At 34.4% G+C, this 288,358-nt stretch overlaps 4 protein-coding genes across 5 annotated transcripts; 2 read left to right on the top strand and 2 right to left on the bottom strand.

The window, feature by feature from the left end:
- The first annotated feature begins 66,230 nt into the window (after positions 1 to 66,230).
- LOC111054101 (ADP,ATP carrier protein 2) lies at positions 66,231 to 84,725 on the top strand. The gene is made up of 4 exons (XM_022341065.2): positions 66,231 to 66,547; positions 78,280 to 78,541; positions 82,582 to 82,813; positions 83,560 to 84,725. Exons 1-4 carry the CDS (start codon positions 66,382 to 66,384, stop codon positions 83,803 to 83,805), a joined length of 906 nt encoding a protein of 301 aa, XP_022196757.2. The 5' UTR covers positions 66,231 to 66,381; the 3' UTR covers positions 83,806 to 84,725.
- A 4,804-nt stretch (positions 84,726 to 89,529) lies between these two features.
- On the bottom strand, positions 89,530 to 96,790 carry LOC111054102 (vesicle transport protein GOT1B). 2 transcript variants are annotated; one of them, XM_022341066.2, is made up of 5 exons: positions 96,458 to 96,790; positions 95,789 to 95,880; positions 93,623 to 93,801; positions 92,535 to 92,616; positions 89,530 to 90,034 (listed from the first exon to the last, which is right to left on the bottom strand). In XM_022341066.2, the coding sequence occupies exons 1-5, from the start codon at positions 96,480 to 96,482 to the stop codon at positions 89,990 to 89,992; spliced, it is 423 nt and encodes a 140-aa protein (XP_022196758.1). In that variant the 5' UTR covers positions 96,483 to 96,790; the 3' UTR covers positions 89,530 to 89,989. The 2 variants fall into 2 exon arrangements, with proteins under 2 accessions (XP_022196758.1, XP_022196759.1); XM_022341067.2 differs by having other exon boundaries at positions 89,530 to 90,148; positions 96,458 to 96,753.
- A 231-nt stretch (positions 96,791 to 97,021) lies between these two features.
- Positions 97,022 to 112,219, top strand: LOC111054103 (protein GPR107). The gene is made up of 13 exons (XM_039430346.1): positions 97,022 to 97,187; positions 98,563 to 98,673; positions 99,124 to 99,269; positions 99,825 to 99,991; positions 100,605 to 100,720; positions 101,320 to 101,427; positions 101,719 to 101,855; positions 103,450 to 103,599; positions 107,039 to 107,156; positions 108,556 to 108,686; positions 109,053 to 109,194; positions 109,907 to 110,064; positions 111,322 to 112,219. Exons 1-13 carry the CDS (start codon positions 97,098 to 97,100, stop codon positions 111,443 to 111,445), a joined length of 1,698 nt encoding a protein of 565 aa, XP_039286280.1. The 5' UTR covers positions 97,022 to 97,097; the 3' UTR covers positions 111,446 to 112,219.
- Positions 112,220 to 113,623: 1,404 nt separating this feature from the next.
- LOC111054104 (discoidin domain-containing receptor 2) lies at positions 113,624 to 264,429 on the bottom strand. The gene is made up of 17 exons (XM_039431380.1): positions 264,180 to 264,429; positions 220,941 to 221,017; positions 211,175 to 211,301; positions 203,352 to 203,457; positions 190,674 to 190,905; positions 170,928 to 171,075; positions 169,988 to 170,164; positions 160,370 to 160,503; positions 141,748 to 141,955; positions 139,530 to 139,637; positions 138,272 to 138,616; positions 131,908 to 132,011; positions 131,148 to 131,270; positions 129,863 to 129,972; positions 121,507 to 121,707; positions 120,979 to 121,141; positions 113,624 to 119,029 (listed from the first exon to the last, which is right to left on the bottom strand). Exons 3-17 carry the CDS (start codon positions 211,272 to 211,274, stop codon positions 118,730 to 118,732), a joined length of 2,559 nt encoding a protein of 852 aa, XP_039287314.1. The 5' UTR covers positions 211,275 to 211,301; positions 220,941 to 221,017; positions 264,180 to 264,429; the 3' UTR covers positions 113,624 to 118,729.
- Positions 264,430 to 288,358: the final 23,929 nt, after the last annotated feature.

Below are 288,358 nucleotides of genomic sequence, written 5' to 3'. Positions count from 1 at the left end.
GCACTCACACAACTTTCCTTGCCGTTATGAAAATTGATCACCTGACGCTAGTGTTCCCGCGCATCTCAAGTCTACTGTTCAAAGATCCAAGCCAGCTGGTGACAGGGCAATAACGCTGGAGACCCACGAGGTCTGCAATCTCTTCATAGTGAATCATTTAATAGAATCAACAGTTGCCAACAGTTTGCAATTGGATAATCACATTTTCTGGAATTTCGAGCTTATTTTTAATTTTAGGTGAAAATGTTACTGAACATTAATTGTAGAGAATCTCATGCTCAATCTTTTCCACTCAATTTTTTTGTTTAAATTGTATCTGAAGCCTGATAATTAAGAATCTAAAATCAAACTTTGCATAGATGGGGCAGAACTCCTGAAATTTTTACAGATATGGGACTTGTGGCAGTTGATAGAGCTTATCGATGACTATTTCAGGTATAACTTTAATCAAAATCGTTGGAGCCGTTTTCGAGAAAATCGCGAAAACCCCTGTTTTTGACAACATTTTCGCCATTTTAGCCGCCATCTTGTATCGCATTTGATCGAAATTATTCGTGTCGGTTCCTTATATTGTAAGGACCTTACATTCCAAATTTCAAGTCATTCCGGTAATTGGGAGATGAGATATCGTGTACACAGACGCACATACACTCATAAACACACACACACACACACACACACACACACACACACACACACCACACACACACACACACACACCACACACACACACACACACAGACAAATACGGGACCTTGAAACGTATAGAAATTTAGAAATTGGGGTACCTTAATTTTTTTCGGAAAACCTATGGTAATAGGGCAAGGAAAGTAATAAAATACTTTAGAGTTTAGAACGTAAATTCTATTAGTACAAGTTCTGAAGAAGTTGGAGCAGCAATTCAATTTCATTTATAATTTCTTTGTGTTTTTTAAGAATTGTATTATGAAGTGAATAAAACTAAATTGATTTGAATTGACATAAGAAGCATGAGTTGTTCAATAAATTAAGTAGTAGATTGTTTAGTCGATAGATATTGATTTTTTAGAGTTTGGAGAATCTGCTCAGCCAAGTAATGGACCTAGCAGTGGAACCTAAAACATCTCAAGTGATTTGAGATTTATGTTCAGATATCGATCGCAACCGACGATATTTACTAATTTGAGGACTGCTTTTTCTATAAGGAAAATCTAGGAATTTCTAGGCACAGGGAAATCTACCCGTCAATTCATCATTTCCTTCACTGATTTGACAGTGATTAATTGATAGTCACTGCAACCATAGAGAAACAATAGCGTAACAATTATGCTATCGTTTCTCCATGCTGCAACTGATGTGATTAGCATATTCATCATTCAGCCATATTTAAATTAATGTCACGTGAACACACTAACAATGGATATTTCTGTTCATATAAACAATTTGCTATTCATTGAATGGTTTGGCTCATGAAAGATAAGCTTCGGTCATATCATCAACATGAACACTCATTTTGCTATCCCTTCAATTGTTTGCTACATGGAAGTTGTTCAATTTTCAGAATATCAATTGCATGTTTTAACCGACTAGCTTTCAAAACATGTTCTCAATGAAACCATTTGTATGCTAATCAAATAAACAGTCTGATTCTGCCTTCAATTAGCTCTATAAATAGTTGCAATAACAATAATTAATAAGGTTCCATAAAATGACTAATCCAATCCCATATAGTAGCCTAAAGAACAAATTATCAGTACAACACATATTGCGGACTGCTCACGTGGAAAGAATGGTGCGCTCGGGTGCGTATATGACCCCTACTTCACATCCGAGTACGACACCAATCAGACATGTTCTGGCTACTACATCCTCCAGGGTAAAAGCGTGCGACTATACATATACCAAACTGATATTGTACATCCTATACTATACGGTGAATCCACAGATTGGGTCACATATCCACGGGCGAGTACTTTACTCCCAGCTACTCGTGCAGCAATGGATTGGAGAGCATTTCTATTGCTTTTGCAGTCATGCCAAATCCAACAGAGCCTTGATTCTCTCTCACTCGCACACCCTTCATCTCCCTCTTTCTCACAAAATCGCTTCTCTCCTGCTTTTTGGACGCATTTTTCCCATACAATCGTATTAAAAATGGACGCAATATTGGTTTGAAACGTGCTAATTGAGTAAAAGTAGTTGAACCGTTCCATATTTATGAACTTAGTAGTTATTTTAGTTCATTGATACTGAAAGAAGGCTTAATATTGCGGTATGAATAAATATTGATACTGAGAGAAGGCCTATTATGTATTACGGTATGCATAAGTATTGTTAAGTGAGCTCATACTTCAGTTATAGTAATTATACTTTTATCATTGAATATTCATTTCACTTTAAGGCATAAATCTAATGAGGAATCAATAACACAAAAATTCCAAGATAAAATGTATTTAAAGCTTTATTATTTTATGTACACAGCAGTAAACATCCTATATGTATATGAGAAATATATAAGAAGTGTTATTTGCTCATTGGCTACATCAATACCATGAATAAAAGGCTATGAATTTATTACTCATCGATTTTATAGCTTCAACATAGATCACAGTACTCTTGTCTGTGCTTCAGGCGTTGAAATTTTGAAGTTGAATTACAATATTATCGATAATTATAGAGGATGAACTATTTAGAGCTGAGCATCCACAGGAAATCAAATCGAAAAACGAAAAAGTATCCGGTCAACAAATTTATCAGCCGAAACTTTGCAAAGATCATAAATGCACAGTAGTAAACACGTTGCTCCTTGAAAACAAGATTTTGTAACTAAAAACATTTAATCATGATGAACATGGAAATAAACTTCCCATAATTCTCCAATAAATGTAGAAAATTCGAGACATTGTAACCTGTACTTTTTGTTTATTTTTTACTGAACATTCAAGGAAGAGGGAAGGAAGCTGATATTGAAGAAATGTCGATGCATTTTCTAGATTTTTTTGCAAATTATTCTCCATCATCCAATTTAAGAACCCGCTATGCTCAATTTTATGGTTGTTAACAACAATAGAAGACAATTGCAACCAGGAAATTTTCAGCCTACAATTCTAGAAGAATAGCAAAAAACTTGATCATGGATGACAGCATATCTATACGTAAAGCGTTTAACTTGTTCGTGTACTTTTAAGATTACAGACGATGAGACAATTATTACAAAACGACAAAGTTTAAGGTTAACTGGGACCACCAGTAGATGGTTAAACGGTCTCCAGCACGCGATCAACTATCTCATTTATTTTGTCTCTCTCCAACAAACTTACTATTTTCACATGGAGATGATTTAGACATTTCGAATATTTCTTCTCTCTCAATCATAAACTTATTTTCTCATAAACTCTTTTCACATGGGAATGATTTGGTCACTTCTTATGAGAGTACATCTCATGTACATTCTTTATTGACCGAGCGAAGTGAGGTCTAAGATTCAAGTCGACGGTTTGGCATTTCTCTTAATGTTTAAATGTTTGAATGTTTATATGTTGCGCATTCACGGAGAAACGCGGTAATACATTTTCATGAAATTTGACAGGTATGTTCCTTTTTTAATTGCGCGTCAACGTATATACAAGGTTTTTGGAAATTTTGCATTTCAAGGATATAAAAGGGAAAAGGAGCCTCCTTCATACGCCAATATTAGAGTAAAAATCAGACTATAGAATTATTCATCATAAATCAGCTGACAAGTGATTACACAGATGTGTGGAGAAGCCAGTCTATTGCTGTATTTCCATAAGGTCTATAGTTTCAATCAGGTACTTGTGGATGAGAATACTGCGTGAGGTCTACTCTTCACAGAACTACTAGTGGTATGGATAGAATTTGCTGTTTCTAATGTCTTGAAAATTTGATAATATTGATAATCAATGTCTTGATAATTGAAATTCCCATAAGTAATAAGTCGTTCACACAAACAACTGAACTCACACTGTTTATAAACCTATTCATGTGAATAATGTCCTTGATTAACCTGGAAATTCATTCTTATTTTGAAAACTAGTCTACCCATTTCCAATAATCAATCAGAACATTTTCTCCAGTTTTCTTTTTGTCAACTACGTCTACCGAGTTGAATTATTGAATACTGTAAGTCTGCAAGTACGAGTAAACGCACGTGGATTGTAAACATAAAATAATATTTGCCATTTGAAGATCGTATTGCACAAAAATTCATCATTTGATGTCGCTATCCTGTTACAAGATGTCGATAGGTTTGAACGCACCTTGTTTGTTCTAGTCGCAAGTTGACAGGGATGTTCCAATTTTCGGAAGTATTTGTGACGTAAGCGCTGTTGCTGTAAATATAGGGAGCCATGTATGTGCGACTATATTTGGAGCAATGACAATAGACCAGTGTAAATGACAGTTCCCTACGCCCTTCGCAGTTCATTTTCCTAAATGGCCTCGGTACCATTCCAGAAACTATTCAATCCCTGTACCGAACTGTATACGGATTTACGGAATCATTTAGCTTATTTCATGCTGACGGCATAATTATTGTCAGTATTCCTTATGAAAAACATCAATGCTCCCGATTAGGCCAATGCTGAAAGTTTGTAGAGAATCTTACAAAATATCAGTTTTAATAATTATTCTGAATCAGTTCACCGCTAGGAAAAGTATAATCAGACGTTTTAGAACGTCGTGTTGATTCTAGTTGGTGTAACCTAGAATTTCCAACAGATATTCATGAATTACCTGGACTAGAGAAATACAGCTCTGTTGGCTGAAGCATTATTTCATAGATTTTTCCTAAAAATACAAAAAAAAGTATCAAAGAGAACATTACTTGAAGAGATGAAGAGTCCACCGTGTTAAAATTCCTCATGCAAAGTATAGTGGAGATCTAGCAAAACCTGTATTATTTCACCCAGATAACTTTTACTCTTTTACTACAAGGGCTAGGAATACAATAGCCAGATCTTGACAAAGAAAAATTTAAGGGTTAGGGTACAATTTTGTGGTTGAGTTATGTCTGTATTCAAAAATATTTTGGGATTAAATGTCTTGATTTTGTTCATACTCCAGAGTTAGTGACTTTGAGACCAAATATACTATAATAGTTGATGAGCCAATTCTGGAGTTAAAGAAACAATTCATTTAATTTAATGAAAAAAGAGTTATCTCTAACTATATCTCTAAAGTTAGAGATAATAGTAAGTGAATGTACGAAGAAAATCTTGTAAAAGTGTTGAGAATTATTACAGTATCACATTGTAATTTGAGAATATCGTGTTCAGTTATCAATTGAAGACAGTGAGTGTGAGGATATCATGCAAGGGTGAAAAAGAAGATATAATAACGATGTATAAGACTTGTACTACATGCATCAACGATTTGAATAGTAAGAAATAAGATCAGTACTTGACACTTCGAGATTGATGTAATTTCAAGTCAACAAGATAGAATATTAAAAGATTTGGCGATTGATTTGAGGATTTTACATCTGATATCAACAAAATATTTGCCCTTAACATGGACCGTTTTCTTCGATTACATTATTTTTCAACAGTTGAAGGTATTGATTAACGCCTGTTTGATCATGTATTTTTCCATAGTATGATTGAATGATGCTTGTTTGGTTTACTCTTCATTCATGATAAATTCAGATAAAAGTTTTATAAATAATCTAATAGAGCGCAGGGTGAAAAATTACGAAAATCTATATCAAGTTTGAAGCAAATTCCAAGAAATATGATGAACATTGATAGATTAGTGGAATGGAATTCATATTCTGTCTAGTCTTCTAACAAACTATAGATCATATATCTATGTTGATGAAGCATTACAATCGAAGATAATATCAAGCACTTGTCAAATCGAATCACTACTGTATTATCATTAGCAGTGATCAAAGTTGAACATATTCAAATATGGATGTCATATTGTATGCTATGAAAATTGACAGGTATGATAATATTGTTAAAAAGGAACATTTTGAACATATTTTATTGGGCAAATCTAAATCTACTATCAACATTACAGTTTTCTTACAGTTTTGAAGCAGCTTCTTGTAAGGAGAGAAGAACTAACTGAGATATTGTGAGTGATTGTAATTTTGTGTTCATGAACTTGAAGACACAAGCTATTTTTACATTCGTTTGAAATGTAATTAGAATTTCAAGAACCAAATGTCAGAATACATAGATCATTCAATACCGAATTAATTTCGAACAATTTTAAACGTAGTTTTGCTTTATGGCTCATAAACACTACCCGGATAGAAATGAAACATTTTGAAAGGATGCCAGAATGTGATAGTAAACTTAATCTATTTAAATAGTAAAAGAAAACAGTTTCTTAAAGGTATAAATAAGATTATTATTATTTGATGGGAAATATTAAAATGTAATAAGGCTGACAGTTATTTCTTTCCAACAATTTTACATTTCGTTTTCCTGATTGATCAATATCATTATCAATATGATAACATTGATAATTGAACAAAGAAATTCGTTACAAGGAAAATATGTGAGGAAGGGGTGAGAAAATCGAGAGGAAATCAGCTTTTCAACAGCAGAGTTTGATTGGCCTCCCTTGGGAAAAGCAGCCTTGAAAAGCTTGCATGACATGTAATAGGATCCGATAATATTCAATCTATTTGGACATCAGAATTCATTCGTGAGATCATTTTTCAATAAGGGTGGATTTTGAGACACAAAAATGATCAAGTCATCAAAGTCTTCTGATTAATTAATTGATCAGATAATGATAAAATTATTCTGTAGCACAATAAATTCTTAGTTATATCTTACACTAGGGTCAATCTAAACTTTTATAGGGATTTGAGCTGCTCTGGAGATGTTTTCGACTCTTTTTTTTGTTCAGGATGTGCGAAGATTGTGCTCTGCTCATGGAAGGGTTGATGATGATCATAATTATTATTATTACGACGGCGAGGACCATGATAAATTGATGATGATGATCATGATGAATGAACTAAAAGCTTCAGGTGGATTCCAAACCCTAAGGTTCAGAAGCTCATAAATGTATGATCGAAGCCCCAGGTAGATACCCTTCGAACTTCGAAAGCACGGCGCTTATCCAATCTCGTTTCAGGCTACGAAGACAACCACTCCCCAAAAAGTTACTAGAAAAAACCTATACTCGCTTTTCTAGTGAGTTCCACAACATCAAATTCTGATCTCTGATCACGAACTCATCATCAATATTGAATCAATACCAACCAACAAGAAATTTCCCCGCATTCTCCTTCCCAGAAATAATAGAATCCCCTCTATTTCATATTATTTTCTACGGTCGACTCAGCTTATAATTAATGAACTTGAACCGCTAATTGGTGCACAAATTTGAGAAATTCTATACGCGGTGTCATTTTGACCATACGTCAGCAATGAGCAATTACTGGGCGCGCTGATTACAATCGATTACTGCTACTACTGCTGCTGCTGACTAATAATAGTCTGCTGATAACTAAAACTGCCTTCCAATCGCCATCAATTCACACGCTATGCAAAATATCACAAATTTCTCTATGACCAGTATCTGGAATATTAACATGCACCTATGTAAGCAGTTATTGTATGTTGTATATATGCCTGTTGTATCTTCTCTACTTATATTCATTATATCTGAATGAAGAAGTGGAAATGAATCAGTGAACTGAATTGAATAATCAATGATGGAATATCACACATTTCTTATTATAATCAGTAATTGAAGCACCAATTCAAATACTGTTAAAGAGTAATATAATATTTTTATATTTAATATAATGATAAATGACCTTTTTTATCTTTGAATTCTGAACAGTGGTAGTACTAGTAGAAGTGATTAGAAACAGTAATTTCTGATTGAAATCACACTATATGATAAGATTTTCAAAAACCTCCCTAATTGATCACGGATATGTTGAACCGTTTGAATACTGTCAAATTCCCAATTTTATGTACAAAACAATTTTATGGTCAAATAAACAATTTACTGTACATTCAAGAAACAATATTCACCTTTACTTTGAAAGAGGGGATATTTCTATATTTAACTCTATATTTCTGTGTAGTTAACTCTGTATTTCTAGACGACAGTGCAGCCTGCAAGTCACGGTCATTCAAACTGTTGAGTGTCGCGAATTTTAGAATCGATATTGCTATTTTCGATCAAAGAGAGGCGTGAGTCAAGGATGCAGCTTTTCACAATTGCTTCCAAATTAACACCTCAAGACACAATAAAATCCAACACAAAATTACTCTACGTTATTATTGTTTATGGGTAGAGAATTAATGATCATATAATTTTATAGCAGCTTATCTAAAAGAATAAATCTGTAATTAATATTTTACTATTTGCAGTTCGGATGAGGATTTAATTCAATCATCTTTTCATGGGTAGACAAGCACACTTTTTACTGCGATCAGTACGGCAGAATCTTCAAGTACGGATAAAATACTATTGAACTATCTGGATAGATGAAGGAAAATAATTAAATATAATAATAATGAGTAATGAAATCAGTCATATTCCTAATGGAATAAATGTGTGTGTGGCGGGAGACATGAATATAAATACACATTCAACTAGTGTTCCTGTTCAAGATTATCTGCATATTTTCAATAGTAATGGCTATAAGTCTTACATAACTGGTGATACCAGAGTAACAGCCACAACAAATTCTTGCATTGACCACATTTTTTATAAAAATTCAGGCAACCATTCTATGTCCATTAAAGGAGCTATATTTAGGACAACCATAACTGACCACTACGCGGTTGTACTGAACTTGGTGAAGGTTCCTATCAATAAGGATAATAGAAAAGTATTGATAAACACATTAACTAGAACCAACTATCATGCACTATTGGAACGCATAAGGAATGAAGATTGGGAAGAAATCTATACCGTGAATGGAAGCATTGACACTATTATGGATAAATTTGTCGATCGTTTGACCAGTCTCATCAACCAATGCAGAAAGGTAAAAGAGATACCTAACAGACTTCGTCCCCTGAAGCCCTGGATATCTGAAGGCATCATAAGATCAATAATCACGCGGGACAAAATGCATTCTAGACTCAGAAGAGATCCTAATAACAATATATTAAAGAATGAATGAAGTTTATCGTAATGGTTTGAATAAGATCATAAATCATGCAAAGGAAGTCTACTATAAAGGGAAAATTGAAAATTGTAATAACAACAGCATGAAGTTGTGGAAGTGCATAAACGAAGTTATAGGTGAGGACAGTATCAACGACAAGAGTACTGAACTTGATGCTCAATCCCTCAACAATTATTTCACAAATGTGGGTAGACTAAATTACAAGCTCAAACTATCAATATCCCTGATAATACTGGTGATCGATTTCCTGAAATACAGATCGATAACACGTTTTTTATGAGACCAACGTGCCCAGTTGAGGTTGAGGCAACTATTAAAAATCTAAAGAACAACTGCAGTCCTGGTATTGATAGTCTAGGTAATATTACGCTGAAGAAAATAGCCAATTTTATATCTCAACCTCTCTCTTTCATTTTTAATAGATGCTTTGAGGAGGGATATTTTCCTGAGCACCTCAAATCAGCCAAAATAAAACCTCTATTCAAACAAGGGGACCCGACTAATCCCTGTAATTATAGACCGATTAGTCTTATCAGCAACCTTGCTAAAATAATGGAGAAACTAATAAAGTCAAGAGTTGTTTCTTTCTTGAATCTTAACAAAATAATCAACAAGAACCAATTCGGTTTCCAAAATGGTAAAAGTACATCTGACGCTCTAATAAAATTCGTCAATACTTTATCTGATAAAATAAACTCCAATAAGAAAACTATTGCAGTCTTCCTGGATATACGCAAAGCTTTTGATACAATACCTCATAATACTTTGTTCAATAAACTGGAGTCCTATGGTTTCAGAGGAGTCTCGCTTAAATTGTTCAAAAGCTATCTGAGTAATAGAACCCAGTCCCTGACCATAAATGATCAATCTAGTGTAACTAACTTAACTTCTTATGGTCTTCCTCAAGGTACTGTACTTTCTCCCATCCTTTTCATACTCTATGTAAATGACTTTTTAAATTTAAGACTTCTAAACTCAACTGTGATATCCTTTGCAGATGATACTGCAGCTATTTTTCACGGTAATTCATGGAATGAAGTTCATACCATAGCTGAAAATAATATGCTTTTAATCAAGAAGTGGTTAGATAAGAATACCTTGAGTTTAAATATTGAAAAAACGAATTACATAACTTTCTCTGCAAATAGAGTAGGACAGCCCAACGAGAATCAAGATTTGAGACTCCATTCTCAGTGCAATTTAAACTTGGGTAATTGTGATTGTCCCACCATTAAAAAAGTCAATAATACTAAGTACTTGGGAATCATAATTGATGAAAACCTTAAATGGGATGTTCATATTAAATACATATGTACAAAAATTAGATATTTATCTTTTAAATTTTACCAAGTTAACAGAATTCTTAATAAGAACCACCTGAAAATGATGTATCATGCTCTAGTCAAGTCAATTCTGCAGTATGGCATAGTTGTTTGGGGAGGCTGTTCCAACTGTCATATTGCTGAATTATTTGTAGCACAAAAACTGATAATTAAAACTATATTAAGCAAACCCAGGCTCTATCCAACGGATATGGTTTTTAGTGATTTTGAGGTCATGACTATACGTCAATTATACATAAAAACCGTGATTGAGTACTTAATAAAATATAGATCCGATTTTCCTCTCACAATAAACTCTACACTTAATTATTATAATCTAAGGGCCACTGCTAACAAATATATAACCTATAACACTAATATTGAATGTATAAGGAGGCAGTTAATTTACATAGGTACTAAAATAATAAACCTCATTCCAAATCACTTTCTCATGGACAATAAGATCAGCGGAAAAATTAAACTGGATATAAAAAACTGGACATACAGTAATTTCTTCTTCCATTTAGATATATGACTCGAGATTTCTGCTCCAGCATTGTTTTTTCATTTTTCAGTGGACTCGCTTACCTTTATTTTGAGTACCTATTCCTCTGTTTTCTTCCTTCCCCCCATTTCTCCCTTACCTTTTTCCCTCATTACTTCTCTTCTCTTCTTTGCCTGCCTATTACATGGAAAACCATAGTTGGCTAGGTATCTTCCTCTCTTTTTTTCTCTTCTCCAACACACCCAACCACAAAGCCCATGGTTTTTTATATTTGTAACATTTTATTGTGTTTTATTTGTTTCAAATTCTTTGTAATTTTGTTTTGTCTTGTTATGTGTGTTTTTAATAAATTGAATTTTGAATTGAAAATTAGAAATTAAAATGTTGAATGATATACATTTTATTCTCAATTTCTCATTTGAATGTTTATCAAAAGAATGAACATTTTTTTGTTCTGGGAAATTGAAAATGAATGAAACTGGTTTGCGAACAGAGAAAGTGTATTCAATGTCAAAGTAGATTCTTATTTTTATTCAGAAAGAATAAATATTAGAAATAATACAGGAAATCCCTCCTCACATACAGACTATAGTCCATACAAAATTAGTTCCGACTAGAAGGAATATGCGAAGCAGAAAAATGGAGGGAGATCAGCCAATTACAGTATGAATAGAGTCATAGAAAGTTTCTATTAGATATGTATGAATTTCAAATCCAGCGTACGAGATTTATTTGAAATTTAAAAATGAATATTAATTCACATTTATTCAATCAATCAAACAATAATATTTATATAACGATTCCCCCGAAAATATTTTTCTGAGATTTCTAATTCAGTTCGTATTAGTGCATTCAGTTAATGACAATACACATACAATATCCTTATACTATTAAACGAGCAACTTCTGTTTAGATGTTTATATGTTTGTATTTCACCGGATCTGGAAAACGGCTCTAACGATTCTCACGAAATTCAGAACATAGAAGGTTTATAATGTAAAGATTCGATTGCACTAGGTCTCATCCATGGGAAAACTAGCTGAAGGATAATTATTATTCATCCTTGGAAAAACAGCTGATAATAATTAGTTCGTCGTCAGTTGGTGATGGAAGTGAGTGAGCGAGTTCATGTGTGTGGGACTGTGTCAAAATTATGACTCAGCTGTTGAACTTTTGTAATCATTCAATCAGGTACTTAGTGCCGGTTGAAAAAAGCCGGGTTATTTACAATCCTGATTAATTCCAGTAGATCCATCTTTTTGGAATGGTCTTCTCTAATTTGGATCACGTGAAGTTAATCAGGATTAAAATTTAACCGGCTTTTGTGCAACTGGGCCTTTGTGAGAAAAGTTTTTGCATTCCTCTGGGAATTAATCTCAATTTACTGTCATTAGATAGAACATTTCTGTATGAATGTTATAATTTCTTCTTTCGTAATAAATTTTTTATGCTTTTGTACTTCAGAGCGAAGCTCGGTCCCCGATATTAAACTGTGATGCTGAGAATTATTTCGTTCAAGACGTCTTCAAATTCAGTAAAAACATGTTTTGTACGTGTGCATGCAATAGAATAACATTTTGAATAGGAATGATCATCGTACGAAGATTTTTGTACTCTACTGTGTACAGGCAATAAGAGAATAGAATAACATGAGAAGTAGTAGCTTGTAACGAAATAGAAGATGAGGAATCAAAGAGAGGAACCCTTCCGTGACTACTGGCTGTCACGCTCGCCGATACCTGCTTTTGTTTTCGTATCTCACAACCTGTCAAAATCATAACCTAACCTTCAAAACTGCTTCTCAACCGACATCACAATGTGGGAACAGAAATAGAAACCGACCACAGAAACGAATAAATAATAAATATCTAGTGTACTGCCATGTAAGTAACGCAAGTTCAGAATAGAATTTGTGCGAGATGTCAAGTCTAGCAGAGACATCTCTCCCCTTGAAGGCAGTGAGCTGAGCGAAATGCATTACAGGCATAGGAGGTCAAAATCAGTTTGGTGGAGTATGCACGCGATCTCAGGCCAAATTATTAATATTTGAACTATTACTTCGTATTTATTCATTAACATCACGAGACTTGATATGTTAGCCTGATTTATTCATGAGTGTTAACAACTTTTTGAAAATTCTTGAACTTGAACGTTGTACTTTGTTTCTCCTATCAAATACTAAATAGCTATCACTGAGTTGGATTAGAGTATACTGGGTTTACGATTGAAATTGCTTCTTGACTATTAAAAAACTTTATCTTGTTCAACTCACTTTCATTTACCCATAAACATGACAAGTCTTATGATAGCCTGATTTATTACTAAGAATGTATAAATTCTTTGAAAAACCTCTGGAACAAAACTTTGACAGAAGCAAATTCTCATATTGAATACAAGTATGATTCATCGTCAAATTTTTGCTGTGGAAATGTTTATTCACTTGGTTTTGGATAATTCTAAGTGTGATAACTTTAAAACGGATGCCTCTCTGTGGAGAAAAACGAATGATAGGATTCTCTGTTACCATTTGTGATTTGTGATGAATTTAGACCGAAGAGGTCTGGAAATTAAGATTTCTCGCCGAACAGAATCTCAAAAGAAAATATGAGTTTTGGGGGAAAACAATTTGGGCTAAAGAATGTTGTCTTTTAATACTATGTGAATAGAGGCAATCATAGAAATATAACTAGACAGATTAATAGACTGTACAGTATGCATTTTTGTAAATAAATAAATGAAGAAATATTTAGATGTCAAATATTGCTTTTGAAATATGGGCTGTATAGAAAACAAGCAGAATATGTTCTAAGAATCTTTTAAATTTCAAATAATATCAAAGAAATGTTAATAGGACAATTAATAATACATTCCTGATTAATAGAAACATGATAAAGCAAATATAAATAGCAGACAGTAGACCAACAGAGACTCTAAAAGCAAGACACTGCATTCACAGATAGGGAAGCAAATTATTAGTTTTTAAATAATGGAAGCAAAACGCCCAGACAAAAAATCTACCACAGCATCCATATCAATTTAAACTAGATCTCAGAGGAATTGGTCTAATTTTGCAAAATAAGACACTACTCACATAGCCTGAAACCGGTTGTTGAGATAACCTTCATTGTAAATTTCAAATACACTTATCACTGATTCAATACTGGATTGGGATGCACTACAGAAATCGAAGAAGTTTATAAAGGTGTGACATTATTATTTTAACTTTAAATATAACACATTATCATACGAGCCAACAATTTTATTCTATTTGATAAGCAACTATTAAAATCAACATATTCCAGGAAGAAAATCCTTCACAGTCGTCCTTCAGCACAGTCGATCTATTGAATTATATTGAACTATAAAATATTTCTAGGTGTCATGTATCAAAAGAGCTTCAATACTTATTTTCCTTAAAATTATGTTCACACACATTCAATTCGCAATATAGATCCGCCGTTCTCATAAAATCCGTCATACACGTACCGTACCAAAGCTACAACTCAGCCAATCCGATTTGAAATTACTCGGAATCTATATTTAAACTATGCGACCGATAACCAACCTTGTAGGAATTAGTCGTGGTACTATTTGCCAATAAATATATAACTGCAGAAGAAAGTGAAGCTCTCACTGTTATCGCCTTCTCCGATCTTTTCCAATCAAAATCACTGGTTGGGACCCCAAAAAACGTCACAGCCCCACTCACACAAACACACACACACTCATGCGCTTGTCAGCCTGAGGGGATTTATATGAGTAGGAGGGAAAGGGAAGGGGAGATTGCCCATCATCAACATCATCAAATATATATTGGATCCACCTCAAAATCAACTTTTCTCTTAGACCAGTCCCAGCACAAATATTGGAAGAAGAGTCTGCGTTTCTGATAAGCAAACAGAGAGGGAGAGACACGAGTTAAGACGATGGAGGGAAGAGAGAGATCCAGGAGATGGGAAGTAGAAACGAGAGAAAACTAAAAGAGAAAAGTGGGAAGTTGTGAGTAAGGGTGTGGAGACTGGGGAGAGACGAAATATAGAAAAATGGAATAAAAGGAGGCAGAAATCGGGAGGAAGTGGGAGGCTGAGGAGAGTGGCGAAGAAAGATTAAATGAGAGAAGATAGTACTGTACATAGGAAAATGGAACAGGAAGAGGCAGAGTGTTAGATTGGAAGCGGTAGAGTGGGAAAAGAAAGGGAAGATTTTCTATTCCATAAAAGCATCATCGTAACAACAACACTTGGCAGAAGAAAAAGGTCATGAAAGTAAAACCTAACCCCAATTGAAGATTGGAAATCACTGACCTTCTTCCTTGACTCTCAGGAGTAAGCAAATCGAATAAAACTACTGATTTGAAATAATCGCTTCCTTCATTTGTGGATTTTAAAGTACTCCTTCTTGATCTCAAATTACGATACTACATTTTAGAGTGGATAATCTTAGAACCCTCAATAAAATAGCACTGACTTTTCAATTCTAGAGGTGGTTCAGTCATCAATTTCATAAATCAATAAGAAATTTGATAGAAGGTAGCTACACTCAAGGATAGTATGTAGTAGTATCGATATCCAAGTATATATCTATATACTATTCTTGAGCTACACTACCATAATAATACTGTTATTACAGTACTGCATAATCGTACCATACTGAAAACAAGCATTTTTTTCTCATTTACGCTATAATCTAGTTTTTAATCAGAGCCCAAAGAGCATTTTGAAAATAAATCTTTCAAGGCATTATTCAACAAACGAATACTTGCCAAGAGTGGAACCAGTATCAATTCTAACCAATGATACTCATCATGACAAGGGTAAGAAAAGGGTTCAACAAGGGTTTTTAATAAGAGATAAAAACAAATCTCCAGCTTCTACTTTGTACATACCATAATAAAGTGTATAATATTATGTAAGAATATGTATACTACAATATACATGTGAAATAATATGAATGATATATTAATTCACAATGAATAAATAAACATAAATGTAAACGTAAAAAAACTATATAATTCAGAACTATAACCAATTTTTTTTTCTTGAAAGAGGAATTATCAAGGAAAACACACTGAAATAGCATAACCTGAGATTACAGAATTAATTTGAATCAAAGTGAAAACAGAGAAATATTATTATAAACAAATAATGTATTTTTATTGATGTCAAACACTAGAAGCATAGGTTATCATAGGTTACAAGTTTGAATCATAGAGACAAACCTCCAGCTAACCAGACGTGCTAGTGATAAGTGAGTCCGGTGACAGTGAAGCCGGTGGGCATGAGAGCCCGAGCGAACCAGGGGACCACGAGGATCGGGACGCAACTGCTGGCCGCTTCCCGGGGTCAGTTCGCTCCCGCTCCACGCTCGATAAACGACCCGCGCCCGCGCACTCCGCTCTAAACACAGCGCAAATCCGAGCGCAAATACCGGAAAAGCAGTCGTGCGAATTTTCCAATAGATGACGATTGATTTGCTGGGAGAGGTGAACGAAACACGAATTTGTCATCAAGAAACGGAAGCTGTAGATCAGTTTTCACTCTTTTGTGTGATTACACTTGGATTAGATCTTGGAGAAAAAGCGTTTAGTCGAACATGAAATGTGACGCAAATCACTGGGCAGCACTCTTTATTTAATTGAAATAAGGCAGGTTATCAAGTTAAACCAGAAGTTATCTTATTTCATGAGATTGGACCATGAAAGCATGCTGGCTTTATGCTCAACAACAGAAAGACGTATGCGGACAGACGGAGGAAAATCCAAACGTCTGAATAGAGACGTGAGCAGACATACGCAGACAGACTCAACATTCGATAGCCTGGGGAGGGATTTTCCTCCGTCTGTCTGCATATGTCCGTCTATTGCTGTGTGCAATGGTCTTCAACTATACGGTTTTTTTATCACTTATTTCGGTCTTCAAATTCGGAATTCGATTTTCATTTGTGAATTTCAAGAGTAATACGTGATATTTCCCAGAGATTTGCTTTAGAATTTAATGTCACTTTAGAGGGTAATAGAGTGTTTAGAGGGTATCATCATGCCCTCATGAGGAGGCATGATGAAGTCTGATATGGCGAGGAATAGGCTCATAACGTTTCTCTCAAGGACAGTCTAGGCAAAAAGATGATTAAGATCTTTAAGCTCACTAGATGATCGAGCGAGAAAAAAGATACATATAAATGCCAATTGAAATGCTATCGAACTCATGACCGGATCCAGCGGTTGAAACTGATGTTGCGAGCTTCAGACCACTAGACTACGCTGCTTGTCAAATAAATATACTTCCAGCTACATTCGAACAATGATATCATATAACTATGGATTTATATTCAATAGGTTGCATAATGATCTAAGCGTTGGAAGCGTGAAAACCTTAAAATTTTAATAAAATCTGACACCGTATATGAAAAAGATGAACAAAGATTATGGAGAATCAGTACGAGAGAACGTTTGTTATGAAATGAACAGAGTGGTGCGAAGAACGAAGAAACTGCTCAGAGATGCATTGGCGATAAGAAATTCCTTCTCAAAACCATTCCATCAAATTGAACAGACAATCTTTCAGAATCTGATCGATAACAATATCGAAGCAATATCAATAAGGTGAATCAATCAACTCAAAACCCTTAAAAGTGCAGATAAAAATGTTTTTTCATAAAATCAACTCAGTTACGCAAGACAAAAAACATCAACTCAATATTGAATTCTATTTCAATTAAGGACTATGGGAGTGTGAATCAATTTGAAAGTTTGAAAATTCGGGTTTAAAATTTATTTGGAAACAACTGAAGAGAAGTAGATCAACCGACTAAAATATAATCTTGGCTAATAAACCCAAACACTTGACTAGTTGAGGATAACAGCTTGAGAAACAATAATGATTGTTTTACTCAATGAATTCTACAAGAATTATAAAGTATCTTTAATTGGGCCTAATTGAAAAATATTACGACAGCATCTGAAGGGAACATCAATGGATTATGAATGTAAATCAACATAGATTGCTTTTGAAATGTTTGGAAATTAATTGATAACACAAGAAACATTTGACTGCAATAAAATGGGAGTAAACAATGCTTGATGATAACCTAAAAACTGCTAAAATACACGTGTATCGATAATAAGAAAGCAATTTGATCAAATGAAACCGACAAAAAATTTAGATTGTACAAACTTCAAACAACTCTTTCAGATTACGTTTCGAATCGATAGCTGAATATTGTTTCTGTGTTCTCCTAATTGATTTGCTTGGAAAAAGAAACAACACCTAATACATTATGCAACAACACACCTTTCAATGGCTCCAATTCATGCTGTATACACTGGTTATAACTAGATTTGTTCAAGCATAGAAGCATGAATGCTTTCAGACTTGCTCAACTTTATGAATGCACTGGATATGAAGTGAGAGTGAAATGGAGTGAAAATCCGTCTGCTCATTGTAGAAACGTACACACACATTTTTTACCAGACACTGACTCGAATCCTCTCTCTTGTACTATCTCTCACTCCCACACATAATCTTTTCTATCTTTCTCTTCCGTTTGTGATAGCGTTATCAAAGTATTCAGAGCACGCCTGGTTCAACACCAGGCAAATGAGCCGAATTAAAGTAAGAAACGTGCTGCAAGTAACTTTTGCTACAAACAGCACAATAATTTATAGTTCTCATTTACAGCAAATGTATTGATGATATTAGGGGCACAATTAGTCGATCACTTATATCTGCTTACTTGAGTTCAAGGTTGCTGATCTCAGATTAGAGAAAAGTAATTAGAAAACATTTCGAATAGATACAAATCATCAGTCATAATGCGATTGTTTAGATTCAAGCTTCACCGTATCAGTTATCAAGCATTTTTTCCTCAACGTTCATCTACATGCAAAATAGGAAAATCTATAAAATAGAGAATTTGTATTTGATGCTATTTACACATATCCATTAGGAATTAAGAATAGTTCAACTAATCGTATCGTAGTGAATTGAATGTATTTTTATTGGACAAGCTTCCACTCCAAGCACAGATACAACGACTGGTTCCAGCCAAAGCGATTGAAAATTGCAGTTGCAACGCTCCAGACTACTCTGCTGGGCCTACTTTATTCCCGAACGAGGACCAGCAAGACTATAAAAAACAATTTCTCTCCATAGGCTTATTTGCAATCAAATTGTAGACGAGAGTAATAAATTCATTCCTCTGTTAATAACAGAAATATCGGGGCACCGAGCTCCGCTCTGGAGTACAAAAGCATATCAAATTTATCACGAAAGAAGAAATTATAATATATTAATTTATAGTTCATACAGGAAGGTTCTATCTTATCATAGTGGATTGAGATTAATTCCCAGAGGAATGCAAAAATTTCTCTCACTAAAGCATGTTAAATTGTAATCCAAATCAGAGAAGACCATTTCAAAAAGATAGCTTATCAGATTGGTTCTACTGGAATTAATCAGGATTAAAATTTAACCGGCTCTTGTACAACCGGCACAGATTGAATGATTACATAGGTTCAACAGCTGAGTTATAATTTTGTCTCAGTTCCACACACATACTCTCGCTCACTTACTTCCATCATCAACAGACGACAAAATTTCCAGCTGTTTTTCCAAGGACGTATTTATCCTTTTAATGTCCTTCAGCAAGTTATCCCAGGGTTGCGATCTAGTGCAATCGAATTTTCATATCATAAACCTAATTTGTTTCAAATTTCGTGAGAATCGTTAGAGCCGTTTTCGAGATCCGGTTACATACAGATATAATTATATATGAAAATAAAAACATCTGTATGTGACCGGATCTCGAGAACAGCTCTAACGATTCTCACGAAATTTGAAACAAATTAGGTTTATGATATGAAAATTCGATTGCACAAACTTCTAAACAGAAATTGCTCGTTTAATAGTATGGGATAAATCTCTTTTAATTATTACAGATACAAAAAACCAAGATATTGCATCTCGTATAATAGGTCTGTAGATATTGCAAAATGAAAAGAATTCAAATATTATTGAATGCTGGGAAATTAAATTAAAACACGATCAATGATTTTTAAATGATCATTTCAAACAATTTTTTAACATTGTAAAAAATTTAGTGATCCGATTCTTAATGATTTTCTGGAATTAGTACGTCGGAGTCTCACTATGTTAAAATCATACCGTAGTAATAGGAATAAACATAAAATATTGTGAATTATAATTGAAACCACAATGGAATCGTGATTAAAAATATCGCAATCAGACAAAATCTTTAGAGCTAGAAAGGGATGAAAAATAAATGGAAAAAGAAGAGAGGTTAGATGAAAGGGGGGATAAATATATCAGAGATACAGTGCTGAGAGAATGGACTAGCAATATACAATGTGGATTACACAGTATTTTTGTCACTACCTCATCAATATAATGCAGCTGCATGAAGGGGTAATCCAGGGCCAAGTTTTCCAGTTCTATTTTTTCACGTTCAGAAGGATCCATGATTGAAAATTGTTCACAACACCTTGAAAAACTTAACAAACTTGAAAACTCAACACAACTTATTCTCAACTTCGAAGTATCTTCTCCAGTAGAAAATACTAAAATTTGAAATAAAACTATTCATTTATCCCGAAAACTTGCACAGAGTAAGGTGAAAACATAACAAGATTGTGTTTTTCAGCGAAATCAAATCATAACTGTCTTCCTTATCGTGCATTTCTGCTAGTGTCACAATTGGAGATAGCAGAAGACAGTCGTGAATTCGTGTCAGATTTTTTGGTAAATTTATGAACATCATTTCAAATGCGTAGGCATTAACCTTTTATCACAGAAGAGTTTATTATCGTATGAGTTATGACATTTGTGAGAGGTACCTCAAAATAACTTTGTTTCCGTACAAAGTGATTGCGTAATCAGAAATCAAGTACCAAGCTACTTGAAATCGGTGCAATTTCGTCAATGATCAAGATGAATTTATAAACTCTTCACACCATGAAATCTACATTACATTTTGAGCAAGATGAATCAGACTTCTTTTTCGAAAAAGAGACAGGACATCTATGCATCAATCTCGATTCTCTATAATTTTAGTCCAGTCATTTTTTGGCCATTGGCCATTTTTTGTGCATTGGAATCTCGCCATCCATGGCACACTCATATGGTACACTCAACAAGAAATTTTTCATTTTTCGACCGAATTTTACTTATGATGCATGATTTTGGACCGCCTTGATGAGCCGAAAAGAATGAAGTGTAGTACGATGAAATCTGAACATTGTTCCAAAAGTTATAAGTGTTTAAAATTTTGATCCTAGAGGTGTACTTATGGGCGCCTCTCCACTAGGAAATACTGAAATGAAGTGCATCTAACGAGTGATACTCATAGAACATAACCTCATGAACTTATGTCATTGTGCGAAATATCAATGTGAGGACAATGTAGTGGGTGATGATGGTTGAAGCTGAAAATTAAGTGTTTTTCACAAAACAAGAGGCATTGTTGTCAGGTGTACCTGGAAATCGATATGAGATTGAGCGCTCTACCTGATCTCAGATTTTAGAGCACAAAAATACGCCCAAAGGAATTTTGAATTTACATCTACTAAATGGTAACAATCGGAAGATATTGTCGATCAAGAACTAAAATTCATCAGAATTGATTTTTTCTTTAAATTTGACTCATTTTTGAAAAATCATAACTCAGTTGGTACTCATTGGAGATAGAGAGTTCCGAATGATCTACTTCTATTCAGAATTCTAAAATCTAATGGAAAGGCGAGAGCAAATTTTTCTGTCCGAGTACTGGATTTGGTAGAAATAGCTGAAAACTGGAAAATGAACCGAAAATAAGTGGTTTTTGGGCCACTCTGTATCTAGCACAAGGGAATTTTGCATGAAGAAATTGGTTCTGGACTTCTCTCATGTATCCAAATAATATATTAGAAAATCAGAGCTACAATATAAATTACAAGCACATACCCTTTTTTATGTGTATATTGACTGGACTATTTTACTTCGAATAAGAATTGTACGCTTGATAATGATAATTTATAGGAGATATCATAAAATAAGGTTTCAATATTCTGTTTTTTTTTTTTAATTGAAAATTGAAATGAACAATCGCAACGTTAAAATATGAGAGCACTATAGAGCAAATCTGGTTGAACTAATGTTTACACTTTTGAATCAATAAAGATGAGGACATTATAATATTCGAATCGAATTTCAGTTGGAATGAACAAGATACAACCGAAAAATAGAAAATATTTGGATGGATGTTCAATAAATTATTCAACAGATTTGAAAATATAGTCATAACCAAAGCATACTTGTAGAATTGTTGTGGTGTCAATTTCACCGAAAAGGAAACACGATATAGATATACAAGGTATCATACTGATGCACGAATATCTCATTACTCAATCAATGACCAAAATAAGTGTGTGGTCATTTATTATACTGTAATTACAAAAAATGCACAACACAAACTATACGAAAATTGCTGCACGAAATTTATAGAAAATTATCAATCTTTTAAAATCGATAAGGTTATTGTCTTTTTTTTGTTAGCATCAAATACGAGAAAGGATTCGCCCTTTGAAAGAAGGTTTAATGAATGCTGGAGAATAATTGAATGATTAATTCTACGAAAATCCCAATGGAATAAATCAACATTCGATCATTCACAAATTCCGACTTCTGTTTTGACGGGAGACATCTCTAGACTAGACAAAGAAAGTTATGAACCACAGAGAAATTTTAGATTGAGAAACGAGGTGAAAGATATGAGTAGAATGAAGATAAAGAACTAGTTAATTTGAGAAGAATACTACTTGGAAAGAGTGATGAAAAGAATAAATGGACTGTTCCATGATTGGCCCAACATGGAAGAGAGGGGCGAAAGTATGCGACGGACCAATGACGAACGAGGTCAAGATAAGGGCACGCCTACAAACACACATCCAAGATCTCTCCCCCTGCTGAACTCTCTCCTGATTGGTCAACAGTGCGTCATGAACCTAATTGGCTGTAGTCACTGGATGGTTCACAAATGTCTTTCTTTTGGAATGGCTGTATGAGGAGGATAACTGTACTAACTTGAATATTTTGGTTCAATTGTACAATAACTAATTGCTCTGATATTATTCATCTTCAATCCATAGAGTAGAATAGAGTCTTTCAGAAATATCGTTGACATTCCATTTTCTTTTACTTTGAAAACTTGTAATCCTACTTCCATGTATTCATTTAATCAAGCAAAATAATAGCACATCTTCTAGGAGTAATTTTTAAATTTGCTCAAACAAATTCACTTTCTTGTATTAGATAGAGCGATTTGTCTCTATAATAACGAACTGCTGAGCGTAAGTTTTATCAAAGAAAAATAGAAACCAGTAGACTAATAGCTTAGAGAAACATTAGCGTAAGTAGATATCCCATGGTATGGGGAATTTATGTCGAAACTTTTACTGTTATCTCAAGCCGATTACTGTCGATTATTGTAAATTTTTACTGTTTTGTTGGGGTGAGAGTGTATGAACGGCACAATTTGAGAGACTGCCAGCGTCACACAGCTTCATGGGAAAGAACTAAGTGAACTATCGGCTTGGGATAACAGTAAAAGTTGCGACATAAACGCCCTATACCATGGGATATCTACTTAATATGCTATCGTTTCTCTATGCTAATAGATACATAGTTAGATTAAAATCCTCTTTGGTTTCATAAAGCATTTTCCAATAATTAGTTGGCTGGGAAACTGAGAACTGGATTTATAATATATACTGGATAATACTCAAGGTTTCATAGAAGAGGCGAAAAAAGAAACACAGGGAAGTTTGTGCAATCTGCACGTACACTATTAATAGACGTGCATAGTATGTCATACTGCTGTGTAATAAATGTATACGACCTGTGTGCCTGCAGCTTATTTTTCTATTGGAGTGATTTCAAAGTACCAAAACAACCCCTGGATTTTTTGTCTACTGACACAGTGATTGTTTTTTCCTGGCTTATATCCCTCAAGGACAAGGGTGTGAAACCATAGTGCTAGCTGCTAGACGATTAAAGCCAACTGAACAAACCTGTCAGCTAATTAGCAATAATTCATATTTCGAGAGTGGGAAGTATACAATATTGACTACGTTCCAAAATTGATTCCTTTTGCTTTTGTTGAAGTTCTACGAATACAATAACTTTTTACTCGATGTTAAAAAAGGAGTAAATAGAAGAATGGTTTGCATATTTTACAGATCAATCTGTCAGCCCACAGCGAAAAGCGACAACAAAGAGGAATGCACACGAATAGAGCCAAAAAGAAGAACTCTTCGCAAACTGCCAACATACTTGAAAGTTGAAACATTGTCGAGATGTGTGCCTATTGGCTGCTTTTGTGTTCTATTGATAGATAGATGCCTGAGATCACGCATTTCAAAAGAATATTTATTCGAAAATGACCAACCTGAAAAAGACAATTTGCTTGCCAGTTGAATGAGATGAATAATGATGCCTTGGTGAAAATCACTTCATACTGTCAGAAATGATTGAATGGGAAGCAATGATGCTTTTGTAAGGAATGCAGACAGAGCTGAATCTCACAACAGTTCATCAATGGCAACAACTACGATGCAATGCTAATGCAATTAGATGAGCATCATTTTCACTGTGGACGAACCGTACACAAGTTTGCCTTTTTGCCTGGTTGAAGAGACGTGTATTGATGACAGATAAGTATTGTCATTGCCAAGAATCAATCCCGTGATTGAAAGTGTTGCTTCATCTGAAAGTGTACCATTTATAATTTGGAGTCATTTTTTCAGTTGTAAAGACTGATGCAACATAAATAAACACAGGACATGGCCATTTTAAAATAATTTTCACAATGTTTATACTCTTAACTCTATGAAGTCTTGATTCTATGTGTTCAATAAAACGAACGTATGAAATTTGTTCGATAGTTCTCAAGTTGTGTTGTGTAGATATTATAATCATTACGGGCAGTACTTGTAAACCATCTTTTTCAAGTTTAATGGATTCGCTTGTAAGTGTGAATGGAAATTTTACAGTAACTTAAAAGGGTTATTATCAAAAATTGATTTGTTTACAGTCCACTTCTAATATGAAGTGGAGTACTTTAGAGCAGATTTCAGAACTGGCACATGACTTATTAAAATAGCAGCTATTCTTTTCAATAGCTGTGAATTATTTGTCTAAACAAAAACGGTATGCTTCACTCACATGACACCAATCACCACAATTAGATAACATCAGATTTAGAAATCAACTTTAATATTTTGCACCAACTGAGATTAATTCAAGTCAAGGATCAACCATATGCTAAGTGGGAATGATTAGCTCGAATGATTAAAGTTAGTTGATAACAGTTTATAAGACCAAGCATTCTGAATTTCTGAGATTAATTTGTTGAAGTAAGGTTCCGGACAAAGTAAAAAATAAGGAATACATTTTGTTCCAGGGAACCAAGGACCAAACCAGTGATTACGGCAATTACATGAACAAATTCAAGTCAATTATCAGTAAGTGCATTCCCATCAATTACTCTCGCTGTAAAGGAGCAACTTCATGTATCTACACAGTTTGGCTTGCTGCTCATACAAACTACGTGATTCTTCTAACAATGCGCCAAAAGAACTATGATAACACAGAGAACAGTGACTTAAAAAAGATTATGTCAATTCTAGAAATCAGTAGAGAATGGAATTACCATAGGAATATTTATGATATCATGGTTTTAAATAACTTTAATACTGAATATTATAACTATGATTATGATACATTACCAAAATGTAATATTCTTCCGAAATGAAAATACTTTTAGATTACTCTATGCATTTTCAAATAGAAAGGGAACTTCAATTAAAGATCATCATTAAATGATCAGTGAGAAGCAAGATGTCACTTACTAACAGAGTAATCTGAAATTCAATTGATAAAAGTGTGGTCATAAGTATTTAAAATTCTTCAATACTACAAAAACCTTTTTCATGAAATAATGCACACGAAATTAAAACGTTAATAGTTTTACTGGGTTAAATTCATTTTGTCAGTTATTTCAAATTGTCCAGTATTTCAACTTTTCGTTATTTGTGCTAATTATCAGAAATTATAAAAACATTTGGAATAGTATCATCCTATTGAAATTCAAAAGCAAAACCTCAACCTTTCATTTTACCTTTTAAACCTAATTAAATAGAACCTTATAGGTTATGTTCGTCTACTTTAATAGGCAAAACAATGTGAAAACTAGCCGATCTGAGGAACTCACCCTGATCCCAATTCGCCCCAGTTTGAAGGACGTCCTTCGCGGGGCATCGGCCATGCTTGTTTCTGCGAGGGCAGCTTAGCATGTGGCGGCTAGTACCAAAGCTGCAACAAAACAATTATTGCTTATTAAAAAGAAAAGCATTACACTTTGAAATCCATGAAATTTAGATTTTAATTGGGGACAAACGGATCTTGGAATCAATGATTGAGCCACAAAACATCAGATAACACCAACACTCATTTATAAGAGAAGAGTTCTCTTCTATTTCTACTACAAATAATACAATTATTTACTTATTTTTTTGGTAGTATCCTCGGAATGAATCTACCTTCAAATGTTTTTCCTTTTCAGAATGATTTCAAACAGAATCTCGTCAAAAAATTCCCAACTTTGGCATTTTACAGAAATTTAATTATTTACAGATAGTTTTATAACAACTATACGGGTCTCTATCTTTTGATAGGCTGGAAAACCAAATGATTTCGTTCATGGGAATATAATAGTGCATCCTTATTTCATAACTAATTACAGCAGTACTTAACTGAGACACCCATCCACAAAACTACTGTATTTGAGAAATCGTTAAAACTAATCTCATTGTATCGCATGAAAGATTGTTTCCTGACAACATACACAAAGACTTTGCATCTCATCTGTCAACCAAAATAATATTTCTCCACAAAGCGCCTGAACTTGAAAGGTTTCTACATAGTCAGTGAAAATTCCAACTAGGTCAATTAAGCATTTCATTCAGTTTTTCCGTAAATTTTCTGAAGGATAGCGTTGTTTCGCTTCAAAAACCTAGTCCTTGACGTATTCGGTTACAATGTTACGAGAATTACATCACCTGGGTGCTGTGCTGCCTTTATCATACACTGGTTTGTTATTTTTCAAGCAACAAAGGTCGACATAATCTGTCAAATGCTATTATGTTGTTAATCAGCTTGAGCAGGTTCTTTACAATGCCATGCTTCACTTAAATACTCCTTTACAAATATTGAAATTTGCATTTAGCAGAAATTTTGCAAATAGGCCTATTGACGAATTTGAATTTTTTGACAATGTTATTCTCGACACGTGTTGGTTAACCCATACCACAGCATAGAAAAACAGATTGTTCATTCTATTTCTTTATGGTTTATCAAAGTATGATTATTAGCTAACTATTCAATAAGGTAGGTTTGTGTGTTCGGGAGTAAAATAAATCACGGAGGACATTGATCTGCTTCATGCACAAATTATTGGAAAAATGGAGATTCTTATTAAATATTTTGTTTGAAAATGGGGAAGAAAAAATCAATAAGAAGCTAAAATTATAAATCTTTACAGGATGAACACCATTACCTTCTAATTTAAAAAAAAATCCTCAATCATTTTCAATCTTTTAGAATTCAACAGGCAGTCAACAATGTAACATGTAACTCTGATAAGGGATAGTAGGAGTAAGCTCTTAGACCTCTTTATAAGTGGATTCGGTACGGTACCTATAATTTTTCCAAAGTTACCCTTTCTTTAAACCAATAAATTGTTTAAACAATCTCAAAACAGTGAAAATAAAATCACGAGTGCCGTCTTTTTTACGGCCTGACATAACTTTAGTCTTCTTGACCAAAGTTTAAATTTAATTTACATGTTATTTTTTGTTAATGAATTGAATTTGCACTGTTTCATCGATGCAATTTCAGTTAAGAATGTTGTAGTTAGCAATTAAATTTTATCGAATGATAGTATACGGATGGAAAATGAAAAATTCTATGTGAATCAATGTTACACACGAGTGTCGTGTTTAGTGAGCATTCGGCCAAATATTGGCAACAAGTTTGCAGATAGCCTCGAATGGATTGGGCCAAAACTTGCAATGGAAGGAGGTCACCACGAGAAAGCGGTGCAGTGCAGGGTGAAGTCAGTTCAATTCGGTTTAGTTTTAATATAAAGCAGCCACACCTACCTCAGACTATTACAAGAAATCTGTCACCTCTCTTTGCTTCATGCACTTTGTAAACCTAGTCAAACATAATTTTTCTCTCAAGAGAACATGCAGATTTATTTAGATGAATCTCGAACGTTAATTTCATTAATTCAGTTTTTATTGAAATTGTACAAAATTAATAGTAATACTATATTTGAGAAAATCTTCAGTTCAATGTCTGCATAGCAAGTTCTTTCTTTGCTTCATTAATCTGTTCCTGTTGTTGATCCGATTCCCACTAAATACGTCATTTCAGCAATTTCAGACTAATCTCAGGAAGTTGTATTGTTACTGATGTAGTATTTCTCCATAATGATTAAGAATTTTCAACTACTTTTGAAGTTTCCAACTGCTATTCAAACTTTAGTGGTTGACAACTCACAGTTTGTTTTATCCATAATCTGTTGATATTATCAGTCATTGACACTATAAGTTGATGTTATTAGTGTAGTGATATTCATTTATTTATCTATGGATATAACAGGTAACCCCATTTTGACTCTTACGAAACAACATACAACTGAATACAAAAAAAAATCAAAAGAAAATATAGAGAGATAATTTTTAAAAAGTCTTCCAATCACAAAACAACATATTGAGGAAAGAAAATATACTATTCACAGTTCTATTCAAGAAATGTTATATAGTTTTGTTTAAATCATGACCAATAGATGTTAGACGATACAAATTATAATACATTAGCAAAAAATCAGTGATAAAAAGTTCAGTAAACTAGTAACTAATTATTAAAACACATTATGATGATTTGAGTGTGATATTTTTGTTTTTTATTCTGTTTAAACCGTCAAAATTTAAAAATCTTAGTTTTCGTTGTTTTTGAGTGAAAATGGACTAAATTTTAGTAAAGTGAAATCATAACCCTATTTTGGACTTTTAAAGTGTTATCTAAATTTGGGAAAGAAATAGTAGAAGGAGTATCCTTAGTTTTTCTCTCCCAATCAGTGCTTCTTTGTAAAAAATATAAATAAATTACAAGATAATAATTATCATTAACAAAGATAACTCAAAACAGATTGTTCAACACGTTATGAAACATTCCATGAGAGAACCAGAAGATGTCCAAGTGCTCAGAGAAGCGATTTAAAAGTCCTTGAATTCTACTTATTTGTGAATTGTAGTGACTCGCAGTTCTGGATCGGGGCGCGAGAAAACAGAAAGTGGAACGAAGAGCCATGGTTTAGATGTACAGTATATATTGAAATTAGAAAGCAAATATGGAGAATCTATTTTACTATTGAATAAGCTATGGAGGAAGATAAGAAATCTAATATATCGTCTTAATTTCAATGATTCTATATTTGAAACACTATTCTAAGGGTATTTGAGGGGTAGAATAGATTAGAATAGAACAGAATGACTGCTTTTATTTTTGACCTAGATAGATGAGTAGATGGGTAAATGGGGATATTACAGAAATCATTTCAAGAAGCAAGAGCTAATTAGAAATGACATTGCAGATTGATGACTATTTGATTGAGATATTAGAGATTGATAGACTATGATCAGACTGATGATGATTAATATATTGAATTATTAGAATGTATGAACTATCTTTTAGCGAATCATTGAAGTTACTGAGATGTGATTCTTTATTGTTACTGACAACTGACGTTTTTATTATTAAGCACTCAATCATTTCCAGGACAACGTCAAATTGGGAATAAATTGGAAATGAATGGATGAATAAAATATTGTTTTGGGTAGCTTTTCTCTTGCTTTTTCTCTTGGATAGCTTTTTGGATATGACAGTATTATACCCTTTGAGATTTTTTGACGTATTCTAGATAAACTATTTACTAACAGTTGGATTGTTGATATGAGCTGTTTCATTGTACATTAGATCTTGAATGTATCTCTCCTCAAATCTATCTCTCTCCATCTTCGATCTTCATTGAATAAATGTTGTTTGAAAATTAAATCAATCAAATACTCTATGAATGAATATATTGTTTGTTTTACGTTTAATTATATTCACTGATAGTACTACTGTAATAGTATTGTAATATCTACTTTTAATAAAGAAACACATACCAGATGATAAAATAATCTACAAACTGATTTACCTGAATACAACTCAGGTAAACTAATACTCAGATGAAAATAACTATGAGTAAACCACCTGAAGCGTGAGAGAATAAATGACATCAAATTCAATAAATAAACACTATTTCAATTGAATTGATAAATACTTTGTTCGATAAAAAAATATGAAAAACTTACAAAACATTTTCGTATCGCTTTCAATCCAGTAAAACCAACACAACCAAACTGAACCACTAGTATTTCCGAAGAAATGTCTCCACTTTATTTAATGAAATTCAAATAAACAGTATTGGAGAATTGAAAAAATTGAAGGTATTCCAACCCGATAGAATCTATCAATAATTGTCGATAAGTACACCAAACTCGAAATCTATTTGGATTTAAAAAAAAACTGTTAATGGATATACTGAGCCCGGAGAAACTCAAAGGACTGAATCTACAGTTTCTCGCAAATTTTCTAAGAACTTGAGAAAACCGGCAAATGCGAAACACTTTCCAATGACACGCCGCAGACGGAACAGAGCACACGCACCTCCGAAAACAGAATGCCTATTTTTCGTCAGGTAGAACAACTAAATATAGGCGTGTGCAATAATTATCGAAGATGATGATTGTGAAAAGTGAAGACAGCCGAGTGCGATAAAAGACATTCGCTTGTCTCATGATAAAGACGCATCAGGTGTAGAGTGTAGAGTTCGCGCCATTTATTAATCGCCAGGATACGTTCACAAACAATTTTCCTACCGAAATTATTCCACCAGTCTACCATCTATCGTATTTCGACACTGAAATAGAACTGGTAAACACCATTTGAAAAACGCCGATCGCAATAAATAAGTGTTCATAGTAGATAGTTTTGTAGATTCTGGTAGAAAACTTACCTAGACATGTCTCAATTTCAAGGTCGCAAGTTTAAGTGAAAACACTGTTATTATCGTTATTTCCGAACGGACGATTTATTCATTTTTTCTTGCAAAATAAGCCGGCAACGTTAAATCCACTTGTCAAACATTGTATCGAATTACGCCAAGCGCACCGCACCACACCGACCTCTAGTGGTCGTTGTTTACAGGGTAATTAAGCCGGATTAATTACTTGTGTGTTAGAGGTATATGTGTGTGTGTTGTCACTTGTCAGTAGTTAACCATGAACTTGATAAGCATAATGAGTGATACCAGTGATAAATTGGATAAATGTCTTTATTAAGACACATCCTATAGCCTTTAATATGATTTTAAAGCTGAGACAATAATTTATTAACATGTAGTTTGCTGGAAGTGGGGGAGGATTGTATATAATTAAATAACTCAATGTCAATGGCGAAGGGAAAGATGTCAAAATAAAGAGTAACTGAATTGTATCAAACTATATAAAACAAATTGAACAAGAGTCTCGAAATAAAAAAATCTAACTTTTATGAAGCCAGTTGTGTTGGATTTGATGATAATATTCAAGTACTTTTAATAAAATATAGAGTATTAGAGTATTTGAGAGCCAATGAGACTTGAATAATTGATAATTTAATCAATCACAAGCTAACCAATAAGAAAGTAGCAAATTCTTTGTCTTGTTGACACAGCCAATTGGATTAAAGGAAAGAGAATTTAACCAATTATAAACCAACTAACCAAAGAGAGAAAATAAATTTTTATATGGTGATAAAAAATTAATTTATTTTCTCAAAATTAATTTATTATTTATAAAAAAAGTTATATGGCTTTTTGGGTTATAAATTGAATCCTCAATGAAGAAAATAGCATTGATGGTAATTAATTTATTCCCGCTGATTTGGGAATCTGATTTAGGAAATCTTCCTATCAGGGTTTCACCCGGATTTCTCCCTTTTATATTATTACACCCAAAAATCATTATTCGCATGATAGAGGTGGAATTGAGTGTAGCAATCGTTGAATGTTTTTCAAAGAATAGAAGAGGGAGAGTCCCTTCAGTTCTTGAGATTATAGTTGAATAATAGAGAATTCTACCAGTCACGTGGTAATCAATAATAGTGTAGAAAATAGGAATTTTGTTGTCATAGCTACAGCCAATCAAAGTAGAGGATTTGACTAATGGTTACCACAAGCTAACCAATCAGAGAGTAGCATTTTCGCTGTCACAGAGCCATGGAAGATGAGTAGGAGAATTCAACAACTCAAAAGCTCATCAATGAGAAAGTATCAATTTTCTTATCCTGATGATAGCAAAGTTAGTGAGAGTTATGTGAGAGAGCATTGAACGCAATCGCAACAATGAGAGAATAGCATTTTCTACATTAATGTACATTCCTATACTCGCTGGTTGTACAGGAGAGAATTCAACCAACCACTAGTTAACAATATAAGAGAGCAGCAATTCATGACAACGGCGAAAGGTAGAATATGAACAGTTGAAAGCCAAACAATGAGCGTTTGAATCGTAGTGAGAACAGCCAATGAGACTTGAATAATTGATAATTTAATCAATCACAAGCTAACCAATAAGAAAGTAGCAAATTCTTTGTCTTGTTGACACAGCCAATTGGATTAAAGGAAAGAGAATTTAACCAATTATAAACCAACTAACCAAAGAGAGAAAATAAATTTTTATATGGTGATAAAAAATTAATTTATGAATAGTACATGTTCCGAAAAAAGGTTAATCATTTCTATCAATTTCGGTCCAATTATACATCCAAAAATATAGAAACTCTAGATCTCGTGTTTAGTAAGAGTTACTAAACTGAATTACATTTTAATTATAAACGCACACTTTGAAAGAAATGAGTTATTTAAAACAAAATGAAGTATTCAGCTAGTATTCACAAAAATCAATAGTTATCAATTTAATTTATAAATAAATACAATAATTCAACTATGCATTGCATTGCATGTTATTACTGTAATTTATAACTAAATACAATTCAACTTTTAAAAGTTACATTGCATGCTTTTTAACAAGCAGAAATTGTCCAAAATATTGGAAAATGTACAGAAGCCTAATGATTATTATAGGCATAGTATAACCTCTATGGTGTAAAATCTGACAAAGCATTTATTGGAACGGTTCCACTTGTTACTCGTTCCGCTACTACGTAGACATCATGTCGTCATTTTGTCCGTCCGCGCTGACCAGTGACGTCACAGTCGCGGTTCTTTGCCACTGCTCTAGTCAAGTTGGTTTTCTATCCTTTTATTCGTATTTTTCGTCGGATTATTTGCCGTTGCAATTTTAATATTTGTACTATTCGATTTTTTGGAATTTAATTTGTCTTTAGGCATCTTACTTTCTAGATATTTGCCACTTTTTCACCAAACGTTTGTAGACGTTTCACATACGTGGCTGTCATTTCCGCCTTCCCCTTTTTGTTACTAGTGCCTTTAGCTTGTTTGTTGTCTTTCAATGGAGGATAGTCGGTGTGTGCATATCGCGCCCGGTCTAAACTTTTCATCTGAATTCATCGGACCTACGAAACGTTTTTAAAAAGTGAATTATTCTTTCAAATTAATTCATTTGTTCTATTCTTCAATTGTGATTAAATTATTCATCGATTGCTTAGCATATTACTCTGATAAACTTTGTCAAATTACAACTTCGTGTGGGCTTCAATTGCCATTCTTCTACAATTGGCTTCACCTCGTGAAACTCAAACTTTCAAATTCATCATCTCTACCATTTGGAAATCATTCTAAAAATGCCACAACTTGAAACTCGGATTATTCATTTGGGATTCTACATGCTCCAGCCTACATTTCCACTGGGAGATTCGCCTGCTGTGGTGGACGTTTCCATGCTTGTCATCGCATGGCCAGATCACATCATCGCTTGCTGATGTCCTGTTTCTGTGGGTATTGCGGAGTCATTGCCTGTCTGCCTGGCTGCATCTCCTCTTCAAAATTTTATTCAGGTTATGTAAATCGTTCTATTCAATTTTCATTTATGTATGTATCATAATTGATTTATTAATGTCTATCTTGACATTCATTTCACTGAGGCCACTGACGCCTACTTATTGTTTTATTAATGTCTATCTTGACATTCAATTCACTAAGGCCACCGACGCCTATTAATTCATTGGATTTGACAGCTACCCTTGGCTTCACAAGTGATTTTCTGAGGCCACTGACGCCTATTAATTCATTGGATTTGACAGCTACCCTTGGCTTCACAAGTGATTTTCTGAGGCCACTGACGCCTATTAATTCATTGGATTTGACAGCTACCCCTGGCTTTACAAGTGATTCACTAAGGCCACTGATGCCTAATTATCGTTCGATTGATGTCTATCTTGACATTCAAATCACTGAAGGCCTATGCCGCATATATTTTTATGTATTTTACTTATTGAGCACTATTTACAGCTCATTGTCATTTGTTATTGAGCACTATTTACAGCTCATTGTCATTTGTTATTGAGCACTATTTACAGCTCATTATTCCTTTGTACTATTGATGTCTATCTTGACATTCAAATCACTGAAGGCCTATGCCGCATATATTTTTATGTATTCTACTTGTTGAGCACTATTTACAGCTCATTGTCATTTGTTATTGAGCACTATTTACAGCTCATTATTCCTTTGTACTATTGATGTCTATCTTGACATTCAAATCACTGAAGGCCTATGCCGCATATATTTTTATGTATTCTACTTGTTGAGCACTATTTACAGCTTATTGTCATTTATTAATCATTAATATTGAACCTTACAGCAATAACTTTCATTATAGCACTCAATTTATATTCATTTCAGGTATCATTAATATTACCTTTTCGTTTATTGTCAGACTTCAATGGTCATTTATATCATTGACCTAATCTCATTTAAATTTTGTATTTCTCTACTGTGTTATCATGTTGTATTGATCCCAAGACATTTGACTCAATCTACTTACAATTGTTTTTGTATGTGGCCATCTGCCTATTATTATTTTATTGATCCCAAGATATTTGACTCAATCTACTTATATATATATATATATATATATATATAGCGAGTTTTTGCAACTTCAGTTGTGTCGCTTCTCGCACCCCAATCGCCATCTTTCCTTATCTATCCAGTCTCCTTCAAAGAGACCTCTACTCTCCATTTCAATGTGGACATTGGATACCCATTTCTTTCGCGGTCTTCCACGCCTATTTCTGTTCGCTGGTACCCAATTCCATACTTGCAAAGGAAGTCTTCCTTCATTCATTCTGCGCAGGTGTCCATACCATTTCAATTGTTTCTCTCCAATGACATCCATTATTGTGTTTTTTGCGCTCATTCTCTCTCTTATTATATCATTCCTGATTCGCTCCAGCAACGTCAATCCTAAACTCCTCCTCCAGTACATCATTTCCGCTGAAAGAAGTTTTTGAGTAGTTAATTTGTCCACACACCACACTTCTGACCCATACGTCATGACTGGCTCAATCATTGCCTGGTAAATATTTTTTTTGTATTTTTGGTTATGTTTTTATTCCATAGGATTGGATGTAGTGCTCTTATCATATTTTTTCCCTTCCTTATCTTCCCCATGATATCCACTCTATCCCTTCCATCATCACTAATAACAACGCCGAGGTACTTGTACTCCTTAACATTTCTAATCAATCCATTTTCAGTTTCAATATCCTGTCCTGTGCCTCCGAACTGCATATATTGTGTCTTTTCTGTGTTAACCTCCAAGCCCCATTTTTTGTATTCTTCTATCAATTTTATTATCATATAGGTCATGTCCTGATGATCTTCTGCTAAAACTACCTGATCATCAGCGAAGAGGAATGTATGTACCTTGGAATCCTCCAGCTCAATTCCCATTGGGCTGCATTTTTGTGTCCATTTCTTTAGAGCAGTACACATATAAATTTTGAATAGGGTTGGAGAGAGGCAGGAACCCTGTTTGACCCCTTTGGTTTGAGAAAAGGCTTCAGAGTTTTTAACGCCAATTTTTATTACTGCTTGATTTTCCTTGTACAATGCTTTCACTGCATTTATGAACACATTATTTACGCCTGCTTCCTTCATTGTGAGCCATAATTTCTGTAATGGAACTGAATCAAATGCTTTACACAGATCTATAAAAGTAGCATGCAATTCCATACCTCTTGCTAGTCGCTTTTCTATTAGATGTCTCAGGGTGAATAGATTGTCCACACAGGAACGGCCTGGTCTGAATCCACTTTGCTCCTCTATTTCTATTATTTCCTGTTCTATTCTATTTTTTAAAACTCTTTCATAAAGCTTTCCAATGGATGATGTTACACTAATACCTCGATAATTATTACAATCCCTTCGATTTCCCTTTTTGTAAATGGAATGTATATATGATATCTTCCAGTCTTTAGGAATCTGATCTCCTTTCAAACACCTGTTAAAAATTTCACACAGCAGTTCCAGCATTCTCATGGTGGCGTTTTTAATTAGCTCGATAGGCAAATCACCTGGTCCTGGGGCTTTATTATTCTTCATTTTAAGCAGTGCTGTTTTTATTTCTTCCAACTTAATTGGCTCTGCTTCTCTTATTACTATTTCCTCCACATCTATTCCTGTCTCTAGATATTCAGTACGGTGCTCTGTCAAAAGATTATTATAATGTTCCTTCCATTGTTCTATTCTTATAGGATTAATTTTTCTTTTTTCATTCAAATTTTTTTTTAGATTGTTTATAGTGGCCCAAGCTTCCCTAGACCTAGATCCTCCAATCATTGAGCTTATTTCTGCACATTTTTCATCCCAAGTTTGGTTTTTCGCTTTTATTATTTCCTTTTTCACTGTGTATTTAATTCTATTATAATTTTTCCTGTCTTCGACATCCTTAGATACTAAAAATTTATGATACAGCTTCTTCTTTTCTTCCACCAGATCTTTTAGATCGTCAGTCCACCAATAATTACTGTGTTTCGTTTTTACTTTTGGACCTAATGCTTCCATTGCTGCCTTGTGAATTTTGCTCTTCACATTATCATACATTTCTTCTGCTGTGCCGGTAATGTCATCTTTTAATTTTTGTGCCAAACGCAGCTTATAAAGAAAACTTGTGGATTCATTTTTTAAACCATCTATGTTGTATGATGTTGCGATTTCCCCTCTATTGTTCTGTTCCTGCAGTCTTTGTCTCTTATTGTATTTGATATTGACCGGGGCTTTCACAAGACGATGATCCGAACCACATTCAGCTCCTCTCCAAACTTTGACATCGTAAGGTGTTATGGCCGAGTCTTGTTTAATCACTACATAATCAATTATCGATTTCAGATTCCTTGTATTTTGCGTCCAAGTATACTTATGTATATCCTTGTGCTGGAAAAATCCGTTCAATATTCTCAGTGAATATTGCTCACACAACTCAATCCATCTCATACCGTTATCATTCACTACATCCTCCCCATGTCGTCCAATTATTCCACTGTCTATTTTTTGTCCTACTCTTCCATTAAAGTCCCCTAATAAGATTATTTCTTGTCTGCTTTTAGTTTTGATCAGTTCCTCAGAGAGTTTGTCAAAAAAGGCGTCCTTAGTGTTTGCATCAGAGTCATCCGTGGGTGCATAAATACCAAATATCTTCACCTCTCTTCCCCGTATTATCATGTCAACCGTAATAATTCTTTCATCTACAGGATTCCAGTCTGTTATATTTTTCTCCATGTTCTTTCTTACTGCCATAGCTACACCAGCCTTAGCCCTAGCTGATTTATCCACTCCACTCCAAAAGTATAAGTAACCATCTTTGAAGCTATTTCCTTGGCCCTTCTTCTTAGTCTCACTCAGTACTGCGATATCCATTTTGTACCGGAGGAGTTCTTTGAACACCTGCTCCTGTTTGGTGTTCAGTCCCTGTATGTTCCAACATCCAATATTCATTAATCGTTTCCGTGTCCTATGTTTTTGTTTCCGTTGATTCCAGTCCGTATTCCGAGGCATTGTTTTTGTATGTGGCCATCTGCCCATTATTATTTTATTGATCCCAAGATATTTGACTCAATCTACTTACAATTGTTTTTGTATGTGGCCATCTGCCTATTATTATCTTATTATTATTATTAAATCTTATGTTGTTGATTCATTTAGTCTTTTATTGGCGTACTTACCACACTTCAAGCTATCAGTATTTTTATGCACAGAATTCAAAGATTTATTTGTAGGTATTTATACCAACTATCATTCACAGTCCACTGCCCTGACCTTGGATTCTGTCAATGGAGTTGGTGAAAATCAGATCACTAGACATACGAAGATGAATCGCAAGGAGAAGACTACAAAAAGTATATCTAGAAGACAAGACAGGTCTGTAGACGACAGTTCCAGTTTCCAGTACCAACATATTAATTCAAACTCTCTATTCATAGTTATTACCTATATACTACATGTGTGCTTGGGAATCTTAATGGAACGATACACCTAACCAACCAATCGAAAATCAATAATCAATTAAGAATACAACAAATTATCATATCAGTATCACAAACCACAAAGTTCGCTATTTCGACATCACTGCAAGCCTTCTAGAATCTGAGCTTGCCAATTAATGAAGAGAAAGATAGAAATAAAGAATGAAAAAGAGAGAGAGAAACAGAAACAGAGAGAGATAAAATTTAATCTAGGTCAACTTTAGGCTGCAGGTATTAGGCTCCAAAGAGCACGTGATCCCACAATGGGTGGGCGGGGTTCTTTTATTTGAGGTTAGAAATTGTTGGGCAATTCTCTGTACGATATCAGGGTTACTCCACTACAGCCTAAAGTGAGATTTATTTTAAACTGTCAGCACTAGTTGTATCGGAAACATTATTTTATTTATATTAGGAATGCTGACAGTTTGAAGTCAATCTCATGGTAGTAAAATACACTCCGCACTGATAACATTATCATCACTACATCTCTCTTCTATGAGCTATTGTTTGGATCTAGTTCGGGAGCAATAGATTTGAAATGACTACTGATTGAATCAGTGTGAAATGAAGATCAAATACTGCATTTAAAGGTATGATGGAGAATCTTATCGATTGGATGAAATAATCTCCACAGATTTCTCTATCACTACGTTGAGATTTTCCTCGAAGCAGGACTTTGGGTTTACTGTTGCTTGTGCAACGGCTTCAACCTAGTTATTTTATTTGTACTGTAATCCTTCTCAATATTTTGAACTGAATTTATTTCTGTATTCTATTGATTTGAACTCTGAAAATGATCTCTATTAAAAATTGGAATGTGAGTTAAATAGCGTATCGAATTTGTTGACAGCTGCAATTGTTTTCCAAGAAAATGACACGTGATGATGTTGATGAATCAAGAATCATGAAATCGTGACTCTTCTGCAGTGACTTTTACTTCAAACATAATTGAGAAGAGCTGGAAATCCTCAATAAACAAAGATGATGAATGATGTTTGGAATATGGGAATTTAAAAATCTGCATTCTCAGAAATAATCTATATACGACTCTAAATAAAGCTCTATATAAGAACTATCTTCAACTTCTATCATATCTATGAAATGAGGAGGCTCTTTTCAAGAGGCAATAAAGCTCTATATAAGAACTATCTTCAACTTCTATCATATCTATGAAATGAGAAGGCAACTTTCAAGAGGTATGTAACTCATTGTATCAAGCTGAATCAGATATAGGGAAAAAGTTATATGATGGCTGAAGTATGACAGTCGTAAGGCCCATTGACGGCTAAAATTATATATTCAGGTGAGGTGGACCTTCCCGCAAGGGACACGCCATCAGCAAAAGCCATACGAATTTACTTCTCAGTAAAGAAATTATCTCTATTGTCACTTTGTCGAGATTATTTCTGTCTTCGAAAACTGAATTCTAATAAACAAAGTACTGCAATTCATACAATTCTCTGTATATATCATTCAACTTTCAAGAGGTATGTAACTCATTGTATCAAGCTGAATCAGATATAGGGAAAAGGTTAGTGGCGTTCATTTTAAAATTCTTAAATCATGATAGTCGTACAGTATTTAAGGATGACAGAAATTGAGAATTTATTCATTTAAATTAACCAATGTACAAATCAAATACATGATTAGAAAAGGACCAACTAACAGGCCTAGCCCAAAACTGTTCCCTTTCCGAATTTTGATAGAAGTATATGTCTAAAACGTAGGTTATGTTATTTCTGATTTTATAAGACGGAGTGACCCAACATACGGAGGAACGTCCATCAGGCAGGATAACAACAATTTGAATTGAGAATCGTAGGAGAATTTGCACCAGTCCTCATCTATAACAGTGCCAACAGTGGATTAGCAATAGCAGTCACTGAAAAGGCCCTGGAGAGTAGAGTCCAGGCAGTCAAAATGAGTTTCCTACGCAGGACAGAGTAGGGCAGTAACCAGCGAGATTTTATTCAGTAGCTTGTTTTCTCCCATCCGCTCCAGCCCAGACTCGATCGAAGATTCCGCTACAAGGCTACAACTGTACGGGGTTATACCCATAGTTGGCTATGATGTAAACAGATGTAAATCTACAGTGAGATTCACTTCATAAGTTAGTGGAAATGATAGGAACGCATTGGTGCAATTTTTCCGTTTCCAACGCCTTCTACAGTATCATAGAGAAAATAATACTTTATAATGTTACTCGGGTTGTATAACGTCTACTCAGGTAGTGATATACTGGACCAAATTACTAAAGCCTCCCGAATATAATAGATAATTACAAAAAATTATGAAAGATACAGATAATCTCTGATTATAATATTGTGATTAAATTTATCCCGGTACAGCTGATCTAATATCAATTGCTAATAAATTGTTGTTAGTATTCTTATCTTTTCATAAGTGGATGAAATTAACTAATCTTGCGAAAAAATAGTACAGTTGAAATAGATATAGTGAATGACTGATGAACAATGAATGGTTCAAGAAGATAGGTAGAGATTGGCCACAGTCCAAGGCTGATTCCTCAATGAATCAACACCACAGAAGTTGAGAACGATCCCAGAGTACTGTCTGCATTTACACCAGAGTACATATCTGTATTTTATTGTACTCTATATATAGTTTTCAACTAAACATAGTACGGGCGACCCGATTGTGTCAGCGATGGATTCTCTAACCTGGAGATTCACTGTAAATTGTCAGCATTGTTTGTATGGGAGGCATATAGGAATGCTGATAGTTTAAACTGCATCTCAGCAATCACTGTAAGAAGCGACACAGTTGTACGAATTTTAGCTTGCTTCTTATGGGGATTCGTGTAGTTTGTTGACTTGGTTATGTTGTAGCTCCTGCTGCTTCAAGGTTGACCAGGTAGCCCCGTCGAGAGAAGAGATTCGACCTAGAGAGAGAGCATTCACCTGATGAGGAGATGGTTAGAAAGGAGAAAGAACAAGAGAGAGAATAAGAGTGATCAGTGAGAGAAAGAATGAGGGTTCTTTCAGACAGGAGACTCAGTAATATTGGTAATATAAGCATACAGTTCTATGAGGAATAAGAGCGACCAGAGTGTGAAAATACAAAATAGAAGTCAAAATCAAACAAGAGATAAGATAAGTGAACAAGCACACACAATAATGGAGGAAAGAGGATAGAGGAATCAGAGACCGGAGAATGCGAAAGACTTCTCAGAGGAAAAAGAAGATAGAGCCATAATCCAATAGTATGAGATAGGAGCAGAACGCAGAACGGTATGGTACCTCCTATCTTCTATCGTATACTCTACATACTTTCAATGTATAGCACAGTGAGTACTCAAATTACACATGGCTATCGACCTGGATGAGAGGAAGAGAAAGAGAGAGCGAGAGAGAAACTGCAATATTGCACTTGCACCGATCTCCTATTTGGGAGAATCAAGAACTCTCAACATCCGTTTGACCTTTGATTGCATCTGTTATAGATATACTGTACAATGATCAGGAATGCAAGTCTGCAATAGACAAGGTGTTAATATAAATATAGATAATAAGATAGTTGAGATACATGCTACAAGCTGTTTTACGAGTCACGGCCATCGACTCTGCATCTATTTCATAACAGAATTGAATCATTGTTACTTTATATATCTTGCAATATCAATAAATTGATAACAATAGGTAGATCGATTGTTAACAATATCTTCTATTTTTCGACGAAATACTACTATGAATGCAATATAATATGAAGTCAAAAGATAATAAAATATGGGTTATAGTGTTGATATGGGTCATAGTCTGCTGGAGAGTGGCCCGTTTTATATGGGAATGAAAATAATCAATTCAATCCCATCTCACATAAGAGAAATTGAGTGTGAAAACACTAATTTGAAATTGTCAACCACTTTTTAAACTAGTGTTTTCATTATGGAAAAGTACCACAACATCACTCACAACACAACTGTAAAGAAATTGAGGGCTTGAGGGAAATTGAGGGAAACGACAGGACAGGACATTAAACTCTCCGATTGACTGAGGTTGACGTTCTGTCAACTTCTGAGCTTCCTGTCATGTCGTGTCGTGTCGTGCCATCGAGGGACCGCTAAGTGTCAAGACGGCTATTGGGCTGAGCCTGTGGCTCTCTCACGACAGTACAGTCGCAGATTTAAGATTTGTAATTGTGAAAGTAAATTAATAATAGATTTCTAGTAAGTTAAGAATTTCTTCCTTTCGGTTGTAACTTGAAAATTAATTGGCTCAAAGTAGAATCAGTAGGGAGTAGGAGGATTGAACTCAGAACATATTTACGTTACTTCTTAAGTAACTCCTCAGTTATTGAAAAATCTAAATTGAATAAGGTGTTCCGTGAATTTCAAAATTAGCTCGTATATAATGTAGGACTTGAAAGAAGTCTGTCTGTTTCCGTCTTGAAACAGACAGGCGGACATTGAAAGTGGATTGGACTAATTTTTTTTTCAATGAAACTACAAACAAGCAAATCAGTCTTGATGGGAAGATCTTCTTCAACGACTCATTCTCCTTTCAACGATGAATGAACTGCCTATTGTTCTAATATGCAAATTCAACACCTATTGATACATGTATTAAGTTACAATGAATAATCGCTGAAAAGCAGAGCGTTCAAGCGTACATAAATTTGCATAACTGCGTTCATAATACTCTACCTGAAACAAAACTCAAACTAAAATAAAAGACTGAGCTGTACAAATATAGTCGAGACTGTCTAGCTCTGCGATGAAACTCAAAGCCATGTCCCTTCAAGTGAACTTGAAAAATTGAATTTGGGAGGATGACGGGAAAAAAGAAATATAGATTTACTTTAGTCACAACACTAAAGAATTCTGTAATTAATTAATAATTAACGTTATCTAGAATCAGAAAAACTTTGAATAATATTTTTGGAAGACGACCAAGAAATACCATTCACATTTTTTTTAATTGTGATAATAATGATGATTTTGTTTTGTGGCTTGATAAAAAATGTGGCTTTTGATGCGTTCAAATTTCCTAGGAGGCGTTGAAATAAGGCCTATTTGTGGGTGGCATCACTATGCCAGAGAGTATGCTCAGTGCAGAGAGTATAGAATGTAATTACATACTCTTATTATTAAATCAAAAAATATATGTATTAATAATTACATAGCAATTACATACTCTACAATAAAAAATGTAATAAATTACATTTTATACTCTGCACTGAGCATTTTACATTTTTTGTAAAATTAGAAACTTGAAGAATCGAATTGTATGTTAATTCCAATGAAAGACTGTGGCTAAATGTGACAATATTGAGGGATGAGGATGATGCAAAATGCCAAGCCCATTAGGAATCGATCTGAAGTCTGTAGCTGAGATGGACCGACATCTAATAAAAAAGGCAGGTAACGAATTATCCCTCAAATAATATTAGTGAATTGGAAAAGTCTATAAAACTACAAGTAAATTTATAGGGCCTACTCAAGGATATTGATTAGAGGAAGGCGAAAATTTGTAAGTACCCATCAACTTGGAAATAATTATGGCCAAAATGAAGTTTACAAAAGGAAATTTGAATGAATCGAACAAGACATAAAATATTCGAAAACCCACCATAATTTCTAATCATATGCCAGACAGAATTCAATTGGTGGCCTTCAGCTGAAGCGAAATATGTCACCATTATTATTGACAAGGATCGAATTGTAAAGCACGCATTACAATGGCGTAAACAATCGATTTGGCCTTGATCGAACATTCAAAGATGTCAAGTCCCTCTGCGAGATGACTAATTTAAGCTCTTTAAAATAATCGAATCGAAACGCGCATGAAAATCAAAGACAAACTGATTAGAGAAAAACAACGGAGACAAAGTATTGAAGACAATAAATTATTGAGATTGACGAGAGTTCTCTGATCGATATCAAATCAAACTGATTTGCAATACATCAAACAGATGATCTAAGTGATTTAGGATAATGAATTCATGATTTTTTGGATTGTCTCACAGGCTCATTGATTGGGATTATGGATGTTATGCTCTGTCATAAAAATTGAAAGGAATTATCCAACCTATTAACATCAAGAATCGTATACAAGGCCCAATTCTAAAATCTCTTGTTCGAAGTAGGCTGGAAGTTCTAGATTAGTCGTGAAGCTTTTGTTTTTAGGCAGAGTTTCTGTTTCGCATTAAAATTTGTTCAAGTGTTTGGAAACTATGCTTCAAATTGTAATAAAATGCTTTTAATTTTTTCACTAACTATAATTGTGATAATGAGGCTGTTGAGAGTGCATTCTAACATTATAATTTTTGCAATTAATTATTTTTTGTATTAGAGGTGGCTATGATAAGTCTCTACTAAATTCATCTAGTGTTGAATAAACTCATACTAGCATCAAAAAAGAGTGATGATATTAAAATAAATATTCCTATAAATTTTATAGTTCAATCAAGTATTAATAGTTGGGTCACAACTATAGTTTGCTTTCCAAACGACGCTGTCTATTTCCACACATTGATAGCTTAATATTTTGATAAGAAATTCTTCATTATCATTAATCATTATAAAATAAACTCATCAAATGCACGAATCTTTCATATCGTGAAACTTTGTTATCAGGATCTCTTGGAATCAAAGAGCCAAAGAAAATATATTTTTTGTGAGCAAATTTTCTTGACATTCAGTAAACAGTTGAATGTTCTCGTGCAATCTTGTAAGTCCAAGAGAATTGACCCGGAGTATCGAATCTGAATGATTTTGTGAAATCGTTCAATTTAATTTAAAGTGAACTTGAGTTACCGAAAAAACGAAAATTTCTCCAAGGTACACCTTTCAACTCACCTCAAACAAATCGCAGCATCCTGAAACCACTTGTCACACAAATAATCAGCTAAACAATACAAATGATGAAAGCAGTACAGTATTATTTATAGACCCCTTTTCTAATTAGAATAGATCACAAGAATAGCCTCGACGACCGACAAGAGGCAGTCTCGTCAAACCGAGCTGAAATGGACCAGCAAAGTTGTGAGTGTACATGCACAAGGTGTACTGTACTTGACTCGCTGTCAACATAATTCAAAAATAACTACCAACAACACTCTCACGAGTGCTCTCCACTCTCCACTCTCCACTCTTCACCAGCTTTTGCAAAACTCAGATGGTACATCTCTCGGTCAATTGTGTTTAGCTCTCGCAATGCGTGGAGAAATGGATTGTTTATTCAACCAATTTTAGAAAATGCTATAAGAATCATTTTTAAAATTCTAGGTCATCTATGCAGTGGCTTCATGATATCATGCAAGTTGATTGTAATATTGTCTATAAAGATATAGAGCTAATAAGCATTGAAAGAATGATACAGTAGATCCGCTAAAGTTAATACCGAATGTGATTGAAATCATCTTTAAGAATCAAGAATTATTTATTGTCATCCCGCTCAAAAGCATTGACTAAGTCACAGAACAAATGAAAGAGCAAAATGCAATTTATCAATAAAATTAATGCATTCACACACTGTAGGCTACATAAAACATCCAGTCACTTATCAGTAAGTTCAGATAATTAAAAGTCTATACGTTTATATTATAAGAAAAGGGAACAACTTCAAAATGTTACATCAGTAGTACCTACTCCCAGCTAAAAACTCTCCTATCGAGTAAAATGCTTCATTTTTCAACCATTTAATGATGTCAACCTTTCGGGTGTCATGACTATGATTTGTACCCCTGAGATTTAGTGATGGAAGGTATCCCTTTAAATACATTAAACTTTGTAAGATGAAGATGCTAGGCAGAGTAAGTATACCGTGCTCTATAAATACTGGCTTACATGAGTCTGTTACACTCATACTGAAAACAGTTCTAAAGGTTCTTTTTTGACAGAGGAAAACCTCCCAAGCTCCACTAGAGTTTCCCCAAAGAAGACCTCCATAGGCTACAAAAGGTGTGAATGAAATAAAGCAAAATAAGTCTTTAATACCAAGCCAGAGCTAGTACAATTTTTGAGTCTCCTCAGCAGGAGACTCATCTTCATCTTCAAGACTCAAAGAATTCTCAATATTCAAGAATCGAATGATTTCAATATTTTCAATTTTGATCGCTTGCTTTATCACTGACTTTTATGTTGTAGGTAAACATGTTGTTAATCGTTACAATTATTAATACTATAAAGAGTGCTGTTAAGACTGAAGTTTTGTTAATAAGAAATATTGCCACTGCCCGTGAAGAACTAATAAAGATTGGAAAAGTATTTTTTCTGTTTTAGAAGCATGTTTCAATCAGAAATAGATTAACAATTTGGAAATTGTGATTACAGTAATTCAATTTTAGTAGGACTAGAAGTAGATTGAGAGTTCTTCATTTTGTTGAGACTGTTTCTATTTTTATTTACTTAAGGTGATTGATCCTTTCTAGGCATGATTAGTTGGTGGTTTTTGAGCCACCGTGGGTAATTTCAAACAAATGGGATAGAATAGAATAAATGCAACATGAGCAAATGGGATATGGAATTCAACATTAACAGTAGTTGAAAAATAGTTCCTTTACTCCTATATTTGACAATAATAATGTTTAGATGGAAGTAGAAATAAAGGCAAAAATTAATATTCAAATAAGAGTTGACCACTATGCAAAATGAAATAGATTTATAAAAATTAAAATTGGAAAGAAAAACTTCACAGTATCTCAAGAGCTACAAAATTTACAACAATTTTTTATGTGTGAGCTTTTTGGTTTACAACTTTATCTATCACACGATTAACAGTTTCAATATAAATATCAGTGATAAAACAAGCGATGCACAAAATAGTTAACATGGCTTTTTACTGTCATTTCAAGGCCCAGCTGTCCAATAGTAGATTAAATAATATAATGAACCAAATAGGACAGACACTCACATAGTGAATGAACGATAATAAAAATTCACGAGACGGCCTTGTTCATCTTATTTATAAAGTTTATAAACTCAATGGCTCCGACACAAGAATTCAAGATCAAAGTTCAATTCCATTGGCAACCATTCTACACGACAAACAAATGCCGTTTGAACATAAAATAAAGTCACTCAATTAAAGTTAAGTACCCGACATTAAAGTGAACAATATAATTCAGCTGCTGGATATTACTTTTTCTCACGATCTGTCTCTAGTATCACTGTATCCAGTCACCGTAGCTTCTTTCCCATAATCAACTCCTTACGACTTGTTTTAAAATAACGTCCCAAAATTGTATAAAAATTGTTGTAATTAGTGTTGTGAAAGACTGTTGTTGCAATAGCAATTTTTTGACTTAGAGGGCTGCGTTGAGCCGGAACTTCACTATCAACTCTAAAGATGAACTGATATGATAAAACTGTAGCAGACATAAAGTCGAGTAGCCTAGACATTATCAACCCTACCAGACCATAATATTGTCCTTGGGAACAAATAGACTGTTTTTCTGAAGGGGGATATTTCAAAGCCGACTTTATGTTGGAATTTGTCCCAATCCCTCATACCGCGTCGGTGTACGCATTGCTCAAATAATCACATGAAAAATCCGGTTGACAAGTCAACGATGTCATTACAAATGGCATGAATATCATTGATATTCTTCAATTAAATTATTGTTTGACAAAAAAATCCAGAATTGGAAAATTGCTATTATGTTTGATAATGCACAATTTTACTTACTTTAACCAATCCCATTTTGAAAGTAATTAGGGTAAAAAAAATTGAATAAAGCCAGTCTGAAGAGAAATTTTCTTTTTCAAGCTCCAATAGATTAATCAAAAATTGACTCACCATTGAAAAGTTATTGAAAAATCAATATTGATTTTCCCCTTTCTTTTCATCATTTTTTCTGTTAATTATCATTCATTAACTAAAGATTAATAGGTTACAAGAAAAAACAAGTAATTGGTACACAATTGTAGGGAATTTATCCTCTATAAGCCTTGTAGTCTTAAATTTGTCTTTTTCCTTTCCGTTTGATTGAAAAATGGCTTGAGCTCTTAGAGAGAGGATAAATTTCTCGAAATCTTCGGCTTCGTTAAACGTACCTAACTATTTTCAGAATATATTATATTCGGAGTTTGAAAGGACGTCGAAGAAAGAGACTTGCTTCACAATTTGAGACCGAATTCTATTCTCTACCATTATTGGCTTCCGAGGTAGATGGCATTGAGGACAGAAAAAAACACTTTTAATAATAGATTTTCCAAAAACACCTGTTGGTGTTAGTAATAGTGATTGAGCATATAGTACCAAAAAACGTACATTGTTCAGAATAACTGGACAATTAAGATTATAGGACATCAAAAAATTTCAACTTATGATACATCATTTCAAAGGTCTTAAAACGGGCTTTAACTCTCAAACTAAACATTTTTCTAGAAAAACGGAAGCACAAACTTTTATTAAACAAATATAAAATTATGAGGTAGAAATTTCCTAATTCTGGAATTTGTCTGGGAGTAACTTATAACTTCCTGAATAATAGATTGTTTTAAAAAACTATTGCATTTTCGAACTTGTAGGGTGTAGAACTGTGGGGGAAGTAACCGGTGTAACGATGGGGACTCTTCGGTTCCAAACTATGTATTCTATACTAATACTCTGCCAAAATTCAGCTTCCCCCTAATTTATTGCGCATCAATGTCTTTATTGACTGGGCTATTATGAATATCACCGATGTTTCCCAATCAAACAATGTTGACAGAATGAAGTGAATCTAACTGTATCATTATTGCTTGTGCAGTGGGCATCACCTCATTCCAGAGTTCGAGATTGCTTGGCATGTGCTTTGTGCAGGTTGCCAGGTCGGGAATCTCAGGGGCAATTTTTTCTTTGTGGTTGACTTTGTGGATAACTGGTTATTGGCTCATACAAACCAGTCCCTGCCCTGTACCGTGGAGCCGTGGGTTGGTACTTGGTATGCCAGGAAGCTCTTGTCATTGCCATTCTTCTGGATCTATTCTTTTCAAATGCCTTCCCCTTAAAAGCCACTTAGAAAGTGGACAACTTTCAAGAAACTTTTCAAATTTCAAGTCACGCATGAGCCCCCCTTCCCCAAGCAAGGCTTCAAATACGGGTAATGAATTAAACTGAATAAAACCCAGTAACTTACAGAGTTGCTTATTTCTAATGGTACTGTTTATATTTTACAAGTTAATTGGATAGTTCCTTTATATCGAACAATAATTAAGTTTTAGTCTACTGTACCAGGTTTATAGGAAATGCAGTCTATATATATTATTATAGTGTTACGTATATTTTATATTTTTGCCAATTACTCGATTATAATAATAATAATAAATGTAACTGCACAGCAACCTAGCAATTTCTTAGTAATTTTCAGTTTTTAAATTCAAAATGCTTTCATACTGTAGCCTATTTCCTTCTCAATAAATAAAGCATTTTGCGAGTAAATTAGAAGCAAAGTGATTCAAGCCGGTAAAGTAATAGAAATTATCGCAGTGGTTTTAATTTTCTCATCGTGAACACGAATATTATACATTGATTCGTATACCAGTAAAAAATTAGTAAGTTGATATTGAATACTAAGTTTATAATTAAAATAATGCTGAAACTTATTTTTAGTTTTTTAGAAGGGTACCGACAATCAATTTTTGGGCGTAAATAGGCTTGCTTTCATTTCTAATTTATTTTATAAATCAAACTCTAACTAAACACCAAAAATTTGTTATGCTTACGGTAATTTATTAAACTTTATATTATATTTTTTCCAACTGCACGTAAGATATACAGCCGATTGATTAATGATAAATAGAAATCAAACATCATTTATACTGCAAACTGTAATAGATTAAATTTGTTCAAGATTCAAAAATTAAAATTAATTCTAATAATACTAATAAATTCTAATCTTTCTTAAAAATGAGAGGTTTCGGCTGAACTAACAATGCAACAGTTGTTGGTAAAAATTAAGAATAAGTAAACAAGTGATAGGCTAACCTAAAAATGTTCTTTCAAGAAGCCAACTTCATCAAAAGAAATGAAAAATATGTAGAAATCATTATTTTTTTAAATTAGACATAGAAGGTTGATCAAATAAATCTCATGGATTCTAAGTAATAGAACGAGATAAATATGTTGGACCATGTGCAATCATCCAAGAAACTTGGTAGAGATTGCTTGGCATGTGCTTTGTGCAGGTTGCCAGGTCGGGAATCTCAGGGGCAATTTTTTCTTTGTAGATGACTTTGTGGATAACTGGTTATTGGCTCATCCAAACCAGTCCCTGCCCTGTACCGTGGCACCGTGGGTTGGTACTTGGTATGCCAGGAAGCTCTTGTCATTGCCATTCTTCTGGATCTATTCTTTTCAAATGCCTTCCCCTTAAAAGCCACTTAGAAAGTGGACAACTTTCAAGAAACTTTTAAAATTTCAAGTCACACATGAACCCCCTTCCCCAAGCAAGGCTTCAATTAGGGGTAATGAATTAAACTGAATAAAACTAACTAACTTACTAAGTTGCTTATTTCTAATGGTACTGTATATATTTTACAAGATAATTGAGTAGTTCCTTTATATCGAACAATAATTAAGTTTTAGTCCCAGGTTTCTAGGAAATACAGTCTATATAGTGTTATATAATATATTTTATATTTTTGCCAATTACTCGATAATAATAATAATAATAATAATAATGATTATTATTATATATTTAACTGCACATCGCCCTTGCAATTTCTTAGTAATTTTCAATTTTTACATACCGTACAAAATTTTTTATACTGTATTTCCTTCTCAATAAATAAACCAATTAGCAGGTAGATCAGAAGCTAAGTGATTCAAGCCGGTAAAGTAATAGAAATTATCACAGTGGTTTTAATTTGCTCATCGTGAACACGAATATTATACATTGATTCGTATACCAGTAAAAAATTAGTAAGTTGATATTGAATACTAAGTTTATAATCAAAATAATGCTGAAACTTTACTTTTAGTTTTTTAGAAGGGTACCGACAATCAATTTTTGGGCGTAAATAGGCTTGCTTTCATTTCTAATTTATTTAAACTCTAACTAAACACCAAAAATTTGTTATTCTTACGGTAATTTATTAAACTTTATATTATATTTTTTTCCAACTGCACGTAAGATATACAGCCGATTGATTAATGATAAATAGAAATCAAACATCATTTATACTGCAAACTGCAATAGATTAAATTTGTTCAAGCTTCAAAAATTAAAATCTATTCTAATAATACTAATAAATTCTAATCTTTCTTAAAAATGAGAGGTTTCGGCTGAACTAACAATGCAACAGTTGTTGGTAAAAATTGAGAATAAGTAAACAAGTGATAGGCTAACCTAAAAATGTTCTTTCAAGAAGGCATCTTCATCAAAAGAAATGAAAAATATGTAGAAATCATTATTTTTTTAAATTAGACATAGAAGGTTGATCAAATAAATCTCATGGATTCTAAGTAATAGAACGAGATAAATATGTTGGACCATGTGCAATCATCCAAGAAACTTGGGTAGAGATTGCCATAGCGAAAATGTAAACAAAAGTAGGTCTCAACGAATTTTCGAAAGAAACTGGCACTTACCTGCGATTCCCTTTTGTTTTAAATGCACAGCACAATCAACACTTTGATAACAACACAATTAACTAATTAATAAAAGATAAAATGCCAAAAGAACTGAGAAACAAACAATGTTTACGAAACTTTGCTAAACAAGAGAAGACGCATGTTGCTTCGTTGCATGACCGGCCACGCTACTACAAAGGCCGGTTAAATGGAGCAGGGTTGCCAATTCATTTACATCAAACCAAAAGTATCGTACCGATCACTTGTCGCATTCACTCTCAATGCACAACTTCAATGAGAATACCACTTTCAAAAAGGTTTACTTTATTATTGGGCTATAATTTATTTATAATTAGTATATTTATTTTCCAAATGTTGTCATTTCAATTGAATGTGTGTTTTTTTCTGTTGCAATTGTTTACAACATATTTATAAAAATATAATTTTAATATAGGTAATAAAAATTATATTTTTTTATTAAAATATAATAACTGTCATAACACAACATAAAGTATAAGGGTCAAGCCCGGTTGCATAAAAGCCACGTTTAAAATTTAACCATATTTTGTGCAATTGCCACTCGTTGAACAAAAGCCCGTTGAATACCGTAATTAAATGCCACAAAAACTACCTAATCAATGAAGCCTTCTGTTTAGTAAAACCTTATCTGATTGTGGCATTCAATCATGCTACGACAAATTTAACAAACTTTTGTGCAACGGGGCTTATGGTGTTGAGATCAAGGTTCATAAAGTACCTACAGTATTTTATAGTCTGTCCATCAAAAGGAGAGAAAAAACATAAATTTTGTGCTTGTTTAAGTATAAAGTAATTGATCATATTGCTTAGCTAATTATAGTTGAGATAAGCATATAAAAAGAATAAATATAATAAGATGAGATAATTCTTTACTTTAATTCTTACACAGACGCTAATTTTATGTTTTGTCACTCCTTTTTAAACGTTAATATACATTTTGTCATAACTATTTCCAAGATAATAATATTGAGGATAAAAGTATCCTGGGTTGACCCTATATACTATACTGACTATGCTTGATACATATTCCATACTGTATTACGTGAATGTAAAAAATGTATATTTGAAATGTTTCAACTTTTCTTGCAAAAATGTTCTTGTATAGCCAAATAGATTAGGTATTGTACAATAAATCAATAGTTAATCACACTTCATACTTATCTGCACGTAGGTACCGGTAGTAATACATCATTAGGAATAATGATAGAATTTGAATGTATGGAAAAATTGAAAAATCTTCAATAACAAAACATTTGAAGAGACTAATCCATATTTATGGATAGCAATATACTGTAAGCAGTACCTACCGTATGAGTAATCCAATTAAACGATTGAACTAACATTATTCTAGGGATGTTCTTCTAAACAATCTAATCTACCTACCCTATTTATTTACCAACATCATAAATTTCTGATGATTGTTTTCCAACTATTGATTCGAATTAGGATTTATTTCTTAAGTACCTAGGCCTAGGTATTAAAAGAGAGCAGAATTTCAGGATTCTTATGATTTGTTTTATGATTTTATTTTCAAATAAAAATACAAAATAAAATTTACCGGTATAAATTATAATGCTCATTATTATACTTTGGGGTACTTTACTTCAAGATCAAGTAACAAGAGTAATAATATTCAACACTTTTAACTTTAACACAAACTGTGCTATCTAGCAGCAAAGGGAAGAGCTACTTGAAAGAATCTCACAATTTATTCATAGCTGAGCGCATTCTAGCAGATGAATCATGAAACTTTCTTGCTTGATACAAAAATTGAAATTGTGACTTGCAAAATGCAACTGTTGCATTCAGAAATTGTATCCAATAAATCCAACTTGTTTTTATCTTCATCTATTCTTGATTGGAAATTAAAACGAATGAAATCCATTGATAATGATATAGAATGAAGGAATGATAAGAAATTAAAATGATCGTAAATTATATAGAATGAAAAAAATGAATAGTGAGTAAAAATGAAAGGAGAATAGAATAATTGGATAAGAAATATTACATTTTATAACACATATTTCATTAAAATTATCCACTTGACAACTTTGATAATCATAAAAACTATAACTTACACAATAATAAAAGCAAGCCAAGAGATATATATATTTTTTTTTATAAAATATATTATATTATGTTTTATTATATATTATTATATTTATAAAAATAGGTATATATGTAATAGTGTGAAATTGAGTGGTGAGTTTTGGATTTTGTATTCTCAAAAGTAAAGTTTGAATATTGTTGAAATGGGAGTGCCAAACTTTTGTTGTTTTCTTATATAACTCAAAATTTAGTTACATAGAATGACCGAGGCCCGAATTAAATGCAGCAAGTTAGCAGGTTACCAAAATGTGTAGATTTTGGAATTGAATATACTTTTTTTCTGAATCAATTACTGAATAACTTTGTATTGTTTGAAAATTTGAGATGTGACAACATGATTTTATTAAGTAGGAAGTTTTGATTAGCTCAATAAACCTGAAGTTGAATGTTAATAGTATATTTCGCACCTAGAGCAGAAAATGAGATTTTTCCGGCTGGAAATCGGTTTTCAAAGAAAAAGAAAAGATTGAGAGCCGGAAAAACATTTTTGCCCGTGGTGCAAACGCTATTTTTCGCCACACACAAAAATAAACAATATATATATATGAGAATAGTTGTTTACTAAGCACTTCCGAAAGCAGAAGTGGAAGGTGATAGTTCCAGCAAATCTGAGGTAATCTGAATATCAGGAAATTGTCCAAGTATTTTTATTTTTTATTCTGATTTGTCTAAATAACCTAAAAGATGATGTTCAATTACCTATGTGGGAGGTTGAGTTTATACTTTTTTATTCTTTCAAATGACAATAAGATGATATTATTATAAATGTTTTAATTATTGAATAATGAACACAAATAATGAAAAGTTTTTTGATCAGCTGTTTTTTGATCACTTTTCTTAGTTCCATGTTAGCGGCTGGTAAGGGTACTTTGACGTCAGATGAGAGTCGTCTGCAAACAATGGCTTTCAGATCTACGTAGGGACTGGAAAACAGCTGCTTTCTGTGCAGTGTGGCAAAAAACATTTTTGCTCGTGGTGCAAAACAATATTTTTCGCCAAACTACAGGTATTGCCCACAAAATAAATAAAGAATACTTGTTATTGTACCTATCTCTTGATTTTAGTGGTAGAATATTTGCAGTCAGGATTTCAGACTCTTTTAAAATTTCACTTGGAATATCACGGGCATCGTCATCTTCAAGCATTTTTGAAAATTTGGAATGCGCTAATCAACAATAAATAATTGAATAAAAATGGTTGTGAAGCAAATGCTGAATTAGTTTGATTCGAAACTCGAACTGAAATCATGGCGACTTTGATGAAGAAAGTGGACACTCGCCCGATCTAGTGGATGACTTATTAACTACGGACTTCCAAGCGGCTGGAAAGAGAACACTTTCTGGCCTAGACCGGAAAAGAAACCTGTTTCTTACATCAGACGAGAGTCATCTGCAAACAAGGTCTTTCAGATCTACGTAGGGACTGGAAAACAGCTGCTTTCTGTGCAGTGTGGCGAAAAAGTATTTTTTTCTTCAATGGAGTTCCTGGTTCGTAGTTGCTAGTTGCTAAAATAAGTGACAATTAGATAATGATGATAATCTGTGCATTTGAATGAACGAATCCACTAAAAGCTCCCAACCAATCAAGGATTCAAATACCGGTAGATGATTTGATAGCAGTAAACTTTAGCAAATATTATTATAGAAGAGAAGAAACACCCCCCTCCGTTTACATATAATATATAATATTATGTCTATTATAAAAAATACACAATTATTTCAGCGCTCCATCACAATCTTCAAAGTTGGAAATCAAAAGAAAATTATTGATTAATTTTTATTTTATTTGTCTTCATAATTCATTAATAGGTAAATAGGTAGCCTATTGTATGGGCATGATTACGGTCATATAACTTACACAATAATAAAAACAAGCCAAGAGGTATTTTAAATGAAATATATTATATTATGTTTTATTATATATTATTATATTTATAAAAATATATAATATATTATATTATGTCTATTATAAAAAATACGCAATTATTTGGAATAACAAATAGTGAGTAGGTTTTTGATTTTGTATTCAAATTTTTAAAATAAGTGCAATATTTCTAAAGTTTTAATTTATTGTGATTCATTTAGAGTATAAAATCAACCCTTAAAATTCAAAATTTTAAATCATCATTCCTGGACCGAAATCAAGTGACGAAGCAATGTGTGACTATATAACCATATCTTTTGGACAACATTAACATTTTATCAAAATTTTTGGAGAGAAATAGTACAGGCTTAGCCTAGTTTTTCCTCCAATGTCATAATTGTATTATGATTATGATTATGATTAATCTATAATAGAGTATGCCAGAAAATATTTGAAATCATACCTGTTGAGCAGGCTGGGTTCAGACCAAACAGGAGCTGTGTTGATCAAGTTCTATCACTTACAACATGCATTGAAGCTGGTTTCCAGAAGAAATTGAAAACATCTGCTGCCTTTATCGATCTATCAGCAGCTTATGACACTGTTTGGAGAGAAGGTATGATCTATAAGCTCCTAAAAGTGATCAAGTGTAAAATAACAGCTCGTCTTGTGAATAATATGCTGAGTGATAGAACTTTCAAAGTCATCATTGGATCTGATATAAGCTCACAAAGAAAACTTAAGAATGGTCTGCCTCAGGGCTCAGTTCTTGCCCCTCTCTTGTTCAGTCTGTATATTGCTGACATGCCAGAAACCTTGTCTAGAAAACATGGCTATGCTGATGACTGGGTATTATCAACACAGTGTAAATCATTTGAAGAGTCAGAGAAAATTCTTACAGATGACTTGAGAGAGATGGGTAGGTACTTTCGAAGATGGCGTCCCCAACCAAATGCCAGCAAAACAGAAGTTGCATGCTTCCACCTGAACAATAGAGAAGCTAACAGAGAGCTAAGAATTCAATTCGAGAATAGAAGCCTTAAACACAATAAGGCTCCAAAATATTTGGGCGTGATACTTGATAGGACACTTTCATTCAAAGAGCACCTAACAAAGACAGCAGAAAAACTAAAAACCCGAAACAATATTATGCAAAAACTTTGCGGAACATCATGGGAGCTTCAGCATCTACATTACGCTCTACAGCCCTAAGCCTTGTCTTTTCAGCTGCTGAGTACTGTGCTCCAGTCTGGATGAATAGCTCTCATGTTCATAGGGTTGATGTTCAGCTAAATAACTCAATGAGAATGATAGGTGGTGTTCTGAAATCTACCCCTGTGGAATGGCTCCCGGTGTTGAGTCACATCCCACCCCCAAATCTTCGACGCATGAATGCCCTCACTAGAGAGTACAAGAAGATACAGGAAAATCGAAGCCTGCCAATACATGAGGATATACAAGATGCCAATCAGAGCCGTCTGCAATCTCGTAAGCCACCGGTTAGGACGGCAATTACAGCCTTAGATTCAGGTTTCCGTTTAACTGAGGCCTGGCAACAAGCGTGGTCAGCAAAGCAGAACATTGACATCCCATTTGTAGCCAAAAGGCCACCAGGCTTCGATTTGCCTCGTAAAACATGGTCGGCATTGAATAGGGTACGAACTCATCATGGTAGATGTGCCTATCTGATGCATAAGTGGGGGAAGGCTGACTCCCCTTTCTGTGAGTGTGGAGCAGTCCAGACTGTGAGACACATAGTGGAGGAGTGTCCCAGATCAGCATACACGGGTGCACATGAAGATTTCCTGGTGGCTAAACCAGCATCAATAGCCTACTTAAATACCCTGGAAGTATGCCTCTAATTTCCAGGTCAAAAGTGACTAAGATATTTTCATTCGTTTTATATATGAATTTTCTATTGTTTTCTTTTTTTTTTCGAATTTTGTGATCATAAATGTGTTGTGTATACTGCCATACGCTAAATAATAAATTATGATTATAGTACCTATTTTATACAATAAATAAATAAAATAAAAAAATAAATTTCAGCGCTCTATCACAATCTTCAAAGTTGGAAATCAAAAGAAAATGATTATTAATTTATTTGTCGTCATAATTCATTACTAGGTAGATAGGTCTCAATAGGTAGCCTATTGTATGGGCATGAGTAGGCCTACGGTATATGAATTGAATGCTATCCCCTTTCTGCCAATATTGTCCCCACTCTTTTGTATTATACTCTAGTAATTCTTTTCTGGAATACCGTATCTCTATATTGTAAGAAAAAATGTCTCAATATTTTATATTTTTTCCAAGTACGGTAGGCTATATTGTGAAATATTTACTAATTCACAACTTACATTAAATTTTTATTTGATGAGACTGTATACAACAGTACTTAAACAATGATGTGTCTTGACGAACTGAAAAATAAAAGCCCACCGTATATCACAAGTTATGGAATATTGGAAAGATTAGGAATTACTAAACATACAGTGGCGGTTAAGATTGACTCGGAAAATTCAGTAAATTCAAAATACAATAAATTTTTATATTAAATAAATTATGTGGTATGTTTTAGGATTGGATGAAGTCTAATTATGTATTTTCTTCATATATTACATTTTAATGATAATGAATAGACGGTTTGACAGGTTTATTAATAGTGGACAACTGATCAAGGATAATAAAATGGCACACACGATGCAAGCTGAGTCGAGTCCAATGTTTTATTGGACACACTCCCATTTTCAGCTTGCCTTGAACGGAATTCAAGTTTAAAATACCTATTCATTTCAAAAATCGATTACAATAATATTCAGGATAGGTACTAACGGAATATGAATGTTAACAAGTTTTAGATTACACTTGACAATTATTTTGGAAAATCTAGAATGGAGAAATATAATTCGAGTAGGGGAAATTACAAAAAAATACTGTTAGGTAGTATTTTAATTTGTCTATATATAAAACAAAACTATTATGACTACTCCAATGTAGGCTACTAATTTACAATGCTTACGACGTTTAACAACGCTATAATGTTTATTGAAACGCTCACAGGGTACCCACATTAATTTTTGGCTGATTTTTTTCAACCTTGAGAATATTCATTACGTGTTCAACGTTTAAATCAATATGATATAATTATGAGCTAATTGGATTATATAAGTTGAATTACCACCTGAAATGTAGTTATATAGTTTGAAATTGTTATTATTGCATTTTTGACTTCAGTTCCCAATCATAGTAGCCTATGTTGTAATAGAAAAAAACGTCGAAAGTGTTTGGAAGACTTAATAAAATGAAATGCTGTAAATTTAGCTGTAGTGCCATAGGGTGAAAACATAGTGGAGCAGTGAAGGTAGCTTCAAGATTGAGGATGTTGAACATAATGGAGAATGCGTGTATTTAAATGGGTCGAAATATACCGTATACAGCTCGAATCAAAATATAAATAATGAATCCAACCTTCACCACTCTAATATGGTTTGACTCATAATCATGGTGAAATCCTATCTATGGTTTCCCAATCATATCATCTAAATATTGTTTTCATCTACATTTGGGATAATGGTTTGCCTCAATCTGTTTCCTCATAAATATAAATTTTACATCTGACTGATGACGAATAAACGACGAATAATGGGGCTATGAATGATGAAATAAAAATACTTTGTGCCAGTTGAACAAAAGCCATTTAAATTTTAACCATGATTATTTTCACTAGAACCAATCAGAGAAAGCCTTCTTGATAAGACGGCTTCTCTGATTTGCTCTCGTGTAATTAATCACGATTAAAATTTAACTGTCTTCTGTGCAACCGTCACTTTGTCTTGTTCTACTTTTTTGGGTAGTCCTCTCTAAAAAAAACTAAAGTCACACAATGTTTTATCATAATTTTTTTGATAATTTATTCTTTGAGAAGATTTCAACAACATCTCCAAGAACAATCAATTTTAAATAATTTTTACCGGTGGTTCTGGCTATAGTAATTTTTATTGAGTAGAATATTATGATTATCCAAGACCAAGACACAATAATTCTCATGAATTTAACTGATTCTCGTGATTCAACAGTTGCACATGAAGAGTGAGAAAGAGGAAGGCAAGCGAACCAGAAAGGGAAATCGTTTATTGAGTTCAATGAGGGTTGAACGCCAACTGTTTGACGCCAGCAGCAAAGCACTGGACATTGAGCAATTAGTCCACCTACGCACTGCACACAGTCCAAGTGAACTCAGTATTCAATGTAAAACGTTGAACTTTGAGAAAGTACGAGCTCACATTGACCCGGAATACAAAAATGAGAATATACATTACTCTTTTAAGACCAGTTGTCACATTTGGCTGCGTGGCTGTGAAACATGGACAATTCGGCAAGAAGACAGCAAAGCTCTGATGGTCTTTGAAAGGAAGATAATGAGAAGGATATAATTATATGGTCCAGTCCATATTAGAATGTTGCGTGAAGACTGAGGAAAAGCCGGGAAATATAAACAATTCTGAAAGGCGAGAATATTTTTTGATTCATCAAGACTAGAAGAATAAGCTGGCTGGGACACGTGAAAAGAATGATTGAGTTGAACAGTACAGGTATCTGGGCATAACATTTGATCGCGCCCTCAGCTGGGGTCCCCATGTACAACTTGTCAAAAAGCGACTTAGAAGGCTACTATATGCTTTCTCTCAGCTAAGCCAAGTTTTAAGTAAAAAGCATTGCAACTCAGTGTACTTTGCTTATGTTCAGTCCATCATTCAATATGGAATTCTTATTTGGGGGGACTGCCTGCTACCCTTTTGGAGCCACTTGTGGTGTCGCAGCTGCAAATAATCAAAACTATCCTTAAGAAAGAGTACCGCTATCCAACCATTCAGTTATTCACTGAATTTCCGGTGCTGAACATAAGACAACTCTACGTAAAATCTTTATTAATTTATCTCAGAAACAATAATTTTAACATTTTACCAGAAATAATCCATACTTATCCAACAAGATACAGAGTAAACTATGGCTTTGCGACGCCCCAAGTGGTCCACGGGCTTGAGTTGAGAGCACCTTTCTACCTAGCCCAAATGGTACACAGGAACTTACCTTTTGAGATAAGGAATATGCAGGAATGCAGTGTTACTGTATACAAACGAAGGATTGAGAGGTGGCTGTACTGTATGGGCTGGGAAATGACAGAAAGTCTGCTTCGGTCAGTATACTTGCATTGAATTAATTTGTTTATTTCCCGGAATTCTTCTTGTTCTTGACTCTATCAGTGAGAATCTTAATACTCCTTCTTCTTCTTATGTAATAAATTGGCACCTTTGTACTGATATCTTTTGAGGATCCGCCTATCACTGTTCCTACATAATAATAATAATATAATAATAATAATAATAATAATAATATAATAATTTATTTGCCAAAAACAAAATTACATTATAAAACTTACTATAATTTAAATTATACAATACAATTCGAATAATATAATAATATAATAATATAATAATAATATTCGATATAATATTTTATATCTTCAATTTCTTTATTTTTCTTTCCCCATTTTTTTAAGATTTAGAAGTATTATTAACATGTTGTTGCTAAGAAAAATTCAATATGTTTTGTTTGATATTATTACTTTTATTTCATTCAAATTTACTTTTTTATTGATCTTTTACTCTTATCTTTGTTATGGATTTAAAACTATAATTTACAGTACCATATGTTTTGGTATTATGATATGTTATTAATGTGTTTTATTCAGCTATCAAGTTGGTGAAATGAAGCTATTTCTGTACTAGAAAATCATGCAGGCCATAAATTGATAAAACGCAATAGATCTAGAACCAGTAGGTAACCTGGAACTCACCCCTACATACAGACGTATAGTCTTGTAGGGGTATTCTAGTAATAATAATACTATCAATTTTATTGTATAGTGCATTTTAAAGAATAAAGAATTTTGAATTGAATTGAAGAACAGGATGCAAAAAGTCATGTTGAATGAAAAATCAGATGCAGCCAGAAGAAGAGGAAGGCCGAGAGTACGATGAGAGCAGGATGTGGAGAAGGACCTGACAGCGATCAGGAGTCAGGGGCTGGAGGAGGAAGGTGGAAGACAAAGATAGTTGGAGGATGACTGTGGAGGAGGCCAAAGCCCACATCAGGCTATAGCGCCAGGATAAGAAGTAAGTACAAGCTCAGATTGAGCCAAGGTCGGCTACTGCATAAACATTCATTTAGGGAAAAATTAAGGAGAAACAATCAATTTAAGAAGAAACTAAGGGCGACAGAAATTTTGTTAAGGCCTTTTTCGAGAAGAAATTAAAATTCACCCCTACTATATGAGTGGGGGTATTATACTTACATTGAACGGTAAAGATTCTTGAAAATCCTTGGGAAAAATGAATAGAATAGGCTAGATGAAAATTGAATGAAAGTACTTCTTTAAAAAATTTAAGATAGGTATAAGATGATTTATAGTGAGATTGAAGATGAGACAACTGTTACGTGTAAAATAAATGTGAAATCTAATTCAAGTTACCTCACTCACAGAATTTTCATTTATTCATTCATTAACTAAATTGATTTTATATTGAAAATAAAATTATTGATATTGCTTCCAAACAATGATTGATATTATTCCTCCATTCTTTAGCATTTTCATAAAGTGGTATGTAAAAGGCAAATTATTGTTTCAGATACTAAATTACGACATCCTTGATTATTGTATCAAAAAACGGGAGAAAAGGCTTGGGTTATACCTGTTCCTTCTTTGCCGAACATTGCCACGATATGTAAATTATTCAATCAATTAATAGAATAAAGGATCTTATTGATTATGAGTTTTGGACCAGTTTTCTATATAAGACTTCTCATTTCTAAGCTGTGAATAGTTTGGCTCTACTTTTGTCAAATGCCCTTGGCGTCCGCTCATAAAGTTGTAGGAGAGTTTGTGTGAATGTGTGTGAGTGTGAGAGTGCGTTAGGCAGCCAATTGTCATGTGGCCCAGGTACTTTTCACGTGTTTCACAATGACCTCTGAATTTCACGTATCTTTAGCGACTCTCAAACACTCAGCCCCAACTATTCAAGTAGTTATAATTAGTTCAAGGTCGAACTTCTCTCTACGCATCTCAAAATTTTCGGTTAGTCTAGTCTTTGAAATACGCAGCTGTTGGATTCTTCAATCAACTGATAATAATCCACTTCCCACCCACTATTGAAAAATAAAAAAATGTCACATAATTCAATAAAATATAAGAAAATCATCCATCAAGAACTCATTTTAGAAACATCAACTCCAAAGCTTGAAAGAAAATAAAATCATATTTACAGTCATGGAGCGATTAATAACTGAGTTACTTTTTAAATAAAAATCAGCATTATCTAAATAAAATTATCCAGGCTTATTTGAGAGTAAATTTTTAATATGTAGATAAAGCAAAAGAACAATGTTTCTATTTGTAACTTAATGATTCCAGAGTTGAATTTATATTCAAATTATAAACAAATAAAATATATGTATAATCTATATCGTACCATATTTATTTAACAAACCCAAACCTATCTATTCAGTTAACTGCATATAAAGCAGTCGTTAGGTCATGTCAGAGGCCCTGAAATTGATCACATGCGAAACTCTGACACCAGACCTGAGCCAGCCAGGACACTCGATATTATTATTTTTATATTCAGTTTGTCTCAAGATTATTATTATTAAATTAGCAAGTTTTGTTGAAATGTTCAACTGATAGATACACATGGATAGTTAAAAGTGATAATATTGATAATTTTACAGTAAATTCAGCTTACGAAACTAAGCTGACTAGTTAGCTTCGGCTAGCTTCTGAATTGAGGTCTACTTGAGATTATTGAATGATTTTAGCGATTGATTCATCATTCAATTTTTTCATTAATCAGGCTCGCACACCTAGATGAGAATTTAAAAAAAGTTCAAAACGTGATCTCAGTACTTTTGTAATTACATTTGCAAAATAAATATATTGACAAATTCTGAATTTAAGAATGAAAACTTGGATGATAAAAAATTTGAAAAGATGGGAGCAATGATGCAACAGTTTTTGAGTGAGCTAGGTCTGCTTTGTGACCTAGTGACCCGTCCTCGGATAAAATTGGATGTGTTTGCCAGCGCTTCTGTTTGACAGTTGTCTAAAAATTCTTAAGAAAATACGATAGCGAAATTGGTTCACAAAGCAAGCCTCTCTGGAGGTTTCCTCGAAGCCGCAAAGAAAGCTATTGTTGAATGCTTGACAGAAATCATCTGTCAACAGTTGAAAAAATAATAATTTATCCTAGTTTTTTCATGAGTCGATCAAGTTTGATGGGCGATTTGTAGAAGAATACTGAAATATTTGGGCGTTAAATTTGAAAAACAAAAATTTGATTTTGATTATTAGAAAGCCTGAATATTATTGTTTTTTGAAACATTTAGTCAAAATGTCTGAGTTCAATTACTTTTTACTTCTTAGTGGTAAACTGGTAAATCCAAATTAATGAATTTGAATAATATGGATTAACATTTCGAAAAGACTTTTAAAATAAGTAAAAAATTTATTGTTGTATAACAATATTATTATCATGATACACTTTTCCACATTGGAATACTCCACATTCCAATCTGTTTCATTTGAATGAAGAATAAACAAGAATTATTATGAGAATAAATTTTGAAGCATTTTTAAATAGAAGTTGTAGAATGGGAGTTTTATACATGAGGCCGAGCTTAAGATCTAAAGGATAAAGAATGGAGTCAAGAAAGAAAATAAAAACAAAAAATTGAAAAAATGTAAATGAAAATTAATATCATGACTATGGAATAGGATAATTGTACAGAGCTAAAGAATGGTGGTAAAAATTTCATAGGAGAGGTGGAATTTACAAAAACCATTAAAAAGAAGCAACGAAAGAAAAGCAGAATAGGTACTTGACAAAATATGTAAATGAATGTATCAGCTAAATTTCACTCTGCGTCCCCCACTTCAGAGATCCATACAGCTAGTAAAGTAATAATGATAGTAAATCAGCCTTTTGAGCATGATTTGGAAGCAAATTTTAATTCCATTCAAGAGTTGTAATGGTTATCATTGTCGGGGTTAAGGGTTAACGCGTGCCATAATTCCAACAAAGTTGAGATAAAACCGACTAAAGTGAGATTCACTTAGAACTGTCAGATTCTCTTATAAATAACATCAAAGCTTCCCATCCAACCAATGCTGACGACTGTTAAAGGAATCTCACTATAGAGATTCATTTAAAACACTATAAATACTGTACCGTAGTGAATAGTTTTCAAAGATTATAGTGCCTGATACTTTCAATATTCACTATAGTGAGATTCAAATCTCACTATAGAGATTCATTTAGAGATTAGAGATTTCAAACTATCAGCATTCCTTAATAATAGCATCAAACCTTCGATCCATTCACTAAATAAGATTTCCATTTAGATATTAGATTTATGTGGATGTGGCTCAACACAAATTATGACTATTATGAGCCACATTATCTATACTACAATAAAGGAAAGAACTGGCTTATACACGTAAGGAATAGGGAATTATGTTTGACGCATCATCACGTCTGAAATATAATCAACTGATTGATTTGAAATTTTGCATATAGACTCTTCATTAACCGAGGATGGTTATAGGTCTATTTTCAAATTTCGATTTTTTATTACGTCAAGTTTTCATTTTGCAGATTTAAAATAGACCCTTGCGAAGCACGGGTTACCTACTAGTTTTAAATAAAAATAGTAATCTAAATATTGTGGGTAAACAATTTTAAGAAGGGTACTTGAATTTATTTTTTATTCATATTCAAGAGTAGCCCTTAGGAAAAAAGACAATAGCATTTTTTATGTTTTGAAGACGAAGTTTTGTTGAGTTTGATTCTTGAGTAATAGGTGATTTATGCATCAAATTAAAGACAATTATTATGATTGAAAGAATTCAACCAATAATTCTGCCAGTTTGGAGTGGATCTCACTATAGTGCGCGGAGTCTGCGTCAACGAGCCGCCAAAATGAATAATTATGTTGGATTTTGGCGACCGCAAGTCAAAGTGACGTCACAGCGAGCGAGTGGAGGGGGAAGCGCGCTATTTCTGTTGGGAAAGGTGGGGCGTTCGCAGCCAGCCGAAAAAAGTCTCAGTCAGGATCCTCCTTTTCCGTTGAAGCGTCTTGACCGCGAGTGGCTCACACAACGCACCGCAGCTTTTCCTCCTCACAAAAGTAACTAAGTTAATTTCCCAACATGCAGCCGGCTCTTGCTGATCCCGTTGCCTTCGCTAAGGACTTTGTGGCCGGAGGTGTGGCGGCCGCAATTTCCAAGACCACCGTGGCGCCCATCGAGAGAGTGAAGCTGCTTTTGCAAGTTCAGCACATTTCCAAGCAGATCCCCGAGGACCAGCGCTACAAGGGTGAGTAGAAAGTCACGTAAAGTTCACCTTACAACCTTTAAAATCGTCCACTAACAAGAAAAATAGGTTTACAAAAGTGACAGAGATAAATATAAACTGAAGTCAGTGATCTGATAACCAAAACCTTGATAATCAAAAAACCTTGATAACCAATCTTGATAACCAAAACCTAACGTAACCATTATGAGAATATTCCTATTCAAAAAATTTCAAATAAATTTAAAAGTTCACCTTGAAAACCTTCAAAATGTCCACCAATAGAAACAATTTCCATAATTTCAATAAGTGACATAAATAGAAATGGAAAACAGTGATTACAATGTTTAGATCAATGATATTCCTTTCTAGAAGAAAGTCAAAGGAATCGAAAAGTTCACATAAAACCTTAAAACTCGTTCAAGGTCGACAGAGAGTTATTTCAATGTTCAATGAATGAGAGAGATCATACCACAGTGAACTACCTACTCGAAAATCAACAAATAACAGTGATTTAAAAGTGCTAATTGCCTTATCAATCCCAAAAATTAGAATGTCAAAGGAATCGACAAGTTTAAATGCATTGAAAATATCTAAGCTTAATTCAAATACAGAAATCTTGATAAACTAAAAGCATATGCCTAGATTTAGATAATCCCTGAACAATATCAATGAGTACCTGAGTTTCTTTGAAAAGGTCATCCAGATTCAACATGCAAACATTCATGTTTTCCTACTAATATAGGGAGCTACTGTTCTTTATATGTTGAATTGAAATATATAGGGCCTAGGATGTAGTAGGCTTAGAGTACAATACAGTATTACTATTTCAGTATTACGGATCACAAAGTTAACAGGATAAAATAAAAAAAGACCAGTAGCCTTGAAATTGGGGTTCTTTTATAATTATTATTATTGGAACACAACAAGACAATGACCTACGGTATGAGTTACAGTACCTACCTATGACCTATGAGTCATCAATGATTCACAGAAGTTTGATAAATAAAGCAATCAATGAATTCGTAACGGAATTCTACTACAGTCCACAGTGACACATCAATTGTCTAGCATTCAATTATTTTAAAACCCTGCTAGTTTTAATTTAAAATTTATTACAAAAAATTACTTAATCTCAATTATTAATTAGGCTACAATAATATGACCGTGAGTTAGTACTTCAAATAACTTGAAAATTTTCTCAATCACTTGAAATAAATTCAGCCCATGAACAAGTGGATACAAAGATATTTAAATTGCAAGGCTACCGTACTGAAAAAACTATGAACGTTAAATTGATGCAAATTGAATGACCCATGTGAAGCTCAAATCGACAATTGGCGAATTTGAGAACATGATCTACCATGTCAAACATCTCAAATAATAAATAAGGCACAAAGAGTTTAACAATAAATAAACTACAAATTGAAGATTACTACGAAAATAATGTTAAAAAATTCATGAGGACTCTTTACTTGGATATTTTCTATATTAAGACTAACAGTACGGTACTGCTTATGGTCTGAGTCTTGTAACATATTCCTAGAGAAATTTAGATGTTAGGAGAAAAATTGAAATTGAAAAAAAAAACAAATTATAATTCTTACTTGGCTAAAATAATTAGTAATAATCACAAGAAAAACAATCATTGTCATTTTGGTTAATAAATCAGCATGTCACCTTCACCCCAAAGGTCACCCCTGTTGACCTCCAGTAGTAGATTTTGTTCATTCAATTCAAAATACACATTAATGGGGCTTTCCTTTTAACGTTCGTCGTGGAATTTGCCATTTTCAAGCTTATCATCATTTTTCGTGGATTCGAGACTAATAATAAAATAGTAGATTATTCGAAAATATTCTTCGAAAAATTATTTTGGAAGTGAAAACTTTTGATTTTTGTAAAATGTGCTCATGACTGTTTGCCAATAACAAAGATGTTGATTCTTTTTATTATTTTAATTTTTACAACTTTCGTCAAGGAATTGAAATAATACAAGCCATTAATATGAGGGTATGGAATGATATTAGCATGATCTATGACAGTTAGATGTTGTGGGTGACAAATAAACAAAAAAATGACAAATATATCACATATATATGAGATAATCAAATCATCGTTTACTGTCATAAAACATACAATATATTGAGACAACGGTCATTATTCATTTAAAAAATTTACAAAGTTGAAGAACTTAACTATCACAGTCAAACACTAGGTCTTCACCAACTACACACTACAAAAAATATACACATTCGATTACACATTGAATAAAATATAAAAAGGTAGGTAGTGTTAATTTTTGTAAATCAGAATCTGAGTTAATAATTTTAGGATAACATTTTGCCAAAACATCTTATAAAAAGAAAATTTTGTACAAAATTGATCATAAATTCCTATCAGTTCTATTCCAATAAAAAAAATCATTACTGAGATTAGCTCTCCATACAATCTACTACCTGCACGTCCTTCAAATAATTGATGAATAAAAAAATAAATATATTGATTTCTACTACCTGCACGTCCTTCAAATAACTGATGAATAAAAAAATAAATATATTGATTTTACCAATAATGGATGTCTAGTTAAACCAATTCAACCGCAAGGTAGTCGAACTCTCAAAAATGCAATGTATAAACAGCCTACTTAGCTACCTACTTGAATAAAATAATATTTAAGGATTATATAAGAATAAAAAACTCAAAAGCCAAAACTATACTGATTTAAAATCATAATACGGTACCTGCTGCATTCATGTACATTTTGATGAATGTTTTGAATAAAGAGATTGATTGATTGCTGAAATATCATAGAGCCTTACGTAAATGTCAAAGATACCAATTTGCACTTGAAGTACCTACGTGTGCAATCCCAGGTTCTAATATTATGAAGCATAGCTTATGCCTATTATTGAATAATGATCGATAAAAAACAAATATTATTTTATTATTGATAATACTGGAATAGAAAATAATAAAAATTTGTTTTAATAATTATAAACATATTTCTAAATAAAATATTTTAAAGTATATTTGTAAATAATGTAACCTTGTAATATTTTAAAATCAAACACGACTAGGTTTGATATTTAGTCAATCTCAAGTGTCATTTTTCAATTTTTTTTATATTATCAATTTTGATTTTGCTCGGGCAAATTTAATGAATCTTAACTTCATTCATATTAATTGGAGAACGGTATTTTATTGAAGATAGAAATGCTTAGTAATAGAAAACGTCTGGTTGAAGAATATGCGAAGAACACTCTGCTCAAAATAGAATCACAGGCAAAGCTAATAAAAATCTTGTACTTTTAACCTACGATTTCATTGGCAAAGTTTCAGAGTTTAGTTCTGCTCTTAGTATAGGTTTACATGATTCTGATCATCAGTCTTTTATAACTCAATCATTCTTATATAAGCCTCTACTTCACGCTATAAGAAAAACTAATGTCAATAGTAGGATAAAAATCAGACTTAATAACAGAGTAATCAAACTCGGTGATAAAAATAATCAGTGTAATAAAGTCAAGAGACATTGATCCGTTTTATTTAAATTTGGCAATGAGAAGCATTTCAAGATTTTTTCACTATATAACTAACACCTATTTTTCACCAATAGCCTAACATCCATTGATACATCACAAAATTACAAAAAATTCAGTGATAAAGAATATTAAACAGCTTATTGTTGAAAGCTGTCAACTCAAAACAAAACGAAATTAATATGCTTCTTGCTCATTTGATCATTCTAGTTGCTCGAATAGCTATTAATTTTAATTCTTTGGAAAATTCACCAAGAAATAATATTGATAGCTTTTCGTTCATCATTGTCATTCAATCAGAAAATATATACGTGATGCACTGGATAAATCATAACAAAATAATGCGAAAAAGAAAGTATCGGTATGAAAGCTAGCCTATAGAAAAATTACTAGAATTGAAATTTGAAAATCAACTATACCTAAATCAAATGACAGGAGTTCATTCTTCAATATATACATACATTATTTCTTATTTATGTTCTAATTTGGAGAACCAAAGTAATTTTAATGGATAGGCCTACACTTTGTTGATACTACAGGGTTGGGCATAGAGGTATGGATGATTTGAAAAAAAAACAGTTACCCACTCATTTTTAAACGAAACTCAAAATTTATTTTTTAGTGTGTACCCTGGATGTTGCAATTAAGAAAATTGAATAGGAAAAAAAACATTGATTATGTACGGAAAATAACATCTGTTGAATGCTGTCCGTTTCTGTCCATACACTATACACTCCTGTAGACGTTGTGAGTTGTCCATACTCCTCTGAAGCATTGCACGTGGTACCGTTCGAATTTGTTGTGTTATTGTTTCACTCAGGGCTTCAAGGGTTCGTGGTTTGTTTATGTATACACGTACAAGGGTCGAACCGTCACTGTCAATACGGATTGTTACCTAACAATGCTGCGTGAATTTTTCTGCCACAATTGAGAAGACGACGTATCAACGTCAATACTGTATGGTTTCATCAAGAAGGGGCGACATGCCATACATCGAGAGCAGCTATGGAATTTCTAAGGCAGAACTTCCCTGGACGCCTCATTTCGTTGCATGAAGATGTGGAGTGGCCTCTTCGGTCACCGGACCTGTCACCTAGTGACTATTATTTATGGGGCTACCTAAAAGCACGTGCTTCAACCACGAACAAAACACGAACCCTTGAAGCCACATAAATTATAGTCACTTTTCAGACCTATACTTTTTCTTGTAAAAATTGCTCATAGAATTAACACTACTACTATAATAACTACTGAAATTACATTATTACCGGTCCTGATGCACTGGATTGATGACAAAGAATGCAATAAAAAAGTATGAAACAAAGCTAAAAGTAGAAAAATTACTACTAAAAATCACCTGCACCTCAATCAAATGACACAAGTTCATTGTTCAACTATTCTGTTTCTCTATTTTTTGTAAAGTTGAAAAACACTCTTTCCAAAAATATAATTCTTATTATTTATAAACGGATAGAGAAAGATCTTCTGTAAAATTAATGAAAATCCAGATTGTATTTGACATCTATTGATAAGAATATTTTTGGCAATATTTTAGAGTTGACATGCCTGCTGGATAGACGTCAATGTAATTACGGTACTACGCTTTCAGTTTGTTATCTATGTGAACTCTTGTTTGTAAAAAAAACGTTCAAAAATTTTCTACTCCAATGCTCGTAAAGATATCTGTTTCAAGGTCGTAGTATTTCAAGTTGAGTGTTATCACTAATACCATAATTTAACGCTAATAACACATATTACACGAATTTCTCAACTCAAGTTGTCTGGTTGCTTCGATTGCCTAGTCTCCAACAGATAAGGAGAATTACCATTTCAATGTACGCAAATATAGAACAAACAATATTTTGAATATTATTTGTAATTCATTGCTGTCTTGACTATATAGTTCCCCTAAGTGCGTCTTCATGATTAACACTAATCAATAATGAATTCGATATTTTTCTGAAATGTCCAAATCCAATATTTAAAAAAACATAAATGGAATTTTTAGTCAAAAAAACTGAGGTGAAACTGAACCTAACTCAACTCAGTAAGTTTGTGAAGATAATGTTATAAAATCGGATTTTATTGCAACCTGCTGAATGTCTTTTCTCAATATGCTGAATGACACGAGAAACATTGATAAATTTTCATCGATATAAATGATAAAAGTATGATAATATTTTGATAATTTGTTGAATAATGTTGATAATAATAATGTACATGTAAAACTGAAAAAGTTACTGGTTAGATGCTAACAGAGTAGCTAGACTGATATTGAAAAATATATCATGACAGTAAAAATGTAAGTAATTGAAAGGGAAGAGAAGACATTTTTGTAGACATTGGTTTCACAAATTCTCCTTTCATAATATCCATGGGAGAAAAATGATAAATTCTTAACTATTAGTTGAATGATGGGCCATTGAGTGAAAACTTAATGATTTTCGGTTACTTATAAATCTGGTAGACCTTGACAACTTTGAATTCTTATAGTATATTTCTACAAATCCCTAATTATAGATGAAATAAGCATTAGGCCTACATAGAAATTCAATCAACAATATTATTCAATTCAACACAAAATACATAAAGGAAAACAGCATACAAAAACTCACAATCAAAAATAAGTTTCTAATAAAATACAATAACAGGCTTCATGGTGAGGTGTGCTGAAAAGCCTACCTAGCCAACTATGGTTGATTCTATTAAATCATTCACTATGAAGAGATAGCAGACCTCATGTGTGTGCCCAGCGTTATTGCCCTGTCACCAGTTGGCTCAAATCTTTGAATAGTAGTCTTGAGAAGCGCGGGAACACTAGCGTCAGGTGATCAATTTTCATAACGGCAAGGAAAGTTGTGTGAGTGCGCCACACCAGATTTTTGTGTTATTGTTTCACTAAGGGCTTCAAGGGTTCGTGGTTTGTTTATGTATACACGTACAACGGTCGAACCGTCACTGTCAATACGTATTGTTACCTAACAATGCTGTGTGAATTTTTCTGCCACAATTGAGAAGTCGACGTATCAACGTCAATACTGTATGGTTTCATCAAGAAGGGGCGACATGCCATACATCGAGAGCAGATATGGAATTTCTAAGGCAGACCTTCCCTGGACGCCTCATTTCGTTGCATGAAGATGTGGAGTGACCTCTTCGGTCACCGGACCTGTCACCTAGAGACTATTATTTATGGGGCTACCTAAAAGCACGTGCTTTAACCACGAACAAAACACGAACCCTTGAAGCCACATAATTATAGTCACTTTTCAGACCAATACTTTTTCTTGTAAAAATTGCTCATAGAATTAACACTACTACTATAATAACTACTGAAATTACATTATTACCGGTCCTGATGCACTGGATTGATGAAAAAGAATGCAATAAAAAAGTATGAAACAAAGCTAAAAGTAGAAAAATTACTACTAAAAATCACCTGCACCTCAATCAAATGACACAAGTTCATTGTTCAACTATTCTGTTTCTCTATTTTTTGTAAAGTTGAAAAACACTCTTTCCAAAAATATAATTCTTATTATTTATAAACGGATAGAGAAAGATCTTCTGTAAAATTAACGAAAATCCAGATTGTATTTGACATCTATTGATAAGAATATTTTTGGCAATATTTTAGAGTTGACATGCCTGCTGGATAGACGTCAATGTAATTACGGTACTACGCTTTCAGTTTGTTATCTATGTGAACTCTTGTTTGTAAAAAAAAACGTTCAAAAATTTTCTACTCCAATGCTCGTAAAAATATCTGTTTCAAGGTCGTAGTATTTCAAGTTGAGTGTTATCACTAATACCATAATTTAACGCTAATAACACATATTACACGAATTTCTCAACTCAAGTTGTCTGGTTGCTTCGATTGCCTAGTCTCCAACAGATAAGGAGAATTACCATTTCAATGTACGCAAATATAGAACAAACAATATTTTGAATATTATTTGTAATTCATTGCTGTCTTGACTGTATAGTTCCCCTAAGTGCGTCTTCATGATTAACACTAATCAATAATGAATTCGATATTTTTCTGAAATGTCCAAATCCAATATTTAAAAAAACATAAATGGAATTTTTAGTAAAAAAACTGAGGTGAAACTGAACCTAACTCAACTCAGTAAGTTTGTGAAGATAATGTTATAAAATCGGATTTTATTGCAACCTGCTGAATGTCTTTTCTCAATATGCTGAATGACACGAGAAACATTGATAAATTTTCATCGATATAAATGATAAAAGTATAATAATATTTTGATAATTTTTTGAATGATGTTGATAATAATAATGTACATGTAAAACTGAAAAAGTGGTTAGATGCTAACAGAGTAGCTAGACTGATTTTGAAAAATATATCATGACAGTAAAAATGTAAGTAATTGAAAGGGAAGAGAGGACATTTTTGTGGACATTGGTTTCACAAACTCTCCTTTCATAATATCCATGGGAGAAAAATGATAAACTCTTAACTATTAGTTGAATGATGGGCCATTGAGTGAAAACTTAATGATTTTCGGTTACTTATAAATCTGGTAGACCTTGACAACTTTGAATTATTATAGTGTCTTTCTACAAATCCCTAATTATAGATTAAATAAGCATTATGCCTACATAGAGTAGGCCTATTCAATCAACAATATTATTCAATTCAACACAAAATACTTAAAGGAAAACAACATACATAAAGGAAAACAACATACAAAAACTCACAATCAAAAATAAGTTTCTAATAAAATACAATAACAGGCTTCATTTCAGGTGTGCTGAAAAGAAAAATACCTAGCCAACTATGGTTTTCCATGTAATAGGCAGGTAGAGGGTATAAAAGTAAGTAAGGGTGAGAGGAGTGGAAAAGGGAAAAATGGAGAAGGCAGGACAAAAGAGAGAAGAAATATGAGCAAAAATTGTAAGCGAGTCCACTTTTAACAAATTTATCTAAAAGAAAAGGCCTTGCAAACAGTAGTTAGAGCAGAAATCTCAAGACTCATACGTCGATACGAAAGAAAAAAATCTGGTGTTGCGCACTCACACAACTTTCCTTGCCGTTATGAAAATTGATCACCTGACGCTAGTGTTCACGCGCATCTCAAGTCTACTTATAAACAAAGATCTGAGCCAGCTGGTGACAGGACAATAACGCTGGAGACATACGAGGTCTGCTATCTCTTCATAGTGAATCATTTAATAGAATTAACAGTTGCCAACAATTTGCAATTGGATAATCACATTTTCTTGAATTTCATGCTTATTTTCAATTTTAGGTGAAAATGTAACTGAACATTAATTGTAGAGATTTTCATGCTCAATCTTTTCCACTTGAATTTTTTTGTTTAAATTGTATCTGAAGCATGATAATAAATTGTGAATCTAAAATCAAACTTTGCAGATATGGGATATATTTGCAGATATATTTTTACAGATATGGGACTTGTGGCAGTTGATAGAGCTTATCAATGAGTACTCCAGGTATAAATTTAATCAAAATCATTAGAGCCGTTTTTGAGAATATCACGAAAAACCCTTTTTTGACAACATTTTCTCCATTTTAGCCGCCATCTTGAATTGCATTTGATGGAAATTGTTCGTGCCAGATCCTTATATTGTAAGGACCTTAAGTTCCAAATTTCAAGTCATTTCGTTAATTGAGAGATGAGATATCGTGTACACAGACGCACATACACTCATACACACACACACACGTACAGACCAATACCCAAAAACCACTTTTTTGGACTCAGGGAACCTTGAAACGTATAGAAATTTATAAATTGGGGTACCTTAATTTTTTCGGAAAGCAAATACTTTCCTTACCTATGGTAATAGGGCAAGGAAAGTAAAAATTAATGTATAGGTCCAGGTTTTTATTTCTAGTTTAGTTTTTCTACTAATCTATGTTTTTCTCTAATCTAGAGTCTATGAGGAAGTGGTCCGGAATAAGGTTTATTATTTTAGTGTTTATAAAGATCAACTGTTTCCTTAAACATTCAATATTGGTGTGATATGTGACATATCTATTTGCAGTGGCTTGAATGATAATTATTGAAAATTGAATTTAAAGTGTGAGGAAAATGGGATTTATATTTTATCAAGTATTCAATTACGGTTTTTATATGTAGTTGGCGTACTGTCATTACCTTAAAGTCACTAAAAACCATCTCGGTAGGGTACAATCTAGGTTTTTTGAGAATAATTTTAATGATCAGTTTTTGCGCCACGAATACAAAAAACTCAGAAGACAACAATTTTGGATTCCTCAATATGACAGTTGAAACATCTCCCCCAAACAGCTATGCCATACTGCAGAATTGATTTAACTAGAGAATGATATACCATTTCTAAAACTTTCTTATTTAAAATTCTATTTATTTGATAGAATTTGTAAGATGAATATCTAATTCTTCTACAGACGGACTTTATATGTACGGTACATCCTACTTTAGACTACAGTATTAGTATTATTGTGTAATATCGGGGCACCGAGCTTTGCTCGTTATTTATTTATTGACTTTTGATAAACCGAACACAATTCTTTAAAATGATTGGGGAAGTACTAACAGGCACAGCCCAAAACTGTTTTTTCCCGAATTTTGATTTATACACTATAAAAGTCCAGAAAGTAGGTTATGTTCCATACACTTGAATTCAGGTTCAATTTTCTGTTCAAACATTTGAAAACAAAAAAATTATAATTTAGATTATATACAAACCAAATTGAATAACAAAATAACACTCACTAATCACTTGAAATTGTCAAATAATAATCAAATTTAAGATTATGATATACTCTAGTTTAGGAGGATTATCATGTCATGTCAACAAATCAGATTATGTTGATCAAATCGATTAAAAATTGTCTAGCTAGATAAAATTTCTAGCTGATTGATTATGATTACACAGCTGGAAATAATTCTGTCTCTCTCCCATACAGGCACACGCATCTTCTGTTATCGAGAGACGACAAAATTATCATCTGTTTTCCAAGGATGAATTACCTATCCTTTTAATGTCGTTCAGCGAGTTTTCCAAAGAATGAGACCTAGTGCAATCGAATCTCTATATCATAAACCTACCGTGAGAATCGTTACAGCCGTTTTCGAGATCCGTTAAACATAAATAACCAGATATAAAAATAGCCAGATATATACAGAAAATGCTCGCTTAATATAATAGGATTTTATAGAGCGAATGTACATTAAATAGATATACAGAGATAAAAGGTAATGAATAAAACACTGATAAATGTATCAGCCATGAATAAATAGGCTACTATTAAAGGGGAAAAATTATTTTAGAATGCAGTTTATATTTTGGTTTCTCATAATTTTTTCAAGTTAATTTAATCTTTCAAATTTTGAATGAAATAGTATATATCTTATTGAAGAGAATTAATTAATTTATGAACAAAAATAATATTTTTTAGATAAGACTTGAAATACCTTCAAATAAGAATACCAATGATAAAAATCGATAATAAAAAATAGAAGACCTTTAACTGTATAAGCGAATCCCTTGTGAGTTGGGGCTTCTCAACATTGAAACATATTAATTTACCTACCATGGAACACTTTAAATGAAACTCTTCTGTTTTCTCACAGTCCACAAAAAACTTTCACAAGAGTTCCTAATGATAAAATAACTACACAGTATAACCACATAAACTCAGTCAGAGTAGCATAAATTAGATTCATTTTTATCAACAATAATAATTATGTAGGCTACAGTTCTGATTGATACCTGTTAGCGTACGCACCATCCAGATATGTAGTAATCAAACTTGAAAGTAAATTCCCGTTTCCAAGGTTCATGAATTATACATGAATCTCTATTTACTACATATTAACAAAAATATAACTGAAGTTGCTTTCCATGACGAAACTCTATATAATAACTTTATATATTTACTTGTTGTAGTTCTGACAGTTCCTCTTAAGGAGTGTAATGCATTCCTCAATACTCCAACAAATATTTACAAGTAACACAGTGTCTGAACCACAACAAAGTTAAAAAAATGTAACACCTATACATGCAATAATTGATTTGAGCCAACTTGAACACAATTTCAAGAGCTTGATCAACAATATTCTTGCCCTTAAGCTAATTAGTGAACACTTTTGGAAATTAGTGATAGCTTGTTCTGACTTGGAAACACTTGTTGATATCGGATAGCAATATTGATTTATGGCAAGTTGACGTGTTGGATTGCAGGCATGGTTGACTGCTTCATCCGTATCCCCAAGGAGCAGGGCTTCTCAGCCTACTGGCGTGGTAACATGGCCAACGTGATCCGTTACTTCCCAACACAGGCGCTCAACTTCGCCTTCAAGGACAAGTACAAGCAGGTGTTCCTCGGTGGCGTCGACAAGAACACCCAGTTCTGGAGGTACTTCGCCGGCAACCTCGCCTCCGGTGGTGCTGCGGGAGCCACTTCCCTCTGCTTCGTCTACCCTCTTGACTTCGCCCGAACCAGGTAACATCATCAATTCACAATAATATACAGTTCATAATTTCTCCTTCTTCTTCCTTTCAGGGTTTAGGCATCTTAATTTTATTCAATTAACAATAGTATACGGTACATCATTTCTCCAATTTATTCTTCATTTCAGGGTTTAGGCATCTCTGTCTGTTCCGTACCTCACATTCATCTATCTTATCATTGGACGTCCTCGGTTTCCATTGCCTTCTGGGTTGTAGTTGAGAACCAATTTCGGTAACCTGTCTCCCTTCATTATATTCACACCATTTCAGACTACTCTGAGATATCTTCTCGTTTATAGAGAAGACGTTAAGTTCTTTCCTTATCACAGTACTTCTCAAACAATCCTCTCTACTGCAACCGCAGGTTCCACGGAGAAATCTAATTTCAGATGCCTGCAGCCTGCTCTCATCTGACCTTGATAGCATCCAAGTTTCACATCCATACAGAAGTGTTGGTGCGGCTATGGTTTTGTAAAATTTCAGCCTGGTGCTCTGGCTAGCATTATTGTTTAGATTAATATGTATGGTACCGCATATGTTTTGGAAGCGATGTATTTTGTTGAAAGTGCATCTCTTCCTCTTCTGTGAGAGAAATCACAGCCCAGATAATTGAAGTTTGATACCTGCTCTAGAATACTGTTATTTAATACTATCTTGCTCCTTACTGGCTCCATTCCCTTCAAAGCCAAAACCTTTGTCATGAATTAATAACATTAAAATCATAAGATTCCTTCATTATTTACATCATCATATCATTCCATCTTCTATTCTGGGTGTCATTGCTGGATAAAGTTGTATTGCTAGAGAAATAACGATTTCGAATAATGACTATGCTTACTTACTTACTTACGAAGCGCTACAGCCCTGCGTGGACCTTGGCCTCCTCAACAATTCGCCTCCATTCATCTCTCTGATTAGCCAGTCTCCTCCAGTTACTCACTCCTATTAGGCACGCTAGATCTATTTCCACATCCTGCAGCCAACGTGTTCTCGGGCGACCTCTTTTCCTCGTTCCTTCCATTCTTCCAACAAGCATCTGACTCTGCATCCTATTATTCTCCATTCTTTGGACATTTCCCAGCCAGTTGATTCTTTTAGATTTTATGAATCGTACTATGTCATTTCCACGCAGAATGTTACTTATCTCCGCATTGCTTCTGATTCTCTACTCTCAATTTTCGCATATGGGGCCATGAATTCTTCTTATTACTTTTCTTTCGAAAATCCTCAATGCGTTCATATTTTGGGAGTTGAGAACCCAAGTTTCACAGCCGTATGTCACTACCGGTCTTATAAGTGTTTGATATAGTTTTACTATCGTGCATCTTGATATTAGTCTAGACTTCATTAAACTTCTATTTGCAAAGTAAGCTCTGTTACCCTGATCAATTCTCTTTTCAATTTCCTGACTCAGGTTATTGCTTACATTCAGTTTAGTTCCAAGGTAAGAAAAACTCTCCACACTTTCAAATTTAAATCCCCCAACTTCAAAATATTGTGCTGCTCGTCTTGCCAGCGATGAGGTCATCTTCATATACTTGGTCTTGTTAGTATTAACTTCAAGACCTATAGTGTGTCCTTCTTTTTCTAGAGTCAAAAAAGCTTCCTTCAGAGTTGCTGAATTTCGAGCCACCAACGCAATGTCATCAGCATAGGCTAAACCTTGCTTGGATTTAAATAGGTTGTTCCCTGTGAGTTCTAGTTCTTGGACTACTTTGTGCAGAGCTAAGTTGAAAAGTAGTGCTGACAATGCATCACCCTGTCTAACCCCTTGCTCTATTTGGAATGCTCTGCTCGTTTTTCTTCCAACAAGTACCTTGGCATAATTATTTGACAAGTTCATGAACGCCAGTCTTACTAGTTTTCTAGGGAAACCAAAAATTTCCAGGGCTTCTAGTAGGTTTTCAATTTTCACAGAGTCAAATGCCTGTTTGAAATCGACGAAAAGGATTTGCAAATCAACATTGTATTCTATGCATTTATTTATTTTTTTAATAAAATTACAAATCATATGAATATTATCGGGATACAACAACAGGCAGGCATAGCCCAAAACTATTCTGTTCCCAAATTTTGATAAATAATAAAATGTCCGAAAAAATAGGTTATGTTCTTACTGAGGAAAGTTAAAGTTCAAAGTTCTGTCCAAAATATATATGAGCTAAAATTTTTGAATTTAGAATGATTAAAATACCAAATTATAGTTGAATATTGCACTTAATATCACCGCACTTTGAATAAATTAAGTTATTTTAGAAAATTTTGAAACCAAAAATATATACACATCTTTACACATGGAGGAATTTCTCCATTAGTTGGTGTATAGCAAAAATTTGGTCAGTTGTTCCCCTTCCTGGTCGAAACCCACACTGATACTCGCCAACGATTCTTTCTGATAATGAGCTCATTCAACAAAGTAATCCCTCGATAGTTGCTACAAATCAGTTTCTCTCCTTTTTTATAAATGGGACAGATAAGACCCATGTTCCATTCTTTAGGCATCTCTTCTTTTCTCCATATCATCAGAATCAGCTTGTATATTTTGTCAATCACCTTATCTCCTGTATTTTTAAACATCTCAGCAGTAATAGAGTCTTCCCCTGGTGACTTACAGTTCTTCTGCTTTTGTTGACCGAGCGAAGTGAGGTCTAAGATTCAAGTCGACGGTTTGGCATTTCTCTTAATGTTTAAATGTTTATATGTTGCGCATTTACGGCGAAACGCGGTAATAGATTTTCATGAAATTTGACAGGTATGTTCCTTTTTTAATTGCGCGTCGACGTATATACAAGGTATATGCATTTCAAGGATAATATAAAAGGAAAAAGGAGCCTCCTTTATACGCCAATATAAGAGTAAAAATCAGACTATAGAATTATTCATCATAAATCAGCTGACAAGTGATTACACAGATGTGTGGAGAAGCCAGTCTATTGCTGTATTTCCATAAGGTCTATAGTTTCAATCAGGTACTTGTGGATGAGAATACTGCATGAGGTCTACTGTTCACAGAACTACTAGTACTGCTTCTATGACTTCTTCTCTAGTGGAGTTTACAACTTTAATCAGCAGTGTGAAAACATGGTGTCCATGCATTTTGTTCTCCTTCGCCATTTCCATTCAATACATCTTGAAAATGTTCTGCACATCTCTCCAACACTTTTGATTCTTCGATATTTACATCATCATATTATTCCATCTTCTATTCTGGGTGTCATTGCTGGATAAAGTTGTATTGCTAGAGAAATAACGATTTCGAATAATGACTATGCTTAAGCAAATTAAATTGCTATTAGTAGAGAAGTACTATTGCTACTGCTTGATGATAAGATGAATAATAGAAAATGAAGAGAAAATAAGGAAGAGATTTAATCCGGAAGTAATGAAATAAATGCCCAGTATGAGCATGAATTCCACTTCTAACAAAAGTCCATACATGGTTGATTGTTGATTCCGGATGTGCTACACTGGACTATAACTTCGACCTTAATGTGGGCGAAGTTGAGGCAATAGAAGCCCCCTTTTCCAGCAAGCCTTATTTATTTATTCATTGTCACAATACATCAATTTTGAGTTGCACTCATTATGATTGATAACTTTTCAATTGCTATAAGTAAATAACATAAATATGATACAAACATAAATATAAGTACATTACATAAATATAATGGTTATTCTTCATTAAACCAATTAAGCATAATTTACTGACTCACTAGATTCTACCAAGGAGAGGCTACAAGTTTGTCATAATTCATTCATTCACATTACAACAATTTTGAGTTGCACTCATATATGACTGATGAGTTGTCAATTGCTGCATAAATTAATGGCTATTCAAAATTAAACCAATTAGACATAACTTACTAACTAGATTCTACCAAGGAGAGACTACAAGTTATGAAACATGGGAATGTCACAATCACGAACTCCATGTATTAAAAAGTTGATGTGTTGCACTTGGGTTGTAGCCTACTTAAGGAGAGGCTGCAAGTTATGAAACTAACTCAAAGTTGATGTGATGGGTTGTTTTAGGTTGGCAGCCGATGTCGGCAAGGGTTCGGTGCGCGAGTTCAACGGCCTGGGCGACTGCCTGAAGAAGATCTTCAAGGCCGATGGTCTGGTGGGACTCTACAGAGGCTTCGGTGTGTCAGTGCAGGGTATCATCATCTACCGCGCCTCCTACTTCGGCTGCTTCGACACCGCCAAGGGAATGCTGCCCGACCCAAAGAGCGCTGGCTTCCTCATCTCCTGGGGTATTGCTCAGGTCAGCACAAAACTCTTCACCTATTTTCAATTCATCCTTGAAATTCAATTTCCATTTCATATTACTTATCAAGAGTAGTCTAATTCTATATTTCTTACAACAAATACATCATACGAATAATGATAGGGAGATAGATGCCTTTTTATTTACACTTTACAATAATAAAAATGATGTGGGAAAACTTGAGGCAATAAGAGCCCCTCTTCCACTCAACCCACAAACTAGAAATAAGATAATCTTGTGCTATTCCCTCCATAATTTAAATAAGGTTACATGAATAGTCCGAAATAGGTAAAGGCTTGTAGTTCTTGACTTCCCAAAATTTTTAGTTCTAAAGTATTTTCACTAAGCAGGTTTTCAAATTTAAATGTTTCAAAGCCAAATAAAGAAGAAATAATAAACATGTGTAATTATAAATTGATTAATCAATTTATTTGCCAAAAATTCATACATTACAAAATGCATTTCAATAAGGCTAGTCTTCGGCCCAGTTTCTAGAACACTTATTGAATCGAACAGACAAACCTAGATTCAATGGTCCATTATATCACCCTTAAGGTGGAGTTTTGTTTGTGTGTAAATGCCGACATCAACCACGACGAAGGGCCGTTTGCACAGTTGAAGCTTGAACTGAATAGAACATCAATAACGTTTTGATTTTAAATTTGATTTTGTAGGTTGTAGCAATTTAAAACAAAATTTCATGAGTAGAACACCACTAACGTTTTGATTTTTTGAATTGGTAGGTTGTAACAACAGTTGCCGGTATTGTGTCGTACCCATTCGACACGGTGAGAAGGCGTATGATGATGCAGTCGGGTCGCGCCAAGTCGGAAATCATCTACAAGAGCACCGCCCACTGCTGGTCGGTCATCTACAAGTCCGAGGGAGGTGGCGCCTTCTTCAAGGGAGCCTTCTCCAACGTCCTGCGTGGAACTGGTGGCGCTCTCGTGCTCGTACTCTACGACGAAATCAAGAACTTCCTCTTCTAAACTCGTTGTTGACATCACCTTGTCAATCTCATTGCCAATCTTCGATCAAGATACTTCCATCTGCTGCCACCACCGTGAAAACAATCGTAGTCAAGTTAGTGCGTTGTGTCTAGCCAGCTGATCCAAGCCCCGCGGGACCATTCACAAATTCGAGCCTACCTAGGAATGGTTGAGAGGCAAGGTTGATTGATAATTAACCTTGGTTGAGAGTCACACAGTCTCCTCTGTGTGAAACGCGAAATGAAAACGATCGACAGAATGTTACCAGAGGTGGATGATATCTGAACTATTAGTAAACACTATCTAGTCATTCATATCATTTTTTATTCTCTGAATAAAGTAGAAAATATCATAAAAATACCGATGAAAACCTAAAAAAATTCAAAACAAGCAACATTTCAAACTGAATAGTTTCTGATAGATCTCAACTGAAACAGTTTCTCTTCTGTTTTCGATAAACTTTGATGAATCCGATGATACAGATTGAATAATTCCATGAAATTGAATAGATTATTCTGTTAAAACGAAATTGTAACATAATTTTGAATTTGAAAGGGAAAGAAGAATTTGTTTATGGTTCCCTTAAATGATTATTTAAACTGAGATGCTTCTGTTCATTCCAAAGGAGTAATTATTGAAAAAGTTTATATTTTCAAATAGAATCGGACCGATTCTGGATAAAAATGGGCAAATTAGTCCAAAGCTGTCAAGACGTATTGTAATTATTATTCCAATTGAAAAAGGAGGATCCAAAACTTAGTGTCAGTTCTGTAAAAATAAATATTCTGATGTACATAGTTGTACAATATAATTTAAGTATTTATTGTGAATTAAACATAAGCTTTATTTATTTGTGAAAATAAACGTGCCGGTAACTGGTGGAATCCGAGTGGATTTCAGCGATTGCCGTTTTATGAATATTGTGGCTGCTTTTATTTTAGTCTTTGGTGTTGGGCCAAGTCGTGCAGGGTGTGCGAAAGCCGAGAATAGCCGACCAAAGCCAACCCATTCGCTCTTGGCCAACTTATCTCTCCTATTCCACCTTCCAAGGCTGTTCGCCGATATTTTCGATTATTGAAAGTCAAACTATGTCAAGTGGTGAATATTTATAAAAATAGAAACTATTTCCACACAAGCAGAAAACTATTGTTATGGATATGGACAGATATCGATGGCCAAAGTAATATTAAAAGGGATTTTCGATTATTGAAAATCAGACTATGCTAAGTTTGATGTCTCCCAAACGTTTTCAACGAAGCAAAATTACACACTAACAAAAACTACCAATAGGGACTGATATCGGTGTGGAAATAATAATATTTAGAAGATATTTTTGTTTGATAAAAGTCAAACTATACTAAGTTTGACGACTCCCTAACGATATTTATAGAAAAAAAGATATACATTTCCAAACGTAATAATATGGACATGAACTAATATAGATGCAGGAAATAATAGGTAATATGTTGAACAGATTTTGAATTGAGACTATTCAGATGAAGGCTGAACGCAATGCTATTTATAGAGATCGGCATCTTCCAAGAGGTTTAACGGAGTTTAAATAAAAGTACCACTGACAAAGAATTCCTGACTTCGAAAATCCAAGTGAGAAGAAAAATGCTCTACGTGAGGGAGAAATTTGTAGATATATATTCTAAGAAGTTTTTTCATTGAAAATCACGACTCATTCTTTCCATAAAAAAACTGCGTAAATTAAATCATTTTTGCACAGTAATCTTCATTCAGACATGCGACTAAAAATGACAAACCGCAAATCATAGCTTACATAATTATGATTTGAAGAGTTTTGCTGTGGTTGAGTGCAATTTAAAAACCAATAACTATCTTATTTTTGAGATTACCATGTTTAATTAAAAAGTCAAATCAAGTCGATTTCGAGTTGAGATTGAAAAATAATTATTCAAAATTATAAGTACTTTCGAATTCAAATAAATTGAAAAGTAAGGTCCAGATTTAGCACGATCACGTATCCCTTTCATTTGAATAGTCAAAATTTGCTAATTCATTTCGATATTACTGTAAATTTGATGTTCAATCTTTTAATAATCCCAATGATTGACTATATGACATTTTTTCATCTACAGTATGGATTTTGTTGGTAACACCCGAGATTGTTTCACCTCGACGTAAAATCGAGTATCTCCAATGTTCAGCAATGTACCATCCGTCATATTCATACTCAGGATTGTCCAATTCTTACTAACAGCTGATTCTTAGCCAATCAGATTACAATTCTGAGTGTCGGTCAACAATTATTGGTAAGTGTGAAAATGGCCAAACCCTCAACTTGTGACTTGGATCATGGACTGAAAAATTCGAACTTCCAATTATCACGTATCACTTCGAAAAATGAAGTATTCAACATTAAACCTATTACAAATGATATAATGGAATGTAACTCTATGTGATATGCTGCAATCTAGCAGTAGGCATCAAAGTGATTAATATACTAAGGGTGGCCACTAACGACTGGACAAGTGTGTTGAGCATGTGTGTACAAATATGCTCGTCATACATGTGTTGTCATCAGCAAAAGGCTTTGAACAACATTTTTGAGGTTAGGTTTTTGTATCTTTGATTTTTTTGTTTTTTTTTTATGCTTTTCTCTATTTTGAGGTGATACAAATTATTTTTGTATCATTATAATTTGTAATTTTCCAGTGGCTTAGGCCCGCCACAAAGTAGACCCACGCCACTCCAACCCACGCTGTGGGATTTTTGTAAACCATTGCTATAGTAAACGCAAATTGGGAGGCGGGTGATGGTGGCATCATTTCTGAGTGAAATTGGTAATTGCATGTTATTCTAAATATTGGAGATGTGTCAATCATATGACAATTTTAAAATCAGGTTTTATTTATCTTCTGGAGAAAAACAAACAAATACTCGTCACTTGTACAATCACAACGGTTTTGTGAAGGCTTGAATTGGTGCATGAAATGTTGATGTCCATTCCAAATTATTCAGTTAGAATAAAATGTATGACTGAATTTAAAAAATATTGAATTTTTTTTAATGAGAAGTTAGGTTATGATGACATTTAAATGTAAACAAACACGAAGCAGACAAACTGTTTGAACTTTTTTTAATGCTTGGAATTTACCAATTTCACTCATAGATGGAGCCACCATCACACGCCTCTCCAATTTGCGTTTAGCAATGGTTTACAAAGCATCCCACGGCGTGGGTTGGAGCTATACCTACTATTGAAGTAGTAGTAGGAATTGGTTGGAGTGGCGTGTGTCTACTTTGCGGCGGGCCTTATTATTTTATTGTTGTTTATTTTATGTTAGAAGCTGCAGTCACAAACAGCTGATTTTCGTTCGAAGCCTTTCGCGTGAATGCCATTTTTGTTTGAAGACATGTCCGTTCACACATACTAGACACACTACTTGTCCTGTCGTTAGTAGTTAAGTACCGGTATTCTGACTAGTAGTTCTGTGAACAGTAGACCTCACGCAGTATTCTCATCCACAAGTACCTGATTGAAACTATAGACCTTATGGAAATACAGCAATAGACTGGCTTCTCCACACATCTGTGTAATCACTTGTCAGCTGATTTATGATGAATTATTCTATAGTCTCATTTTTACTCTAATATTGACGTATGAAGGAGACTCCTTTTTCCTTTTATATTATCCTTGAAATGCAAAATTTCCAAAAACCTTGTATATACGTCGACGCGCAATTAAAAAAGGAACATACCTGTCAAATTTCATGGAAATCTATTACCGCGTTTAGCCGTAAATGCGCAACATATAAACATTAAGAGAAATGCCAAACCGTCGACTTGAATCTTAGACCTCACTTCACTCGGTCAATTAACTTGGTAGACCTCCTTGTAGAAATTATCGTGGTAGTACATGCCAACTGCTATTCAATTGAACTGTATTTTATATGTTAAATTTGTATTAGAACTATCCTAAGCCTGATATTATGACTCGTTAGTATTGAAACAAAACCGTTAGACTGTGCAACTATAGATCGATCACCAAGGAGCTACGTCAATAATAGTTTCTTTACAATGTAAGCATCACATTCATTCATTTGATCAGCTTACAAAAATGTCAACTCAAACAGTCAGATCCTGTTGAATTGCTCTTGACGCATTGTTGAGAGTTAGCCAACTATGCCGATGGTCATTACAATCACTGTTTTGGTTTGAACTTGCAATCAACTGATTAATATGAGGCTACTATGGCCTTCTGTGAAATCACAGAAATTTACCTCAAATGCAATGACATATTCAAAAACTATCTAACTGAAAACAATAGATCCATATAGGAAATTGAATGTCAATTCATTCACCAATTTATAAAATAATAAATAACAATACCTACACAGGGAAATGAGTGTGAGTTCGAGTATCATAATTATAATACTACTTAATAGTCACAATTAATTACTAAATAGTATTAATCGTCAATACTTCTTTTCAAGAATCAAAACCTCGTTCCGTATTTAAGTTACAGAATGTAATGCCAATTCACAAAACATAACATAAAAATCTGGTGTGGCGCACTCACACAACTTTCCTTGCCGTTATAGAAATTCAACACCTGAAGTTAGTGTTCACGCGCATCGAGTCCACTATGCAAAGATCCAATAACGCTGGAGACACACGAAGTCTGCTATCTCTTCATAGTGTAAGATTTAATAGAATCAACAGTTGCCAACAGTTAGCAATTGAATTAATAATAACATTTTCTTGAATTTCGAGCTTATTTTGAGTTTCAGGTGAAAATGTTACTGAACATTAATTGTAGAGATTTTCATGCTCAATCTTTTCCGCTTGGAATTTTTTGTTCAAATTGTATCTGAAGCGTGATAATTGGGAATTTAAATCGAACTTTGCATAGATGGGGCGGAGATCCTGAAATTTTTACAGATATGGGACTTGTGACAGTTGATATAGCTCATCAATGACTATTTCAGGTATAAATTTGATCAAAATCGTTGGAGCCATTTTCGAGAAAATCGCGAAAAACCCTGTTTTTAGCAACATTTTCGCCATCTTGAATTGCATTTGATCGAAATTGTTTGTGTCGGATCCTTATAAAGTAAGGACCTTAAGTTCCAGATTTCAAGTCATTCCGTTAATTGGGAGATGAGATATCGTGTACACAGACGCACATACACTCATACACACACACATTTAGACCAATACCCAAAAACCACTTTTTTGGACTCAGGGGACCTTGAAACGTATAGAAATTGGGGTACCTTATTTTTTTCGGAAAGCAATACTTTCCTTACCTATGGTAATAGGGCAAGGAAAGTAAAAAAGGCAAAATCCTATATAGGGAAATGCAATTGAATGTCAAAAGAGATACGGTAATATATTTATCATCAGTGGATAGTAGGCCTATCACAAATACTTTTACTGCACTGATTGAGAACAGAAATATCAACTAATTCATCTACAGTACTTACAATGTCGAGTACGCGTTTCATTCTACTTTGTATTCTCAGTGCTTCAGCTTCGTGACACAAAAATTATAACGCAAGGCGATTCTTGTTTTTCTCTTACTCTGTTTCAACCAACGAGCTGATGCTACTAGGCAAAATAGAAACATTTTGAACAAAAATTAAAATCTAGAAAATCAACATAAACTCTTCTTTGTATTGGAAAACACATAAAAAACAAGAAGAAGGAAACATATTAAGCATGCATGACTAGTTCATTCAATAAGCAAATCAATTCTCCGAACAAAGATCATAATATATTTTTTGAAAGAACATTAATTTTGGTAATTATCATCAATCGTTAAGTTGGTCACCTCAATATTCATCCTTTTTGTTGACAATGCATTATTTCAGTGATTAAATTTATTCTCGTATAGAGATGAATATTGTTCTATAATACAATTACATATACGATAGTATTATAAAGTGTTACAGTAAAAATGTTACAGTATTAAATACAAAAACATTGATCGACGATTTAAATACAGTTGTTATGAACAATATTAGCATGCTCATGTAATTAATAATCTAAGTAGCTGACAATACCAGAATGATAATGGTACTTACATTAATAACAATAAGATGTTATATGAATGTTTGAACATGAATGAGAACATTGAACGTTTGACATGAATGTTTTAAGACATAAGTTTCTATTGACTTGGCAACACTGTCACAGACACAGAAAGTCACTGTCACACCATAGTTCTACTTGAATCACCGGCAAGACGATCCATGATCTGGGGACAGAAAGAAAGTCTGTAAGATTTTACAGCACTTGACACAGTAACATTTGGAAACAGAGTGTAATTCTAGTTTTGATCACCCGTATCGCCAGCGAGATAGTTCATAACCTGGGGAAAAACATAAAAGCATGTGAATAGACAAAATTGGAATATTTCGATACAAGAAAGAAATGAGAAAATAAAATAATAGAGAAATGAATGGTCTGCGAAGGAATAAGATTCAACAGAAATATTCAAATATTTTGAGTCTATCCAAAATATTTTCTTGGAAAAATGAGCGTTGAAATACAATATCGCTAAATAAACAATAAAAAACTATCAAGTACCCTTTATTCATTCCAACATGACTAGTTTCAACTTACCAAGAACCATTATAAGGTGCGTACAGATATACGCGCCTCCAACACACTCCACGCATGCTCCGATCATGAACGTTACGGGAGATGTTAGCTCTTCTCGCGTTCCACTCTTGCTCCCCGGTTGATCATCAATCGATCTGCTCGAGTGACGTTCGATTGCGGAGCAGAGCGAAAGTCTGTACGCACCTTTAGGGCCGGTTTCCGAGCTCGGGATTTAGCTAAGTTCTAGACTTTAACTGGTTTTAAACTCTGGAATCAGGAAATTGACTTTCCGAGCCAGGGCATTAACGAAGTTGAGGACTTAAATAGACTCTGGAGTTTAGAGATCACGTTAGACCCTGGAGTTTATAAATTCGCTTTCTGAGTGAAGGACTTATAAGTCCAGGACTTGAATTAGATTCTCGCCTCTTTCCGAGTCGAGGATTCGACTCGGAAAAATCGTCAAGTCCAGAACTTAAAACAGCGTAATTTTAAACCCTCGACTGAGGTAGGGTTTAAATTTAAGTTCTAGACTTAACTGAGAAAAACAGAATTCAGTTATTGTTTTGGAGTAGATAAAAAGCAAAATAGATGTCATGGAATACCCAAATTATTTGGATTAGTCCATCTTAATTCATAATTAATAGTTTGCAAGTTTATTTTGCAATAAAATTGTATCAGAATATTATGCGTAAAAAACTAACCTTATTTTACGAATGTGATATAACCTAAAAATGTTTAAGGAAAGTAATACAAGCATTGCTTTGGAATTTATATTCCAATATGAATGTTATTAATCAATGTCATATTCAACATATTAATATTGTAACAATAATAAATTATTATTATTCCAGTTTTTTTTTCAAAACAAATACGTTTTCAAACAATATCACTGGTTAGGATCAATGATAGCATAATTAACGTAAAATGAAATGTTTATTCATTCATTTTTTAAAAGGTTAGGTTACAAAGGTAGTAGGCCTACAAAGAAATCAAAAGGTATTTTCACAAAATAGTTTGTAGAGCAAGAATAATTCAAATAGTTTGAATTATCCCGCTGCAATCAGCTGTTTTCGTTTTGCTATGATGCCAACAATAAAACAGCAAAATATTGTGAATTTCCCTCATGTTTACTACATTAAAGTCCTGGACTCAAATAAGTCGAGAACTCAATATACCCCGGAGTTTAGAAGATAAAACCCAGACTCAGAAAGTCGATTTAGATCCGAGAGCTTATTTCAGTCCTGCACTCTGTAAGTCCAGAACTTATAGATCCCGAGCTCGGAAACCGGCCCTTAGAGTTGAAACTAGTAGGCTAATGTTGCCATGAAAAACTTGAAATGGCTGTCGATGAATTGAAACGGAATAAAGCGTACTTGATGGTTTTTTATTGTGTGTTTTAATAAACAGTAGGCCGGATAAGAAGAGTGAATAGCGATGAAATATGAGGCTCATACGTACACCTATCGATATTAATTTATTGGTTGAAGCGAACAGAAATACAATATTTAAAAAAGTAAAACAAGCTATTGCCTAAAACTTTATCTATTTCTTTATTTTGTCTCAAATAATCCAAAAGAAATATGCAAGAAAGATGAAAAATACAGCAAATGCTGTTCTTCGATATATTAGCCGTTTTGTATGTTCCGTGTGAAGCGCAGTCAATTGCCGGTAGATGTGGATACTCATTTTAATTACATTGAAAAATAATTTTTAGTCGGGCAAGAAACGTTTCTTATTGTTTCTGGTATCTGTTGATGTACATAAGGCCTAAGACTCACTAAATGTGAATTTACAGACATTTATAACTCGGGTTCAAGTAGTACATGATACAAGTGCTACAAATAGGTATATGGTTGAACATCAATATCTACATTTAAATTCACCGTCATCAGGACAGTGAATGACTGTAATTTCGAAGGTTGCCTCATAAATTCCGGGATATTCCTGTTTATATAAGAAGCGACTGACTGACCTTATCACTCGTGCTAAGATCAATAACAAAGCAAACTTGATCGTTTTTCGTTCCATATATCCAAACTTTTCATCAGTAACTCTAACGTACTAAGAACCATTGAAACACCTGAATTCATTGAACGTCTTATTACTAGAAAATAATTTATTATTATATGGAAAACATTGAATAGCTATCTCACCGTTCTTATTCCTGGGAGGTTAAGGAATGTTCCTAGGATTGGTACCCTTCTGAGGAAGTTTATTGCAACTGGGAAGAATCCACTGTAAAAAAACAAAAATATTTGTCATGCTATTTATACATGAATTCTCTGAATTAGTTTAATAATGATCTGCTAATCATGCAATGCATATAAAAATGGAATTACCGTCAGGAAATAACAGATAATTCGAATTCAAAACTAGAAATTATCATAAAATATGACGTTTTAGAAAAATTGAAGTAATTATGTAACAATGCACATATTTTTCAACATATTTCAAGCTTAATCAAGCAACTAGTTTTTATTTATAACAATCCAAACAGTTTGGATTGTCTCTCTAGAGATTATTTATAGAGACATTGATAGATAATCGGTGCAATGATACCTGTCAATCATTGTATATCAGAACATTCGCGATTCTATTGAATGGAAATTAATCTAATTATCATTTGGTTGGGAAGAGAAAAGTTTTCTGAATGCAAATAGCAGGTTGTAAAAAAGCAATACAAGTTCTATTTTTCATAGCTTCAACTTGAAATTACCGTTTCCAGATCTGTAGCAACAGTGATTTTTAAGATATGTGACGAAATACACGAAGCTTGATCCCGAAAACAGGTTCCTTTAAGATTTGAAGCAGATTTACTATGTTAAATGTACAATAAACACAAAATATCTTTTCACAGAACTTGTAGAAAATTTAATTTCGAAGAGAAATATGTAAAATGAGTTAATAGACAATCGCAACCTTTAAAAAAATCATTAATTACATACAAAACGCATAACAAAATCTGTTGAGCTTTCTTTTCATGCGTTTTGTATGTAGTTAAAGATTATTATTTAAAAAGTTGCGTTTGTCTAGACAATAATTGATTCAATCAATCAATACAATCGAATGATCAATCCAATTGGAATTCTTCAGTAATAATGGAGAAATAAGATGTTAAAGATCTTAAACATTTTTTATTTCGAGCATGATACTGAAACGTATTTCACTCTTTATGATATTGAAAGAGAAGTGAAAAACAAGACTGTACCACTTTTATCGTAGGACCGTTTTGTAATTGTACCTGAAAAGAAGTATGAAGCCATAGGTTTCTAGCATCATTCCAACTAGAGGCCATCCTAGCAGGACTACTACAATTCCGCCAAAAAATGCGACCGATGCTTTAGCTTTATGCCTTTGGAAGAAGAAGCGAAATGTGCGTTCCAGACCTATAACACTGGCTAGACCAGCAATAAAAAGAATCTGCAACAAAATTATTCATTTATTCATGCGTCATACAGTCAGGTAGAGCATTAACAACAAGAGATTTGCAATAAAGGGTCTTGCAAGGCAACAGAAAATTTTGAAATTATTCAATTTTTACGAATAAATTCATGAAAATAGTAGATTACTAATGACATGATATGTATCCAACTATAATCCATTCATGTTCCTATAGTGAAAATGTCCTAAGTGCCTCTTTACTTCCTAAGATGACGTAAACAGTCTGTTACGGAAACTCTGGAATGACAGTGTAGCAAATCTTGTATAGCCTAATGGTAGTGATTGAGTTTCTAATGTTCTATTTTAGTTCATGTATTGTTGTAGGACGTGTACGGTTCCCTTGCCTTTAAGATATCCCTACAGAGATACGTTCATGACGTGGAATGTTGTCAAGATATTCTCTGTGCGGCAGAGATCATTTTTAGAATTTTCTCGCCTTATTGTACGTTACACATCAGTCCAATGATCCATAATTGTTGATATCGATTGCTGTACGATATCGATTCGTGATTGCACGAGAAACTCAAGTCTTTCCGAGAAGGAAAAGTCTCCTCTGTGCTCTGCAGTCATAGCTTTTCACTGATACATCGTTGACTGGCAGCAACCAATCATTGATCAAGACACAAATAAGGTGAAGATAAAAATGAATAGGAAGAATTCTATATTTTGTAGAATCAGAAGTCCTCAATTTGGAAAATATATATTTGGTCGTGATTGGTCTTAGGTTCTAGCTGCTAATGAGGTTTGACGAGCCGGTGTGGTCTAATGGCTGGAGTGTCAGTCTCCTTCAGTATGCTATCGCTGTTTCGACCGTGAGTTTGATTCCCATTTCGTCTGGTATTATTTGTTAATAATTGGCACAGGATTTATGCCCACCTAAAAGGCATAAATCATGCAAAACCTTCAAGGAATGTATTTCTTGACAAAAACCATTATTTTCGTATCTAATAGTGTATTGCAGTCAGAGTATAATGAGAAATAAACCAATAAACGTTCTCAAGATCAATCCATATTTTGAGGACAGAATTTTTCGGTGGTATTTTCTTTCGTTACAGAACGCATGGGCTCTCAAGTGACTATATACCTTTGATACCTTCTGCTTCATCAATCACCCACACTTGTGGTATCAATGGCGTCATAAAATTAAAAACACATCTATTCCGAAATCCGAAGGCAGCGATCCCATGACTGTTTCTAGTAAAAAATTAAAATTATCACCTATAAATTAATTTACACTGTAATATGCCTTGTCACACAGCATCTTCCTGACGGCTATCTTGAAGGCAGTTTCATCCAACTGCTTCACATCAGGAGGCAGCTTGTTGAAAAGAATTTAAAGGTAGACATCTTATAACTGGCGTGCGATCGGCCTGGAGGTCTCTCCTGGGGACATCTAACAACTCACGGTGCGTGGTGTTGTGGTAGTGAATGTCACTATGGGCAGCTGGAGTATGCTGTATCATACTGATATACACCAAGTATAGGAGGATGTAATGGCCAAAACAAAAAGTAATTGCCTCCTATGGGACATATTATACGAGCAAAGTATGATACGTATAGTCTACAGTCCACCCCATAAGAGGCCGTGTGAGGCCTCAAGAGTACCAAGGTCTAACTCTTACGTGTAAAGCTGAATGGCCCGTACTAAGCTGAACAAATAAGCTCCACCGAATTTTTCTATCATTACAGAACGCTGAGGCCGCGGCATCATGTGCTAGTCTACGTCTCAAGTCAAACACAGATATAGCCCATAATAAATTATCTAATTTGGTACCCATTATGACATGGCTATTTCTGAGTTGGCCTGAATGCCTCGTCCCTGAGTAAGATTTTTATATCGTTAGGTTTTTAAAGGGCCTCCAAACTGCCTTTAGTCTTTAGTTTAAATTTCCAAATGTGGAGCTTTCAATAAAATAGATTGTTTCAAAGATGAGTTTTAGCTTGAGTAATCATAAAGGATACTTACATTTCCGATAGCCAATAGTCCTTTATCAAAAAGTAATAAAACACCCAAAAAGAGGAAGAATATTCCAAAGCCGGCAAGACCGACGCCAATTTCTAGAAGAGAAAAATATAATACGGTAATAAAGTATAAACATAAGTTTATACATCATCTTATAATGGTAGACCTATTCGTACTGTGTTATTGTGACATTTAAAATAGTGAAGATCACAATCAGTTAATCAGAGCTGAGAAAGAACACATCATTTGGTTTAGTAGGCTATATGGTTTACACAGAAATTGACTTTAATAAAAAATATCCGAAACAATAATTTGATAAAGTCTTGTGGAATGCATAACGCATTGAATAGTGAATGTAATGAATTGCATAGGAAATTTTCCAGAATACAAATGTTATAAGCGAGAACCGTAAATTCAACTTTGTACTACAGAAACAATAATTTTAGAAGAAACATTATCTTATAACCTAGTATTTTAAATCCTTAAGCCGTTTCCTAGCTATAATCAAGGGCTAGAAAAAAAAATAATAGGAACATAAAATAACAAAAGATAAAACTAATTGCTTCAATATTTTGCATACTATCTGTAGGCCTACAAGTAACGATATGCCAGTTATAAAACCAACAATTTCAACTAATATATCAATTTGAATACCTCATACTAATTACTCACTTTGAACATCAGATATTTCAATCATTTTGAGTAAATGCTTCACATAAATTTAGTTTGTTTAGGATAAATTCAATATAACCTTAATTTTACAAAATAAGAAACAGAACTGTAAGATTCAAAATGATCTCATTTTTGAAGTTGAGAACATTATTAATAGAATTCATATACTCAAATTTACATTTCAAATGCTCTTAAGAACAAATAAAAATGAAAATGTATGTAAAATTAACATTTTTCACTCTCACAGATACTCGGCACTCGGCACTTTTGCCACTTGGAACTTGGAATCTCAAAAATTGCTGAAAGTTGAAATTCAAAAGTCGATTCTCAATCTCGATTCAGAATCGATAATGTTAGTTTTACTATAAACTGTTTAATTTCAGCGTGAATAGTGAATCAATAAATTGACTTTGAATATCCCCAAGTTATAAAATGAACATTTTGAAATAATTTAGAATTTTTTTAGATGACATAAACTTGATTATATTATGGATATATGTATTTTTAGTTAGGCTGTAAAAGCCGATCAGTCCTTCTATGTGTCTTATCATCTATGCTTGATATCAACGATGTGTCAATTTTCTTCAATGTTCAATTTCAATTTAGTTTAGTTAAAAATTCTATTTCAAAGAGTAATAGAATGGCGAGTTTCAGGTCTTTATTGATTATTTGTAGTTTATTTCTTTTGATTTCTTTAACTAATTGTAGGATACATAATTTGGAAATAAGGGTAAGTATTAAATCGTTTCAACAGTATTGAAATTATTCTTGATAATAATGAAACCAAATAATTACTTATGTAAGGTTGGGCTCAAAAATCAATACATATTTTACTTATTATCAATCTAACAAATTCATTAAACTTATTTTTGTTTTATTTATGGAGTATTTGGTAAAAAAATCATGTAAAGGATCGTGTTTTTTAAATTTTCATTGCAGTTGAATTGGTTTATAAATATCAATAGGCTGCTAACCTACAAGATGAAAGATACAGGCTTGCTTGTTTCAATAGAATAGCAAACTAAATATTGATTATTCCTTCACTCACAATAAACAACTATAATTCTATTCACCAAGATTACAATTTTGAGTTTGTATTAGTCTCCGTAATTGGATCTCTCTTCCCTCTGGAAAAGAAAGGACGGCCTGTCACTCCAACAATATTCTAAATGATGCAAAACTTGTTTTTTATCATTAACTATTTTTTGAGACGACATGATACTGATCATCTGAATTTTAGCAAACATACTATCAACATGATATTCTAATTAAATCCCAAATGCTCAATTTTTAGATTAAGCCTATCATTAGGCTGATTTCACACCAAAGCTGGGCCGAGCCGAGCCTGGCGGATCGATGCGATGCCGAGCAAACTCTGCCTGTGTTCGCACTGAAACCGATTGCCAATTCGCTTTTTAAGACATTTTTTAGTTGAAATTAATACAAAATACGTGGGAAGATTGAACTAAACTGAAACAAGGCAAAATCCGCTTGGCCAAGAACGCTCGAGTTGGGCGTCAAGCCGTCTGCACAAATCCGCTCGGCTCGGCCCAGCACCGCTCGGTCGGCTCGGCCGGGCGTTGATTTGAATGCTCCCGACTAAACCCTGCATACTCAGCGCGTGGATTCCGCTCGGCTCGGCCTGGCCCGGCCCAGCTTTGGTGTGAAACCCCACTCAGGCATTAAGCAAATAACTTAAACTTTCTATTGCTTAATATATTTTTTTAATTCTAAATTTGAAACTGTGCTTGTAAAACTATTGTTTCTAGAGCTTTTTATATACCTCAAACTTACATATTAGTAGATTGTGGTAAGGATTATCAGTGATCCTATGTCGAAAGATTTATAAAGATTTAGACCCTACTCTAAAAGATTTATAAAAAATAACTTTAATTCAGTCATAATTTTTTATATTCAAATTATTACTAACAATATGATTTACTCAAGCAATTATTTTACTAAAGCATCTCACTAAAACTGCTTGTTGTCGTTAAGCTAATCACTCCTCGACTTCTCATATTGAAATAGCCTCTGTAATTTAGGAAACAAGATACCGTATTTATTATTTAAAGGTAGATATAATAAAATTTATTCTTCATTTTCAGAACGACAACAGACGATTCATTCCCTTGAGCACTTTTGGGTTCTATGTTGATGGAAGTTTGAGCATCAATTTGAAGGAGTTTCATGTGGAACCATGGGATGATAATGATCTGGTGAGTGACAAAAAATACTTTTTTGATATTGTTAAATACATTTTTATAGAACTTAAATTGTTCACCAACCAATCAATGACTTTTTCAGCACTTACTATTCTGTGCTATAATGAATTATTACTTGTGTAAAACAATTTTTCGTTTTTCTTTTTATTTCATTTCTTTCCAATAAATTTCTGCTATTTTCCTTTTTTTAATTAATTCTCTATCAAAATCTGATGTATATTTCTTATTTTCTTTTTGCAATTTGTATTTGTTTTCTTTCATCTTATACGGTACTTAAAATCTTTGAAGTGTAATATTTATTTTGTCTTCTAAGTTTATTTATCTTTTGTAACTCGTTTTTTTTTGTAACTGGACACCCGCCGAAAAACCTTCGGGTTTGGCAGAACCCTGAATTTTTTGTATTGCGAATAGAAATTTTGATTTGATTTTAGTGTTAATTTACAGTTTGGATTTAGTCTGGATCGAACACTGAATGATGCGATGAGTCCCTACTTGGATACCCATCAAGAGCGATGTCTCCTTGAGCAAGCAATGGTACCAACATCCAATGTTGCATTCACTTACTTCATTCTGGATCTCAAGCGTAACGTGTGAGTAGTATGAGTACATCTCATTATTTCTCCAAACTCTCCTTGCTACTTAGTTCATCTTCTTCTTAGATTAACTGATGTATTACTTGAATAGAGAAGTAAAGTAAAAGTCCCAATTTCAAACAAAATGGCTTCACTGCTATTTGGATAACTGAAATCTCAAGTCTAAACTTATTTTATCCAGACTGTAGATAATAATTTGATGAAAGATAAGAGCTCATGCATATCTATACTTACTGATTCAATAATTCAATAATTCAATAATTGACAGACTGTCAATAATTCTATACACAGTTAGTTGAAATGAACTTGAAAAAAGTTTGCAACGAAAGACATGAAGTTCTATCTAATTCCATTTTATGCCATTTTTAGTTCGCTCTATCAAAACAATAATAGTAAATCCTATTTTCAAGCCTGATTGAATTAATTCTAGATTCCATTGCTATACATTATACAGCTTCATCTTGCAACATATTCCATTAAACTTGACATACTTTAAAACCCGCAAATTGTATTGCAATATTGGTTACATGATATGTTCGTCTCTGTTTCCAGCTTGAAAATCAATTGCAGTTCTGAACTGAAGAACTTACAGATCACAAATCGAACTGGTTCGTTCATGCGTCAAAAACGAGATGATGCCACCATGAAAAAATTCAGCGATGCCAATCTGCTTGGATACTCCAAAAAGAGAAGTCCTGATTCTATGCCGGTTGAACCAGGTAAGCCCTTTTTCAATCCACATTGTCAAACTATGTAAACAGAAAATGCAATTCTCCTTAAATAATACATAATACAGAGTGCGGCATCATAACTTCCGACCATTGCAAATCGTCTCTAATTGAGATAAGGCATTTTGGGAAGTATTCCTTCGAAACAGCCATTTTGTAAATTATATTCATCTTATGGATGGAAATGAAGGCCTTCGTGAAGAACCACAAATGATAAGACGACTTCTGTTTGGAGTTTTTGCCGTTTGTGCAGTCCAGATCCATTCATTGGTTATTCGAGACTGAGTTTCAAGGCGACTTGATCGCCAAGAGACGTGAGACTTGAGTATGCTATTGTTCAATGGAGTGAGGTTAGGATTTGAAGTGAAATGCTGTAAATATGAACGAGAACACGTTCAAATTTGTTAAAAAAGTAGTAGTAGACGTTAAAATAAAACTAATATGTAATTTGCTTGTAGAATGGACTGAATAATGGCTTGTAGAAAACTGAATAATACACATATTCTAGTATGTTAACTGACGATTTGTTTCAAAAGTTAGCCTCGAAATCTAATTTTGAAAATTTAAACTTTTATTTACAAAGTACTTTTGAATTTTGTTTCAGACTCAACAGCGGACGCAGAAAACAGTGTGGGTTTTGTTCAGAACACACCATGTGTCAACAGCCAATTCCCTCTGAAAGTGGAAAAAAGAGACAATAAACTCTACTACTCATCAGATGTAAGTGGTTCTGGATGGAATATACAATAGGGTAAACAAAAGATACCTAGTACCTGATAGTAGTTTTGGATGGAAATATTACATAACAAATTTAGATTAATTAGATTGGGGTTCTTTATTCATGTATGTTACAATATATGGTAGAGGTCACTAGCAGGTTTGGATGATTCTTGTTTCCGACGTTAGTCCACATTTATTCGATTATTTGTTCTACAGTAAGATTTCAGCAGTTTTGGTATTACGATATCAAATACTTTGTCGGTGGTGACGTAATTTAGTTACTGTACTTGGCTTACATTTCATGACTCCTATCGTCTACAATCATTATATACCGTGGAGAATACATTGTTGAGGACAGAAATACTGTATTACTGAATGTAACTGTTTGAGTATATAGGATACTAACATTTACAAAGAAATGCACTTTTATAATTGTATCAATTTATCATTGACTCAAATTCATTGTTTTTTTGAAATGTCCTATTGAAGATTGAATTGATAAAATAATTGGGAACTTCATTGTATTATTGAATACCTTGGTTAACCCTGGTTTCCTTTCTGTTCAGTTTTATACTAATTATTGATGTTTTATTTTTCAGTTCTCCATAAAAATTGTAACACCAAATGAAGAAGGTCTTTACAATCTGTACTTCCATAACTGCCATAACTATAAAAACGAAAGGTCGATGGTCTCTGTTGATTTTATGGTGAGTATTGTGAAGTATTACCTTACTTTTGGCAGAGAATTCGTTGCTTTGAAATCTTTTTCACTAAATGATTGTTCAATTATCCGCTTCAGACTTCAAAACATGCATCCTGCTATCTCTTTTGAATATGCCTAAATTCACTTGATGTAAGCCTTTTATATCTTACTTTGTCAAGTAATGTTGGCGTAACTGTTTTTTTATGAAATGAGAGACTTCTAATATGTATATCGATCCGTTATTGAAAAAAATGTTCTAATAATATAATTAATGACATTGATGTTGATTTGTCAGGTTCACATAACCGAAGTTAATCGTGGCAACAACTACTTGTCAGCTGGTGAGATGCCTCTTCCAACCCTCTATTTCATGACATCTATGTTGTTCTGTATGTCCGGCATTTTCTGGGTTATGATTCTCAAGAAAAGCAAGTAAGTGAAACGTTTTCTATTCATCGTGTTGGGATTAATTTCATATTATTTGTTATTTGAAATGTTGTTCAAGTTCTGTAATATGAAAGTCTGAGTAGATTTTTGCCCACACCGTTTTCTATCAGAATTCCCAGTGTCGCTCTGGGCCGGCTAGACTCAGGCTGGGGACGGGACGCTTGGTGTGGTGTCTGTCAACCACCCTCGCTCGAGTCGGGGGTTGAAACAGGGCCTTGAGTCTCTTGTTGAGAAGATTCCCTCTTTTAGGAAAAAGGGGCCGTGCTTTCGCACTGCCTAACAGGGTTGGGCGTGGAGACACGGGAGTAGGAACATTCTGGCAGCCTCTGGGAATACGATCTCCGGGACGGGAAAAGCGTTCCCGATCCCTACTGGAGGTCCTCTTGCGATTCCGCTTGGAATCAGCAAGATGGAAGGGCCCTGGAACCGGGCGTCACTGGAAGTCACCGAGTCCAATATCTCGTTCACCGGCAGTTTCTGGCTCTCATGATCGTGATCTCTAGGACGGGGAAGGTGTTGCCAATCTCTACTGGAGGACCTCTTGCGATTCCGATCCTCTTCGGAATATTCCTGATGCCTCTTAGAATCATTATTCCTGATTGAATATAGAAATTGGCCATTTTTTGAGTATTGGAATATGGGCTTCAGTACTCAGCAATAAATTTTCCATTTTTCGACTGAATTTAACTCATGATGCATGATTTCGGACCGCCTTGACGAGCCGAGAAGAATGAAGTGTAGTACGATGAAATCTGAGCGTTGTGTCAAAAGTTATGTGTTTGACATTTTGATCCTTGAGGTGTCCTTATGCGCTCGTCTTCACTAGGAAATACTGAAATGATGTGCATCTAACGGGTGATTCTCATAGAACATAATCTCATGAACTTATATCATTGTGCGAAATATCAATGTGAGGGCAATGTAGTTGGTGATGATGGTTGAAGCTGAAAATAAGGTGTTTTTTCACAATACAAGGAGAATTGTTGTTAGGTGTACCTGGAAATCTATACGAGATATAGCACTCTACCTGGTCTCAGATTGTAGAGCACAAAAATACGCCCAGAGGGATTTTGAATTATAGCCTACATTTAAATGGTAAAGATCGGAAGTTATTGTTGATCAAAAACTAAAATTTATCAGAATTGACTCATTTTTGAAAAATCATAACTCAGTACTCATCGGAGATAGAGAGTTCCGAATGATTCCATTGTATTCAGAATTTTATTATACCTACAAAAAAGGCGAGAGCAAATTTTTCTATCCGATCACTGGATTTGGCGGAAATAGCTGGAAACTGGAAAATGAACAGAAAATACGAGGTTTTTGGGCCATCCTGTATATAGCACAAGGAAATTTTGTATGAAGAAATTTGTTCTGGACTTCTCTCATGTATCCAAATAATATATTAAAAATTCAAATCTACAATATTAATTGGAAATACCAATGTATATAGTGGCTGTACTAATAATAAACTCATTTTCAAATTTGAACTTAATATTCAATGTTCAATTACCTCTTATTAAAAATTTTTATTGATCCCTTCTTGATTTAATGAAGTAACATTTTAATTTATTTTCAGACATCCTGTCTTCAAAATCCATTACTTGATGGCTGTGCTGGTCTTCTTGAAATCGCTCTCATTGCTCTTCCATGCAATCAACTACCATTTCATTGAAACAAAGGGAGAGCATGTCGCAACCTGGGCAATCCTCTATTACATCACACACTTGTAAGTCCATTAGAGGATTCATCTAATTATATTTACTAAGGGCCGGTTTCCAAGCTCGGGATTTAGCTAAGTTCTAGACTTAAAACAGCTGGAGTCAGAAAATTGGCTTTTCTAAACGTAGTCGCGTAGTCGCAGTCTACGTTTAAATTAAATTTCGAAAACTAGAAAATTGAACAGAAATAAAATAAAGAGAAAATAGTGTAAAGTTTCAGTTATTTTGAATTATTTAGGAATGTTTCATTGCAATTTCCAATTACAGAAATGAGAAAATAAAGATTATTATAAAAACTGCGACTTCGCCCACTACCTCCGTAAACAAAGCCGTAGTGCATTCGTGTGACGTCAGCACAATTAGGGCTCCTACACCAATAAAAATTCGTTGATTTCAGGTGATCTATTACAGCTAGTCACACGAATGCACTACGACTCTGTTTACGGAGGTAGTGCGACGCCCCATTTCGGAAAGTCAGTTTTCTGACTTCAGCTGTTTAAGGCTGTGCAAAGGCTAAAAATAAACTTTCTACTAGTGATATTTTTCATAGTTTTTCGATTTGTATATCATCAAGCTGTCAAAATAAAAAAGTTTTCTCAGAAAAACATTTTTTTTTCCGATCATTGCTTTTTGAGATATGAGCGCCTAAAGTTCAAATTTTTGGGACAGAACATTTCAAATAATTTGGTAAGAGATAAATCCATGAGATTCAGAGGATACATTTTTCATGGTATTGTTGATTTAATAAAACAAAAATGTTTTTAAAAATATTAATTTTTGAGAAAGTTATTCAATTTACTAAAAATGACCAAAAATAACTCAAAAAGTTATTTTTGGTAAATTGAATAAATTTATCGAAAATTGATATTTTTAGGTAATTTTTGTTTTATTCAATCATCAATACCATGAAGAATTTTATCCACCAAATCTCATGGATTTATTTCTTTCCGAATTTGAAATGTTCTGTCCCAAAAATTTGAACTTTAGGCGCTCATATCTCAAAAAGTAATGATCGAAAAAAAAATGTTTTCCTGAGAAAACTTTTTCATTTTGATAGCTTGATGATATACAAATCGAAAAACTATGAAAAATATCACCAGTAGAAAGTTTATTTTTAGCCTTTGCACAGCCTTAAAGTCTAGAACTTAGATAAATTCCGAGATCGGAAACCGGCCCTGAGACTTCAATACTTTCTTATTAAGAAGAAAATTGTCGGAATTACTTTTATTACATTTCCAGCGTTTCCATTTATTTATTCATTAAACAATGTTAAAAACTAATTACATAAGTAATTAAATAACTAATTAAGTAACTAAATAATGATTGAATGATTGGGAATGGAATACAGATTTATAGTCCTTACTATTTTTATGAATTCTATTTTGATTAATTCTATAAATTACAATTTGATGAAGTTATTCATGAATTATATGAACTTATTTCAGTCATATTATTCGCTTATTAGCAGAAGTCTCCCCAACAGGGATTATGTCAAATTCGGCTCCCTGCGTTCTCAAGTGAAGAGTCAACTGAAATGGGACAGACAAGTTATGATAGAAAACACAGAAACTCACTTGCAAGCTGAACCAAGAAGCTTTTGAAGATATGTGAGGCAGAACCGAACAGAAGCCAACAATATTGTCCATCCTCCATTATCGTTGATGATGCTATAATATCTCAACCAGATGAAATTTGTGAGCATTTCGGTTATTGCTTCTCCTCACTGTATCAGATGAACATTGCTCCAATAGATGTGGATGATGACACCAATAGGAATCTATCATTTGGCATACCTGATTCATCTTCAGGACCAGATGGAATACCTGTGTTCATAATAGAAGGGATAAGCCGAATCATTGCTCCAGTATTGACACCAATCATCAGGAACAGTTTTCTAATGGGAATATTCCTTAGTGTCTGGAAACACTCCATTGTTGTTCCAATCTCCAAGAAGTCTAGATCCAACAATATACACGATTTCAGACCTATTTCCATTCTAAACCCATTTGCAAAGATAATTGAAAGAGTCGTTCACAGACAGATCTTCAGGAATGTAAAAACCACCATCACAGAATGTCAACATGGATTCATGCCGGGTAAATCCACTGCAACCAATCTGTCAAACTTTCTTTCTGTAGTTGGACCTTGTGTAGAGAATCAGGAACAGATTGATCTAATCTACTTGGATTTTGAAAAAGCTTTTGATAAGATGCCTCACTCCATTCTACTCAAGAAGCTCTCCAACATCGGCTTCAATCAACTGTTAGTCAACTGGATAACATCATATCTCTCCAATAGAACATTCCAAGTCCGATTCAGAGGATCTACTTCTAAGAGCTTTCTAGCAACATCTGGCGTTCCTCAGGGCTCTAATCTTGGACCGTTACTATTCAGTATATTCATGAATGACATTGTAGAGAATCTTGATTGTCATGTGCTGATGTACGCTGATGATCTGAAGATATTCAGGAAAATTAGCTCTAAAGAAGACTCAATGTCATTGCAGAGAAATCTTAATCAAGCTTTGAATTGGTCTATGAAAAATGGCATGCCCATCAACATAAGCAAAGCATTTGTAATGAGCTTTTCAAGAAAAACGAATACCTTGAGATTTCAGTATAACATTGCTGACAGACAAATTAAACGTGTGGCCTGTGTGAAGGATCTGGGTGTCATATTTGATAGTAAACTACTTTTTAACGCGCATATTGATGATATAGTAGCTAAAGCGAGAAGACAGCTTGGTGTAATAAGGTGGATTGGCAAAAACTTCAAAAATCCACAAACATTGAAGACACTCTTTTGTTCCATCGTTCGATGTCACTTGGAGTACGCGTCCATCGTTTGGAATAGAGACAGAATATGCACAACAAAGAAAATAGAATCTGTGCAAAGAAGGTTTGTACGTCTGGTGTTGAAGAGGCTCATGCCGGATTTGGAGCAGCTTTCTTATAAACAGTTTTGCAACAATGTGAAAATTGAATCTTTGGAATGGCGAAGAATGAAGTTTGATGCATTTTTTTTTGCATGACTGTCTACATGGACGTATAGAAGTTGGCAACCGAGGAGTTGGTGTCGTTCTACCGGCACGGAACTTGAGACAGTACCATCAATTTCATGCCGTTCTTAGATGCTGCACTGCTCCATTAGAAAGATGCATTGCAATTGGTAATAAACTGTCAAATCAAATTGATTTTTTTGAAGTGTCGAGATTTTTTAAAAGGAGAATAAGATCCTTCCAGGAACCTATGCAACAGTTATGAGTTCCAAAACACATTTTTTATAACAGTTGCAATAAATAAAGGCCACTTGTGCCGTTCTATTGCACGCAAATTGCCTAAGCATATACTCACTAGTCACTTGGCGCCATGTGGTGGATCGGGTTGGCTGTAAGGGCTAATGTGGAGGCCAACTATTATTATTAAAAATTTTCATTTAAAATTTCAGATTGAAAGGATCTGTACTATTTATAACAATAGTCCTTATTGGAACTGGTTGGACATTCATAAAGCATCTTCTATCGGAGAAAGACAAAAAGATATTCATGATTGTGATTCCATTGCAGGTACAGTACTTCATCACTATCATTATTATTTCAAAGTTGAATATTCCTTAATAATGTACAATAGATGTCTTGTAAAAATTCCAACTAAGGTCTCGTAATATTTTTAAATCTTGAAATTTCATACAATTTATACAGATAAACAGTTTATACAGATGAAATTTCATACAGATACCGTAAGCATTAATAATGGGGTGAACATTTAACTGGTACTTAATTAATCCACGAAACAAGATAAATCTAATATGGTATTTCTCAATTATTTAATCTTGAAATTATGTGTGGATATTCAATGTAACTTTTCAAGTTACAAAAGAAAGGAAAATATTCTAGTTTTTCGTGGCAATTTTACTTTTCTAGTTTTACTTTACGTTTAAATTAAATTTCGAAAAATTAGAAAATTGAACAAAAATTAAAATAAAGAGAAAATATTTTCAGCTATTTTGAATTATTTAGGAATGCTTCATTTCGTCAAGGAAAAACGTTTCCAAATATAGAAATGAGAAAGTAAAGATTATCATAAAAACTGCGACTACTGCGCCCCGTTTCGGAAAGCCATCTTTTTGACTCTAGCTGTTTAAAGTCTTGAACTTGGTAAATCCCGAGCTCGATAACCGGCTCTTAAGGATGTTCGGCACACTTTTTTTAATGGATAATCTTTTTCAATATAATTGTTAAGATCATTAAGATTCTCATAAGAGTGAGAAAAAGTGGCAACTGAATTTTTTAAGTGGTCTAATAAGCGAGTCATGGGAGTTATGGGTCGTTAAAGTGCCAACTCCGTTTTCTTTCCAGATCATAAATGGTTTAGACTATATTAACAGAACTTCTCTTAAAAATTCAAAAAATGTATCTTTCCAACACTAACTAAAACATTCTATTCCCCATATCGTTCATATATAAAAAAGGAGTAAATTTGATAAATTGTTTATTTTGGCATAAATCGCGAATAAAATTCATATTAGAACAAAGCCAATGATATACTGAATGTATTTAAAAAAACTCCAATGGTAGATTCGAAACCGTTTATGATCAGGTAAGAAAACTGAGTGCATCACTTCAACAACCCTTAACTCTCTTATTAGACCACATAAAAATTTCAGTTGCCACTTTATCACACTCTTATAATGATCTTGACAATTATATTGAAAACGATTATCCAATTTAAATAAAAAATGTACCGAACAGCCTTTATCAGTTATAGAAAATGGAATGACCTTTCAAGTTACATCAAACTAATATTTGGTTGTCATTAACTGTAAATAATGGACATTGATTGATAATAGTCATTTACTATTATCTGTATCAGAAAGCACTGGTTGGTTGAAATCCATAGAATCTCGCCCATGAGAAATGTCACAGATTCGTCAATCATTATTAATTATCAGATGATTTTTTACAGGTACTAGCAAATGTTGCCAACATTATAATTGAGGAATCTGAAGAAGGTGATATTGAACATAAGACATGGATTGATGTTCTGATGCTGGTAGACCTGCTGTGTTGTGGAGCCATACTCTTCCCTGTTGTTTGGTGAGTTGCTAAAATCAAATTTTAGAAATAAATTTTCAAAAAAAAAATCGAAGTTTAAGGCCTTCTCTTCAAAAAAGTCTTCTCTGATTGGTTCTTGTGAAATTAAACACGATTAAAATTTAACCGGATTCTGTGCAATCGGCACTAATTTTGTTTATTGCATTCTATTAATTGGTTTTCCACGTTGGTCGAAATAAAAAAACTCAGCTACAAATTATTAGAACAAAAAAGGCACCAAGGCTGAGTGCTGCACTCGCTTTTTGACCAATGGTGGGTTACAATTATGTTCTCTCTTCAAAACGATTCAAATATAGTTTTCAAATTTTTTGTTCATTGACTAAAAATTTGAATTTTCTTTCCGAACAGGTCTATCAGACATTTGCAAGAAGCATCACACACGGATGGAAAAGCAGCCGTCAGTCTGCGAAAGTTGAAACTCTTCCGTCACTTCTACATCATGATTGTCTGCTACATCTACTTCACACGAATCATAATTTATTTGCTTCAGGTACGAATTTTACTATAATCTGCTATTCTTTCCATTATCTTCCAATCTTTCAAGTTACTAAATTAAAGCTACATATTTATAACTATTATAATTATTATGTTGATATGGGTTTTTCTGCTGTGATTATTGAGACATTTATTTGAGGAATTAATTTGTCTGAATAAGCCTAGAAAGCTGACAATGAAAAAGTTTACATAGTTTATCAAATATTGTATCAATTGAAAGTGAAATGTACAGTATTTTAAAGTAATTTTCTTTGTAAATCTGAAAAAATTCTTCCACTATGTCAAGAAGTGATTGTATTTAATTTTGAGTCAATTACATTAGTTATCAAGTCGCTATTTAATTTTTGATTCGTTTAAAACGTTATTACTAATACTATATTTTTTATGATTCAATTTAAGTCCATGCAAATTTATTAGGCTAGTTTGAAAGTCATGTTTCTCTTTGAAACTTAAATTGAATATTAATTGCCTATTTTTAACTTGAAATTTGAATTTTGTTTTTCGACAGTCACTCTGTGATATTTTAATATGTTGATAACTTGGATATTGATTTTTTATTTTGATTAGATGAGGGACAGCTTTGTGTCAAAACCCTTGTATCCTCCCTTCAGATTCATTTACGCATGGTTTAAGAATAATATCATTATGAAATGTAAATTTGTAAATGAATTGTTTTCTTCAAATTATGTGGTTGTTTAAATTTTCAGCTGACTGTTTCGTTTCAATACGAATGGCTGGACGAAATGTTCCGGGAAATGGTGACCTATATCTTCTTTGTAATGACTGGCTATAAGTTCAGACCAGCATCAGCCAATCCATATTTTCAAGTGAATTCTGAAGATGAAGACGAGGAACTCGATGTTGTGTGAGTATTCCCAAACAATCAACTAGAAATATTAAAGTTTCAATAACTATCATGCTTTCATCTAATTAGCGTGTCAAAGTTTATTACCATAACGTGTTGTATATTCAACACTTCCAACAGTGTTAGTCAAAGCTTCCGAAAGCGTTTTCTAGAAAACGTTGTTTAACTAATTCTTACAGTTGAACATACAAGAGCCAATTTTCAGTAGACAAATATAATTGAGTGTATACAAAGCTCTATTTTGTTTCTCTAGACAAAGTAGCTAGACTAATTCACACAGCGTTACAACGCCAATATTCAGTAGACAAATTTAATTGAGTGTATATTGGAGATTGTTATCATGCTACTAGCGGAACTAATCGATTTAGCTACTCCAAATTAATCTATTTCGGATGGCAAATTTATCTTAATGCTTAGTTGACCTGATTTATCACGCTTTCTACCAATGGATGCAACGATGCCGAAAAAACTTGGCATTGATCATAATTAAGCATTTTACATGGACGTCGTTTATTTTGAAATTAACTCACTGTGAATAAAGCTATGAAGTTTATGACGTGTTACTATTGTTCAATACGAGATCACGAGAATCCTACATTCAATCAAGCTGTTTTTATTCATTAAATTATGTTATTGCATAAAGCTATCTATACTCCTGAATTATTCGTGAAAAGTATGGGTACCGTATATGAAACTCGTATACGTGAAAGAAAATTTGTAGTTTTCTATAGAAAAAATATTGACTGTGTAAAACTTTTAATATATGTAATATCGGTATGTTTGCAAGACAAACTCTTCATAGTCTTTGCTTTATAATTCAAACGATTTGGCTTCTGATTATCATGGTATATGAACATTATTTGATTTCGTATTCTGAGCTTCAACTTGTCATCATATTTAAATTTAAAACTCTCAACTTTCACTTGATATGCGTTGGAACATCAATTTGTAACGATGTATGTAGCCTGTTTTAGCTAGAGATATTTACATTTAGAAATTTTTCGGACCTACCCTTACCAAACTTTTTAACAATCTGTTTCATCATTCAACCAACTACTAGTTACTCTTTATCATCATTTTCATCTATTATTCACTATACATCTGAATACATCTAGTATTCACTATTATTTATTGTCTTACGGTGATAGAGAAATATTTCTAGTGAATGTCAAGTCAAAACAACTCAGTTTCAAGATGGACATGATTCCAATAAATGCATCCAAAACACTTCAGTTTTGATGTTTGATATTTTTGCAGATTGAGTCAATGCGGAGTCACTGAAGGCCTGAGCAAGTTGTCAAGGATAGCCTCAGAGGCGGCAGAGGATGAGAGAGACAATCTACTGGTGACAAAGAGGGAGAGCAGTCACGAGTACGACTGAAAGGTTCCTCATTCTCAGTGACTGCTCCGTGCAACATTCGAATTTTGTGATAATGAATTGATAGGTGTGTGAATTGTATGTCGTCCTTCCACTTCATTAGGGATCACTTACTATCATCTGTATGCTTTTGTATTTATTTGTAAATATTTGTAGTGTGTGATGAGTGTGATTAAAAACTGTGGGATTTTTACAATTTCCTCTTAACTGATTTAAGCTGTAACACTCATGACACAACAGTGACAGTGAACATATAATTCTAATAAGTTGTAATGGGCTTATTCATTTCTCGTTAGGCTGGACTAAATGATAATAGTCCAATTATAATTTGTGGAATTTTATTTTTACTGTTCACTGTCACTAGTGTGTGGGAATCCAGCTTTATTATTCTTGAACTTTCTCGAAATTCGCGTCAGTTTTGATCGCAATTCAGTGGAATCAGCTGTTATTTATTAAGTTGACGATTAATTTCTAATGATAAAATTGAAGTAAAAGCGTCTCTTGTGAAACCAACTACTTTGAAAAATTCATATTCTAGTAAAATTAAAATCTTTATGTCTTTTACTTCATTTGTCAAGTTTATTAGGCTGAAAAGCATTTTTCTGATAAAACGAAGTCCTTTATTTAGGATTCAGATTCTTATTATGGTAGACAATCCTATCATTATTCAAGGCTTTCAAACTCTAGTGATTATTGTAGGTACGTGATATGTGATTATTCACTTTTTCAATTACAATTTAGAATTTAATGTTGTAGAGGTAGATTCTCTAATTCAATTATGTCTCTGTAGTGAGTTTCATTTGAAACTTCAAGCATTTGTTGAATGGGATTTGTTGAATAGTTCTAATTGTTTTATAGCTGATAATAATTATAAAATTGTTCCATCGTGTGTTTTGATTATGCTATGAGTGCGTGTATGGGTGTTCTAATAATAGTGGCAAAACTGTCTTGTATTAGTTTTAGTAGCCTAAGTCTTGTTGTTTTTATAATAATAGAAAACTCCAATTATACTAGTTGTAGATTTTGGCCGTTTACTTATACCTAGGTGGTATAACCTCACCTTGGGTGAAAAACCTCACTTTACCTTTAACCCGAAATATCTCTTGCACTCCATCTCACAGATTTTCCAAATTTTTATCACAGACAAATCCATTCTTTGTCTAGTTTTTAAATTCTACTCCGCTACTGTTCGATACCATCCTTTGCACTGAATTGCTTTCTTTTTACTCATCACTAATATTTCTACTACTTAAAATAAAATTGACACCATTGAGTCGTTCATACTTTCTTCCTTTCTCAATTTTTCTCCATCAAATTAAAAAACTTCTATTCTTGATTCCAACTTCTCTCCGGCGCTCTTATTTTATTGTCATGGACTTATTAATATCTGATTTCTTAATTTAAAGAATTCAATTATTCATTGAGTTTCAGATTGTCTGTTTTTTATACAAACATTTTTAAGACTTCAATGAAAAAACATTGGAAAACGGAGTTTGATATTTTAAAAGATTGGTAAAAACGTCAACATCTTGATAATTTCAGTTACTTGATGTTAAGTTTTGTTTGAGTGCTTTATCAATGATTGTATTATTATCATTATCTTCATCATCATCCAAATGTATGCTTGTCTACTTTATCCAAGGTGTTCCATCAAGTCCTTTGTTGATATTTTTTTGTATTTCATACATGTAAGTTAAACTATCATAACACTTGAATAGATTAAGAATTAATCAATTAAAATTCCATAAAATATTTTAAATTTTTATATATGGAAATTTTACAATAAATAAGTAAATTTTATAATTATTTAAAATATTTCAAGTACATGCAAGGCTAATTTACTATTTTGTACTCCCAATTTAGGTTGTGATTTGAAATTCCTATGATCTGAGCCACTATCAATGATTTCCTGTTGAAAGGTTTTTCAGTTTATTGAAATAATCAAGTTATTAATACAACTAAGAGTTGAACTTTCATTTATAAAGTCTGGAATCAAAAACTTTCAAGTCTGGTTGAAATAACCGGTCTCACTAGAAGTTATTTGAAAAATCGCTAAAATCTTCAGATTTTGATAAAACGTGAAACTTGTTATAGTTGTGACATAATTGATAAATCTAAAAAATAAAATCTAGTTTTACATTAGAAACTTAACGTTGTTGTAATTTCCTGTTTTTAGCTTTCAGCTTGTTGTGATTATAATTATGCTCTACTAGCAAACATACAAAACTAAATACTGTAATTAGAAGTTTAGGCATCCCAAATTTTGCCTTGATAAATGATATTGGTTCGTAGATCATATTTACAAGAAATTAATGTAAATATACGAATAAACACTAGCCGATATCTGATTAGAAACAGAAAATCATACTTTGAATAACACAATAGTTATAATGATAGCCTCTATTCTATTCAACGATAATAATTAATTTGTAAAAATTCAATTATATTTTACGTGTAATTAATATATTTGAAAATATTTGTTGATCATTAATCAGAAAATGAATTGACTTAAATCATATATTAAGTTTTTTAATCTACTGTATTTAATCAATTATTGTGTTTTGTTTTCCTAATACCACCACAATAAGTCCAACTCTTCGTTGCACTAACTCAAGTTACTAGTTTTTGTAATTATTCTTTCACTGATAAAATAAGTTTAACTAGCAAATAATAGTTTAGTTACAAGGAGATAAACAATGTAAAAAGTCTGAAATAAAAAATATTTTAAGATTCTATGCGTTTTTTGATTTTACCGTTCCATGCCCAATCAACTGGTCGATTCCAAAAGCCTTGGCCTACAGTAAGTTATATAGTTACTGTACCTTGGCCTATTTGCATCATTTGGTTAGTAGATTATTAGGCTACTTATCACTAACTTTTGAGTTTATCTGCAAAATCGTGACAAAATATAGACATCGCAGTATCCCTGTTTGATTTTTTATATCGTCACCAGAAAATTCATAGCCTAGAGTTGGTCATCCATTTAATTTTTCTGTAATAATTTTAACCTAATCACCTCAGACTAATAAATAGGTTAAACCTTACTATAGGTTTCAACCACCATCAAAATATCGTTCCTTGTAACTACAAGAGTTCTTTAGGTTTTGATGATAAAAACTGAAACTTCCATACTTCAACATAATTTATTTTGTTCAAAATCTGAACATATAACTTACTTATACAATTTTACTCAACTATTAAAAACATAATCAATAATAAATTCATTCTATTACAGAAACTTTTTATTGTGAAACTAGAAAAACTTTGTATTCTATCACAGGGAACAAATAAAGAGCTTTTAGGATCCGTACTTTTTATAGTTTCACAAATTTAAATTGATTATTGAATCTACTATCATGAAACAATTTTTCTGTGTACTGTATGGCAATTAACAATCATTGTCATTATCAAGGAAATATTTTTTACTAGTATTGTATTACGCTAGTTACAATAACTAATTTCCAGTGTCTACAATGTGTCCAGTTGATCTACTCTCTGTTTGAAACATTGTAACAAACATGATGATTTGTTACTGTGAATTAGCAGTTGAAACCATTACTCAGATTTCCTATGAACCTATACCTGAATCGGTTTAATCAACTAGTTGTGTTATATTTTTAATTGTTAAGGCTATTTCAACTATAATCGATCAACTAAAATTGTGAATATTTTTCAATTAGGTACTTTTTTATTGCAATAAACTATATTTCTTAGTAGACCAATTTTCAACGTATCCCATGAAGGGATTTGAAAAAATTAAGGAAATGATAATACAAATGAATACCTTTCAACTGTGTGAAATAAGATAGTTTCAGACTTACTTCTAAAGTTCACTGCATTGTGAAATCTCAAAACTACCTACTCTGAGTTTGGTTGACTAGTAAAAGCGGTATAAAAGTTTAGGCTTGCACCTTGAATCACCTCGCCCGTTGGTCGAAGTTTGACCAAAGGCAATTTTATAATTTATCAATAATTTATTTCAACAGTCATTCCTCATTCATAAAAAATCCATCAATGATTTGCAAGAAATTGCAGCTTAGAAGACTATTATTATGAGAATGATTATCATTTGCGTCAAGAGTCAACAAGTTGTATGCAATTCATTAATACAAATCTATTTACAATTTCAAAATTATCTCTTATTCAAATACACAGTGGTATAGCGCATTGCATTAGAATTTTCTTATAAAAACCAACAGTTCATCAGAAACAAGGATCTAGTCTACCTGTACAATTGAAATTATCTATTCTAGTATATTAAAATTGCTGTTTTTCATTATTCGATCTGTATCATATTCAAGTTCAGCAGATAATATAGTATTAAATTATTATAATATATCCTTTTTTCTATACAGTATGATATATACGGTACTTTACAATGTTTGAAAATATCATCAATTCTCACCGCTTCTATGCACGATGTAATGAAATAAATTTGGTCATCCAATTGAACTTGTGAGTTTTCTACGTCAATATAAAAAATAACAAAATAAAAATATGAATTAACCCTGTAATCTAATAATTTTGCTTGGTATTCAGCATGTAATTTAAGTAGTTATTCTGAGGGAAATTATGCAGATATATATGGTATGCAAAATTTTTATCTGAATTAAAATTTATTAAAGTTGCATTTAAGGATCATTTTAATTATAATGATGATAGAATGGCAGCTTATTAATTAATTTCGTTGAGTACCAATATAGGATATGAGAACCAGAAACCTTCAGAATTATTTAATATCAAGAGCTAGAAATTTTGATTACCTAGTTACTGAATGGGCTAATACATATTAGAGGTGGCTATGGCTAGGCCCAATATTACATGTTTTGAAATCAAAAGAATATGAATGATAGATTAGAATTCATATTTTTGCTATAGGCCAACATTTATTTGCGATTGAGAGCTCTTCTTTAATTTTTATCACAATAGTAATCTAAAACTAATAAGTTTTATTATTTGCTTCAATATATTGAATAACATTTTTTCTAATAATCTATAGCACATTAGTAGCTACTAATGTAGTATTATAATGAATTATCAAATTAGGTTATTTCAATTTCAGTATTATACAGACTATTTGAATTAGTTTTAGGGTTTCACAATAGTAAAATTACCTTTTTTCAAAAGGGTCTCGTGAATATATTAGTCTTGTATTTCAAGTAAATTATTGCTTATTGTAAGTTAGTACAGCGTTCTACTATCCCGTTTCCATGGCCCTGATGACAATTCACCCTTACTTATGCTAGTAATAAAAGCATCAATAGTTTGATTTCACTCCTCAAAAAACTTGATAGCATCAGATTAACATCCCATTGAATAAAAGTCATTATGAAAAATATGCCTACAACGATGTTGAAAACAGTGTTATAAATGCTATTGGATGTAACTTTATTCATTTGACATATTTTAATTGGTAATTCACTTTTTAAGAAGCCCACTCGCGGTAGAAATATTAAAATACCCACTCTACAATCAAAATCTAAAACTTGAAAAGCAGAATAAAGCTTGAATTCTAAAACTGAAAAATTCCAATCCTCACTTACACGATGTCATGAGGTACTAGTTATAGATTGTTAAGTAGGCCTATCTAGTGCAAGCTTGCAAGCTGTATTCGATCTGTATTTCATATCGTAATCAATTTGACTGATAAAACTATTAAATTATAAATGTTAAAAAATTATCGACTTCAGCAGAGGAAAAAATAATACACGGTTTTGTGATGGAAAAAACACATACTTCACAGATTTCCATCTTGAATCAATATTGAATTCTTATAAAATTTCCTGGAACCATCATATTTCCAAATCTGTGGTACAAAATACTCTTTTCAGTAGAAAACATTTCACATTAAATGCAGTATCACAATATCATTGTTCACTTATATCACAAAATAATAACTTTCAAAAATCTAATTAAAAACCTTAATGATTTTACTCAATGCTGATTGACAATAATTATTCCTATATTCCAGAGATCTTGACTGTGTACAATTAAATTCACAATACTTGGGTAATATATTTTTTCCTCAAATATTTTCAAAAAATCATTCATCCATTTATCCACATAAATTTATGGTACCTATTGATAATAGAAAATATATGTAATTGGATTCACCAATTTAATAACTCCACTAAAAGTATTTGATATATACTTTTTATAAATTCGTTGAAGAATATTACGTTGTTTCTTTATTTACATTTCTACAATAGTTTTGTATGTACACTAATCAAGTAATTACAAAGCATTATTGAAAGGTGTCGAGACCAATGATAGGTAAAGAAGAGTAAGGCCTCAGGAGTTTTTCTATATTTAAGTGGATATTACTAACTTTCTGTACAATTAACCCTATTAGTGATTAATATTACATAAACATTTATTGTGCAAGACGACATTATAGCTTTTGTTTATAACCCTATAGTATCATGGATTTGTCTTGAATAAGCCGTTATCTTAAGGGAGCTTTATCCCGAAGCAACCTATTATGATGGTCTTCATCGAATGCTTCAAACTGAGGTTTGAATTCTTAGGTTGAATGATTCCCTACTGGTATTTCGCTACATATAATGTTCGTATTTGATACTTCATGGCTCATTTCTCTATATTCATTATTCTTTCAAAATATTTATTTCTATTTTGAACAATGTGGAACTATGAATGATACCGTATGCCTACTGTCGTTTATTTTAGTGGAATAAATTCTGAATTATCGAAGCACTAAACAGTTTTTTTGAAACGCTAAAATGTGTTTTGGAGCTCCGGCCCCAAAAATTTATGCAGTCTGCTTATCTGCAGCTCCTTCCCCCCCCCCTGTGTTAGGCCCATCTTCCTGGGCTAGTCAAATTTCGACACTTTGAAATAATCTCAAGAGAGCCAGCATTCGATATTGCAAAGCCCAGCTTTGAAATAAAATTTCTTTGGGCAATCATATATTAGTGGAATAAATATTGAATTAAACTCGGAGACCATTTGATATCGCAAAAATACAGTATTGAATACAAGTATTTCTTGAAAAACTAAATCAATGGAATCTGGAATGAACCCAGAATATTTATTTATACATTGATAAATAGGTTACAATATCATTCTCAACTATGAATTATTGGGAAAGGAACAATAGACTTAAAGCCCAAAACTGCATTCCATTAATCTTCTATTCGATATTGTGGAAACCCCAGCATTGAAAAGTCTTCCTTATTACGTGACATAAACCCTTAATTGATTTTAGATACAATTCGATATTGCGAAAAATTGAGAATCGTCATAAGTATTTTTCTAAAATCGAGCAGCCTACGCGAGTGGAATGAACCCCGAATTTTTGCGCTGCAAAAACGTGGCCAGCTCGTTGAAGGTAGGTCGCTCATCGGGCTCCCTGCACCAGCACTGAGCCAGCAGATCGGCGACGTCCTTGGAGGCGGCGGCAGGGCGGGGCAACAGACAGAATGACTCGTCATCCTTGTGCAGATGTGACAGACTGCAGAGCACCTCGACGTCAGTCATGTCCTCGTAGGGAGTGTGCCGGCACAGCAGCAGGATCTCCCACAGAGTCACGCCGAACGCCCACACGTCACTCTTCGTCGTGTATCTCCCCTGAAAATTCGTCAAACCAGTTCAAACAAAACCTAACGATATATTACATTTTTTCGTTAGGCCTACTCTTGAATTTAAATAAACTAGTAGTTCGGTGAACAGTACAACTCGCTGTACTCACTAACATCACTACTCAGACACGCCCGCCTATTCACACACAAACACACTTACAAATTGGATTTAGAATATGATGATATATGCAATAGAATCAATCGGTGGAGGACGCTGAGAAATATAAGATATTCACACTTTTGAGCTAGGTTGCACGCTCGAAGAGATAAAAAATATGAAACTTGAAATCTGGGACTTGGTAAATAATCATAGAATTATAAAAAATTAAAAATTTTCAACATATCTGATGTATGAAACAAAACCGCCTTGGAACGCTGGAGAATAAAAGTTCCTTACACTTTTCAGCTACGATCCACGGTTGAAGAGATAAAAAATCTGAAACTTTAAATGTGGGACTTAGAAAAAATGATCGATTTCTAATTTTTTTCAAATTTTGAACATACGATATATGAAATAAGACCATTTTGGAGCGCTGAAGAATAAAGGTCCTCTACACTTTTGAGATCGGAAGCACGATTGAAAAGATAAAAAATCTGAAACTTGGATTGGGACTTTGAAAAATAATTCTAATTCCAAAAATAAAAAAAATCTGAACATGTGATACATGAAATAATGCCGCTTTGAAGCGCTGAGAAGAATGAGCCAAATTTGAACCTGATCCGATAAGTATTGAAAAGTCGATATTTAGGGAAAATTTTCCGAATGAAGGGCCACCATCTTGAAACGGGGATGAATTAAATTTTTTTAAATATGTACGTTTCTGCGCCTTGTCTCAAAGTATTTGTATACCAAATTTTATCCAAATCGGTCCATAACTGCGACTGTAACTGCGGTACAAACAAACAAAAACAAACAGACAAAAGCCGATTGACTTGAAACATATAATTCGCTTCGTTCATTCAAATATAAAAATCCAAGTACACTTTTTTAAAATTGATAAAAAAAGTTTAGATTTTTTCTCCCTAACGATTATCATTTTAATGTTCAACGTACGGCAATAACTGTTATTATAGCATTATTCATATTTTTAAAATGACTTCCTTTGGATGGCTTCCTCCTGGATTATAAGTCTGTTGGAGATTTCTCATTGATCGTTGCAAAGTTCATGTCGAATGGGATATTTCGGTTTCATCTAGAATATATTCTCTGTTTCAATTCAACCGCAATAATAATTTCTGTTTCAATTCAACTTAACCAATAATAAGCTGCTCGAGAGATTTGTGAGATATAGCTGCTCAAAAAAATATCGCAATGAGGATGAAAGCTATCTATAAGCAATAATTCGTCCTCATTCCGATTGGATTGAAATCTCCAACACAGATTTCAAAAATGTATTTGTGTTGGAGTGAGCCATGTTTAAAGGAAATATTTCCTTGAACAGCAATTGAAAAAAACTATGAATGTCATTTGCGTTTCTCAAATGGCATGTTTTGAAGTTTTGAAGAAATCAATTTTTTGACTTCCCTAACTTGTAGTTTTATGAATTTTAAAAGTTCCCGTTATTTTGGGAGTTGGGTCACTTGTAGTCTGTATAGGATACGCTATTAAATAACGTTCTCGGTATGAACAGATATAATTATTTTAGTTTTTGGTATAATTTTCAAAGAACGGTAGCAACAATTCTTTGAAAACTATTTCTCACGGTATAGGCCTATTGATATAATGTTCAATGTGATTGTTTTTTGAAAATATATTACTTGTCTGAGAACAAGTTATATTTAATTACAGGAATTTGATGCAGGTTTAGATTCGGAAATATAAGTGTGGAAAATTATATCTTGAAAAATTTTCAATTGAATGCTATGAAGCATTTCACCCAATGAAGGCCTACTTGAAATATGATATGTATTCTAGGTACATTGATTTCACCGACTCACCAAGTATATTGATTCCCACGCCATCCACCTGATTGGAAGCAACATTCCATTATCCATTTTATAATAATCGTTGACGTATAGTTCGTTGTCAGTTCCAAAATCGGATATTTTAATTTGATATGAATTACCAACTAAACAATTTCTGAAAAAGACAGAGTTGATTGTTTTTAAAGAACGAGTTAAAACAAGAAATTTATTTCAATTGTGATATGATCTAATAATAGAAGATATAACATTTAAATAGCCCCTATTTTCTATTACAGAATAACCTATATAGTTCTGTACCGTATAAGTTTCCTCACATTATTCTGTAATAATTTTCTCAAAGTTATCATTGATATGAATTGAAGAGATAAAGCATAGCTACATAGATTGATAGAAAGGCACTTTATCACAAAGGGTTTCAGTGATATAAGACTAAATAAATAATACAATATAATAAGAAAAAAGCAATTATTGGTGCAGGTTCAGGGCACACAGGGATCCCAAAATGATATTTGAAAAAATTAGACTTTTTGAATCTCTTACCTTATAGTTTTAGGGCTGAGAGTTTGCGTTTTCTCCACTGGTATAGTATTGTGACCCTTGAGAAACTGACATAGATCACCATGAGGAAGATATTCTAGTAAAACTGATATCGGGTTCTCGCCAAAACATACACCTAATACTCTCACAATATTCTCATCCTCTATGGCTGCTAATATTCTAACATCGCGTTCAAACTCCAATCTGGAAACAATCAGAATAGGAATGTTGGTACAAAAATCCACACATGAATAGCCTGATATCATTGAATAAGATTGTATTATTGTAGACAGAGCATGACAAATCAGGTTGTTTGAATAAGGAAGAAGGGACTTATCTCTTTATTTTGTACGTACCATGTGTAGTAAATTCCACTGCAATAGGACTCATAAATAACTAACAAAAGTACGGGTTTCCTTCAAAACTTATTGCACTCTTTCAAATTATTTATCTTTTTGTTGGGGTAATCGCTTTTCAACATCTTAATGTTTGTAATAACTTTATGAATTAGGTACATGAATATTTTTCCAATAGACTTCTTATATAGAATTCCTAATTAGCTGCGATCTAAACCCATAGAGAAAACATAGGTACCTATTCCTCTATTCTTACTCTATGAGAAAAACTGATACTGAGAAGTAATCAATAATCACTAACTAATATAGGCTGGATAAAATTATTGAGAAATCATACTGGAGGCTTACAAAACATAATTTTAGATTAATTGAAAGTATTTGCTTTTGTATTTTTTATAAAGAAGATCCATTTGTTGATAATTATCTGGACGCAGCTTTTTCGTGATATTTCCAAGCCATTTTCGCGTCTACTGAGAACTGGAATAGTGCTTAGAATCTATAGTTACATCTGGTAACACCTAATATTATTGCTGACGCTGTATTCCATTGTAATGCTCGATCATAGTACTTTTAGTCAGTCTACTGCCAAACTTCACCGAGAGCACTTCTCTCTTTTTCGATGTATATTTTATAATTATGTGTTTGAAAATAAAGTTTTCTTTTTAAAAAGGTGTTTGGTTACCCCAGAACTATAACTGGCGCCCGAACTACCTTCCTTACGTTTTTTCGAGGTTGTTCATTTAACAACAAGTTTTTTTCGATTCGCGATCTTTAATTTCGACTTCGTGAAAAATCCGGAAAACCAGTGAGTGAGGTGAACCCTTCAAGACAAGTTCTCTGCGTACCACACCTGCGACCTTCGAAGTTCAACCTGGCAGACAACGAAGACTCCTTCCACAAATTTGAGACGGAAGTAAAACTACCATCAACTGTAAGTACAGATGCGAACATTTTCTTCACTTCATCTTCTACACTCATTCGACCGTCAAAATTAGACCCTGTGATCATGTCAACCAAATCTATCCCGAAATATTTGCTGGACTATATTCCAAAATTCGATGGAACTTCCAATAAAATTCCAAAATTTATCAAATCTCTCCAAGACATTTTCAATCTGTATTGTAACGATAAAATTGAACAATCACAACGCGAAGAAAATCATTGGCTGTTATTTACTGCCGCCCTCCACAGTTTGGAAGGTGCTGCAGATGATGTTGTACAAAATTGCGAGTGTTCCAACTTAGCTGAACTTATTGAACTTTTAACGAAAAGCTTCTCTGATAAACGCACGGTCCCTGACCTAATAGCCGAAATTGCTGTAATGAAATCATTCCAATACGAACACCCCCTCGACTTCCTACAAAGACTCAGTGAAAAACGCACCAGAGTGGTGACCCGCTATAAGCTTGATGGTGTAACCGGGGATCTCCTGAAAAATCTTCTCGAACAACTCGATACAACTCTTGTCCGCACGCTCATTCACGGTGTTCATCCAACACTCGGAGCTCATCTTCAGGTATACAAACTCAAGAACTTGGACGACGCCCGCGATACCCTGCGCAGTGATTGTAGCATTGTTTTGAAACAATTAAAATGTGCAGAGCCCGTAAGTGACAAAAGTGCAGTGAGTGAAAAGCAAATCAATTCTCAGTTCCAACCGCGGAATTTCTTTCAACCGCAACCAGTGTTCAATCAATTCCGACAATTCTCTCCTCGGAATTTCCGCCAGCAACACTTCAATCAGAATCGATTACAGCAACCCTTCACTACTCAGAATCGGTTCCAACAACCTCATCAAATCCATTTTCAACAGCCTCAACATTCTAATTTCCAACAAAGTGTAGTTCCCTCTACCTCTACTTTTCAGCAGTCGCAATTTCAAAATTTCCAACCGAAATCTTTCAATAACTATTCTCGTAACTTTTCAAACGGAGCACGAAACATTCAACAGTCTCACAACTGGGACTCGCAGAATACTGTCTCCATGCGTACTGCTTCTACTAATAGAAATGCTAACAATTCGGCAAGAAACAATCCTTTCCAGGATCTTCACTATCTCGATGAATCAAATAATGATATCAATCAAGTAAATGCATCGACTCGTATTCAATTGTTGCAATCGCAACTCAACAATCTAACATCAGCTGTGAATGAAATGGCAGATCATTTTTTAGGGTGTGGCCCCAATCAGGCGGAAACCCCCCCATAGAGCTTGAATTGAATATTATTGATAAATCGCTACCCTATTTTGTCGATGATGTAAACAGAAAATGGCTTGTTGACACTGGATCGATGATGAATTATGTACATCCTGCAATTGTACCGCCAACTGTAACTAGATATAAGGAAAAATTTGTTGTAAAAACCCCGGCTGGTACAAGTGGTGGACATGAGTATATATTTTTTGGTCCATCCACATTATTTCCGAATCTTTCTAGAATTAAGATGTATATATATGATTTTTCCGACAGGTACGATATTCTTTTAGGTAATGAAACTATGCAACAACTCAAGGCCCATGTAAATTATGAGACTAATACGTTAGATTATGGCAACGTATCAAAACCGTTATTATCTGTAATTAATTCTAGTAGAAAACAAATTGAATTGAAACCTGGATTTAATGTAATAACTATCCCAGTTAGGTCTATTCCCACTGTAGGACAGGGATTACTTAAACCTATAAATAATTCTAACTATTGTATTGAAGAAGGTATAGTTGATATTGTTAATGGTGAATGTACTTGTATAGCTTTCTCTCATGAACTCATGACCATCAGTCCTGAACCCATGGAAATTGAGGAAGTAGAAACGATTCTTGACTCGCATAATGACTCAATGACCACACGTCCTGAAAATTTTGCATTGATAAAGAAATTGATCCATGAAACTTTACGAACTGACCACATGAATGACGAAGAAAAAAGAGAGATATACGATTTAATTATCAAATTCCCTGCGATAATAAAGCTTGATAATATTCCTCTTGGTTCAACAAACTTATTAAAACATAAGATCAATACTGTAGATGACAATCCTGTGTACACACGAAACTATAGGTACCCACAAATATTCAAGAAAGACGTACAAATCGAAATTGATAAACTGCTGCAAAATAAAATCATTCAACCCTCCAACTCTCCATACAATTCCCCAATATGGGTTGTTCCAAAAAAACTAGATGCTTCAGGAAAAAAGAAAATAAGAATGGTGATAGACTACAGGAAACTTAATGACAAGACGATAGCTGATAAATATCCTTTACCAAACATTGAAGATCTTTTCGGTAAAATTGGGAGAGCCACTTATTTCTCCACAATAGATTTGTACTCAGGTTTCCATCAAATCGAAATGGACCCAGAATCTGTTCCTAAAACTGCTTTTTCAACGGAAGATGGTCACTACGAGTTTCTTAGGCTCCCTTTCGGGCTGAAAAATGCACCCCCATTCTTTCAAAGAAATATGAATATATTGTTTGCTAAAATGCCGAATGTATTAGTATATATGGATGATATAATAGTATTCTCTGACAATTTGGAAGAACATTTGAAACATTTAAAATCTGTTTTCAAGAAACTACAAAATCACAATCTCAAAATACAGCTTGACAAAACAGAATTTTTCAAAAGAGAATTGTTATACCTTGGCCACATTGTTTCAGAACGCGGTATTCAACCCAACCCAGCCAAATTGCAGGCCATAAAGGATTTTAAAATACCTAAAACCGAAAAACAAATCAAACAATTCTTAGGGTTAACAGGCTACTATAGGAAAATGATACAGAACTATGCAAAAATCGCAAAACCTCTGACTCAGGCATTGAAAAAGGATGTAAAGATCGATATTAATAATACAGAATATGTAAATGCATTTGAGAAATTGAAAACAATGTTACAGAACAGTCCAATATTACAACTCCCTGATTTCTCTAAACAGTTCATTGTCACGACTGACGCGAGCAATTATGCTATAGGAGGGGTATTATCCCAAGTTTTTGAAGGAAAAGATCTACCAGTAGCGTATGCTTCGCGAACTTTGAATAAACATGAGATCAATCTCTCCACCATAGAAAAAGAGTTATTGGCTATTGTCTGGTGCTGTAAATATTTCAGACCTTATTTATACGGACGGAAGTTTCTCATTCAAACTGATCACAAGCCTCTCCAGTGGCTTCATAGCATCAAAGAACCGAACTCGAAACTCATTAGATGGAAACTATTATTAGAGGAATTTGATTTTGATATTATTTACATAAATGGGAAGACCAATTACGTAGCGGACGCTCTGTCTCGTCCTAATAATGTTAACATGATGGAAAATGAGGAAGATGATTTTTTAGGTTTTGAAGATGGCTTTCGCGGGTTTGCGAATATTGCTACTGACCCCCACGAAACTGGTCTAGAAGATGGCTTTCACGGTTTTGATAATAGTGCTCACGACCCTGATCATGAATTCGATGATATTAACGTGGACGAATTGCTGCGATTCAATACTCGTACTGAAGCTCCCTCCATAGACGTTAGTTCCCTTGATGAAATTCTCCAACAAATAGATAACCCGGCCGAAGGAACTGATAATGATGATATTATAGGTATTGATAATAGAAATGACGGCGTTGTAAATAATGATGCTAATGAAAACATTGTGCGTGATATTGATTATGAAAATGTTGTAAATAATAATGAAAATGGTAATGAACGTGAAGATGATAATAACAGTTTAGCCACAATACACTCTCAAGAGAGTTCAAACGAGCAAGTAACTATTGCTGATGACGATAAGATTCTGAATGTAGAACATAACCAATTAGTACTTGAACGAGGTGACCAACCCCCTCGCTTGATTAAGATTTTTGATAAAAATAGATTGATTATTTATTTTAGGAATGCTAATGATTACGATGACATGAAGGACAAATGTATAGAGTATTTGAAACCGAATACAAAGTATGGAGTTTTCTGCTCGCGTGCCGGAGCCCTATACGATGAGTATGAACGGATTTTTAACAATTTCAAGAACGTACTGCTAGAGACTTTTGATTCGATCAAACTTAAACGGTATAAAAGAATGAACTTAGATGTGACACAAAATGATGAACAAAAACAGGTAATCTCTAATTATCATGAGGGTAAAACATTCCACCGTGGTATCAATGAATCTTATAATCAAATACGACGTAAATATTACTGGCCATCAATGCTACAGGACGTGACTGGTTACATCAATAAATGTGCTGTTTGCTTAAAGGTTAAATATGACAGGAGACCCGTTCGAGTTGACTATAAAATCACACCAACTCCTGAAACACCGTTCGAAAAAATACAGATTGATTGCTTCCAATATGACAAAATAAAGTTTTTAACGATGACTGACTGTTTTTCCAAACGGCTAACGGTTCATCCAATAAAAAGTTTGAACCAAGTTGATATCCAAGAATGCTTAAACGACTATTTCTCTGCTTTCCCCATACCCAAAATTGTACAAATGGACAACGGACGTGAATTTGACAATGCAGGCTTACGTGATTTCCTGAGACTTTATGGCATTGAACCATATTACGTTACTCCCGGACACCCAGACTCGCAAGGTTTGGTAGAAAGGACTCATTCTACACTTATTGAAATTCTGAATGCCATTCAACTTGAAAATAAAACCAACACCACTGAAACTAATATGAAATTAGCGGTAATTGCCTTCAATAATACTCTAAACTCTACATTGAAAATGTCTCCTATGGAAATAACATATGGAATATCGAATAACCCTTTTGTAAACGGAATAACAGAGAGATTAGTAACTGAACAACTGTCCCAACAGTATCTTGAACGAGTCAACCTAGTGCATAAAATGATTAAGAATAAAATTGAAGAAGAAAAACAAAAACGTACTGAGAAATTGAATGTTAATCGTGAGAAGAATGTTGAAATTGAAAACGAGCCACACATAAAATCGACATTTAATAAGAAAACAAAACCGAAATTCATCAAAGTAAATTACGATACAACACAGCAATTAGCTAGGAATCCTAAAGCTATCCAAAAACGCCCTTTCAAATTGCACCCTAATAGAATGAAACGGCCTAAAAAACCGGTGAAGGGTAAGAAAAAGGATTTATTTGTTACAGGACGTGATGGTACTGCCCCTAATTCTCCTGTTGCTGGCCCCAGCAACGTCTTATAAGATGGTAGATTTGAGCAGAACATCTGGTATTGCTCCAATCAAGATACAGAATTCTCATATCATTAATGAAACTTTTACCTATGTTCATAATATTAATACTAGTTATTTACGTTTAGAATTAAGTAATATTGAAACATTTGTTGATTTTCTCGCTAAAAGAAATAATATTGATAAGAGTCGCTTAAGTATGATGAAATTGAATTTGAAATACACTAAGAATAAATTGAATGAGATTCAATCAGTTAATTATAGGCAGAAAAGAGGTCTTTTTAATGGTTTAGGATCCGCGATTTCGTGGATCACTGGGAACATGGATGCTGATGATAAGGAAAGATATGACAAAATTTTGCAGACAGTCCAATCTAATGAATATCATCTTAGTAACAATGTAGACAAGCAATTTGCTGTAAATCAGAAATTAATTAACGAATTCAATAATGAGATGAAAGTAATCAGAGCGAATAATCTAAAAATCAGCAATTACTTTAATTCTTTGTTCAATGAATCGAACCGAATGGAAATGAATCAGCAATCCTCTTTGTTATTCGACTCGCTCCTGCTTCTGAATAATAAAATATCTGACATTGTAACTAGTCTCGAATTTTGTAAATTGAAAATACTGCATTCTTCTATTATTTCTCATGATGATCTTTTTCTCCTACAAAAAAACTCAAATGTCAGCTTTATTTCAAATAAAATTAGTGTGTTATGGAAACTAAGCAAAGTACATTGTGGAATATTTAAAGACCATATTTCATATTTTGTGGACGTACCGCTATTGTCAACTGTTTATGAAACGTTTTTTCTATTGTCTTATCCTGTCATTGTCGGTAACGAAATTTTAACAACTATTGCACATCCTTCTTTTGTTCTTCGAAATGACAAATTATTTTCTGGAAATTGTGAACTCATTTATGATGATTATTATTGTAGTGAAGTAAGCGAACTTAATGATAAATGTATTGAGCAATTATTAAATGATAGGAATCTAGACGGATGTAGTAAGGTAGTTTTGAAAGACGGAGATTCTTTCATAAAATATGTAGAAATAGTTGATAGTTTTATATTATTTAATTTTAGTACATGTATGGTTCTGAATACTGATGTGAACAAGAATATTACTCTTTTTCTTAATAAGAAAACGCAATTGTTGAAAATTAATAGCTCAGAAACACTGATTGGTTACTACAAACCAAATATATTTTGGGAAAACGAAATTGTACTTCCAACTGAATTTGTAGAAAAAAAACGACTATCCAACTTCAACTTTGATCAAGTACATACTGCTAATATAAATTTTCAAAAACTTGATGTTCTAGATGAGTTACCTCTGACCGATAATCGAAACCTATGTATTATTCTATTGCTTATTTTTACTGTAATTTTATTGATTGTTATAATATTTCTCAAACGGCTGTTTATCTGGCACAAACTTTGTAACTTAATGTGTTGTAAATCTGAAGTTGAAAATGATACTGTACAGCATGAACCAGAACAAATATGCCCCAGACTACCATGTACTTAGTTTATAATACTTAAATATAATATATGTTTTTTATTTCTTTGAAGCTGAGGGCAGCTTCACTCTTAGGGGGGAGGAGTTACATCTGGTAACACCTAATATTATTGCTGACGCTGTATTCCATTGTAATGCTCGATCATAGTACTTTTAGTCAGTCTACTGCCAAACTTCACCGAGAGCACTTCTCTCTTTTTCGATGTATATTTTATAATTATGTGTTTGAAAATAAAGTTTTCTTTTTAAAAAGGTGTTTGGTTACCCCAGAACTATAACTTATGAATTGGAAATGATAGGTACTCACTTTTCGCTTTCTGTAGCATTGATAGGTAACGATTTGACAGCTACAAGGCGTTTTCCCAATGAAGGAGCTCCTCCATATTCTGATATTCCATCTGCTTCCGCCAAGTAAACCTTAAAAAGAAGACAGTAACAGACGTCACTTACAAGTTCATATTATTGTTACTAGTATTTGAAAGGGAATTACTAAAGAATAGTTTTATCTGCGAAAAATATTTTTCTACGATAGAAATTCAATTTGAAACAGTAGCCTATTGCACACCACACAAAGGATGAGAACCCTACAATTTTTCTATCAAGAATTAAGATTGATATTTTATTGAAATGGAATAATTTACAATCCTTATATAAACACCAATCAAGAGAATTATATAATGTTGATGTTGTTTTTTTATCAAGACTTAAGTTTGATATCTTTCTAGAAAGAAATATAGGCAGCACCACGGTATTTAGATGAAAATTCTTCTATATACCGTGGGCTGCACTACTATCTAGAATATTTGAATATTATTTTTCAACTGATTAAAATTATAATTTTGATGTTGGTGGTAAAATCTGTATTTTTCTTTCGTTGAATTTCGAAATATTCATCTGCTCATATTGATAATAATTTGAGAGTATAACTCTATTATAATTTCGGTATAACTTTTATTGAATACCTCAAAAATGGGCTCACCAATTATATTTTCTGAACAAATAAAAATATATTGAATCAACTAGTCTGACAGTACAGAGTGCGAATAATTATACAGAGTTATTCTAAATGATGGACCCATTTTCAAAATATGGTATTTATTAAAGTAAAAATGCAGAATGTACAATATTTATACCAATGGAAAGAGAAAGTTTCAAAGTTTTTTTTTAAACCTTACAATGTGGCCTCTGGCTGCTGCACGGCAAACATCTACGCGGTATAGCCAAACTTGTACGGTACCATACGAGAGAAAGCGTATCTGGTGTTATTGAGTGCACGGCAGCAGTGATACGGCTCCGCAGATCGTGCAGCAGCCAGAGGCCACATTGAACACTTGTAAGGTATTAAAAAAAATTTGGAGCTTTCTCTTTCCATTGGTATAAATATTGTCCATTTTGCATTTTTACTTCAATAAAAACGCAGTTTTGAAAATGGGTCCATTATTTAGAATTACACTGTATAATATATTTATATTCAATCCGGTCTGCTCAAATCTGCTACTCCTGCAATAAGGTGAACAAATATAACTTCACAAAATTATCGTTGAATTTTATTTTTCACAAGAAATGATCTAGAAATATTTCCTCATAATTACCATTCTGAAGGCCCCTTCTCCAATTTTTGACAGCATTCGAAGTCTATGTCTAGGAAATTCAGGCACTATCATGTTCTCCAGCCTATTTTTCAACGCACTCAATACCTCCTGTTGAGTAGGCGACTGTAAAGAGAAAAAGTGAAATTTCATTACAGCAGAATGACACTTGATATAGTTCAATATATTACAAAATATATTGCAAGCACCAATGTATATAGTGTCTGGACTAAATAGGAGTAGCATAAACAGGTGAATAGATAATGATGCAGATGAATGAATGAATGAATCATAAACAATTAAAGCGACCATAAATAGAACTTCAGTATTACAATAAAAATGAAGATGAATATAATTTTATAATCAATAAATTATTCATTCATAATTTTATAATCAATAAATTCATTCAAGAGTCAGAACAATACAGAAGAGATCGAAGGTAATGTAGCCTACCTACAACAGAGAGATTCACTTGAAAACTGTCAGCATTGACTAAATAGGGAACATTAAAATAATTTCATCATGTATGCTGACAATTTGGAATAAATTGCATTCTTCTGTATTTTGTAATTTCTCCTGTAATGAACTTTTCAGTTCTATTCTATCTGACTATATATATTTTCAATATTAGTATTTATTACCAACCGCTATTTAATATTTCAATAAAAAAAACTGAACAAACTGTCGAAAAATTTCAAATAGGGGTTGAAAATTGATTGAGTTTGAAAGTTCGATTCTGATCAATGATTGGAGAAATGCTTACCTGTCTTTTAAATGTGTCAGAGGTGACATTAATTGATTGAACATTGCTGGCAAGCATTGTGGCACTCCCAACATCAGGCACTGCGTACTCGTGAGATGATGAATCTGAAATGCACATATTTCAAAATTGAATATAAGCTCTATAATACAATGTGAATTGAAAACTAGACTGAGGTTAACTAGTAATATTTTACGACAGATACTTCTTTGATAGATTCGGTGGTGAAGGTTGACTTTCAATTCTAATTTCATTCTGTCATCCATTGACCGCCAATGGAAGGGTTAAATGGATTTGTCAATAGAGTTATTCAAACCATTTATGTGTTATGAAAAGTCTACGTTCGCAATCTTTGCTAGTACTGAGCTCTAAATTCCTCTGTTTTATGGTACCAGTGCCAGTGAGAATTCTGCTTATCGACTGAACGAAAAGTAAGGTTACTTCATGTCATAATCTTCAGTCAATAGCTTTCTTCTTCTATAAATAATTTCTTCTTTCTATAAATTATTACCAATAATAATTAACTTACATTAAAATTTTTAATTTCTCTATTACCTTTCTGAGTCATCACCTATTCCTTAATCCCATCGTATTTCAGGGGCCTCCAATATCCTAAGTCGTCTCGATAGCCCTCCTGACGCACGTTCTACCTTTCTTAAATAATATTTACCTCTTTTATTAATAATTGATGTCTTCATACCGTAACGCAGTTAAACATTGGTGTTCCTCCAACTTTTGGGTTTTCTTTAACAAATAGTAAATAAAAGTAAGAAGATAAAAATGGTTTCATGAAGATTGCACGCTATGCAAAGATGCGAGTGCAATTGTAATAAAGTCTTCAATTCAAAAACTACATTAATTTGCTCTTCATGTAAACTTCATTTTCACTACCTATGTGCTAAGTTTACGGAAAGTAATTTCAAGAAACTATCAAAACAAGCTACAAGTAGGTGGCGTTGCAATACATGTAAGAGTTCTAAGAATAATAATTTAATAAATATGCCAGACAACCAGGTATCATTAAGTAGAGAATTGATCGCTGAACTAAAAAAAGAAATAAGAGATGCAATAAGTGAAGAAATGAAAGAGATAAGAGCTGAGATTAAAAAACAAATGAAAACGTTTCTGACCTAAGAAACTCGGTGGATTTTTTCTCTAATAAAATCGATGAATATAATGTAATGATTGAAAAGTATAAGGTGGATCACTCTAATTTGGAAAAGGAAAACCAAGTATTGAAAACAAAATTGTTCGTGTTGGAAAAAGACCTAACAGAGCTCCAGCAATATGGAAGAATGAAAAACCTGGAAATTCATGGAATACCGGTAACAAATAATGAGAATATTGAAAAAATAATCGAAGAAACGGCAAGAGTCCTAAAAATAAATAATGAAGGAAATCTGGGAATTGAGGCTGCTCATAGAATTCCTGTCAGAGATAGGAGAAAGGTGCCTCCTATTATTGTTGCTTTCGCGTCAAGAAAAACCAGAGACAATTGGATAACAAACTATAAAGCATACCAAAAAGAAATGAGACAAAACAACAGTAATGGATTGCGGAGCACTCACATTGATAAAAAATTTGAAGACGGACCGGTATTTGTAAACGAAAATCTGACACCTCACACAAGACACCTATTCAACGAAACTAAGATGGAGGCAAAGAAGAACAACTATAAATTCAACTGGATAAGGAATGGGAAGATATTTGTCAAGAAGGATGAAGCTTCACGAGCGATTCGGATATACGACACCCACACACTGAAGGAGTTAACATCAACCGACAACAATGACGGATCGGAGGACAAGCAGCAGGAACAACATACATAGGAAACGGAGGAAAATAGTGGTATCTTTCAAGATATATGACAAATAATAATTATAGTTTCGATGATTTTATAGATTTAGAATGTTACAATACGGCTGAGATTGATAATATATTAAATTTTCACCCCAATCAGTTTGAGAATGAGTTATCCAATGATTTTTTTGATATTATTCATATGAATATTCGGAGTATAGGAAGAAATTTTGATGAATTCGTCTATATGTTACATAATTGTAAAGTGAGTTATGATATCATAGTATTATCAGAAACTTGGATAAGTGATAATGGGTTTTTTGACTATAGTTTGGATGGATTTACTGCAATAAGCAAACCAGGGCAACTGAATAACAGTAATGGTATATGCGTTTTTATAAAGAATAATATAGAATTTAACGAAGTCACTGGGGTAAACAAAGAAGCGGATACTCTTACAATAAAATTAAAAATGAATGGTTCAATAATAAATTTGATTGCCGTATATAGGTCTCCTGCCGCTGACATTGATGGTTTCTTATCTGATCTTGATATACAACTGAGAGATATTAACAGAATGGAAAAAATTATCTTGGTGGGCGACTTGAATATAGATCTATTGCAAAACAGTAGAATATCAAATGAATATATAAGTTTGATGCAGATAAACGGTCTCAAGTCATTTATTAACAAGCCAACAAGAGTAATGAATAATACGAAAACCTGTATCGATCATATATTTTATAGAAGTGCAAAAATTAGTGAAGAAAACATTCTAGGAGTAATTCAAAAGACTTCTATAACTGTTCACTATTGTACAACTTTTCACATTAGAATAGAAAAACAGGCATCTGAAAAATCGAATAACTCCAATAATTTCATTGAAAAAATAAATTTTGACAAACTCTTAGATTTTTTAAAAAAAGAAACCTGGATAGATGAGATTTCAGAATTGGATAACTCTACTAACTTAGATAATATAGTTGACCGTTTCGTAAATAAGTTGTTATCTTATATAAAATTATCAACTAGTCAAATAGAATTAAAAAGGAGGAATAGACCCCTAAAAGAATGGATAAGCTCAGGCCTGGTAAATTGTATAAGAACAAGAGACAAAATGCATAATGCCTTGAAAAAACAACCTTTTAATGTCACATTGAAAGAGAGGTATAGAGCCTATAGAAACTTATTAAATAAACTTATTAAATCAGCTAAATTCGAATTCTATAAAAACAAACTGAAATCATGTGAAGGAAACAATAAAAAGGTATGGAACTGCATCCAGGAAATTTTAGACACTAAACGTCATAAGCTCCCCCCTGATATTGATCCTGAATTATTAAATAATTATTTCTCACAGGTGGGAAAGACATATGCAGAAAAACTATTTGAAGAAAATGAAAATTTTCCTCAAGAAACTGGTAATAATTCTAACTTTCGATTTCTGAATTCATTTTTCATACGTCCCACAAATTATGATGAAGTTATAAATCAGATAAATAGTTTAAAAAATAGTGCTGCTCCTGGTTTCGATAATTTAAGTAGCGTTTGTCTTAAAAGAATAGCCCACTTCATAGCTCTACCTCTAACTTTAATCTTCAATAAATGTATGGAAACAGGGCATTTCCCAAGTCATTTTCAAATTGCCAACATAATTCCATTCCATTACACAAGTCAGGAGATAAAACAAACCCAACCAATTATCGTCCAATTAGCCTTATAAGTAATATATCCAAAGTTTTTGAAAAAATTATAAAACAACAGGTTGTTCCATACTTGAATAAATTCAATTTAATAAACAAATATCAATATGGTTTTCAAGAAAATAAATGCACTGAGGATGCCATGGCTGAACTTGTAAATATAATAACAAATAACTATAAGTCAAATAAAAAAACTTTAGCTGTATTCCTGGACCTGGCTAAGGCGTATGACACCATCCCTCATTCAAACCTGCTTGAGAATCTTGAAGGAAATGGCTTTCGTGGTCCAGTATTAAGACTATTTGCTAGTTATTTGGAAAACAGAACACAAGTGATTAATTTGAATGGAAGGGAGAGTAAAATAGCTTTGTCAGGATTTGGCCTACCTCAAGGAACAGTATTATCCCCGATTCTATTTCTAGCTTACATAGACGATTTATTGAGTCTTCCTATTCAGGGGTGTAGGATATTGTCTTACGCGGATGACACTGTATTAGCTTTTACTGGATCCTCGTGGGACAGTGTTATATCTCTTGCTAACAGTGGACTTTGCAGGGTGAGGTCTTGGCTTGTGAAGAATGTTTTGACATTGAATTATAAAAAAAGTGTTTATATGACATTTTCTCCGAACTCGAGTACACAGCCAACTGACAAAATAGATAATGTAAATGCAGTTAGAGTACATAAAAGGACTTGCTTGAATGACCCTAACAATGATGATATGAGTTGTTCATGTCCTGTGTTAGAGAGGGTAACTGAAACAAAGTATTTAGGTGTCACTTTGGACCCAAATCTAAGATGGAATAAGCATATAGATAAGATGTGTAGCAGGATGAAATTCATGATTCATAAATTCTATAAACTGAGCTTACTAAAAGAGAAATCTTTAAGTAAAATGGTCTATCTTGCATACGCCCAATCAGTTTTTCAGTATGGAATTAGGGTCTGGGGTGGTGCTTTTAATGCTCATTTCAATAAACTAAATATTATTCAAAAGAGTATACTCAAGGCAGCACTAGGAGTGCATAGAAGGTACCCTAGCCAGCAACTTTTTATGGAGTTCGGAGTTCTGTCAGTTAGGCAACTGTATATCAGAAATCTTGTTAAATATATCAGCAACCATATACATCTTTTTACACCTCCCAGATTAATTTTTCTCTCTCTGAGTTTAAGTTTTATTTTTTGTGTCATGTGTACTGTATTGTATTGTTTTTCTCTTTTTGCTTACAAAAGGAATTGCATATATGCTACAAATGAATTACATTATGTTACTAAATGTTACTATAATTACATATGTACAGTGAATTGTAGATTAATAATTACATGAATCATCTCTTTTTCTTTTGAGTTTTTAAATTATTATGAATTCATTCTAGTTTTTCTACTCTCTTAGTATTTCACTCTTAGTACTTCTTCTTTTCGGATTGAAATTTTATTATTTTTTTTCTAGTTTTTCATACATTCCATATGTTTCTTTTTTCTTTATTATATTTTTCCTATTTTCGACTGAATCTCAAGCCACTAATTATAGCCGACTGATTACTCGTTGCCATCGCTCAAACTACTTAGTTTTGCTGGTAACGCCAATGATAATATTATAATCGATGTTTAAATGAAAAATATTTTAATTTTAAGTTTTTGTAATGTATTGTATATGAAAATTTTTATATTTTTCACATTTGTAAAGTTGTGTTTAATGATTTTGGCAATAAATATTTCTTTCTTTCTTTCTTTCTTTCTTTCTTTCTTTCTTTCTTTCTTTCTTTATATTATTCATATCCCCAGAAACTCACTTTTCAATAGATTTCTGAATATCTTCTCGTGAGTTCCTTTTGGTTTCTACAAAATGTTTCAAATGAATCAAAATGGAATTGAACTTCGTTTACATTTCCTTTCTTATAAGATAACCAAATTCGATAAGGAATCGACTGTAATACTACTTGGAAGTAGGCCTACTCTAGTATTGATGAAGTATTAGACTACCAGTAATAATTAACAATATACCTATTGTATAAAGTTAAGAGAACTCGCTGTATGAAAAGCTATGCTTGGCTAACGAAGCTAATTTACAGTATTGATTGAAATAAATGTATTTTGTTCTGTAACATGTATGTTAATGAATTATTGTGAAATGTATTTGGCAATAATAAAGTTGAAGTTATGCCAGTACAATCATTAAAATACTAATTATTCTCAATAATAATATTGATAATTCATTAATTATTAGCATTTGAGCAAATAATGAAATTTCCAATTTATTTCCATCTGTATCAATTATTCAGTTATTAATATTTGGCAAATGGAGTTAAAGTTATGTGGGTAATTTCTCTCCAATGCCATTACCAAGATATCAATTATTATTCAGTTATTGATATTTACGAGTACATCTGAAATATTGAAATGAAAATAAATCATAGTTTAATCATTCATTATAAACTGCTATTAAGAACATTTCAATTGAAAAAAATGATCAAATAAGTGTCGAAAAAAAGAATTTAAAAAGTGTTTGAGTTTGAAAGTTATTTTATGAATATTTTTTGAATTTTAATATAAAATATTCTCTATTTTCATTTCATTCCAATATTTCCAATGTAAATATTAATTAATAAGTAATTGATACCTTGTGGAAATTCGATGCAATCCAAAGTAGTATTATTGAAAATAATATGACCATATCAGCGTAATGACCATGAAAATGACCCATAAAATTACAATCTGATAATATGAGATTATGATCTGATAATATGATCAGATTATAATTTTATGGATCATTTTCATGGTCATTATGCTGATATGGTCATACTATTTTCAATAATACTACTTTGGATTGCATCGCGTGATGTAAGAAGAAATTGAAATTTCACCTGAAAACTGGGAACACTTGTCTTTGAGCACACTGCTGTAGCTGTAGTACTGGAAAGGCTCCTGGTAGTCGTCATTCTTGATGTCGACCAAGAGGCCGGTGACAGGGTGTGGCATCGACATGGCAGCTTTGCTGTGAATTGTGGCTGTTTTCTCGACCGTTCCGCAGCTGCTCTCCGACGACAAGAGAGGACCGGGAAGAGTCGACTTGCCGGCCAGTGGACTGGCGAAACACTTCTTCTGCCGATGTCTGAAGATTATCATGATAATCGCCATCGCCAGCAAAAATATCACAGCCATCAGTATCCCAATTATGATCGCCATAAGAGCTTCGTCGTCTTGGGTAGCTGAAAATTATAAACATTATAATCTAGTTGTTTTTAACAAAAAAGCACTCGATTTAGTGAAGAATTCATGAGTAAAAATATAACAAAATATATGAATGGTAGTAGCAAATAGTCGTATTTCTGATAGAGTTAACGTAATTCACAGGTTAACAATATTATTACTGAAGGGATATTTTTTATTATACTGGAAAAACCGGATTACTTTTACTTTGATTAGGTACTTTCCTATCTTTCACTCTTCTTCAACTACGGTAGCCTACTATGTAGCCTAACTGACTCGACTATGTCAAGTGTTTGATATGAGTATCGTAGGCCTATTCATCGATCTATGAACATTTGACAAGATATCATATTCCATTAATCCAAACCTTAATAAACTTAATTCTTAGATTCGTTACACTCATCAAGAGCAGTATCATAGATTGATCCAATCAAAAGATTTATAAAACTATTGAATAGATAATTATTTAAAAATTGAACTATATTGCTGATAGCTTAATATGAAATGAGAATGATCCAAACAATCATAATTTATTTATCTGCACAACAAAAATTGGAATGGATATGATTGTATTGATTCTCTGTGTTATTCAAACTCACTTTGTCAAATGAGAAACATTATAATAAAGACAGATCAGATTAGCCTCATTTTTTATGAATTGAAATAACAATTAGTTTTGATTCAAAGTTTGATTGTTGGAGTAAATTTTTACCATTAAATATGTAATCTCTATCAGAATCAATCTCAACTGCAGTAAACTATGTATCATCCACAAATCATGAAGACACTAGTTTTTTAATAAATTAATATGATTGCGTAGAGCTATATTCTACGATACTGAGTTTAGAAAATATTTCTTCAGCGATTTATCACAACTATTGAAAATATACAGAAAAATAACATCAAGCTCACCTGGTATTTCAAAAGGCTTGTAGTGCTCTCTATTAACATAGATGTCGTTTGCATTCATATTATTTTCTGAAGGTAGTTTTTCGGCAGTGAAATTTCCATGAGCAATAACTGAAATGAAAAAATTAGCACTCATTAGAATATTTGAATTGAACTTAACAAATTATGTATTCTTGAAAAGTATACATTTCAATCAGTGAAGGAATAGAGTATTATTATAATTTACTCAATCTTGAAGAAATACACTGGACAGTAGATTGAAATTCTGCACTCATCACATTCTGTATGAATTTGTTCATCGCGAAGACGATTCAAATAGATGAGAATTCGATGTACTTTCACACCAGGATTCCATCCTTTTATAATGATTACTATCTTGTACAGTTCACTTCGAACATGGTCATCAGAATTCCTTGATAATAAAATCAATGCTCCTCATTCAACCAATGCTAACAAATCAAAGTGAATCTCACTATAGCAACCCTCTCCAAGAGCCTCTTCTTGAGACATTATTGCAAACTTGAGTAGTGTTGTCATGAAACATTGTCTCACTGCAACGTTTCACTAAGCCCAGTTGTAAGAAGTTGGTGCAATAGAGTGGCCAGAGGAGCTTAGAGCAGTGAGATAATGGAATTCTTGCGCCGACCGTTGTGTCAACTTTGCAAGGGACAGCAGTTCACGGCTCAACTATGCAAGAATTTCAACAATGTGACGACCACAGCCACAATACACAACCATTTGCCCATGTAAACATAGTTTTCACATGCGCCACGCACAAAAGAAGTGCAATGTGTCAAGTTGTATTCGGTGCTGGAGGGTTGGTTTTTCTGGCAACAAAAGTGGTGGAGAAGAGTAATAGAGAGGAGAATTTGAAGAGATAGGGGGAGAAGAAGGAGTGATGAACGAATGAAGAAGGATGGTGGTGGAAGAAAGAATAAGAAAGATATAAGATAAAGATAGGTACTAATGGAGATTTGGAAAATTCAGGATATTTCCGAGATTTAGAAATGTATAGCCTATGGATAGAAGGTTGTAGGTGATCATTTCAGATGCTGAGGCCCGTATGCAGGATACTTGGTTTAAACAGAGAAATGTCAGCTGTTTGTTTTAACCCCGTATGAAACACATTATGATTAATGCAATCATATCTACAAGTAAACGTGGTTTAGTGTTAAACGTATATGGTGCATATGGCCCTAAGAATAACTTCTTCTAGTGTGCAAATGAAAATAGCACAAATCATATCTATATGTGAAGGGATGAATTGAAGAGTCCTTGAAACGTGAGCTTTGTCCTTAGAGCAGATATAGAATCAACTCTATATCTGCTCTAAGGCTTCATCGGATGGGGTAGAATACTAATTAATGAGATTATATAGATGATTAAGAATGTTAGGATGGAGAAAGGGAGAGAGTGAAAATAAGGATGAATATGAGAGGAGTTAAAAAGTGTAGAGAGGAATGAGAAGGGGATAGTAATAAAATGAACTGAGAGGAGTGAAATAGAAAAAATTGAAAGAGAGATCTCCAATTATTTCTATGAACGATGAATTAAAAAATGAGACATGATGGGAGAAGCTAGGATGGGTTTGATATCAAAATGCGCATACTTGAATTTATGTTTTGGAATAGTTAACGAAAGGAACTGTTTCCTATGTAGTTCTAATACACAAGTTTTATCTCTTTATATATTGCCAATCATTTATTGACTACCATAATATCACTTTATTTATTAGCTCATTCATTCAATCAATTTACTGAGTGGATTATTTCAATCACCATTTATTACTCTAATCTGAGGAACGGGTAACATCTGATGAAAGAAGAAAAATTGGCAAGAAAAAGGATGGATAGAGCTATAGTGAGGTCCACGTTATAATGACAGTATTCGATCAACTTTGATGTTGCTAACCTTGTCTATCATTCGACAAAACAGGTAGTACTATCCTTTTCTTGCTCAGCAACGATGCCAAATCTGTTTTTAATAATTTAGAAATATAATTAATTAAGGCAGAGAGCATGCAACGCTCTTCTTCCATCTTTATCTACTGCCATTATAAAGTGGACCTCACTATAGGAGAATTGAGAGATGCATGTAAAATTTGAAAATTCAACCAATTGGTTTTTAACAACTCACGAAAAATAAAATGATTCCATAGAACTAGTGTACTGTAGGTACCTAATCTGTATAGTATCAAATAATATGAAATTAATGTACTAACCTGAATCGAATATCACCTCGCTGATCATAATCCAGTTGGCTGAGAAGTGGAGTCGCAGCTTCACGAATCGTCCAATCCTGTGATGGAGTTTAATAGATACATTCCTGGCATACTCGAAGATTCTGTCCTCCATGTAGGTGTAGGTGATGGGCGTGTCTACGAATATTTTTCCGCCAATGCTGAACATTATCTGCACCTCTGAGAAAACCTGTAAAATTATGAAAATTCTAATAAAAATACTATACCAAATCGTTACAAATTGATCATTATTTTGATAAATTGATGGAGAAGTACATGTCACTACAGTATTATTGTATAAATATAGTCAGTCAATATGAATGTATCAATACAAAACTTTAAATAATCAGATAAGACTTTTCGTATGAGATGTTTCTTGTTTACGATAGCATTTCATTGAGTACCTACACTGGAAATTACGGTGTTTCGGAGCTCATATGAAGCTGTAGGTCTAAAAATTTCTCTCTATCATTCTTTCCAGAATAACAAAGTACAACCGCTTTTGTGGGCATCATTCCCAACAGAGAAAAGGTTTGTTCTCAACATTATCAACCATCAATTTAAAATCAAATAAAAAATTGAAGCAGTAGGAAACAAAAATGAATCTTTATATTGAGCTAAATTATAATATGAACTAAGCTGCCCGGTTTCACCACGCTCGGTCAAGACATTTGAACATGTCTCAAATGTCCCGTGCACTGGAAATCATACATTCCAGTACACTCGTTGTAATAACCGTACCTGTGATTTGATCTTGTTTAAATGTCTTGACATTCTTGGTGAAACCGGACATTAGACTACACACTACACATATTATGAGTAGTTTGTCCTATCCATCATGAAGTCCTATTTAGGTACTTAATTTGAAAGATCTATTAACTTAAAAGAAAAAAAATATATACGATTTTAAAAAAACTTGGATTTTCCTCAGGATTAGGAAACACATATTTTCCTCAAGTAGGCTACTATGTTTTGGTACCCACGTACTTATGCGCATCCTTGAGTACTGTACCAGCATTCCTCTCATACTTTCTCCGCAAAACTATGTTATTTGTCTGATGCTGCCGCATTGTGTGTAGTTCTCCCTACCTCATGTTGCAACAAATCTCCATTCAAAATTGCTCCAGCAGGCGCAGGATAGGTTAGGTTAGGTTGGGCTGGCGAGCTGCTCTATCAAGACAAACAGCCTCCTTGATAATAAATGCCTTAGATATTAACAGTTCAAATATTTGCATTTGCTTACTACTATCGTCTTTGTGCACTCCCCCGAGACACAACGGGGGTTTACTTGAGAATAATGAGTTGCGTTGTTGCAGGTTGCCTCCCTTCTTCCCAAACCAAGTTCCCGCCATCTTGCGGTGGAATGAAGGGGGGAGGGAGGAACGGAAGGAAAGCGCGGGAAATCTTGAACAGTACGTGCATGATTCATGAGAGTCAAAGGGACAGACGACTATTAGCAAGTTGGCTCCTCGACTACCAGCAGCCGCCATCCACAACATTCAACGTTGTTCCAACTGAGCAAATAACTAATAAGTTTGCCATTAACACCGACAACATTGTAGACTAGTCTTGCGTGTTTGGCGCCCTGATTTGCGGCGTGTGGAGTTGTGGATAATATGGGGTTGAAAATTGGCTGGAAGGTTCATATTATAGAATAGAATGTCTTTTACTGTACGAATAATTCGAGATTATGTATTCAATAATATTTTGATAGAATGTAAAGATGTTGGTACAGAAAGGCGTTATATTAGATTGGAAATTAGCAGAATGGTTTATGAAGAAAAGGCTATCTAGCATTTGAAAGATCTACAGCATTGTAATAGAAGAAACTCCCTAGTTTCTCTGAATTTGTAAAAGTGAAGTAGGCCTACTTCCATATCTCTCAGTACCTTAGAATCTCAGTATTTATCTGCCATGCATGATGCGTGTAGATACTATCATCGATAGAGAAAGCATACGTTAGATTAGAAATACTGATAACCCGACTTCCCGATAAACTCTCTTATTTTTTTCACTTTTTTTCTATTTTCATCATTTATTAATTTCAAAGAATTTTCAACACGCAAGATCTACAGCGTGTATCCGTTCATTCAATGATGAAAACTTTACAAGGAAGGAAACAACAAGTCTTAAATCAGGCACTATTATTACTCTCCAGCATTTCAACAAAAATTGAGTCCATTATTATAGAAAACTCTTTACTATACAATATACTCATACAAAATGTAGTTATCATACTGGAACTCCTGTGCTTTCAGATGTACACATTAAATTGGTGGATCCGGTTGAATTAAATTGTCATGAGGCCCATTGATTGACGGTTACAAAATTTACATCCTGCTAGGTGTATCTCCTTAAATTGGCTTTCCTTTATCACCAAAAAAATCAATAATACAATTGGGTATAATAATTATTAGTCATACAGAAAATATAGTTTCAAGACTTGTAGCATATATATAACAAGGTATATATGTTTTAAGGGTAACACGTCTTTGAATAGAAATTAAAAGCTGTAAAATATTTTGCAAGTAGCGCTCAATGTTGATTGTTGATTTTAGACTTGTTCCATCAACAAGCACTGCAGAGTAAAGCTACATATTTTAGCAGTGCGAAAGCAAATATGGATAATTGAGGTCTGTAAAAATGCTTGACTGACGAAATAAGAGCAACAAAAGTTTTTCCGTTACCATAATACATACAACTTTTCCCATAAAAAAGTTCAGTGACGCAATATTTATGTTGTAGTTTACTGGAGGATAGATGAAAGGTGCCTGAGAAAGTGGCTGGACCCCAGTCGTAAAACAACCATTCCTCTTTTCTTCGCCACCGTCTCCTCATTTTCCTCATCCTCCTTCTGCTCTTCCTTCTCCTCCTCCTCCTCCTCCTCCTCCTCCTCCTCCTCCTCCTCCTCCTCCTCCTCCTCCTCACCATCTAAATATGGAAAGGACCATCCTTCGTCATCAGTAGCCTTAGCATCTCTGGAGCGCTCCAAGATATTAAAGGCGACCCACCTCACCCTCATAAAGTAAACCACTCGAGGCCAAAGTTTAATAAATATTATAACATAATATGCCGCTCGACGAAATGTGTGTCACATTAGAAAATGAAGAGTGAAGCTGGTACTTGAGACTTACTCTCTGGAATAGCGGGTTAATATAAGATGAGACCCGTATTTTTATACTCTACTTTTGATGTTATTTTTGATGCAATCCATAGTTTATTATTATATAATATATTGATAGGCCTAGATATGGGCTTCTCCAATAACTCTTGTAATTCAATAAATAATAAATATATATATAAATGATACTTATACTATAGTGTTGAGGAATAAAAAATAAATTGCACACCATGAAAGTTTCATACATATATTACACAAATAATGCAAAGATCAATCGAGGCAAAAAATATATATAGAGCGATAAAAAATATAATATAAAAATAGAACAATAATTGAAATCAATAAAAATATCACAGGCTAAACTTTATATTCTAGATTTATGGCACGAATCATTACCATGTGCCTTTATCTTAAAATCATATGCATTCTTTTGCATGTAGCTGCGACATGCACTTGCTAATACTTGTCGACTTGGATAATTCAATCAAAAATATGTGCTCTAAGATCAGCTTGATAAATTAGCCACTAATAATCCAAATATATATATATATTAAAATCTCTAGTATTTAGTAGATTTATTTGTATCGAATATATATTTTCATCTCAGGGTGCAAGATTCGGCACCTGACGGAATAGGTAGAGCCATTCATCTAGTGAATTAGAACTATGATAAATTATCGCAAATTGTATTGCAAAAAATTAAATATTATATGCATATGTTTTAATAGCCTAGATTTCGTACTTCTTTGATTAAATAGAAATTTCTAAAATATTGATCTATATATTTTCTTTCAATTAAATACCTTTAATACTAATTTTTACTTGCGCAAGTATTACTCTTATTAATTTCTCAATTTATAATAACCCTTTCGGCGAGCTAGCTTTGATCATCAGATTAATTCGAAGCACTAGGGCGCCCATCACTAATTCAAATTTAATCACTCACGTGTCGAAAATCTTCTTGTAAGCCGCCGATGTCGATCCAACTCCATGTGGTCCGGGAATATGGTAGCCGGAATCGTCTCCTCCAAGGGGTTATAAATTTAATTAAAATGAAAAATGACTTCTGCTTCACAATAGCATCACGAAGTCTTTTAAGAAATTTAATAATTTACTTTAACTTTAATTTTTACAAAATTATTAATAAGGTACTTCGCTCTAAAATATTTGGGGTCCTCTTATGGTGGCATTGGCTGGCGAGTGCTGGTTCTTCCTTCTCAAGTTTTACAGATCCTCTTTCCGACTTTCAAATTAGCATAAAATTTAAATATCTTAATCCTCCGCCATTAAATTCAAATAGATCTTACAAAAAATGCCAAAATATTGCTTAGATTATATGATTAATAATTTCTTTGCATTCGAGCCATATCGATAACATAGATTACACAAATTTTTACACAAAATCTAGTACATTTATATAAATATATATAAATATTTTTGAATTGGCCTACAGTTGCCGCCTATTAACTGCCGTTTTACTATTGGTGCATGCAAATTTTATTCGGTATTCATGCGCCTGGTAACTCTTATTTCCTGAATACATTAAATTATTTTTATTTGGTTTTTTATTTATGCTCTTTGCATGCTAGTTAATATTCTATACATTAATATTAATTCCATGCTACCTAATAATTAGCCACGTGGACGGGTGTTTTTTCACATTGCACACCATCCGATTGCAATAAAGCTCTGCCAAGGGGTTTTGGTCAGATTCTACGTTCTTCGGTTTGATCGATCTCTAGGTCACCGATCCGTGAATACATCTACATAACCTCAATCTTCAAATATTTTATATAATAATCTATTTATGAGCAATAAACTTCCTTCAAATCCTTTTTAGGTTCTTGTACCATTTAGCCAGAACAAGCTGATGCTATCTAATCTTGGTTATTATCTGCTTGGCGATATTAGCCAATTACTTTATTTTAGACCTATTACTATTTCTGTTAGGGCTTTTTATCTACCCAGATTTAATATGTTACACGCGCCCCTGGTTTGAATTCAAAATATTTGAGAATCACAATGTTTTTAATGAAAACCCACCCTTCAATACATCGATATACACTATACTTTATTTATAAATTATACTCTCATACTTCTATCACAGTTCGCAGACATATTTGCTGCATCTCCTTTATACCTTTATCAAATACAATAACAAATTCTCCTCCTCAACACACATAAAATATCATAAATATAAACTTCTAAACGTACTCCTCCTGACAACACTTAAAACATAGTAATTTTTAAATTCGCCGCTTGCAGGGCCGCCAACTTAACTACACACATTTCATAATTGCCACGAGGTCCTATACCAATATTAAATTTATTAAGGAAGGTTAGTAATCGGTTTGATAATAATGTTTTCCTTGATTTCTTATCATATTATTTCAAATTCGCCGATATAGCATGTAGAAATCCCGTGGTTTACTTGCATCTTCTTGCATTCTGTTTGTAGATGTTGTAGGCTGGTGAGGTTATCTGCTGTTGATTGTTGAGGCTGTCCTAATTGATAATTTTTTCATCATAAATTTAAAGCCCTTGTATCTCGTGTATTCTTTCAAATAACTCCTTGTTCTTTTAATAATAATTTCTTTTAATCTGTTCTTTTCCGATTCATCCTGCACTCTTAACTCATCATTCCTTTCATTTTCATTTAATACTCTTGATTTCGGTTCATTATAAATTAGTAGGCTCACAACAATAACTATTTTTATAATATTAACTTTCCACTCATCAATACTAGATTCTTTTAATAATAACAATATAATATTTTCCATTATATCTACAACACAGTATTTTATTAATATCACAGCCATTATTACATACATTAAACACCATAACAAAACATTTATCATCTTTTGCATAGTATAACTTCTCATCAGATAGTAGCCAGGTACTTCCATTTTATTGCCATTATTCCTTATTTCTTTTGATTTTATTAACCACTTTCCATTGTTCATTAGTCCATCTTCCATTTCATTGTTGCCCATGCACGAATCCATAGTAGTCTTATCGGTTCCATTTTTAATACATTCATTCAATCCGTTTTTGTCACATTTCTTTAGCCCATTTTGCCGGTCACACCGCTGATTATCTGTTTTAAAACGTATGTGCCGCGGATGCACGCCGTCGGTCCGCTCCTGTCCTCCTCGGTGTCGGTCCGGTGTCCTTCTTTGCCTCTTGAAGCGTGCATGCGGCTTCCATCGGCGCGCGCGGTTCCTCCGTTTCTTCCGCCTCCGGGCCTTGCGGTGCGTGTTCTCCCGAATGCCGTCCTCTCTGTCCTGATGTCGGCTGGGTGTCCTCGGGCGCCTTTGTCTCCGGGCCTTTCGGTGGTCACTCCTCTTGTCCTGGATGCCGTCCTCCCTGGTGTCATCCTCTTGGTCCTTGATGCGCTTCGGTGGTATCCCTTGATAGGCGGTTGTAGGTTCAGTGCACGGGTCTGTTACATTTTTTATCTTTTCTGTATTAACTAACTCCTTAATTAGTGCATGATCCTGGTGGCTGTTGGTGTTCTCCGGCGGTGAGAGATCTTCAGTAGGGAACAGGATGCTTAATAGAGGTTGTTGCTTGCGGCTGGCTTTAATTGCATGTTGGGCGGCGGTTTTTTGTGATAGGCTGTCTTGTATGGGCTCCTGTGTGTCTGGTGGTGGGTTATCTTGTGTTTCTTGTAACAAAGTCTCCGGTAAATCATTTCTGAATGTGGTGTATGACATTGAAATATCCTGCTTTTCTTGGTTTGTTTCATTTGAGCTTGTGCTTGTTATATCGGGGGTATCATATAGTCCTGGTTTATTAGCTGTAGTTTTCGGTATATCTGGTGGAGGGTCGTTGGGTGTTGGGTTCCGGGTTTTTTGTTGATTCATTCCTATTGCATGTGCTAATGTATAATTTGTACTTACTTGTTGAGGTGGCGGTTTATAATTTCTGTTGTAATTGTTTTGTGTGTGATTATTATGTGAGTTTAATCGATCACGGCCATCATAGTGATTCCTACGATTGCTCTGCTGGGCATAGTGGTTGGTTGTACGATTTTGAAATTTTTCATTATTCCAATTACCATTTTGCCTGTGCTCATAGCGGCGTTCAAATTGAGGAGCAGATCGGTAGCGATCATATGATACCGGTTCATAATTTTGGCTGTTATGCGGATTAAATTTTGAATTATGCTGATTTGATGCGTATCTCTGGTCTGAGCGGTGGTTTGATATTGCCATTGCAGACTGTATGCCATATAAATGATTAATCAGCTGCTTACAATCAGTAATGGGTTGTGTGGCGAGTGCCATTCTAACTTGATACGGTAGCTTCTTTAAAATAATACTTGCTAATGCCGATTCATTAATGGGCTCGCTCAATTGAGAATTTTTAAACTGTATGGCAGTGACGAAAGTGGTACATGCACCGTCTAAGTTAGGGTTGAAATCGCATGATATGATGTCCGCTAGCACGTCCAACTGTTTACTTCTGCTCCAATACTGTTCCAGGAAGACAGCGACAAACTCATCCAATGATGTAAATTCATGGGCTCTACTCCGAAAAAACATCAGGGGTTCGCCAATCAATAAATTAGTCAAACGGAGACGCCAAAAATTCCAAGAGGTAGGTGCAAGAGTTTGTACTAATTTTATCTGATCAATGAATGGTTGAGGTTGCAAATGGCGATCAGTGTTATCAAATTTTCCTAGTCCTTGTAATATACTATGTACGTTGAGGTTGTCTGTTTGAATTCCTTGAGGTTGTTGTTGAATATGATTTTCCAATGCTATTATTTTTTCCTGTGTTATCTGCCATTGACTATTATGTGTAATTTTATTTGCGTTTATTTCTTGATTTAATTGAGTCAGAGTGGATTTTTGAATTAGTAGAGTTCCATTTAAAGCTTTACAGGTTTCAGTGTTTTGATTGATGCTACCTTGCAGTTGGTTCATTTTTGTGGACATATTAATCTGTTTGTTTTGTATTTCTTTAATATTGTTAATATTTTTGTCAACTGTAGTTGTTAAGTTTTGATTGGCAACGGTAATTTGTTTGTGGATTTCTTGGTGGCAATCGGCCTTAATGTTATTTGTTATATCCTGAATAGGTGTAGTGATTTGTGTAGTTAGGTTATCTATCCTTTCATTGAGTTCACATGTAACCGTATCCAACCTTTCCGATAATCCTGCCGTAACTTTATCCTGACTTTCTTTTTGTAGGGTTATCATTGCTTTTAACTCTTCCCTATGACTCTCTACTTTAGTTTCAATATTATCCAACCGTTGTTCTACTGATTTTATAGCGCCTGTGGTCTCTTTCATACCCTGTTCCACTGTTTGTTTATTTTCCTCTTTTACTGTAGCAATCTCTTTTTTAATCTCCTGCATCATACCATCCATTGTTTTTTGTAACATAATGTTGAAAGTGCTACTAGTTTGTTCCATTATTACCTTTTGAAGCGGATCTAATTCTGTGATTGAAAATATACTTTGTTTGCCCAGGTGTGACTCGGCCTCCGGCGATGCGGGTTCTGCAGGCTGCTCCTCGCCCCCTTCAAAGTTGATCTCTACTATCCGTTGATTCAATGGTGTGTCAGCGGCGTCGATTCGAGTGGAGGATAGAGGTTGCAGACCTGGTGGATCGAAGACTATCGACCCGACGCTTCCTGGTTCCCTTTCTCGTGGCGTATTGGCATCTACCGTGGTGGGGTTTGATGTGCTCGGAGTCGACAAAGTGGGATCTGTGCAACCGCCGTACATATATGAAACTTCAGAGTTTGCGGGAGTGTGATTCATTATGTCAAATATGATAAATGCTAATTAAACAGTGATAAGAATGATAAGCGAGAATGCTTAAAAAAAAAAAGACACAAACCGGGACTTACAGTGAACAGTGATGTGTAAAGTGTTTGGATACTCTTACAACAAGGTATTTATACTTAAGTTTTTTACAATGTTCTAGCGCCCCCAATGTTTTGTTGATTTATTCTTGGCTAGTTTACAGGCTGCGACTTATTTTCCAACCGGCTTAAACACCTAATATATTTTTGACTAGAAAGTAATAGCAGTTTAGGCTTATAAAATATAATCTCTCTCTATAAACATGTAATTTTTCACAGTACTAATAATATAAAATTTTCTTTAAAACATATAATTTCTCTCTATTTAAAGCTCTTGTTTCCCCAAAAAGTAATACAAATTTTCCTTCGCCAGTTTTCCTCACAACTCGTATAAGTTATCTATAATTTTCAATATGGTTATTGACCTAATTTCAAATAATTATTCAATGAGCTTGGCTCTCATCATCAGTCCCACGTTGGTACGACATGTCTTTGTGTCACGTTATTCTTTATATTAAATAACGATTAGCCTCCTGCTTGGCATCAGTCGGTAAAGCATGAGATTTAATATAATTAGGTCGTGGTTTTCTAATAGTATTCAGTCTTAAAAAATCTTGATAGGCCTAGATATGGGCTTCTCCAATAACTCTTGTAATTCAATAAATAATAATATATATATAAATGATACTTATACTATAGTGTTGAGGAATAAAAAATAATTGCACACCATGAAAGTTTCATACATATATTACACAAATAATGCAAAGATCAATCGAGGCAAAAAATATATATAGAGCGATAAAAAATATAATATAAAAAATAGAACAATAATTGAAATCAATAAAATATCACAGGCTAAACTTTATATTCTAGATTTATGGCACGAATCATTACCATGTGCCTTTATCTTAAAATCATATGCATTCTTTTGCATGTAGCTGCGATATGCACTTGCTAATACTTGTCGACTTGGATAATTCAATCAAAAATATGTGCTCTAAGATCAGCTTGATAAATTAGCCACTAATAATCCAAATATATATATATTAAAATCTCTAGTATTTAGTAGATTTATTTGTATCGAATATATATTTTTATCTCAGGGTGCAAGATTCGGCACCTGACGGAATAGGTAGAGCCATCATCTAGTGAATTAGAACTATGATAAATTATCGCAAATTGTATTGCAAAAAATTAAATATTATATGCATATGTTTTAATAGCCTAGATTTCGTACTTCTTTGATTAAATAGAAATTTCTAAAATATTGATCTATATATTTTTCTTTCAATTAAATACCTTTAATACTAATTTTTACTTGCGCAAGTATTACTCTTATTATTTCTCAATTTATAATAACCCTTTCGGCGAGCTAGCTTTGATCATCAGATTATTCGAAGCACTAGGGCGCCCATCACTAAATTCAAATTTAATCACTCACGTGTCGAAAATCTTCTTGTAAGCCGCCGATGTCGATCCAACTCCATGTGGTCCGGGAATATGGTAGCCGAATCGTCTCCTCCAAGGGGTTATAAATTTAATTAAAATGAAAAATGACTTCTGCTTCACAATAGCATCACGAAGTCTTTTAAGAAATTTAATAATTTACTTTAACTTTAATTTTTACAAAATTATTAATAAGGTACTTCGCTCTAAAATATTTGGGGTCCTCTTATGGTGGCATCTGGCTGGCGAGTGCTGGTTCTTCTTTCTCAAGTTTTACAGATCCTCTTTCCGACTTTCAAATTAGCATAAAATTTAAATATCTTAATCCTCCGCCATTAAGTTCAAATAGATCTTACAAAAAATACCAAAATATTGCTTAGATTATATGATTAATAATTTCTTTGCATTCGAGCCATATCGATAACATAGATTACACAAATTTTTAACACAAATCTAGTACATTTATATAAATATATATAAATATTTTTGAATTGGCCTACAGTTGCCGCCTATTAACTGCCGTTTTACTATTGGTGCATGCAAATTTTATTCGGTATTCATGCGCCTGGTAACTCTTATTTCCTGAATACATTAAATTATTTTTATTTGGTTTTTTATTTATGCTCTTTGCATGCTAGTTAATATTCTATACATTAATATTAATTCCATGCTACCTAATAATTAGCCACGTGGACGGGTGTTTTTTCACATTGCACACCATCCGATTGCAATAAAGCTCTGCCAAGGGGTTTTGGTCAGATTCTACGTTCTTCGGTTTGATCGATCTCTAGGTCACCGATCCGTGAATACATCTACATAACCTCAATCTTCAAATATTTTATATAATAATCTATTTATGAGCAATAAACTTCCTTCAAATCCTTTTTAGGTTCTTGTACCATTTAGCCAGAACAAGCTGATGCTATCTAATCTTGGTTATTATCTCATTCGATTTAGTATGTACTGATTTTCCCAATAGATCAATATGATTCCCTATAGATCCCCTATAGAATCTAATTTTTACGTAACAGTCCACAAGTGTAGTGTTCATAGTAATATTATTAGTGATAGACAATTTGTAGAATTAAATCACAGTACTTTCAAATTGTTACGTAACAGGCCACATATGTAGTGTTCATAGTTAATAGTTATACACAATTTGTAGATTTAAAAACTCCAACACTTCAGAATCAACGTACCTGGAAGAGAACACTCGTTTGAAAAATAATGAACATCTTACGCTCTAATGATATCTCAACTTCATCCGGTTTTTCCGACATCCTTCTTTGGCGCAGTTTTTTGCAGCCGGCGTATGAAAGACACATCATTAGCTCAAAGCCAATACGTGCTTGTTACTTTTTGCAAGTGAAAAGGCAACTGAAAAGTGCAAGGGGATGAGGAAAGAGATAAGGCACGCAACTTCTTTAGGTAGCGGATCAGGTAAGTACAATGAAATGGCAAACGAAAAAAGAGGGGAAAACGTTGAAGAGTTCAAGAATATGTGTTGGGGGAACGTGTAGGCTATCAGAGGCAGTTGGTAAGCTGCTCTCACCCAGATTAGGAATACTTACATTGCTGCTGTCTCTGTTGTTCAGTTCAGCATCCATTAATTGCCGTAGCCCTCACCCCTCACCACTCACCCCGCGCTCTCCTTATCAGGAAAATCTGAATGTCGAACTCAGCAACTTTAAACCGAGCCCACCAGAGTATTATTGGAAGGGGGTGGGGAAACCCATTGAGACCTGGTGGGGGAAATGTTTGAAGCGGGGAAGGGGTAAATGTGAAATGCACTTTCATCTGAATGAAAGCGCTACTGCCTCGGGGGTTCATTTCACTCGTTCCCCTCCCCCCTTATCCTGACCCCCATCCTACATCAGGGCAATCGATATCATATACAAAGTATAGTCTGAATTCGCTCAAGCTCCTTGTTCAATTAACAAGCCTACTCATGTTATCGTCCTGCAGTACTTTGTTGGCGCTGTGCACTCCCTATCGGTTCATCATCTATCGAGCAAAACGCGGCTCAAAAGATTTTCCTATAGATAAAATTAATTAGTAAACTTTGACTGCACAGCAGTTGATTTTTCGTTAGCTTTTGATGCAGCGGCACGTTCTACATTGATTGGCTGGCATTGAGGTTGGCAAAAATTGTGGGCAAGGGATGGTGGGATCAAATTCAATAATTTGTGTTCATAATTGATGACTGTGTATACATTTATTTTTACAAAAAAAGAAAAAGAGAAGAACTTGTGCAACTGTAAGAAAATAACCAACCTATACACTGATAATGATAATGATACATGATAATCGAGTAAAAGTAAGGAAATTCATCATTATAATATTGAAATAGAAATAATAATACTGATAAAACTCCTTTCTTCAACTACACTATATAGCTATCAATATAAATATGTGGAAATAATCAATATTGCAAGTGATAAAATTACGTCCGCATGATAGAGCATCAGCTAGAATGCAATACAGCTGGACAATGAACAAAACATAGACAGAGAGAGCAGGCTGGTACAGATTCAATAATGAAAATATAAGGAAAATCAATCCAATATGAATAATTATCTAATATTCATCACTGTGATAATGTTTGTGAATGCAGTAATTAATGAAATAATTCAATAATTTTAGTTCTCACTTCTCAGACATTAGATTCCTAGACATTAGTTCTCTACATTAAATTCAGATAAGTCAAAACAAATATTTTAATGCCACTTTCAATGGATTCTCAAAAATGTATCTAATAACTATTTATTTATAGAATTTTGAATAAACAACAATAGTTTCCATCACCGACTTATTACTGAATCAAGTTTAGTTTTTATAATATGATTTCTAGTAACCAGGGTGAAGTAAAGGAGAAGTTGAAGAATAAGGACAAGTTTTATTAGTTTAAACTCGTGGCATATTGTGGATCTGTGGTGGTTAGGAGTTTTCCTTCTAGAACAATCAGTACATAACTACAGTTCCAGGGAAATAGGAGATTAATTCCCACGAATACGAGTAGAATGGACTTCATTGAAGTAAGACTAAACATTATATTTTTGATTTTGTAAGTAGTAAGTTTAAAATATGTATTACAGTATTAAAGCCCTTTATGGACAGTAGTTACCCATGAAATTGTTTTTAGGTGGGCAGGTTTGGAACACCTATGAATATCTGAAATAAACTTGCGAATGGTCAAGATATTATATAGCCTTTCAAATGTTGGTGAGCAGTGGAAGGCAATAAAGCTGCAAAACGTTCGGGAGTAAACTGTTCGGCAAGAAACATGCGACATAGTAATCGCTATAAAGTCCCAGTGTATTAGACAGAACGTCATGTTCGGACAACATTAAAATGCCAAAAACAAACTCGGAATTGAATTTCATCCATGTAGAGCCATATAACGCTCGAGCAAAACAAGATAGAGCTGGTTTCTTTTGAGTTTTATGATAAAGCGAAGAAGTTTTACGGTATCGTCTTAAATAAACTAGTTTGAAAGGTGGTTCACCTGTTTATACTGTACCAACATGAGCAGAACACTAAAAGACGATGTTGATGAAATAATCTAAATTAAAGTTTGAGGGAATTAATTGAGCTGGAAATCTCAATGTAAGTTTTCTTTTACTTTGAGCTAAAACATAATTTCCTCAATATTTAATTTTGACTTTTAAACTTTCTTAGTAAAATTATGCTTGATGTCGATGTACAATATTGTGACAAATGAACTCTTGATTCACCAACGTTGTGTTTGTTCTGATACAGTGTTCTGTTTGTTCTGATGCCGCACTTAATAACAGGTGGCTCATTCAAGTGATTTTACAATGATATATTTCGAAATTAAAAATCCAAGTTTCATTGGTCATTTCAAAGAAACTACAAGGGAACTAGTAGAGTGCCTGCATTTAAATCATATTGCTGATGCTCTTATATTGTTATTATTTCTTAGAACTTCACATTTCTAGAATCCACCAGTAATATAATCTATAAGGATGATAATATCCTGTAATATACGAGTCATATCAAGTTATACCTACAATATACGAGTAATATCGTATTTGATACCATAGATTTGATCCATAGCTTCTGGATTTTTCGTATGTGATTGGATCAATTATTGTTTTGGAAAATAAAACTGATTTGATTTGATCATTTATCCAGCACTTTTCCGTATTGTTGATTAGAGATTTGAATCTTAATTGGAAGCCGTATGTACAATTCATGTGGAAATATTTTTATAGGGTGCTTTCTATTCTATAGCATTTTCAAAATGATATAGTTTTCATGTAATCGATCCAGAAGATGGTTATATCTTCAAGAAAGTTTATAGCTTCCGGAAGATTTCATGATAAGTTCAATTGCTCTTCAGTCTTGCCAACGTTACAATAATATTGTCAAGTGCTCATACGATGAGTAGACCAAATGATCCCGGCGGACCGTTTCAAATGTAATAAAGTTGGCTGTGAATGTCTTATCAGTCGGGAACTCATTACAAGATTTCAATTCTAGATGTGAAACACATCATCCTCATTTACGGTGGCCACTCCAGTCTCTCGGAGATGTTAAAGGATGGTTTTTATTGATGGGAGTAAATTTTGTCGCTAATATAATCATGAATGTTGTTGTGATGTAGTATATGTAAATAACAGATATTATCAGTGTTTATTTCAAGCAGATCAAGTGTCTCATGCAGTGTAATAAATAAGACGAATGAAAAACGAGGAATCTTTTTATAGAGTATGGAGGAAGATAGCATGCCTGTTTCACTGCGTCAAAAGATTGTCTACTTTGTTGGTAATAGAAAATAAATTGGGACGTGCCTTGTTACAGTGCCAGATAATATGTTGTGGAGCGTATCTGAGTATTCCTGACTGCTAACTAAATACAAATTTCAAGTTGGGAGTGAATGAGACCAGGAAAAGCCAGGCAGCCAATAAAACGAAATTAGATTTTTGAGTTACAGTTCTTACGAATGTCTACTCGAGAAGGCAGCAGGTAATAAGTTTCGGGGTTTTAAACAAGACGTAGGAGAGAAATGCGGATGGAGAGAGACGAGAAAAAGATTTTATCATTGAGTTTTTATGATGCACGTATATATACGCAGGTTTCGCCTGCGTATCTTTTCGAGCCAGCAACCTGCTAAGTATGCAAAGGCTTTGCTCAGATCAATAACTTCACTTTCGCCTCATAAACTAAGGATACTCTCCTCTTGTTTACACCCACGAAATGGGCCCACGATATTAGGTAGACTCCCGGTTTGGGGGAAAGCCCCCTAAAACAACAGACTGCATCGGTTGGTTGCTCCACTCTTTCATAAATGTCCCCCAGTTTGGGGAAGTGAGCATACACTTGTTTGACACTTCTGACAAATTGGATTTTTTGAGAAGCGTAATACAAGTGAGGAGTGTGTGCCGGTGCAAGTTGGATAAGGAGCCGCGCTTCTTAACGCTGGATATTATTTCATGGTTCGAGTGGTTCACCCAGAAAAAAAAGACCACATATGAGAGAATTCTTTCGGAGGGTAACGACAGAACAAGAGTATTTCAGACTGCCAGAACCAATCCTAATTTCCAGTACAAGTTTCAGATATTTGATGAAATGGAACATTCGACTCATTGTATATTTGACAGTATTTCTAGGGCATCATCAAAGAAAAGAGAGTGATATTGCCGAAAGAGATATGAAGCCTGATGTGTAACACGCGTGTATTATTACTAAATATCATTTAAAATGAGCTCGATTCCATTTGAATCATCTAAACTTCGGCACCCGGTAAGAAAATTGGGAGATATAGTTCAACTTATAATAGTTACAGATGTGTTGTGGAAATTCTCCATGTTAAGGTGAATTAAAAATATATCGTCAGTTCCACATATCAAAATCACTTTCTCTATTAATCATCAGTTTGGAGATTTATTGATTAATTATCAGCATATGATCATCATACCAATTAACCATTAGAAACACAATTTCATCTGTAACCAATTAAATGTTCATAGTGGAGATGATTATCTCATTCACTTCAAAGTTATTAGTGAATTATTCTGGTTTAATAAATTTAGAACTAACAGATAATAAAGAAATGAGTAAATACATCTTCAACAATGATGTGCACACAAGAAGAATCATACAAGCGCATTTCAACTTTGTGTGGGCCACCCATACTCCCTGCAAGTTTGATTGCTCATTTCCCCCGTATTGAAGAGAGCACTCAATCAATCAGCTGACACTGAACTTTTTCAATCGTTTTGCCTTCTAGGGTCACAGACCACCTCTTCCTCCTCCCTCCCTCACATGTCCATCACTCTCACTCCCATTACAAACACCTTACCCTCCACTCAAATCATCCTGACATTCATTTCATCCCTACTCCCATAATGCACTCTTATCACAATCAACTGGCAGATGTTTACTTGCTTTAACCCTAGGGTGCTACTTTGGCTAGGGTACTCGAATTCACTTCCTATCAAAAAGGCTTGTTCATCACGAGTTTTTTCTCCATCACCATCAGTTTTTTCTCATGTGCCAGACTGTTGAAATCGATCTTTTTCTAATATACTGATGTTAGAAAAATCGAGAAGAATTCATACGACACTCTGGAGAAAAAACGTGTTTAATTTTATAATCGAATAGAGAGGAATGTTGTATATCATTATATTCAGAACATCGGAGCAGTCTAAAATATATGATGCATGCAATGGCGGCAAAATTCGAATTTTGAATTTTTGGGAATTTTTACCTAGGCCGGACCCCGTTAAGGGCAATAGTACTATTGTAAATATACCATGGTCATCCGATACAATATAAACCTACAATAATGAAGACTACATTATTAGAGTGACGCATAATAGAGGGGCCCAATCATTAGCTGGTTTCGTTACTGCTTGAAAATTTGGATAATAATTATAGATAATTGTGAATGATATTAATAATCAGATTAAGGGGGACTGGACGGTCCTATACTTGGTCAAATACTATCATATCGAACACTTAAAAATAGATCTAGTTTGAGCATTCATGACAAGTGAATACTATGATTTAGTCTTCTCACGAATGAATTGAGTTATCGACTTGACAGGAACTAATTTCTAAATGAGATAACTTTTGAAACTTATCCTTCAGACTCATTTCTTCTCTGAAGTGATAAAATTTCTTGTACTTATATTCGAAGTTGGAAAATAGCCTAACTGGCAGCAATGCAGTCTGAAGAGTACAAACGAACAACTTTTGAATGAGCTTATAATAAACTAGTGGTGTTCATATAAAATATGAATTGAATTAAACATTCAAGTAGCCCTATTGAAATACTTGATTAGAGATTATAAGAAAATCTATAACTTGAGACTAATTATGATTATGATAATCCAAGAAGACACTAAGAAGAAACACTTCCAGACAAAAATCCGATTATCATGCTAAAGACTTGGAGCTCCTCAGGGACATTCTTGCCTGGTGCTTGACAACTCAAATCAGAGTGACAGGCAAGAATCTCAAAGACGGCATGTTTTTAATTTCCCTACCGCCGTCTTGAAAAGGTATTTTTGAAAAATCAATAAACAACAGACTCTGAGTCCCTCCAAGTATTCGAGGAGAGGAATTTCCACAACAGGATTCCTGCAAAAGGTGGTGGGTAGGAGGGTAGGGGGGAAGAGCAGCAACATAATAGTTATGTACAGTGGCGAGTTAGGGGTGCAAATGGGGTGGGGTGGGGGGCGAGGTACCCTGTAAATTTCCACGGGATGCCTGCTGGCTCCCCCCTGGGCCGGCTAATGAAGGGGTTAGTCAGGAATGTTGATAGAGGTTACGGAAATTAAATGCTCGGCTCGCAGTGATGCATTCCCCAGCGCATCATCTATAGCCATCCTTATCTAGCCACCAATCGCCCCATCTCTTCCTCCTTCTCACTCTTGCCTTTCGGCCCCAATTTATTTCCGTTCGATTTGGCCTCGTTCACTTATCACCCGACCTGACGACCACCATTCATTCGAGCACCTTCTGTCCAAAAATGAATTACTTCCTACATTGTCCACATTGATCATCGCTAAACGGCATACAACACTGGATTCCAATAACTGTTGATTTCCAATTTATCATCTTGAACTATCAAATTGATCCCAATAAAATTCATTTCCACATGTCATTTGAATAAAAATTGAAGCAACGTGATTTACATTGATATTTCTATAGCATCAGAAAAGATATGACTTTTTGGACTTTAATCTTACCTGGATATCTTTGGTGAACTCGTTGTTGCAGTAGAGGTGAACAGAAGTGAACTCTCTGACCTGGTCGAACTCAAAAGTGATTTCCACTGGACGACCTTTTCGACTGTCATTTCGCCATCCCACCCATCCTTGTCCTGTACAACATACACACAACTCAAATTACAACCTAAAATAGTACATTGACATCTTATTCGACATTCATGATTTTTCATATCTCTTCTTTATCCTATACAAGATTGAATCTTCAAATCCTCATTTTGAAGATGGTGTGTTCCAGAGAACTGAACAATTTTCCAAGCAATCTTGCCGTATATATTCAAAATATCAAGTCTGTGTAAAACATACAATTACTGCTTTTCGTTAGATGAAAAACATGAGATAAGATTGGAAGTTAGTTCAAAGCAAAGCATGCTCTGAGCCAAGAAGTGAATTCACATATTGTCCTATTTTATCTTAGGTTGACGTTCCAAAACATTATAGGAACCTTAAAAATATATTTATTAATACTCCTCATGGAACAGGCCTGGCTCACATTTCACTATCTTCTTGATGAATTGGAAATGATATATTTCATTATTCTATAAATTATTATAATGAATGTTCCAATTCACAGAAGTGATCGATTCCCCTACAGCGATGACACCACAAACAGTAATGTTTTTATGAAATCTTCATATCAGGATTCCCTCAGTGAAAAATCACAAGCCCTGATAATTTGTGAAAATGATGAATGGCAAAATTATTAGAAAAGCACTGTTTTATTGAAACCTTTGCCAATTACATCCGATATTCATGAATGAATTTAAGTCAACTTGATGATTGCTTCCAAACATCCAGTCTATATTCTTAAACACCGTCTAGTGACTACAATAATTCCCGTCATTACAGTAGCTAAATCATCCCCCCAGTGTCTGATGATGTTTAACTACCCACGAAAGCTGATTTCCCTGCATCTATATTCCCGTTAATTGAGACTCCTATACTCGTAATAGCTGAGCAAGGGAGCTCACAGCCCCACATGAGTGACTGAACAATGCTTCATTTCCTACATTGAATTCCCTCTCATTTACACAGAACATTGGAATATGACAAAGCAGTTTTGTTAGTGACATCATCGTTCTTGTACGAGAATATCTGATAGCCAATTACTGTATAGGGGGGATAGCTTCATCTCTGTCGCCCTGGGATGTATCGTATTATGCTTTTACTGAATTGTGTTACAACAAATATCAATAAAACAATGTCGGTTTCACTACTACTGTAATTATTTTCCAATTATAACCATACGATTTGCATGAATTTATTAAATTTTCATCGAGCGCTATTTTCAAATTGGTATTTTGGTTTGCCAACTCATTTTCCAATTTCCATCTCGAGAGACAATCTTCAAAACTATAACTTTTTATTGAAAAATGAAGGAAGATCAAGTGAAGAGAGATAAATTCCGAGAATTAGTTAAACTTACTCCCATCTATTAGAATTCTTGTCTTGTTGAACTGTTCGCGATCCAAATTATTACTATACAATCACATTATTATAAAATTATCAAACATCATGTTTTCACCACATATATAAGTTATCTTTGTAGGCCAGTTATTTTTGATATTAGTGTACAAACCGGCACAATATTATTATTTATTCTAAACTAAGGTTGAAAACAGTTTTGGGCGATTGCCTGTTATTTAAACCTGAATAATTGTATCTATGAATGAATAAATATAAATATATACTATATAACCTATATAATTATAATATTTGGACAATTTGAAACTAAATTAGGAAATTGAAGAAGTTTTGGGCAATAGCCTGTTTTTTCTTTTCCGATCGTTGTATTGTTTGTGCTAACCTAATAACTAAATAAAAAATAATACATTATTATAAAATAATTACGTTAGCATTATTATCAATGGCTGGTGTGAGTGAACCAACCATTCTGGAAGATCATCAACAGAAGACGCATTCATCAAATCTCAGGAGGAATTTAGTTAATGACGTTTAAAGACTGTAAGTGAAAAAATGCTACGTAAATCACTATTTAGTTCAGAGTTCTGATAAAGAGACTCCCGATGAAGTGGAACTTGTCGCCTAGCTTTTTGTGAATCAAGATTCGGCTGAGCAAGTGGGGAAGTCGCAGCGCAGGTTTAATTGCCGCTGTGTCATCAAGCAGCCGAACCATCTGTTCCCATCTGATTGCAGGCAAGACACGTACCATTTCAGCCAATGTGATAACAAGAATAATGTGCCACTGTTGGCCGATAGGAGTTGTGGCCCTCGGATTTATACCTAGACATTACGGAGTCCTCGCATAATCCCTCTCACCCTTCACCTAGTCGTCTAAGAGGTACTAAACCCTCGGAAGGGTTGTAGCCGTGAAGGGGCGTGGAATACTAAGAGCCGTACGCTAAAAACTCTCATTAATTCCGGCCAGATAAAACGATAATATTTTTACTTTCCTTTCCCCCTTCCTCAACACTTTCCCTTTCTAGAACACTTCTTGAATTCTCCTTCAAACGTTACGTTAATGCAGCTCATTTGCATGGGAAAGAAATAAAACATTAGCCAGCTCGGGTTATGCACACCGTGTGTTGTGGAGAGTAATATTCAAGGTATATCATTACCAAGGCGAAATATTACCACTTTCTTCACCGTGGAAAAAACGCAGCCACTCCACTTTATGCGATCATAATTGATGATTTCTAATGCGCAACAAAATGGAATCAACGCTGGTGCTTGAGTTATTTTGTCGAGCGTTCTGCCATCTCACCTCTAATTTAAGTCAACCCTTTGCTTAATTCTTGATTCTTCTCACAGTACAAATTACTGCATACCACCATAGAAAATAATAGCGTAAGTAGATATACCATGGTATAGGGCGTTTATGTCGCAACTTTTACTGTTATCCCAAGCCGATTACTGTCGATTATTGTCGATTTTTACTGTTTTGACCGGGTAAGAGTGTATGAACGGCACAATATGAGAGACTACCAGCATCAAAAAGCTTCACGGGAAAGAACTACGTGGACTATCGGCTTGGGATAACAGTAAAGGTTGCGACATAAACGCCCTATACCATGGGATATCTACTTATGCTATTGTTTCTCTATGATACCACTTTTTTATACTCTATTTTAAAATTATGTTCCTATAGATTTAGTTTTTTTCTCTAGATTCATGTCAGTTCAGCATAGAATAAATAAACAAGTCCTGAATTGTTGTGCTATTAGTCAACCCAATGTCTCATTTTTCTAATATTCAAAAATTTTTCATACTGTCTTCATCCAGGTTTCAATATATTTGGTTCATCCTCGATTCATGTCATCCCAGGTTAAACTTCGTAACCCTTTGCCATATTTTTCGTTTCACTATATTGTTTCCTTAAACATAGCTTCAATCTATTTTTTTCTCTATTCTGATAATTGTGTTGAGTGTAAGATAGTCTATTATCCAGGTCAAATATTCCGAGATTCAGTGGACTTCAATGAGTATCCAGCGTATTCAACTATATTGATGACCTTCGTTGTACTCACATTCACCAGCATCAGAAAGACATGCAACGTATCATACCAGAAAGCAGAGCATTTTTAATTCAATTGATTAAGCATATTTACATAATTCTTTGTCAATTGCTATTATTGTGGAACAATTATTAAAATTGATAGATATTGTTGAATTCAATCAATTTATTTTTCGAAAATAATAATAATTGATGAATCTGTAGATGATATTTCTATTTTTTATTGTTATTGTTATATTTTTATTGTTTTATAAGTGCATTTCTGTGTGTTGTAAATGACTTTTATTGAATTCTAATTTGAGTGAAACCTTGCTACAATCAGATACAGTAAATCACTTTCTAACATTCATTTCTGCTCACAGATTTCACTTACTTCTCACTAAACTTCTTACAACTCAGTTACTTCTCTTCGTTAGTGATCTCACTGAATTTGATTATCGAGCAAAGTAGTGTCATATTAGTCTGATACCAAGATGAGGTCATTTCATGAGGCCATGATACCTACAATCCGATTCCATTGGGATAACTGTCTTGGCTATGAGTATGATGATCATAGTACTACAATTATTATGAGTGGAAAATATTAGATTTGATAGCTCCTTTTATTGAAAAATCTTCCACAATCAACACATAGCATGTATGATGCTATTCTAAAAACGCAACGATAACGTCCTGTTCAGAATACGATCAAATCCGAGCAAATGTATTTAAGAATGAATGCGATAAAACAGCGAGTATTCAGTTTGTCGTCCAGGGAGAGATAAAGCCGGCAAGAAGAATTCGCTCTGGATTGTTTCTGGCTGAAGGACTGAAGCACTGAACGAATGGAGAAGAAATGTGCAAGAAATTCGGCACAGAGACGTTCAAAAATTGAAAGGGAACAGAATTCAGAGCACGATACGTCGGACATACATCTTTCTTGAAAATAATGTGGAGCACTGCGTTCAGAGAATGAAATGGGTGAGATGGAGTGAGAGGGTCAAAGAGAGAAATAGAATGATCTACAGAAGAAGAAGAAAAAGAAGAAAAAGGAAAATGATAAAAAGAAAAAGAAGAAATATAATATACTGTTGTGAGTCGGAACAAGCAAGTGCCTACAGCTTGAATGAAAGAAGAAGAAGAAGAAAGAAGAAGAAGAAGAAGAAGAAGAAGAAGAAGAAGAAGAAGAAGAAGAAGAAGAAGAAAAGAAGAAGAAGAAGAAGAAGAAGAAGAAGAAGAAGAAGAAGAAGAAGAAGAAGAAGAAGAAGAAGAAGAAGAAGAGGAAGAAGAAGAGGAAGAAGAAGAAGAAGAAGAAGAAGAGGAAGAAGAAGAAAAATAAGAAAACAGGAATGAGAAGAGGAAAAGAAAAAGAGAGTACGAGTATGATCTATGATGAGAGAAAAAGCCAGCAAAAGTAGTAATATTCACATGGGAAGAAGAAGGAATCTAGAATTGAAGGATGAAGACAGAGTGGAGAGTGAGATCTTACGATCCATAAGGAGAGAAGAGAGAACCGTGAATAGAGAACAAAAAAGAGAATGCAGTGCACTTGTACAGTGCGCACTCGGCTCAGTGAATTATGTGAATAAACAAGAGGAACATTTAAAGCATTTTGTCAACCGGAATATTTTCTTACAATATTTCCCTCTCTCTTCCCATAAGCGAAGTTATCGTAGCGGGTGAGAGAATTTTACCAATCCACTGAAAAATTGGCGACTGGCTCGGTGAAAATCTGCAAATTTCCATCACGCTTCGAAAAATATTCCTGAATTGCAATATACTGAATGCACTGCGTTCAAACTATATTCACTTCGAACTGGCAACATTGCCCACATTCAACATCTATGCTACCCAATCAACCAGTGCTGAAAGTTTGAAGTGAGTCTCACTGTAGAACACGATTTTCCTGCATCACCTTTTCTAATGAAATATGAATTCACAGCTCTGCACTAGTTGACAGCATTCCGAAGTCAACGAATAATTGATAAGCATTTTGGGAAATCAATACAGTTGCATACCTGAGTAGAATGGAATATGGTCCACGGCAAATGTATTCGAACCAATGTGACGCATGCGTGGAGCAAATAAACGATTGCTTGTTTTTGTATGTTTGCATGTGCAGTGAAATGAAATCTGACCCCTTTACTAAATCAACTTGTATCAGGCGTTCACATTTATCCTCCTGGATAATGATAAGATCATATTTGATGGAATTATAAATATGATGAATTTCACCTCATTATTTGTAAAACTCATTATTTGTAAAACTTTAATCGTACTGAATAAGCAGGGGTGCCTTGCCCCACAAGGGCAATGGCGCATGCCCCCCCCCCCAATCCAAGAGTAATGCCCCCCCAAAGTATCCCAATTCCCAATCTTTAGTTTTTAACATTAGTCATGACAGTAAAATTTACATCTTACATTCTAATCTTCCAAAGGACATTATTTACCTTTGTTCTTGTGGGGTATTCTTTCTGTTTTCATAATATTGTAAAAATATATACCATCGTTTTTTATTTCTTTTTAAATAGAAATAATGTATCTTTTTGATATTATTTTTGAGACTAGCAATGCACGCGTTCTTGTTCGGGGCATCCCATGAAGGGGCATCAGAAATAAGGATAGATACATCTCATACCACAGCTCATTCTTCTAAGCTTTTCAAGGTAGTCTAAAAGTATGTTGAAACATAAATGGCCAACTTTTTCAGGGTTATTCAACCTCTTTTTCCTCCAACTAATAAGATTGTCTCTGTCTGACTTAAATGTACACTGTATTTTCTATCTCTGAGTCTCTCGATGCTGAGAAATTATTCTCTGTATCAAATTTTGAAGCTCTTTTGAGTTGGAAGTTTTTCTCTCTCCTGTTGAAGTATATGTGTGAAACTTTCATTTGTTCCTTTCAAATAGTGGAAAAATTGGAATAGAATGACTACCGTACTGTATTTTATTTTTTTATTTGATTGGCGAAGAATGGGCAGTAATGTCAACTCTTTTCCACTTGACTACAAAATTGACGGAATTCTCCACCATTTCACGTTTGAAGCGAATGCATTATGAATTGGAGAAAAGACGAACTTGAGACAACTAAGCTTGTAGAAGATTGATGTGTATGCAATTTAAATAAGAATTTATTGTTGTATCAATCAGTATAGACCTAAAGAAGCGTTTTATAAACAGTAAAATCATAAAAAAGAATCATCACAGTTTCTCTCTCATTGAGAAAGATTGGTATGACTCTGAATGGCGAGGTCATTCATGGAGACGTTCATTGGTGCTGATCAAAGAAGAGAGTTTTCTACCCAACAATTTCAAATTCCTATTCTGAAACTACATTATTCCCAATAATAAAGCAACTATAACCATGTATTGGAAAATTTGTGATTATTTTCAAAGAGGCATTCAAATCGTCTTATTCATTTTTTGGAAAAACCAAAATGAGGACAGGTTGTGGAAAAATGTATCCTATCAGATTCCCTTTAAATTATTACATTGATAAAATCCCAATTCAAAAGTTTTACCCAATTGAAACATTCATCTTTTTATTTTCCATAATACTCAACATAATCAACCGCTTCTGAATAAAGACTGATGCAAGATAAAAAGATGTCTTTGAATTTAAACTTTGTACAATTTAATCTTATAGAAGCTTGGTTGTTGTATCTGATACATCTTCAACGTTTTTCCAATTATAAAGTCTGCAGTTTTTCGACAGATTAGATTGATCATATTAGTCAAATATCTGCTACGTCAAATTTATTCGTTCAACACTCATTGAACATAGAGCAATGACTATTCAAATAATTCAGATTTTCAAAAATCAACCTCATATATCTATAATGAGCTTGAATTCAGTTTTTCTCAAGTTGAGATGAATGAATTCAAGCAATAAGCGTTATTTCTCATATCAATGTATCAGAAAAGCATTGATAAGAACGCTTGGGAGTGGTGAGGTTAACTACGCTTTTTTCAATTGTATTTGAGAAAGTATCAAGTTATTTAAGAAAGTATTAATTGTATTTGAGAATAGTCACTTGTAATTGAGAGAATGCCATAAATATGTAGATGAGAATAGTCAATTGTATTGAGGAAGTCATCACATGTAATTGAGAATAGTGAATTATATTTGAGAAATCGTCAACTGTAAATGAGAAGATATCAATTGAAAATGAGAAAATTCTCCAATTGGCATATCGTGACTTTTCTGTAGACTACAGTACATGTTTGATTTGAGCAGGAAAGGATACACAGTATTCCTATTACTACCTTCGAAATTAAAATAATTATTAGATTAAAATGTACATTACAATTTAACTTATCATTGTGCTTTTAAGAAAACTAGGTTGCTACAGCAAGAAAACTCAAACACAGGACCATTAAAAATTAAAATCAAGCAAAGGAAATCAGAATAATAGTGGATGATGAAGAAGAAGAGAAGAAGAAGAAGAAGAAGAAGAAGAAGAAGAAGAAGAGAAGAAGAAGAAGAATAAGAAGAAGAAGAAGAAGAAGACGAAGAAGAAGAAGAAGAAGAAGAAGAAGAAGAAGAAGAAGAAGAAGAAGAGAAGAAGAAGAAGAAGAAGAAGAAGAAGAAGAAGAAGAAGAAGAAGAAGAAGAAGAAGAAGAAGAAGAAGAAGAATAAGAAGAAGAAGAAGAAGAAGAAGAAGAAGAAGAATAAGAAGAAGAAGAAGAAGAATAAGAAGAAGAAGAAGAAAAGAAGAAGAAGAAGAAGAATAAGAAGAAGAAGAAGAAGAAGAATAAGAAGAAGAAGAAGAAGAAGAGAAGAAGAAGAAGAATAAGAAGAAGAAGAAGAAGAAGAGAAGAAGAAGAAGAATAAGAAGAAGAAGAAGAGAAGAAGAAGAAGAAGAAGAGAAGAAGAAGAAGAATAAGAAGAAGAAGAAGAATAAGAAGAAGAAGAAGAATAAGAAGAAGAAGAAGAAGAAGAAGAAGAAGAAGAAGAAGAAGAAGAAGAAGAAGAAGAAGAAGAAGAAGAAGAAGAAGAAGAAGAAGAAGAAAATAAGAAAACAGGAATGAGAAGAGGTAAAGAAAATGAGAGTACGAGTATGATCTATGGGGAGAGAAAAAGCCAGCAAAAGTAGTAAGATTCACATGGGAAGAAGAAGGAATCCAGAATTGAAGGATGAAGACAGAGTGGAGAATGAGATCTTACGATCCATAAGGAGAGAAGAGAGAACCGTGAATAGAGAACAAAAAAGAGAATGCAGTGCACTTGTACAGTGCGCACTCGGCTCAGTGAATTATGTGAATAAACAAGAGGAACATTTAAAGCATTTTGTCAACCGGAATATTTTCTTACAATATTTCCCTCTCTCTTCCCATAAGCGAAGTTATCGTAGCGGGTGAGAGAATTTTACCAATCCACTGAAAAATTGGCGACTGGCTCGGTGAAAATCTGCAAATTTCCATCACGCTTCGAAAAATATTCCTGAATTGCAATATATACTGAATGCACTGCGTTTAAACTATATTCACTTCAAACTGGCAACATTGCCCACATTCAACATCTATGCTACCCAATCAACTAGTGCTGAAAGTTTGAAGTGAGTCTCACTGTAGAACACGATTTTCCTGCATCGCCTTTTCTAATGAAATATGAATTCACAGCTCTGCAGCTGCACTAGTTGACAGCATTCCAAAGTCAACGAATAATTGATAAGCATTTTGGGAAATCAATACAGTTGCATACCTGAGTAGAATGGAATATGGTACACGGCAAATGTATTCGAACCAATGTGACGCATGCGTGGAGCAAATGAACGATTGCTTGTTTTTGTATGTTTGAATGTGCAGTGAAATGAAATCTGACCCCTTTACTAAATCAACTTGTATTAGGCGTTCACATTTATCCTCCTGGATAATGATAAGATTATATTTGATGGAATTATAAATATGATGAATTTCACCCATATAAACTCATTTATTGTAAAACTTTAATCGTACTGAATGATATAAGATAGTACGGGAGATATTCCACTCATAAGTAGAATTCTAGGCTATTCCTGTTTAAATTATTCCTGTTTAGGCTGTTCCTAAGATTACCAGCTCTACCAGTTCTGTATCCAATCACTTATCACTTTGAAAATCCGGGAATTTTTTGGCGATTCTCACCTCTGTCAAAGTCATAGTAGGCGTTTTTGAAGCTGTCTGGACCAAGTTTGCTGTCAGTGAGTTGTCCCAGACCGCGCTGCAGCTCGACATCCCAGTGGCCATCGTAGGTGGCATCAAAGAACTCCCAGCCGGAGCCCCGCTTGTCGCCCTGGGGCATTGAGTAGCTGACTATCCCCTCTGCGAGCGCCAAAACAAACACCACAAAAAATCAATTCAAGCTCCACATTGATTTGCTGCGGGGATGACACGAAAATAGAGGGGATAACACTGTATTTATCTACTACTCAGCAAAAGCTACTGAAGCAGAATATACCGAGCAAAAGCAGAGTTTTATAAGATACCATTTCGAACAATTGGAAAATTTCATAAAGCGAATAATGCTAAGAGATCAAGATAGACTTTTGCAAGATATAAATATTCTATTAGTAGCTTCTGGCATTGACTTAAATATGCTATTTGGATGTTTCTAGTTAGGAAAAATCAGAAGAATGATATATTGCAATAAGCAAGGTCAACTAAAAATACATACATGTAGGCCTACTTTAAAATCAGATCAATTCGAAGAATGAACTTTTATTCTGCTTCAAAAAGCTTCTTTTGCTTGAAAGTTCCAGTTTGTTGATGAATTCCGATAAAATTTACTCTATTCCTCTAAACATGATTTACTATTTTTTAGCTACACCAAAGAATGTGAGTGTTTTTCCACTTACAAGTTATATAAGCATACAATAGTACTATTTTAGAAATAGCTTCCCAGTGGTATGGAACTCACCTGAAGCTGATGGTCCACTCATCTCTCATAATCAACTGTCATCATTACTTGTTACCCAAGCACAAATCTAGAGGTACTTTGGACATCACTATCAGCAAAAAGTTTGAGATTATGTGCATGAATGAAAAAAATAGAATAAAATAAATTGTATATTAATTTTGAATGTACCTGTCCAAGGACATCCATACAGCTCGACTCTCATGCAGACGGTTCTCATGTGGAAGCTGTAGGGGAAGAAACGCACTTTCGAAGCCCACATAGGAGGATCCAGTTCTCTCTTAGCTTCCAAGTATGTATTCGAGTTGCCCATCATCACCTGTCAACATCAAGTATTGTGATTATAGAGAATAACTAGTACCCTTGTGATATTTTGAATTAGACACGACTAGTTTTTACATTTTTGTTATTCTCAAATGTTCTTTTCCAAATTTAAGGATAATATAATCAAACTGGAGGGTGAAATATAAAGATGTTTATTGGAATTCTGTCATCTACTTTATGAGAGAAAGGTTGATTGAGAATGATTAAAAAATCAAGAAATGGTATTAATTTTTTCCATCAGCGTTTGAACGCTCTTAACGGATTTATTCTAATTAAAAATGTTGCCGAATTCTTTTGCAATGAGTTCAATAATGCTGATAAGAAGTATTGAAGTGCAAAAGAATAAAATTCAATTCCTCGTAGATGGTTGGAAAAATAAGAAGATTGCAACGAATTCGAAATTCTTCTCCCTCGCTGATAATGTTTTCCGATTTCCAGTTGAAGCTCTTTTTTCCCAAACCGAATCTGATTTTATTTCCATACCTCATCATCATTAAAACATATACAATGGACGGGGATCAGAAGAGGAGGGGGAGAATTGTCACTGCTGAGAATTGTATTTTATTTTTCTCAATAAAGTTGAAGATGACGTCAAATGGAAAAGGGGAGGGTGTGAGAGACTGAGGGGATGTGAAAGTGTAAATTGTTTTAGATAAGGGAGAAAAGCTGAGAAAGCACTGTTTGCAATGGAAGAAAATCGAAGGGTGTGACCGGAGAATAGAATAAAAGAAAAGTGAAATGGAAGATGCCCGACAGAAGGGGAGGCAATGAAGAAAGATGTCCATCGAGTACCGAAGAAAAAACGTGAGAGTGGAAAATACTAGGCAACCTGAGAATAGTCATAAAAAAGAACATTATTATAATGGGGAAATGAGAAACATGGAATTGTTAAAGATGGTGAGAGATGATAAATATTCGGAGTTGAATATTATTGAGGGAGTTACAACTGGGGAAAATAATTGAATATTTTATCTACTATACATGTAGTGGGAGACATCTTATTTGAATGAATGTACGTTTTCAGAGCATTGATGGCTTTTAATAGAAAGCCGGTGGGAGAAAGTGAAGAGGGTCGATATTATACACTTGGGATGATACTCTGAAAATGTTTATAGAATATTGAATAATATTATTGGAGTTTATTGGAAGAAAAATAAACATTTTCATTACAAATTGAAGTATCGATATAAATGAATGGATTTATGAATGAATACAGGAATAATTTTTTCAATGGAACTTCATGAGGAAATATCGAGCTGACAACCATTTTAAATGATAATTCAAACAGAGCAAATATTCTCAGAAGTTGGAAATTCCACCTGATGATTGATAAAAAGATATATGGAGTCTCCTGAATGATATCCCAATATTATATTATCAATCTTCTTGCTAACATTGCTAGCAATCAAGAAACATTTTCCTTGTTTTGAACATGTAGACGTCCAGTCCCATAGCACTCTATTGTATTTCACAATTATTAAACTATTCAATATTTTGATTCCACTTTGACGACGTTTGATTCTTTTACGACGTTTGATCCACAATCCTCACTTTGCTCATCCACTTATTTCCTCTCCTATGAATTTAATTTAATCAATGTCTCATTATAATTTGTGAAATGTAGAAAAGTGACACACAGCTCATTTTTTCTCGATAAATTGTAGAATGGGGTACGGAAAGTCAATATCTTCTTGAAAAACATCTCCTAGTTATGCAGTATATGCAGCAGTTGATAAAATCAGGTACCATCACCTTGTACCACCAATTTACTTAATCTTAATTATGTCTACAATCACAGTCTACCCTGATTCTAGTATTGCAAAAATTGGGTATATAAAGTCTACCATCTATTCATGAGAAATATCACGTTGAATTTTCCGTTAGAATAATATTTTACAATATAATTATTAGAAATATGCATTTGTATAGCCTATATGTATACAGTATTAGATTTCCATTCGTTTGTGCTATAACGATGAACAAATACAAATTTGAGCGCAATCTGTTCTGATTTCATTCAATTGGCAAAATAAGAGACGAAATGTACACTTTATATTTCTTGAAGGAAACCACTGTCCATTCACTGTTATACGGTAGTTACATTTAAACAGAATGAACAGAAGGTTGTGGTTGAAGCTCAGAAATAAACTGTGGAGGTGGCAAAAGAGCAAGACAGGGGGCGGCCAGGCCAGCACCGTAAGAAAGGGGAATGAAAATGAGCAGAAGGAATGAAATACTTTCACTAATGTCTGTCTCGATAAAAGTGGAGGGACATGTAAGAGTGCGTCCGATTTCCACGGAGTGAGAATAAGGGAGTTACTTTCCCCTATTCGTGTTTCTTCTCGCTTTCTCGCATGTACGTCGTTTATCTTGAGGAATTTTGTTTTCTCTCTCACACCACCTTCCATTTGGTTGCCGTTTGTGAGCGTAGTGTGCGTGAGCGTATTCTGTGGGGCGTAGCCCTAGTCTCATCAGACCGACCGCGGTCTGGAGGACCCCTATACCCCGCGGTCCCTTATTCCCTCTTAGTGCGGTCACGCTACCCTCTTGCTTCCTTCCTTACCGGCTTATACTCGACGCCTCGCTTTTCCCTCGCTGTTTCTTCCCAGTGCAGTAATTTCCAACTCGTAATAACACCCAAAGGTCTGTTCTGGCCGGCCGCAAAACTAAGGCCTTTGTTGTCTGAGCGCACTTGCAGCACTCGATGGAAATTTGTCAAAAACACCGATAGCCGGCTTGTCATTCGAAAGGTCACGTCTGAGCCACAAGTTGCCGGCTATGGAATGAAGCTGTGACAAGGTTAGAGCACGTACGATGGCTGAGACAAATGCACTACAACACAGGTCACTCCATTGATATTTGATTCTGTTCAACAGTAAGAACAATTTGAATTGAATAGAATGAAAATGGAAAATGCAATGGAAGGAACAGAAAAATACATACATTTTACTGGAACCATGGAGTAGAATAATAATTAAACGAAAAAGGATAAGGTGGAGGAAGAAAAAAAAAGTGAAGGAAGAGAAAGAGAAAGAAGAATGAGAAGGGAAAGGAAGATATAGAAGAATGAAGACAAAGAAAAGAAATAAAAAAAGAATGAGAAGGAAAAGAAAGAGGATGCTTCAGTGATTGGAGAAGGAAGGAGGAGGAAGAAAATCTTGTACATCAGTTTGTATTTGTAGGAATATTCAACCCTTGTATCGTGAACAAGATAGGGAGCTATCCAAATAGAAAATTGTTCAATATTTCTAATTAAATTATTTAAATTCATGGTGAGAGACTTCAAATTTTGATTGCCTCAATAATTGATGTCTACAATCACTCGTTCTGAGCATAATCTCAGAAGTAGTATTGAAGAATATTGTCGACACAAAACATTATATCATATGCTACATACAGAAACATTATCTGCTCAGTGGAACACCCACTACCAAGAATTGACTGGGAAAGTTGCATGCTATAGTGGAATTCGCTTTAACTGTCTGCATTTCTTATTAATAACACCAATACTCCCCATTCAACCAATGCTGACAGCCTCGACTGAATCTCACTATAAACTACTCATTTCTGTGGTGAGATTAACTTGAAGCTAAAATCATTATACATCCCTTCTACGTAAATAGTTTCAATGCCTCCCATTCTACCAATGCTGTCCGTTTGAAGAGACTCTCAACACTACAGCATACTACTTATTTCTAGAAACTATTGGCGCGCGCCTCCGACTGAGAGGCGGCAATGTTTTCGTGTCGATGGGGGCGGCAGGCAGACATCGGGGGCAGACAGGAAAAAGAAGGAGAGGGATGGTGCGAGAGGGAGAGTAGAAGAGCTCTATTGATTCCTGCTGCATGCCTACCTACCTACCTACCTGTTTCCCTGTCTCCCTACTGTGTGCTGTACTCTCACCTGAGCCCACGATTAGGCAGGCCTCTAGCCTCTACTCCCCCCCCCCCCCATCCATAGCATAGCAGCTAAGCCGGTAACAGCTAACAGTTACAACAAATCGACCAAACATGATAGCACTCTACCACGTGCCCCGAACGCGCGATACTGTGCGTGTGTGAGTGGGGAAAACACATCCTCCCTTCCCTCACCCACCCGACATGTGTCCAATCCACGTACCTGTAAACTGCCAACTAAATAAACTCAAGTAACATTAACTTCACGTTTTCAGAACAGGCCTACCGTCCATAATCATGTGTGAGTGTATCATCTATCTATCTATCGATCGCAACCATTATTTTCGAATTAGGCCATGCACGATTAGCGGCAGCTGAAACAAATGTTTTGCCTGTCAGAAACAGGTATTGGTTCGTCATTAAGCAACTGAGGTGAAAATTGTAGGGGAAAACGCTCTGTTTATAGAGGAGGAGTTTCGTGGAAACTAACTATTACCACAGGAAAATTTACACTGAATTGTCGTGAATGTTGAGGTTGAAGTGGTGTCAGGATGAAGGATGGTGACAGTTATCGCTCTTCTATTTTGAGTGGATGTCACATTGAATTTTGATTTCCCACGTTTCCAAACGGATTTCTTTAAAAAAAAAATGTAGTTGAGAAATATCAAAGTGGTCTATGAAATAATTAAAGTGGATTCCACTGGACTAGCTGTACAGAGCCTGTGATGGAAACATTGTTTAACCATCACCAACTGTTTCAATTCAGTTATGTTCTATGCTGTTATCCAGTTATTCGAACATATTGTAGAAATTGAGATGCTTTTTAAATTCTACTCATTTGTAGACATCACCAAAAACATAATTTCTATGAATATTGTTGTACAGAATACGTCGTCATTTATATTATAATAGTCTTGCCTTATATAAACTGACTCTTGAATAAACTACGGTATGACGAAATATGGCTGTTTATAGTTATAGTATAGTTTAATCTGGAATTTATTATACAACCTTTGTACGATTGTAAATATTTTGTATGATGACTATTTTATTCAAATAAATGTAATCAACTGTCTGTCTTCTTGAAACAAACAAACATAATTCCCCTATGTAAAGAAATCCTAGCTAGTCATTAGCCATTAGAAATTTGATGTGGGTATAAGTTTTTTTTAGCTATAGTTCAATCTATTCCATTTCATTCCAATATCACGTAAACCCTTGACCCCTGTTAAGTTGTTGGATAATGATTCAGAATGGCATACTGCCTACTCTTGTTTGTATGAAGTAGATACAGACTCTATAGTCTCTATTTTTCTTCTCTCATTCAACCCAGTTGTTCTGTAGAGTTTCTTTTGTTTCTGGAATCGATGCTTGTATTTATACAAAAATACCAGAAACACTACAGAATATTAAAGGGAATAATAGATTTACTCACAATTTATACAGAAAACATAAACATACCGTTTCACACGCAATCTGGCATGCCTTATCTATTCCATTCGTTTATGGAATGTTTCTATTTACCGAATGAATTTAATATCCTAGAAATGTTTCTGCTTGTGTAAAAGGTTTTTGTTTCTTAGCATTTGGGCTAACTGGCCAAATCCTTTGAGTTGCGATGCATATAACCTAGCGTGCACTCCCCCTAATGGAATCGGACTTTCTTTTGTTTTATTCCCCCGCTTGTTAGGAGCGTGATAACGTGGCATGATTGAAGGCACGCTGAAAAATCGCCATGTGATGAGAGTGCGTGATGAAGCCCGTTTTAGTGGGTAACTTTCACGTGTATGCACCTGGCAATTCCGTTAGATGTCGAGTTATTGACCCAAAATTCTTGTCGTGTGAGTTGAATGAAAGGGTTGACATATTCATTTTGTCGCGTGAGTTCGACTTCAAAGTGAAGCTATTTGAAAAGTTCAAAGGGAATCTTAAAACTACATCTACTATTCATGTATGGAGAGAGTTGATTCAAAATAGTTCATCTAATCTGTTGTCCAATTCAGGTTTCATGGTCTTTTCTTGTATGCTATTTGATGTACCTATCCCTTTCATATTCCACATCAAGTAGTTTTTTCACAATATGCAACTGATACTGATCAATGTAAAAATATTCACTACTATATTCACATTCAGGAGCGGTCTCTGGAGTGGTTTGCAGCCTCAGTAACTGAACTGTAGCCTAATAGCTGAATAACTAAAACAATAACTAGAACTCTTATTTTTCGTTTTAGTACAGTAGAACTCCAATTGAGCACTCTGTTCTACTACTGTTTAATACGCAAGTATTTCGTAACATGGTTTGAATATAATATGCAGTTCTGATACGATTCCAGAAAATTATATTGTATACATTTCAAACAATACAATCATAATACCATGCAGGGTCAGCAGAATTTGGTTTTATAAAGAGAGTTCCTTCCCAAAAAAAAGATAGGGGATATGTAGAATAGAACGCAATAGCTTATTCAACAGCTGAGCAGCACTGTACAGAGGAGAACATTTGTTTGAATTTGGTCTGATGGTCTCATCGCTCATCGACTAGAGAGTGTGCAAATGAGGAAGAAAAAGAGAGATAGAGTGAGATAGAGATTGGTGTATCTGGTCTGGTGGCATTGTTCAAAGGGTTTGCTGCGCCTTTGATGGACCTCCAATGATGTTCAACAGCGTACATGTTTTCCGGGAGCACTTGCTTCTAATTGAGAGCCAGGGGACGCGGCAACGTGCCCTCATAGGGGTCCCCCCGTGGGAGGGGGGTGGATACAACCCCCTCACACTCTTTATATATCTAAAATATATATGGACGCGGGGCGCGGCATGTCCATTCTTTGTCTGTCCACTGGGACGGAAGCAGCAAGCCGGCACAAAGGAATTTCGTCCGGTCCGAATTAAGATTTCAAACAACAAGCGCTGCACCACTCTGCCTGCAAAGGCCTGCCAGCGTCTACTGCATGCCAGCATATACAAAACATCGGCCCAACTGTGCTTATTCATAAGGATGCGGCACGAGAATCGAGGCAGATCCATTTTCATCTGTACTGAGCAGCGATGCAGCTCGGCAGAAGTACCACAGAAAAGAGAATTGGGAATATATTGTTCCATGCCATTGGTTGGTAACAAATGAAACAACTGAAATGTTTCTTTGTCCGCTGGTAATAAATATTTTATCAATATATGTTGTATCAATAATAAAAATAATTTTTCGAAAATATTAAATTGATTGACTTTCATAATGTAGTTTGACTGAAATCTATCACTTTGGCTTAATGAATAGCTCAATTCTAGCTTGAACTAATAGGAAGTCTCGCACTAAAAGGGTTAATCACTCCTTCACAGCTCTAATCGAGCAACGCCCCTGCACTTCAAGTATCGTTTCTATCACTTTCCAGTTACACTTTGTGAAGTTGTGCTCCTGGGGGGGTTATCTCTTATGATAGAGTCCCACGTTATGAAGCTATTGTGAGAAGTTGTGGATTGTAATTCCTTCACAGATAATACGATGTTTCTGGTATTTATAAGAGCAGTCTCTAAATTCCCTCTTTTGCGAATAAATTCACAAAAAATTAAGGCCTTCCGGCTCGCAAAATTACTGGGTTCAAACCTCAGCTCTAGCTCAGTGGTAGAAACATGAATTTTATAAATACAAATAATCACCATAAGGTTCAGTGACCGGTGATTGGTAATTCTTACCGCTGCTTCTATGAAGTTCTTGAAGAATACCAGTAAGGAAATTAAAAGAATATTTGATGACTGATTATCAGTAACCATGTACCACTAGAGAATAATCAGGACCAACTATAGTTGTTTCTAGTTGATTCTTAAAACGCTCGTCGTGAATACAAGTATTCACCAATATACCCTTTCAAAATTCCTTAGAACTTACAACGCCAGTTCTTGAAGCTCTCTGGATCCTTATATGATATAACTGGAACCTTATTAATATAATTTCTTAATATACTTGTTCTGGCTGATAAAATGAATATCATCAAAGGATGATAAATATTGAGTGCTCTGAATAAGTTTAATATTACTTGATTCAATGGTTTTAAATGCTGCTAAATGTTTGTTGATATTAAAACAGCTCAAACTATATATCACGAGATGAACTAGGATAAAATAAATTTCTACGATTTGTATGCTGACATAAAACACAAAATATATTCCCACAAAAAAGATGTGCATAAAATATTCGATATAACTATAATTCACTTAAATAATCTATTTCAAAAATCTGAATAATTATCACAGGCTTTACTAATATTCACAATAGTGAGTTTCAAATTCATAAATATATTATATTTAATACTGGTACTTAGACTTCCAATCAATACGCAATTCTGCAAATAAAAACCTGTTCGGTCTATAAGTTTGATATGGTATACTTTGTTCAATAAACAAAATTAATATTTAATAAATTAATATTCAAACATGAGATCTCAGGGATTTATATGAGTTCGGGCTGTGCATGGAAGTAAGCTTCCTACATATAATAAATAAATTTATAAATGTTCTTATGGACTATGTGATATTGTTCAACACGTGGTGACTTTTTATTTTAATTTAAATTAATTGGAATAGCGCTTTTTTATTAATTAATTACCCCACTGGACGTAGAAAAACGAGCTCGTTTGGTTTGACTTATCACTCACTGACTGAAGTTCTAGATGTTCTCGTGGATTGAATTAATTATTTCCAATAATTAATTGGGTAGGCTCCTTTTCGTCACTGCTGGGCTAATGCGTGATCCAGATTTTTATAAGTTTCTTTCGAATTAAAGCTATTTTTATGGGAATCTTTACAATTACGAACTCCTTGACAGCACTGAGTTCACAAATAATTAACATTCAACAAACATACATTACATTTAAAAAAGGGTTTGGCTTAATAGTTCATTAAAAATTTTTAAAAGGAATAAGAAAAAAAAACCCTAAACTCCATGTGCATCCTCTCCGGTCAGGATCTTAAGCCAGAAGAAGGAGGTTTTCAGAAAAATTTGCCTCTTCCTAGAATAATTCTGTAAGCTACTCTCTGATTGGCCTTCAATTTAATAGACTCAATACAATTGGTTGCCTTGGAAATCAGGGCTTCCTCGGCTTTATAATAGAAAAAATTAAATAAAAGAAGTTTTTATACAAATATATGGAGTGTTTATCTTAAATTGAATTCATAAATAAATCGTAACATACGATTTTAATAGATAATACATTTAGTTTTTATATGAGTTTTGTATACTCTTGATTTATCATGCTTTTTTGGATTATAATAAATATTATACAGAAATAATAGTTGTTTGTAAGTCTACACATCGACTTCCTTTAGTATACATAATATATCCTTTATGAGTGAATTTTATATGATTCAACCGGTCATATGGGTTGATCGAATAATCAGCTGATTCGCTCAGTATTGATTCTAATAATTATCGATTTATCCAAGATCGACTAATTCTTTTCAAAATGTAAACAAGTAACTCTAACCTCAATGTTCATGCATTTTATTTTTTATAATCCGCCAATAATAAGTAAGCCGCTTTATAACTTTTTGATCTTACCAATGGGTTCTCATAATTATTAAATCACAATTATACATGTTTTCTTATCGTTGTTGATAATGCTATTACTCCTAATCGCTAATAATACTTGATTTGAGTTGATTTACTCTTTGGGTAGGTCTAACCTTCTTTCCAATTTTATAGTTCTATTACATTTCATTGGCTCATTTAAAAATATTTGGTGGTTTTAAATTACCACGTGACACAAAACGCCCTCTGATTTCTGATTTAAAACGACAATTCGAGAATATAATATAAATTTTATGATCCAGTTGGTTTTGGATCAGAAATCATACATGTTACAAAGTCTGCTAATAACTCTACTGAGAATCCTACCTCCTAACAATTCAACAACATATACAACAATAAATAAATTCAATTCAAATACATACGCCTTACATCGGCCAATCTCCTTCTACACACAATACACAATATAAACTATCTCCTCCTCCATACATAATATAAATCTTTTTTCTAATCCACGCTCCGCCCTCAGGCCAGAAGCACATTTGAATGTTGGTGCAAAATCATTGCCAACCTAACAAACTGGTAATTCTCCGACTTGCAGAGTATAATATATTTTCTCCCTCAACATAGAACAGTGACTTGTACATTTTCATTTCATTCTCTTGCAGAATTTGGGCTTTGCTTTCATATAATGGATATTTTTAAGGATAATCTTTGGTAGGTTTTATCAACAAGAACTTCTTATTCATCTAATACATTGAGACTTGGGATTAATGCTTTTGGTGGTAACTATGCGGTTTGATCATTTGGCGGATAATTTTAGTGATTTTCTTAATTAGTTTATACATAAATAATAATAATATGATATTTTTATAATATCTCTACATGCAATTCACATTTATATGACACTTGAATTTTTCTTGGGGGTGTCAGCTTAGATGATTTAATAGGCATTGACTACTCTGGTTTTCGTAGTGGACAGCTGGTTTCTATTGGTTTCGGTTCATCACTTGTCGCCATTTTGATGTCTCTTCTGGCTAAACAACGGTAAGTTGGCTTTTAACATTAGAAGTTATTTATTCTCTTGTTTCACTAATAAGAAAGGTGTTAAAGATGGTTTCTAAATTTTTTATTTCTTTATTTTCAGGTGTTGTTATTCGAAGTGGATACTCGTCTGCTAATTAAGTTTATTGTTGGCGTTCGTCTGGTATGTATATCTTGTCAGGTAGGCCAATGACGTTTAACCAAAATATTATTGTTTATATCCTTATCGCTTATTGTCTCGATAATACGGTTTGAGATTAGAAATATTTTCCCACCAAGTTAAATTTGGTTTGCTTTCTTCATACAACTGAACTGTATTACGTTCAGTTACGGCTGCAATTTTGTATGGTCCAGTATAAATATGGAAGAATTTTCTGGTAGTTTTTTCCAATGCATTGGATAATCTATGGCTTTTTAAAAGTATTTCATCTCCGACACTGTATTTAAATTGCTTGGATTTATTATCATGATAATGCTTTCGTGAGGTCGCTGACCTTTCTAATCTCTGTTGTACAATGTGACAGATGTCTAGGTTAGGATGAGTTAACACATTTGACGGTGGGAAATCTATTAACTTTTCAATAAACATTTTATTTCTTTCTCCGAAAATAATCTCTACTGGTGTATATCCTGTGTTTTCATTGATGCAATTGTTGAAACATTCTTCCAGGAACGGTAGATATCTAACCCAACTTTGATGTTTTTCAGCGCAGTACGCCCTCATGAATCGTGAGATTTCTGCCATGCGGCGCTCCACGGGGTTCGAGCTAGGAGAATATGTGGAAGTTCGAGATATTTTTATATCAGCCAGGTCAAGTATTCTTTTCCATGGTTTGCTACAAAAATATGATGCATTATCTGATAGAATGCGCTTAGGTTTTCCTACTTGCGGAGTCCACTTATTCACTATGCAATTTGCTAGGACTTCTCCTGTTAGCTTACCGATGGGAAAGAACATGGTGTATTTAGAGAATGTGCATGTTAATACGAATATATATTTTTTCCATGTTGTGCCAGGGGTAGAGGACCATAAATGTCGGCTGATACTAACTCCAATGGGGCAGTCGGCAATATAGGTATCATTGCTCCTCTGACTTGATATTTTAAATGTTTTGTTTTCTGACATAAGTCGCATGCTCTTAACACTTTGACTACCTTTTTGTGCATACCTTTCAGATAACAGGCTTCTTTTAGTGTACATATCGTTTTTCTTACTCCAAAGTGGCCAATTCTCTCATGTGTTTCCTTAATCACTTCTTCCGCTATTTCCTTAGGTATTATGATTCTCCAATTATAACCTTGTGGTGTGGTGCGGTGAAATAGGAATCCACGGTATCGCGTGTACTGTCACAGGTAGTGGGGCGGTTCAGACGGTCCTTCTTCCAATATTTCTAAAATTTGTGATAGCTTGGGGTCTTCTTTTTGCGCATTCTGAATCCTTCTGGGTGTTAGTGTATTCTTGTAGACTTGAGGTTTGATATTTTCGGGATATGGTATGCTTTCGTCCATTTCCATTGCATAGCATTTCAGGTTTGTGTCGTTACAGTATGTGGCATCTAATTCTCGGGATAGAAAATCGGCTGTTTGATTTTGCTTTCCTGGTAAGTGGGTGAGATCGAGGTCAAATTCTTGAAGAGCGAGAAACCATCTTGACAGTCTGTTGTGGTTTAATTTAGCTGTTTTAAAAAATGTAAGAGCTTTATGGTCGGTATTGATATAAATTTTATTTCCCAATAGTAGCGTGCGGTATTTTTTACAGACTTCTACTATACTTAATAATTCCTTTTCAGTAATCGAATAGCGTCTTTGTGCTGGATTTAGGTTTTACTGAAAAAAGCTAGTACTCCCTTATCTCCTTCGGCACTTTTCTGAAATATTTCTGCTCCTATGGCGTAATCTGAGGCGTCTACATTTATGTAAAATGGCTGGCTCATATCGGGATGACTTAGTACAACTATTTCAAGGAAAGCTTCTTTTAATTCTCGAAATATCTTCTCTTCTGCTTCTGTCCACTTCCATGCTTTGTTGGTAGATAGTACGTGACTTAATTGGGCAGTGTAGTGTGACATGCGGCTGTTGAAACGTCTATAGAATTGAAGAAATCCAATGAATTTCTGTAGTTGTTTTCGGTTGGTTGGTGAAGGGAATTTTCTGATGGCTTCTAATTTACTGCTATCCTGGGAGATGCCGTCCGGGGTGATGATATGGCCCAAATATTTGACTTGTTGTGCAAAAAATTCGCATTTTGATAATTTCAATTTGAGTCCACATCTGATGAGGCGACGAAATATTATATCTAGGTGTTGACAATGGTCCTGAATATCTGTTGAAGAAATAATTCCGTCATCCACGTAGAGTGTACAGAAATCCGTGACATCTTCTCCTACGGCTTGACGAAGGCAACGAATAAATATGGCCATGGCGTTCCTCAGTCCAAAAGCTAGGCGAGTGAAGCGGTAATTTCTTCCGTTGAATAAGAATGATAGATAATCTCTTGATTCTGCTGCTATTTGGATCTGCCAATAACCTGCGCTTAGGTCAACTGTAGAATATACATTCTTCCCACTAAAGGTTTGAAGCACCTGTTCTATCTGGTCTGGGCTCTCACGGTCAACTTCCAAAATGCTGTTAAGCGCTCGCGCATCTAGACATAATCTCACGGTACCGTCTTTCTTAGCAACACAAACAATTGGTAAGCTATATTGAGAGCTTGATGGTTCAATAATCCCCAATTCTAACATTCTGTCTATCTCTGCTATAGCTGCCGGGCGGTATGTAAACGGTATTGGATAAGATTTTCGGTAATAGGCTTCATGAGGTTTGACTTTGAGTCTGCATTCAAAATCTTTAGCTAGTCCTGGCTGTTCTGAGAAGACATCTCTATTTTCAATGAAAACCTTCGCGACACTGTTTTTTGTATCTAAATCCCATTCGGCATAACAGTTTATCTTATCCAATAATTTTCCGAGCATTTCTTCAGAGGAAACCTCTTTATCAATCACGCCGTCATTTGTTGTCGTTAAACTCAATACTTCAAAATGCTCCATGGTTTCTTCCATTTCATGAATACCCCAAGTCCTAGGGACGCCTTCCATGTGGTATGCAAATTGTACTATCCGATTTTCTCCAGGATGTCTTTTTAAACTGAGAGGTGTAATAATTTCGGTGGTGGTGGTGTCAGGGCTTGCATGAAATTTTAGTGTACGGAAATTCAGACAAGTTCGGAAATACTGTAAGAAATCAGCGCCTATTATCATTGATGGTCCTTTGACTGGCAACACTAGGAAAGTATATTCAAATATAACTCCTTCTATTTCCACTTCTAAGAGACATTGAGTGGTTACTCTTATTCTTCTGCCAGGATTAATACCGGAAATGTATACATTAGTGAGGGGTAGCGTAGCTATTGCTTGTTTATCTTTGATGTTCGAAAACATATCCTCTTGTAATAAACAGCATTGCGAGCCACTGTCAATCAGGGCTTGTAGTTTAGTCCCATACAATTTGCATTCGATATAAGTTTGTAGCTGGCCGTCTGATGTCACATCGGTGTCGTCAGGGTTTTCTAAGAGTGTTTCACGTTGATCGTCCCGGAAAGTGGTGTCTATGTGGAGAGGTTTGGCATGCTCCTCTAATTTGGCAGATGAATAATTATCCTTTGCTTTGGGGGTATCATATAGTCATGTAGTTTTAGAAGTGCTTATTTCTTGATTTGGTGGTGGGTTATTTGCATGTTGATTTTGGGTTGCTTTTGTTGTATGTGCTACTGTGTAAGATGTATTTGTCCGGTTATGATTTTGATGTGTTTCACCTTGATTCTTGCGATCTCCATCTTGTTTGTAATTATTCCCATTTAAGCGATCTCTGCCATCATAATATGCTCCTCTATCTTGTTGTTTACTATTATAATATTGAGATCTATTTCTAGAACTGTTTTCAAACGATTGACCTCTGCTAGTATTTTCAGGGTATTTTTGATATCGAGTGTTTGCTCCGACATTTGACATTTGATTCTCACCATTATAATTTTTTCTGAAGCTGTTGCTATTATGATGAGGAGAATGATTGAAATCTCCTGTACGGTCGTTTACCTGACTGGATTCAGAAGTAACAGATTGGATACAGTGTAAATGTTCCATTAATTCTTTGCAACTGGAAATCAAAGATACTGCTAGTGTCATGCGAACATTGTAAGGAAGCTTTTTTGTTAATATATTTGCTAATGATGTATCCGCCAAAGATTCGTCTAGTTGCGAATTCTTACACATCATCTTAGCTACAAATTCAGTATATGACTGTCTGCCTCTATTATCATATGTGCACGATATGATCTCTGATAGTGCGTCCATCTGCTTACGTTTGCTCCAATACTGCTGCAGGAATTGGGAGATGAAGTCTTCCAGGCTATTGATGTCTCGCATCCGGCTCTGGAAAAACATCAGTGGCTCGCCGAGTAATAGACTGGACAGTTGGAAACGCCATACTAACCAAGAGGTGGGTATCAATTCCTGAATAGCTTTTATTTGATCTATGAATGGTCGGGGTTGCATATGACGGTAGGAATTATCAAATTTTCCAAGACTTTGAAAAAGTTGAGTGCCGTTTACTACTTCATTCGGTGTATACTGCACTCGACTGACTGGGATATTTTCCATACGTGTCTCTATTCTGGAGACTCGTTCTTCATTTGCGATCCATTTATCATTCATAATTTTCTTATTTGCATTCATTTCATCATATAATCCGGTTAGCTTCAATTGCTGTCCGCCTATAGCATTCTCCAACATGCCGTATCTCTCACGTGATTTTGCCCCCTCTTCCGCTAAATTCGCTATGCCTGTCTGCACGTTACTTTGCTCCTTGACTATTTTCGCTATCTTATTATTATTTTCCTCCACTTTTGACTCTATCTCGCCCTTGTTTTCTAACACCTGTTCCATAACAGATCCCATGATAGTGGTGCCTAGCTCCTTACTCAATACGTCCACCTGTTTTTTAACTTCCTTTGGTACGTCATCCAACCGTTCGTTTATCTGGTAGGTGACATCATCTATACGGGTTTCTAATTTTTTGATGATTGTAGATTGCGTATCTATTTTAATGTCTATCATGTTTTTCATTTCTTCCTTGAATTCAGAGAATTTTCCCTCAACTTTCTCTTCCATTTTTTCCACACTTCCTTGTACAGCTTTGACATCTTTTTGTATGATTTTGGTATTTTCTTCCCCTTTATCCTGGCTTGCTTTTATCTCTTTCATCAACTCTGCCATGGCTTGGTTGATCATGAGTTTAAACTCACTCGAGGAATCATTCATTAGGTGATTTGTAACACAGCCAACTGAAGAGTCTAAGGTAATATTGCGTTTTTCCAGGTTGGTGGCGGCGGGTGGTGGTTGATTGGTCATGTCAGATGGCGATTGGGTGGCGGCACTCTCTGTTCCCTCGGCGACGCTTGGAGCAATCTGCGGAGACGCCGGCACCGAGTTGGACGCCCTCACTCCCTCATCTCCCTCAGCCGGACTCTCATCGGAATTAATCGCATCGACGACGTTATCGATCTTCGTAGAAGACAATTGGGCCAAGTTTTGCGGGTCGAAATTGATGGAGCATACGCTGCCTCCCTCTCTCTCTCGTGGGGTCTCCGCTGCATTGTCCTGAGGTTGTTGAGTGGCCGGTGTCGTAGCTACATAATTTTGGGGGTGGTCGCTGAAGTAGGAAATTTGCGAGTTAGCTGGCGACTGGTTCATGGTGACGTTATTATGGATTACTTCGAATAAAGTGCCAAGTGTCTTGCCAAATTTCAGAAATATCAAAATGAATTCAGTGATAGTGCCTATTCTGGATAAAATTGTGTGGTGTTAAAAGTTTCAAGTGTCATGTACATATATTACTAAACGGACATCAATAGACAGGTATGGCTTACAAATTACACTAATATAGTTCTTAAAATTTTAGTTAGGGTCTTATCTTCCTTACTAACAACAGTATTGTGATGCCTCAAATAACCTATAGCCCTGGTCAGCATACAATGTCTAGATTCAAAAATCAAAATCAAAATTTTACTATAGACTTTTATGGAAATTTCCATCCAATTTTTCTCTATTATGAGAATTATGTTATCAAACTCGTGTGATACAGTTTGTCTGTATTTATGCAGCTTGAAAAATTTTAATTTGTAGAGCAACTCAATTATTTTAGCCAGAAACTTACAATAGATCATCAGATATATCTTGTTGAATCAACTTCAGATTATACTTCTTGCAGCTTTCAGTTTTAGCAATAATTTTATGAATCATTGATAGTGAGATTGAGTAGGTAAGCTTTTCATCACGCTCCACTGGTTGGGTGCCATTGTGTGAAGTTGTGCTCCTGGGGGGGTTATCTCTTATGATAGAGTCCCACGTTATGAAGCTATTGTGAGAAGTTGTGGATTGTAATTCCTTCACAGATAATACGATGTTTCTGGTATTTATAAGAGCAGTCTCTAAATTCCCTCTTTTGCGAATAAATTCACAAAAAATTAAGGCCTTCCGGCTCGCAAAATTACTGGGTTCAAACCTCAGCTCTAGCTCAGTGGTAGAAACATGAATTTTATAAATACAAATAATCACCATAAGGTTCAGTGACCGGTGATTGGTAATTCTTACCGCTGCTTCTATGAAGTTCTTGAAGAATACCAGTAAGGAAATTAAAAGAATATTTGATGACTGATTATCAGTAACCATGTACCACTAGAGAATAATCAGGACCAACTATAGTTGTTTCTAGTTGATTCTTAAAACGCTCGTCGTGAATACAAGTATTCACCAATATACCCTTTCAAAATTCCTTAGAACTTACAACGCCAGTTCTTGAAGCTCTCTGGATCCTTATATGATATAACTGGAACCTTATTAATATAATTTCTTAATATACTTGTTCTGGCTGATAAAATGAATATCATCAAAGGATGATAAATATTGAGTGCTCTGAATAAGTTTAATATTACTTGATTCAATGGTTTTAAATGCTGCTAAATGTTTGTTGATATTAAAACAGCTCAAACTATATATCACGAGATGAACTAGGATAAAATAAATTTCTACGATTTGTATGCTGACATAAAACACAAAATATATTCCCACAAAAAAGATGTGCATAAGATATTCGATATAACTATAATTCACTTAAATAATCTATTTCAAAAATCTGAATAATTATCACAGGCTTTACTAATATTCACAATAGTGAGTTTCAAATTCATAAATATATTATATTTAATACTGGTACTTAGACTTCCAATCAATACGCAATTCTGCAAATAAAAACCTGTTCGGTCTATAAGTTTGATATGGTATACTTTGTTCAATAAACAAAATTAATATTTAATAAATTAGTATTCAAACATGAGATCTCAGGGATTTATATGAGTTCGGGCTGTGCATGGAAGTAAGCTTCCTACATATAATAAATAAATTTATAAATGTTCTTATGGACTATGTGATATTGTTCAACACGTGGTGACTTTTTATTTTAATTTAAATTAATTGGAATAGCGCTTTTTTATTAATTAATTACCCCACTGGACGTAGAAAAACGAGCTCGTTTGGTTTGACTTATCACTCACTGACTGAAGTTCTAGATGTTCTCGTGGATTGAATTAATTATTTCCAATAATTAATTGGGTAGGCTCCTTTTCGTCACTGCTGGGCTAATGCGTGATCCAGATTTTTATAAGTTTCTTTCGAATTAAAGCTATTTTTATGGGAATCTTTACAATTACGAACTCCTTGACAGCACTGAGTTCACAAATAATTAACATTCAACAAACATACATTACATTTAAAAAAGGGTTTGGCTTAATAGTTCATTAAAAATTTTTAAAAGGAATAAGAAAAAAAAAACCCTAAACTCCATGTGCATCCTCTCCGGTCAGGATCTTAAGCCAGAAGAAGGAGGTTTTCAGAAAAATTTGCCTCTTCCTAGAATAATTCTGTAAGCTACTCTCTGATTGGCCTTCAATTTAATAGACTCAATACAATTGGTTGCCTTGGGAATCAGGGCTTCCTCAGCTTTATAATAGAAAAAATTAAATAAAAGAAGTTTTTATACAAATATATGGAGTGTTTATCTTAAATTGAATTCATAAATAAATCGTAACATACGATTTTAATAGATAATACATTTAGTTTTTATATGAGTTTTGTATACTCTTGATTTATCATGCTTTTTTGGATTATAATAAATATTTATACAGAAATAATAGTTGTTTGTAAGTCTACACATCGACTTCCTTTAGTATACATAATATATCCTTTATGAGTGAATTTTATATGCTTCAACCGGTCATATGGGTTGATCGAATAATCAGCTGATTCGCTCAGTATTGATTCTAATAATTATCGATTTATCCAAGATCGACTAATTCTTTTCAAAATGTAAACAAGTAACTCTAACCTCAATGTTCATGCATTTTATTTTTTATAATCCGCCAATAATAAGTAAGCCGCTTTATAACTTTTTGATCTTACCAATGGGTTCTCATAATTATTAAATCACAATTATACATGTTTTCTTATCGTTGTTGATAATGCTATTACTCCTAATCGCTAATAATACTTGATTTGAGTTGATTTACTCTTTGGGTTGGTCTAACCTTCTTTCCAATTTTATAGTTCTATTACATTTCATTGGCTCATTTAAAAATATTTGGTGGTTTTAAATTACCACGTGACAACTTTCACATTTTGACTCTGCTATCACGAGATCTGTAGACCTCTTCCATTCCAATCTCCGCACTGTAAAGGAGTGGAAATTGATTGACATATTGAATGTAATTCATAAATTTATAAATAGAACCAATTTGAGGAATCTGCAAACAAATTTTGGTCGTCGTCATCGTCTTCTTGGAAGGGTAGGCATTAATACCTGTTCCGCCTTCAAACATTCTCCCACATTTTTCTTGGCCTGCTAATACTTCTCCCTTCTGTCACAATGAACAGGCATTTATTTTATACCAACCAAAATCAGATGAGTTCAAAATCTCTGTGCATGAAAACAGTGAGTACATAATTTACAATGAATTGAGCCAATTCTTGTCGGACAGAGTAATCATAATATATAAATAATACTCATATGTTGTGATTGAATGCAGCTGACCTCTTCACCCTTGTTGTTACGATAGCGCACCCACTTGCCAAGCCGGGGTCGCCAGTACTCGAGGAGGTAGGCCTCGGCATACTCCTGGCCCTGGCCATTGCCGAAGCGGCCCTGCGTCTCCACCGCCGTGATCACCCTCACCGAGTGCAGGTCCACCTCCAGCCACTCCTTCGGCTCGGTCGTCACCTGAAGCTTCGGACACCAAGCCCCGCCTCCGATCTCTGTTCGCACCCTAAAAACAAATAGAAAACATATTAATCAAGTATAAACAGTATATTAATTCAGAAACAACAATATATTTGACCGAGCGAAGTGAGTCGACGGTTTTGCATTTCTCTTTATGTTTATATGTTTATATGTTGCGCATTTACAGCGAAACGCAGTAATAGATTTTTATGAAATTTGACAGGTATGTTCCTTTTTGAATTTCTCGTCCACGTATACATAAGGTTTTTAAAAATTTTGCATTTTAAGGATAATACAAAAGGAAAAGAGGTTTTCTTCGAACCTCAATATTACCGTGAAAATCAGACTATAGAATTATTCATCATAAATCAGCTGTCTAGTGGACTATACTACACGTTCAAAAACATCGAACATCTTTAAAAATGTATCTTTCCATCAACGTTAGTAGACAGTTGTCTACTAACTTTGTCTTTCCATAAGCTGAGACCATGATTCTAGTTTGGAGTTGGAGTTATTGATAGGAAAACATTAAAAAAAAATATTTTTTTAATCTGATTATTAAAATTGCAACAAATATTATTGAAAAGAAATTTATTTCTAATATCATGAAAAGTGAGAAATGAAGTTAGTAGGAAATCAGCATTATGGTAGTTTATTTTGCCAATTTTAACACACCGATTTTTCGCCAACACGACAACACAGAATGTTCTGTGACGGGTTGATTGGATTGGCGTATCGACGGCAGCCAGACCTGATAACAGCGCTCACACTCACATTCCGGGATGACACGTCACGGTAGGATAGGACAGAAAGCTCTATGTTTATTTAGGATTTTTTCTAGACATTTTGAATTGATAAATAATTTATGAATTTTTGAGAAAACATAACAACAGGTCAATGTAGCTTACTGAGCGCGAGAGCTACTGTTCACAGAACTACTAGTCTTGAATAATAATGTAGTTTTTTATTGATAAATTGAATGAATAACAATCGAATTATACAATTTCCTCAGCCCCACCGCAGAAATCTGTTCGTATTCATCAGTTAGTAGATTTGGCTTCAAGGACTCTCTAAACGGGAGTAGCATGCTACTGAAAAAACTCTTCTTTTACAAACGATTAGATATGACTCTGCGAGGTTGAACAGGAGCATAGAAGCACAGGCTTGGACAATGCATAGTAGGTATAGGCTGAGTTGATGAGTGAGTATGATAAACTGTAATGAAATTTGCAAAGATGGTGAAAAATTGAAGAAATATTCACAATTCTTACAATAAAAACCTCATAGATTGATACGTTCATGAAAACAACTGTTTTCATTTGGTTACAGACCCTTATCATTCAGTTTTATTTTATTCTCAATTTTGTGTCTTATCAAGAAAAGGCAATGTTGATAATTTTTTAAAATTCCATATAAATAATCAATAGATAATTGAAAGTATTTTGGATTGTTCAATTCTTGGCCAGATGGTAAGTATATAAATGTGCTACAAATTTTATTCAAATGTTACAAACCTTAATTTGAAAATTCAGCAGACGAATACACAGATCAAATAAATGCGTAATCCCATGTTTTAAAAATATGCGCTAGAAATTAACATTCTTTTTGAACTAACAAGTTTCTCCAAAGTACTGGTAAAGTGGGATAACAGTATACAATATTGTTACAGTATTCACATAACTAAGTCTTGATATAATCCTGAAATAAATAATATAGACGCCAATGGATCACTTTTATTTTGAGTAGAAAATCAGAAAAGGAATCATTTAAGCATTCAGGAGACCTTTGGATAATGAGAGCTATCTGGAAGTAACACCATCGCTCATTTCATAAATATATTCTATTCTAGATTCTTGTCAACGGTTTCAACAAGTTGATATCAACTTTCAAAGACTCAAACCCCATTCAAAGAATTTAACTTTAAACTCCGTCAATTGAAATGAAACCAACCTGACCGCAGTGTGGGTGCATTATGCGTCGCAGTAAGCAACTGCAATATTTTTTCATCGTGGATGCGAGAGATTTATGTTGTTTGAAGAGTGCTGCAAGAAGAAGACCCCAGTCGAGATCACAGTCCGCCCGGGGGATTTTAGGGGGTTATCAACGCCACAATGTACACCAACTCAACCCTCAGCCCCTTCGCATCTATTTTATGATTTCTTCCCCTGTTATGAATGCGCCAAGCAGGGGATAAATAAGAAATTTATAAGACTTCTTAAATTATATGTGTTTTTCTGTGTGCTTTACGATATGTTCGGATGTGCAGTATATTATGTGGAATTAAGATTTGGGAAAATCCGGTTAATGCTTAGAAGTGCGCTTTGGGGTTGGATACGTTTTCTTCATTCCCCTGTTTTTATTAGAGTTGGAAAGAAAATTCCTCATCATGATGAGGAATATTACAAGCTAGGTTTAGCTTTCCTCTTCTATCATATCCATTATTATAGATCATTGTAATAATAGTTGTATTGATGAATAAATGATTGATGTATTGAATAGTGTATGTATCTATGATACCACTGTGAAATAAAATACACGAGTCAATAAACTGACAATAATAAATTAAATAGATAAACTACATTGAATTAGTTGGTCATTGAGATTGTAATTCCACAATCATATCTTCCAATTCTCATCGGACTATTTTCGTGCAGTTGACTATCGTCATTAATTATCTCAATTAATAAGATCAGTGAGGTTATCACCTCAGGCTTATTTATTTAAAATTGTACTATTTGCAAGCATTATTCAGGGGTGAGTTTATTCATGATGAATTTCTAAACAAAACTGAGAATAAAAATCACTTAACAACTGTCAGATCGGTTGCCATCTTGAACAGTAATGCCAAATCAAAGTTCTATACTTCTAAAAAAACACCCGTTATTAAGAAATTCTAATAACGTTAAGAACTTCACTTATTTTTCAAACTACGATATAATGAAGTCCTTCAATTGCAATTTCTGATAGAAACTTTGTTACGATTACTATAATTCTTAATTGTATTAGTTATAATGATTTGATTCAAGTTATCAAGATAACGTGAGTTGAAGGTACCTATTCAATCAATAATAACTAAGCACAAAAAACTCCTAATTTTAATATGGTAAGCGAGAAATCCACCTCTAAGTAGAAGTGGGGAAATAATATTTCAAGATTGGTGAGCTTGCGTGATACTTCGGACTAAAATAAAAGAGAATTCTGGAATAAAGAATGGTCTGAAAGCCTTAATTTCAACATTGGATGAAAACCTGTCTACCGGTTTATTTTTGGAGAGAAAATTAATGAATCTGAAGGGCTTCGAAAATATAATCCCCTAAGTAATGAGTGGTAGGGGTGGGTCGATTAATAATCATGGAAGAATACCCTTTTACTGGAAGAATAGTGGAATATTGGAAGCAAACTGATCAAGCCTTGACGGTTCTGTGAAACTTCCACAGTTTGTTCAAGTGTAGGAACGTCAGACGTGATGATTTCCTTTAGCCACTAAAAATATGGAGTTCTTTCAAGCTGAAGCCATTCATTCAATAAAGCCCTTCGATGTTCTAGCTGGAATTAAACTCTTGCAGGAAACTTATAAAAGATTATTACAGCTTTCAAAGTAATCTGAGTTTATTAATCGGTAAATGGTTTCAATTCCATTTGAAAATAAGTGACAGGAATCGTCCTGTTCAAGTACACATCATGAATAACATTCTTATTATTTATAATCTGTCTGAATGATGAAGAGCTCACAAATAATAAGCATTCCAGTGAAGAGTTTCTCTAATGAGAACCATTTCTATAGAACTATATGATAACTATTTGAGATAAGCACAGTACTTTACATCAGATTGAAAATTATGAAATGAAAACACATATATATTTTCAAATTCTACAGTTTTATTCGGTACAAGACCAGGTGTGTTTTTATTTCATTATGGAACGGTTCTACAACATCGACAGTGACTCAGTCGAATTTTTAAATTAAAAATTCATCCCATTGGAAGAAGGTTTTTCAGTTCTTTAGTGATTATCTTCAATAGTTATGTACTCAAATGTGAGAACTCTCACTCTTATGAGAAGATCAAGATCAGTCAGAATTTATCAACCTGTCTTAGCTAACATCACATAATAATATAGTTCACACTGAGAGTTCTCACTCTTATGTTTGAATGAGAAGATTAAGATCAGTTAGAATTTATCAACCTGTCTGAGCCAACATCACATAATAATATAGTTCACATATGAGTACATAACCAATGAAGATAATCACTAAAAAACTGGAAAACCTTCTTCCAATGAGATGAATTTTTAATTTAAAAATTCGACTGAGTCACTGTCGATGTTGTAGAACCGTTCCATAATGAAATAAAAACACACATTTTCTCGATTCAACCAATCGAGAAAATTAATGTAAAGAGAAAAGATTAATAATTTGATGGAATCTATAACGAGTATAGAAGAATTTCAAATGAATTGGACGAAATGGTTCTTGTTTCCAAGTTGTCGATATTTTCCATCTTGCAGTTTCCAATAGAAAACTGAAATTAAGCGATAGATAAGATCAGTGGAGTAATGAGTTAGTTACTTCAACAAATTGAAGGTGAAATACTTCTACAGAAAAAAAAAGTATGAGAATAAATTTATTCGGAACTCTCTTATTGATAAAAAGATTCTCAATATTACAGCTCATCGTACTATGCTTCTCACTAGCTCACTTCAACTACAAGCCCTCACATCCCCATAAATTTGGAAGTTGGTTCTAGCTGAAGATCCTTATAGTTGAGAGCGCCCCTTTGTGAGGTGCTAGAGTCGCTCCTCCATAAAGTTGTGCACATTGTACATGGATTGTTTGTTAGTTATATCAATTTAATTGTCGCCATTGTTGTCGGGGATATTGAATAAGTGGAAGGAACGTTGCTAACAACCCTGGCTCGTCTAGAACAATGAGTGGCCTCTTGTGAAGTTTATGAGCCATTACCGACACTGCTTGCCCCCCCTGACTCCCCACACCTAGGCATCCACCCCTGCATCACATGCAAATCTGTTCACGTACAAAACGGCGACTAATTACTTCTTCTCGTCGTCCAGATGCAAGTTAAATATGAAAGTCTTTTCATGTCATGAGAGTCTGCTTTCTTCCGCCTTTTTGGAGTTTTTCTTTCCATCACTCTCCAAAAAGCTATTACCGTTCGTTTGAGAAACTCTTACTTCTTCCTTCTGAATAAAGATTTTCTCAACGTCAAAACTTGATTTTATTGTAGAATGTCATTTGTATTAGACAAATTCGTCCTCCTATTTACTCACTGATTGGAGACTTTGAAATTGATTAGTTGGATATAGAGTTAGATTGAGGTTATATTTATACGATATTACTATACAGCATCTAGTTAGTAGGATAAATCAAAGCCTGAACTAAGAAAATGTATAACTTTCAAGCTAGTCCACTTGAATTAGTTTTTCTTGAATGATTGAATACATTCATATACATTTATCAAGTCAAAAACGTGCCAATATTGGAAAGGAAAAACAGGTGCTACTAGCCCAAAACTTCCTTTATTCCCAAATTAAGTTCATGAAATCCAAGAATGTAAGGTGGGTAGCAGGAATCGTGAAGAAAAAATTTTAGGATTTTAAATTCTGTTGGTTTGAAGTACTGAATTCGTTCTTCTACAGGTTGAATGTAACATACATATAATAATGAATTATGCTCGATTTGGAATGTTTATGAAGTCAAGTTTTTTCATTTGTTACAAAGTAGTTCTCAAGTAGTTCTATATAATATTATCTATTCTAACTACTTGTTAGAATCATCTTTTCTTTATATATTCTACTAGCAGGTAACCCGTGCTCCGCAAGGGTCTATCTTAAAACTTGACAAATTGAAAACTTGACCGAGTGGAATCTTGAAGAGTTTGAAGTAAGCCTGGAACCATCCTAGGTTAATCATTTATTTGCCTTACAAATCATATGCAAAATTTCGAGTTAATTTCAGTTCAGTAGTTTAGAGGTGATGATGCGTCAAACATAATTCTCCTATCTTGTACTTGTATAGGCCAGTTCTTCCCTTAAGTAAGTTCTTCAACTTGGTACTAACATGCTAAATTCTTCAACTTAATGCCAACCTGACAAATTTGGACTGGTTATTAATTTAGCTACCAGTTTTAACCATCTGTTTCGAAGTGGTAGTCTCTCTAAATAATAGTTTCTACATTAACATTTCAATATTATAATAGGTACAGTCATGTCCCATGAATAAAATTTGAGCGTTAATTCTGAAAAATCTAGAAGGAAAATTGAAATTCGGGCTTCGAGGTGCACGGGATCGATATTTTCGGAATCTATGTACAAAATTTGGAGATTTAAATCATTCCCGTTTTTCCGGTATGCAATCCACAAGTTGACATGTTTTGATGCGAACAAACACAACCCTACTCTCTCTTATTATATAGATAATTTTTTTATCATTCATGAATAACTTACTGTAGCAATTGAAGAATACAATTATTTTCGCCTCATACAATGAATGATAATCATCTCATCAAATTCATACGATTTTCATAATTTGATTTTTTCAAATTCGAGCTGTTCAGGGTATTTCCAAGTATATAGATTATTGGAGTATTAGAGTATGTTCCTTTGGAATTTTATTGAATAAATTTCTAAGACTTCTTCAATTCTACTGAGTAACTTGAGAGAGAATGTATCGATGATATACACTCTACATAAAATTTCTGACCAATTTCGTAAAAAATGACAAGGAACTCGAGACAGAATTCACATGATAGATACTTCATAACGACACTCTATCACCATTTTTTCCTCACACTGTTATCGATTTCTCTGTCTAGCCCATTCCCATCCACCTTTTTAATCCCGGTTCACTTTTTTATTTTTTCTGTTTTCTGCTGAGAGTGGAGTTGGTATAGGTTTTTTGACAGGAGCGGAGGATACGTGTGGCGGAGAATCACGTCCTCATCACACATTTACTCCAGCTTCGAGAAAAAGTTGTAAGCACTGCTCCACTCTGCTCCAACATGACTATGTGTGATTGTGTCTGTGTGTGACTCGAGAGTGAGATGACAATAATGTGAGGATATCGGAAAAGAGAGGATAGAATGAAGGAAGGAGCTAGTGAGCATGTAACAATAAGAAATAGACGATCAATAAACGATAATTATTGTTCTAAACTTTGACAAGCAACAACTATATCATACGATATCAATAGAAGTTTTTAACCAACTTTGAAGTACGTCGGGTCAGTTATCGATTGTAAGATACTCGGGGATATAGAATGATACAATGAATGAAACTTGACTCTATCATAATAGAGCATGAAGCGAGGAAAAATACTTCTAATCTGTTAAAAAAAACTAATAACAATACTCAAACCCAGCATGGTTTTCTTTAACCATTTTTGTACACTATAAATAATGAGATTTTTTCGCAGAAGTGTCCGATTTATTTTGAGAACATGGTTTGCAGTGTCCACCCCGGAACTTTTTAGAGCGGCTGTCAACAAAGTTATAGAATACAGTAGAATAGAACAGGATTTATTTGTAATCAGGGATATGCCCTATATACAAAGAGTTGAGTACATAGTATTCAATGACAAGTTATTATTGCCAGCATTCGGTAATGGATAGCCAGAAGAAGTCCGATTTATTATCATTTCAGAATGATTGGCATCAAAGATTGATCTCATAGATACCAATTTAGTCTATTCTCATTTGACTATGATATTCTACTCTTTTTCCATATTTCTATAAATTTCATGGATAGATTTTACTATTTTACTATGCTATTGTTCCTAACAGCTAAAGTTATTGTTGCATCCGCATCGAAAGGGAATAAAAGTCCGGAAATCTATTACAACTCCAACCGCTTCTCGAGTGCCAAGTTTTCTCACACTCTTCCACTCATCATTTGTAGAAAGAATTTCTCTCAATTCTCTTTCTTTTCTCTTTTCTCGAGCACAAGATGAAGTGAGGAGAGGTCGGAAGAGAAGCATGGGGAGACAGTGAGTGGGGCAGGCAATTCATATCTCATGAAAGAGATATTCTTCGCTATAAAAGAAATCCATTTCCCAAAACGTAGGAGATTTTCTATCTTGATACCATTGTCTTCTTGTTTTTCCTTCTCGTTGATTTTTTCATGTTTTGCTAGATGCCAGACAGGAACCAAATCTCATTTCTTGTCAGAAATGAGTGAGATGATACGGCTCCAATTAATACCCAGGGGTTAGTCATGATACGAAACTTTTGCTCTAGATTTAACCTTCCACTTGACTAGAAACTTCTAATCTATACGCTAGATCATCAAGGAAAAATAGAATAATTGTAAATGTGAAAGAAGTGAAATGATATTGAATCTTCTTCCACTCACTAAATAGATAAGATTCTATTCCAGGAAGATCCACAGAAAATAGATTAACTCCTCTTCAATATTCATGCAGTCGGAAAAAATATTTTTCGAAAGCATCACCGGAATGAGCATTATTCCGAAATGTCCATTTTAGTTTTAATATTCCAAGAAGAGGTTATATCTACTTTGAAGGGAGTAAAATAACTGTTAAAATCAATGTTGGGAATGGATATTCAAAATGGCTGTGAACATTTCTTTCAAGAAAGAACTCTGGTTGAAAAGGAAATAATCATTGAATTAAGGCTCTGGATTAAAAAACCTCTCAGGAGGAAAATCCCCTCATTTCTCCCGGAAAACGCCACAAAGCTGGTAAGACCCTGCAACTCACTTCCCATTACATAGTGGTAACAGCTTTTCCAAGTATTCTCATCACTATTTACAGTTGCGAGTTGGACTGATGGAGGTAGTCACTTGGAATTACTCACATCAAAAACGTTGATTATGAATAGAAAATCACATCATCCAAGTGGTCGAATAATAAATAATTCTGATATCATTATCATGTTGCTGTGATATCAGACGTCCTTAATGATGATTACAGTCTATCGCTCTGAATTTAATTAGGAAGGAACAAAAAACTAATGAGGCCCCCGTTCATTGAGGGGGATGGCCTAATGGGCACTAGAGGGATGAAAGTGATATTTCGATTAGGGGAGGAAATTTTGAATTTCGATTCTTTGCTACCACAACGATAGGTTGAATTACAAGGGGAGTCGGGAAGATGGGGAAAGCTCAGAAAACAGGGAAATGACGGCGGAGAGATGATATGATGAGTGAGGAAGGTTGTGATCGATATGAGAAAGTTATTCAAAACATATTCAAAGTGAGGGTTATTCAAGGGCTTTTCTCAATAATAGTATTTTTCTTTGAAAATGCTTCCCAATGGCGTTATACAACAACTTCAGTTTGATGTTTTGAATAGTAGAAAGTATTTAATTTTGGATTCTGAATCAGCCAAAATATTTCTAATGACTTAATTGTATGAAGGAATTCAACTTGCAGGCTTCTATCGCATCTGCTGTATCGAATAATTGGATTTTGTAGGAGTTAGTTGTAGGATTCTTGAATAATTCATTCACTGCACTTTCAGATCAATCAATCTATCTGACTAGATCAGTCTTGAAAGTAGCAATCTCCTTTTAAATTCACATTCACAATTTTCATAACTACATGTCTTGTGAATTGGAAGGAAAACAAAAAACCTTGAACGAAGTTTGTGAAAATAGAAATAATTTCCAGAATAATACTAGCATTCAAGAATAATACTAAACTTCTATTCCTCTTTTCACGAGTAATATTGATTAAAGAAGCGGTAGAGAAGACAAAACATCAAACCTTGTCTTCGAATTTTCTATAAGTTGAAGTTCCTCCTTCCCTTTCCTTTTCAAACAAATACAATTCTCCATTCGGTGCTTTAAACTTCAAGCATCAAAAAGATAGATATTCAAAAATTGAAGACTGCTATTGAGTAGATTCAATGTTTTTTAAGTAGATGAGTTATAAGTGGTTATGTAAATTTCAAATCTCTTACAGTAATTCCTCACTTCATCTCCGAATTCTAGAATTAAAATTCAAATCAAAACCTGTTCCTCTCTACTCTCAATTCAAATACATACTCACATACTCACAGAAATTCCAGCTTATTCTCTAAATTCTAGATTCATCATAAAAATCTCACCACTCTTTCCTCTTTCAATACTTTGGTGATCTACATGTCTACCAGTTCTTCTACACGTCTTCTATGAAAAGAGTTTCTTCCACTCCAAGAATTCATCCACCGATTTCCTTCTACACGGAGAGGAAGCATGAGAACACTTGATGATCGGGAACTTTGATTCGCTCTCCTTTCGCTCGCCTCTCACTCGCTTAAACCTAATTAGCGGGAGTGGCTGGCTGTTTGCTGCGACTACTCAAGCAGGCAGCCTCGCAAGCCTTGCCGAGTTAACTGATTGACGTGACTCTTGACCTGTTTTCCAACTTGATTTTCCGATGCTGCAGCATCCTTCAGCTGATAAGACGCCGCTCTCAATTGGATGCTGATCAACGACGCGCATCTCAAGACTTCAAATCAACCGACGTTGACTTCAAAACTACCGTCTTCGACTTCAAATCAACCATCTTCGACTTCCACTGGAGCCATACGTCTTGCATGTCAATTTGAACTTTACAGAACTTTGCGATATTATTATATTATCAATGATACCCAATAATGGAGGAATGACTTCAAATTATCCGGACCCCTCTGCCTTGAATTCCAATTCCAACTTCTCAACATTATGATATCATTTGTAATACCGTATAATGGAGCTCTGAACAAGGAAATTGATAGTCATGCTGATTTTGACGCTGCGTTTTGATGTTCACAACTTCTTGATCAATACAATAATAATGGACTGTTATATTCATGGAATATTCGCTTCTTGATCTCCAATAATTTAACTAACATCAATGATACGTAAAGTTTTGATGTTGAATACTGAAGTTCTACTTGGGGTTTTTATCTTGAGTAGTAATTAATCTCGGATACTTACTAAATGTTCAAATTATACTCTAGTTGTATTCTCATATTCCTCTAAAAAACCTGTTATCTAGATTCCACTTTTGAAATGCGATTAGACAAAGAATGATGTCTATTGCAAACTTAATCTGAAACAAGATCGATAGGATGGAAAGCACAAATTTTATTCCACTCTACGTGGCTCTGTGGTCAATACCATATGTTTAGGAGCAAAAGGTTGATTAATTTATCGGACAGGACATTTTCTTGGTAAGTTTTGGGGTTCAAGACGGTGGAAAAGATTTCTTCTTCTCATGTACATGAATTGTATACCAAGAGAGGTTTCAAATCATTCAAGATGCTCGACATGGGTTTATTCTTACTGAATTTATTATCTTCAATTTGTCTGCTGGCAATCAATATTCCGTCTATTTCAATACTAATCAATTCAAACATTTTTAACAATGATGTGAAGCACAGAGGATGAGCACACTATCAAACGATTATCCCTGGCATTGTTGATGATTAAAAGCAATAAGACGATCTTAATCCTGCAGGTTTTCCAGTGGAAGTTGAGAAAGGTTTTCAACAACTTAGCAGGTTATCCAAAGTGCGCAATAGAAGAGAGAGCAAAAGAAAGTGAAGGAGGGTGGAGGGAGGGGAACAAAGGAAAACCTACGGCTCAAGGAAAGTTCGCTTAGGGCAGTGTACAGTAGGCCTACAGCAAGTAGGAAGGGCCTTGCGATCAAGTATGAATGGCCTGCTCTCAATAACGTACCTATTATCTGGCGTGGAACGAGCCTCCATCAAGCTTCTCAGGCTCGTTTCACACACTCACAACACACAAAAGACCTGTAAATATGGCATAGGGCTGCATGTGTGTGTGTACCCTTACACGTATTGTCCCCAGCATTTCTTAACACACCACCTTTCAAATTTCCTATTAAACAACATTCCTTTCCCTTCTTATAAACTTCTCCGAGTTCCTTCCTAACGATTCTCCGCCTTTTCTTCGTCGAAGTTTTTGACTGCTTATTATTAGGGAATTGAAGTTGGCAGAACATTTGTATTCCCACTTCCTAGATGCAGGATTCTGATTGTATTCATCTGCTTTGTGTAACATGGCTAAAACTCCTTTCATATTATGTGAGTCTCATGCTAGATAGCGGAGCCATTGAAATCCATTGGTTGGGTTTATTAATGAATCTGTGAAGACTTTCTGATAAGGAGTTCATTTGGAAAGAAACTACAAACTAAATTTGAGTGATGAATACTCATCTCTATTTCATTTGTTGAGAAAAATATGCGCCAATATGCTATAGTGCTTTATTTTTAAAGTGTATTCGATAGGGTTTTTTATATCATTGAATTTCTATTATAATGTCCACATTAATCTCAACTTTAAAGTCTTCATACATTTTACTAAGATCATAATCTTGCAGGTCCAAAATGAATACCAATAATGCAATAACCTAACTATAAAATGATGCCAGATGATAAGGATATCTTCAACATACCAATAACATATATTACTTGATTTCAAGATTATTAATGTGAATGATAGATAGAAATAAATGTTTAAATATTATTACCTTGCATGTCTGGGCCCGACGTTGCCACTGTCGAAAGCCGAGCTAGCAGATATGTCTTCATCTGGAATCCGTCCCGACTCCATGCCAAGGGGAGCCTGGCAGCTGCCTGTAATTGAATAATACACACATTCATGAAATTCCAGCGCACAAAGGCACATATTGTGTGAACGTCAGCCAACTCAATCTCAAACTATCAACAACGGCATGAAATATGCACAGCTAACATAGAATTCCAATTGACAATATTGCACGGACCTAAATTGACAACTATCAATTATTCTCTTCAAACGCTTTTTGAATATTGCTGCAAGGTATTTGGATACTATTCACGATCGGGTAGTAGCTGAAATTCCATGGGGGACCATGGGCGACTCCCCAGGGGTGCGAGGGGGAACACAATATTGGGCGGCTTTGTCCCGTAGATAGAGCAGTAATTGAAAGGGGGTCCAAGGGCACAGGGGCACACAGTGGAATGGCCAGTTCAGTATTATCAAACGGCCTGTTTAATTAACGTGTCCAAATTGAGGGGCAACCAATCAGTCCACCATGTATTGTGCTACTCTTCAACTGGTTTGCTTTTCCTCCCACAGCAATACATGCGGCCAAATGTAAACTTCCATTTTCTACTGCTTAAACACACACACACACGTACACATGTGGGGGCGTACAAAATATACAATACACATATTACTTCCAAATACATGTGTATGGGAATGTGTGTTCATTAATCTAAACTAATCGCTTGGTCCTCATTGCGTTTGCAATTGTGAACCCAGCCCCGTTGACCAAGTGCACTGTATAAATTTTCAATTGCGTTTTGTCAACTTCGCGCGTGCTCAAAATGTAAACAAACTGAAACCAGAATTGGGAACAGGCTTGTAGTATGTATTAATTAATGAAAATTGCTGTTTTGCCACAAAATGTGTCGCTCTTGAAAAGCTGGCGCTCACTGCTCACTCACAGAGTCGATGTTCTGTCATTAACCGCCTGCAAACACGATCTTAATTCGACTTCGATTAGTGTTGTAATTAAGGTGCTTATCAAGTCCAACTTTGTCAAACGATTTTCGTTGCTAAGTTCCAAGTGCAACGACAGCAACTTTGGTTGCTGAGGTGTTACATATTAGACACATATGTGGGTGCCAATAGGTGTGTCAAAGGTTGCCAATTATTATCAGACAGAGCCGTTCAACTCAAAGCAGATGTTAATTAGGATAGAGAAGGAAGTAGACTACACTGCAGAGGAAACAGGAGTGCGATGAGGATGAATAGAATAGAGCTGGCTTTTGCAAAATTGATCCAATTGTCGCTGAGATTTCGACATGTGAAATGTGGAATGTAGTGTTGAGTGAATCTATAATTTGAAGTTAATATCTAAGTTTTTCCGGACTAAGAAAATGTGATTTGAAGTAAACAAACGAGACTATGGAGTTGCTGAGAAACTATCAGTTATAGAAATGTATAGAAAGAGTTTGGGGAGAAATTTATTATGATTATCAGTCAGTGATTAAGAATAGGATTGAAAATGAAGAAACTGTAGTTATATGCGTACTATCTACCAGATGCTTACTATCTGTCATAAATTCATGATAATAAGGCTATCTACACACACATCGATTTTTGTACGAATGATTTTTTGCCGTCCTTATGAATTCTGTTAGATTGAAAAGATGATGTTTGTCAAGTTCCATTAAATCTGCTGGAATTCATCACGGCAAAAAATCGTACGAGCAAAAATCGATGTTTGTGTAACTGGCTCAACTATCAGAATAAGTACGGAATAAAAAAACGAAGCGTGTTCATGATTTCCTGAGAACGCATTAGTTTTTGAATAAATCTATTCTTATTTCATCTTTTCACACTCTGTTATCGATTTTTTTACAATTTGTTACCGGTATTGTTTTCTATCTGCATCACAGATGAATTGAATTTTCACCATTTTATCAACAACTAGAGAAGTTACTTCCATTTTCAAATCCGAAGAGAAACCTGAGGAGCCCTTCATGATTACCAACCAAATTCAAGAATTAATTAAATCCTTCAATTAACGGATGAACTTCAACTGATGTTTGCAAGTGGTCCATAATAGTATGAATCTCAAGAAAGTTATGATACTAAGGGATGAACAACAATACTGTATAAGTTCTGAACAAAAATCCAGTGACCGCAAATTTGAATAATTTTATCATGGAAGAAGATTTGTTCAACATTTAGAAATGATTCAGTTCTTACTTATTCTGAAATACAACCTCCCAGACCATGCCTAAGAAAGACGTAACCTTAGAAAGAAAAGGAACTGGGAAAGAATAGAATATGGGAATAAGAGTATTCATATATATAGAATAAGAGTACGTCTGATTCTTTGCTGGCATCTGATTTTCTGTCTGCTCAGTACATGAAAATTCCAAAGAACAGCCAGATGCAAAAGTAAGAGAGGGAAATAGTCAATCACAGTTCAATAAACGCGAACAAATGTTGCTGGGTGGATTCCACAAGTCCTCGTCCTCACGAAGAGCATCGATTTCCAATCCGCTTGGTTGGGTGTGGGAGGGGGGCTTCATTACAGCTCACCCCGTCGTTTTGGCGAGGAAAGTATTCGGAGACGGGAATACAGCGCTCCCCTCCTATCCAGCGATCGACCAAATACATAAAAATATTCTCCAACGATCTTCTCACCCTAAAAATATCCTTCAAGACTTGTAGTGTGTATAATGTTAAGAAGTCTGGAATATTCATTATTTGAAAGATTTTCTAATGATGAATAACACTTGATGAAGATACACTTTGTAATATTCCTATAGCTAAGGTAACACTCGTAGGATAGGGTAGAAAATATTCGTATGCTCGATGTATCGAACTTGATATAAGATCATGACAATGGAAGTTATCAATTTCTATTTCAAATTATTCTTTTTATCACACTATAAAGTTGAATTGGTGAATTAATAATGAGATTACTGAATGAGATAGAATCAATCTCTATGAAAATTTACATTGATAATTGGTAAATAAAATTCTCTTATGCTGAGAGTTGTACTTGATAATATGAGATTGCGAAAATGAAAATATTGTTGATTTCTAATCAACGCAGTACAGTAATTGCTTAATCGAAATCAGTAGGATTCTTATTATATTTTCCAAGTAGTTAATTCTAACCAATTCTTATTCAGGCTGTGGATCAAGCAAGGAATAATTTTCAATAATATTGATGTTACATTCCAATTGAAATTCATTGATTTCACACACACACATACAAGTTCCAAGATACGTACAAAGATAAAAGTGAATATGGATCACAGATAAGTGATAAAGAATCATCAATAATAATTATACACTCTATTGAGTTATAAGGAAGTCAAAAACTAAATGATTCGGATAAGGTGGAAAAAATGTATTATTCTGTCCAAATACGTGTTTTTGACTTGTCTAGAGATTTAGTACGTTACAAACGTGCTAGTTGTAACTAAAACTCAATTGATAATCCGTAGATACTCAAAGTCTACGGATCACTGGATTTTGGATTATTTATACGATTGCCAATATCAGTAGAAAATATCAAATCAGATTCTAAAATAATAAGTATGGATTTGATTAGAATAGTGAGTGAGTGTCACAGGATGACACTACGAAATCAGAAAACAATGTGATGATATTGGTGATTCGAATAATTTCAAAACCAAACATAGTTGAATCATGAATGACTAATCCATTGCGGTTTTAATTAATATGTAAACTAACAACCAAACTGGAATTTTGGAAGCGTATGTTTCATGAGTGAAATGAATGTAAATTAATTCTCATATCGACTGCCAAACTATTTGTTATTCAGTGATGGCTTACTCTCACACTCAGTCACGATTCATGATGAATTTCTTCACAATACAATACTGTTCATCTCTATCAGTCCATTGATTGAAATTTCCATAGCATACTCTATTCAAATTAACATACACAGGAGGTAAACAAATGAGTATAATCTATGATGAATTTACGTTCGCTGTTCTGGCTTTGAATACGGAAGGATGACCATGAATATAGCCGTTGGTTGTTAGTTGTGTTTTATGGATTCTCATTCTGGAGTTCAGTGTAACCTCAATAAGTGCACCATAATTGCATCATGGGCATGCTACTCATTGATAAGCATTGACAAAGGACTGCTAATTTTGTTACTACTTGCGAAATTCCAAGAATTCAACTTAATAATCCACTAATAAGTAACCTATTCCTGGAAGCTTATACATCACATTATTCGATCAAAGCTGTTTGAGTTTGAGTTGTGTTTATACAGCTTGGAAGCTACTGAATCATAACTTAGTTTGATGGAATTAATATCATCATCATTCAAGTCAATCCTGACTCACTCTTGCACAAAATTTCCTTTCTAAACATTCTACAAGGAAGCTACAGGTTATAAATTAATACGTGAGATATAAATCCAAGCACATTATCCACATGCAGGGAAAAATAAATATTTCCGAGATTTGATGTGAGCAAATAAGCATGGCAAATCTCCTCTTTTTAAATTAAAGTTACCAATGATGACATGGAATCATATTAGCAAAAACAATTCTATAATGTTCCATATGATGAATTAAAAGATCCTTTAGGTCTAGAAAATACACAAATATGGTCGACAGGTCATCAAATGAGTCTCTTTTTGGCCAATTCATTCGATCTGACACCGGATTAATCCATTGTTGTTATTTTTTCACAGGTAGTGTCAGATTAATACATTGGAACAAGTAGGAGAAAACAATATAATGACCGAGGTTATAGTACACTAATAAGAATGATACTATTGTGAAATGATATGTAACTTTGTCAACTGTTCATTCAAAAAACATAGAAAGTCTTCTTGATCCTATTCCAGGAAACACTCTATTTCAACCCAGGCAATATTGAATACATTGCTCTGTTCCGGGAGTGAAGGTGTAATGGAAGGTGGCGCGGAAATACCCTATCAGAAATGACTCAAATATTCATTCAGCCATCAGAAACAGTAGCAGTTGGCAGAGCAGAGAGCAGAAGTGCCATGAAGCGGCGGCGACAAACATCAAGTCGATGATGTGGCTCATTAACAATTCTAACGCCCAGTTTCGTTTCTTTCTGGAAATGGCGACCAAGAAAACTGTGTTTACCTGCCAGGGGAGAAGAGAGAAGAACTGGGGAGGAAATTTGCAGATGTGTTCGGGGACTGGAGCATGAGAATTGGCTCGAGACCGGTGAGTCTTGGATAGATGGGAGGAAGATGATGAGGGGGAGGGGCAAAAGGAGAAGGAGGAGCTCATGGAGAAGGAGCCGGTAAGGGGGAGGAGGAGGAGAAAGGGTAGAAGTAAAGGGAAAGGAGGATGAGGAAGGGTAGAAGGCGAAGGGGAAGGAGGAGGAAAAAGAGAAGAAGGAGGAGAAAGGGAAGAAGGAGAAGAAGGAAAAGGTGATAGAACAGAGGTGATGAGGTGAAGAAGATAGAGAAGGATAAGTGTGGGAGGAAGGATACAGGAAAGGTACTGGTAAAGATAGTTACAGGAGAAGAGAAAGATGGAGAATGACAAAGAAGAGGTGAAGGATAAGAAGGTGTTGAGGAAGGTGTAGGAGAAAGAAATGGCAGAAGAAGACAGAAGCTAGAGAAGATGTTAGTGGAGAAGTAGAGGAGGTGAGATTGTGGTGGTGGAGGAGAAGGAGGAGGAGGAGGAGGAGGAGGAGGAGGAGAAGAAGGTTAGAGGAAGAGGAGCAGTAGAAAAGAAAGGTGTTGAAGAAGAGGTGACAGTGAGAAGGATAGAGATGGGAGTGGATTGTGAAGTTGTGGAAGTTAGGAGAAGAAAGACGAGAAGAAGGAGCAGGGTTAGAAGATTGAGGAGGAGTTGGAGGAGGAAGAGGAGAAGAATGGGGATGAGGAGGAGGAGGAGGAAGGTGAGGAGGAAGAGGAGGAGGAAGAAGAGTATAAGGAAGCGCAGTAGGAGAAAGTGAAAGTGTTGGATAAAGAGAGAGGAGTATTTAGGGGAAAGAAAGTAGAGAGGAGAATATGGGATGAGGAGGATGAATGAGGAGGAGAAACATTGATAGAAGGGGGTGTTGAAGTGTGATGGGGAAGAAAAGTAGTAAGAGGAGGAGTAGGAAGAGGAGTGGAAGGTCCTGTCGTCTGTTTCAGTTTGGACCGAGTTTCCTCTCCCCACCGACCGTCCAAGAGGCAGAGCAGGTCTGTTTGCAATTTACATATTTGAGTAGCGCGACTGGACCGGACTGGCTCACTCTGAATAATGCATCCACCTCCGTCTCCAACTCGGCCTCAGTGCCACAGTAGTCGGTCCGCGGGTGACAATAAAATCCCCGTCCGCTCCAAATAGATTCCATTACCTTGTCATATAAACACCTAGTCAAATGTTAAATTTTTCATGACCTCCTTCGAATTGCCTGCTGGAAAACCTTCCGGATTACATTTTTCTGCTTTCAGCTCGCTTGCACACTACACACACACGAGATACACTGTGCAAATTTGACTTGTGACATATGAGCGCTGTCTCTAGTTGCCGTGCATTTCCCCAAAGAAAAATGTTGGAGGCCCAACGGTTGCGTTACGCAAGGCCCAACGGTTGCGTTACGCAGGATATTGTAGCAAGGAACAGAGTCAATAAATGTATAGGTGACACTCTAACACAATTCCAACAACGCTATTCAATTTGCCCACTTATGGGACTTGATATGTTGCGATGAGATTCTATAGCTAGCAAAAACAGATTAGAGTTCGATATTTATAGAAAAGGATCATCTTCATCACTCTACATTCACTTTTGAAGTGTGGAGAGTGTTGTTTGAACAGTCTAAGATCCATGCTTTTCAAATACTAATTACATGAGAAAATTGAACAAGCATGCTTCATAAGAATCAATTCTTTTTTATTACATAATAAAGTAAATGTTTATTAAATGATCCACTCATGAAAAAATGTATGCCGTAGAATTTATAACAAATAAAGTGACTGTGACTTGCACAATGCTCTTGTTCCAATTCTAGATTCTACTCATCATTTGCAATAGTTTCTATAAAAAATATGGGAATTCCAATATAGGAATTCAAAGTCTACAATTCTCCAACTGGTCTAGTCTTGAATTTCTTGTTCATGAGCTGGCATCAAGCTTCAAATAGCTGAAAACTGGAATGGGCCGAAAATACTTGTTTTTTGGGCCACCGAATATTTGGCACAAGAAAATTTTGCATGAAAAAACTGGTTCTAGACTTCTCTCATGTATCCAAACAATATATTTATAATCAGTACCACAACATAAATTGAACCAAGAACCAATGGATATCAGGAATACAATGTATAGTGACAAGACTACTTACTACTTGTATATCCCTTCTCAATCTTCAATGAAAACGAATCACAAGAAGTTTGTGAATAAATTGGTTGAATCTCAACATAGATCGTGGTGGAATGTGTTCAAAGGCTATCAAATACCCTCCTATTATGACGACTTCTTGGACACAGGACCTCTGGAAGGACCGAAGAATACTGTACAAGTAGGATGTAGGGTACTTCGAACTTTATAAATTGGATACGGTTTCCTTGAGAACACAATGCAAATATCTTAATAGAAAGATCAATGTTGATTGTGACTTACCATGTGAGAAGGCATAAGCAAATATTTTGATAGGAAAAATCTTTATAGAAAAATCAATGTTGATTGTGACTTACCATGTGAGAAGGCATAAGCAAATATTTTGATAGGAAAAATCTTTATAGAAAAATCAATGTTGATTGTGACTTACCATGTGAGAAGGCATAAGCAAATATTTTGATAGAAAAAATCAATGTTGATTGTGACTTACCATGTAGGAAGGCATGAGCATAGTTGAGGCGAAGTGAGGCGATATGGTGGAGAAGGAGGAGGAGGAAGACGGTCGAGGCGGTTGAGGTGAGGTGTGCCATCACGGGCTCCCCCGCAAAGCATCACTCCTGAAACAATTCAATTTTCATTCAAGAATTTGTATTTCTAATACAAAAGTATCAATGTCTCAATCCACAGTGTGTATTGAGTATTCTGTGTACAGGAAAATGTTTGGTGGAACGTGAATTAACCCCATTCACTCATTTTTTTATAAAGGGCTGCAGATGTGCTCAGCAAGATAAGCCTAACTTGTGGGACGGATATTGGAGTTGGGATTGTGACCAATCTGAAAGATTCGAAAGAGAATTAGTTAGATTTTTCTCCTCACAATCATCAATAATAGACGTGCATAAATCAATGAGATAGTTAAAATACAAAATAGATCAGTGATGAGACACTGTCACTAACTAATCTGTAGGTTAAGCTATCTGCGGACTAAAGTCAATGTTCACTGTTACTAACACACTGAAACTAACTGTCTCTTTAAGGAATTGATGAGAATAGAGAAGATTGTGTGAAAGTTCGATTTGGGAGGAACAGCAGAGAAAGAGGAAGTGATTGATTGAGTACTTTATTTATGTAGATTACAATATATATACTGGCTTAAACACTTATATACAATAGCTTACAATACAGCAAAATTATAGATGAATTCACAAAATATAAATTAAAAAAATAATTATTGAGCTGTATATGATATGAAGAAAAGCAATTTGAATAACTATAGATAAAATATATAATATTGTTATGCATCAACATAAATCGGCGGAGCTTTGGACATATCAATGTCCATTCTTCGGAAATAATATTCGAAGTATCCTTCCCACTAACTCTCTACCAGAACGTTGATTTCATTAATTAAACTGAGGATTTATTTAAAAAATGAAAATATTGTAAAAGTTTTAATTAATACGAAGATTTAAGAGAAAAAAAAACAGAAAATTAATGAAGTAAAATAATTATATGAGTAAGTAAGGTCAAATCATTAATTATTAAAATGGAGTAGGCTGAAAGTAGATCAGGGTAATCAACTTTCAATAGTATACAGCAGTATGCAGTGGATAACTAAAATAACATCAGTTTATTTAATAATTATATATATATATATATATATACAATATATTCTATTACAGGTTTATAGGTTTGTATTTGTGGGATAGGTGGGGAATGGTGGTATTTGTGGATGAGAGGAAATTGAAGTGGCAGAGTTCAGAAGAGGAATAGATAAGAAATGGAAAGAGGAAAGGGGAAGAGGAAAATATGCAAAGAAATAGGTGAAAGGGCGTGAAATGATTGGGGACGGGAAGAGAATAAGAAGTAGACAGATTAATAGTTGAAGTAGGATGAAAGTTTGTATTGATGATATGAGTAGAAATGGGGAAGAAAAGTAAAAGAAAAAAAGACAAAACATCAGTGAAGCATATTAAAATGATCAGAGCTAGAAGAAGATGTATTATTGAATGCATAGAATATGAGAAGATAGATTGATATGAAGAGGTTTGATACAATACTTTTCAAAGGTAATAAATAGTATAGTAAAACTTACAGATATAAGTAAATGGAAAAATGAACTCAGAAAAAAGAAGTTGAGGGAAGTGCAAAGGTGGAAAAGTGAAGAGAGATGATGATAATGTTGTGAAATCCAGTAGAGCAAGTGGATGAAGAGAGGAGGACAGGAATCATACACACTCTCACACATGGACATACCACAGATACCAAAACACGTGGGTGTCAGTGTCAACATAAACAGTAGCTGGGCTTTCCCCCCTCCACCACAACACACCCCGGGCATTTGCAACCTCGTTGAGCCCGCTTGTCTAATTTAGCGTCACATCCTAATCTTCTTACTGCAATGGACCTTTGTGGAGTCTCTCAAGGATGATACACTTTCATGGTGGATATATTCACATCAACTATAATCTGAATGGGTTGGCGAATGAGTCATTTCTATTTGGAATCACACTATGCAAATTTGTATAATGTTTTTGTAAATATTGTAGGTCAATTTTTACTTTCCTTGCCCTATTACCATAGGTAAGGAAAGTATTGCTTTCTGAAAAAAATTAAGGTACCCCAATTTCTAAATTTCTATACGTTTCAAGGTCCCCTAAGTCCAAAAAAGTGGTTTTTGGGTATTGGTCTATGTGTGTGTGTGGTGTGTGTGTGTGTGTGTGTGTGTGTGTGTGTGTGTGTGTGTGTGTGTGTGTGTGTGTGTGTGTATGTGCGTCTGTGTACACGATATCTCATCTCCCAATTAACGGAATGTATTGAAATTTGGAACTTAAGGTCCTTACGATATAAGTATCCGACACGAACAATTTCGATCTGATGCAATTCAAAATGGCGGCTAAAATAGCGAAAATGTTGTCAAAAACAGGGTTTTTCGTGATTTTCTCGGAAACGGCTCCAACGATTTTGATCAAATTCATACCTAGAATAATCATCGATAAGCTCTATCAACTGCCACAAGTCTAATATCTGTAAAAATTTCAGGAGCTCCGCCCCATCAATGCAAAGTTCGATTTTAGATTCCCAATTATCAGGCTTTAGATACAATTCAAACAGAAAAAAGTGGAGTAGATCAAGCATGAAAATCTCTACAATTAATGTTCAGACATATTTTCACCTAAAATTGAAAATAAGCTTTAAATTCGAGAAAATGTGAATATTCAATTGCAAATTATTGTTGATTCTATTAAATCATTCACTATAAAGAGATAGCAGACCTCATGTATGTCTCCAGCGTTATTGCCTGTCACCAGCTGGCTCAAATCTTTGAATAGTAGACTTGAGATGCGCGGGAACACTAGCGTCAGGTGATCAATTTTCATTACGGCAAGGAAAGTTGTGTGAGTGCGCCACACTAGATTTTTTTGTTTTATTTTGAAATAGTCCGTTAATAAGGCACTGACAGAAGTGAAAAAAACTTAGAATGATAACAAATAATTCATGAAGCTTAAAAAATTCAAATTTATGCTAATCTAAGCTTAGAAATATTCAATCTCAAATAATAATCAGAAATAAATAATCAGAAATAAAAACTTTTTTTTTTTTTTTTTTTTTAAGATTACGTCCAAAAGACTCCAGTCATGGAGTATAAGACAAGTCATGTTATTACATAATAATTCTAACACTAAGTAGTTCAACCTAGTTTAGGTTTGAAAGGAATTCTTGTACACTATAAAAAGCTCTATCAACTAAATATTTTTTAATTTGTTTTTTGAAAATCTTCAGATCATCATTACTTTTCAAGATTTGAGGTAGCTTGTTATAAAATTTCCTACCAATATAATCTGGTTTTTGTTCAAATAACCTACTATTGTGACCCATTATATGATAATCTGCTCTGTTTCGCGTATTATACTCATGAACATCTGAATTCTGGATCACACCACTCGTTTTCACATGCATTACAACTTCATATACATACAAAGATGGCACAGTTAATAGACCAAGCTTTTTAAATAAAGGCCTACAAGAGTCTAACCTATTCACTTTCTCTATACATCTGAGTGCCTTCTTTTGAATCTTAAACACCCTGTCCATATTTTGTTGAGATGAATTACCCCATACTGAAATAGCATACCTAATATGAGATAGTATAAGTCCATGGTAAGCAGTTAACAGTAGTTTTTTATCATTCAGCCTAGCAAGCTGCCGCAGGACAAATACCCCAGATGATATCTTATTACATATCCTCTCAATGTAAGGATGCCATGTTAATTTCCTGTCCAATAAAATTCCCAAGAATGCTACTTTCTCTTCTTGGTCTAATTCATTTTCCTCTACAAACACATTTATTTCTCTATCCTCTACTGAATTATATTTACTTTTGAATTGTAGGAATTGACATTTCTTACTATTTATTGTTAATTGCCTTTGCTTCAAGAATTGGACAATTGACTGTACTCCAGTAAAAGCATTTATTTCTAGGCTATCTAATAAATAATTGTTAAAGATAAGCGATGTGTCATCAGCAAACAACAGAGCTCTGTGATCTTTTAACTCTTTTGGTAATTGGTTCACATACAACAGAAACAGTAAGGGACCCAGAATTGAGCCTTGAGGTACTCCAGCCTGGACCTCCAGTTTTTGAGATTTAATTTTTACTATTTCATTCCCATCCACCTTGGTAAGCTCAACACACTGGTTTCTACCTATGAGATATGATTCAAACCATTTTAGTTCTATACCATTCACACCTACAGTTTTTAGTATTTCCAATAATATTCTATGGTTCACACAATCAAAAGCTTTGGATAAATCAAGAAATATTGCGGCTGCCTTCTCACCTGAATCTATTATATCTATTAGTCTTTTAACAAGGGATACTATTGCAGTCTTAGTAGATTTCCCTTTCTGGAACCCATGCTGTTCATCACATATGAAATTAATTTCTTCCAGGTGCATCAATAGCCTATTTAAAACTACTCTTTCAAAAATTTTACTTATTACATTTAGAATACTAATGGGTCTATAATTTTCAACTCTTTCAGAATCACCGCTCTTGAAAATTGGCAAAATTTTTCCTTGTTTCAGATCATCAGGGAAAATACCCTGCTCTAGTGAAGTATTAAGGAGTTGCAATAAAGGGTCCAGTAATTCATTTTCACATTCTTTTAAAATTTTGCTTGAGACCCCATCCAATCCTACTGTTTTTTTGTTATTCAAATTTTTTATTATCCTTGACAACTCATCTCTTGATAATGGATGAAATTTAAATACCTTTTCAATTGGCTCAGCATTTAATGTAGTTGTATTATAAGTATTAGTGTTCAGTGACTTTTGTAGATTATATGCAACCTGTTGATAATACCTATTGAAAAAGTTACAAATGTCTATACTATCATCCATATAATTTCCATGTTCATCGATTATCCTATGGACATTAGTAACTGTATCTTTTTGAGCTGCTCTCCTATTTCTATTAATTACCTCCCAAACAGCAGAGTTAAAATTGGTACTAGTTGTTAATATTTCAGCTGTTTTCTTACACTTAGCTTTCCTCACTTCTTTTGCATAGTTTTTCTTTAGACATTTGTATTTGACTTCACTCGGAACATCCCTCACTAATTTAAATTCCTCATAAGCTTCCCTAACAATATTTCTTGAGTAAGAATATCTTCAGTTATCCATTCATCTACTTTGTTTAATTTACTTTTTACTTTGACTTTTTTTATTGGACAGCATACACTAATGTGAAATCTTAGAGTATCAATGAATTGCTTATATTTGTAATTTAGGTTACAACTGTTATAAACACCACTCCAATTTTCTTGAAGCAGTTCCTGCTTCAAACAATTTATATTTCCTAGCTCATATTGCTGAATTTCTTTCACAAAAGTTTTTTTTCTGCTTGGATTCTGGCCCTGCAACTTAACATCTAAAATTTGATAGTTATGATCTGACAGATCTGAGCTACCTAACCTGACATTACAACCTTCTATATTTGTGAGGATATTATCAATAATTGTCTGTGAAGTTCGAGTTACTCTTGTATATTCGTGGACCTTAATTTCTAAATTATTCATATTAATAATATCTCTAATATCCTCTGTCATTTTATCCTGCCTGGCAAAATCGGTATTGAAATCCCGTCCACCTTCGTGATAATAGCGAATAGTAAAGAACAGTATGTATTATTTATGGTTCCTATTTTTCCGTGATTATGATATGATATGAAATCAAGCAGTCAAGAGAAGATTAAACAAATGTGCAGTTCAATAGTTTCAAATTGTTGTCATCAAAATTCACTGGAAATTATAGAGAGTTGCTTGAAGATTGATATCGTCAATATAGTGGCTCAGAATACAGACAAGGCATCAGACTAGATTCCAGATCACCTGCATTGACACTGCACACGAGTTGCGCGAAGTTCATTACAATCCAACCCACCAATTATACCCAGCGACTACAATCTTCTCCTCTCGGTTCGGGTTTCTTGGCAACTATTATCGACGCTACAGTCGATCTGCGGGTTAAGATCTCGGTTATCGCGTTTCCGCCCTCACCACCCCGAGAAGACAATAAGTCAGTAGATAGCGCGCGCGGCTGGAAACGCGACGACAAAGTTACGCTTCATTATTCAAGGCCCGTGCACACTATACAACTATCAAAGGCGTCTCGAGTGAGCGCGTTCATTATTTCGGGTCGCCGAACCAATTCTATAGCATCGTGTGTACGCGCGCTCTAAACCGAATAAAGTTACCTAATAACGGATAACAGGCGCGGTTTGGTTAGGTTAGGTTTACCGCAGTCAACCGCCTGTGCAGGGTTTGTGTTTGACCGCCAACGATTCAATTGTTTGTTCCTGTGTGCTTTAAACGGCTGCAAATTCGGCCACTATCTCTATTGACCAATGTGGTCAGCATTGTCGGTGGATAATATTCTGACTTAATGTACGGAAGGTCTACTATAATTAAGTTATAAATGATCAACTTTGTAAACATTTCAACTATAAGTGTTGTTTGTCAATTGAGAATGAATAGCTCATCAATTTGTGGTAAATTTTCTCATTAAGAAATCCTAATTTTTTCATTTGGTAGTGGATATTGAGGTGGATCTTAGGATATTACTGCACTCTCAAACGATCAGTAAATGAGTCATTGCTAAGAAGGTAATGGATAGCCTATTACTCTATTCTCAAACGATCAATCCTGAAAGTGTTGATTCTTGATAGTAGTAAGACATCACCGAATTGATAACAAGAAGCTCCTGTATTGAGCTTGAGAGACTACTCACAGATAGACTGTTATAATACAGATGTAGACAGTTGGAAACCACCATGAATGAATAGGATATACCCAACTTGAGAGGTGAACTCTAATTACATGTCGGCATAATCCCCAACTCAGCCTCTCACTTACCTCACGTTGCTAAGCAACTTAGTATATCTGAGTTCTTGACGCCACTCTCTTCCCTAATTTCTCTTAACGAATTCTATTTAATGATGCCAAACAGCGGTACGAATTTCATGCCCAAGGAACTGAAAATTAATATTTTTCGGCTGAGAAACTTCCAGAGGTGGGTAGCAATCTGATACACGATAAATACCAACTCAGACTCATTATTTTGCCGGCTCTGGTTAAAACCCTCACAGTGTTATCCTTCCAATAATGAAGGTTGAATAAACATAACCTCTGGTGGGGGTTCTATGGTGTGATTCACTGTAAACTGCCAGAATTCCTTATGAATAACCTGATTGCATAACATTCAGACGATGCTGTCAGATAAAATTGAACCTCACTATAGAGTCATTTGCCTGATGACTGAGATTTCACTTGGTTACACATTTATCTCCATAGCAACTTCTGGCTTGAACTCTTCTTAAACTTTAATATCGATCATTCTTACATTTCGAACTCAATTCCTACAAGGGTTGATGTGGCAACAAATAAGGAACCTTCTGTTAAGATGGAACAGGGTTCTGTTACCTAAAATTTATTGTATTATTTAATCCTCAAATCATATAACAAATATGTAAGTGCGACTTCAATAAGGGACTGCTAGAAGTAGATATAAGGTAAATTTTGATAAGGGGTTCCACACTAATAGAAGTAATACAATGCTTTTCACAAGAGGAATGTAGTCAGACTGTTGCATATTTCTAGATCTAGTTACAAGAAAACCCACTATATAAATTGAATGTGACCAGCTGCGTAGTCTGCGATCCAGGGTAATATGAAAACAAAACTTGCTGGAGCTCATATATGTAGCTGGAGTTTAAAACCTATTGTGAGAATCAAATTGAGTGGATTTTGCAAAAAAAGTAATAGGTTACGCATTTATTGTGTTTTAGCTAACGTGCTTGAATAAACTGATTCGAATAAAAGCAATTTTCCATGATACGATATTGCAGATTTTTCTCTAACCCCTGCTTTTTCAATAACAGCAGTGTTTTTTACTATATAAGTTCGTGATCCAATTTTTATTGGTTGAAAAAAGTTAGATTAAAAATCAGATAGGATGTGATACAAATGCGTTTTGTACTCTGTTTTCAGCTTTGATAAATCCAATGATTCACAGAAAATGAAAACTCGAACTAGTAGAATAGCTTGATAAGTAAATCAGTTCATGATTACACAAATGAAAAATATGTGTCAATTTTATCGGTAAAAGCAATGAACTTATTAGCAATGAACTACATATGATTATATTGATTATTTATTTCCATCAACTGCAGTATATCAATCACGCACAATTCTATCCCAAATAAGCTCTTATTCCAAATAGCAATAATATCCAATAATTAGTTCACATTGGATAATAGTAAATCAATGTGATAGAGGTAGATTTACCAGCTTACAATCCAAAATAACCTACAATTGAAGCAGTGTCCTGATCCACCTCTATTGACTCTCTCTTTATATCACCTGTAATGTTTCAGTAAATTCAATGTGGATTTATAAACAATCATTCAGATATTGAGCTCGACTGGAGATTAACATTAATTTCCTCGCTACTTCTGCCTCTCTTTCCTCGTTACTTTAGCCTCTTTCTCATCGGTACTTTTGCCTCTCATGTTTCAATGAATGTAAAACTATAGACTATTGACTAGCTTGTGAATTCTACACGATATTTAGAACCAATTAAATTCATACACCAGTCCTATGACCCAGCACAAACGATATTAGCCAATCGCCAGTTCCAGTATTTCTCAATTTAAAAAAAAGGAAAGTCCCCTCTCCCGCCAATTACAAAATGTAATTCCTGAGGACTGTAGTGAGCCCGCACTTTTTTGATCATGATGGCCAGTTTGCCTTATCGATTGCAGCCCCCCCCCACCTAATAACTCTTCAGTTGGTGAAGGGGTCACCAATCCCCTCCCTCCCACCATCAGTGGTAGTGAAGAATGAAAATGAGAGGGTGGTTGAGAAGAAGGAGGAGGAGGACTTTGCGTACAGACTGCCTAACCAGAATATCTCCTACTCAAAAAAGGCAGTAACTTGCTTTTACTGGCTGCCCCGCTACCACCCCCTCCGCTTAGAAACTCTCAACCAGTCTACGCAAAATTCATCTCCTCAGGCATTGAACGCTGTTTCACCTGCCATAGAGCACTAAACCACCCGAACGGACCAACCTCCACACTCCACATGCAAAATGTATGCAACTCAATTCCCGGCAACCTCAGGCTGGCAAAATAAATTCGAAAATAACCTTCTACGTCCAACGTTTTTCTCAACTCCAGTCAATTAAGCGGTTTATCTTCTCTTTTTCCAGTCAAACGAACAAGCATAAGTGATTTTCTTGCTACGAGGTGCCTTTTTTCCAGTTGTATAGCGTGTGGAAAATATGGCCAACAATCCAAGCTTAGTTTAGATCTACTCAAAGTCAGGTACGTATAATAAATGTCTGCCTGGGATTTTTTTGTAATAGCGTTTGGGTAGGTCAATAACATACTTGTTAATTCATTATTTACACTACTTCATGCTTATATCGAGCTCTATATCGTTTCATTTTTGAAGATTTCAAAACTATTCTCACAATATTATTGTACTACTTGATTAGATAGAATGATCAAATGATTTTTTCGATAACCAATGGAAAGAGAGTATCAGCATTAGCAAGTGTCAGCAAGGTTCATAAATCAGTATTAATACACCAACTGACTCAATTAACTCGAAAAATCCATAAGTTTTTCTGATGAAATATTTAGAATTTAGAACTGGGAAGTTAGTTGTTGAGCGGATGAAAGTTGTTTTTCTCACCTCATCAATTCCCATATCCATGATTTGGTTGAATGGAACTGGCTTGAGAATCCCAGTCTGATAGTTCCTGCTTCCACCTGTTGAAACAATACATCCATTACATTCACATTATAGAAATTTATTCATGTGTTGATTTTTCAAATTGATCATATTATATGCAAACAGAGTTATATATAGATGGAAAATGAACAAACAATTAAAAAAATTTACTAATTCTCCAAGAATGTGCAATTAACCCCAAACTAGAAAATTAAATTACTCTCACTGTCTACAAGTGGACTTCAGTTGCCAAAATGAAATATTGATAGAATAGATAGAATGATCAAATGATTTTTGTCGGGTGGTTTGGAAAAAATAGAGAAATGATTTGAACTTCTGTACTAATGAACTATTGTATTATCATGGCAAATAGAGCATTTGAATTGGAAAAATTGAAGATTTAGTACAAAAAAAATAAATCCATAGAATCAATGTATGACCCCAATGACAGTGCAAGATTCTTGAAAGTAACTTGGTAATGGTTATTGAATAACTCCTATTGTTGAACTTCAAATAGCAATGCATTTTCCTCGAAGTCGGGTTGTTCTGCCTGTTCTTTATTAGTATCTCTGTATATATAGTGTGTAATCAAGACAATGTACAAAGAAACTGCTCATTTTTACATTTGATTTAAAAAGTAAAAATTCACCGAGTTCTATTGTCAGCGATTTATATTACATTGAAGGCACTGTTCAAGGGAACTGCTCATTTGCCAAGGAACTTGTCGAGCTCTTGAGGTAGTCTGGTGTTATGATTGAGGGCGGATTATAGAGAGCAGCAACTGAGAAGGGTATGCACGGTACACTGTACGTTGATTATGAAGATGACATTGGCGCTTGTCTGAGCCAACATTGGCCGGGCTCGGACGAGCGTGCACAGAACAGATAAGGCAAAACGTGCTTTCGGCGCTGATGGCGAATGCTGACAAAACCCTGATTGATTAGTACATGACCCGGGCTGCTAATTAGGCCAGTCAACGCTGGCGCTGCTACCACTACCACCATCACAGACCCACACACGCACGCCAACACACATGCAGCGGTTATGATTAGGATGCTCACTTCGTGAAGGATGGGACAAACAGTAGGGAAGGTGTTGGGATAAGGGACTGCAATGGGGAGAGCTTGTGTATACTATGATCTTTCTTCTTATCGTCTTCCTCATTAGAAAATACATTGTTGGAAAATATACTTATGATAATCAATTATCAATTAGAAATTGGAATTTTCTGAAAATTCTATTCGTCAATATGAATGAAAAAAGTAACGTTCAATAATGTGGTCACTGTAATTATTATTGATGAATGTAATTATATTGTTCTTTCAACAATTATTTGAAAATTGAGAATTTAGAAAAACAAATGTATATTCTCATTGTATACAATTTTCATTTGAATGTTCCAATTACTCAATGATTCAAAATTTGGTGCCATAATACAAGAAATTAGGAAATATCCAATAATCAAATAAATTTCACTCTATCCACATTGAAATTGCTGGACAATATAAGTGAACTTTTAGAAGCTGATACCATTCAAATCTATAAGAATTTAATATGGATGGTTGGATTGAATCATTGGAATACATGAAAATTATTTCGAAATGTGAAGGATATATATAGTTCACTTGCCAGAACAAGAAATTACTTCAATGAACAAATCATTAAATAAGTTGTGGTAAACAATTTACCTGTAGCAGACGATTCTATCTAATCGACTTTTGAATATCATATTATCTATAAGCTTTTCTCCATGAAATTTTAAATCAACGGAATGTATTAATAGAATACCAGTTATGATATCTCTTTTACTAGTAAAATTCATAAAATCTAACCATAACTGGCTTCAAGCTCTTCTAATTCTGACACACCACCCTTACAAGCGTGTACTCACCCACTACCCTCGAGCTCACATCACCAGCCCCCTTTCCAGACAACAACCATTTTTCATTGACAAACACCACTAGACAAACTCGGACAAATTTGCTTGTCTCATCCAGTTTGTCTGGAGTTCTGAGACGACACTTGTTCTAATGAATGCCTTCTGTTGATCTGCTTCTGTCACTTTCCAACACGCTGTCAGATTTTTTCTTCTCCGTAATCACTCAGTTGACATTTCCGAACAGAAATAGCTTTCATTGGAACTGGAAGACACACCAGCTGTAAATTATGCAGAGGGAGTGTTGGTACTGTTCCTAACAGAGTTTGTCATAAAAGTCGACCAGTGCGTTTGAACTCCCATGTAGGCTCACATGAATAATTCATGGTGATAGATATTAGATAAAAACAGGTACATGATTTAGATAAAGATGATAATCATTCACTAGAATAATCGTACAAGATGCACAATATAGGTTGATGTACTATCCGATCGATCGGATTCTGATATCCCGGAGTATTTTTAAAACGTGATCCGTAGTTTGGTGGATATGCTTACATAGTAACCTAGAGGTCCCCAGTTCAAAGTCAGATACTAACAGAAGTTTCGAGCCAGGTCACACCCGTGTTATCGGATGGGCAAGTTGACTGTCGGTCCTAGCTGAAGTATGGACAGTCGTAAGGCCCAATGAAGGCTCAAATTAGATATTCAGGCCAGATGGGACCTTCCCGCAAGGGACTCTCCAGCTCAACCAAAAACAGCCTTAACAATTAATTCTCATTTTTAAAACGATATTTGTCTGTCTCAAGAATGTTTCTGAATTTTGTCAAATATATTATAACTGCCAAGACACATTATTTTGACAATTTTCAAACAAAAAGCTCAAAATCAGTTCTATTTTTTGCTGTTACTTTCAACTCTCCATATAGAAGTTAAATTACAATTAAAACTGTGTACAATTATATTTGTTTAGTTCAAGATGATAACAATTAATGATTCACTTGGACTATCAGATCACACAATCTTGTACTGGCACATATCTCATCTCAGTGTAAGACCCAAATTCCGAAGGACAAAGCTTTGTGGCTGATATTAATTCTGCTCCATTTAGAATTATTAGTCCAGTGAACATGTAATAGCGCGGTCACTATGCACACCTACAACTACCCGGTTGCCCTACTTACGATAAGCTTTCACGTTGAGTTAAGCCCTTTGTCAGCCTCTCTCTGAATAGCCATTGTGCTTAAGCTCAACTCAATGTATCAAATTGCCTCGTCAGTAATCGATTACGGATAAGCGAGTTAGGATCAATGATTACAGAGACTAAGTTAGGCTCTTTCAAGATTAACTTACGACCAAGAGGCAGTAGCCGCTTGACTACGGAAGCCAGACCGCCGTAGCTCTCAATTTGTTCCCTTTACTGACAAAGGTGAATGTCATCAAGGCATTAAATTCAATATCCTCAAGGATAAAGGGTGCGACGTGCAACTTCCATCCCAAATTTTAATCGAGTTTGAGTGATTGTATTAATTCTATCCTTCTCGCTACAGAGAATGAAGGATAGTAACTTTTGTCGGATAAGTTATTAGAAGCCCTTATCTGGGCTAGATGTTTGAGTAGGCTATAATAACTCCCTGCAATGTTTTTTCACCTCTCATTAAAATTTTCTGAGAAGAAAACTATTGTTCAAATTGTTCGTCGATATTCGGAAATGAATTTATTGTTATGATTGAATATAATTTTGTGGCGGAAATGTCGTTGCTCGTTGGATTTGAATCCTTCAGTTCTCTCAAGTGAATTGCAAATTTGTGAACGAATATTGATACTCTTCTGATACTAAATTGATACTCTACTGAGTATCAAACTCAGAAGAGTACTTACTGAATGTGCTATATCTTCTAACATATCTATTATGGAAAATTACTCGTACCCTTTTTTATATATAATTTTATATAAATACAACTCAATCCGATTATGACATTTTCAAGGACTCTTGAAACTAATTGTGTTTACATGAAAGAAATGAAAGGGTAGGAATAATTTTCCATTATGATTAAACATTCAAGAAGCCATATTAAAATACTGTACTTTATTTTCAAGATAAGATTGATAATTTTCTATTTATTATATGAATGCATTATAATTTTATATTAGATATATAAGTTATTTCTGGTGAATAAATATTATTCAACTAATTCAATCTCATATACTTATATTTGGAGTCTGCAGTATTATAATATCGTAGGAACAAATATCTGCTATTCTAACAATAATAAACTTATTTGGTTTAAAAGATGAGGATTCGATCTTCAAAATTTAATCTGAATTGAGATCCTAGATGAACCGCATCAACTATTATTCAAACCTATAAGAGATGAACAGATAATTCTAGTTTAATCTTTACATTTAGAACATACTTGAAACTCATCCTCTCATAGAAAAGTAGAAACAAACGAGAAACATATTATGAATGAATAGAAGATTTTGTTAAAGTGCTTGAAAATTTTATGAGATGGATTGAGTTGAGTGCACGTGCATTCAGAAATAAGAAGAATAGAGAAATATATATCGTTAATACTGGGAAAATATTTCTCAGAAGAACTGGAGAGGAAGAAGGATGTCCAATAGATAGAAAATGATGAGAAATGAGAGTAGAGAACAGAACATTCACAAAGTGAAGTGATCCGGACAGATGCTGGAATGGAAGATGTATTTTATGATTTTCAGTGGCATGGTTAGGCGTTATATCACATTCCTATGGGAAATCTCTCTATGTATTACGTTGTTTATGACGGTTCTGCCCTGGCTGTACGAAAGCTACCACTTTCAGTTGTGTGGGTGAGTTTTACCCAATGGGGTTGGAGAAAAATCGAACACAGAGCAAGATTTTCAAGAGGTTATGATCCCAAAATCTGTTCTCATTCTCCTTGAGGTGGCATGGCAATAACACCATATCCGCCCCATCATCTTCTAAAATCCTTCCTGCATCCCTTGGGAGAACTGACCACTGTAAGAAGACAACAAAAGCAAATGGAAAATGAGAATAACCGGAATCTTCTTGTATCTTTTCTGGCAAGTGTTTCTTCGTATAGAACTTCTAAATATACAGCTTTAGTGACTTATGAATTTTCATATACATTTTCATCAATATTTTAAAGTTTTTACTGTATAATAGATTTTTTTATCATAAATAATTCAGAATTTTAGGAGCAGTGGTTGATCTATGAGTTATTTCAATTACTTCGAGATAACTTCATCATACACAATACAATTATTTCTCAATAATTATTATTATTATAGTAATCCTTCCTTCCCCCATAAAAGTGTCATCTGATGAAAAACATTGAGAGTGGAAAATAGAATGAAGTCTGGTTCAAAATAAAAATACTATAGCACTATGGTTTACCAAAAAAATATATTACAGAGTAAATTCAGCTTCAAAGAGAACATTCCGTCAATGGAAAGGCCAAGACCAGATGCGTTACAGCGTTTGTTTCGTCCTTTTTCCAAATAAAAACCCAAGCAGCTTCCGTTGTGCACTTTGGATTACACCAAAAAGAGTGCCAAGTAGTTGCGTTGATGTGAGCTCGCGCGCACACTAGAAAAAGTCGAGTTTATTCAAGAGTGGTGCGCTTTTTTGGCACTCACACGCACACACACACACAACGCACAAGACGCTTTTGAGTGCGCGGAATGCTTGATTTCACAAAGGGGCAAACAGCGGAAATGAAGTTGTACGTCCTATAGTAGGATTCACGTTAAATCGTCAGCATTCACTATAAATAACGTGAATGTTCCCCATTCAACCAATGCTGCTGGTTCAAAGTGAACCTCACTATAACGCCGACTGACGCTGTGAAACGCGATACTTTTCACACAGCTGCAGAGCGACTCTGTCGTGAATTTACAACAAGAACGCTCTAACGCCCCTACTGTGCCAACGCGAAACGCGACTAAACATATTTCCAGATTTGCACACCATACCGCAATACTGAATTTATATATTTCCAACTGCATTCTACTAATACTCATAACTCGATATAATGTTCTACAAATAATATTCCAACCAATCCTTATCTAACGTTGCTGAACTCATACCTGAACGTGAATAAATTATGGAAAAACATTGAATATCCTTAAATTAACTAACAAGGTCTGAGAGGGATGTATCTACTCCACGTAAGCTTGTATTTTGAATCCTGTATTCCGTATCACTTATACAGTACTGTACCTCATATCTTCTATCCTAATTCCTGTATCAATCACTATTTTGAATAAAAAAATCATAATATCTGGGGCCTGTTTCATAAAACCCTTGTAATACAGGGCCTGTATTACAGGACTTATAAATTAAAATTTAGAATCCTGTAAAATTATGTTTCATAAAAATAATTCTACACTTGTAAAATCACCTGTAATACTGTATTACGCTTGTATTACAGTTCCTTTATTTTGAATTAATGTTTTCATTGGCCAGCGAGCCTAATATAATATTTGAACAAATAAGTGCTAAAAATAAGTGCTACAAATAAGTACTAGATGTTTTGGTGAAAAATCCACATTATCAAATTTCTGACGATGCACAGATTGCATTCATGCTGGTAAATAAATTTGTTAATGATAAATAGTTGAGAAATTATAATAACTACTTAACTTACATAACTTATTATAAAAGTTAAGTGAGTAGTAATGTTTCAAAAAAGTTAATTATAAAATGTTAATAATTAAATTAACGACATTAATTAAATTTGTTTAATAAAAAGCATAAAACATTATGGACGTACATTTTCTGAATATTCCCAATAACGCTTTATTGAGGGAAGCTTAATCTAAACCGTTCATAATATTGATAAGTTTCCTGCATCATATTGTAAGAAATTCTGTCCTTGAAAATTCTTGGCCTACGAATAATAACATAGTCATCTTTACCAGAACTAGAAATACTACCTTCATCCATTTCAACACGTGGCCTTTTCAATGAAATGTCGCTTTTCAAGATTCTACCTACACTTGTAAAAGTTTTAGGATGGTCTAAACAATGATAAAATATTCAACATCTTACAGGCCCAGTAATACAGGAAGTTTCTTTTTATGAAACACAACTATGATAAGTTCCTGTATTATTTACTTTGTAAAGCATCGAATTTGGGTAGATAAAAATCCCTAACCGAAATAGTAATAGGTCTGACAATAAAGTAACTGGCTAATATCGCCAAATAGATAATAACTAAGATTAGATAGCATCAGCTTGTTCTGGCTAAACGGTACAAAAACCTAAAAAGGATTTGAAGGAATTTGTTGCTAATAAATATATTATTATATAAAATATTTTGAAGATTGAGGTTAGGTATATGTATTCAGGGATCGGTGACCTAGAGATCGATCAAATCGAGCAACGTAGAATCTGACCAAAACCCCTTGGCAGAGCTCTATTGCAATCAAACAGTATGCAATGTGAAAAAACACATGATCACGTGGCTAATTATTAGGTAGCATGAAATAAATATTAGTGTATAGAATATTAGCTAGCATGTAGAGAGCATAACCAAAAAACCAAATAAAAATAATTAAGTGTATTCAGGAAATAGGAGGTACCAGGCGCTTTTAAAACGGTAGTTAATAGGCGGCAACTGTAGGCCAATTCAAAAATATTTCTATATATTTATATAAATGTACTGGATTTGTGTTAAAACATAGTATAGTCTATGTTATCGATATGGCTCGAAGGCAAAGAAATTATTAAACGCACAACCTGAGTAATAATTTGATATTTTTTGTACGATCTATTTGAACCTAAATGGCGGAGGACTAAGATATTCAAATTTTATGTTAATTTGAAAGTCGGAAATAAGATTTGTAAAATTGAGAAAGGAGAATCCAGCACTCGCCAGCCAAATGCCACCATGAGAGGACCCCAAATATTTTAGAGCGTAGTACCTTGCTAATAAATTTGTAAAAGTTAAAGTTAAATCAAATTATTAAATTTCTTAAAGGACTTCGTGATGCTATTGTAAAGCAGAAGTCATTTTCAATTTCAAATAAATTTATAACCCCTTGGAAGAGACGATTCCGGCTACCATATTCCAGGACCACATGGAGTTGGATCGACATCGGCGGCTTACAAGAAGATTTTCGACACGTGAGTGATAAATATTGAATTAGTGATGGGCGCCCTAGTGCTTCGAATCTATCTAATAATTAAAGCTAGCTCGTCGAAAGGGTTTTTTATTATAAACTAAGAATTTAATAAGAGAAATACTTGCGCAAGTAAAATTAGTATTAAAGGTATTTTATTGAAGAAAAAATATAGATCAATACATTTCAGAAAATTCCATTTGGATCAAAGAAGTATAAAATCTAGGCTATTAAAACATATGCATATGATATTTAATTTTTGCAATATAATTTGCGATAGTTTGTTATAGCTCTAATTCACTAGATGAATGGCTCTACCTATTCCGTCAGGTGCCGAATCTTGCACCCTGAGATAAAATATATATTCGATACAAAGAAATCTACTAAGTACTAGAGATTTTAATATATATATATATTTGGATTATTAGTGGCTAATTTATCAAGTTGATCTTAAAGAACCTATTTTTTAATTGAATTGTCCAAGTCAACAAGTATTAACAAGAGCATATCGCAGCTACATGCCAAAGGATGCATATGAATTTTAAGATAAAGGCACATGGTAATGATTCGTGCCATAAATCTAGAATATAAAGTTTAGCCTGTGATATTTTACTGATTTAAATTATTGTTCTATTTTTATATTATATTTTTTATCGCTCTTTATATATTTTTTGCCTCGATCTATTTTCTTTTGCATTATTGTTTAATATATGTATGATATGTTTATGGTGTGCAATTTATTTTTATTCCTCAACACTATAGTATAAGTATCATATTTATATATATTTATTTTTATTGAATTACAAGAGTTATAGGAGAAGCCCATACCTAGGCCTAGAAAGATTTTTATGAGACTGAATCCTATTAAAAAACCACGACCTAATTATATGATTATATCAAATATCTCATGCTTTACCGACTGATGCCAAGCAGGAGGCTAAACGTTATTTAAATATAAAGAATAACGTCAGATGTTAATCTGATGATTAATACAGGAAAATGTCTTGTAAATTGTCTTACAGGGAAAATTGTTTATGAAACACAGACTTCTAAATTTTACCTGGTAACTTTTGTGAATCAGGCCCCAGTATACTACCAAATTATTCCAGAAAAGCTTTAAAATACCTTCCTACTTCTAACTTTCTATTTTATAATTCTATTACAGTCAATTTCACATCTTTATGGATCAAATCAAATCACTTCTATTTTTACAACCTACAATAACAATTTCCCTTCACATTATCATACTTTTAATGATGAGGATGATAATTAGATTTCGAATTTAATGAGGAATAGAACAGTTGAACAAGAGTTACTCGTGAATGGAGCTCCTTGGAAAGTCTACCTAGGCAACCCGCATCACATCATTGTCACCGTAGGAAATCAGTAGTTATGGTCAAATTGACCCTGAAGTTCATTTGCATTTACCCTCACTCGCTAACTCTTCACAAACTCTGTCCTAAATATGTGTCAAGTGTGTATACTAATCCGGCTTAACATAATATTTTGAATTATTATATAGATATATTTTTACCGTAGCCGTTTTACAATCCATTCTATACTACTTCTTGATTGAGTCTTGCTTTCGGCTGTGTTCCGGCGTGAAATTCGAACGTGGATGAAATTCATCATGTATTCTGTAAATAAGGACGACTTTGGTTATTGGTTTTTCTGTCTCCATTTAATAGATGAACTATGAATGATTAATGTCACAAGACTGCAAGAGATGAATGTCTACTGATTTCCTGTAAATAAATCTAAAATTTGAAAATGCTTTTGGATTTGATATCAAATCTATGATATCTCCTATCCATTTAAGCATTCATGTTTCAACTTTGATAGTCACCTAATTCCAACTCAATTTAACTTCTCAAAATACAATTTATGAGGATGTTCCCCTAATTTAATGAATCCAGACATTTCCAGTATATGAAAACCCTGATTTTGATATTATAAAAATTATAATTCCAACATCCGCTTGCTAATAAATAAATCCATTTGAATTGAAAGATCTGGTCCGAATTAATTTGAAGCGGTATCGTTGCATGAAGCCGTGAGAGAGATCAAAACGCTTCGGATCTATTTTGGCACTTACCAATTTTCTTCTTCATTACTCGGAACATTAACATTCTGCATGAATAACTTCGTGGTTTTGATAGTATTAAACACGCTGGCAGAGCATTAAAGGCTCACGAATCTAATTTTTCTGGCAGAGAATCATTTATATAATTCACGGATCACTCATATTTGGTGAGTTAACGATCTCTTATTAAAAAATCATTTTTATCTAATAACTTCCTTTCTTCCGTTGGCTAATCTTAATATTATCCAATCACGATTATTTAGGCAAAACTTTTCATCTTCTCCTATTTGAATGACGAATAACATTTCTCATGTAGCTTCAATAGGAATAAATGAGTAGATGTACATAAATCATTAAAACTAGTATAAATATATGAGACTGTCTCTCCAATCAATCAAATCAATAATTAAATTAAATTTTAAGTGTGACTTGATCAAGCAAATCACTAATGCTAATTTTTACCTTTATACCGCCAATCCAGAATTTCTTTCTATAGAATAATAAACTACAGTTCCAACTTGTCTTTGATAAGGTTTACCTTCAATTCCACCAATACCTTTTAGCATTTCATACCTATTCTGGTTAGTATATACAGATTGAAGATTCTGTATCTATTCGATTGTTAATATTCAAATCTTTATCACTCATTCAATTATTAATAGAATGATATTGAAACAAGCTTGAAGTCTCGAGGACGGTTCTACTTCAACGAGATTATGTCTTGTCTCATTCTACCACGATAGTAAAACTATGAAGAAGTACAGTGGCTGGAGAATACTGAGGTGGATGCTTTACATTTCCAAAGGAATATTCATTCTTGTTAGAGTACATCTCAATTTTCTTGACATTTTAAATCTCCTTGTTCTGAGAGATAAGATTTATGTTTCCTTGATGAACAAATCACAGCTCTTGTCTCGTTTGCATGGAGTCGTCGACGTGAGTAATTGGAACGAATAATTCCCCCGAGATTGAAATGAATGGCAAAGTGAATTAAACGAAATTGTACAGAAAGTCGAGAATTTGCGGCTGCCAGAAAATGTGGCGTGAGTGTAGTAAGAAGGGTGTGGGGATGGAGGGAAAGGGTGGTTCTGATTCTACTCTGGAATTTTTCTTCGCTAGTCGGAAAAAACTTTTTATAATAGCTGAGAAAGATTGTGGAGAAGTGCCGGGTAAGTCGATCAAACAATTTTCCTGATTAAACGAGTTGAGCATTCCTGAGAGGCCTACTGCTCTACTGCTTTCCGGCTGACTAGGCTGGAATTACTGTGAGAAGTGGTGTAGTGTATTAAGTTGAGCTACCTGCCTCTGTGAGCAGGAAATACAAGAAATATTTCCGCATAAATCTTTATTGAAGAAGTGTAGCACCAAATATAAAACATTCGGAATTCTTGAGAAACGCATCAATTGGTTCAGTAGTTACCCTTTCAAAATGTGTATATCAGAATAAGTTTGTAAAGAGGTGGCACTGGTATTTCAAATTCCAGTAGATTTACGAAGTTGTGAAGCTTCCGGTGGATTGATAATCTAATCACTAATTCCAACATAGGAAAATTTCGTATACTGAATATTGATTTTCATGAAGATCCATTAGGCCTACTGATCTGATCACTGACATTACAGATGGACCACATATTATTGTTTCAGCTAGAAACTTTACAATTTTCATAAAAAATATCGTTTCTCAAATAGTTTTTCCAATCTTGTATGGTATGATAAGTATATTAGCAAAAAGGATTTCTATTCTCTTTTGACGAGGCCTGAAATGTACTGTACAAATGTATTTATTGGTCAATAAAACAAATTTATTTATTTATTTATTTATTTATTATATCATGAAAATTTGGCTACAGTAACAAGAATTGGTGTTATCAGATATTCGGTTGATGAAGCAACAGAATGCAGCATGTAGGATTTTGAGTTCATATGATATTATTATGATATAATATGATGAAGTCATAATGCATTCAAATCCAGAATGTCATAGATCATTTTCAAGATACCAGTATTAAACAATACAGTAATGAATATTCAATATCTCATCATTTTTTCCTCCCAATGAAGTATCTCTCAAACAGTTCTTGCCAAGAAGTTGGAAAAAGGTGATTCAAAACTCATAAATTCAATTATAATGAATAAGATCCAATAGATGTGGAAATAGATTGATGGTTCCTTCTTTTTTGTTTCACAATAATTCGCCCACAATAAGTTTGTGGTGTAATAGGTTTCAAGTATAACTTTTCATCATACAAGCTCATTTGTACTAAAAATTGGAGTCAGTAAACTGATGTATGGCATGGTATGATATGATAGTATAGGCATATGCAATATCATGCAACATGCATATTGTTGCTAAATTGCAACATACTGTTACAAAAACAAGCAGCCTACTCGGTAAATCATAAATGCAATGCGTCTTATACGATTTAGGACACATTTCTCCATAATTAGCCCAGTATAACAGCCAGAGATAATCAGATCTCAATTGCAACGACATCTAATATGCAAATGGACAAAGCGAAATGTACTAGGGAAAGAAAAATATGCGCATACATTATGCGTAACTTGGTGCAAAACACAGCATGTAACGGGGAAGGCATATTATACCGTGTTTCATGTGGCACACATACAACAGGGCAAATGTGGTGTGAGCTGGGAGGTTTTTGAACACTGTACCACCCCTACAACCCATCAAGTACCTCCGGTCTGCCCCATACCCCCCAGCATTACAGGCCTATTTTATGGAACTCCTCTTTTTATTGCTCGACTATTGTTACTGGCGAAGAAAACAAAACTTTATCATAACCATTTCACTTGCTGAAATCTCATATTTGATTTTGTGCCAGTTATGAACCCGTTGATTGCAATTGCAACACTTCTTGATTGTGACTATCAAGTAGTTTGCATTTTGTGATCAGCATCACAATGTTTACCAATCATGAGTTTGTTTCTTTTGGTCAGTTGGTGTCATGATCAAAATGCTTCAGCTTAATGGCTTTCTCAGTTTCAATATTCAATCTTTTGTCTATTCTCCAAGGTAGTTGAACATTCAATATCATATAAAACAGCATGATACCGCATCATAAAATTGCAGCTCTATCACTGCTCGATTGTGATTCAAATTCCTCAATGACATTCATGTTGAAAGCTTCCTTTGGATTATCCAAAAACAAATTAATGGCGAACCTTGAAAATTGATATCCTATCACTCCATAACAGCTACTTTCTATCACATTGATCAACATATTATCTCACCATATGAAAAATTGACTTATTCAAGAATGTAAATTCTTAAACTCTTTTGAAAAATGATTGCTGTAATATCAGGAACTTTATATAAGGGAATTCGATGATGAGACTCTCTTGTTATCTTCATAGCATTATTATAGAGTGAGCTCTCTCTATGTTCACGTCTCACTCGGAATATTCAACAAGTTGTCCACAAAACCAACATAATACCGTAGTCCTACTTCATAACGTCAATCTGATTATCTATTTTGCCATGTATTATCCGACAAATAAATTTGTCGTTTCCGTAGTTGCCAGCCAAAGTGTGTTTTCATTGCGTCAGTTGTTCAATTCGAATTTGGAGAGAATTCAATTTGGTGAATAGGCTCGGCAACTGAGTTCTCCAAATTCGGCTCACATTCAAATTAGCGCTCCAGGAACGTCGCTTGCAATGTAATTGGATTGGCTATAGGCCCTAACTGCATTATCATTTCTGATACCAACATACAGCCAACCTCAAAGCCAACTTGCTGGCTGGAGTTAGAATAAGACAATTACGGCATTATCTAATGAACTGCATATTATCCGTAGCTGGCAAAATAAGGAAAATGGTAACTTTTTCCCCTGCTGTTGACATTTGCAAAAAAGGTCGAAAACTTGATACAATCATTCAACCATTGAAATAAATCGAGCACCTACCTAATTATTATCCATGATTTGCAATTGTTCCAACAAGGATGTCAGTTTTTCATCACGGAGTTCCATAATAAGAAGAAAAAATGGACATCTACAAAGATGAAAGACTTTTAAATTATAAAGCATAAAAATAGAAAGAAGATATGAGATAATTTTATACGATGACTGATTTCAATGTCCGATTTTTAATGTATTATTCTTTTATATTTTCTCACAGAAATACAATTTTAAGAATTGATATTAAGACAAGATTTTCAATTTTGGAAAGAAATTGTATCACTGTTGATAATTTTTGGAGTATCTTCAGTCGTTTCATCTGTCAACGTTTATTTTCATTGCGAATGATTTTTATGAGAGCATTATGAATAAACATTATTCAAAGACTATGAATGGAATTAAATTAAAGACTCTGAATTTTCCCTTATTGACTATTTACCAAGGTGATTAAACTTAATTTTGATTCATGCTTGGAAATGAGTTTTTTTCCTGCTTTGAAATTCTTCATTGTAACACATATGAATAATTTTGTGTTATTTCATGATGGTGAAATTGATATGAGTTGAAAATATTGTGTGAATTTTCTTTTAGACTTTGAAGTCGATTCTCCAATGAAGAATTTCAATGTTTCAATGTTGTCACGTTATTTTCCAGTAACGTGTTGCCCTGCTTGGCTGCAGTCGGTAGAGCATGAATTATAAGATATATAACCCTTTTTGTAGTTCCTAGAATAGTAATAATACCAATTTCTTACTGGCTCTCCCTGTAATAGCATACTTTATTGTCCTCTGATTCCCCTTCATTACTCTCATTGGGTGACCCTGTGTGGTTTCTTGAAGGCAATTCTAGCTGGTAGAGCGGGTAGCACCAACTTATCTATTACTTTGCACCTTACATCTGTTACTTGTATCTTCTACAATTATTGAATGTAAATCAGTGATCAAGTACTTGCAATGAATTATTGTATTATTCCCAATGGTTCATTTGATGGAACTCAACTTGCTCACAATCTTTATACAGACTAACTTGAGTTACATACAATTCGATACTTATTGAACATACGATTTATTGTCATCCTTTCAAATCCTGTTAGATTGACCACAACTTGGCAAACATATGATGTGGATCATGTGTTTGTCAAGTCCCATTCAATCTCGTAGAATTTATAAGAGCGGCTAACAAATGTTCGTTAAATAATTTATGTGGTTTTTACACACCACATACGTTTGACTAAATTTGTACATGTCATCGATAGTATTGTATGTTTATCCAATCACTGTATGCTACCACTGGTTTACAACTAAAAGTGCCTTCAAGTAACCACACTGGTCCACCAATATATTCCTCGGAGTGAGAACCTTACCAATAGACCACGTAAATGTCAAAGTTCTGAAGGGTCTCTAGAACTTCCACCTGTCCATCCATTGTTTTCGGCGGCCCCGTCTCATTTCTTTAACCCTACAAATTGTATTCAAGATGAAGCTTTGAAACTCGGAATGGCTCCATATGGCACATTCAGCTGATTTTACAATGTTTTTCAGATGATCTTGTTTCTTCATGGTGGTGCATGCAGTACGAAAAGAATTAATTTCTCTGTTAATCTTCAACTAATCTTAATTTATAAGATATGCTCAAGAGCTTATTGTAAATTTTTTGTAAAGTAAACGGTTTTCGTGAAATTTGCAATAAAAAATTCACACCGAAAATTTTTTATTTCATTTTTCAAAGTTGAGTCTTTATAGCATAAATATTCATGTCAAATTTCAGATCAATACAACATTTCGTTCATGAGATAAAAATTCCTGAGTGAAAAAACAAAATGGCAGCAATAAGGATAACCACTTAGTTTTGGACACTTCAAATACGACATTTGTAGTCCTATCATCCAGGAATAATACAATGTTTGACACTAGTTCTGAGACACTCTGTATATCACAGATGTGGAATCGATTTCCAGAAACAAATTCTCATTGTTATTCTTCAGCTTCAGTGAATGCAACCTATTGCAAATTTACTCGATTTGTATACAAATCCTACCTACAAATGTAGATGAAAGTGTCTTATCCAATGAAGGCGCACCTAGCAACATGAAAAGGTCAAAGTGGACCGAATTAAGGACTTCAGTGGAAGCAGACAGGGAGCTAAGTTGAACGGACAGCAGCTGGCAGGAGATCTGAAGGCGTTGGAGAGAGATGGAATAGGACTTTACGTTAGTTGAAATAGGTTCTAGAATGTAACGGTAATAGGAGAAAAAGAAGAAAAAGGAAGAAGAAGAAAAAGAAGAAGAATAAGAAGGAGAAAAGTAGTAGTAGAAGGAGAAAACTAAAAAGGAGGAGAAGGAGAAGATGAATAAAAAGAAGAAAACTGTCAGAAAAAGGGAAAAGCCCGGTGCGTGGCACTGAAAAGTAGTTGAGAAAGGTAGGGTACGACTCAAGGTTTGGCTGGTGTGTCACATGTCACTGGGGCCTTTGATGGAGGGGGGGGGGTGGTTAAGAAGGGGTTTTCGACAGGGGGCATAAATTGTCACGCTTTACTCCTCTTCTCTCTGCAAAAGCCCACCAGACTTAAGTCTCTCCTCCCCTCCCTAGCACGAATAGAGGGACACATTTATGACGGTTTTTATATCCCTTCCGTGTGCAGATACTCCTGGGAGATACGCTTGTTCCATCTATTCCTTCACTTTCTCCTTCTTTCTTCTTCTTCTTTCTCTTCGTTCCCTACACATTATTTTCTATTCAATCCTTCATATTATTTTATTGGAGTTTTTATATTTTCCCCGTTTCTGTTTTATTCGTCTTATTCTTAAGCAACTTACAATATTATACTTCTCCTTCTAAATATTTCTTTAATTCAATTTTGCATTTTACTATCCACACTTATTCTTCTTTCTCTTTTCCCCCGTCTCCATACATTCCATTCTTCACCTTCGTCTTGCAAGTTCTGTAGTTCTCTTCTCCAGCCTTCCTTGCTCTATCTTATTACTTTCTTCTACCATTCTATATCCATCTTTCCACTCGTCTTCTTTCTCTTCTCAATATTATTCTCTTTCTACCACATTTCCTTCTTCTTTCATATTTTTGATAATTTTGTTTTTCTTCTTCTTGTTTTTGTTTTTGTTGTTGTTGTTGTTGTTCTTCTTCTTCTTCTTCTTATTCTTCTCCTCCCACTACTTATCTTATACTCTACTTATCTTCTTCTTCTTTCTTTCTCTCCTTTTTTTCATATACTGTTACATTCTTTTTCTTCTTCTTCTCTCATAATTATTTTGCTCCTATTCTAATTGTTTTCTTTCCTTTTCTATTCAATATAAAAAGAAAATAATCCTCTTTTTCATCTTATTACCATCCTTCTTTTCATTACCACTTTCATCCTTCTTTCTTCCTCTCAGTTTTCTCCCTTCATTCTCCTCCCGTCAGTTTTCTGTTCCCTCCCAGTTTCCTTCCAATCTACATCGTCCCATTTGTCTTACCTCTTCTTCTTTTTTATATTCGTCTATTACACTCTCTCCCTTTTCCCGTTCTTGCACCTAGCATCTCCCTCCCACCATACAATCAAACTAACCCACCTAGAACTGTACAATTTCATTACTACGTCTTGACGTTTCCGTTTCCTCCTCTACCCCATTCCAAGCACGGAGAAAGTGCTATTCGACCTAAGAGAAAGTGTTATTTCCAGAGGAAAAATCGAGTTTAAATTACATCAGCGGAGTCTTCTAGAATTCTAGAACTCCTAGAGCACACGAATGTTGCTGATTGGTTCAATCGTGGCTTCTGTGTAAATTGATTGCCCTGCAATAAAAGATTTGAGAATTTACAGTCTAGAAGTTACTGAGGTAGAAGAGGGCAACTTGATTTAATTCAACATCAACACTTTTGATACAGACTAATGAATATATTTAAGTAATAACTTGAACCCTAATCGAGGTTTATGGATACAAAATTGGTGAAGTATTTGTATCAGTATTATAAACTCAGTGAATTACTTCTGAAATCTAAAATCATTTATATTCACTACTTTATCGCTATGAAGTCTAGTTTCTGCATGTTGGTTATATTTGACATTAATCATTAAGGCATTCAATCTTAGAATGAAAAATGTAACGCTTCCTATGTGCATATAATAAAGTCGTTCACATATAAAAGTAAACACAAACATATTTGATTTGTTGGGGTTGTTGTGATGAGATCAGCGACGACATAAGATTGTCGTAATCAAACTCGGTTACAGAGGAAATGAGACGAGGGCTGGAGATTAGCAAATAAGCCGTATAATGACTGGGAACAGTGAAAACATAACCAGTGCAGCTCAAGTGCGGCTTGCCTGTCTTAAAACTCAATGAGCCGTTTCAGTCGCATTCACTGCCTCGTCACTTGCCACTTAACTTGCCTTTCAACTCGCCTCTTGCCTTGCCACTTGCCACTAAACTTGCTTCTTGCAACTTGCTTCCAGACTGGCTCCTTATCTCTCAATTTGCCTCCTTACATGCGTTTGCTTTTTTTATGTGCCCATTGTGCCTCTTGTCTTTGAATTTGTCAGATGCTTCTGAACTGGGTTCTTGAATCTCAAATTGTCCTATTGCTATCTGCATCAAATTGCTTTTATGCTTAAATTTTTCAAACTTTTCCTATTGACTGTAGTCTAATTATTTATCACATCAACTCTTTTCAGCAAAATATACTAGCGATCTTATCTACCTTTAACGTATTGTTTCTTCACTTGTCTTCAGTTTTTTTTCAAAGTACACCTCACCACTCAATTGTATCTTCAAATTGATACGTGCAATTCATTTCTTTCAACTTGTCTCACTTGAATCAGCATGCATCTTGTCCTGCATTGTATCTCAACTTGTCTCTTACATAGTTTCTGTAATTTTTCTGTTCAAAGAAATTTGTAAACTTTTACAGGCTTTGTAGGATCTGTAAATCCAGTCTCAGCTCTTGCCTCATTTTTTGCATATTTTCTTTCAACTTGCCTCTAGTGGCAAGGCATCTCTGCTCGGAAACACGGCACTCTTCACTACACCGCAGTAATTAGCAAGCCGAATCCAGCGTAGTTCGTCATTCCCTGTGGCATTGCTCATCCCCCGGCGCGACGCCTTGCCTTGCAGTCTTCTCACTGTTAATAGTGTCTGATTATCTGAGAGCACCCATGAGATGCCACTCTCTCATTGGTAGTCGCTGAACCCGGTTCCTGAAATGAGATCCACTCCGCGTCTTGATTAAACGCAGACGTGACTGTCGAAAAATCACTCTCAAACTCATCAGTTTTCAGCGCGGATGGAAATGCTAAATTAGACTCGAATGGAGAAAAATGTGTCTTGGAAATGGACCTGCTTTGAACACTAGTACAAATGAGATCCTCAGAATGTCTGAAGGGTAATATTTGAGATATAAATTTTGCTCCAGTATCTTCGAGTTCGAAGATTTCAATATGAGAAAATGATCAGCTTAGCTCACATTAAGAAATTCTCCTGCTGAGAATTCTCAGGAAAAATCAGTTGTATCAACAAATAATCTGAGCTGTGATGATAACGAGGGGAAATATATATTAGAGTATTCACGTTATTCAAACCTCGAAATTATAAGAAACAACAATTTGAACAGAAAATGAAACTTTCTGCTATGGAAACCCCTCTTTGAGTATCAGACAAAATTTGGAATGAGAATATGATATTAAAGTATGAAAGATCGTCCTCAGCATATAAAGCCAGAAATATAGATGAATGCTAGTCAAATAGTGGCCAAATTCTGACTATGATACAGGTAATCCTATCTTTAAAATATCGATCTCTAACAATTTTTCTACAAAAATGTTTGGAACAAAATATTTATCAATTAAACCTCAGAGATTTACACAACCACAACATGAAAGCTGTACTTCATAGCAAGTCTATAGAGTGCTTCTTTTCAGCTTTCAGTCTCTGAAGTATTGTGAGAAAAGCATTATTGTGATTCATTAATAAAACTGTTATGTGTATTTGATGATATTAAACTGAATATTCAACTCTAGTGTCTAGTCAATAAAGTAATTGAGCATTGCTGGTAGTGTTTACAATCCTAGAAGAGCTCAACAGGCCTAAAGCAACATACTTTTTGCCTTTATTTCTATTGATTGGAGCCCTAAACAATTTCTGCGTTATCAGATTTATGGTACTTGGCAGAGATTGTCTGATTAATTTAAATCGCCATTAAATGTATCTATTACTTAGAGTTACTGGCGAAATGATATGACCGTGAAGGCAAATTATTTCCTTCAAGCTATTAGAAAATAATGTAACTACAATTTTATGGGGTGATCGTAAAACAAGTCCTAGCGTCTCCCGACAAGACCTGCTGCGTTGTTTATATTCTTTATCTTTTCCTCTCGGGTACAACAACACCAACAACACCAACCACCCTCGCCTGTATCGGTTTTATTTCGTTCTCTAGGTGTGTAAAAACATGAGCACAACATCGCCTCTCTCCCTCTCTGACCTGTTTTATTACTGGTAAGTTTCGTTCTAAAATGGAAGATTGAGCTTTGTGCCCAAAGAAGCAACAACCTGGTTCAGTTACGGTTTGTTTCATGTGTTTGAACGATGACGCGTTGACGTTGTCGATAAGCAGAGCAGCTGTTTGTAGATGTGCTCTCCTTCAAAGGTATAAAACTTGTCTTCACACTTGGCTACGGCTGTACATTGTCAGGAAACAAATAATTTTTAAGGTTCACTTGAACCTGACCTTGAACTTGAAGTATATATCTCTGGCTGTCCTCTACATCCTGTTGAAAGACGGATTACATGGTTTCATGATAAGTTTTGAGGGTTCTTCCTTGGTTGAAGGATAATAATATACATTTCCTTCTCTTTACAATAAGCAGACTACAAGTTGTGTTGGCTTAATAGCTAGTTATAGTCAACAAATACATAATTTGATTCTATGGATTTCTAGAAGTCTGTAGCATTTCATGAATATGCATTTTCCTCTAGTTCAGCTCATATTTTTTGAAAATGCTCTATTCATTACAGACTATCTTGATTAACATCGCAATTTCCACGTGGATCAGTATCTTTACCAAAGTTCCGCAAGATACGAGTATTATATTTCACGAAATATTATTCACTGATGTAGGAATTAATGTAATTCAGAAGCTAAATGGAATTGGAGTGAACTTCAATGAAGTAATGTGATTTTAATCTTGTAATGAGAGCAACTAAGAAACGTTAAAATATCAGTAAATTCCCATTGTATAAAAAATATACACTAATTATACTCTTGATTTCCTAAAAATCCCGAAAACATACAAATTCTCTACTTGATTTCCTATCTAGAGCCTTGGTTATTGTGAATGAATGTTAGTAAGATTATTTTTAATGTTGAAAGTGGATAATTGAATGAGCGAAGCGAATCCAGCGCTCCAAGGAGGTCTTATTTCATATATCACATGTTCAAAATTAAAAAAAAATTAGAATTCGATAATATTTTTCGAAGTCCCACATTTCAAGTTTCAGATTTTTTATCTCTTCAACCGTGCATCCTAGCTCAAAAGTGTGAAGAAAATCTATTTCTCAGCGTCCTCCACCGATCCTATTGTGTATATCATCATACTCTAAAACCAATTGTATGTGTTTTTGTGAATGAAACGGCGGGCGCGTGTAAGTAGTGATGTGAGTGTAGCGAGTTCTACTATTCTCCGAACTACTGGTATATGAGTTAGAATCACTTTTACTGTTGATAATATGCGTATATAATAATATGCGTTCATACAGGTGAATGAAACTATTATTAAAAGAGTAATAGATAATTTTTCTCAATAAATATCAATGCATGTATATATTACCTAGGATAATTATTGGGAGAGAAATACATGGAGAAATTTAGATCGATGAGAAGGTTCGAAACAGGGTTGGGTAGTCACTTTGGAAATACAAGTTATATTATCAAAGATATCAGTGTTTTGTTGGTTTATTTGATAGGAAAATAACTGACTATCAATTTGATATAGTTGTAATTTATAATTCATATCTTTGTAATAATATAACATTTTCCAAACCAATAACAGTCATGAGTAAAACGTTGATTACGGCTAAGCTATGATTTCATCCATTGAAGATTACGTGAATAATTCATTCTACCATTGATTATTCTGCTTGAAGTTGATTATTTTTAACCTTTCTCCAATAGTAAAAGCCAAAACAGATGGATACACTCATACAAATTGCATAATAATACTCCGATCAATACAATCGATAGGGCTTCGGCCTTTGTCATTAGAATAGAACAGTCGTTATTGTGCTGCCATCGTCTGTCTACTCTCTCAACCTTTCAACCTCTTAATTCACATCATCTACAGGACTTCTAGACTGGCAAATATTGTTGTTATTATTCTTAGTACACCCGACAACATAACATAAAACCTGAACACTTGAACTACTGCAACACGTTGCAAGAGGTTGGAAATAGCATGAACCGCAAGTCAAATTTGACTTTTCAAGAAGCCCTTTGAAGCCAATGCGAATGCGGCATACAAAATAAAATAACTTGCGTGTCTCACAAGACAGGTAAAAGAATGAGCGCTCCATTTCCACCAAATTGATTTTCACCAATAAATTTTACAAATTATATACTCATGTCCATCATGCATTCATTCATCACTGCATATTATTCACAAAATCGGTGTTTGTTTATGCGACTGGATCTGCAAAATTTGTTTCTAATAACAAATGTAGATAATAAACTATTCCTAAATCATTTTACATCGAGATAGTGTACAGTACATTGATTCTATGTGATCAAAGAATAGGTTCATTCATCACAATAATATATCATCCCCAGAACTATCATCCTCTACTAAGCTTGATCAATGAACATTTGTCACTTGATCATCACTTTTCAAGGGATATGATACACCAATCCATTGAAAATTTTATACAGTTTTACATTATAAAACATGTAACTGAAGAACTGAGGAACAGTTATTGCTTTCCAATTCTTTCCACCTTTCACACCACTCATTATAAACACATGTTTCCATATTTCTTTTATAAACCACGGGCCAGTTGTACGGGACATAACTATGGGACAGTTATAACACGTGTTAACTATGGAACAAGAGCTATCCTCTCTCATTTTCAGTGTGACTCACACCACAGACAGTTAGCTCCTTAGATAAATAGTCATTAGTTCAATGAGAGTCCCTCGGTTTCCGAATTTGGGTCGGAGGCAGTGGACTTTACTCAAAGGGAGTACAGCAGGTGCTGTTGACTCGGTCAACCATCATCAGCTGAGTCAATTCAACGTATCAGTCCACAACAGAATGCACTCGTTAACACACGCTCGCGTGTGTGCCTCTTCAAACTGACAGCATGGAATATATGGAGGGGCATTGATACTATTCATACGGAATACTGCCAGTTCTCACTAAAGAGCAAACTGTCAGCATTGGTAAGATGGGAAGCATTGATCTCATTTATGAGGAATGCTGACAGTTTGAAATGAATCTCACCATCAATGAGCGTAGACCAGGTGGAATGCAACAAGGATAGCACCAATCATTTACAACAATGCTTGCAACGAAGACAGTAAATCAATCAAACGTATCTGATTACACGTAACAAACAGAGACAAAGTTAGTTTTTGAGTCGCACTGCTGATGAAGTGACTGTTTAATGAAAGAGAAGGTTACATAGTTTGTTAAAACAACAGAACCTTTTATTAGTACTGAATAATCGTAATCAAATACATGTCACCTCTCTTTCTTCAATTGACCGCTCTACACAAACCCCTAGTCCTGTGATTACTGTCTCTAATTATCTCACCACCTACCTACCATATGACATTATGTTAATTTGGTTCTATGGCGTCACAATAGTCATAATAATTATGAATGAGAGAGGATGGAAATTGAAATTTCCAGCTTGTTCAAATCAGTATGCATTACTGCTAATTGGAGATAATTCTGGAAAAAATAGCTCTCCAGATAAGTGGATTAGTTGTATGAGAATTGCGATTTTTCAAAAATACAGATAAGCTCCAAACCTGGAATGAATTTATTTATGCAGTAGTGTTGGAATAATTGATTACAATCTTTCTCATACTCTACCGTCTGATTCCGTTCTAAATCTCAACTTCCAATGTCTCACTAGTGTTAGAGATTATTCGATAATAATTTTGTTGACTACAAAGCTTTCAAGTGTCGAATGATAAAAGTCGTCCATGCTTTCTCATGGAGGAGTTAATTTCTTCACCCAAATCAGCTATATACAAGTCAAATTATTTCAATAGTGAAAAGTGAATTCGAATGGTTTTTCGTTGGTAGGGAATCCCTTGCGGGAAGGTAGCACCTCGCCTGAATATTTGATTTAAGCCATCAATGGGTCTCACTCTCATACTTCAGCCGGGACTGACGGTTTGAGGTACCCATCCGATACCACTGACTAATTTATGATCAGTATCATTCACGAGTTTACAAGAATAACAGTAATTTCAATACGCTTGCTTTGTTTAAATCCATTGGAAGTACCCATTCAATTGAAAGTTGTCTACAAAGTGCCCTTAAGGTAAAATTCTGTTGTCCGGCTATCGACGTAGGCTTTTCCTACACTTTCCATCAATATGTTGCACACAACCACAATCGTATCCGCCTTAAGAGCATTCTGTTTATCCACCCTCTCCCTCAAGCTGACCGATCCCCTTTCTCTAATCCGCACGCCTTGTTCTAAGAACTTTTTTGGTGCTACTGCCTATACAAGCAATAAACGGATTTGCATTTATTAAGGAAGAAATGGCGGTGCACATCACCTCTAGCCCGTCACGACCCCAGCTCAGCGAGGGACCGCGAAAATAATATTCGTGGCGATATTTCACTTAATCCCAGCCCTCTGTCAAAAAACACAGCCCCAAAGGTCTCCTCGGTGTGTTCTGCAAAAACTAGGGGAACTTTGGTCTTGAAGTGGGGACGAATCTCACTTGCGGAGTACAATCACACGTCATAACTTGATTCAGTGTTGTAAAGCTTATTAAATTGAGCCTTGAGGAGTGGAATGAGAGGAATTCTTGAAAAAACAAGAAAATTGAGTTTGTAACTTCAAGTTTCAGAAAGTTTCTCATGTTTTTCATTCCATAACAAGAACAATTTCAAGTAGGGATGATGCTCATAGAGGTAACATATTCAACCAAAATCATATCTAGAATAAAATTTTACGAGAAACTTGGAGTGTCTGAGATGACATATTGTCATTGATATCAAAATATCGTATCCAGGCTGATCGATGTATCAGGCACTTACAAAATTGGGTATGTAAAACTATTATCGTTATAATTTTGTAAAACTATTACTCGAAGTACGCACATGTATTATTCATCACTGATATGCGGATTACGAGAGCAATTCCAATTATTGTATTGAATTCAGTTAATAGAAACATTTTAATCTTCAATATGGGGTTGCTCCATCACTGTTATTCTGTGTTTGCGTTGCTAAAATCGTTGCTTGGAAAATCGACAGCTATTCCAGATCAGATTTGTACAAAAATATATTACTTCTCCATAAAAATGAACATGTAAGCGTTATAAAGTCATCATGATCATAATTGTTTTTGATAGATTAACGTTCTAGTTCAAGTACTGTAATTCTAGTTCATTCATATCGGTAGTTCTAGTTTTGTTCTTTCACAAGGTAACAGGTTTCAACACTTATTGATAAATTCAATGGACAGAATGAAACTTAAAGAGCTTTCAAAATGGAAGAGGCTGATGTAACTGGATATAAGTAGATGTTATTGAAGTCACTCTAATTTCAAAATATCAGTTAGTATCAGATTGATTTCTACAGTGATGCAGGTTTGATGCCTAGTGAGATCGAACTACCCAATCGGCTTCGTAAACACAATATCAGTTGTAGAAGTCTACAAGGTATGATTGAGCTTTTGAGTCTATTAGACATCGATGAAGTGTACTACAACAGTATGTCCCACCCACAACCTTTCTAATCCTAATTCAGAGATAGCATATTACGGTACTTTCCACCAGCCATTTGATTTCCACGGACATTTCAATTAATCACAGCAACATTCGGTAACAAATTGACGGTTCTCACAGCGCAATCCTGAGCGCACAGGTTGTTCTGTTGTGCTATGGAGTCGCGGTTGTGCTGTTTGCTGGCAAATCCACTGGAGCAGATCGTTGCACCTCGAAGGCCCACTTCGTTATTTCGAGGTCTGCCAAGATTGATTGTTGCCTGTACAACTTGGCGCCATGTCACGAAGATAGATTCGAACAATACGCGCCACACTATCAGCTGTTCTGTGGTCCGCGGATTCCTCTTACTCCTCCACTCTCATAGCTCTAACTCTAATGGAGTCAGCAACAACAAAAAAGATACACAAGATTAATGGAGCCGTTTCATTCGCATTCAGTCGCTCATCAGAGCGCCACTCTCTCCCTCAGTCTTTCTCACTCACTCTCATTCACCTCGCAATAAATCGGCGCCGCCACAACTACAACACAATATGTATAACTTCAATTTATTTCCCGCCTTTTGAAAATTATTAATGACTCGCGGACGCAAATTATGCTTTTCACTTACGGTCTGTCTCACTCGCTCACACGCAGCAGCGTGACTGGCGTATTTTTACATGCAATTCACGATAAGCCTTATCACACCACCTTATCACTTGCATTATCACCTGATATGTTGTATGTAGGGTGTGGCCGGAATGCTTGATGAGTGAAGAATAGTTTCGGCTGTGATGGAAATATGAGCCCAAAGGGTGGTTGATGAGTCTGGAATGTTTTGTGCCATGGAATTTGGAATAAACATGAAATGTTGTGTAGTAAGGTCTGCATGAAATTCTGAAGTTTTTGAGGTATTTTAAATTAAATTCTGAGGTATTTTAAAATTCAGTAGAGTTCATCAACCTACTCGAGTTAGATAGGCTCCAGGAGTTAGATAGTAGTTGGCTCTACCGACCTTTCGATTAGGCCTACCCTGCGTGTGAACCGTACAAGAATTCCCAGTTGATTCATTCAATAATTCAATGGGAGCTCATTTCTATGGTCGGAAAGCCTATTCAATTATGAAGGACACTGTCTACTTTCGTTAGAGAGTCTCCACTTTTGGAAAACTGTAGAATTCAAATTTATTAAGACATGAATTATTCAAAAAAGAATTTCTAAGTAGGCTATAACTGTACCAATAGTTATAGGTTTATGTGAGTTTCAAGATAGTTATCATTCAAATGCCTCTTCCATTGCATCTAATTTATTTATTCACGGAGACAAAAGGTGAAAATCCATGTGGTAAACCCACAGGTATACATACATCTTGTTTTTGAAAGACAGATTATTGGAGGGTCTTACTAGCTAAATTACTTAGAGATAATTATTGAATAATTGTGTATAATAATTGACTTGCCTGTCACGAATGCTTGAGCACGTTCAATTTTCTTCAAACACTTCAGCTTCGAATAGAGTTTATATGCTCCAATTACCTGAAACAATGTGATTGTATTAAATATGAGAAGTAATAAAATTGAGGGGAAGAAAAAAAAATAACAGAGAAATCAATAGAAGAATATCAGACACAGCATGATGTGAAGTATATAAGAGAAAATAATAGAGTATTCCTTCCAAACATAGAGTAATATAAAGAAAAACAGAAATAGAATGGTCATCATCAAGGATTTGACTTAACAAAAATTTAACTAGACAAGGCTACTCTATTTCTATTAGTCGAATACTATTCACTAGTGACTGTTTTCACGGTACAAGTTCAAACCCTTTGATTGGTGAGACTTAATTTAGATTAATTCTGCATATTTATAGTTCAAGTCAAAGGTTGTTCCTATTTGATACAAGCAGCTTGCATGAGAAACCTTTGGAATTGTACTAGCACAGAGAACGGGATGTATTCCTATTCTCTTCGGTACTAGATAAGAATTTATATTGATAGTGTACATATTCAGAGCGATAATGAGATTTACTTTGAACTTTCAGAACTTATGATGTATAGCATCCATGCTTCTCATTTAACCAATGGCTACCAGTGGAGTGTAAAGTGAATCTCACTATAGACTGACATAAAGAAATCAAATAATATCGTTGGTTGTCAATACACCACAATAGTGTTATAATACCCATCCTGAGGCTTAACAATATCCATCAAAAAGCCACCAATAAATATTTAAATTATCTCACGATGACATGATGAAGGATTACCACGCACATAAATCTTGATATTGTACTTTGGTTGGCACTGAAACCGAATTTCGTGCAAAGACAATCAATCATCTAGTGCACTGCGTCTAAGGCTATAATACAAGGACATGTATCGTATTGTATCATATACCTATACATTGTATCATATTGGAGCCGACTGATATTCGATGCAAAAGCATCAGGCGCCTTTCATATGCAAAGTGCATGAATCTGCAGAAAGGGGAGCGATTTGGTCCAGAAGGCAGTAATGTATTACACGAGAGGGGAAATAACCGCGACTACATGCTGCTGGGTAGCGGCGAGATATATTGGAGATGCAATATTATTATTTACAACCCTTGATACACGAGGGACAGCGAAGGAAGAGGGGAATGGTCGAGATGAGGAAATGGAGGAGAGTGGTGAGGAAGAGGAGAAAGGAGAAGAAGTAGGAGAAGAAGGATGAGGAGGAGGTGGAGAAGGTGGAAGAGGAGGAAAAAAGAAGAAGAGGAGGATGCTTTTGGAAGAGATATAGTAGTACATCAGTTTCTATTTCTAACCGACCTCATTTTGTCTGTCTTCGTCAATCATACTTTTTTCTAGTTCGGAGCACATCAATCAAAAGCACAGCTGCTCACCTTGAATTATTCGTGAATATTCACTCTTTGCCAAATTTGAAAAATCATCGCTATCACGATCATCCTCGATAACTTCATTTCCTGTACTTTTTCAGCTAGTAATTCATAATTTATAGCGAAAAGGTGGAAGGGTGAAATGAGATAGATCGGAACTGCATTGAGTTCGTGGAGTAAAATATTTTTGACGATAGTGGGGTTTAGTGATGTGTGCAGGACAACTTAGCTTTCCGATGGATGACCAAGAAATATATTATACTTTATACGAATATATTAAAGAGTGACAAAGGAGATTGGAAGGAATAATGTTGTTGGAGGATATTCCAATGATTGGAGCTAATTTATTCATGAATCCTTCTTTACTCCATCTTGAAGATAAACTACAATTTAGAAGAGTGATATTGACGATTACAAGTAAGAGACATCTATCAATTTAAGATTCAATAGAAATTAATTACAAGAAATGATGAATGAGAATGACAAGTTCTCTCATTTCTACACACAATATTTTTTCCTAATCACTGTAATAATATGTGTTTAACCAATTACGTAGGTATTCCTGAATTCATGATCCATGAACGTATTTTCTGATATAAGTATACTGCATTGATCTATGAGTGGAAATCGTAGTAAATAATCTACTACGACCACTACACTGGAACAAGTTACCGCTTTATCCTATTGGTTTTCAAAATAATCTACTGATTCAAAAGAAAAAGAACTAAAAATTAAATCAAATAATCCAATAATGATTAATGAAGTTATTCAAATGCATTCAATTCAGAGTTCAGAAAGGAGTAGAGAAAACTCGAAAGATAATGCAAAGCAAAATTAGATGATTCTAGAAACAATTGGATAAAGTGGTCAACTGCTTTGTGTTGCAGTACTCGATTTGGATTACTATTTGCTACGATTTTTTATCAATGCTACAACAAAGTATTTGAAAAATTTCATGCTCAAATTATTTTCCAATAAATGGTCATTACTTCGTCCAAGTCATGCTACATAATAAATTGGAGTATCATTTTCTCCAGTATGGTCAACTCGAACAGTACAAAAACACGCATTCATTGAACTTATCGAAAAGCCAATACTGCATACTGAATTTCATTGTTCACGAAAACCTTGGAAAACACACTCATCAATTTCGACAGCCGATCTCATTTCCAATATTACAGAAAGATACAAATCGCATAGGAAAACATTGAACGACATATGGTCGACTGCCACGTGAGCTCAATAGGGGTAGTAATACAGCTAGCTCAAACTAGAGCAGTCAGAATGCAGAGTAGTTCCCTGAATCTGTCCAGACGGATCAATTTCTAGGTCGGTGATGTTTGTTAGGAGGGAGGTGGAGGAGGAGGCATTGAACAGCGCACCCCTCCTCGAGGGTGGTTTCACCCTTTTCAGTAGTTCAACGTATGCCTAGACACACGAAACTATAGAATTGCATTTGGAGTGTGGGAGGACGTCGTTCTATTCAGCACTAGGTCAGAATAGGTTTGGGGTGGTATAAGTAGGGGGGGACGGCTGTCCCAGTCACCCTGGGGCTCACACTCTTTGTTCCCGCCATGTTTCTCTCGAAGCCTAGACGTGTGCAGGTTAGAGATGAAAATGCTGTACTACGAACGCTAATAGCAGCCGACGACACACGTCCATACAACGTTCTACATAGTTCTAGGCACACGTCTCATGAACAAATGAAGTAAGTAATCATGCGCGCTGTTTTTGTCTTTTAGGAGCTCGAAAAGGACGGAAACACGTCCCCTGCTAGCAGTTTATCGGAGCTGTTGTGTGGCTAATGGCATAGAATTCCGGTCGCATCGAAACTCAAATGAAGCGTGCTATTCTCACGAACGGTCTCAATATTCTCAGCTGAGAATAAAGTATAACGAGGTATCAAAGTCATCATTTAACCGGAGTCCTTCTCAAATCGTGGAAGTCTTCAGTCCAGTTCTTCCATCAAAGGTTTAATGGATTCAAAGTATTATTTTGAGTAATTTATTGATAACTGTTAACTGATAAATTTTTGTTAGAATATGCGATACGTTTTGAGTGATCTCGTCCTTGCTGAGACCTGACGATATTTTCTTTTATTGATTTATAATCACGAAGCTGATTTATATACTACAGTATACAGTATAACATTCACTATGAGCTTTTTGATGAATTTTTTGCATTTCTTGAAAGATTCTATTCATATAAAAATCGCCATCTTACTTTTTTCCACTTTGAATAAAGCACTCAATTAATCAATAGAGACAAATCTATCCATTGTTGCTCTCAAATCACCTTGTTCCATCTGGGTGTTTTTTTCTCGTGATTTCGTAGTAATGATAAACTGTATTTCTATTTGTTTGTGAAATATTGTATTACTATGGTTTATTCTTTTGGGTTATGTGATGTATTTTACTTTATTTGGAAAATGTTTCTTCATGAGAATAGGAATTGGATTGTTTCAGCTTGAAAAAACTCTTATTGCCTACCAAATTGTTACCATTGTAGTCACTTATCCCACTCAAATCCTCAAATAACTTCAAATACAAGATAATATTATATTTGTTCTCGCAAATGGAATAAATCAATAGAATCATCATCCTCATAGAGTGCTTGAGGCCCGTAAATCAATATGTTAATTTCAAACTCCAATATTCCAATCTTCTGCCCCAGCATTGCTTTTTCATTAGTTTTTTTTCATTTTTCAATGGACTCGCTTTCCTTTATTTCGCGTATCTATTCCTCTGTTTTTCTTCCTTCCCCCCATTTCTCCCTTCCCTTTTTTCCTCATCACTTCTCTCTTCTCTTCTTTGCCTGCCTTTTACATGGGAAACCATAGTTGGCTAGGTATCTTCCTCTCTTTTTTTCTCTTCTCCAACCCAACCACAAAGCCCGTGGTTTTTAATATTTGTAACATTTTATTGTATTTTATTTGTTTTGTAATTCTTTGTCATTTTGTTTTGTCTTGTTCGTGTGTTTTAATAAATTGAAAATTCCATAATCTATGTTCATTTATTTATTCACAATGGAGACAACGGGTTTCCCCAAATATGTCTCCTTGACAATAAAAATTGTACAAATACAAATGTAAAAAGAAAATAATGATGAAAATAATACGAACTCATGCAATATAATCCAATATATGACTTCCATAAGTTCAACAGATGAACAAAAATCCTTGTTACTTCAAACTTCGATTTGAAATTTCCTGGCTATCAAGCTATCAAGTGAATCAGTATCCAAGGAAACTACAAGTTGAGAAAAACTGTTTTCGAAGACATTAGCTTTCTCAGATAACAACAGGTAATGCCGTAAGACATTTCTGTCCCTCCAGGAAGAGATTGTAAGTTGTTTTTGGTTTTCATAGACTTGGAATCCGATAAGCTGTGATCGCTTTCTTGCAAATCGGATTAGGTGAGCTGGTTGCTACTCACTAATAAGAAAGACGAACTAAGTAGCAGGGAGGAGCAGGGAGAGGTGGCGATGGTGGAAGAGGAGGAGGGTAAGTTGAAGAACCGAGGCGTCACTCCGTGTAGAGGCAAGCAGAAACGCGGAAGGGGCTTAGGGCTGCCTGCCTGCCTCCAGTAACAAGTCCTTGTCAAAGTAAATAAGTTGCCTACTTAATATTCATAGTCGATCCTTAGGTACGGGAGCCATTAGCATAGTGCGGCCGCCGGATTCTATCTTCGCACATTCGGCGCAATTCTGCCGACGAAGACAATTTCGAAAATGTTATTTCACTTCTTCGGGGTGCTGGCAAAATCAACCCTCGGCCAATTAAGATGAACAACGTTAGCTTCATGCCGCATTAATTTCGAAGCGCATCAAGAAATGAGTTGAGACTGAAGCTTCCTGTCCATCGAGATTCTTGAATACGTTTAGGACAAGTTTTTGACTCCTGGACAGGTGATAAAACATGGAAAGTGGTGGGGAGAGACTAAAGTCTGGGAACACCCTGGAGACAAAAGAATCGCTCAATAAGTTTCCTTCTATCGTTCCACTACCTTTCAGAGGGAATATTGTTCTTGTAGGCCTAACATTATATTTAGAGCTTCCAATGAGTTACTTCCTCTATTCATCTCTTTACTCATATATTGAAAAATTGGTTCAGGTGATTAAAGTGGGCGATAAAAATTAATAGTCGTTCGAGCATAAAAACATTAAGACTACAGGTACCTGTGAGCTACAAAACTGGTATTTTCATTCATTTTTCAATCTGGAATAAAATTGTTCTCTGTGATATGTGGAAGAGAATGTTTTCAATTGAAATGTTATTACTGATTGTGATATACATAATCCTTTTGAGGATTTGTGTATTGTTATTCTGAAAATCTGTCGTCTTAAAATTTGATGTTGATTATTATTTGGTTGGTTTCAACAATAAGTGTTTTTCATGTACCGTGCATTTTTCCCATACATTTGAAAAGATTTCTCCTCTCATGCTTCTCTTTTGAAATTAGAGTACAGTACATAAGAGCATCAATAATTGATAAAACATTGAATATGAGTCACAATGGAATGAGTGATAATATACTATAATCAATCACAATCACCAATAAGGTAATAGGCGATTAAACATGAAAGATTTATACTTAATCTTTCTAACAATCCACGAGTACACTATCCTTAGCGAAAAAGTATCAAAATAAATTAGAGCGCAAAATTGTTTGCTTCATAATTACTTTTAAATCTATTCTCCGAAAATTCCGCCAACAGTGTACTTATGCCCCAGTAAACTCGAATGCCCACTCATAATGAGCTTTTGCTTTGCCGTTTTCAGCAAGAGAATTCTTCTGTTGCCACCGAACATTGGAAAATATAAAGTGACCCTCCACCTCCTACTTCTTCACCTCATCCTCCTCTCCGCCGATCTTCTTCTCCTCTTCCTTCCACTCCTCTCTCATTCATTCTCAGTGGCCAGCAGAGAGTTAAAGTGCTATTCATAGACGGAAGAAAAACTCAGTGCGCCCGCTTAATTAACTCCGACTTCGACTCGAAACTTCCACGGAAGCGAATAAACACAGACTTGCAATTAATTAACGAACAAATTGAAATTAATTCAATCCAAGTTTTCTCCGGCAAACCAGCACTCATTCCGAAGAGACTCGAATCGGTACTACATTCTAATAGCAACGAAGTTACCTTTTCTCTCACTAATTTCAATTCACTAGCTGAACTCTGGAGTTGGGGTCAACAAAAAAACAGATCAATAGTTGAATGAGCCAGTTTAATAGTTCTAATCTTTATGTTTGCTAGTTTTTATCTAGATTGCCTTTGTTCAGCGAAGATGTCTGTTAGAGTAGTCTATTCCTGGGATAATCTTTTATTCTCTGATTGAGTCTGATGAGATCTTTTGTGCCACAAAGATTGAAGTGACGTGCCTATCAAAAACTTGAATTGGGCGGCCATTTGAAATAATGTGATCTTTGAAAAAGTGAATATCAAGAGTATCAACCTGAGTTTTGAATTAAAAATCATCGTGAAAAATTCGTAGCTCTCATTGAATATTATTAGAAATATTCAAATCTCCATTCGAGGGATTGAGCTTTCTATCTTATTACGTTTATTATGAACAATAACCTCAGTTATCACCTTCTATTCTAATAGATTTATTATGGATAATAACTTCAGCTATTACCTCTTACCTTGTATATCAGAAACATTCAATGACATATTCATAATTTATCATGTTACCGATAGGTGTGTTGAAAACTGTGTGTTAGTCACTTAGACTGATCTATTCAAATTTATAATAGCTTTGACAATGAAAGAAAATATTTGAGTAACTATTCAAAAAATAGTTCGAGTATTCTACTATTTTGAGATTCCTTTAGGATACCGATTCTGAATATAGTTCAGAATATACTTCGGAAGATATACTTCATGAATATTGGTTCTGAAATCACTTCGAACATGATCATTTATTATTGAGAAGATTGAGTGGGTTGGACTGGGTTGGTTCTGACCCATAGAAGTCAGAGCAAATTGTCGTTATTCAAATAACATACAAGGCTGCACCGGCTCGTTATCTAATCCCGATCTAAACGTCCTTGAACCTGAATAGTATATTTCGATTAAAAACGCAAAAATTCTTCATTTTTCATCCCGTCCAAAATTCATCCATCACCAACGTTCAGTTTCAACGGTCGACCCATTTGCTCTGTCAACTATTCCCGGAACCGGGTAGGAGCGAATACCAATTGAATACTCTTAAATCTCGGCCCAATAAATAGGACACACATGTTGAGGCTTAGGCCTGGGTGCTGGGTCAAACGCCAGGCCTAAATCAATCCGATATAAATGATGTATCGTTTTGCAGAATGAATCGACGAGGAAAGATGAATTGATGGACGGGTGTGAACCAAATAACGGCTAACGGTTACAGGGTGCGACTCACAATGGGAATTCAAGTTTGAATGGTTTCCAAGTTGTTTGGATTGGCAGAGAGAGGAGGAGAGGGAGGAAGAGGAGTGAAGAGAAGAGAAGAGAGAAAGCAGTGGAAAAGCATGCAACTGGATCACTCTCCTCTCCCTGGCAGCTGCTCTAGTTTACTAGGGTGACAAACAGATTATAGGTGAAAGGTAATATTTCTGCCGACAACAGCGATCACAGCTGTGATCCATTGTTTGTGGAGGGCGTTTTTACATTTGTGTACATTTACATACACAATGTTTTGTATTGTGAACAATGTAGGAAATAGGATAGGTAACTCAAGTAATATTAATAGATGTAAATTGAAGTGTACATTAGTTTTTATTGTATTTGTCCAGCGCTCGAGAGAGGGAGCAAATTGATTGATCAGAACTGTGTTGAACTGAAACAGTATAATCGAAATCAATATGAATAGAACCAAAATTTCATTCTCATGCAGATCTTCACTCTTTGAATTAAATCTTTAAATTTATAATATTTGATTGAAGTAAAGGTTAACATATAGGATTTTGAAAGTATATGAAGAGAAACAATACTTGCGAGAAGCATTTGAAAATGGTTGTAGAGAAATTCATTATTTTAAATATATTACTTGTGAAACTTCTTATCTAGGAAGTGGTCACTAGTGTATAGAGGGTTAAAACAGTGAAAAGTCAATGAATCTATCAAAATAGAAGTCTATAATGAAAGAATGATTCAAAAGCATGCTGAAAGTTTCGATTCACCACAACTAGTATAGAAATCATCAACGATTAAACAGAGAGTTTCCTCTCTGCTCCATTCATGATCGACTATGCCTTCTACTCAATTAAGAAAATATACATTGATGAACTGATTTCAAATGAAAATTGTTCATGTAATATCTCTGCAAATTAATGCTTGAATGAATAACATCACACCTTATTGAATACATATTTTCAAGCAGAATGAACAACTCCTCATTGATGATTACTGTCCGATGGAAAAATTCCAACGCTTCACCAAACCATTGGAGTGAAACAGAAGAATGAGAGAAAAAGAGACATGAACGAGGAAATGGAATTCAAAGTGGAAGAAAGAAGCGACTTGCTCATATAATGCACACATTGTCGTCATCAAGATAAACTTGATTCTCTCCATTGAGGTGCACTGTATTGTGAGAGCTCTCTACACTCCATTTTATATGGAATATTACATTTTAAAATTCATACCAGCTCGATGACAACACTTTCAAAAGACACAACGGAGCGTAAAATATCGAGATAACAATAAACTTAAACAATAGCGCTGTGTATTCACTTGAGTACAATATTCATTTATTTTATGCACTCCTGTGGATAGATACTACATCGATTCTACATTGCAGGGATTCAGGAAGATACACATAATACTTGATTACTTTATGGTTGAATATGTTATTCCATGGTTCATTCATAAACTTCAACTAACATTTCAAATTGTAATCATTTTATTGGTGATGAAGGTTCTAATATCTTATCATATAGGACAATGTAGAGGTTGGGTACTGTTTAAGAGATTGAAAACGCTGTTTGAATACATGATTGACTGACTGACTGTTATAGAAAATGAAAAAGTCCTTAAAATTATGGATATTCTTGAGACATCAGGGTACTGTATTCCAGATATTCAATCAATAATCATATATCAAATGGTGGAGTTCTATTCACCAAATTCTTAACATTCTTATTCGATTCAATTTCATAGTTCTCAAACTCCGACTGAATACTAAAGAACCTAGATAATATGGACTACGTTTCCAACCCGCTTCCTTGTCAAACCATGAGTAAGACATTTTTATTTCATTTTATTTTTTGTTGTTGAATGATTTATTTTCCTATTCACTGCTTTTATGGCAGACAAATAAGCCGAATAAAGAAAGAATAGCAAGTTTATATGAATCAAGGGAGGGCTTTATGGTTTTCGAAGATAATCCGAGGTGAAGGCTTCACAATAACTTGGGTGGGGGAGGGAGGAAGGTAAGGACCAGGTGCTCTCTCTGTAGCCATTTTACTGTGAGGGTTTTGTGATTTTTATCTGTGTGTAGGGATAACAAAGGGCGACCACAGTTTGACTTTTTAAAGGGATTTGTCAACTTAATTCTTCACCGCCTGTGGGCATGACAATAGCCAACTAAAAACCAGGATATTCGGGTTTATCACCGCAGATTGAGATAAGATAATTTCTAGAAATAACCTAGTATCTTGGCAATAGGGGTTTTATTTCATGGGAGGTATGTGGCATAATGAAGACCAATATCTCAATATTTGAAATATTAGGTCTGATCTAAAATTGTTTAGAAAACAAAACTTTTCACAACATTGAGAAACATTAAGAAATCCAGAATTACAAGGGAAAGATTGAAATTATTTTTTCAGAATAGTTATGAATTTCAATTGATATAGAATAAGAACTGAGTTGCATTACATTAAGAAATTCGACGTGAATTAACATTACATGAGAATGAAGAGTAATTTATATTGAAAGAATTATTAGAAAATATAAAATCTTGAAATCTAGTGATGTATTGTATAAAAGGGTTCCATCAATACTGGAAGAGGCTAGCGCTACCTGGTCGCGGGTTCGAATCCCGCCGGTAGGCATGGACGTTGGATCATCTCATCAAACCATCCTTCCACTTTTCATTACAGGCAAGAATCTCATGTGGGCATCATCCGCAATAAAACAAAACAGAATATTCTGAATAGATCAAAAAAATCAGCATCTAGTCACACCATCCCTGATCACTCCGATGAATGAAAATAGAATTCCAATCAATTGGATGTAGGAATATGTAATAAGAAATATTCATAGAACATTATTAGAGCTTTTATAGTTTTGAAAGAAGAATTTTTATTTAGTATGAGTTGTGAACGTCTTGACGACTCTTATCAAGAAAATGAGATTTCTATTAAGAATTCGTGATGATTGATGTTGAAAAATGATATCAATTTACATCAGACAAACTTCTCATACAACACAGTTCTAATAATCGCAATCAAGTCAACCGGATATCAGAATCAGTAGAACAACTAGACCAGCAAGCACGAACCATAATTACAAACTTCAACAATCAGCTCCAGTTAAATGGTTATGCTTTATAAGACAGTTATGGCTGTCGATTAATAATGGAACTATTGTTAGTAGTGGTAGTCGAGAACAGAGCAAAACCACCCTGAACCATAAATTTGCCAACTTCATCGGCAAAGCCAGGTCAGCTTAGCAGCGATTTATTAGCGAATAATTGCTTCTGTTAACTATTATCTGGCTTCATTAATTACTGCGGACCATTCATTAATCATGGCAATTGTATTCTTCACGGTATGTGTGACGTCACCACCATAGATCAATAAGGTAAATGAATCAGTAGCCTATGTTGCTGTTCTGCTGAATTTGCAATCTGATGTCAAATTTCAATTCACTCCAATAAGCTGAATGGTAGAGAGGGTCAATTAATTCTATTCATGAAGAGTATGATTCGACTTCCTTCATTAACTTTTGATCAGGTATTGTTTCTGATTGCAGACATGGAATAAAATGTACGCTTTGTGAAAGGATTTGTGAAATAATATAAATTCAATCCCATATTGTATTAATCTCATGTGTGGGTGGATCTCTATAAATCTGTATCTCATTTTCCATGTGAAGTGAGAGTCAAATTTATTATATCGATTGTATAAATTGGTGACTGGTTATTCAAAAGTAATTTATCTTTGTGACAATGCTACAATAATCATTTTTTATATTTAAACAATAATTAATTTTTCTATTGTGCACAAATAAATTTTATTGTTCACATTATTTGTAACATAAATAATGAATAATTATGAATTATGGATTCATTGATTTTTTACAATAACGTGGAAATAATTATTGTTCAGATGGAGCAGATTATGGAGCAGATTGACAGGAGCAGATTGACAGGAGCAGATTGACAGGAGCAGATTATGGATAGTTTTGAATTCAAACTCAACCCATAACTGTAATATTATCTCACAATTTGGGAGATAGCGTACTAGAGAGAATCTTTAGTATAAAACCAGGTAGGATCGTACTGGAATTCAACTAGATCCCAATTCCAAGGAATTCAACTAGATCCCTAGCCTCCGCCTACTCTATCGTGATTGGTCGACGACGTCAAAGAAATCATTAGGATTGTGCCACTAGATTTCAGTAGTTACTTGGTCAACTACAACTTCTTCTAAAGTGAACTTATACTGTTCAATGGATAGAAGTCTTTTTGATTTGGATCAATACTATGTTATCAATTTGAAATATTATTTGAAGCGAAACTTAAAATTTTAATAAGCAGACCTGAATAAACATATTCATTTTATACAGAATATCAATATTTTTGTGATTCTTCAAAAACTAATGATTAGCTATTTGCAATATTAAACTATAATAAACGATTAAATTAGAAACAAAACAATAACATGTTTATTCTAAGATGAGTACTAGAGCCTATAGTACTAGATATTTTTTCCATACAGAGCTTTCATTTTTTATATCATCATACAGCATATTATCAATACTTCTGATTTCGTTGAATAATCAGTCATTTACCATTTGTGAAAGTCAATTTTTCTTATCAAAGATGAAGGAAAAACATTCGCTCGAAACACTCTTGGACAAATTAGTTGTCCAAGCTGCAATTCAAGGCCAATAAAAATATCTATTGGGTGTGATTAGAAGGAAACCAAGAAATAAATTTGAGGTGAAATGAAAGCTCAATTTACAATAAAACAATGTTCTCACAAGCTCTTGTTTCATGTGCGGAGACCATTCACAGAGAAAAATTAGGTCACTTTGTTGTTTCCACAGCCACTGATTGTATGTTCCCCACCCCATTTCAGTTATCATGCTCTCGCTATCTTGCAAATACAATCAGTTTTGCGCTCTCAACACGTAGCTTGGCAATTTTCTGCACACACTGAATCTAACGTGGGTGAGAGCGAGAGAGAGCGAGTGAGTGAAAGTGAGAGAGAGGGTGATAAGAATGGCATCGTAAGCAACCATAAGTGGCCAAGGGTGGCCGAAAGGAAGGGACTCCAGTCATAAACATGCGTTGATTAAAAACAGCGGGTAATAAAAGGCTCGACCCGAGAAAATTAAAATACAAACAGAGTTCAGGAAGCACGTATGGCCTATAAACATTCAGATATTCTGTAAGCGGTGGGGAGGTGACTGGGAAATTTCGGCAGCAGCTCGTTTTTTACGGGTTTAATTTACAAAGTGACGCCACCTACTTTTTAATCGTTTCCACATTTCACTCTTCGTCACTGGTCGGCTGGGAATGATAATTATTGCTGTAATTGTTATTCGATGAACAAACTCATGCCTGTTTCTGTAGGCATTTGTTGCTAGTATAAACGTTTCGAAGATTGGGATGTGAGACTGTCGAGTTTTACTTCACGTTGTGGATCCACAATTAGGATAACAATGTAGTGGTAGTCTTTCTGAATCAAAATTTACATCACTATTTGTCCACTTGGATTGAATTTTGCTCATCCTAGATTACTATTTGTAATGAAATGGAAATCATCTGTTTTTATCAGATCCTATACTGAAAAATCTGGTGTGGCGCACTCACACAACTTTCCTTGCCGTTATGAAAATTTATCATCTGACCCCGCGCATCTCAAGTCTACTATTCAAAGATCCAAGCCAGCTGGTGACAGGACTATAACGCTGGAGACACACGAGCTCTGCTATCTCTTCATAGTGAATGATTTAATAGAATCAACAGTTGCCAACAGTTTGCAATTGAAATAAAAACATTTTCTTGAATTTCGAGCTTATTTTAAATTTTAGGTGAAAATGTTACTGAACATTAATAATTGTAGAGATTTTCATGCTCAATCTTTTCCATTTGGAATTTTTTGTTTAAGTTGTATCTGAAGCCTGACAATTGGGAATCTAACATCAAACTTTGCATAGATGTGGCGGAGCTCCTGGAATTTTTACAGATATGAGACTTGTGGCAGTTGATAGAGGTTATCAATGACTATTTTAGGTATGAATTTGATCAAAATCGTTGGAGCCGTTTTCGAGAAAATCGCAAAAAACCCTGTTTTTGACAACATTTTCGCCATTTCAGCCGCCATTTTGAATTGCATCAGATCGAAATTGTTCGTGTCGGATACTTATATCGTAAGGACCTTAAGTTCCAAATTTCAAGTCATTCCGTTAATTGGGAGATGAGATATCGTGTACACAGACGCACATACACTCATACATACCTATGGTAATAGGGCAAGGAAAGTAAAAATGTGGAAGTATTGTACTGTAGTTAAGTTCTTAATTATTTCTAGATATAGATCAATAGAGTTTGATACTCCATGAATATCCTGGGGTATGAAAAGATAAGTTTTATGAATTTGATAATCTTATTTTATTCCCATAACACTGATATTTTTTATCCCATTATCATCCATAATATCAACTTAATCTCTTGATTTGATTATAGTATACACTGGTTCTACCTCTATATCATATTTTATAGAAAGAGAAACGTAAAGATAATCCGTGTTGTCAGACTCAACTCATATGTGCACATGGACTTGAAGATTACTAATTGAAAAATATCCAATCACATAAGTTTCAAATTTGGGATTGTATAAATTCTCTAATAGGAGTTTCAGTAAAGTAGTGTGTTCTCTTCAATATATACTTGATTTTTGTAATTAATGTTCAATAAAAATTGATTAGTTATTGATTGATTTTCAGTAATATACAAGTATGATGAAGTGATTTTTCCCAGTATCATTCAATAACATGCTAATAAATCAATTAATTCACTGCAAACACAAACTTTGGGGAACCTCATTTGGTAAGAAAAACAAACTTCTTGAACTAAGATGTACATGATAATAATGAATATATGATATTTCAAGGTGAGCTGATGATTCACTTATCATTGTTGGTATACTTATTACAATTTCAATGGACAAGTTGCAGACATTGAGAAAATTAATAATCTACTCCCTATCAATTGGAAATGTGATAAATGATTCACAGTAATACATTTATCGAATCTTTATCTCCCTGTGACTGGACATGTGAAATCGGAGCCAGTGCTCATCTTTCTATAAAACTCTATATTTGAGCTGAAATAATCAACGTAAAATGAATTTGTATGTTCATTCATTGAGAAATTTCGAGGATGCTCTTTTCAAGAGATCAGCTTCTTTGCAAACATGATAGAGCTGAGCATTGCAAATAATAATAATGTAAGTGATATACCGTAATCCATTACCCAAAACATAATAGCCTAAACTTGATAGCAGATTCGTGAGGTAAAAATCTATACTTCTGGGAGCAAGGTTGCAGATATTGAGAAAATTACTATTCTACTCGTTATCAAGGAGACTGGTGGATGAATATGTAATAATAATTATGACTTACAGTCATATATTTATCGAATCATTATATCCCTTTAACATGTGAATTTGAAGAATTTTACAGGAGTAGACTACTGACATTTGGAAGATGAGGATTTAGAAATCAGGTTATGCAAGACATTTATGTCATCCTCGTAGCTATAGACCATGTTCATTCTCATATGCAACGATAATTTGATATTGAAAAAAACATACTCGAGAAATATGCTGTCAGAAACAACAGAAACTCTTCATCATCCATCTGTGCTTTGAATTCGTTTTGATAAATTTCACTTTACATAGTTGAATTCGCCTACAGATGTCCTCAATCAGTATGTAATGTATATTATTGTAATATAAATTAGTATGTCATGCAGCCATGTGATTAGCCTTATGTAATATAATCGTGTTGTCTAATTATCATGAGTTGAATGAATAGAAACATTACAAATCAGTGATGGAACAGTGAATATTGAAGAACTAAATGACGTGCTACTCAGGTATCACTTATATAGTATCTCTCATCAATCATAATAGATTGGAGCAAATAAAGGCATTGTTATCAAAATACCTGATAAATTTCATAGCACCAGGTAAATCACATGACAGCCACCTGCTTCTGTGCCGGTGAAAAGTCTCCGCGAAATAAAATTATTGATGACTGTTTTACAAGTTTTTCACTGGAAATAACTAGACTTTTGTATCAATGATACTTCGGTTGCCAATTCGGATTGAATAGAATGGATACAGTTTTGTTTATCATGAAAAAGCACGCGATCTACTTATCAACCCGCGCACATCACTAGATCAGCTGCCGGCTCACTGACTACTCATGGTTTGAGTCCCGAAAATACTTGTGGGAAGGAAGCTCAGAATTGGTGGACGATACGCGTACCCTATCTCAGGGATGAAAGATATTTTTTGGCGAAAAATGCTTTTATTCATGCGTTTATGAAAGCAGACGTACATTCGGATAGCTGCCTACTGGTAAAAGTTTTTGGGACATTGAAAAGTGGAATAAGATTCTTATTAGTCCCAACTTGAAAAACTTTATTCCACAAAATAGAATTAATACATTTTCAAAAGTGTGTGTTTCCACAGCTTCTATTCTCCTGGAAGACATCGCTCCTGTATTTAATTCTCTACACATTTTTATAGTAGAAAAATAAATGCGAGTGATCTGGCTGGCTCAGGTGAGGAGTCACAGTTTTCAGGTCGCATCTGATAAATTCCAGTGTATCTGAAATGACTTTGAGACTGCTTCTAGGCACTCAAAAATCTTAGAATATCAGAACAAAAATCATGATCAATATAATATTGTATATGTAACCTATATTGCAATTTATGTAGTCATCTGGACAACCAAGACTGATACAATGGTCCACAGTCAGTTTATCAGTTTGTTCTGCTTGATGTTTTACCATTGCTAAAAATTAACAATCATTTAATCTACTCATGTTTAATACAATTCCCGCTCCCGAATACAGTTCAAGCTCCCGAAAGTAGAATGAATACAGTACGCTAATGGAAATAATCAAATTTGATATTCATGCTTCTCTTCATTTTAATTCATTCACAAAATTTTACTCTGTTTGTAGGAGGATTCAAACCAGTTTCATACAATCCAATATTTTATTCGAATCAAGGAAAACCCGGTTAAAGAACCTGAGAGAGTGGTCTAACATTGACTCAACATCCCTGTTCTGAGCTGCAGTCAGTAGAATCCAGATTGCATTGATCGCGGAGCCGGCATAAATAGAAGAAGTGGAGAATATCTATTCTCCATGAGGCATCAAGTAAGATAAATAAGAATAAATTATTTATTCTTGAAATAAATGATTCTATAAAAATACATGATTCTTATCTTACATCAAGTAAGATAACAGAATAATGAATTTTGCGCATAAAGTAAGATATTGAATGAACGCTTATGACAGAGTAGTACAAGCAGCAATACAGTATGAGGAAGTTTTTTTCCAAGAGATAAAGTCTGGCAGCGACCATGAGATGCACATTGTAAGACTTGTACATCCAAATACTGATTATTCGAAGCTTCAGTTTTCCTTAGAACCGTGAAAATCATATTGGAACCGAATTTCACTGTCAGGGCTTGAAAACAGCTACGATGTATAACAGGAGCTTCCTTTCTATAAGCAAACTGAGCCATAAGCGCCAGGAGCGCGCAGGTTTTCTCTGGAGATTACTCAGACTCACCCCCTACTGACGACTACTGCCCTACTCTGTGTGTTGTGAGGGCAACAATACATTGGGCAATGCTCACTCCTATCCAGCTATTTCAAGTATTGGCCTGGACATTTTATCACAGTTGTATGTAAATAACATGTATAAGAGACTATCAAACAATAGAGGGAAATATCAATAGAAGTGAATTATCAATAGAAAATGAGGGGAAGATAAAAAATGCAAATCTAACAATTTGTTGAGCTAGTCAGCTTGAGTGGGCTGAAAGAGAAGAATCTATCAGAAAAGGTTCACTTGATTTGTGTCGAAATTTAACTTTTCATGCAAGGAGGTAATCAGGTGTATGAATTAGCTGATCTAAGCTGTTCTTATGTAGTTTTTGTTCACCTTCACAATATCTGTCTGTTTCCGATAAGCAGCTAAGTAAATAAAATTTTATTGTCATTTACGCCCTAAGTGAGTGTGAAAATGATTAATATGCTCAATAATCATGTCACCTGATTGGAAATATGATTTGAGCAGTTGTTGAATCCATCAGCTCAGTTCAATCCCAAAAAATAAGAATTAATCAGATTCTTCTTAATTCATTTGCAATTCTCAGTGAATGATAACAGAGACAAACAAATAGACTTACGATTATCCTTTCTCTATGATGATAATTATCCATCATATTGTCGAAAAATGGACCGATATCTTTGCAATGGAAATACATTTGAAATGAATCCCAAAATGAATTTCTCATACATTTGGTTCTTATGTGAAAGTGATTGGAACATGAGTGATTTCTCCGCCAGTTAACGGTTAGAATATTAAAGGGGAGTTATATGAATTGGGAATTTTATGAATTACATCAATCCAACGCACAAATCCCACAATAAATTCAGGCTGTTTGACAGAGGCTTTGAGAAGGAGCTGCCTCTCTAGTACGTAGGTGTTGCTGAAACTTGGAGCAGAGTGAAGAAGGCAAGCCTTCTGAATATTTCAACGACACTTTCAATTTTTCATTATTAATTTCCAGGTTGGTGTTTGTGTTTGCGGGATTTATTATTCTAGAAATTTCCACTCTTCATCCAAGACTGAACACGGGAAGATTGGCTGAAAGTCGACGAGAATTTCAGGGGAGGAGGAGGAGAAGAAGAAGAAGAAGAAGAAGTGAAAGGTAGAGCAGAAGAGAGAATGATTGAGAGAAAAAGAGTGAGAGAGAAGAGAGAATAAAACATGAAGCAGGCACAAGAGACGAACGAAAAGTTTCCACTTGAAGCGCAGTTTGTCGTTCGAAATACGGCCGAAGAAAGTTCTGAATGAATTTTAAGTTAAATCTGGAATGATGTGCTCTAGTTAGATGGTTGATGGTAGGAGGGGGCGAGGGGGACACATTGCAATGCTTCGATCCATTTCTATCTTCATGCTTTTGCTTTCCCTGATGCTTTGTGATTTCCAGGCAATTCTCTTCTTCTCAACTCTGTATCTTAATGCCATCTGTCCATAATACTCATCAAGCTGTGGATGAATTATATTGTTCTTCTATCATAACTTTCTATGAAGACAGTAGAACTTTTAAAGGAGGTGAATGGTTCACATTCGAACGAAACTCTGACATCCAAGTGGAATTGGTTTAAAATATGTGAGATCAGGGTAAAAGTCATGATTGAAGATTTTCTGAGCTTGTAACGACCCGTTTGACATACAATAAAATAATTCAGAAAAGAAAAAAAAACAAACTAACTTAGATAGAATTATGGAACTGAAAAACAGTTAGCCTAGTCAAGGTAACATTCTAATAAAATCGAATCTTCTTTTTCATAAGAAGTAGTCGTACTATCTATAAAGCGATAAGAGAACCATGAAAAATATAATTATGCACTAGTTTGAATTCTTTGGCAGAAGTAAAGTTATAAAAATCTGGTGTGGCGCACTCACACAACTTTCCTTGCCGTTATGATAATTGATCACCTGACGCTAGTGTGCACGCGCATCTCAAGTCTACTTATAAACAAAGATCTGAGCCAGCTGGTGACAGGACAATAACGCTGGAGACATACGAGGTCTGCTATCTCATCTCTCTCTCTTGGGTTAACAGCCGTAGGGCTGGTTGGCAGCAGCTCTCCATGCTTTTCTGTCGTCCGCTTTCCGCTTCAGCTCGTAGTATGATCCACATCTCATATCCCGTAGCAATTGTTTCATATACTCCAGCCTAGGTCTTCCTCTCACATTCCTTCCCTCAACCATTCCCTCCATTATCCTTGTCAGTAGAGTGTCATGTCTGATGATGTGGCCAATCAGCTGTGCTCTTCTTTGCTTGATCCACTTCAAGAAGTTCCGGTTTTCTCCCACTCTTTCAAAAACTTGCTCATTTGTAATCATATCTCTCCAACTGATCTTCATCATTCTTCTGTAGCACCATGCCTCGAATGCAGCCAATCTTCTTTCCTCTCTCACCCCCATTGTCCACGCCTCACTTCCATATGTTGCAGTACTCCATACATACGTTTTCAACATGTTTTTTCTTACGTCGAGACTTATGTTTTTTGAGGTGAATAGATTTTTCTTCTTATTGAAGGCAATCTTAGCCTGGGCAATTCCGCTGGCAATGTCCTTGCAGCTTCTTCCATCACTTGTGATTTTGCTACCCAGGTAATTGAACTCCTTCACTTCATTAACTACCTCATTCCTTAGCTTTACTGCTGAGCTGTTCTCCCCTGTCCTGCAACATATTAGCACTTTGGTCTTTCGGATGTTTATTTTCAATCTAAACTCTTCCTCCATTATTCTGTCCATTTCATTCAGTGTCTTCTGTAGTTCCTCTTCACTTTCTGCCATTACTGCTATATCATCCGCAAAACGAAGCATATCTACCGTTTCCCCATGAATTTTCACTCCTGTACAAACTTTTTCTATGTAAGAGTAATAGCAATTTTCGATTGCCTTTTGAATATACACATTGAACAAGTATGGGGATAGCGCGCATCCTTGTCGTACCCCTTTTTGAATGTGTGCAGATTCCTCTTCATTTCCACTCCTAATAACTCCAATTTCTTGTTTATAGATGTTGTAGATCAGTCTTCGGTCTAGTGAATCATAGTGAATCATTTAATAGAATCAACAGTTGCCAACAGTTTGCAATTGAAATAGTAACATTCTCTCAAATTTCGAGCTTATTTTCAATTTCAGGTGAAAATGTTACTGAGCATTAATTGTAGAGATTTTCATGCTTAATCTTTTCCACTCAAAATTTTATGTTTAAATTCTATCTTAAGCCTGATAATTGGGAATCTAAAATCGAACTTTGCATAGATGGGGCGGAGCTCCTGAAATTTTCACAGATATGAGACTTGTGGCAGTTGATAGAGCTTATCAATTACTATTTTTGGTATAAATTCAATCGAAATCGTTGGAGCCGTTTTTGAGAAAATTGCGAAAAACCCTGTTTTTGACAACATTTTTGCCATTTCAGCCGCCATCTTGAATTGCATTTGATCGAAATTGTTCGTGTCGGATCCTTATATTGTAAGGACCTTAAGTTCCAAATTTCAAGTCATTCCATTAATTGGGAGATGAGATATCGTGTACACAGACGCTCATACACACACACACACACACACACACACAACACACACACACACACACACACACACACACACACACACACACACACACACACACACACACACACACACACACACACATACACACACACACACACACACACACACACACACACACACACACACACCACACACACACACACACCACACACACACACACACACACACACACACACACACACACACATATACAGACCAATACCCAAAAAACCACTTTTTTGGACTCAGTGGACCTTGAAACGTATAGAAATTTAGAAATTGGGGTACCTTAATTTTTTCGGAAAGCAATACTTTCCTTACCTATGGTAATAGGGCAAGGAAAGTAATAAAACGACTTAGTTTGTTTATTGGGGGATCCAAAAATATTTGCATGTTTTGAGGTTGGAATTCTTATTTTGATTTAGCAAGTCACATGGTCTCAGATCAGCCGAAAATTCATTTGATTTATTGTGCGAGCAAATCAGCTGATCGACCATTCAACTATTATGAAATAAATATATTTTATTTTTGATAATTATATAAATTATTATATATTAGATAAGGGTTAATATAATGAAAAGCAATGATTATTATGTTATTTTGAATATTTATTGGTATCTAAAAAATATTATGAAAAACAAGAGTGTACAGATCTTACATGAAATAGTTATTTGTATATCTAGAGTGAAAAGTGCTGTTTTTTCTCCCTGAGGGAAAAATTTGAAGCCCGAGGCGAAGCCGAGGGCAACAATTTTCCTGAGGGAGAGAAAACATTTTTCACTCGTGATATACACAACATTTTTCCTCCACCTACATTTTTATAAAAACTGCTAATAAAATAATTTTTAAAAACGTATGTGACCAAACAATGTGTTACAACATAATCTAAAAAGTAAACAGAAACAGCTGGCTTGTAATCACAGTTCTCCTCCGACAGCACTATCTGTCAGCTAAAGTTGTAACAACAATGACAGCAAAAACTACAGCTATGATGAAGTTCCGGTTTCAAATTTGATTAGTTAATAAGTAATATTCGTTGGCTGATATTTTGAATAACATGGAATAAAAGAAAAAATATATATATACATTTTTTTTAGTATAGTGATATGAAGTTTGTAATAATAATTTCAGCATACAAACATAAATTTTATATATCGATCAAATGTCTGGTTGAGGTATTGAATTTAGTTGGTTTAATGACTACTCTATATGCTTCCTCATCTGAGCTTAGACCTTCTGACCTATTCCAAATGTACATTATTAAAATAGAGATGCTTCCCATGTTATTTAAATGGAGTCACTTTTACTCCCTAGGGAGTTTTTCTGTTTTTTAGTACCGAGAGCGAAAAAGTGACACTTTAGTATAACGTTTCAGGGAGTAAAGTAAGTACTTTTGACAGTAGGTGGAGGAAAAGTAAATTTATTCATTATTATATTAGCTTATATTAAGATTCATTCATTTGGGATTCTTACGGTCTATTATGTAATTTATTTGAGCATAAACTTATTCATTATTGTGTAACAAAAAGCTGAGGAAACCCTGAATCCCAAACAGCCAATCATATCACGTCTTACAAAGACTAGAAAACCAATCAGACGAGGGCTTACAAATTTTAGAGGAAGAGATGAAAATTTTTCTAAGAAGTACTCTCTCTGGCTTGTGATGTCGACCAATACACATGAAGATAGGGTTCTTTTCAATTATTTTTTAAAAGCATCAAGCCGGTCCCTTTTTAAATGTTCAAGTATTTGTAATAATTGATGTTTGATTGTTTGTGAACTCAGTGGATGTTGAAGAGCTCCTAATTGTAAATATTCCCATTCATAATAATTAATACTGATCGAAAATGATATATGATCTGGACCATACCTTAGCCCAGCGGAGTCAAAAGGATTTGACTAATCAATTATTGGAGATGATTAATTATTCTACAAGAACTTCGGCAAACATCATTTAAGTGAGTGATTAAGTTTAATGAGCTCATCAAGTAAGGCCTTTTAGTGAATTGGGGAATTATTCAAAAGCGCTATATAAATTTTGAATCAAGTTTGAATATTTCGCAACGTGTCAGACACTATAGTATATTTAGTAAGAACTCTTTTCATAAATATATTTGGAATCTGTAAGAGGCTTATTTCCTTGCATGGCACGAATCCATATCCCTGAGATTTGAATGATTATTCTTGTTAATTATTAATTATTGATTGAAATATATTTATTGAACCTATAGTCTGAACAGGTTCCAATTTGTTAAATTTTGAATTGACCTGCAGTTTCATATATCATTATTAATAAATAATTATATATTTTATAGCTCACAGTATTGTGAATGTTAACAACACCTGTGATATTGGAGATATTAGAAAATTTACTTATATGGAAGTATATCTATAAAAGATTTTTATATATTTTTTTATGGGAATATTTGTGTTTTTTGTCAGCATACAAAGTATTAGAGGTTTTTATTCTTTTCCAGATTCATCTCGTGATATACAGTTTGAGCTGTCTTGGTACCAAGCACTTTCGTTCTGCAGCATATACAATTAATGAATTATTAAGAATTGATTTTATTCAAAGCAACTATTACTCATCATCCTTTGATGATAGTCATGTTCTTCAGTCAGCGAATATTTACTGATATTTATAGTAATAAGTCCACAATATATCATATAAGGATCCAGAGATCATCTAGAACTGGCGTTGTAAGTATTATTTATAAGGAATTTCGAAAGGATAAATTAGTGCACACCTGTATCCATGACGAGCGTTTTGAAACTCAATTAGAAGGATAATAGTTGATTTTCATTATTCTTGATTGAATATATGGTTACTGATAATCAGTCACTGACTATCTTTTTGATTTCCTTACTGATATGCTTCAATATCTTCAAGAGAGCAGTGGTATATTATTATAAAAATATTCATGCATCTATCACTGAGCTAAAGCTGTAGTCAGAACCCTAGTGCAAGCTAGGGATAATAGCACCAATATTGATTGGTATATCCAAAAAGTCTCATCACAAGCTCTAGTAATCTATCTCTGTACATAGAGTCAATAAATGTTATTTCACATAATCGATTCTAACTAATAAGTTTATTGTATCGGAATTGTAAGTGGAAAATACCTTAGGCTATTTTGGACTAGGTAATCACATAAATTTGGAAGAAAAAGTAGCTCAAGGATTGCCTTAGTATTTGATTGCCTAATATCTACAAATGTTATAGCATAGCCAGTGTCATTTGTAACATGAATGAAGAATAAAATCAATATTATTTTTGTGATTATATTGTGTCTTACAATCTTTGTTAAGTTATTGTTGAACAATACATCGACATAAATGCTCTGCAAAAATTTGTATTCATCTTATTATAACTGAAATTAATTCAAAGTTATTTATTACGAAACGAGTAAAGGGGTTGAGTTCCTTTACTCTCCTGTATTTTCTCCCTGTATTCACTCTCCTGCTTCTCAACCTTTTTTCACACATAATCCCTCACATAATGGAGTAGATACTTCTGATGACACCCAGCAAATCTAATAGAGTGAAATAAAAAAAAAAACAATACGCAATTCAATCAATGAAAAGTTTTGCCGCAATATCAATTACTCAGCCGAATTTATTAGACCACCCTACAATAAAACAATAGCCTTTTTTTCTGTAGAAATATTATTCTCGATATAATTACCAGTCCCACATTCCATACCTCATTTTTCATCATTCTTCTTCATTAATTCTGCTGACTCTTTTGACCGTTCGTTAATGTGATTACTTTAGTTACAATATTCCTGGCATGCGCCATTCATTTTTCATAGATATCTGCCGTGAAAATCACTGTTCATTCTTCTTCAAAGACAGAGAATTGATTAGAAAGCCAAAAGAATGATTCTCATAGTTGATGGTGAGGTGTAGGGTGGTTGACGGAAGAGGGGGGGGATGAGGTTGATGATTAATGACCTCTCTCTTTTTATCATCATGAATAAAGAGCGATTTCGGATTTCAGTGCACTATTGCTGCGGCACTTTCTTGATTAATAGTTTCGTTTTGATGTAACATGGTTGATGTCTTCAACCGCATACTTGCTGTATAGACTCCCTCCCTCAGCCCCTAACAAATGAGTTTCATTCGAATTTACAATTTCATTATGGCGTTGCTTTTGTATCGAGTGTCTGTCCAAGGCAATAACTTTTGTTATGCTCTGTGAAAAATGAGTCCTGAACAATCGTGTTAAACAGGTTGAACATTTTTAACATCCTATGTTCTCTTTACAGGTAGGAGTTTGTGGTAACTATCACCATTTTTCACCCCTACCACACAAGAAAGTCTGAAACCAAAGCAGATCTATTAAATCTCTCCAACAATGGTCCTCCAATTGTAATCTATCTTCTACTTGCTTGTTGTCTTCTTCAGTATTTCATTCATTTCCACCCATATTTTTCTTGTTGTTTAATATTTTAAACATGGTTACAGTTTCAGCGGTTCAATATTATTGTTTGAATTTCAAACTGTAGGCTACATCTATGGCTCCAGATCTGAGAAGCAACAAATTGATGAATAACATATGTCCAACATATCTCGTATCGCTTAACAGCTCAACAAAGATAACACATTAAAAATTGGAAAATAATAAGATCGTACTGAATTTATCCGATTATAATATTGAATTGAGTATAATAGTTTGAACTGATTATCTTGATAAAAACATATTATAGTTTTAGTTGTGTAGGAAATATTTTACGCTCAACATGAGATAAATAACCTGAAGCCTATTTCATGAAACATTGAATTTATATAAAACAAGAGAAGTTGAATATGCCAAGCTTATAGAAAAAACTTAAATGTTCCCTCTGAAATTGAAAAATCTATAGTCAGCTTTCGATATCACGGGACCACTAGTTTCTTATAAAACAGGTCTCTGGCTTTCTCAACTTCCATCATTATTGCCTATATCAAAGTCACCATTGCAAAGGTCAAAGTATGAGACCCTCTCCAGTGGTGGCGTATTTCCACATCGAATTATTCAATTCCAGAATAATTCCGTCGGCCAATTATCGTCGTCGTCGAGCCACGAAAGAATCGCTCGTGTCATGCTACGCTCCAACTAAAACTTTACTACTGTCCAAGAAGTTATTTCTAATTTGGGAATTCAGAGCAGCGGTCAGTCGTGAGATTCACTTGAAACTGTCAGAATTTCTGATGAATAGCAACAAAGCTACCTATTCAACCAATAATGACAGTTTGAAGTGTATTTGACTATAGGTAGGTAGGTAAAGGCTTTTATGTGGCAGCCTATACATCATTCAGCCGAGACTTGGTCGTAAGCACGACACGACGTGCCTAACTGCCTAAGTAAACCGGTCGATCAAATTACTGCATAAAACGGCCGATGCAATATTTACTAGCCTAGCTACTAGCCCATGTGCGTGAGCCTAGTGGGTGTAATAGACATTAAACGGCCATTACAGTGGACTCACGTGATCCGCCATCTTGCTTCGTGAAAGAGCCAATGAAAATTGACGAAATCATCGGCCCAATTTCAGGTGAACCGTTCAAATTTGCCGCTTCAGGTGGACCGCCTCACCTTGATCGATCAAACCCCCAATTAAAACTTTTCGGCGAAATTGAACCGCTTCTATAACTTATTCATTCATTTCGTCGGTAATTTTCGACCAGTAATCGTTGTTTGCCCAGAGAGACTTCAGCCTATAAAACTATACTAGAGTAGTATAAATTTTACAATGAGCTACACCAATTACGACCCCTTATAAAATTTGGAAGGAGTTTGATGGAATGCTGGTAATTTCCTGGTATTTGAAGAATTCATTGATTGATTGAATGTCCATTGAAGGGCGGAGTTAAGACTAAAAATGGTATAGGCCTATTCATGTTCCTTAACTATCTATGGTCTCCATAACCAATTCACTGAACGTCAAATTAATATTATGCACGTTAAAATTCCATCATAACACAAGAGTTATTGGTGCATTAGTGTAATGTTGTATGGCTTATTCATTGTAGTGTTGTAAGGGTAATTCATAACTACTATGCAATTGACTTTGGATGTACTACCCACCATTTACTATTTAGATTACCATTATTATTTCTTGCGTGAGCATGTGTAAGCTTTCCTGCATACTGCTCTGTTCACAATGTTTCATTAGCAAAGTTCATTGTAGAAATGACACATTTCAGAACATATTTTAACTTACATGAGTAGAGAACCCTGATCTAATCCAATCCCCTCTTTTCTTGTCACATTGATGCGCTCCTCTCTATAATCTCATCATAAAATGATTATAAGAGGCAATTTTCCAGACAAAGAATCAGACAAAAGAATCGGAATCAAGGACATTACTCGATTCTCACCCTCGATTTACCCTCAGTCGAACACTATATTGGTACTTTACTCCACTTCTCAAACATTCAAACCTAAAAATTCTTCAAATATTATCCTTATCTTGAATCTCTCCCAGAAAATTCAACAACAAAGACTGCATCGTAAACCCCCTACGGGCACTCCTGGTTTGAGAACTATTAATTTCCTGTTCCTATTCTGTCTTGCATATACAATCGAACACCATCAATTCTCAGCCAATCCAGTCTGGTTGCAGGTGGGAAATCTGTTGCGCGCTTCGAATGTGTGCGCTAAATTGTTCGGGGAGCTGATAAAAAAATAACGCGTATTCCCGACGTTATCGGTCCAGCGAATCCGTTCGGGGCTGCTTTTAAAAAGCAGGTTCTGATCTCAGATAAAGGGGGTTGGAAAAGGGGGGTCGTGGGCTGAATATTTTGCCTCATCTCGAGACGGTGAGTCCCGTGCCCTGTGCTTAGCTCCCTGCGGTCCTGTGGTGCAATATTCATAGGCGAGCTTGCGGCCCGGACCTCCTATCCAACCCCTAACCCCCCACTTATCCGTAAACATCCAGCTCTCTAATCCGGATTGCATCACTTCCGATGAAATCCCCCCTCGAGCCGTTCCCGTTCCCGTTCCTCTTTCCGCACGCCTATTTCTTCACCTTATTCTTCATTCCTTTTCCAATAGCACTTACCTACAGTTCATATTCAAAACGTTCTCTGCCTTTTCAGAGCCGTATTCTGCGTCTCTGCTTCCGTCATCTCACTATTTTTCGACTGTATATTTGTACTCCAAATGTTACTCAGTCGAACTTATACTGAGTTTCAAAGTAGGCTACAATATTTATTAAGTTCTTCAAAAGAAATGAAATCCATAACACATAATAATCGGTTTCGCTGATAATGAATAGTTCAGTCGCTCATTATGGCTCAGTGATCATGAAAACCTCAAAAATCAAGCTGTCATAATGATTGTATTATCTACTGAACCATTTTGACACTTGAAGTTCGATACAAACGTCACATTCATGTCACCTGGGTGTTCAGATAGAAATGAATTTACATTTTAAATGAGTTGAAAATGGCCAATGGTATATACAGGCAGACCATCAGCAAATTGGATTGTACAATCCACTGCTTGGAGTGTTCTTGAAAAATAAGTATTTGATATTCTGTCTCACCTGGCATTATAAAGTTGACACTTCCCCCCATGAAAATTCATTTTTTCAAAGGAGAGAAAGGTAACCCTACTCAAAATTCGTAGATAGGAAGTAACTCATTCAAAAGAAGAGTTATCAACTCAAAATTCAAACTGGAGAATAAAACTGCCAACGATTGCGACTGCTTTGATTTAACAGTCTTGGAAATATTACACACCGCCTCTCAGTATGTCACACATAACGAGTTCGTATTTTCAATGGAAATTCCAGAATCCACTTTGGGAAAGAAAATGAACAGGCATTGATGAAGATATCATTTGTGTTCGATTGTCGTCGCTATCAGATGTAATCCGACTGCTGGCACTACACACACACTCCTCGCTCCCTCATTCATTTTCATTTTTATTAGAGATCTTTTCCCATGGGTGAGACTCCTTTTATGAGATGTACCTACCTACCCTAATAAAATAGTGAGCGATATTCATGCTTCGTGACAGCGAGCATAGAATACTCTCTCAGTTGCCGAACAATGATTCAACAAATCACCTAACGATGGTCGCAGCAGCGGTGGATATCAACACCTGCGAACAACATAAAACGTCGCCTCTATTCTGGACAAACGCGGCGTTTAGTGCTCGAGGGTTGCCCTGAATGAATAGGGAGAAGTTTAAGGGTGTACCGCAGACATAGATGGATGGATGGCGGTCTAGGTTAGAGACTTCAGACTTGGAAATTGTTGTGGGATTCATGGCGCTGCAAGATGATGTTCCTCTCAGACCCCTCAAGAGTGTTCGTCTCTACGCCTCTTCAATAGAGATAATATTCTATTGAAAGGATTTTCGGTGTGGGGCGGAAAAAGATTCACCGCCTCTCCGTCTCATCGACCGCCAAAATAAAGCGGTCATTGTGAGAATGTCAGCAGAAGTGTGATGCATTACGCCAAAAGTCGAAAAGGTGATGAGGGGTTGCTCCTTCTCCGTCACCGTTCTCAGCCTACGCTCTCACCACACTGATCTCCATTTGCTCTCTTTCTCTCATCCCATCATTCCAGTATTCTTCTAGATCGACCCATTTTTAAAATTCATCTCATCTTCTTTGTCTCGAAAAGGAGACAAAGGGAATCTATTAACTTTATTTCCAAGAAGACTGAAGTGTCCTGGAATTTGGTTTGCAGTTTTTTCAACTTCAAAATTAATGAGAAATGAGAGTCCATCTTTTCTCAGATATTCATAGTGAGAATCTTTGAATGGAAAGTTATTGAGCAGTTATTTGGAATGATAACATGGACCCTTATGGAGCCCTGCCATCCTCCTAGAGATTAGATTGGAGCACCCTATACACAAGAAATCTATCTTTTTGATGCTTGTTCGCTTTTGGACATTCTTTCCCAATTCGTGGGATAAAAAATAGTAGAAGCAATTGAACTATTTTACATATTATTTTTGATAGCATTGATTGAATAATGGAGAAGTGGTTTCAACAATATGCATTACTATTACTGATGCACTAATTCTATGGTTTGGTTCGCTGGAAGTTATTCTATCCTAAATACTCAATTCCGATTCTGTTTCTTTTTTTGGTGGTGTCGATCAGTTTGCAATTCTTATGGTCTCTGAATCATAATTCTCAAATTTTATCAGATTTTCTTGGAGGATTTTATGTTTTCGAAACTGACATGCGTTTAGCTGTTCCATTGAACCTTCTATGTTATAGAAGTACCAGTTGGACATAGTCCAAATTTCTGTATAGTCAATGAATCTTCTCAAGCGTGATTTATGAACTTCATACTTACCTAAATAGTGACTTACCTATTGACTTATTAACCATAATACTAAATTTGTAATTGTGCTCGATATTGGGAAATCACAACGAATTTTAATTCAAAATAGAATTCCTCATCAATAATGTTCAAAACGGCAATTACGGCAGCAAGTATTTTCGTTAGGATGATCTAAGAGAAATCATCTTGAAACCCATTCGCATCACAGTTCACGATGCTTGAGACTTCTTCGATAAGACAAAAGCCATTCGATAGAAATTCAATTTCCTCACCGTATATCAGTTGAGCTTCGCCTCATGAAGGAAGAAGGATTCTTGCTGTTGTAGTCTGACGTTTAGGTGGGAGGGGTGAATGGTAACGGGGGAAGTTAGGGTTTAGACTGAGTATCTGTCTTGTGTGGTGTTCTACTTCATCCATAACAGGTCTATTCTGTTCGTGTGGGTCAGAATTGATCGAACACTGGCAAAGTGAGAGATAAGACTGATACTGCTCCCAGGCTACAAGAGGGTAGAAAGCGAGGTAGCTAAGCCGAAAAATTGATCAGATTGATTGATTGAATTGCTAATTGATTGAATGATAGATATCGCTGAGTTGATGGAGATACTCATCTTGAAATACATAGTTGAAGAAAGTTGAATCGAATAATCGACTATATTTATGCAAACGATGTTTCTGAAAATGGATCAGAGTGGGATATTCTATCAACAGTAATCATGAGCAGAATTTTAAATAGGTTAATAGAAAGGTAATCAACGAACGAAACGATAGGATCGCAAAATTACTTACCTGGATCGTAACAAGCTTCCTGTTCTACAAGATAGAAAGGTAATAATTTGACAAGAAATAATGAATATTCATAGATGGTGTTCTGAGTATGGGTTGAATAGCCTAACATCTATGAAGCTAAGTTGAAAAAAAGAATTTTTCAAATATTTTAAGCAATAATTACTAACAGAGATAAGGCATCGATAGTCTATGTTACTGTAACATATCATTGTTCCAATAGGTGGACGAATGAACGCTGATGGAAGATTCGACTTCAGCTATGATAACGAATTATTCAGTATATGTCTTGATTAGAAGAATTTGTGGAAAAGGTTGAGTCGAATCAGGAGTCTTTGAAGTGAATACATATTATGTATTGATCCGTCTTTTCCTCCGCCTTTGTAATAATTGACAATCTGATTACAATCAATTAATGTTTTCTTTGATTCCATCGAAATCTCTTGCATGACTGTCACGTTACTTTTGGTGGAATAACGCTTAGCCTCTTGCTTGGTAGAGCATGAGAGTTATTTTAATAATTATAAAATCTGGTCGTGGTTTTCCTAGGATATAATCTCACTAAAATCTTCATAGGCTCAGACATGAGCTTTCGCAATAATATAATACTGATAATTTATGAAAATATATATAAATATAACTTATATCCTATAGTATTGAGGAATAAAATGAATAGTACACCATAAAAAATTTGATACATATATTAACAAATATCTCAAAAATAAATCAAAGAAAAAAAAAGAGCGACAAAAAATATATAATAAAACAAGAAACGAAATCAAATAAAATATCACAGATTAATACTATTTTTGAGTTCTATAGCACGAAACTCTACCATGTGCTTTCACTTCTTGATCATATGCATTTGTCTGCATGTAGCTTTGACATCAACTTGCTGTTGCTTGTCGATTTGGATAATCCTATTTCATATATATAAATTTCTCAAATCAGAGCATGATAAATTGACAAATCAATAATTAAATATATATATTAATTTCTATAGTTTCCGATAAATTTCTTTATAATACTGTAAATATATTTATCTCAGGGTGCAAGATTCGGCACCTGACGGAAATAGATAGATCAATTTATCTAATGAACCAGAGCTACATTATATTATCGCAAATTATATTATAAAGTTAATGATCATATGAACATTTGTATTATCAGCTTAGAACTTAGTATTCTTTTTGATTGGTGTATCTTTTGATATATGAATTGACTCGTTACTATTCAATAAAATATCTCTTATACCATTTTTAAACTTGCGCAAGTATTTTTACCAATTTCTTAATTTTTAAAACCTTTTCAACGAGCTAGCTTTTATTTCCAACACACCCAAACATTAAGCCCATGGTTTTTTATATTTGTAACATTTTATTGTGTTTCATTTGTTTCGTAAATCTTTGTAATTTTGTTTTGTCTTGTTTTGTGTGTTTTTAATAAATTGAAATTTTTTTTTGAAAAGAATTTTTTCAGGTCATCTTTGATGTCCTAATCATGATTACTCTTTCTTATTACTTTTCCTCGACGTCATTCAACTTTAAGTTTACTTTTACGAATTCTGTTTCTATTTTATTCCTTTAAATTAGAATTTTATTGGAACCGTTTTGAGCATAAGCCTGTGGTTATATTTTGTAAGTTGTTCAATTCTGAATGATTGAATAAATAAAAAAAATAATTTCTTATTTCATTTCGAAGCACTGAGGGCGCCCTATCACTATTTCAAATATTATTCACTCACGTGCTGGATTTTCTATGAGCTGCTGATGGCGATCCAAACTCCTGGTGGTCCTGGATTATTGGTGGCCGAAGTCGTCTCTTCCAAGGGATTAAAAATATTTAAATGACTTTTGCTTTACAATAGCATCACAAAGTCTTATGAAAAAAATTAATAATTCGATTTAACTTTAAGTTATTAAAAGGTACAGTAAGATATTGCGCTCTACAATTTTTGGTGACATCTCATGGTAGTGGTTGGCAGGCAAGTGGGGAAGTTCCCCTTTCTAATTCACAATTTTCACTTCCGACTTGCAAATTTACATAAAATTTAAATAATCTGTTCCTAAGCCATTCAAGACTCAAATAGTTCGTGCCAATCTATTAAATTATGACTTATATTAAACCTCTGATAATTTATCTGCCTTCGGGCCATATCCAAAACATAAACTGAACAACAATAATTCATAAATTCTTATCATTTATAGAAATATATAAAAATATATTTGAATCGGCTCACTATTACCGCCTATCAATTGCTACCATTTGATTGGTGCATGCAAATTATTATAGTATACATGCGCCTAGGAACCTCCTACTTCCTTAATACATTAAATTATTTTTGTCGGTATTGGTATCATGTATTTTTTATACATGCAAAGTAATTTTCTAAAGATTATAGGTTGTTTCTCATATTACAACAATTAGCCATGTGGATTTTTTGGTTCCTCAAGTTGCATACTATTTAGTTAAAATAAATTACTGCCAAGGTGTTTGGCTAGATTCTACGCGACTCAGTCGATTATTAGGTCGCCGATCAATAGATATTTTACGCCTAACCTCAAATTTTCAATATTTTATATAATATTATATAGGTAGCAAAATTATTTTAATTTCTATTCGGCCGTTATAAATTTAGCCATGATGCCTAATATTATCTAATCTTTAAACGTTATCATATTTGGCGATATTAGCCTATTATTCCACTTAGACCTATACATTCCTTTCAAGTAGGAGTTTTTATTCATCCATCCGAATTCTAATTCGTTACATGATTTATGACGTTCATGATTGATAGCAAATTTCCAACGTTATAAGATTGAAAAAACTCACAGTATTCTATTGATTAATCTATTAGTAATTCTTAATGCATAATCATCACTCGTGCATTGTAATAATGTGTGGATTCCAATAATGTGATTCGAAGCAGTAGGCAAAAAAATTATTCTCAATACCTATATCAGGTAAATTGTGAATTTACGACTTCCCTAAGCAAAACTTTATTCAAGATTGTTTGTCATAAATTTTGATATTGAACAAGTAGTATAAGCTATACGTAATTAAGACATTTGAGCCGGAGCAATTATATCGTCTATCCAACTAAATAGTTGAACATACATACTGTACGTGTAATACATTATCAACCCTGTTGATCGATTTCTCAAGTCATAAATTCATCGTACCTACAGAATGACTGCCCATATAAATTTGTTAGACCATGACTGCACTTTATGACCAAAAGTCAAGCCGATAAGTCAAAGTTTTGTCATTATATTTCGATCAATCATTCGTTATCTTGTCAGTGGCTGTTCTCTTTCCTAAAAACTTCTCTGCTGGATGAACTTTCGAAAATCAGCTTTAATTTTACGCTTTGTTTCCGACTTCAAAACTTCGTTCACAGTCATAAAGCATGACCTACAGACTCCTATAATCAAGAGGCAGTTTGTTATCTATGTGAAATCTAGCATCAACAAGGAGTAATATGGGAAAAGATAAACCCAATAAAGGGCAAACTCGAAGTTTTACGATACTATTCGGTCATAGATTTGATTATATGTTCCTAGTTGTTGTTTGAACTGTACAAAAATGATGTCAATGATCTATTAATAATATTTTGTACGACGGGAGCTTGTACGATCAGAAATCCATCAATAGCTTATTCAATAAGTATTGCCAGTACTTATTTCTCAGCAAATAATGATTTGGTGACATGATAAATGTCCATTCTTAAATTTATTATGCAAAGTTAAACTTTTGCTGGTGGTGATTTTCATTCACTATATTAATTGTCCTGCTACATTTCTGTTAAAAGAAAGCGATGATTATCATTTTGATGTTATGGAGAAAAAATTGAACAATAATAATTTTTGAGCTAATATCCCACATGGATCATGTTTCATTTGTTAGGGTTCTATGATGCATTTAACCTCGATATATATTCTTTCGAGATTGGACACAATTAATGCTCATATCAATACAAAAAAGCTTGAATTGTATAGGTTCAAGCACTTTACGATGATAGAATGATATCAATTGAGATAACTTCAGTAACACAGTTTCAAATGCCTCTTCGATTGAAATAAAATCTCCATACGTTTTAAGATTGATTAAATCGGTTGGCAATCACTATTACAATAAATAGAAGACTAAGCCATTCATAAATATGGAACTCAGTTCAGCCCACTTTTATAATGATGAAATAATACTCGAAAAATAAATGTAAGAGGTATGCTTCCAAGATGCCATTTTGATTGGCAAGATGAGTAAATTGATGACTTTTCATTTTCTATCGAGAGTCAAGACATATTCTAGAAGAAAAAATCCTATCTTATTCCATACATTGGTGTTCTTGAACTCAATAAGATAGTAACTATGTTCGAACAAGACAGATTTAGGTCCCCACTAGTGGCCCCTAAGTGGTGGAGGAAATTTCAAACAAGCTCTACATCGAATTGCTGACGACTTGAACGAGATATGTGCTACTTAGAATGCGGTGTCCCTTTTTAAGCGCTCAAATCCCATAGCATCCAACTTGGGAAGATCCCAAAAATCGTCGAATCCCGATAAATCTGTTCACAGCTCTCCTTTAAACTGTTTACGGGTAATGTTCTACTAAGAAGCCCTGATAGAGCAAGGACTGGACCGCTTTATAGACATTCAAAGTCACTCTGGTGGAATTATTAAGAAGAAAGGCTTCTGAATTATTAGTTTCAGCTGCTTAAATGGTCTTGCTACGACAATTTATGAGCATTGGCAGCTGCGTTCAGTCGGTTTGCTTGTATTCAACTAGTAACTCATTGTAGGTAGGCAACAATATATGACACTGCTCCAGTTATGTTGCTCGAAAATGACACCTATTACGAATGATACATTGCTTTCGGTTCTCATACAGGTTTCAACTGGAGAAATTAATGCAATGACAAATCCATAAAAGGTAATCATAAGAATGAATGAAATTCATTCATAGCTAACATGCGATTCAGACCCAAATTGAAACTCGCGCAAGGAATGCTGTTTAATTCCAACTCAAATAGTCCAGTTATTTATTTGTATCCAAATTCATGATCAAAATAGGATATTCACTATGTGAATTCGAAGAATACATGGAAATATCATTTAATTCCCCATACACAATGGAAAAGGTATAAAAGGCTTAATAAGCATCATATAGCTGTAAAAATTATTACATCTATTCACAAATGATTCCAACCGTTGAAAATTTGTTCAGTTGTAGATCATGTCTTCAATTCATGTCTTTCATAATATCTATATTAAGCCTATATTAATTCTATCCGCATCAATTCACTAGATAATGACACGCCACATGTTTTATTCAACTAGCCAGAACTAAGGATGATTTAAATTTGCTTTGTTGATAGACTTCACAGTATATTCCAAAACTACGAGATTCAGATTAATGACGAATGAAAACTAAATTTATTATATTTCTCTAACGGAATGAGTTGATAAGATGATTTTTGCTCTGATGATGAGTGCTAATAGGATCTGGATTCTAGGAAAGTACTGAAAATTAGATTCACAATGACTGGAACTTGAGAAAGTAAAAAATAGAAGGATAATTATTGTTCCTTCTTGGAATCTGTTCACGATTCATAATACGTCATTTGAAATATTTAATTAATGAATTCAAACACATTGAAAATTAGATTTACAATGACTGGAACTTAAGAAAGTAAAAAATAGAAGAATAATTATTGTTCCTTCTTGGAATCTGTTCACGATTCATAATACGTCATTCGAAATATTGAATTAATGAATTCAAACACGAGTTTGAAACTATGAAAAGCTAGTTCAAACATTTCAGAGAGTCAAGCGAGCTTTTCAAAACAACTACTCAACTACTTTGCTGTATTCTTAGGAAATCTGACAGCATCTTCTAGCAGCAAAACTGATTTTCAGCATGAATCTTGTATACTTGAAAAAGAAAACTAATTCAACTTGCTCTTCATATCACTTAACCTGAGTGCTGTAGCTCTGTGGAGGAAGGAGAGAAAAAGGCTGGCAACATGATAAACTTTCGAATACAGCAACAATCGGGAACGGGTTTTCTGTAAGGGAAAAGAGAATACAATTACGAGATCACGTGATTGAAGCAGATAATTGGATAGGGGGATTGATTGATTGATTGATTGAGTACTTTATTTATGTAGATTACAATATATACTGGCTTATACACTTATATACAATAGCTTACAATACAGCAAAATTATAGATGAATTTACATAATATAGACTAAGAAAATAATTATTGAACTGTATATGATATGAAAAAGCAGTTTGTAATATAATAACTCTAGATAATAATCATATTGTTATGCATCTACATAAATTGGCGGAGCTTTGGACATATCAATGTCCATTCTTCGGAAAGAATATTAAAAATATCCTCCCCACTAACTCTCTACCAAAACGTTAATTTCGTTATTTAAACTAAGGATTTATTTATTAATGGAAATATTGTAAAAGTTTTAATCAATATGAATATTAAAGAGAAAAAAAAACAGAAAATTGATAGAGTAAAATAATTATATAGGTAGATAAGATCAAATAAATAAAATGAAGTAGGCTGAAAGTAGATCAGGGTTATCGACTTTCAGTAATAAACAGCATTATGCAGTGGATAATTGAAATAACATGAGTTTATATAATATATATATATACAATTCGTTCTATAACATGGTTAAAGGTTTGTATTTGTGGGATGGGTGGGGGATGGATGTCATGTGATCGTTCTAGGGCCGGACAGTTTCAGTCATTTGTTCCAAAAGATGTTTTTTAAAGTTAGGATGAAGCTCGCTCGGCTCTCGATGGACCTGATAGAAACAGGAAGTGCATTCCATGCACGACAGGCACTGACTAAGAAGGATTTTGTGAAAATAGTAGTTCGATGATTGGGTATCCTTAAAGTACTTTCTCCGGTTCTAGTATGTGAAGCATCTATCCTCCTACCTTCAGAGACAAATTTGAAATCATCTTTAAAATAGTTCGGATTACCGTATATCAAGATATCTCTAACAAGCTTGACTATTCGAAAAAGCCTCTGATCGGGAAGCTTTAATGTTGAACTAGCAATGTGGGCTGGGGTGATATGATCATGGCGTTGGAGAGAGTAGACGAAACGTAGACAATAATTTTGGCAACGCTGTAGTTTATCATTCAGAGTGACTTGCATATCGTTAAGAACAGAATTACAATACATTAAATGTGGGAAGATGAGAGATTGAACCAATAATAATTTAATGTTTCTAGGGAGGATATCGTGCATTTTCTTCAATGCATGCATGGCTGAGAATACCTTTTTACAAGTTTTGTTCACTTGTTCTGACCAGTCAAGAGTATTATTCATAATAATGCCTAAATTCTTAACTGAGCTATAGTAAGGAATGTCATTACCGTCTACACTAATTTTGTGAATCGATTCAAGGTCAATATTGTTTATAAGACGAGAATATCCAATTATAATGGGTTGTGTTTTGATGGGATTAAGCTTAAGGCCATTTTTCTTTGTCCATTCCACTATCGAATTGATATCCTGATTCATTATTTCAACTGTTTCATTAATTTTTGTTATGGGACAGCTTGAATAGATTTGAAGGTCGTCTGCATAAGTATGGAAACTGGAGAATTTGATAATGGAAGAAAGGTCATTAGCATACAAAGTGAAGAGGAGAGGGCCTAAAATTGAACCTTGTGGTACTCCATGCATAACGTTTTTCCAAGTTGACTTTTTGTCACCGACAGATACACATTGTTTCCTACCTAATAGATAGGATTTAAACCAAACTAACGAGTTGTGACTGAAACCAAGAATAGCCAACTTATTCAGAAGGACTGTATGATCAACAGCATCGAATGCTTTAGAAAAATCAAATAGGGTGAGGATGGTGCATTTTCTTTGGTCCATAGCTAACCTTATATCATCAGTGACACGAAGCAGAGCTGTCTCAGTTGAATGGAATTTTCTAAAGCCTGATTGAAAGTTATGAAGCTTACTATTGTTGTCTAGAAATTTTACAACTTGAGCATGAATGAGTCTTTCTAGCACTTTGGACAATGCAGGTAAAATACTGATTGGTCTAAAATCCTCAACTTTATTGGGTGATGGAACTTTATTTAGAGGGCGAACCAGAGCAAACTTCCAGTTTTCAGGGAAAATGCCTTCTTCAAGTGACTTGTTGAAAATGTATGTAATGGTTGGTAAAACAGCAAATAACATCTTCTTGATAAATTTAATAGGAATTTTGTCTACACCCGTAGCATTACTATGAATACGTTGAATTGCTCTGAAAGTGTCTTCTTCTGAGATTGGATGGAAATGAAATTGATCAGTGATTGGTAAATCTAAGTTTGTAACCTGCTCTTCAAGATCATCGATGTGATTAGCAATGACAACTTCGTCGCGTTGGTTAGAGTGTGAAACGAAATGGTCATTTATATTATTCAATGGTAAGTCAATTTGTGGATTCGATTTCTGTTTGCCAAGCCCGAATTCTTTTATTCCCTGCCAAAGTGATTTAGAGTCTTGTCTATTGTTTGTCATAAACGAATTCAAGTACCTAATCTTTGAGTTCCGTAATTCCTGTTTAACCCTATTTCTAAGGCTCCTATACTCTATCAAACTGTCCAAGTCAAATGTCTTTTTAAATTTTCTATGTGCTTTGTCTCTACGTCCCATCATCTTAAGTATGTCTTCAGTCATCCACGGTACTCGTCGTTTTCTATTAATCCTCCTTGTCACATAAGGTGCATGTTTGTCATACAAAGTCAAAGTCCAATTCTCGAAAGTCTTGACCATGTCATCAACTGAGGGTAATGCTTCAATTTGATGCCATGGAGTCTGAGCCACATCAGTCAGGAAGGCGGCTTCA

The sequence above is a fragment of the Nilaparvata lugens genome, chromosome 6 (genome assembly GCF_014356525.2).
Source record: "Nilaparvata lugens isolate BPH chromosome 6, ASM1435652v1, whole genome shotgun sequence".
NCBI lineage: Eukaryota > Metazoa > Arthropoda > Insecta > Hemiptera > Delphacidae > Nilaparvata > Nilaparvata lugens.
The sequence above is the reverse complement of the archived record's forward strand: the minus strand, read 5'-3'. Positions and strand labels throughout refer to the sequence as shown.

Excerpts from the sequence above, each read along its gene's own strand:
- LOC111054101 (XM_022341065.2), top strand. The coding sequence starts at position 66,382 with ATGCAGCCGGCTCTTGCTGATCCCGTTGCCTTCGCTAAGGACTTTGTG. Across the intron at positions 78,542-82,581 it reads CTTGACTTCGCCCGAACCAG|GTTGGCAGCCGATGTCGGCA; the intron begins GTAACATCATCA and ends GGGTTGTTTTAG. Across the intron at positions 82,814-83,559 it reads TCTCCTGGGGTATTGCTCAG|GTTGTAACAACAGTTGCCGG; the intron begins GTCAGCACAAAA and ends TTGAATTGGTAG.
- LOC111054103 (XM_039430346.1), top strand. The coding sequence starts at position 97,098 with ATGGCGAGTTTCAGGTCTTTATTGATTATTTGTAGTTTATTTCTTTTG. Across the intron at positions 101,856-103,449 it reads ATGATTCTCAAGAAAAGCAA|ACATCCTGTCTTCAAAATCC; the intron begins GTAAGTGAAACG and ends ATTTATTTTCAG. Across the intron at positions 110,065-111,321 it reads GACGAGGAACTCGATGTTGT|ATTGAGTCAATGCGGAGTCA; the intron begins GTGAGTATTCCC and ends ATATTTTTGCAG.
- LOC111054102 (XM_022341066.2), bottom strand. The coding sequence starts at position 96,482 with ATGATTGAAATATCTGATGTTCAAA. Across the intron at positions 95,881-96,457 it reads TGAAATATCTGATGTTCAAA|AAATTGGCGTCGGTCTTGCC; the intron begins GTGAGTAATTAG and ends TTTCTCTTCTAG. Across the intron at positions 92,617-93,622 it reads GGCTTCATACTTCTTTTCAG|TGGATTCTTCCCAGTTGCAA; the intron begins GTACAATTACAA and ends GTTTTTTTACAG.
- LOC111054104 (XM_039431380.1), bottom strand. The coding sequence starts at position 211,274 with ATGGCACACCTCACCTCAACCGCCTCGACCGTCTTCCTCCTCCTCCTT. Across the intron at positions 138,617-139,529 it reads CAAGCCTTTTGAAATACCAG|CTACCCAAGACGACGAAGCT; the intron begins GTGAGCTTGATG and ends TATAATTTTCAG. Across the intron at positions 121,708-129,862 it reads AATGCTACAGAAAGCGAAAA|ATTGGAGTTTGAACGCGATG; the intron begins GTGAGTACCTAT and ends GATTGTTTCCAG.